The 228,106-nt window shown below is 45.3% G+C and overlaps 1 protein-coding gene across 1 annotated transcript; it reads right to left on the bottom strand.

Moving 5' to 3' along the window:
• Positions 1–1,118: 1,118 nt before the first annotated feature.
• CHST8 (carbohydrate sulfotransferase 8) lies at positions 1,119–178,277 on the bottom strand. The gene is made up of 4 exons (XM_072980460.2): positions 178,147–178,277; positions 129,831–130,053; positions 5,018–5,055; positions 1,119–3,038 (listed from the first exon to the last, which is right to left on the bottom strand). The coding sequence occupies exons 2-4, from the start codon at positions 129,937–129,939 to the stop codon at positions 1,896–1,898; spliced, it is 1,290 nt and encodes a 429-aa protein (XP_072836561.2). The 5' UTR covers positions 129,940–130,053; positions 178,147–178,277; the 3' UTR covers positions 1,119–1,895.
• Positions 178,278–228,106: the final 49,829 nt, after the last annotated feature.

Below are 228,106 nucleotides of genomic sequence, written 5' to 3'. Positions count from 1 at the left end.
GAACTCATCATGATAGCTGTTACAGTAGGGACCCCTTTACATGTGATCAGTATCTGCTGATTCACTTATCCATGGTCTGAAAATATTAAAATAAAATTCCTAGCAATGTAGATTTCTAAAGGTGAAGTTACCAGAATTGGCCAGTAGAGGGAGCCAGAGACCATGCTACAGTATTAACAGGGTTTCCTATTACTATATTGCTCACTATAATCTGCTTTTTCTAACAGGGTGTTAATTTGGGCAGTGGCAAGCGACAGCTTCTGCAGAAGGATGCAGGCCGTGCATTGAACCTACCCACAGATTCTGGCCAAAGTTTCTGTTGCTGATTGTCTCTCTTCCTTAAAACGGGATACATTCTGGGTCTTGTGCTCTCCACCAGGCCGGTGGCAGCCACTGAGTAACTTGTACCAACCCTCAAACTTTTGACAGGCAGCGGTATCTGTTTGGAGGCAATGGAGGGAACAGGGACCTGAATTTCCCTGGATGTTCAGTCTCTGCCTTCGTGCAGGAGGGGGTACCACCTCTACTAATACACAAGGGCTCTGTTTTCTCCGTGCAGTGCCTCCTACAAGGAACCCTGCAGTGGTCACTCTTTGCAACCATTTTTTTTTAAAAGAAAAGAAATCTTGATGGGTAGGAAGCTGGATCTAAATTTATTTTCTCCTTTGAAGGCAACATTTGATATTCCCTGAGACTACATAGATTAAACGAAAGATTTATGTTAATGTCAAGGATTAAAAGAATTTTAATAGCATGCATAAAGATGTAAATGCACAGTGTTTCAGTTTTCCGCAGACGAATGTGCCATAAGGGAGCTCTCAATGGAGGAGAATGTATTCATATCCTGCGAATTGCAACATCTGGCTTAATTTTGCACTCATGTGTTCATTAAATATTAGTAGGTTTTCACTGGTGCATCCTTGAAACCACCTTTTAATATAGAGAGACGCCCTTCCTCCAGTATTCCCAGAATATGGTTCCATAAAGCAGGGCTTATTTATTTATTTATTTATTTAGTAACCATGTTGTTGTGAAATCTTGATCATGGAGGATATCATGAAGCACCCGGGCCCTTTCTCCTACTGTGCAATACAAACACAAACCCATAATTTAGGTGGTGTGGGGGGGAAATTATGTGCTTTATTAGGAGCCCTGCCATTAGATGTATAAATATACCAAACGTAGAAATTCCGGAAAGAAAATTATAGGATAGTGTGATGGAGACAGTTAAAGTGCACAGGTATAAGTCACTCTTTGTAAGATTATGTTCCATCATCTTCTCGCTGCAGCTGAGAAACAGCTTTGCTGAAAATCCATTTGGGAAGCCTGATACACACCAGAAACAGGGGCGGACAGCTGTCCTGCATTAGGCATCAGCTTCGCAGCTCTAAGAACAGGACGAAGGTGGCAATTTTTGTTAACATGGATGATTTCTAAAATGATCCTTCTTAAAAACAGGGACTGATGTATTACCGTTCTAACGTTGGAAACCATCCGCGATCCTTGGAAAATATGAGGATCTAGTGTGTGCTTCTGAAGTCTACTAGGAATTATCCTGAATATGGGATTGAAATTATCCTGGAGCTACACGGTAAACATCTAGGGATACAAGGCCTGTTCAACTTATCACAGCTTCTGCCACAATGAACAGTGAGAAGCCTTGTTGGGTAGCCCTCATGCCAGCCTTCCCTTCTTCTTCCCTTCACAGAACTACATCTCCCAGGACTACATTTCCCAGGATTCCTGGTGGAGAATGAAGAGCTGTTTTAACACCTTCTACCTGTGGGAGGCCACCTGCTGATCGGTCAAATTTAAGGGGAACTTCCTCGCTGTGATATTGCATACCAGGAGCTCCGCAAAAGTTGTGCACCAAGAGGCTTCCAGCTCTTCCATTTTTAATATAGATCTTTGAAAGGCTTTGAGTAATTAAACATCAGATAATCCATGTAATAAAAATCGTAGCTGCGTTGCCTTTGGGAAGGAGAAAGCTGTTTAAAATATTGCTGAGTAATCTGAGTCGTGGTTCGCTCTTCGTCGGAATGCCTGTCTTTGAATCGAGGGAAAGTCAAATTGTGTGGAGCGTTTATTAAGTGCAGGAAAAAGTTGGCGTCTTCTTCCATGGTTTCGAATTTACCTATAAAATCATAGTCTATTAAGCACGGGCTACAAAGCCTATTGACGTGGTCCCAGTGGATGTCCATCCCTACAGGCCGGTGGACATCCAGAAGATATTGGATGAACTCTTGGAAGGTCGCCCCTGAACCGGTCCTCAGGGCCTCCTTGGTGGCATTCAGGCGGTACTTTGAGATGATGGGCCTGCCAAAAACAGGGTGGTAGTAATTGTTGGCATGCTCAAACTTGTCTCGAAAAGCCGAGACAAGTTTCTCGAAAGGTTCCCGGACGAAGAGCATCTTGGTGTAAGTGCTAAGCCTGTAGTTGATCCCTTTGCGGTCAAACCCATCCAACCTCTTCAGATAGTTCCCGTAATGCACGGTGTTGTGTTGTATGACGTTGGTGGACGAAGCCAGCCCGTTCAGCACCATAAGCACACGCTTCCAGTTCGAGCAGCCCGCTTTGGGAACTTCGCAGTACAAAATTCGGTACTTATCCTCTACGAATATCCTGGAGACGTGGTAAGGCGTGATGGTCTTTTTGCTGTTGCTCTTGTACTTCAAACAAGTCTCTCTCATGATTCGCTTCCTCTCCCTTTGGGTCTCGTAGAGGTTTTTCCAGTTGCCGTCTTCGCTTCCTTCCGTTTTCAGAATGGGCGCGTTGAGACGCGAGCCGTTAACCCCAATTAGGATGGGACTCTTTTTGATGACAAATCTCCTCCTTCGCTTGTGAGTCCTCACAAAATTGGTGGCCGTGTTTTTTCTCTGGCGGTCTTTAATGGCAACTGGTGTCTTTCTGCCTGGGCTCTGAGGCTTCATCGGTCTGTTCTGCCTCGGGCGTAAGGAAGCCCTCGGTTTCATGGTAGAGAATTCATCAGCTGGATTTCCTCGAATTTTTCCGTCCTGATTGCTGCTCGATGCACAGTCCTAATGGGAGAAAAGAACCAAGAAATCACCAAATGAGCGAACATTCATCACTGCGGACAGCTTGTAAGGGTTTAATGGTGCGAGCTATTTGTACCATTTTAGGTCAGCTTAACTGTGGAATGAGATGCATTGTCTGGTGTGCATTTTTGGCGCTGCAGTAACGGCTTCTCACCTTCTGCGTTTGTATCTATTGCTCTTCACTAGAGCATCAATCCTAGAGATAAGCCTTAAAACCCAGCCAGGAGACACGGGCGGGGGCTTCCTCATACTTTGTGTGTGGCTGTACAGAGAGTTTTTGTCTTGGAGGGCATCACACTGTGTATCTGAAGGAATGCTTGAACCGAGACAGTAAAATACACACAACAGTGCCAAATATTCACTTGACCGGGAGTTGTCCTAAAGAAGAGGGCAGATGGGAAACAAGTGGGGGAAAAAAAATCAAATTACCAGAGAGCGTAGGAGGAAGAATACATCCCCGTTTCTCAGGACAAGAAGACATGCACAGAACCCTGCCGTTTATGGTGAAATATTGCTCCTTTAATGTACCTCGATTTTACTTCGTTTTCCTTTTCATTCACTCCTCTTTTTTTCTTCAGCAAAAGGAGAGAAAAAAAAAGGTGTCCAAATGTTTGCTTGACCATGTAGCATTTGAGAGAAACCGGCAGATTCTGAACATCAAGCCAGAGCTTGGGAATTTTACTTGTCTGGACTACAACTCCCAGAATCCCCAGCCAACAGGATTCTGGGAGAGGTAGTCAAAAAAGAATAGCATTTTTAAAAAAAACAACGTGTTTTCTTTTTTTTTATGGTAGTGGTTTAATTATCTGGCTGTGGAGCCAGAGGTTGGGAGTATGATTCCCCCCCGAGGCCTCCTTGAGAGGGGCTGGACTTGATGACCCACAGGGTCCCTTCTAGCTCTGCAGTTCTAAGATGATGATGATTCCAAAATACCAGGCACAGTCAATCAAAATTATAAAAACATGGACTGGTATTATATAAGAGATACAAGTTTTATCCAAAACCCCAAGTATCCATTAAATATTGACGTAGTATATATGCTGTTCCTAATATTGCCATTTTTTGTAGCGCTGTTAGTGTGATTTCTGGAATCTGCAACTGCTTAGAATACTGTGTGAAGTTTCTTGATATTGTTTCCAAAGCCCGAATGACGGTGGGGATGACTGAGGTGTGTTTCTTCCACAAGCGAGATATTTCACTGCCAGATCTCTGTATTTTGTTAATTTTCCAGTTCTTTAGCATCAGCTTTGGCATCTTGTGGAATTGCAGTGTCAATGATGATGAGGATGATTGTAGCAACCTGACATCCAGAGTGACGCCGTAAGTCTGATCCAGAAAAAGCTGATGGACAGCCTACTTTAAGACAGATTTGGAACAGACCAAGCCGTGAAGGCCACTGCTTGTATTTTTGGGATGAGTGGGTTGTAGGGACTAGATTCTCCTCACAAGTAAAATCTCACCTGGTGCTTTGTCAGTGCAAATGAGTTCCTGCCCATCATCTTCCTGTGGGCCCAGTGTCAACACTGGAGAAATCAAAACGAGAGCCCACTAGATGGCGCAATCCCACCAAGATTTTTCTTCGCAGAATAACAGAATTATTTCCCATTGGCTGGAGAGGGAGTTTATTTCTTATTCGTCAAGTCTGAGGCAAAAAAATATGGATACGTGAAATATTTCTCAGGCAGAGGGCATCAGAGTCATCCAGCGTAACAAACTCCCAGAAAGCTACATTTCAACAGCTGAACAAATTGAGACGATTTAATCAGAGCATCTGTATTCTGAGAAATGGGGATGTATTCTTCCTCCTTTGCGCACTCTCTCTCTCGCTCTCTCTTTCTCTCTCAAGCCCTCTGGTCATCTGATTTTCATTTCTTGCTACCTGCCTTCTCTTTATGGCACCCCCAGGTCAGAGAACGCAGCTTCCCAGAGAGAGGTTGAAAAAAGAGAGAGCAGGGACTTACTTTTTTGAGTTGTTGGGAGCCGATGTTGTACCTCATTCCTAAAGCAAGACAGACAAAAGAAAGGGGAAAAAATTATTAAAAGTTGGGTCTGCAATGAAATGTTGCAGCATCTTCTTCTGAGCAGGGTCTGCATTCCTGCAAGAGAAGACATGGCCTTTCATGCAGGGGAGTTTTTTTGGCCCATTCCAGCCTCCAGATTTCTGTTGTTCTCTCATTAAGGGACAGAACTCTTTGGTTAACAAAGCATCCTGTGGAACCTTAAAGATCGACATGTTTTCTTCACCATAAGACAGCATGGGCCGTAGCCCGCTTGCCCTCTTGGGTTGGTGTTCAGTCCCCGCTAGTCTATCCAGGAGTGAGCGTGATTGTCCCCTTCACTATTGGTTTGTCTGCTTTTGTACTCCTGTGAATTTCAAGCCTCCTCCCGCCAACCTTGGTGATACCCTCGTTCTTTATCTCTGCCACCCTTGCCTTGGCTGCAGTCCTAGGTCCTATTATAGGGAGTGACATGCAGAGGTACCCAGGTTCATTAAAGGAAAAAAAAGAAGCCTCAAATACACTCCATTTCTACCCTGTTCTTCCATGGAATGGATGTTCTACAAAAGTTAAAAAAAAAAAAAAAACAAACGATAGTATGGACAGCATAAAATGTACTTAATGGAAACTCATTCACAAGTAGTGTTTGCTCTTTGACAAACACACACGAACACACACACACACGTGAACACACAGACACGGTCCAAGAAGAATTAAAGGCAAGTATGTTCTCTTTAGCATAAGCTTTCATGGACTCTGTGACCCTTTCACATAGTTAGCATCTCCCACAAACTTTGGGGTGAGGACCCCCTCAGTCCAGGCCTCTGAAGACATGGTTTATCATCCATGGATGCTCTCAGTGGATCAATCTTCCTCATGTTTAAAGTGCCACAAGAACTCGGTAGTTTTGCCAGCAACAGAATGCCAACGAACCCTTCTAGAAGTGGCTGATTGAAAGGGAAAAAATTGAAAACATCAATAAAAAAGTTCAAACTCCCTCCTCTCCCATCTGTTAGAAGTTCGTTTTTCAGCAGCAGGTCCAGAGCCGACATGGATCAAAAGATCTTTGCCTGCCAGCAGGAGAAGAACTGGATGAGAGTCAGCCTCGCCCCCTCCGGCAAGGCGTTTCACAGGCTTGGAGCAGCCACCAAGGGGGATTTTCTTTGGGGAGAATAGGGTAGCACAGGGCCTACCTCAGACACGAGTGGACAACCTAAAATGCAATTATTCAATACATGTTGCAAATTCAGAAAATGAAAGCAGCAGGTTTGAAAGACTGTATTTTTATCCTTTTATGTGCTCGGAATAGTTAAGCATAAGCCATAATAAAGGGCTGATTTTCTTTGGAAAGAACATCATGGGGAGGTAGGATAAGTCAGATGTCACATGGTTTTCTGGATTCAGTCTCCTTTCACATCATTTCTTTCACCATTGGGCATTTCAGAAGTAGAATACAGGAGCCAAAATGGACAAAGTTCACACACCTATAGATGAGCAGCTTTGCAATCAGAAGTGGAGCTGCTTTAAGAAGTAAAAGATGTATGATTCTTTTCCAGCAAAGTTTTATAACTCCACAGATTGCAAATGGACTTGCTTTTCTTTGGTAATTAGTGATTATCACTTTCTAATTGCAAAGCTGCTGTTTTGCCTAGTTTGGCAAATTCTGCCCTCAAGAGTCACCTCAATGCATCCCATAATCTGATGCCCACAAATCCTGGAAGAACTGTGAATTTTGCTCATGTATGTCCCACCAGCTTGCTGCCTGCTTATAATGCAATGCAAAATAGCATATGCCAGCTATCTAGACGTCATTATCAGTGGTTCTGGATCTCCTTCTGAGACCTCCAGGAACATAATGTCCAGTGTATTGAAATGGGACAAGACCGCCGCCGCCGCTCACCTGTCACACAACAGCAGCCCATGCGCAGAGCTTGGCTGCCCCACCCCTTCGGCTTCATGGCTATTGCAAGACCTCCGTGCAGATGGCTAGGAATGCTGAGACCCCTTCTTTTCTGCTGAGAAGCAAAGGCTGGCCCTCCCAGCTCAGAAATGAAAGGCGTGCAACTGAAATTGCTCGTGGATGAGGCAGGCTGGCTGCCTCGTTTCTGCATCTCCTTAGTAAGCATGACGCCACTTGTCACTGTCAGCGCTGCCTAAGAAAGCGTCAGTTTAATTAACGGAGCTTCACCGTCTCTTGACTTTGGACAAGAGAGCTGCAGTTGAACGTCGTGAAATAGCGTTGGGCACGCCACTGACAGCGGTGGCGGAGGAGAGCCCCGCTCCCTCTAGGGCAGTGGCCCCCAACCTTGGGCCTCCAGAGGCTCCTGGACTTCAACTCCCGGAAATCCTGGCCAGCAGAGGTGGTGGTGAAGGCTTCTGGGAGTTGTAGTCCAAGAACCTCTGGGGTACCCAAGGTTGGGGACCACTGCTCTAGGACTTCCGGGTCTCAGGGAAGCCTTTCCTGCCACAGGGACAGATAGATCCACATCCTTGGCTCCTGTTCTTGGGCTGGCCTTAACAGGGAGAACACCCTTCCCCATTCACGCTCCCCCCCAGCACCAGGTGGAGGGGTGCAGCGTGAAGGGGCTTGCATGCCATTTTGTGCTTGTACAATTGTCAGCGGAGCAAAAACAACAAACAAATAACTGAAAGCAAACTCAAAACACACAAAGAAAAAAAAATCCACACAAACACCAGGAGTGAGAGTAAGAGACTAAAGACAAAGAGGCCATAGGTGTGAGCATGTGGGCCCATCGTGCATCTTGGAGCGCAGCATGGATTGATTGATTGATTGATTGATTGATTGACTGATTGATTGACTGAATTTCTAGACTGACCATCTGACCAATGGTCACTCTGTGCAGTGGGATGGGAGCTTCAGGGGCCCTGGCCTCCTGAGTCCTTTCACGTGGCCGCTGACCTTTCCACAGAGAGGTCGTTTCACAAAGATGCTCCCACCAAACGATGCGCACACCCAGCTTCTTTGAGAAAACGGCAGCGCGCGGTTGGCAGATGCTCCAGATCTGAGCCCACTGTCCACCGGAAGTGTCGTCTCCTGTCATTGTGTGAGGGACACCTCAGAGCTGTGAAGCCATGGCCTTGTGCCAGTTGTGGCCAGCTTGCTTTGGGCAAGCAGAGGCAGGACTGCAGTGGGTGGCGACAGGAAAAGAAGGCCAAACCAAGGGGGACTGGGCAGATGTGGCAACCAGCTGGTTGTCAAAATGCCCAGTGCCCTTTGCTTATACATGTTCTAGCAGGAAGGAAGCTACCTACAAGTGCTGGACCTCGGGGGGGGGGGGGAAGTGGGGACGAAGGAAGTCCAAGAAGCATAGAATTGTAGAGCTGGAAGGGACCCTAAAGAGCATCTAGTCCGCCCCTCCTCCTGAAACAGAAAACCCACCGCGAAAGCATCTTTGACAGACAGTTTTTCAACCTCCGGTCAAAAACTTCCAGTGAAGGACAGAAAATCTGCGAGCCGTACCCTCCCTGTTCTCACCAAGCAGGGGGCCCTACAAAAAAGGGAACAAACCAGTCTTGAAATCGGAGCCGCGCACTTCCCCTGCCCCTTAAATTAAACCAGAATGATAGATTCCTCTGTCTTCTTTGCTTCAATCTGGACAAAAAGACTAATGACACAAGCGCCGAGGAAGTCACCTTGTTTAATTAGTCTGAAAGTCCATTTAATCTCCCCTGCACACAGACTAATTGCTCTCTGAAAAGTTGGTTGTGGAGGTGGAAGAGGGTTAGCTTTTTTGGACTCTGTGAAGGGGGCAAAATGGGAGCGGCCGGGTGCCAGCCTGCCGAATTGGTTCCACCCAGCATGGCAGACCTTGGGGTGCGGTGTTTGGTGGTGGGGGGGAAATTGGGAGGTGGGAGGCCGGGACTTTGTCCCAGAGCATTTCATCTCCTTTCTCCTCAGCAGGACCAGAGACCAGAAGGAAAGGAAAACAGGGATGTTGGCAAGCCCGAAGTGTACGGATTTTTTTTTTTTAAGAGAATATTTGTAGTGCCAGGAAGTTTGTTTTCTGTTTTTTTAAAATGATCCCACTAAGTCTTGCCTGAAAGCAACCCTCCATATACTCCCCCCTCCTCAGGCATGGGAGATAATCTCTCCTCCCCATTCCTCTTGTTCTGCTCCAGAATGCTTCTGCTCCAGAGCAAGAATGCTTGCTCTGCTCCAGAATGCTTCTCCAGAATGCTCCACTCCCATAGGAGTGGAGGCACCTGGTCTCCTGTCTTCCTGCCCTGCTGCTCTGATCCTGCTTGTCCACTCCACTTTCCCCAGCATCTAGCAAAACGCTTTCAAAGCCTGCACATTTAGCTGTCCCCGTGCAATTCAGATGTGATCCTCAGCCTTCTTTTCCTCCAAAGGGCAAACCCCCAGACATCTGAATCTGCTGTTTCTCCCCATCTCCTCCTTCCTCAACAGCTGGGAGAAGGACTTGCAGCTTTTTTTGATCTTCAGATAGAAGAATGCTTTAAGGATTTCAATAGATATGTCCTGACTTTTGTAATTAGATGTGGGAACCTTGCAATTACTTCACAAGGCAGCTCAGCTCCTCTGTCTGGAATGACAGCTTATAAAAGCTAAAAACCAGCAGGAAGAAATCACTGGAACAAGAGAGGTTCACGCACCTTCGGAGACCCTGTCTTTGCAGAGGTATGCCATGCAAGTTAGGCATGCAATGGTTGAAAAGGGTTCCAGACCAAATTTGAAACACTTTGATTTTTATATGAGCAAAAATCATACCCTGGTACCTCGCTTTTCGCGTCTGTTCCCCAGCATGAAAAATTAAGAGATTTAAATGTTAGATTCAGGTCTTGGGGAAAAAAAACCCTCTTCCTTCTCTCTCCCACTGCAGGTTGGATTCCATCGTATCTATTTTGAGTTTGTATATCAAAGCTCTAAACTAGTAGTTCCTGATCGTGGGTCACCTAGGTGTTTCTGGACTGTAACTCCCAGAAGCCCAGGCCAGCACAGTTAGTCATGAAGGTGTCTGGGAATTGTAGTTCAAAAACATCTGGAGATCCAAGGTTGGGAACCGCAGCTCTAGCCACTCATGTTGTGTTGCATCTCAACCAGTTTTTAAGGTTTTCCAACCAAGGTTTCCTTCTCCTGTCTTCTCTTTCCTATCTATCTGACCATGAATGATCAGCTGTAACTGGGTTTCCCTGAAGTGCTGAATATTGCTTTTCATGTTGTCCGCCCCACCACCCCACTATTCAGACCTGTCCAAATACAAACAACAAATTTTGTATATTCAGATGGACAAATTAAAGCAAACAGGCTTCGAAACGGCTTGAAGTGAACGGGTTCATGTTTATAAGGCAAACAAACCCTTTGGACTAAAAAAAAACACAAAGCAGATGGTGTTTGCACACTCCTACACTGCACTGCATGATGCGCATTCGCAAAGTCAAGTGTTGGCCACATGTGACATTTTCTGTCTTTAAAAAAAACCCCTGTCCCAAACCATCTGTCTTGTTTCATGGACTGGCCACGATCCCACTGTTCATTCAATGAGATCCCAGTATCCACCAAGACCTTTCGACCTTTCATTCGAGAACGGCACTTCTTGGGCTGCTTGCTCAGTTTCCTGAACATTTATATTTGGACCATGTGCATTCCTTACTTGGTTGACTTCATTAATGGGACATAATGAGCCACCCTTATAGATGCAGGGATTTTAATTCCAAAAGCACAGGCGATTCCTAGGTGCAGCTTCGGATATACCCCCACGGCATCGATACTTTCAGAGTCAATATTTTATTCTGCAGCCGAGGAACACACCACAGAGACATGGATCTCTTTGAAGGATTATTGGTGGCATTACAAGAGAAGGACTTGAATCCAAAGTAAAGTGTGGATGTGAAGAAATCTCATTAACGACTTGTTCTTGCCAAGACCTTGATGCATCAAGACAGCCTATTGAGATGCTGTTAACGCCTGAGAGATTTCTCACCTCTGGTGTGAGAACGAGTCAATGAGTGCCTTTTTTCATTGAGGTTTCTACAGTTGGCAGAAAATGTCTCTGTGAAGCTCATGCCTTTTTCCTTTTGGAAGCGGACACCACCAACGAAGTCTGCACAGGACTGGCTGATGGATCAAAAAGATTAAAGCAACCCATTCGGTTCTTCTGATTTTTATAAGTCCATGCAACGAGGAAATGGCTGGTGAGCATTAACAACTGAGACCAACAAAAAAAAAATCTCATTGTCTCATAAGCCAGAAGGTCACTTGCAAGCCTTTGCATGTCCGAAATAAACTCTCTTGTCGAATCATTTTGATATTTCACTGAAATAGTATATAAACTGATGAGAAAAATAATTGAATATTGGACAATTCTGGCGAAAAAATGCATGTGATTAAAAAGAAGTTCCAGTCTTCATGGACTTGAAAAAGGTCACTTAAAAACACACACACCCTAATTTTCAGCTGTATATGATACTTGACTCAATGCAACAATGGATGTGGCTGTTGGAGATCCTGTGAATTAAAAGCAGGTGAAATTCTCTAGTTTCTGGAGTTCTTCCAGAAAATGGCAGACCATTTTGTTGTATGATGCAACAAAGGTTTGGCATTCATGTCACAATGAATATATTTTTCATTTCTTTTAATTAACCCAACTGAAGATGCTAACAGAAATTGACTGTATTTGATTGTTAATCTCCTTGTAGCTGTAAATACAGTGTTGGCAAACTGTTGGAAGCATACAAACCTGCCAAGTCTTCATGAATGGCTCTTGAAAATCCTGGAGCCGGCCCAGATGGGAAAAATGGATGGAACCTGTGGGTGGGAGAAACGGGCAAAAATCCATCCACTTCTTTCCTTAGAACGGGACCTGCTTAGTAATTTTGGTACAGTACTCTGGCAAATTAGTAATATAAAAACTATTTGCATTGTTGGCTTTAACAGAAAGAGTTTATGTAGGCAGGCTTTTTTGTTTGTTTGTTTGTTTGTTTTCAATACAAGACGTTGGAAATGTCTGCCTGTCTTCCATCGCCCTCATGATCAACCTGCCTTTATTTTAAATGTGTGCCCGTGCAAACACCAATCTCCACCAATATCTTTCCAATATTTTCTCCTTCTGAAGACCCAGACCCTGAAACAATCTCTCATGGCTCGGAAGAGCTGCTAAGCAGTATTTTAAATGTGCACATTTTAGGATTTTTGCCCACATGCTCACAGGCAGTAATGCAATCCCTTTATTTTAAGGCTCAGCAGCAAAAATGTCCCACCACCCCTGAAGACTCATGGAATGGTCTCTCCGCCTGAACCAATTACATCCGTAGTCAAAGAGGATCACAAGTGTGAAGGTTTACTCTTGCGCAGAGCAACAGCTGTGCAAGGAAAGCCTGGGCTGCTATTTCTGTCACCTGAGAATTGCTTCTTGCCTGGCATCTGCAACCTGTTGCTGTATCACCTTCGAAGGAAGTCATTAGTGATGCCGTCCATCATCAACTCATGACCATGCAAATTCCACATCGTCTTGCCTTTTGGTTTCTGCAGCAAAGAGGTGGAGGATGCCAGTCCATCTGGTGGCCCAGAGGGCAGCCAGTGGATGGATCCAGGCTCCTTGGTGAGTGAAGGCTCCTGTCCGTTACCAATGAAGCCAAGGTCATGTCATTCCCACTTTGATATGTTGGAGTTTTTACAACCTCGCAAGCAGTCTATAGTAGGTGTGGCTGGGAGGGACCTTTCTGAGCTGGGGCACCTGTCAATCTATCTAGTAGTAACCAATCATTCCTCCCTGCCTCTGAATTAACAAAAGAGTCCCGCCTCTCTGCTGGGTGTTCTCTTTCCCCTCTTTAGTCTACCGATGTCAGTTGCTGTTTGTTTGCTATTGATCTGTTCCCAGCTGTAAGTAATGAAACATTTTTATTCTTTCTACTACTAGTGCCTCAGAGTGAGCTACTGAGCCTGTAAGTGCCAGTTAATGAGAAAAGGGGTGGACTATTGGAGCAACTTGCAGCTATTCTCCTCCGTAAGTCTCTGTACTTCTGCTACATAGCACAAAAAGGAATTTTAACCAGCAATTCAGGACTCTGCAACATGATAGACATGCGTTGTTGTAGTTTTTTTTTTGGCTGTTTTTTCAATGTTCTTGAGGTTTTTCTTCCTAATGGCTCACCACTTTCTGTGGCTGGAATCTTCAGAGAACAGGACTTAGAACTACACCAGAACACAGACAGTTCAGCCTGAAAAACCTACAACTACCATCGGATCCCAGCTGTGAAAGCCTCCGAGAAGACACAATAGACATGTGTTCTGTTCTGCTTCTCCATATTCCCCCTGAAATGGGACAACATTCTACCATTTTACATAGGATACAAGATAATGAGTTTGGAACTCTAAAATGCCTAATGCTTTTTGTGTGCAAACTTCAGTTACAACTTTGAAAAACTCTGTGCCTTCTAATAACAAGGGAGGTCACACTATTTTTTCCCCCTTATCCTTTTAGGCATCCCAATTAGAGAGTGACATTTCATGGATTTAATTGATATTCTCCAAGATTCTTCTACCAGAACTGAAATGCCAAGTGAGGGCACTTGCATGCTCCAGTCCTTCTACCGTCCTATCCCTGGGAATATTTTTAATTAGCATCATTAGTGTTCAGGCTCTGTCGGCGCATAACTCGCAGTGTCTCCTTAACACTTTTCAGCTATTTTCCGCTGTCACATTTAATATCTGCAGGAAGACGGCCTTCAAAGAGGCAAGGTTCTAGCTAAGCCAGATAACTTTTCCCCCCCAAGCTTTTAATTGGCCAGGAAGTGCAACAGAAGAACTGGCCAATTTTGGGCTCTGAAACGGGAATCTGCACCAAATAAAGACCAGGTGAAATCTGGTAGACCAGGAAGAGATCTTGTTCTTCCAGACGTGTGAGTGTGCAAATACAACGTGCATGTTGTATACAACCACCATGTGCAACTACAGCGTGCATGCATTTGTCTTTGTGCTAGGTCAAAAGGCACTCCCTGGGAGTGGGAAAAAGATGGGCATCAGACATAAAATCCACCACACACACATTAAAATCAACCTTTCTCCTCCTGCAGGGCATGCTTGGCACTGAGAAAAGAAGACTGAGGGCAGATAGGAGAGCACTCGCCAAATAATAGAAAGGCTGTCCTACAGAGGAGGAGCAGAATCTGTTCTTGATCATCCCAGAGTGCAGGACACACAACCATGGGCTCAAGCTACAGGAAACCAGATTTAGGCTGAATCTCAGAAAAAAACCCCTTCTTAACTGTTAGAGCAGTACGACAATGGGACCCATGACCTCAGGAGGCAGTGAGCATGCCAAGATTGGAGGCATTCCTGGAATGAACCTCAAAGTGCAGCAAAACACCATCTCTAAGGCATTGAACATGTAATATACTCTGTCCGATGTTCTTTGATCGGGATCCCTGCCTTGAGCAGGGAGGTTGGACTCGATGGCCTTGCAGGCCCCTTCCAACTCCATGATTCTAGGATTTGAAGCAGCACCGCTCATCCCAAGATTCCCCTCCTGCCTGGAGACCACGGGAAGCACAGCAGTTCCTTAATGGAGCAGCCAGCACCCTGGGGTCTCACAGCCCTGAAATGGCCAAGCTCCCATTTTCCTGTCCCTCATGCCTTCTCTGCCTCTCCTCTCCTTCTTGAGAAGGGGTGGATAGAGAGGAACTAGGGCCTCTGGTCTGCCTGCTAACCCATCCTCCCCAGATGCAGTAATCCATGATGCTAAGGTGAAGCATCCCACGTACGCACGTACCACATACCCGCTCTCTATACAGCTGTGCATCTGCACGGCTGATCAGGCTGGCGTCACTCCACTCCTGACGTGGAGAAAGCTGCACGAGGGATCCAGACCAGGGGGCAAGCTGCCCCCAAGCCACCGAGCCAGCAGGAACACAACGCGGTCAAATGGCATTATTGTCCCTGAGCATCTTTGGAGGCCACAGGGCGCATCACCAGGCAGGCCTTCCTCAGCAAGGTGGCAGCTTCCCAGCTTGCTCCGGAAGGCATCTCCGTCTCCGCTGTCATGGTCAGCTGCGGGCTTTTGCAAATGTCAGTCCTGCAGTTGGCAGATAAATGCCAAACAGGTACTTCTCTGGAAGGGCCATTTTTCCCCCATTTCACCTCAACTTACAAAGAAGAACTGCAGGTATGTTGTTTTGGGGGACACATCTCTGCATCGGGCAGTGGTGCCAGGATGATTGAGACGGACATATAAGCAGGTTTGGTCCAAAGCTCTGAGGTTAAGCAGGTGGATGGAGAACTCCGTCCGTATCGAATCTCCACGTCCACCATGAAATGCATTTCGTTTCTCCCTCGGCCAAGGTAGAGTAACAGGGGGATTGGAAGTTATTAGACTTGTATATGTGATGGATTTTTCCATTAGCCTTCTTAGACTGCATAATCACAGGAGTATTTTATATGTCTGCACACATTTACTGGTGAATAGGTCCAGCTGAAATGCCCTGGATTGATTCACAATTTGAGCAGCCTCTGAGTGGGGGAACGTACTGGACATCTGTGTGGAGAGGCCGCCAGTCTTTCAGACTCAGTGGTTTTCTGGCACTTCTGGGAAGCAAGAGAGAGTAAAGTGACAACTAACTATAACTTTTAAAAACTTTAGTAGTCAAATGCTATGGGGACAACCCAGGCTGCTAAACCAGACAATAGACACAATCGTCTTATATTCCACCGAGTTTACAGGTTGCAGGTTCTTCCCACAACTTGATGTTTCATGCTCTCCCCTCTCATATTTGGCTTCCAGGGTGATTGGAGCGCCACACCTCACATTTCCTTCTGAGCTGCAGCGGGTGGTGGAAATGGAAATGCAAATGTTGGGGAGGAAATTCGGTTGCAAGATAAGGAAGGGATGCGCCCGTCGCCTCTAAGACTGATCACAAGAGACATTGCATTGGTCACTGTCCTGCGACATTCAAATCCAAACATTTTACAAATAAATAAATAAATAAATAAATAAATAAATAAATAAATAAATAAATAAATAAATAAATAAATAAATAAATAAATAAATAAATAAAAGAGGTGAGGAGCAACCAATATTTCCTTCTGAACTTTGACCTTTTTTCTTTTGGAGCACAGAGAATCACTCTCAGCAAACTTTTCCTGATGTTTCATTGGGGTAAGGTGAGTGTCGTTGAGATGATGGAAGATCTACGTAGCGGCCTGTCCCATCATGTCAGGAGCAGGATAAACCCCATCTGTCTTTTCACATCCTGTCTCGTGAGATGATGAAGAAAACATGATCGGTTTGCCAGCTGCTCTAAACGTCTTCCTCTGGGACACTGAGACGTGGCTCTTGAACTTCCCACTGGTTAAAAGACCTCACCTCTGAGGTGACTTAGTTAAACAGCCCTAGAGAAACCTCTCTCTCCTTCTCCCTCTAGTTGGGGATTCTGGGAGCTGTAGTCAGATAGCTCAGGGGTTAAGGTCTCTGGTTGCAGAGCCTGAAGTTGGCAGTTCGATTCCCCACTATGTCTCTTATGGGAAGATCCAGCCTGGGTAGCCTTGGGCAAGCTGCACAGTCCCAGGGCACCCCCTATAAGAAAGGAATGGGAAACCGCTTCTAAAAAGTGTCCCCATAAGTCAGAATTGACTTGACGGCACATTTTAAAAAAATAGTTGCGACTTTCTTGAGCTCTGGAGACTGACAGTATAGCTCAGTTTATCTTTAGTTAGGATGATCCAGAAGAAAACTGTCTTCCCTCTTCTCACGAGTTTCACACCCTGCATACCACTGGCCAAGTTCATAATAACTCAATGAATGGAACAATTCCTGCCCTGTAAAGGTTTTCCCCAGTCGTCTTGCTGGGAGAAGCTGCTTCGTAAGGGTATTGTAGGAGTCTTGATACTAACAAGGAGCCATTTCTCGTCTCCGAGTAAAGGCAGGGCCGTCTCACTATAACAAGCCACTGTCTCCCCTTTCCATCTCTACACACGAAGATGCCTTTTGCTGAGCAACTCAGATGTTCTCTGTGTTTCTGCAACACATGTTTTGCATCTTCTGGGCACTACACCTCAAGGGAAGCCTTGTGACTATATCTCAGCGTTCTTCAAAGGCATCTGTTTTAGAGCCATTATTACTTGAAAGAGGAAACGCTCTGTTAATTGAGTGTGTACTTTACACAAGCCTATTCAACACGGCTTCTTCTTTTTCTCCTCCTCCTTCTTTTCTGTAACGCCGCTGCTTCTGGCATATAATGGGATATTGACTAAACTGTCGAGTTGAGGGTAACCGTGTGCAGCTCAAGAGGTCCCTGTTTTTATGGTCTTCGGGGCAGTCTGTTCCAGCTGAGAAGAGGCAGAAGAAAGCATTTGTGCATCATTGCTGTGGATGAAGGATGGGGTGAGAGAGGGCTTCAAGTGGCCGACTTTGTATTTAAAGCACAAGTGATATTGCTGAACCTCCTACGGTACTCATTTGAAATATGGGATCGGCTCCATTTGCAATGCCCCACATAATTTGAATGGACTGGGGTTTCCCACAGCAAAATCTGGGTCCTTTTAAGGAGAAAGACTGGGCAAAAATATTTTAAACCAATAAAAGGGTAAATAAATATAACTCAGAACAGCACTGGGCCCATATGCTGTTTTCTTGAATTCCCCCCCTCCATCCATGCCATGTTCATAAAGAAATCATCAAATACCCTGTAAAGTGGTGCCTCGCTAGACGATGATAATCTGTTCCACTGAAATTGCTGTTTAGCGAAATCATTGGAATGCATTGAAACCTGTTTAATGCGTTCCAATGGGGAAGAATCGTCGTTGTCTAGCGAAGATCAGTTTGTGAAGCATGGACCAAACATTGTGGAGCAAAATTCCCCCATAGGAATCACTGTTTTGCGAATTGCTATAGCGATCACAAAAAGTCAATGTCTAGTGAAAAAACTGTCATGCGGGGTAACTGTCTAGCGAGGCACCACTGTAATTCTGCATAGTCTTTAAACAGTCTTCTCTGGTGGAAGGCAAAGCAACAGATTATGTCCAGGGCTAGCAGAGAAAGCCATGGGACAACCACGCGTTGGTTGTGATTGATGACCCATTTTCCAGCTGAACAGAAGGAGACCCAGCTATCAGTCCACATTTGGATGTTGATGAGGAAAGGTGACTTTTCTGCATTATTGCTCCGAGTAAATGGCAGGACAGGTGGGTTTTTCAGCACTTAAAGAATTTACATTTCCCAAACCTTCTCCTCCTGGGTCAGAAGGGTTACAATTACAATTGGCTTGTGGCTGTAAGTGTTGGGATAAGGCACACACCCCCATGCCATGCTCCACGTTGACCCACACATGAGATGGCCTGGTGAGAATCCCAATTTTGAGCTAGAAGAATAACTTAGGGGTGGCCTCTGTATTTCTCTTCAGCCAAATATGAAGGTCTTCCTAACCTTTTCTGTTTGCAGGAGCCCCACTCAAAAGAACATTGTGTTTTCTTTTCCCTCTAGTCCACCTCACCCCCAAACGATCAGGGCAGAAAAACTCAGTGAAAATCAATGTTCAAGAGCGTAGAAGATGTTTGTCAGGATTTCTGATATGTGTACTTCGGCTCCCGTCTCCTTTATTTACAAGCTGCTGCTGAACATATTTTTAAGGGGGAAATTTGAAGACTCTGGAAACATCCCGAGGGATTTCTGTCTGTCTGAATCCTGCATGTCTAGAAACTCCAGCCCTGCCAGCTAAAAGATGTAAAGTGGAACAAAGCTTAGAGAAAGACGGAAGGAGGGCAGGTACCCTGGCATCTTTCTGTAAACCTAGGGACCATAAATTGCCCAGGGTGGAGCTGTTGCTGCAACTCAAGAGATTTTTAAAGAAACGTTGTCACTTAGGGTGAAGCATTATTATTGCTAACATTTAAAGAGATTTGGTTGCTACTGACACTGATGATAGTTTCCCTTGAACAGAACAGGCTACCAAGAATCTGGAGTGATGAATCTTTGCGAGGTTTTCTGGTACCCAGCGATCTGTCATCCATCATCTACTCTGCAATTTTCTTTAATTCATGAAGACATTCATTCATGGAAAGCTTCCAGTGTTTAAAGGATATGTATGGGATAAAATGTTCTCCTTCCTTCCTTCCTTCCTTCTCTCTCTCTCTCTCTCTCTCTCTCTCTCTCTCTCTCTCTCTCATACACACACACACACACACACACACACACACACACACACACACACACACACACACACACACACACACACACACACACACACACACACACACACACGGATGATTTTGAACCTGGATTTTCTGGCACTTCAGGTACACTGTTGCACTGAACATCCCCCACACTCTGAAGATAATTCTTTCAAAGGTTTCCATGGCAAGTGATGAACTTGTGGCCCTCTAAGGGACAGGACAACAACACCCATCATCCCAAGCTGGCACAGCCAGCAGCTATGGATGATGGGGGTTGTAGTCCCATCACGTAGAAGGATGACAAGTCAAAAAGCCCCTGGGAGACTGCAGATCCCACCCCCCTTGATGAAACCAGCTCCCATTCGTGCGAGGAGAGTCCAGGTCTCAAGCTTCATTCTGATGCATATTATGGGATGGGTCTCTGCGGAGAGGGAGTCTGAGGTTGGGAAAAGAACAGGTGCATCAGGGGAAAGGACAAAAAGGCTGCTGAGCAGTTGGCAAACTTGAGCAGGGCACTTCTGAGATTTCCTGTGGGGCAGAAGAGAAGATGACATTACATTGCCGTATGAACGGAATTTGGAAAAATGGTGGGTTTTGTTTTTGGCTTGGACTACAGTGCCCACACCCCCCCCAAGCCAGGACGGTCAGCTGCAGTCCACAAAACTAACACTTCTGCCATCAGAAATATCTCTAAAATGATGGTGCCCAGCCTTGGGCGACCCAGGTGTTCTTGGACTGCAACTCCCAGAAACTTTGGCCAGTAGAACCGGTGGCAAAGGCTTCTGGGAGTTGTAGTCCAAAATCCCTTGAGCTACCCAAGTCTGGGAACCAATGCTGTAGAAGTCAAGGTGCTGTGATGTCCTGGCTTTCAACAGCCCTGCTCAACGGGGTGTGTTTGTCAATATAGCCAAGTGTTCTGAAACGCTGGACATCTCCAGGGATTCTCCTCCCAGAGGAAAGCTGCTCGAGGTATGCTCCATGCCCGAGTACTTCTTGCCGCACAGGAGCAGACAGGGATGAACCACCCCTGATCTGCTTCCCTTCAACGCTCCTGGGTCACAACGCCCATCAACCCCAGCCAGAGCCCATCCGGAGATTAAGGAAATGTGCAGGAGGTGGGGGAATGATCTAATGCAAACATGTATTGATTCGAAAATAAATAAATAAATAAGCACTTCATGGGATCCATCCGCAAACGAGGAAATCTGGGAGGTGTGCTGCTTACCACCCAAAAAGCTAACGGAAACGAACGAACGAACGGAGCGAGTGAGTGATGAATGGGAGGCCCTCCCCCGACCAGGGGAAGGGTGATGGATTTTGATCCTGCTACGTTTTTGGTAATGTGCTCAAAATGGCTTTAACGGGGTGGCTTTGAAGGCGCTGAGCGGGTTACGGTTTCGCTTGTAGCCCATTATTTCTGTATCGATTTTTTCCCCCTTCAGATCTACAGCTCTTTAAAATGTCATTAGGTGGACATAAAAAGGAAAATGCTGACGACAGCTTGGTTACCCATAAAACCAACTATGGGCTTTTCTATTAAAATTTTGTATTGCCGGTAAAGGGTGTGTGTGTGTGTGTGTGTGTGTGTCTCTACATTCAAGCGCCTTCGGCCATCCTCACCGTTCCATTGCGTTCCTCCGAGTTAGAAGGTTGTCACCCTGAGAGTGTGCCCAACGTTTTTACGCCTTTCATGAAGCGCTTCTGCAAATCTGGTCCCCTAAACCTTCACTTAAAACCCAGCAAAGTAGGCCACTGTTATCCCCTCCCTCTTGTAAGAGCATGGAACTCTATGTTTCAATCCACAACGAGAGATAAAGACAGCTGGGTCATCTATAACTGTTGGCTATCGTTTCATGTAACACTCCTGTTAAGATGGTTATGAGGAGGATGGGGGGGGGAGTGAAACCACACACACACACACACACACACACACACACACACACACACACACACACACACACACACACACACTGAGCGGCTTCGGGGGGGGGGAGATCAAGGTAAATGCCAAATACTACCAAATGAAAAAGCTTGCTAGCACAGGACAGGGGGGCTGGAGAGACTCCGGTTTGCAAAAGATAAAATTTGAGCAGAATTTTCCTGGCCCACAACAATAAAGTACACACACACACACACACACACACACACACACACACACACACACACACGCACACGCACGCACGCACGCACGCACACACACACACACACACACACACACACACACACACACACACGTGTGTGTGCACACACAAAGAGCTCTAAATCCCCAGAAACTCCCAAACAGGCACTCCTAACAAGGTGCAACTGAAAGTCATCCCAACAACCATCTCATGACCAGGTTCCTTCCCTTCCCGGCCATGAATGTTTATTCTCCCCAAGTGCCTGCTATAAATCTTGATTTGACGCCCCTTTCAGAGGCATCAGACAAATCCTTAACCTTTCGAACGGTCTCTTTTATAATCCCACGTCAATGTCTAGGGAGTGACAAATGGCACACACTTTGAACTGGTGGCTTTCTCCCTGTCGGGATGCGGGGGGGGGGGGACGGACACTTCTCTCCTTTACCAGCTTCTTGCTCCAGATGAGCACCAAGAAGGCAAGAGCTGTGACCGACCCGTTGCCTCCCTGACCAACACAGTTCCTCAACCCTGCTAGAGAGGTGGGGGGGGAGCCCCAGCTTTGCAGGGGCTTAAGAGCCGCTTTGGGGAGCCTGATCGGGAGCCTAGACTTCCCAAAAGCCGTGGGGTGAGGCTCTCGGAGCAATCTCAGAAACAGGCGGAGGAAACTAGAGTTGTGACTGGAGGGAGGCGCACCTGGATGCACCGGAAAGGGGTGCTTTTAATGAGACCAATGTCCCTTAAGGCAACCTTTCCATCTGCTAGGGAATGACCCCGCCCTGGCCCCCAAAAGAAGTAGTCCTACTGCTGGACCAAAAAGGTGCAACTTGGGCACGGATTGGGATCAGGCTGGAGCGCATTCCCTGATGTGTTGTGTGGCCACCAGGAAACAGATGGAACTAAAAGGGTCCACCATAGGTCCAAATTCTGACCCATTTCTCAGTGTGATCACAACCTGTGTCTTTATACCACCCCATGGCATAGAAAGAGTTCTGAAATCTCCTTGCCATGACTTGTGTCTACCAATCCCCCCAGCTGGCCAGCGGTTGTACTGTGCTTTCGGATTCACTGTATCCCCCACCCCAAGATATTCATCCAATGGGTGAAAAAACAAAGATCTGCCTGTTTGTCTTCCATCCAACAGGATTTGCTTTCTGATTGGTTATGGCAGGATGGTGGTGGTCAACACAGACTTAATTTGCATATCCGATGGCCTGAGATGCATATCTCTGAGGAGGTACCATTCTGGCAAGGAAGAACAACCTCATCACTGGGAATCGATGTTTCCTTCCTGAACATGTTGAGCTGGAAACCTACAACAGAAAAGGACTATTGATGCTGAAGCCTGAGATTTCCTGGATCAGCAGGGATTTGGATCTATGGGTTCAGTGGAGGCTGGTGACAAGAGATGCACAGAGTTTTTGTCTAGCAAATTCTGAGAAGTTGTTGTCCAAAACTACAAAACTGCACACCTCTCTTGGTGACTCCAGTTTTTTGGCAGGGTGGAGGTGATCCATTCTAGGTTTTAGTTCAAGGTTTCCGTGAGCAACCCAGGCCTTCGGAGAGTTCCTTTAAAGTTCAGACTAAAATGCAGAGTGGACTCCTTATCATTGCGTGCAAAAACCACCGGCTGATTTTCTTCCAGGTCTACAATATTAATGATTCTGTGACCCGTTGGGCTCTTGAACTGACCCAGCTTCACATGTCTTTGTGTGTAGTTGTCAAGAGAAATGAATTCCATATTTGTGAGTGGAAATATTTGCAGAATGCATTGTACAGTTGTGATTATAATGATGATAAAACTTTCTTCCATGTCGGGGTGAGACCGAGGTACGTTTACTGTTCTTATTTTAATAAGCTGGATTCAATCCATTTAAAAACTTCCATTTGTTCACATAGATCACAATGACTTGCGGCAGAGGGCTGCCTGCTATTTGTTAATTTATTTAGATTAGATGCGGGAATGAAAGCTAAACAAACTGTCATCCTTAGACACACTTGGGCAATTAGAATGTAGCTTGTATGATAGTTTTATAATTCAAATCAGAGAAACTTACTGAAGTCATAAATTAAGAAGCTCATTACCGTCTCAATTGTGTTAATAGGAAAACCCAACTTACTAGCTTTCTGCCAAAGAATTTAATAATAAATCATTGAAAAGACGCCTGTGTTTTTTCTTCCCCCTCTCTTCTCATTAATTCATTCTGCTAAGACTGTTATGACATGTTTGCTACCTCTCTTGTCATTTAAGAAGAAAGAACAGGAAAAAGGGGGGGAAAATTGCCAGAGAGAAAGAAATTAGAATATTGTTTAGAGAAGTTGAACAGCCAGCCTCTTCTGCATATTCTGGAGATTTGCTGCCAGTTCTTGTGGAATGATTAACGCGAAAGAGAGGATTGGCACAATGCAACTGTTGAGGAAAACAGTGATTTTTACCGAGAGTCTCAAGAGCCACAGTATCTCATGGCATCAGATGGAATAATGGGATCCTCAAAATATTTTCTCTTAACAGGAGAGGGCACAAGGTTCAACGATACACAATGTTTTAAAGAAGACTGAGATTTAAGCATTTTCTGCTGTCAGCCGTTGGATTGCTGGGTAATGGTTTCCCAAAGTAATTCCAAAGGAGCGCTGGACTATTCAGTGGGCAAAAATAAAGCTCTAATGAAGTTAAGCCAGCACTTTTCATGGCTGTTTATTGTGTTTTCTGCAGGACAAACATTGGACGCTGGTTTGAATGCAGTGCTCCCTCAATAGCTGGAGCGGCTGCATTCAAAATCCAAATAGCTAAGATGATGTTCAGCTTCCAGGAGACCAAGTGGAGAAGGAGAAAGGTTTATTGCTTACCAAGTCTATAAATGGAGTTGTGTATTTATACGAGAATAAAATTAAAACAGTTGCCAATAGACCAGAATGAGTCTTGGTGTGTGTTTCTATGCATAGACATTTAGGAATCTGGGGGTGGCTTTAAATGCCTCTGCCGACCTTTGGTACAGCTGGCACAAAATCGTATGTATCACAATTAACAAAGATGCTAAGCTAAAGCAAGTTCAGAGGAAGGCAACAAGGATGATCTGGGGACCGGAAGCCAAGCCCTGTTTGAGGGAAGACAGAAGAAACTGGACACAATTAGCCTCGAGAAAAGAAAACCGAGCGGGGATAAGATCACACTTTTCAAATACTTGAAAGATAGGCATACAGAAGAAGGGCAGGATCTGTCCTCCATCATCTCAGAGCTCAGGGCATGTAAGAATGGACTCACACTATAGGAAAACAGGTTTAGTCTAAATATCAGGGAAAAAAAACTTCCTAACTTTTAGAGCAGTACAAGAATGAAACCAATGAATTTAGGAGGTGGTGAGCACTCCAGCACTGCAGGCATTCCAGCAACGGACCCAAGAATGTAGTAATACTGTTCAAAGCATCATCTTTAGGACATTGAACATGTAATATGTTCAGCCTCAGTTCAGCCAGTCCAGGGAGGTGGGGACTATTTCTGAGCCTGCCCTCGATGCATCTCATCAAACTTCATAAAATGTAAAATGGAGGAGTTTTTGAGGAACCACAAGCCTCTTGGTTACTTTGGTGGCACACCAAAACTCACCTAGCTGATTCCTTGGAAACTCTCCAGTGCCGTTGGGTTTGGGAAGGGACACGAGGCAGGCCCACAAAACCAAGAGGTTGATCTGAAACCGAGTATTCGTCATTTGCTTTTTCTTGCAACGTGCTCTGATTTTATCATTCAGTTGCTGGAGGTAAAAAAAAATCTAAAACTGAAAACTGACATTTACCGGTAACAATAATAAAGAGAACAAAGCGAAATTCCTCAAGCATTGAGTCAGCTTGGAAAGAAGACTCAGGTCAATCAAACCTCCAGAATCTAGAAAGGTCTCGGACGGCGGTCCCTATAAATATTAGCCCGGCTTGGATGTGGTCATGAAGTGCGTGAACTGCTGTAGCATGTGAATATCATCATTAGCTTTGGATCTAGTGCGGACATGGGCTTGTGAGAGAATCAGAGTCGTGTTAAGTACCTGTTGGAGCTTTTGCAACACCACATAGGCTGCCTGGAGAAGATGTGGCTGGGGGAGGGCCCTTTCTGGGTTGGGGTGACGCAGTGGTGGGATTCAAATAAATTAACAACCGGTTCTATGTCCTAATGATTGATTGATAAATAAATAAATAAATAAATAAATAAATAAATAAATAAATAAATAAATAAATAAATAAATAAATAAATAAATAAATAAGTAAGTAAGTAAGTAAGTAAGTAAGTAAGTAAGTAAGTAAATGAATAAATAAATAAATAAATAAATAAATAAATAAATAAATAAATAAATAAATAAATAAATAAATAAATAAATAAATAAATAAATGCCCAGGACAGTGGGATCTGATGAGGGTTTCTTCCATAGTGGTCTCCCTACTGCCTATTATCACAACTACCTCTCACATGATTAAGACATCTGGATAACTGTACTGTATCTCTTTGGGCATACCACTGCTGTTACCCTCACCATGGGCTTGTGCCAAAAACGCACACACAAACACACACACCTCACAGTGAGTGCTTATGACCAAGTTTGACAGAGAACTGACACATCTTTCCTTTACCTCCAATTTCGCCCTATAGCTCACCAGTAAAAATTACTTCCCTCCCCTTTCCTGCTCCTGAAATGACTGATAGCTCAGTTTGTTGTTAACTGGAGGCCAGCTTTGCACACCTGCAGAAGTTGCTGCTGACAAATCCATTAAAGCTGTTAATCAAATTTCTATTCCAAAGAACTCGACCTCTCCATTTCTCCCCATATCAAAAATCAAGGAACTGTCATACCCTAGTGACAAACCCTGTCACATCTGCTCTGTGGATCTCTGTACTTCTACTGCAACACACAAAGGAATTTGACCAGAAATTTAAAACTTCAGAAGATTCCTGGTGAAAAGAATGTGAACAACTGCTCTTCCAGGTGTAGGGATTTACTTTTATTTTATTTATTTATTTATTTATTTATTCAATTTCTACCCCGCCCCTCTAGACAACGTCTACTCGGGGCGGCTTACAAACATTACCTTACAAAATATCTACAGGGCCCTTTGGCATTACTGAGCATGCGCGCGCGCACACACACACACACAAAATAACTCTTTTTGAAAACCAGAATTAGAATTCTAGCTTCTTTGGGAAGAAGAAGGAGGTGGACTTTGCAACTTACAGACTTTGCGGCAAAAATTGAGACCAGGGGCAACAGACGTTGCTCACCCCTGCTGTACATAGATATTATATTTAAATTATTCAAGAGAATTATGCTTCTCATAAGTTTCCTTAAACTGCTGTTGTGCTACACAAAACTTTAATTTGCTAAAACCCAGTCTGTGTCTAAAATATAGAAAATTAGACACATTTTTCTCCCCATATCTGCACACATGGGAAAATAGTAAAAGCGCATAAGAACCTAAGAGGAGCCCTGCTGGATTAGGCCAAGGGCCCATCTCAGTCCAGCATCCTGGATCTCTCAGTGGCCCCATCAGATGCCTCTGGGAGCAAAGAGACAACTAGACGCCTGTCTCCTGATCCCCCTTCCCTGCATCTGGAATTTGAAGGGACCTTCCTTTTAAGCCTGGAGACCTCAGCAACCACTGCCTCAGGGTCAAGCCTGTAGTTATGCAGAGTGTGACAACTACCTCATGTCATGAAATGGCAGGAAATTATTAGTAACTTAGGGTTACTTGTTGTATTTTTACTGACAGAATTGGGGAGAGGTGCTTGCAGGATTTTCTGCTTCACACTACTTCACGAATTGTCTTTGGGTGGCCCTGAATGATTTCACATACCTTCATCAGTACATTATTATCTACTACAGCACTATCTAGTTATGGAAATATACAGATTGAACAAGGAACAAGACAGGGATGTAAAAGCATGTTGACTCAGCAGTAGGCTGCCAGACACTTCCTCCCCCCGCCCCCCACCCCCCAATTCACCAACAATGTGGTTGTCGAAGTTCCTCTGGCTTTTGTTCTCTTAACTGCAGTTTAACATTATCAATGACTTGTTTCCATAAATGTTTACTGGAAGCTACCTCTAGACTGCTCCTATTTCATGCCCCAAAGCTACCACATTTGTAACAAAATTGTAGGCTGGTAGTATTAATGATGACAGTGAAGTAGAATTCTCTCCAGAGAAATTTTTCAAGAGAAATCAAATTTTTCACAGAGACAAAATAGGACATGCTTATATGCTTGCAAATAATAACATCCTGCCTTTCACAACAACCCTTAACATTAAGTAATGCAATTCAGAGAGGGACAGACTGGGACTCCAGAGTCCTGCATTTGAATTCCCATTCAGGCGTGGAAACTCACTGAGGGCGTGGAACTGGTAAAACGTAAAGCCACTCCTTAGATATCTCAAATATCTTTAAATATCTCACTTGCCTTGAAAGGCCCATTAGGGTCATCTTGAATGGCACATAACACACATGTAAAGCAAAGATGAACTTGAGAATAACTCTCAAATTCTCTGACCCCTTCTGAAGAAAAAGTTCTTACCACAAAGCAACAGTAACAAAGCTTTTTCTGTAGCACAAGCAAGAGAGGGCTGCCACCCTGGGATTTGGAACTGGTCTCTGAACAACGTCACAATCATTTAATCCCTCCCCATTCCAGGTTCTGCAGAAAAGCTGGAGGCAACAGGAAAAGAGGAAAACCAAATGTGAGATGGATTGACACCATCAGAGAACCCACAGGGTTGAGTTTGCAGCAGCTGTGCAGGGCTGTTGAGGACAGCACAAAGGGGCAATGTTGATAGCATGTAACAACAACAGAAGCTTAAAACAGCTTGCTGACACAAAGAGGACTGTCCCAATTAACAAAATTACGATCATCTTTGCAGACACCCTTGGCCTGATCAGATCGTATGGCAGATACTCTGGACTGCCAAAAAAGATGAGTAAGTGGGTTCTCGATCCAATTAAGCCTAAATTATCTCCAGAGGCAAAAAGAAAAAAACACACAAACAAACAAACAAACCTGAGGCTGTCCTACTTCGGGCACATCATGAGAAGGCAGGCATAGATTGAAAAAGACCATAATATTTGGAAAGGTGGAAGGCAGCAGGAAAAGAGGAAGGCTAAATGCAAGATAGACCTACTCCCTAAGGAAACCACAAGCTTGAGTTTGCAACAGATGGGCAGGGCTGTTGAGGCCAGGCCATGTTGGAGATTGCTCATTCCTGGGGTCACCCTAAGTAGAAATCACAGGCTTTGTATGGATTCCCTGCATCTAACTGCCAATTCCAAAAAAGTTGAAAGGTTATTCCCTTAATTGGTTGTTGTGAGTTTTTCGGGCTCTTTGGCCATGTTCTGAAGGTTGCTCTTCCCGAAAAACCCACAACAACCATCAGATCCCGGCCATGAAAGCCTTTGCAAATAAATGTCCTTACCAGCTTTTAAATTTTTTAATCATCATCATAATAAAATATAATACCATCCCCTCCTCCTGACCAAGCCTGGTTCCCCATTAGTTTTTCCATAGATCCTAAATACTAGATTTCTGCATACCAATGAAAAAAGTGGCATGTTATGCCCTCCCTCCCTGAAAATCTAAACATAGTGGCCTATATCATAAATGTTCATTTTCCCTTGAAAGGACATCACTGGAGGGAGGCAAATTAACTTCATGTTAAAAAGCATTAACTCATGGTGGCAAAATTTGGTTATGTTTCTTGGGGCACCTGATGAACACAATTAAACTTAAGCATGTGTTAATCACAAATACAGGAATAGTCTGGCATATTAGGACTCTGGAGACCAGGGTTCAAATCCTCACTCAGCCATGGAAATTCACTAGGAGTGGAAATTGTAAAATCACTCTTTAAAAACATATACTTTCTTTGAAAACCTAGTTGCTGTAAGTTAATTTTGCATAACTAATTAATCACCAACAGGCTTCTGAGCGTTTTTCTCCAAAGTTCAGGTATTTATTTATTTCAAAAAATAGAAGTATCAAATTTTCTAAACTCAAACACAATAACAATTACATAAATGCTAAAAGGTCCTAAAGGGAATCCTGTTGAAATAATTTTCAAAATATATTTTACATGATAAAATACCATTTCATTTTCCTCCTTCCATTTCTCAAGACTGCATGGCAAACAGCTAAGGCAGGGAAATATTTAATGAAAAGCGGCTTTATGCTCAGACATAGAAATGTATTATACTTACCTACTTACTTGAATAATCTTAAAAATGAAAGCTTGTGAAAGCAAGTTTGAACAGTCCTCTGAAGATGCTGGTCACAGAGACAAATGCAGCATGCATGCTTGAATTAACATGCTCTGTGTGCCCTTTCCTCCTCTTCCTCTCAGTCCCTCCGGCCCCCACCCCCACCCCCACCCCCAGCCTGAAGATCTGGATCTGGATAGTTCAGATTTCCCTTTGATATGTTGATCTGCTCTGCTTTAACCCTGGCCTGGTGGTAAATCTTACTAGTGTTAAAAAGCTGATAGCTGTCTTCCTGTTTTTGAGTGAGGATCAATGTGTGCCATTTGTCTCCACAAATTGTCAGAGCAACAGCCTTAGTTACGTTTAACTTGGGAAAAAAAAACATAGCCCCCCTCCCCCCCCTCCTCGCTGGTCACCTGGCCCTCCTTCATTCATCAGTTTAGGAAACGGTTCGGCGAACTATTATTAGATTTAGGAAACGGATCGTGGGAACCGGTGCGAACCTGCTGAATCCCACCTCTGGGGTGACGGTCAGTCTATCCAGCGCTAACCAATCGTCAATTCCTTTCCTCAGATTCAAAGAGAGCCTTGCCTTTCTGCCCACCTCCATCCCTCTCTTTAGTCTGTCGAAAGCAGTGATTCGTCTGAAATGTGTTTTTGAAGCCGTCATGTTGGTCAGTTTATCTGTTCAATGGTAAGTAACGAGACCTTTTATTCTTTCTCTTTCTGTGAGTTATTGAGACTGTAAGTGCCAGTAAGTGAGAACCTGAAGCAATTCTGTTCTGTGAATCCTTGCACTTCTGTTGCACAGCTAGGGAAATATGTAACAAAAGATTCAAAACTCCCCAACATACCTCCGTTCCCTGTCTTTCGAATTCTTCCGGATTATGATCCAGCTAAATGTTCATGGTTGCTGCAGGCAGCTACCGCTATCTATAGGCAAGTTGTTGTTTTAGAAACAAGAACTATATTCCAGAAGACAAGGGCGCCACCCTCTTGCAGAACACAAAGCTCCGCGCCGGATGCAGGATGACTTAAACTGCTCCCAACGCAGCTCTAACGCTTGTTCCTGAACTTCCTGTTTATTGTTTGGGGTGACTTTGCATCTTATTATTATGTGCTGCAGGTGCGCTTGTGATGATTAAAACACAAAAGTTGGCTTTTATCCCAGCCTCAGATTTAAGTGGCAGTGCGCGCTTAATAGCACACACCATTTCTGAGAACGTAATCGCCTCAATTCCAAAAGCCTCTTCCTTGGAAGAAATTACCTGGAGGCTGCTGGGGAAAAGTTCTCCGAGGGAAACCAGGGTGGCTGCAAACCTCCTTGCACGGAGAAGCATCCGATCCAGTGTAGCTTTGGAGACAGAGGTGCTGGTGCGAGGTTATGCTTTCTGCTGAAGAGGGGCGCACCCCTCCTCCTTCCTTCAGCTGTTGTGGATTTTCAGCACAGAGCATCTTTCTTTCTTGGACTGAGTGACTCCTGAATGAGCCCACATGGAGGCTGACACGAACACTTTCTAAGCTCATGATGGGAAACTCAGACACGGAACGTATGTTTACACACTATTTGCTATATGCTGTGAAAACTGTGTCTCCTGAAGGCTACCATGAGCGAAACACTACATTTAACTTTTTTTAAATGGGGGAAGGATTGGAGACCCCTGGGAGATGCCTGAGATTTAGCTAGAAAGACCAGTGCTCACACAGAGACTGAGGATTGATGCAGGAGTTCACTGTTCATACTGGGGATGTGATGCATTTGCATTGCAGCCATCAGCTCCCCTCCCCTCCCCTCCCCTCCCCTCCCTCCCTCCCTCCCTCCCTTCCTTCCTTCCTCTAGTCACCTCTGCCAACATCATGGGGAACTGACAGGGATGTAAATATGGGAAACAATAATAATAACCATGGGTGAGCAAGCACTAATCTAATACTGTATATGTAAGAAAATTTTAAAATGTTTTTTTTTTAAATACCAGAGGACAAACAGAGGAGAGGAAAGAATGTGTGGGCATGTTCCCTCCCTCCTGAACAATGCACCCCAACTAATTACATCATGGACAAATGTCCCCTATCTTTAAAAGAACATATCACAATGAACCACACGGGAAAGGGCCCGCTCAAATCTCTGCAGCTTGAAAAGGTGGAAGGTAGAGAATGGGGGAACGAAAGCCACTTTGGGAGCAAACATTTTAATTCAAATCAGCCTTTGCATCCTGTAGTCCTTTTAAAATACCGCGAATTCACCCAATTTATAAGTGGAGGAAATCCTGTGGTATTTGACTACCCCAGCCTCAGTAAAAGTTTATATTTGCTGGATTGCGCCTCTTGCACCTCTTTTTAAAAAATGCCTTCGGTTATTGTGAGTTGCCTTGATGATTCCCCCCCCTGAAGAAAGATGGCCAACAAATTCAACAAAGAAACACATGATAAACCTTTATGGCCAAGAGAGGCATTTAAAGGAAAGGTTTATGTCCTGGGATCCGGCCTCACTCCTTCCTTTGCTCTGTGCACAGAAACAGCCCGCGTTAGACATTTCCGCCCCCCCCCCCCAAGGAATGAGAGTTTATTTAGAAGCTGCATTGCTGAATTTCCTCCATTTTCTACAAACAATCTTTTTTGTGTGTGTTTGTTACACAAGTGAATACTAACTTCCATGTGCTTTCTCAATTATCGTCGTCCCATAGCCTCTTATTTTTAGAAACCATTCATTATTTCATGATCCATTCATTCAGGCAGTCATTGTTATCCTTACGCCTCGCCACCCTGTCCAGGCCTACGTTTATTTGTTTGTTTATTTACTCATTCGCTCATTTGCTCGTTCCCGACGGCTTTTGTGAGCATTGTTCTGGCCTAGTAAATAGCATCAAGGAGCAATTGGCTCGGGCGGCTACGCTGGTGGCTTCAACAGCATCTGAAAAACAACCCGGAACTTTCCAAAGCAAAATAAATGAATACATTAATTTAATTGCTTTGCTGTTTTTTTAAAAAATCATGGTTTTATGCGGTCTTCTTCGGTATAGGGAGTATGACTTGAGTGCAGGTTTCTGCAGCTTTGCACTTAATATTCCTGCTTGTTTTCTAAGCTAGTTTGAGGTCCTTGATGGGATGATATAAATATCCCAAATGAGTGAATGAATACGATGCTCCGGTACCTGTTAATTATGGCCCATGTAAACTTTTCAAGGCAGCATTTATTACCCCGTCTAGCAAGTATATAACTTACTATAATGGAAAGGTTCATGAATATAAAGTTCTTTCGCCCTTGAAAAAAAAAAAAAGCACAGAAATCAATGGAAAGAGGGGGAAATGAAATGCAGATTATCCCAGAAACATAGACTCATGGAGTTGGAAGAAGCCCATAAGGCCAACGAGTCTGACCCCCCCTGCTCAGTTATTATACATTACTTCTCTCTCTCTGTGTGTGTGTTAAAATAAGCAAATGCATTATATCCAATGCATTATACATATTTCTATATTTTGGTTTGGGAGTTAGGTTTGGCCAGGGCAAAGGTCATCCTAAATTATCCCCAACTTTGCTAATTCTGGAGAGGTTTAGATTCGGCACAGAACCATGAGCAGGCTTTGTGTTGGCTTCAGTGGACCCTCAGCCATCTCGGATCACACTCCGAGTTCTTGTTCCTTGAGAAAATACTCTGAAAAGAGACATTCATGACCAACTCCAGTCCGAATGGAGCAAATAATACTAACGTGATCCCGATCTGATCAGGTCTCTCTACACAAGCGCGAAATAAGCCTGGGGTCCACCTTGACGGATCTGCAGGGCTGTGAACAGGCAGGTGCAAATTCTCTGACTTCTTGATGGGTTGCAATTCTGCACCTGCGACAGCTGGAAAGGGTTCCGTCCGGAACAGGTTTCAACAAGATAATGCATTCCATCAATATACGTAGCCACAGGATGTTTGCAGTTTATCGGCAGAAGGTATTTGCCATACAGAAAATCCATAGGTTTCAACTCTGTTGATAACTTGTCAGTTTTTAAACTAGCCATCGCTTCGGTGTGTTTGTGAGATCACGGGCTTTTGCAGACATTGTCGCTAGGAAAAAAAGATAGGGCTAAATCATCCTGTTTTCAGGCAAACAATGTCTTAAAAGGAAGTTCTGAACAATAAGAAGAGCTGTGCTAAAATCATTTTGAGGTACGTTCAGCGTTGTAGAGCAATTTTTTTTGTAATTTATGTTTCTTTACTGTACATCACCCAGAGTAGCGATTTGCTAGATGGGCAGTATATAAACGGAGTCATACACTTCTCCCTTCAACAAAACAGGGGTTAGGTGTACCAGGCCCCCATGTAGTTCAAAACCTGTGCATAACTCTTAATATCCCTCAAAATAAAACTACAAAGCATAAACAGTTGGTACACACACACACGCACACACACAGAGTCCGATTCATTGAAAAAAACAACAACCAAAAATTCAAGTCAAGTCCAAGTTGAGTTGCTGGTGCAACGTACCGTATTTTCCCGTGTATAAGACTATACATTTGTCTAAAATCTTTAGACTAAAAATTGAGGGTCGTCTTATACATGCAAGTAAGCTGAGGAGAACAAGTGGAGGGGAAAGCAGGGATCAAAGTGATCCTGCAGCGCTTTGATCCCTTTCCCCCTACATTTGCTAAGCCCCACTTATTTTTCTTAATTTTGGATTACAAAAGTGGGGGGTGTCTTATACATGGAAAAATCTGGTACCTCCAACTGGACAGCCAGTCCTGCAAATCGAACCCTTCCTCCCTGGCCGGTGCCTCCTCCTCACCCCCCTTCCTCCCTTGTGGAGGGGTCACTTCATCATAAATCTTTATTCCCCCCCCCAGCCTACATGTTTACAATTTGAAATGGAATATTGAGCACTGTCTTTTGGTTAAATAAAATAATAACACCTTGCGCAAAGCCTCAAGAAAGAGCCTGTCTCCACGGCGATGTCTTGCCGCATCACTGTGGAGTTTATTCTAGTGATCCAGGGTGAGGGGGCCTGAAGCTCTGCTCCAGAATGGTCGGTGGGTTGGAGCAATGCTGAAAGGGGTCCTTTGGGAGGGACGACCTTCACCCAAAGGTGCCACCCTAGGCAAAAGCTTGACTTCCTCATCCATGCGGGCTCTTTCTTGCCGAGCACCAGAAAAGGAACAGCTGGTCCAGCCACTGTGTTCTCCTGCTCTAAGCATTGCCTCGACATGAAGGAAAGCCAACGGGCTGGCTAAGCAAGCCAGCTGAGAGAAGGTGGCGTACAAAAGAAAGAAATGGACTTCCTGCAGCAAAAGGTCAAAATATTTGGCCTGACTCTTGAGCTCGTTTCATGTACAGATTACGGAATCGCTCAGGATGATGGATTTGTTATTGCTGTTTTGGCCGACGTTGTCAACTCCGAGCTCTGAGAACGAGAGGCCGAAGAAAGAAAAAGGAAAGGTAGCGTTACACCTGTCTTGATATGGAATAGGATGGAGATTTAAAGAATTGCCACGCTTTCTGCAGGAGGGGGAGACGGTTCCAGAAGTCTGAAAAAGAAATGGGTCTCCCAAATCAGCACCGTTGCAACGAGACAGAACTGGGGGGTCGAGATAAGCCAGGATTGAAAGCCTGTGTGAGTTGGTGCATCTTGGGTGCTATGTTGGGTTGGGGGCAGTTTTGCCATGTTTTTTTTGGGGGGGGGTCTCCTTGTATACCTCTAAGGCTTCCATGTTTTGGGGGCAACCCCAGAACCTCATGCCACTTGAGAGTGCAAGTTGACTTTTCCAGAATTAAAAAAATTGAAAGAATTTAGTTCCTTGCTATTCAGATTCCTTGGGTCTATTTCGGGAGCTGTCCATCATTCCATATAATGGCATTTGTCCGGAGAGCGCTCCCTCGGTGACAGGCAGTCAGCGCTGGTCTTTGACAATTGACCAATTTATGAGATTCTGTATTTGTCATCTGCCAGAATCAATACGGAGAGATGCCAGTAACCTGAGAGACCTCACACGTCAAATCCTCAGTGGTATAAGAAGGGGTCAGACACCAAATCTGAATGGCTAGATTGGCTGTTTGGGCTAATGTTGATTTTTGTTTTTTAACTGAACATTTCTTTCACCGTTTTCTTTCAGCTTCAACATTCAGAGTTTAGTTGGCTTCAGAAGCTGGGGAAAATTTGCGCGAGAGGAAAACGGTGCCCAGAACCGCCTTAAATCCTGCTTTCTCTTTCCAAACGGCCATAACATTTTAACCTCCCCTGAGCCGATTTCTTTCCTTCCTGTTCTAAATCATCTCAGGCTCAGAAGACAATATAATCACAGCACCTTAGGCTGCTTGGCACGATATGCTCCATTACTCTTATGAAGCAAAGTGCACCTGTAACCTATCCTGATTAACGTGCCATATATTCATTCGGAGGTTGCTAACAAACAGGAGCCTAGGTAGCTGCCAAGCTGCTGCCTCTCTCTGTGTCTTTCTGTCTCTCTCCCGGAGATTTGTCACTATTCTTTTTTAATGTGACAGAACCAGCCCCGTCAAGTGAAGACTTGGGTATTCACCATCCAAAGCACTCACAACATGATTGCTACATGACGTTGCGAGTGTAATCTTTGGGATGAAAGCTGTTCTCCATGTTTCGCACACCGCACAAGCCACCAGTGCCCCCCCGCGACACGAATCAATTACCCGCTCCTGTTCGTAGGCGCCATGCGCCGGTCTCGGGCTGTGCTGCAAAAAGCTTCCAGCATGAATAAATTAAGGAAACGGCCCCCAGAAGCCACATATCGAGGTTGGCTGCCTTCCCTGCCAGCGACTCGAGGATCTGACTTTGGAAACCTCGGTGACAGCTTCATATACGAGCAAAAAGCTCCCTCGAATGTCATGACCTTCTTTCAATTTTGGAGCCCAGCACGAGTGTTATGAAGCTTGCAGTTAAGAAGGGAGGGGAAACTGTACCATCCGAGCACCACTGAAATGCTTTTCTGCTTCCCCAACAGGGTGGGTGGGTGAGTCAAAATTCCTTACACCTGAGAGGAGGTGAGAAAAGGCTCATCTAGAGTGACTGGCTTTCCCAGAAGAAACCTTTTCTTTAGGTCTAAATAATGAAATGTTCGGAATAATTCAACTGCCACCAAAACCCGCAACTTCCTGGTCCTCCCCTTCCCCCCTCGCTCGCCTTTCTATTGACTATCAGTTCTGCAGGTAATCCTGGGTTAGTCATCCTCTCTCAGTCTGACCTACCTCCCCAGGTTGTTGTATAGTAGGACCCTCCTATTGGCGGGATCAGTATCCATGAACTGTATTCACTCATTAGCTGCCTGAAAATACAAAATAAAATCCCCCAGAAATACATATTTCTACATATTACCAGAATCAGCCACTAGAGGGTGCCAAAGACCATGCAAAGCATAGCATTCATGACTTTTGCATTTTTCATTGTCCGTGGGTGGTTAGGTGGGGGGACTTGGAACTGATGTCCTGTAGATACTGTGGTCCTACTGTAATAGTAAAATGTAAAGGAAGGAAGTCAAATACGCCCCTCGGAGCTCATTAAAAGAGCGGTGGGATCTAAATGGAAGCAATAAAGAAATGATAATGCTTGGACCAATTGCCCAAAGTGCTGGAGGAGGAGTGGAGAGGATCTTGTAAATGCATACCTTTTTCTAACTGGACTTTGGTCTTGGAAATGTGCAAACCTCCCAGAGACCCTCACGAGTTGCCCGGTCTCCGTTTCTCCCTCCGGGAGCTGTGCGGCCCCAACCCTTGCTCGCTGTTGGGCTCTGACTGGCAGGCAGAGACCGGAGGCAAGATTCAGCCTTGAGACCCACGTGGATTTCATTCCTGCTCCCCAGGGGAAATCTGTTTCCCTTCATCAGCCCACCACAACGGTCGATCGGCTCCGCTCTCGCCGGGACGTTGGAGTTCCTGACTACAGTTTAGCCTACGGCGAACGTTAATGGGCCTTCCAAGCACAACAACACAGCCCTGCCTTCAGAAGCACGGCCTTGCGGTGCTTCGCAAGGTGAAGAAATATGATCACAGTGATAAACCGCTGAGCAGCCAGTTGTGTCTGAGAACAGATCCCTCTCCCTTCCAGCTGGGGGCTTTGCTTTTTCAGCCTGTCTTGCAAGCGGCCCATGTTCGTAAGCTGATGGCCCTTGTCCCTGTATTCTGCGTCTAAATTGCCCTTGTCAACTCCAATCCCAAAACCACGGGCCCTGCACACACCCCCCCGTGTAGATAGTGGCTGAGGCCTCGGGCTGTGGAGCCAGAGGCTGGGAGTTTGACCCCCCCCCCCGCCATGGTGCATCCTTGAGAGAGGCTGGACTCCCTGGCCCATTGGGTCCCTTCCAGCTCTGGGGTTCTAAGATGATGGCGAGATCCGAACCTCTAAAATTATGCTTGTTGCACTGGAGGAAAGGGGTTGGAGCATCATCCCCATGTTATGAGAATCTTTGCGTCCCCACGAATCCGCTGGTCCAGGATCCTGCTCCTTTGACCATGCACATAACTGCCAATGTGGGGGGGGGAAACCACTGTGGGTGCTGCTGCCTTTGTCCCCCCGACCCCACCCCTGCATTGGGTCTCCTCTGCTTTCGAGGCCTTGCCCGTTATGGGCCTTCCTTCCTTCCTTCCTTCCATCCATCCATCCATCCATCACCAGCTCCTTCCTTCCTTCCTTCCTTCTTTCCTTCCTTCCTTCCTTCCTTCCTTCCTTCCTTCCTTCCTTCCTTCCTTCCTTCCTTCCTTCCTTCCTTCCTTCCTTCCTTCCTTCCTTCCTTCCTTCCTTCCTTCCCTTCCCTCCTTCCTTCCTTCCTTCCTTCCTTCCTTCATTCATTCATTCATTCATTCTTTCATTCCTTCATTCCTCCCTTCTTTCCTTCAATTCCCTTTCCTTCCTTCCTTCCTTCCTTCCTTCCTTCCTTCCTTCCTTCCTTCCTTCCTTCCTTTCTTCCTTCCTTCCTTCCTTCCTTCCCTTCCCTCCTTCCTTCCTTCCTTCCTTCCTTCCTTCCTTCCTTCCTTCCTTCATTCATTCATTCATTCTTTCATTCCTTCATTCCTCCCTTCTTTCCTTCAATTCCCTTTCCTTCCTTCCTTCCTTCCTTCCTTCCTTCCTTCCTTCCTTCCTTCCTTCCTTCCTTCCTTCCTTCCTTCCTTCCCTTCCCTCCTTCCTTCCTTCCTTCCTTCCTTCCTTCCTTCCTTCCTTCCTTCCTTCCTTCATTCATTCATTCATTCATTCATTCATTCTTTCATTCCTTCATTCCTCCCTTCTTTCCTTCAATTCCCTTTCCTTCCTTCCTTCCTTCCTTCCTTCCTTCCTTCCTTCCTTCCTTCCTTCCTTCCTTCCTTCCTTCCTTCCTTCCTTCCTTCCTTCCTTCCTTCCTTCCTTCCTTCTCCCCCATTTTGCCGAGCCTGAGAAGGCCCAGGGCCAACCCCCGCCATGGCCTCCCCCACCGCCCACCACCTTGCAGGCCCAGTCCTGTGACCCCCCTTTGCTGATGCAACCAAGGGTGACGACGTCTTTCGGGCAGGGGCTGCAGACTGGCCTCCCTCTCAGGGCCTGGCCAGCAAAGGAAGGAGTGGAAAGACACAAAGGAACGGCAGATGGACAAAAGGCAAAGAGACGTTTGGGACCAAAGGTGGACCTGGTCTGGCCGTTTGTCCCACTTATTGCTGCAGCAGACAAAAGACCACTCTCTGCACACAGGGGACCAGATCGCAACTTTCCCCCCATTCTTCATAATGAATGGCCTTGCTCTGTGTGTGTTAAGGAGGTGATGGTTTTAAAGAGAAACCCAAAGCCATTGTCCGTCCCTGCCTTCTCTGGCCGGCCGACGGCACGGCACAGCACGGTCCGCAGAGACAAGCCTGAGACTTGGCCGCTGCCGCCTCCATGCTCGGCGTCTCAGTCACCGCTCTGTTATTGATCTCCCGCTTATGAGAAATTCAAGCTGTAGCTTTTGGCAGTGGCTGTCAGCTGCTCCACAGAAGGCAACAAGATACTTACTCGAAAATGGAAATAATGAATTCGGCAAGAGGCTGAACAAGCTTTGTTCTTTTTTTTTTCCTTCCAGAAGGGCCCTCTGGAGCTGCCCTGAGAAGGAAGCATTAAAGTTACTAAAAATAATCCCAGCGTCACGGTAGAGAGCATCCACGGGGGCCACTGTCATTTGCAAAACTACATCAAGGCTCGGCACCTGGATTTTTGACTTCCACTGCGAGCAAGCCAATCAAGGTGGGTATCGATTGCTCAGAGAATTTGGTCTCTGGCTGCGGAGCCAGAGATTGGGAGTTTGATTTCCCCCCCCCCCCCCCCGTGCCTTCTGAGAGAAGAGCCAGCCTGGGTGGCCTTGGGCCAGCAGCACACAGTCCCAGAACGGTCTCCAGAAGAAGGGAAGGGGCAAACCACACCTGAGGATTCTCTACCTGGAAAACCCTGAAAAAGGGTCCCCATAAGTCAGAATTGAATTGACGGCATGCAATTATTATTTATTACAGGGAGCTCATCCCAACATGATGTCTGTGGTTTCGAGGGTTTAAAAAATCTGTTCCTCATGGATAGCAAGCAGGGTTCCCGAGCAAGGGACGTTCTATTTCTTGAGATTCTGGAACCAAAACTTGATAGGAGGGCAGTGGGTATTTGTGATAGCACAGCAGGAGGCTCCCTTGTGATGGCGCGGAGTGGGTCCTTGTGATGTCACCAAGCTTGGGAGGAAGAACAGAATGGCTTCTGGACCAGCTGATTTTGGAAGCAGCTTCAAGATATTCCTTGCCTATCTTTTAACGGCATAATGGACTAATTACTGTACATCTTTCCTGGTTTCCCCTTCTGCTCCCACTTTTTCAAATCCGCCTGGAACGCCAAAGGAATTTTCATCCTCCCTCACATTAAATTTGTTTTACAAACAAAAATCTGCTGGCTCTCCATGTAAACTTTGCAAGTTAGTTAACTTTGCAAGAGGAAAAACCATTTGTGCTTATTTTTAGTTTACAATGACTTTAAATTGAGCTGACTGTGTTTGCTTGCCTGCTTGTTAAAAGAGGACTGGATGATGGTATATAGAGGAGAGAGAAGGCAAGACGGGTTGTCAAAAATGAGAAAGGGGTTGTCATGTATGAAAACCTTGATGCAACCATGTCCAGATCTGTATCCAGGAGCTGCAAATTTCATTAGATGGCTTTAAGAACTGCAGACTCGCTCGTCTGAGTTGCGATCATTCTCTGAGCCTCGAATCTACTCCCAAATCCTACCTCTTTGCACCAAGATGGGTAAAGGATGGTCCTTGATTTACTGCTCAGGCCAAGGACCCAAGGGCCCCGTGTTCATATCCCATCAATTCCTGGTCTCCTGACCATTTATCTCCTCCCTGGACGTCGCGCCTTCCTTGGTTCTCCTTCCACAAAAGTGCCCCTGGGCTTCTTCTTACGAACTGCAGTATGGCACCAAAGTGGTGTCGCTGCAGAAAATGTCCCTCTTGAAGCATCTGCGGGAGTGGAAAGGGTTTTTTTTTTTTTTTTAGCTCTCCTGTGGTTATTCAGCTCAGCTGCACATCAGGTCTGTGTGCAGAAAACGTTGCTGTCAACCTTCCTCATGACTGAGCTAGAGAGTATTATTAGGGCAGATAATTATTGTCGCATCGTTCTTTTATTTTTAATTATTGGACATGTGCGGGCAGGCACAAAGGGACTTGGGATCATTAGCTGTTCAGCGAAGCATCGGAGCGTTGAGGAGGAAGACGAAGCCCGAGGACCCTCGTCACCTCTGCCTCTCGCTTCCCAGTGAAATGTTAAGCTCGAAGCTGAGGTGGCTCCCGGTGGGTGATGTTCTCCTCACATTTGGGGGGCGAGAGACTCCTTGCTTGGGCCACGGAGGGCTTGAAGGCCTCACAAGTGGCCAAGCCCAACTCTTACGCAGGGCAGAACGTCCTCTCACAACTGTCATTTTTAGAGGCAGTGACTTCAAGGTCCCCCACTGACAGGCCGAGCTGGGCATCTCAGAGAAGACCCTGGAAGTATCCCAGGACGTTCATTTCCTTCCTGCAGAGCATCCTCCCTGAAGATCTTCTCTGAATCTGCTCTCTGGCAAGCGCAGGCCCAGAACTCCTCTCCTGATGAGATGCCAGGCAGTTGTTGATGTGCAGCTGATTAGGAGGGCAAGGCCGTTTCCTCTGGAGGTGGGCTTTAGCCTCAACCCCATCCCCCAGTTTACTCAGGGGAAGGTCTTCAAAGGCAAGCGAAGTGAACGAAACCTTTGCAGCGGTTGCTTTGAAGCTGGGCCTGGACCCAGAAGTCTCCCCTGCCTTGGATTTTCATCGAAGCTGGAGAAGAATCCAAGGCCTTCTGGGGCTGCCATGTTCTTTGAGGCAAGGATGACTGAGCCTCTAAAATTCATATCCAGCCCTCAAAACGGTGGACCCCACACCCCATCTCAAGGCAAGAGAGGTACCTGGAGGGCGGGGCAGTGCCAGATCCAGGACGCAGCTTCTCTTCCAACTTGAAACACCAAAAAAACCCTAGCATTTAGAAATGAGGATGACTGGAGATAGGACACAGCACCTTGAAGAGAGCCTGTAAAGTTCAGATTACAACCCGGATAGGGTCCATGGCTCATGTGGCATCAAAGTCAGCATCCTCTGCGGCGAGAAAGTTGACTGAGAAAGGAAGAAAAGCAGTGGAGAAAAACATTCAAGATGGAAGGAGGGCGACCAGACTTCACCGGGGGGGGGGGGGAGGATACTCTCTTCAGAAGGAGAAAGTGGGTAGTTCACAGTTCCCCCCTCCCTCCGCTCAGAAGACCCCCCTCCAACCCTCCAAAGGCACCAAAATAACAAGCAGCAGAAGCTACTGAGTGGGAACAGCTGGGAGCTGCTGCCGGCTTTGTTTGGATCTGAACCACTGACCTGGTAGATTAAAGGCCTGAAATCCCATTACCGACTTCAGCCTCGGCATGTTTTGAGACTCTTCTGTGAGCAGGCGAGGAAAGGGCTCTCTATCACCTTTGGAATTACCGACTGCAAAAAAGCCAGTTCCGCTGCTCACACTTCCACTTGGGTTCAGTGGTCAAGCTTGCCGGGGAAATGAAGGCGCCTCGGCCGCTCCCGAAATGTTTGCCCCTGTGGGACTTCTGCAAAAGTGTCGCTCGTTCTAGTCAAGTTCAAAGTGCCTGAAGCCTGAGAAGCCTCGGGCTTCGTCCGGCTCTTCCTCCACCTGGAGGTCCACCCGTGCCGTCCGATTCAGCAGAAGCCATGGCAACGGGGCTCCTTCCGCTTTCTGGAGGGCGAGATAGAAACGGACCCCTTCCCATTCTCCGGGCGGCTCTGCAAGCCAAGCAACCCCAGCTGACAAACCTGGCTGCCCCCCCAACCCAAGGGATGCTCCCGGCCCCCCATTCCTCCAAACAGTCCCTGCCTTTGACCCTCCTGGTCTGAGTGGGTGGGAATCCTCAGCCTTCAGTAAACGGGGCACTCAAGACGCCCGAGGGGCACGGCAATGATTAGGGTTGCTACTAATTAGTTCTTCAGTGGGTGCTTTGAAAGACGAGAACGATTTTGTAGGATCCGGTATTGGTTTAACATGATTTGTGGAACTATTTCTTAGTCAGGCAAATATGGGAATCAGGTGCCATTCACACAAAATGAACTTCACTCTGACATAATATCTTAAGCCCTTGCCGTGTTTGCTCATGCTCCAAAATGCTTGGAAATGGCAGCTGTTAAGGGCCGCATCTTTACACAATGCCTTATTTAGGAAACATGCCTATGACACGAGGTAGCCAGTCCTTGTGTGAGTTCTAGTTTCCCAACCCTTGTGGAGCTGAATCGGATGCTTCTCCTTACAGGCACACCATACGTATAGATGGTAGAGTTGAAAAGGGCTTTCAAGACGCCCCCCCAAACTAGCCCCCTGATTGGTGCAAGAGAGCATCCGTCAAAGCAGTTCTCCTCCTGCTTCCCTCTCAGGTTTATCTGTCATTATCTGAACCAGGATCTCTTAACAAGCCAGAATTATACTCTGTTGGAAGCATCAGATACTAGAGGAGTACATTTGTCTGTTTCTTTATATTGATAGAAGTATGACTTTTTAAAATTTTATTTCATTTGGATGTCAAATCCCAGAATTCTCCAAGAATTCACCAGGCAGGATTCTGAGCGGTCCAGCCAACAGAAGACATACCTGGAGGCGCCTTCCTTGCTGTCACCTGGACACGGCTGAGGCCTCCATCTCGGCCTTCTTCTAAGTCTTCTCTTCCTGCCCCTAGGCTTCCTGGGTGTGTGTGTGTGGTTCTTTGGAAGGTGCTCTATATAGAGCATAAAGGGCAATGAGACCACCACTCCCAGAAAGCATTGCGGCAGTTTCTTCCCAAGAAGCATTGGGACAGGAAGTGAAGGCTTAGAAGAAGGCCTAGAAAGAGGCCTTAGCCTTGACCAGGTGAGTGAAAGGAAGCTCACCACATTTATGTGCTAGTTGGAAGGAACTCTTAAATTCTGCTTTTGAAATTCCGGGAGACCTCTGGGATTTTGAGTCAAAAAAAGTATATATCACACTCCTATCAGACTCAGTGCCAAACACTATTGCAGAATGCCAAATACAAAACATTTGCTCCCCTGGCAGACATTTGGAGAAATTACCCCTCAAACTCTACAGGCGTACGTACATTTTTGGAACCAATATGCGTCAGTTCTATAAAATATTATGGGTTTCCAACCCAGAGAGACAGATCTGGCCCCCAAATGTCCATGCTGCCTTGTCTCTCTCTTTCTCTCTTTCTCTCTCTTTCTAATGTTCAGACTGGCCAACAAGCTCTCACTTAAGACTTTTATGAAATCCTCTGCATCAAATTTTATGCCGAGCGCTGGAGTCTTATTTGCCCAGATTAATATATCTTCAAAGACAGAACACATATGTGTGTGAAAGGCAATTGGTCTTTATGCTGAGCTTAATAACCGAAAACATATATATCTGCAAGCAGGGGTAAAATGAAACCAACATTTATGGGTTGCCCAGGCCATTTTGATGTCTGTTTCACTTTACGAGTACATAAGAGAAAATCTGATCAAAATAATTTACACACACACACGCACACGGACTCACGCTCACACAAAATAAGGCCAATTTCAGATTTCTGTATTGTTCAAGTGCTGCCACGGGACTGCTGCCTGAGAATATTCTTTCCAGGATGCCTGCCTTTATGAGAAATTGAGACGAGGACAAAGCAGATGATTACAAACTCATTTTCCCTGGCTTTATCTCAAAAGGCTTGACACTGACTGGAGTCAACGCATCCACGCTAGGAGCTGTGTTTCAATCAATAAGGGATGTTTTTGAAAGTGCAAATCATTGAATAATGAGTTGTCCACAGCATGCTGGGTTCACCAGCCTGTGAGGGCTTGTACATTTTTTAGGTAGTAGATGCTTAGCATCCATATGTGTCTGTTTGGGGCTGTTTTGTGAAACCTGTACACAAGATCACACATCCACGCTCGTTGCATCAAAATGCCTACTGCATCAGCTGCCTGGTTTTGAACCCAAAGCCCTCAAGGTCTCAGATTTCCTCCTCCTTTTTCTAGGGAGGGTCGCATTCTCCTGCCATCAAAATAAGGCTCACAGCCCCATGCTAACAGCCACAGTAGAAATGTATCGCATGGTTCCTAGGCATGATTCAACTCTATCCACACAGCAGGGCGGATGTTATCGTATTATGCTGATTAACAGGGTCTTGCTTGTGAAATATATGAAAATGGCACAAAGCGCTGTGAGCGGTCTGAATAGAAAATGAATTTTCCAGAACATCAGCCCTTAAAGCATGGCTGAGCAATAAACAAATCCTGCAACCGGTCCCCTTTAGATGCAGAGATAAATATCAGCCTTGCCTCATAGTTGTACTGGGTTCATCTAAAGTCTGCTTCTGCAGCAGTCAAGGACTCAAAAAGAAAAAAAAAAGGGAGGGAAAGGGAGAATGTTGGCACATCATCATTCCCTGGTAGTCACCCTGAACTCCCACCCCGGCATGAACAGCTTTTAAAAGTCCATTTGGAGAAATGAAGGGTCCCTGTGAACAAGGTTGAAAGCAGGAATGACATCTAGAAAGCAGGAAAGGATGAAGCCGGGGGTTATCTTTTAGACGGAGTTCGATAATTGGCATTGACTGAACTAAAGGTTGTGCTGAGGTAGCCATCCTGGCCCTCAGTTCCACTTGGTGGCCAAACTGGTTTCTGAACAATGCAATCTCCAGTGCACATGGGAAGCCAACGTGCCATACCAGTAAAGGTTTTATGTTTTTTATGATTCTTGGTCGGTCATTCATTCATTCATTCACTCATTCACTCATTCACTCATTCACTCATTCACTCATTCACTCACTCACTCATTTATTTATTTATTTATTTATTTATTTATTTATTTATTTATTTATTTATTTATTTATTTATTTATAAATGTTTTTACTTGCCTTTCTCCTTAAATGGACCCAAAGGCGGTTTACATCTTTAAAAGACAATATTAAAGCTAACAACAATGAATATAGAAAAAGGATAAAACAAATACCATGCTTAAAAAAATAAACAATACCAAAACATTTTCAATGCAGTGATGTGTAACAATTGATCTTGATCCAAACAATTTTAAAGATTCTGTGATAAAACCACCTTCTGCAAGGCTTCTATATATATATTTTATCCTTGACTATGTTAAAATTCAGGATTCTATACTTTAACAGCCACCACTTTAGCGGAGTGGAGTTAGGAGCAAGCGTGTGCCTGTTGTGTGCTGTCTGTTTGCTTCTACGTCATGCCAACTCAATGAATTAGCGACTTTCAAAAGGTCTGCTCATTAACAGCCCTGCTTGGACGCTGCAGACTTAAGGCAGCAGGCTTCATTTATGGATATTATGCACCCCCCCTTCAGTGAATGGCACTTAACTTCCAATTAACTTTCAGTTCATTGAGATGCCAATCTTTACTGCGATATATCATAAATGACCCCAATGTTCTAGAGATCTGAAATACGACCCAGAAAGAGGAAAAAACTGCACCTCGTTAACAGTGCAGTCGTTATGCATGGCTACCCCAAAGTACATTGTGCCAGGAAAATGTGTGTAGGGTTGTAGCCTATGTCAAATATCCAAGTCCTCATGAGAGTTGCTCCCTGTTTTTTGCCCTGGCCTCATTTGGGCTCTTGAGCCTAGAATGTCAGCCAAAAATGTGGACGTTTATTCAGTGGGCCAAGCTTTGCTGGCACACAGCCAGCGCCACAATGCCAGCTTCCTCTGCTAAAAGGCTGCCCATCCTTACAGGCAGATGCCTCGGATGCTGGTGCCCCACATAATGAGAGCACAGAGGCAGCTTATTCAACAAATCTCTGGGAAAATATATATATAATAATAATTACAGTATTTATTTCAAGTTTGAATTCCCTGGTTACCCTCTAATGGGCATGTTTATGAAGCTGTGAATAATAACAATAAAGCTATCAGTAGCAGTGATTGGAAGCAACGTCCTTGGTGTTGGGAGATTTGCCACCAATATCTCCTGGCAGAGGAAGTTGTTCCCATGTTTCTATTTGAAGCAGTCATTTAAAAAAAAAGGCCAGGAACAACTCTTGTAGTATTGTGGGTGGAAGGCTAGGGGAGAGATTGCCTTGGATTTCCACCATGGGGGCTGCTGAAGGATCCGGGCAATGGCTGGCTCCGGGGCTGCTTCTTCCATAACAGTACGTATGCTCTGAGCAGCAAGAGATCCCACTTGGCCAGTAATGCCCTTCCCTCTCTGTGTGTGTTTGTGTGTGTGTGTGTGTGCGTGTGCTCAGCAAGAGGCAACCCCCTTTAACAGCTCTCTCTCCTCCCCCTGTCCTCACCTACACTGGGAGATTGGTTGCCTGGAGGCTAGGATTTGCACAGGAGCAGAATAAGACCAGAGGTGGCAACTGGAACATCTGGATGGCTAGCAAAGAGGATCAGCAATCACTGCCAAGTTCCCTTCCATGCCCCTGCAGCCACCACAATCCGTTGTGCTGGCCAATGCAGGCAGTGAGTATTTTACATGCCTTTATCCCACTTGCTTGCTGAACCTGTTCTGGACATGAGATTCAGGACCTTGGATAGCTCCGGTGCCCTGCAGATCAAAATCCAATCTGGTCTCGCCGCTCTCCTGAAACTGGAATGGCTGGCCGTCTCTGCTGCTGAGAAGCCCTTGTCCCTCTGTTCTTGCCTGGAGTCAGGTTCTCTTCTTTGGGGGGGGGGGCTGGGGGCTTTAAGAGCGTGCCAACATTACAGCCAGCAGTGAGCTGGTTTGGCCCATCCACCTCAGTTTTAGACAGCGAGAAATTAAGATGGACCGGCTACAGAAACAAACATTCAACTGTTCTTCCACTCTTAGAACCCCAAGGATCCTTGAACTTGGTTGAAGTTAAAGGAACATTTTGTTTTGAAAATATTGAATTTGTCTTATGTATACTCAATTGCTGGTATGGAGTTTGCCTTCGTTAACTTGGCTTGCGAACTCTTTTCTCCTGCGTGGGATGCATTCTAATCCATTTGCGCTCCTCACGGTTCATCCCGGCTTTGTGCCCAGCCCTCTATGCAAAAGTGGCACGTGGCCTAAAATGGTAATTTACTGGCCAACCAGCCAGCGTGGGCACAGACGGTCTGCTCCTTCGCAGGCTTTTCCAAACACACTTGGCGTGTGTGAGATGAAGATTCACAGCCCTAAAGGCCTTGAAGTTTACTTTTTTAAAAATTAAATGTGCTGGAAGTCAATATTCTCCAAGGCCTGATGTTTGGAAAAGGCATTCCAAGATCCACTCTCGCTCTCTTTGCATTAGCGCAATGTAAGCACATGGCATGAAAAATCCAACCCATTACATATTTTTTTTTCCTAAGCATTTCTTCCTTTTCAAAGCAGGCACCCTGGATAATAAGCAAGACAACCATGAAAAATATAACAGATTGTATCGCAAATGGGAGAAGATGCTGGCGTGATGGAGAAAAATGGGTTCTCTTGAGATGCACAAAATAAGCCGAGCACCATTATCCAGCCCTTCTCTTCTCGGCATTAATCAGGCCCCTATCTCCACTTTGCTCTGGGTGCCTCCGTTTATGCCGATTTCATTAGGAGCAGGGCTTTAGGCACTGATCCCCTTTCTTTAAGAAATGGGCTTCTCTCTAACCCCTGAACTTTGCCTGCCCTCCTTTTGTGACATCACAAAATGGGCTCCTTCCTGGGGCTCGGGGGCCCCCCCCTGAAATCTAAGAGTGTGGGATGCTGCTGGCTGATGCTCCTGGGGGGTACTGCACAGCTGCAGAAATCAAGCCCACTAAAAAGAAAAATAAGAGTTTAATGTCCATTTTCTTCACTGACATATCATATGAAAGATTTGAAGATGGCCTTAATTCCACAGATACCTTTTTTTTTTGTATCCCCAAACATCTAAAATCTTTCATCATAGGTTTCAGTTTCTATTTTTTTCCCTAAGAAAAACATCATGCCATGAACTGATGCAAGACAGGAATCCCACAGGGGTAACTATCAATATAACATGGTGTGTGTGTGTGTGTGTGTGTGTGTGTTTAAATACACTGTGGTTTTTGTACTGATAATTTTTATTTTGTGTCTCTGTCAGGAGAGGGGAAGAAATCCAGGCTGAAAAGCCCAGGTTTGCTTTGCCGTTCACCATGAAAGGTTCAGCTGACCTCCTGCAAATTAAGGATTGCTTCGCTAAAGTTGTGTCAGCCTGGTTTCACGGGCGGCTGTCTTTGCCGAGAGGTGCGTCTTTGTCTGCGTGCCACAAAGCAGGGCAGCTCCAAAGGGAGGGCATTTATCCCACTTTCTTTGAAGCACACCAAAATCACAGCTCTGACAGAGGGATAGAATATGAATCTTGAATGCAGCGGAGACAAAGGGTTACGAGCAGCCTGGCTGGTTTCTGCACCTTGCAAAGCACCTCCTGTTGCAAACAACCCCCTTCCAGTACAGTCTGTTCCTTATCCACACAGCACTGCAGAAAATGGGGGAAGACTAGAGAATGATGGGAAAAAACTCACCCACTTAATTTCTGTGCCAGGGCAGTGTTACACTGAGCCAAAGTGATAGCCGAGGGAAAGAGAAGAGGACTTCCACACATTCAGTTGAGATGATCCCTCAAGCCAGGTTCTCAAACACACTTCTGTCTGACTGCAGATCCCAGAAATCTTAGCTGACACAGGTAGTGGTGAAGGCTTTTGGGAGTTTTAGTCCAAGAACATCTGGGTCACCCAAGGTTGGGAGCCACTGTGCTTCAACACCTCTGGGGTTCCCTTGTCTTCTGAGTCCTAAAACTGGGTGGTCCAGTATCTGGGTAGCCATCTGTAGCTCCATCCCTGTTTGCACTCCCAGCACTCCATGGTGATTTAAGAGAAGACCTTTGTTCCTTTTCTTTTTTTAAAAAAGAGAAAGATTTAGCTGTATAAATACTTAATATTCTGTTGTGCCTTCTCAGAAGATTTATCATCTTAGTATTCCGAGCAGTCAGCATTTTTGAAGCATCTTTGTTCACTGAAGTATTAGAAAACGGTTGCAGGTTTGCCATCCCAATGTTTTGCTCTGCAGCTCCATAGCTGGACCGGATGACAACGCGCTCATTAATTCAGCCGCATCGGCTTAGAGGGCGGGCGGGTTGTGGGTGTGCCACGACGGGTGAGAAGCGTGAATAAAACCGAGCATGGGGAAGAGGCGGGCCAGAGGGCCAGAGGGGAGGCAACCCCCTTGTCTCTTGAGTCAAGGGGGAAGGGCAGGTGGGTGTGCCTGTGTGAACCCTCAAAAGGTAGAAGTTGCATGCTGCCCGCCCCAATCAAAAGGCTGTGCGCAGTGTTGAATGTCCACCTTTGCAAATCCACCACCAAACATGCCTATTCTAGGGAACTCTGACCAACCTGGAACTGTTGAAAGACTAACTATTATATTTTAATGTGAGCTTTTGTGGACACGTTAGTTGTTAAGGTGCTGCAGGGTGTTGTCTTGTTTTCTTTTCTTTTTTTCCCCCCTTTGGATTTTGCCTGGTGTGCTTGTGTGGACAAACACAGGTACCTCTTCCAAAACTGCACATAAGAAAATGAAAACCAGAGCGGTTGGTTTGAACCAGGAAGGGATTAGATCACCCAGCTTCCCAGGCAATGATCTCAGGACAGAGTATGCAAGACATCCATCTTTGAGCCCCATCTATAAATCCTTGGGATGAAAATTGGTGTTCTCTGGGCTGTGCCTCTGCAGCTGATTTGCAGGCTAGCTTTGCTCCATTCTTCGTCTCCCTGGACTCTTTTAAGTGCTTAATTGACATCCATGCAAATTAGAAACCATAATGAGAGCAGAGGTCAGAGGAGGTGGCCAGTGGTCACCCGTCAATTGAGCAGCAACCAAGGTAGAGGAATCAGAAAGGTGATTCAGGTTATGAGCGCTGGCTCTGAAACCAGCGTTCCCTTTGAAGTGTGATGCCAGAGAGGATCATTTCCTTAAACATATTGCCTTTGAAGGGTGGAATGAGCCTTCACATCCATTTTTCACTCCCGAGCCATCAGCGGAATGGCGTTTCTTGCCCAATCTGTTTGCCCTTCTCTGTTACTAAAGCCATAAATAATAGCTTCTCTTCACAGATCAGTCACATTCAGGAGTAGAAGATGAGGTTGGAGTGAGCTTTCACTGCCCTGGGAGCAGGGGTGAGGAGAATAGTCCTTAAATTCCTCGTTCTTGACTGGGACTCGCTCGGCTCCACAAGAGACACCAGCTCAATGGGGAATTTTCAAGCCGCTGCATTTCCAGGTGAGAATGAAACCTGGCATTCTGGTTTTTCCCCAGTCTGTACGACCATAATTTTCACAAATTATTTCTCTGCAAAAGTTTTTTTCTCTCTCCTTCTGAGCAGCACAGCTAGTTGTGCGATGGCAAGAATGAATTGCAAGTTGTTAGCTTTGGGGAGATAGACTGGCAGGCCAGAATCTCAGTTTGGAAAGATGATATCCACGAAACTAATCTTGTTCCGTTAATAGATGACAGCCAGGTTGTGTGTTAAGGTGAATGCATATCTCCTCCTTTAAGTACATTATCCCACCAGGTATACAAACGTGTTGTGTTTCTGAGACATAAGGCACAGAAGCCTTGCTGTCTCCCAGTGGATCAGTTACAGAGAAAAAAAACAGCATCCAAATTTGCCCAAAAGGATATTGAGACAAGCTTCTGGTAGAATAATTAGTCTGGAGTGTTGACATGACATGTTACCTAAGGAGAAAGGTTCAAGAGAATGACCGCTCCACATACCATCACAGTCTCCTTCCCTTGGCCAAAGTTTTGCTGGACGGTCTGGAAGGAAAGTGATCTGCGTGGGCAGGAAGAGGTGAAGCCGTGATGGTACCCCCATGCCTATTGAGTTGGAAGGGACCTCTAAGGCCATTTAGTCCAACCTCTGCTGAAGGCAGGAATCCAGATCAAAGCAGATCGGACAGAGGGTGGTCCAATTTTGTCTTGAAGGTCTCCAACATTGGAGTGCTCACCTCCTCCCAAGGTCATTGGTTCCGTTGTTGCACTGCTCTATCAGGTTTTTCATTATATTTGACCAAAAATTCACTTCCATTGAACCCATTGTTGTGTATCCTGCACTCTGGGATGATTAAATCCCGCCCAACCTCTGTATGATAGCCTTTCAAGTCTTTGAAAAGTGCTATCCTATCTCCCCACAGTCATCTTTTCTCCAGGCTAAACATGCCCAGTTCTTTCCGTCTTTCCTCCTAGGGCTTGGTTTCCAGTCCCCTGATCATCCTTGTTGCCCTCCTCTGAACTTACTCCAGCTTGTTGCCATCCTTCTAAAAGTGTGGTGTCCAGAACTGAACACGGTACCATAGATGAGGCCTAACCAGTGCTGAATAGAGGAAAACTACTACCTCCTGGGATTTGGAGACTACACTTCTGTTAAAGCAGCCTAAAATCGCATTTGCCATTTTTGCAGCCACATCGCATTGTTGGCTCATATTCAGTTTTTGATCTACCAGAAGTGAAAACTCAAGAGCAGAATTAAAGTACAGTCCTGGAACATTTATACAAAATTAGCCATTTGCACTGATTTATTCAATTTATTCTGTGAACAAAACAAAGCAAAACAAAACAAAAGACACCTCCTTGCTGAAGTATTTCAGTTTGGAGAATTTTGTTCTCTCATTTAATGCAGAAAGAAAGCTGTGACTATTGCATGGTTGCTACTGTAAAGAAACAAATCTATACTGCAATTTTAATCTTTGCTAGAATAGTCTATTTAAGATCAATGCTTTATTTCAATGGCAATAAAACACGAGTTGCAAATTGTTTTAATTTCAGCGGCTTGCAAGCAGTGAGCAATGTTCACAAATATAGGAAAAGGCACAAAGCCTACATAAATTTGGATTCATTTGCATAATAAGACTTTAGCATAATAGTTCTTAGTGTGATATCAAAGGATGGTGTCAGAATCTTACAGTCTGAAAACGGGCTGTTTAAGTTGAACTCCCAACCTCTGGCTTTGCAGCCAGAGGCCTAAGCCAATGAGCTACCCATCACTTCAATCTCTGGGTTTTCCGAATGCTCAATTTATATAGTATTCCTTGTTGGTACTTTCAGGCAGCCTTTTCCAGGAGGCCGAACTATTACTGAGTGATCTTGGAAAGGGTTCCAGTTGCCAGGAAGTCCTCCTGCAGAGCCGAGCAAGGGGATCAGGGCCATGAAAATAAGACCTCCTGGTTTCTCAGAGGATCAACTAGGGGCGATTCTGGCTTTGTGGGGAAGGTGAATTAGCTCTGGGTTTTAGTCTGAACTTGGAAAGAGTTTATGAAGATAAAATCATCTAGCCAAGACTGAACCTCTTTGGGGGTATTCCAGCACCCTGGAGAGCTCCTATAGAGAATGGCTGTAAAGTCGTCATAGCCCTTGTGAGCCTGGGATCACCAAGAACTGTTGCATAGCTCAGTGAGTTAAGGTAGAGGTTGGGGGTTCAATTCCCCACTGGGCCTCCTTGAAAGGGGCTGGACTCAGTGGCCCGCAGGGTTTCTTCCAGCTCTGCAGCTTGAAGATTATTATTAACAGTCCTGTTTGGTCAGAGCAAGGTCTATCATAGACTTCAAGCCATCTTCGTGCCTTTTTGAATCTCACAGAATCACAGTACCACATCCCAACAGCTGTGTGGGTATCTGTTTGTGTGTATGTGCGCATGCAAAATGGGAAGCCTTCCCAATCCAACAGAGGCTCCTGTGTTTTGTGTCACTGGATAAAAGTGCCTCGTCTTTGTGCTTCTTGTATCTCCTCACGGTGTCCTCCTCATCTCCCTCTGGTTCCTTTTCTTCTCTCTTCCCCATCACAGTCAGGGTTCCAGAGAAAGCTTGGGTTGGCCCACATATTTATTGCTCCCAGGATAATCCCTTAGATTTTGCCTGCACTGGGTTGTCACCAGGTGCTCTTATTGTGAGGGGAAATTTGCGAGGTGGCATACAGCAGGTGATGGAGGGACATTGAGATGCGCTTGAGGAGTTGGCCTAGATGTGGTAATTTCCAATTCCATCTCCGTCTGGTTGGGTTCAAACAGACGAGAGAGCCCTGTTTGTCTTCCCCTTTTACGCAGGCGCTCCTTTCTTAAAATATATCCTGACAACTGTCCCCATTTTTCATGCGATGAAAAGGAAGCTTGTTCGATGTTCCAAGCGCTCTTTGAACCATTTCAGAATGAAAAGATAACTTTTCCTGTCAAACCGAAGAAAAGCCCACTCTTCCCCCTCAACCAGAAAAACAAAATAAATCGCCATGCTGGGATTGAGGGAGGACAAGAAATGAAGCGTTTGTTTGTTTTACCAAGTCTGGGGAATTTTGATAATGAGCCCTTTAAAATATATGATATGGAAGCCTTTTTCATTTAAGACAGATAAGAAATAATGGTGACATATTTCAATTTCAAAGACAAAAGTAACCTCTTATCACCTAATTTAACAGTCTCGCTTGGTAAAAATGCATTCCTAGAATGGGGAATGTTATTTAAATAATAAAACACATATTCTTTGGATAGCTGAGTTTTTTAATTGCCATAATCAAAGTCCAAACACATTTCCATGGCAGCTTTAAATAGATCTGCCTAATGACAGTTTTTTAGTTCTTAATGAGGATCAGAACAAAGGAAATGTTTATAGTTTTTTTTTTTACTCTGACAGAATTTCTGGATTTATTTAATAGGTCCCTGCTTAGGGAGATGTGGGGAAACGGTAGATATGAGGAGCTGGTGTGTACCTGAGTAAGCTCAGTAACCTTGCAAGGGTTGCAAACTTAAGGTATAACATAAGAAAATGTATTGATACCTGGAGTAGGGTTACACATGTTCGTACTTGAATTGGGTTCAGCATGTTTGAAATCAATTTTGTAAAAGCTGACTACACAACACACATGGAAGCACAGGGCATTTTTTCACGGGAAGCAGGTTTGTGGCTTGGAAAGTGAGGTATTTCACTTCGCTGTGAGAGGGTTATTTATTTTAAATCATGTGTGAATGCCTCTGTTGCTGTAAATTGTGTATGTGAGCTTTGCCATTTAGTGGTATACCTTCTGTGCTCTCTCTCCTTCCCCCCCCCCGTGTGTGTGTCCCTCCTTCACAAGCCTAGTCAAGGGCTCCATTTCAGCCTGTTTGGGTTACTCCCTCTTCTTCCCTACCCTCTGTCTATCTGTATCTCTGCATGCACATGTGTTGGACTACAGCGAAACTATTTTATTTTTTCCATCTGTCACTCTGTACTAGCGCTATGCCAGATTGCAAGAAATAATTAAAAATAATAATAACACCACAGCAGCAGCAGCTAGTGGCTGCGAGAGGCAGCCAGCACAAGGGGAGTGTACAGGGCACAGGACAAAACCTGAAATGCAACAATTCTAAAAGCCCATGTAGCCCCCTTGACAAATATCCAGTTAACTAATGGATTAAAAGTTTTCCCAAGAGGACACAGATCCCAAAACCACGTGACTACCATGTGACTTTAAACCGAATTCAAAACACCCAATCCCTCACTTGATTTATTTCAATTCTGTAATGGTGCCCTTGGACATAATTTAAACTGGAATAGTGTTCCAGATTTGCTACTGGCTTTGAAGCAGACAGGTTCATGGAACGCTGCCTTTCCGTCCTGTGCATGTGTTGGGAGGGGCGAGGGGAAGGTCCACGCCATGGGTTCCCCGTGGGGCGATTATTTTGAGGCAAAGAAGACTCCGTCACTTCCTTAAAGTCGGTTATTGTTTTGTACCGTTTGGTGGCCACTGCATTAGTGATGGATACTTTCCTGGAAGTGGGATTTTATTGTTTTAATCTGTACGTCTCCCAGCGAACCTCTGTTATCAAGCAACTAATAAATGGTGCAATAATGGAAAATGAATAAAATACACTACATCTTTTTCTCTTTTTTTAAAAATGGCGTTGGAGCAAGGTTCCTTACACACTCCAAAGAGGGGAATCCAGGTTGCTACAGTGGCTTAGAAGCAATTTCCTGACTCCGGAAAATGTGGTTGTAATGAAAAATAAAGTGTTCCAGCTTAATGGGATTTTGTTTAAGAGATGAGACTATTTGGATCTCGATAGTGTGTACCTCTCTCCTATTTAAGATGTAGAGTTGCTTTTAAAAATGTTAATAACAATGACTTTTCTTTTTTCTTTTTTAAAAAAGGAAAAGTTGGCCCTGGCTGCCATTATATATCCAGCAGATGCAGCCACTAAATAATTAACAATTTTTTCATATGCTTTTAGATATTAAAAACATGAACCACGATTACCGTTCAAGTCTTCAGGATATTAGAAACAGGATTTCATCGGGGAAGATGATATTCAACAGTCTAAGATGACCTCTTTTGTCGGATGAAAACGGGCCTCAACTGTCCGCGTTGTCAAAGGGATGTGAATTGGGGCTTCTTTCCTCCCCAGAGAAATGCCAGGCTTGCAAATGGAAATGTAAAACCTTGACTGGGCTGCGTGTTTTAGCCCTTAAATTCTATATGTGTGCTGGAGGAACCCTGTGCCTGTTTACCTGGGAACCAGTCTGGTGGATGATTGCAACTCAACAGTGGAAACATGGTTTATGTTATTGAATGCATGCTTCTAACTTCTTGTTTCCCACAGAAAGGCAAGAAATTGAGAAGGAGGGGAGGGACACAGACACACACACACACACAGGTGAGAATCAGCAAGCAAAAGTGCCATTTTTGGAGGAATAGGGTTAGGTACTTCTCCCATTATCCCACCCTGTGACGCCCATATTGATGCTAGCCATCAAGGGAACCTGTTCTTTTCATAACATGAAGTCCTACTCAGTCATAGAAGCTAACACCTCTCAGATAAGATTTCCTAAAATCCAGGCAGTCCCAGCTCCGGATCATTTAAATCTTGTGATCCCGATGTAAATGAGCTCAACAGCAGAGGCTGGGAATTCACTCTGGGTTTTAGTCCAAATGTTCTGAGATTTATCCCAAGGGCTTCATTCATTCATTCATTCATTCATTCATTCATTCATTCATTCATTCATTCATTCATTCATTCATTCATTCATTCATTCATTCATCTCCCACCCATTTAATAGCAAAGCACTCCTCTGGGTGGCTAACAACCACAAAAACAACAACCCTCCCTCCACCATGAACTGGTTGTGGCACTACAACATGCAAAAACAGGATTTCTTAACGGTTGTCCTCCAAAACCACTCCTCCCTTTTATGCACACCGACAACATTTTTCTTCTCTGGACCCAAGGACAGGAAGCCCTAGATAAATTCTGCCGGGATTTCAACAGGGTTCATCCTAATGTCAACCTCAGCCTAGACTAACCTACACAGCAGGTGCCCTACACAGCAGGACATCTTAGCACCATGCCATCCTGAAATCCTCTTGGATGATAAGACAGATGGGCACGCCTCCCGCTTCCCCCCTGTGGACACCCCCACATCTCTTGTCTGCCGTCAAGCCCGTAGACATGATCACATCTGCTCGGACCCACAACACAGAGACTCCAAACTCATGCATCGACGAAAGGCATTCCTCAGACTACACTGCTCACACAAGAAGCTTAAAGAACAAATTAAAAAGGCAAGAAGAATACCCAGGAGGCATGTATTGCAAGGCAGATACGGAGAGGAAAATGACCGAACACCACTGGCTGTCATCTTCAGCCCACAATATTTTGCAGCAGTCAACGATTTTTCCCTCAGGGTGTCCTGACCTGTTTCTGGCTTTCAGTTTGGACACGTGAGGGGGCAAGTGAGTAGATGGCTCCAAGGTCAAGGGTCTCCTCAGTTGCCGTGGAATTATTTTGTCCGGGCAACTTGAACAGAAACTACACAGTAATCTTTCTTGTAACAAGTGAGGGTCATTCTATCCTCTCAGGCATTCTGACGCTTACGTTTGAGAGTCCATTTTTGCTTTCGTACATTTTCCTGCACTTACCCCTCCCTCCCTCCCTTCCTTCCTGCCTTCCTGCCTTCCTGCTTTCCTGCCTTCTATACTACACTGCAGAGTTACTGTGTTCACTCCATTTTTAAAAAAAGAACTTTCATAATCCATTCAGAGAATTTTTCTTATTTGTTGGATTAAAAATGCAACAAATAAAGAAATAAATATAAAGCAAAAGAATAACAACATCAACATAGACACACAGTGGGTACAGTAGGCAGGGAAAATGAGTTATACTTTTGTTTTGGTTTATTTAATTGCAATTGTTTACTTCAAAGGCACAGCTGAGGAGCAGGAAACGCCACCCGAAAATAAGCAAATAATTCCATTGTGCCTCAGATTTTTCAATGGCGCAGGGTATGAACTAATTAGTACATTCATTCTCTAAGCGTGGATGCTAAAACAGTCAAAACAGCACCGCCCTGTGCAAGAGGGAGTTCTCCATGGGCTGGAGAATGAGAAGTTTAGTAAATGATGAATTTGGTCTTTAGAAGCAGAACTTGGGGTGGGTGGGTGAGGGCACGTCGCTGACCATGAAGGGTCAGACAGAACTAGGACCCTGGATGGGCATTACTGCAAACACTGCAACATTTTTGGTTACAACTGTGAACTGTGAACTAGAGAGAGTAAACAGGGCCAGCCTCCTCTTCCTCTTTCCACCCTTTTCAAGTTATATTGGTAAAGGAGAGTTGGATTTTAGTGCATCTGACAGGAGTGCAGGAAGTTGCCTTACATTGGCTCAACCCTTTGACTTATCGAGTACAGAACTGCATCCAATGATCGGCTGCTGCAGACCTTACGTGTTGCTGAAGGATCTTTGAAGTAACATTTTTCTTTTTCAGCAGCCCAGACATTAGGGAATCTGTTTGTGTTGGTGTTCCACACCAAGGTGGCAAGGTGGTAAGCTCTCCAACCCTGGAGGCATTCAAGAGAATGTTTGGCAGCTTGGAGCTTCAGATCTCCTTTGATCCCTGCCTTGAGCAGGAGGGCTGGACTTGATGGCCTTAAAGTCCCCTTCCCACTCCACACTTCTATGATTCTATGTTCTCCTGAGAAAATCCCACGGAAGTGAAGCTCCATTCATTTCGATGGTGTCTGACCTGGAAATCAACTCACTGTTACTTTGAAACCTCGTCCGGTCCTCTGCATGCCTGTGTGTTTATGTGTGATACTCATTATTTATCCATTTCTGTTGGAAACACCTGTTGTGAGAATTTTAAAAAGCAACAACCCTGGAATCTGTAACTGGGTACATTATTAGATTCACAAATCAACGCCCCCTTCCTTTCTTACAGCCACACTGGGCTGGATAATAATCTAATTTCATAATGAACTCTGTGTGGTTGGAATAACAAAGGAAGGAGAAAAGAAGAGCTTGTCAGATGGCGAAGATTTGCATATTAATGAGGATTAGGATTTTATTAATACGTGCAGTGGGGTGGGAGGGGAAGAGGAATATCTAGCGTTGTTCACAATTCAGCAAGGAGGGAACGACTGAGAGAGTCGATTTGTATAGGAGCCAGATTCAGTATGTCTTATAGGAGCACCAGAAGCTACTCATCCCTGTAGAGGCCACTGGCCTATCAAGCACGTTACTGTGCTCACTAATTGGCCACTAAGACCATAAGCTTGTACTGGGCTCGCTGATTGGTTAGCAGCAGCTCTATAGGATTCCTGGCAAATGATTTTGTGTTGGAGTTATTGCAACTTTTCATGCTGCCTTTAGAAGGTGTGGCTTGGAAGGACCTTTCTGGACTGGGGTGATTATTAATCTATTCAGCAGTAACCAATTGTTCCTTCCCTGCCTCTGATGTCAAAGAGAGCCTCGCCAATCTGCTCTTTTCCTCTCTCCTTTGTGTGTTGGCAGCAGTCAGTCCTCACTGCTGTTGCTGAAAGCAGCCTGTCGTGTTTCTTAGCCTTTCTGTAAGAAAATGAAACCTTTATTCTTTCTCCTACTAATGTCACAGAGTGAGTAACTGGGACTGTAAGTGCCAGTTAATGAGAAAGGGGGAAAAAACGGGGGCTACTCTGGGGAACTTGAAGTTAATTCTGCTCTGCAAATCCCTACACTTCTGCTGCACAGCTGGAGGAATTTGACTAGAAATCCCAAACTCTGCATCATTTTCCCTGCCTCACTCAGAGATGCCAAAGATTTTGGACCTTCAGTATGCCAAACGGCCGCTTCTGCTATGAAGTGGTGGCCAGAAAAGAACAGGGCAGATGATTACAATATAAGTGAACAAACCAACCTTTGTTTGAACACGTCCGAGGAAGGACAGCCCCTAAGCTTCCGAGTAGCCATTCTGCTGCTGAACAACCTCTACCTTTTTTTTTTTTTTGGCTTTGTTTCGGGTAGAATTACAATGTGGCTTTGCTTATTTGGGGAGGTGTTTGTCTGTGTGTGATTTCATGCTGCTCCTGAAAAAGCCCTACCCTTTTTTTGCTATTGTGCTACAGAGAAAATCTCCCATTAATCAACAGCAATGGCTGTGGAGTGTCCTGGTTGTGTTGAGACATCTATTTTAATCACACAGACAGACAGACAGACAGACAGACAGACAGACAGACAGACAGACAGACAGACAGACAGACAGACAGACACACACACACACACACACACACACACAATATTTCCAGTCTAGATGGCCTAAATGGATGGCAGAAAATAACTTGGCAGGTATTCTTCATATCCATAAAGCAAAATAAGTTGTTTTCTGCTTCTGGTTGTGGAGGATGACTCCCACGGGACCCTCAAAGGCTGGATCGGCATCCACGCAGCTCTTGATGGGGAGGCCTGCCATTCCCCGATCATACGTCCTGCTGCCTGCCGGCCACTCTTGTCCCACCCAGAAAAGAGCTTTTAGTACTCCTTTTGTTTCCATGCAGGACTTCCTTGTTTACTTGCTCCCTGCAACATCTGTCACAACGCCTTGAGTAATTTGCATTACTTATGCTGCCATTTGAAATTCTCCAGCAATTTTTTTCTCCCTGAATAAATACAACATATCCGTTCTCTGTTCATTTCTTTCCTTCACCTTTCAGTGCAGCAGTTCAAAGCAAATGCACTCCGTATTCAAAACTGTGTCTGTCTGGAGGAGCTGCGTGTCGGTTCTCATGACTAGGGATATCAATATTTGCATTTCCTCCCTCCCCATTCATGCAGATGGAAATGAAATATTTTGAACGTTTTCCACATGTTGAGAAAAGTTATGAGAATTTTGGTGTTGCCTCCCTCCCCCACATTCCAGGACTTCTTTTGCAGATAATTCGCAGAAGCGTTTTTCACTCAAAAACCTTGTATTTTGTACAAAACCAGTGCTTGTTGTGCAAAACGCAATTTGTAATGGAAGATGCAAAGTATTTGCACAAAATGAAATGTTTTGGGTTTAAATCCTGCACATGTTGCTCATTCTCCTGCTGACAAAGAAGGGTGAGTGAGATCTTTGTAGAAGTGAAAAATCTCACAGAATCAATAAAAACTCCCCAAATATCTCTATCTGTACTAATTAATTAATGGGAAGGGTCATTATGGACCATCAAAAGAATCAATGCAATTGTGGAAGGGTAATGGGCATCATAAATGAAATAAATGCAACATTTGTTGTTTGTTATTTTTTGGGTGCATTTTATATTCTTTATTACATGTTTTAAAAAAGAGAAAAATCTTGCAGATTTTTTTAAAAATGGGTTTTTCATTTCATTGAAGATTAAAATATCTGACGGGAGCTATCAGAAGCCGTAACGATTAAACCAAGGGCCTTGTGCTTTGCCAGGCCACAAGAAGATAAGACTTCTCAGAAAACACTAGAATGCTCGGAAGAACAGAAAGCTGTAGGAAAAGAGGAAGACTGGACATGAAATGGGTTGACTCAGGAAAGGAAGCCACAGTCTTGAGTTTGGACAACCTGAGCAGGACGGCTGGCAGGACCTTTTGAAGGTCAATAACATGTAGTGTCACCTGATGACACACAGCCATAACAAGAGTTTTCAGCTACTGTATCTTCCTAGCAGTCTCAGCAAAAGAGCTGACATCCGAAGAGTGGTACAACTAGATGCATGCCTCATGTCCTGACCCCTGATACATTTTGCAAACGATCACCTGCCAATCCCAGAACAATGAGACCCAGGTTCAAATCCCACCTTGGCCTTCATACTCCCTGGTTCACCCTGCGGGCATTCTAATAAAGATGGGGGTGGATAAACAAGGATTGTGTGCATCATTTCACCTCCAACATTGTGCATTTGGATGATCATGTAATGAACTCCAAACATTCCAGATTTCTCTGCAGTCACCTATATTGCAAAGGAAAACAGAGGGTTGCCAGTTACGCGTGCTGGACAGTGCATTTCAGCCTGCACACTGGGGCCACTGAGTCCAGCCCGCTCCCCGCCCTCTGCATGGAGTGAATGCATGGCCAGTGACAACTGGGGTTATTTCTCAACCTCTTGTACCTCGCTGGGTTGTGGAGACCAAATGGAGAAGCAGGAAGAAGACAGAGAGAGGCACAGAGGGTGCAATCATGAGCTTACTAATTGGTGCAAGAGTTTCATTTACAGCAAGAGAAAAGGAGGAGAATCAGCCAGAACAGATGTAAGGGAGCTTCAGTAATGGATATTGTAGCTTTTATCATCTGGAAATAAGTCTTTTTCTGGCATATTATCTTTCTGAAGAATTAATGCCCAGCGCATGAAAGCTGTTTTTTTAAATGAAAGCAGCCACAGCACTACTTATGCCTAATCTATCTTTTGTTCCTGCTTTGTTGCTCTGTTCTAGGGCGGCGCAGGGGACAACTTAAAAGCCCCTCCCTCCACGAAGCAAGAGGAGGGTGTTTGCTTCTGCCATTGCCTCCCCCCTCGTCTCACCCCCCTGGTAAGACCTGCCTGCTCCTCTTTCTGTTTTCAGAGAGCAAGAGCTATTTGGCCAGTTACCAAGCACGAGGCTTCACTTGGTGACCACACAGTTTTGGGTCACCCACCCCAGAGCCTGCCAGAGACATCTGTTATTCGGAGTCAAATCGAGGCCTGGGGGAGAGGCGGGGCAGGTGCCAAGACAGCCCTACATGCTTACACCAGGGCTGGTCTGGGTACCGGATCCGAGAGGTAACCAAAATAAGCCACGTAGCTGGAACACTTCAGGCCAGCTCTTAGAAGGGAGGGCAAGAGAGCCTTCAAAGTGATGCTGACAAGGCAATGCACATCACACCGGAAAATGAGTGTGGAAGGCAGCTGCTTCTGCCTTCGAGAGAACCATCTCCTTCTATAAAACACAGAAATGAACTGCCAGGGATCAAAAGCCCTCACAGCTCCCTCTCTTCACTGGAAACAAGTCAACTGCATGCAATTTCCTGCCTTCCCAAACTGGTCTTCCGCAGACGCCAATTTCTGTGAAGTTCACAGCCCCGGTGTCGCCCTGAGTGAGATGCAAACTGTGTGCCGACAACCGCGCTCCACTTTGAGTTACAGCAGTGTGGGTGGGAGGTGGTGGCGCAGGCTGATGGACTTGCCTGAGACACTCAAGGAATCCCTTGAGATGGAGGTGCTTCAGGAAAGGCTTGCTTGCTAAAAGGTGGCCTTGCAGTGCGATGGGAAGGAGACGCTGCTGCTCTTCCCAGCAGAGCTTCACCAGTGCTCAAAACCCTGGAGGCTAGCAACCCCCATGGCAGTAAAGCCACTCCAAGTTTTGGCTTGAGCTTTAAAGTAGCTATTACCCATCATGCTGAACCTATGTGTGGAGATTCGAATTCAGCACCATGGAGAGCTCCCGTGAATGTCAGAGTAAATTCTCCACCCTCCTAGTTTTCCAATGCTGTTTTAGGACTGATTTGATTTACTCTTTGAATATGATACTTGCTGAATTCTTTTTCAATGTTTGTAAATTTACTGCTCTTAGCTTTTCAATATTGTCCGTTTAATGTCGTAAACCACCTTGTGTGCTAAGGAGAAACGTGGGGAACACATATTTTAAATGAGTAATATTAGAATCCTAGAATCATGGAGTCGGAAGGGGCCTCTAAGCCCATCGGTCCAACCCCCTCCTCCATGCAGGAATCCAATCCAGGCAGATCGGACAGATGGTGATCCGTTTTTCTCTTGAATTTCTCCAGTGATGGAGGGCTCACCACCTCCCCTTGAGGTCATGAGTCCCATTGTCGTGCTGCTCTAACAATTAAGACATTTGTCCTGATATTCAGCTCAAATCTGGCATATTGTCATTTCAGCCCATTATGATGTGTCCCTTATTAGGGTCAGGGGAGATCCCTTGATTTGGATCACAACTCCCAGAATCCCGCATATAAAAGGCCATTTCCAAGTCCTAGGAGAAGTTTAGTTTTCTAGCTCCTTCTCCATCATTTCCATCTGCTTCTGGGTCTGTTCTTGGATCAGTCCCATGTGAATTCCTACCTCATGAAGGGGTACAATAAATGAAACCATTTCACTTTTGGCCATAAGATAACTTAACTGCTGCAGGTAAGGGGAAAAACTGTAAACTAGAAGAGGGAAATATCAGAGAGTGCTCTGTGACTGTGGGGTGATAATTAAGATAACAAGACAATTAAGAATTAATTAAATGTTCTTCCCTTCTATTCCCCCTCCTGCCTCCCTGACTCAGGGAAGAAGAATGTTATAGACAAGTCATCTTTGGAAGAGGGAAATCCTTAATTGCTGGAAGCATTTGAATGCACAGGAAGGGCATTTCTCACTTCTCAGAGTAAGCAAATTGACATGGCTCTTTTTTTTTCTAATTCATCTCCAGGATTTTACCCCATGAGTCCTTTGACGTCTGATTTCTCCAACATGGAAGTCTGGCTGAATCAAGTTTCTCCAACACTCACACGGTTTCAGTTGCAATCATGCACTGGCTGTGATATTTCCCTTTGCCCTCCCAGGCTCTTAGAGGTCTTTGTGTGATGACATTTTGTGCAGGTAGCCTTGTCTGTTTTGATAATGAGCTGGCACCGGAGGCAGGACCATAAAGTGCCAGCTTCAAAAAATGACCGCCAGTATTAAAAAAAAAAAATCTTTTGACTGCAGCCTGGAGAACCTCTCTTATTAATAAAAATGTAAAGTAATGTGATTAACCTTCACCATTAATAAGAAGAGCTAATCCGTCAGGAGGCTCTGATGTCTTTTGGGATAATTTGCTGCTTTCTGTCTCTCTCTCTCTCTCCCCCCCTCCCAGCTTTCAATTGTCCAATGGGGGTAATAAAAAGAAAATGCATTTCTGGTTGAGTTCCCCCTTCATGCACATCCACTTAAGAGATCGTTCTGCCTGTCAGAGGCCACAATGGCAGTGGATGGTTCCCTTTGGATTTGCTAAGTTTGGGGAAGTGGTGTGGACTTACGGATCCGAATGGCTAATTTGGAAAAATGACAATCAGGCAACGAAGTTGTTCCGCTCATGAATTGCACAAGGCCCCGAGTTCACTGAGATTAGTTTTTTTAAAAAATTGTTTTAAAAGGCCTCTGTTTTAAATATTCTATGTCAGAGTCCAGGTGCCACCTCAGGACTCATTCATGTGGTGAAACAAAACATAAAACCTCATGTGTAACATGTTGGTTTCACACCCTCTCCTCCTCGTCTTTAAGTGTTCAGCCTGAATTCTTTAGAACTGGCAAATCACACTTTGAAAATGGATGAAACCGGAAGTTTGCTTAGTGGTTTATATCGTCTCATCCCGCCCAGCCCAAACTCTCGTTAGCGATACCTGATGTGAGTGATTCTGACTTCCCAATTAACAGATGCCGTCTTGACAAATATTTTTATTGGTTGCCCCTCCGTCGCAATTAGAAGTTGGAGAGGGATCTATCATCTGGCAGCCTTACGGAAGGTGGTGAAGTAATTTATGACGAGCTCCTGGAATACATAATAACAGTGAAGTATTTCCAGAGGTGCATCATCTATTACTTCGGCCTTAATGCAATTCACAGATTGCTATAAATCATGAGTGGGTGTTAATGAAAGTTGTCCAGGCCATATAACTACATGAAAATAAATGATGCAGGTATGTTTCAGGTACATAAACTAATTGCAATAGTTTTTTCCCCCTCCTTTCTTTCTCCCACGCCATCTCTCCTTTGGAGCCAACGTAATGATCTGTGTTATCACTAAAGTGCTTTTCCACTAAATCTTTGGAAATGTCAGATGAGAACTAATATTTACATCAGAATAATAACTACAATTACTTACCCACTTTCCAATTCATTTGGAGTCAATTATTCCTTCGTGCTGCACAAAATCAAGCTTTTCTGGAATACTGGAATGAGTTTAATTAATCCCGTTCCACACACAGCGACCTGATAAATGAAATTTAGCCGGTAATTTCAGAGCTTGGGGAACCGATCTGAGACGAAGGGGTGGTGGTGAGTGATTGACAGCATAATTTATGACAGAGAGCAGCTTTCTCTCCTGTCCTGGTATTTATCCCAGTTCTCTAGTTAATGATTTTAACTGAGGAGGAAAGATCTTTCTCCTTATAGACATTTTTCATTGACTATTTTTTTTTCCGCGTCCCGTTATTTATTATACATCTCTGGCCCTCTGCTTTCATCAAAATGAAGATGAAAGAAAAGGCTATAAAATATCAGAAGTTGAACTGCAAAGTTTTTAAGAACCTGAAGAATATGATAGATTTATTGAGCAGCTTTTTCTTCTGACTGATATATTTTTCTCATCCGGGTGAGGAAGACATATAATTGGATTTAAATGTCAAGCTGTTCCCTGGGTAGGGCTAAAGCAGCACAGCTATTTTCTCAGTTACCGGGGGGTGTGTGAAGTTGTTTTTTTGGTTCAGGCTTGTGTTTCTGAACACCGAGCACACCTGTTGTTCACAAAGGCTAGAAAGGACCCTTCAAGATGGCACCCAATCCCAAATTATAATCTGATGGTTTTGCATACATAGAGAGATTATTCGATGTTGATTTAAGAGCCTGGGAGGCTTTTAAGGATGTGCTTCTGGTTTGAAAATTGTTCAGAATCCAAAACAAAACAATCCAGAGGGATCAAAGAGAAGCCTCAACGTCCACTCAAATCAAAGCAGGGTTCTCTGAAGTGCCAAATATTGCTTTGGCACTATGGTTTTAAATGCTGAAAAATTAAAAAATAAAACACTAGGTGCCAGCAGACCTCAAACAGAAAACTACAGTAAGAGTTTACTTTATTGGAAGTCCAAAGCAGAAACAGCAAAAGACAACACAAGCACCAAAGAAGAGTCAAAGGACCTCTAGAAACCCCAATTATAGAGCCACTGTGGGGGGGGGGGCTCCGATCCACCAGACAAATTTTCATGCCCCATGGTTAGATGCCATTGCTTATTTTGGCATGGTGAGGGAAGGGTGTCAGCTTGTTAGCGCTTGCTGTTCTTATCACTTTCGTTTTCAGTAATGGTAGGTGTGCACCGAATAGTTTTTTTTTTCCTTTTCTTTTAGACAGCTGTATATCTCAGAAGCCTTTTAATTGAATGTCTGTGGATGTGGATGTGTCATGGATCTTCTGAATCTCTCATGCAGGATTTGAGTGGGGCAGGTCATGTTAGCATTATTAGCTCTATTCCCCAACTCAGTTTTGCACCTTTTTAAAAAAAAAAAACCTGCTGCTGGCTTCATTTTTGCAACACTTCATCTGTGTGTTTGTTCTAAATGGGGGTGGGTGCCAGACAAGACACACATCAGATACTCTGCCCACTAAAGCTACTAATTAGACACTTTATTTTTTTCCCCTTTTATTAAAAGTTTTTGTTGAGTAAATTTGAGCAAACTGCAGAGTTTCCCTTGGATGTGGGAGAGAGAAGGCAGGCGAGAAGGAAGGATCCAGCAGGAACATCGCCTGCAAATTAGAGCAGTTGATGTCACTGGGTTCTAATTCCCATCCCAGGTGAGACAAATGATTTGGACCAAATCAGAGTAGATGGTATCCCTGCACCCCTAGTAGACATTAACTGTCATGGCTCCATCCTTTGGACTTCCTAGTTGAATGTGAGACTCAGGATTTTTTGCTATGATTCTGGCGAGTGGAGGAATTCTACTCCATCTTTTAAATCCTTTGAATATTTAGTTCACCACCTTGAATCCTTTAATTGAAGAAAGGCATCCTATAGGGAGAATGAATGAATGAATGAATGAATGAATGAATGAATGAATGAATGAATGAATGAATGAATGAATGAATGCTCCTCTCTGTGTGTCATCTTGCACTGTGCTGTGTCTTGTTAGTTTTGGTCGTGTAACTGAACTGCCTAAATGAAACTAAAGATGTTTTCAAATGCCTTCTTTGTGGCAGGGGATCAGATTAGACATTCTCCTTTCTTTCTGACATGTCTGAAGGCATGAAGACATCAATTCTGTCAGAGGCAGGAGAGCTGTCAAAAATGGACTGTGGAAATATCGCAGGAAGGCTGGCCAGATCTGCTTTCATTAAAAGGAGTTCTGGGCAAGCCAACGCCAGCTTCTGTGATGGCTTTGCAAGCCCCCCATCTTGGATTCTGGCATCTCACCCTTTAGGCATATGAGCAAAACGGCAGGCAGCATCTCTCCCAGTTCTCATAAGCTTCTCTGAGGAAAGCTGCCACGGCCTTCAGTGACATGACTGAATGCTCTGCAAAGCTGAAGCAAGAGGCTTCATAACCTCAAGCAAAGCAATGGGTGCCAAGAGGCAATTGGTCATTTTAAATTGGCATGTTGCTCTTTGGAAGGGCCGTTAACAGAGACACCGACACAGACAGACAGATATGTAGGTAAGGTTTTGCCCATCTGGTTGAATCCCACAAAAACCATACGTCACCCTGAAAGACAATCTGTGTTTTATGACACATGGTCTCCATTTTTCATGTATGCTAAATATACACTGTATGCTGACCTCAACACAGATGCACCATCTCCTTCGGTGTCCCATGGGAATCTCCAGAAAGACTCCCTGGGAGATGTGCAGATGTGAGCATACGTATGCACACTTGGACATAAGTTCATCTATGGGGGTCCCTGGGAGGAGGTTCTCTGTACAGGTGAGTATATGAAATAATAATAAATGCATGCCATCAAGTCAGTTCTGATTTATGGAGACCCTTTCCAGAGTGTCCCAGGCAGGGAATACTCTGTAGTGGTTTACTATTTCCCTTCCTCTAGGGGGTGCCCTGGGAGGGTGCAGCTTGCCCAAGGCCACCCAGGCTGGCTTTTCTCCCAGGAGATACCATGGGGGAATCGAACTCCCAACCTCTGGCTCCACAGCCAGAGACCTAAACCACTGAGCTATGTGGCCAGCTGGGTAGATGAAAGAATACTGATTATACAGAATATGGATTACATGTTCTCATGGATTTAGATTTCCCTCACACAACACCCTCCCATACACTAAGTCGTACTAACAATAATTTGCAGCTCCTTGGGTTGGTGATGGCGGTTATGGACCATGTCCTATTCTGACAGCCAAGAGAGTAGGACTCAGGAGACCTGGGTTCAAATCCTCACTCAGCTGTGGACAATCACTGGGGAGTGGCCGTGATAAACCATTCATTGACCATCTCCCATATTTTGGAAATCCTAACAGGGTTACTGCGACTTAGAAGCAACCAGATGGAGCAGAACAACCCCTGCCTTTATTACAAAGAAGAGTTAATGAAACCTTTGCCCCCCCCCCCCCCCAAAAAAGGCCATTCATAAAAGCATCTGCTTTTATCACTTTGCTGTGACTGACTCTCCCGATTGGCTTTCCGGAACATTTATTTTAGCACAAAATTGCTAACAGCTCCCTTGGCCCATGTAGAAAGAGGGCACTTCTAGCTGAAAAAAATGTTACGGATGTGCTACCGTTTCCCTGCGCCTACCTGCCACATTTTGTTTTATGGGAAGTTTATTTTAGCATGGGTGTTTAGCACACTAAAAGCTCCTCGAGTGCATTGTAGGAAATGGATAAAAACGAATCCATAGCAATGAATCCGGAAGGGTCCCCTCCCCCATGTTTCTCTCTCGGATCCTCCCCTCACACCACCCTTCACCCCCATAATACTGAATTTATTTTTATTTGGCTGCCTTCATCAAATTTCTTCACAGTTACAGAAAATGTATCTTGTATCCCCATTTTACCTGACTATTCCAGGATCTTCCTACTTTACTTTGATATCTAAGTATCTTCCAAATAGTCCAGCTAGAGTCTTATCCTGGAGGGAGATGCTCTTTGGCGTTCATCCATTTGGCAAGGTGTGTTGGTTTTTTTGCTCTACATAGATTTGGCCTAGCCTCTACTCGTTTAATATTGAGAGGTGTGCAGAAAGCTTTTCCTTGATTTTAGCTGTCCTGTAGGGGGCTGGTGTCCACAAAATGGATGGGTTTGGTGCTGTATTGCCTTATTCCGTCCATTATTTGCTAGCACCATCGAATATCTGGACAAGGTCTTCCCTCTCTTGGGCCTCCAAATCAAAGCCTACGGTTAGGGAAAAAGGCATTTCCTGGCATCTGATTTTGGCCATTCAAATCAGCCAAGCTTGGCAGATTGGAATCCAATATTTGTAAGGCTGCAAAATAGGTTGAACTTTTCAGGCAACGAGGCCACCAAAGCCATCCGTCCCATGTACAGGCTTTAGGAAGTCTGAATGCGCTCCTGACCCCTCGTATGCATAAGCATAACTAAACAGCCGCTGAAATACCAGCCCCGTCAAACAAGCTTAACGTGGGTTTGAAAGAGAAAGACCATGACACATGTTAATAGCAAGAGCAACTAAAATAAATTGGTATGAGCTTCCAGCAATCACACATTTTAAAAATTCATTAAGCATTACTCAAAAGATCACACTGGGGAGAGAGAGAGAAAAAGAAACAGCTGCAGATCCTGTGAAAAAAATAATCAGCGGCAAAATCCATTTGGCAATAAATATATGACTTTGACCTTTTGCTTTTGGATAGCAAAAAGCCGGGGTGTTAGTGCCACAGCGATGCCTCTCTCCTCTCACTCCTGCAGGGGTAGACGCTGGACCATCATCTGCAACCAGCAGCCCCCGTGTCTGCCTCTTTCTGCCTCTCATATTCATGGATGAGGCCTTCCCTGTGACAGGCTCCGATGGTCTTCTATTGCTAGGATAACCAAGTAAGCATGATGGAGATGCTTTCAACACACTTCTGGGCATGGATTCACACCCAGAGGGCATCCCCACTTTCCCTCTTCCATGTACTGTTAGACCTGGCACTTGCATCAAATCCTCCCACACATCTGTTATTATTATTATTATTATTATTGTTATTATTATTATTTTGGCTGAACACCTCTCCCTCTCTTGGATGGAGAGGTAGACGGGGCAGTGGGAACTTCTCCTGTGGGATGAGTTTCTTCTTTGATATCCTTGTTTCCCCTGGCTGCTTTGACAAATCTCAGGATGCCCTCCTTCATGCGCTCCTGCTTCCACTTCCCAAGGCCTACCATATGGATGATGCCACATGATGAATGGGAGGCTATGATGGGTCCACACAGGATCAGCGAGTTTAGCCAGCTTGGGCTAAAAGTCCCAGAAGCCTTCGCTATCAGCTATGCTGGCCTGGATTTCTGGGAGTCCAAGAACATCTGGGGACCCAAGGATAGGAACCACTGAATCAGAGGGAAGACCCTTAAAGACCCATTATGAAGTCCCATCTGAAACACCTTTAGCAAGAAATGCTAAACCAAAGCTCAGATGGGGAGCCCAGGCACCCATGTTTAGCCTTGAGAAAAGAAGACTGAGGGGAGATACGAGAGCACTTTTCAAACACTTAATAGGTGGTCCCACAGAGGAAAGGCAGGGTCTTCTTCTTGATCATTTCAGAGTGCACGACACGTCATAATGGGCTCAAGCGACAGGAAGCCAGATTTCAATTGAATATCAGAAAAAAAACTTCCTAACTGTTAGAACAGTATGATAATGGGATCAGTTTCTCTGGGAGGTGGTGAGCGCTCCAACCCTGGAGCTTCTAGAGAAAATGGGACCACCATCTGTCAGGACTACTTTAATTTGGGTTCCTGCCTTGAACAGGGGGTTGGAATTGATGGCCTTCGAGGCTCCTTCCAACTCCATGATTCTAGGATTCTATGACTAATGTGTACGTTTTAATTCATGCCTGGGGCTTGGAGGAATAACATCCAAGTAAAGGTTCCTCATTACTAAACAAGCACCTCTGAATACATAATGGAAGTTCCCCGAAATTTGCTTCCCTTCTCATTTGAGCTTGCAAACAGAAGGCTTCCAGAGGCGTCTGGGTAAAGGGCTCCCCCCTTCTCAAACCTGAAACTTCCCTGCTAATAGCAGGAGCCACATGGTTCCCATTAGCTCAGGACCAGACATCCTACAACCTGCTGTTGAACAGATGGCACAGAGCCTTCTACCAGGCGGGTGACCTTTAATTCTTCCAAGAGGATCTAACTTCACAGTAATTGCGTTTCGCAAGATAATCAGTGCTGTATTCCCAAGGCATTCTCGCCTAAAAGGTGTGATGTGTAAGCACTTTTTCCAGTGAGGGGCTTTAATAGGTTTAATGCCGCCTGGCCTTGTTGCCGAACAAATAAACAAACAGCAACTCCCTGACTGATCACTTTTATTGGAATTAAATCGGGGGTTGATTATTAAGCCGTCTGATCACATTTACCACCTCAAGAGCAGAAGGCAACTGGGACAGAACAGCCATCATCTGTAATAAGCAGCTGAACAATACATCTTGAATACATGAATATTTTACATCTCCATTGAAGGCTGCCCAGGTGGCCTATTAACGCAAAGAGGTGGAAGATCACGGCCAAGGCACTGACCCAAGGGAACATGGAAAGTCCATATAGATCTCAAACCACGGTCCAGAGGATAACTTCTGTGCCAAACCAATGGGAGAGACATTTTAGAGAACAACAGAAGTAGGACTGGAGCAATGCAACAGGGCCACGTGTTCCTTCTCCAACTTGGAGAGAAGCAACCCAGCATCTGGCTGTCCTAGACCCCAGAGAGAAACATGTTCGTTGCTCTTTACGTGTTTCAGGGATGTTGGCAAGTCTTTGGGTTCTACTCCCAAGTCTGATTCCAATTTCTTGGTCCCAAGTCTGAGTCCCAATCCTCAAGTCCAAGTCCCTATTAAAAACAAGCTCCCCACCCCAGAAAAAAAGGGGAGTGATGGGTGGGTTGCCATTTATGAGTCAAGTTTGAGTCATTGGAAGGAAAAAAACCAAGTGAAGTCACTGGTGTGGCTTAAGTCCAACTTGACAGCGAGTCCCACAACTCAAGTCCCCATCTCTTGGGTGTTTGTTTGCTGGGGGGGGGTTCCCCTTGGTTGGCATGAAAAAAAGACTTGAGATTCGATGTTGCATAATCAAGGCTTGGGAAATATACCTTGGATGCTGGCCGATTGGGGTGGCATGGGGCACTGCCCCTCAGCTAACAGCTAGAAAGGGTGATGAAGGTCATGTCTTCTTTCCTCCCCCCCCCCAGCCCATAATCAAGCATGGTGGTGCAGATATCTACTGAAGCAATGTAACAGACTGTCCTTTCTTCTCACTTCTGCTGACATGGCTAAAGCTTCAGTGGCTGTACTTTGGCACCACTGATAGGGAAGAGAAACAGATGTTTGGTTCACTGTTGCCTTCCCTTCCATTGCTCAATTTTTCACGAGGGGGTGACATTTTCTGTAATCAAGATCAATGGGCACCAGCCATCTCCAGAACGCTAGGATAGCAAAAGTTGGCCTTCCCATTGTACTTATTTCTTTTGATAAAGCCTTTGATAAGCCTGTGTGGAGCTGCCGGGGGGTGGGGAGTCATGTCATGTCTTCTCCAACCCAGGATCTCTGATGTAAAATGCTAAAGTGGGTCTGCACTGAGCAGAAGAACCTACACAGTTGAAGAGGCAGAATAGAAAGCCAGGCAGGCTTTTGTGTTTAATAGGGAACAAACAAACAAACAAACACAAAAATTAAACAACACCAAAATGGCAGAAGACATCTCTGAGGCTTGAGCCCATGTTCATAATGGTAGCCTATTGATTAGACTGATCAAAGCGATAAGTTCTGTGCTTCTTGGAGAGAGCTTAGGAATTCTTCCTGATGGTGCTTGTGGGCAAGGTGAAAGTGCTGACGTGGGATCGTGCAGTGGGTTTTTTCCTACAGTTTCACCCCTAAAAGCTGGAACACAGCAGTGTTGTCCTGCAAGCAGGAAGCTGTCTTACCTGCTTAGAAAACAGACCAGGAGATCAGTTGCTCATTCCTGGGAAAGAGAAGGCCCAGAGAGCAACCCTCTTTGGAAACCACATCCCAAGAGATGGAGGCTCGGCCCAGGCATCCAGGAGTGGTGGTGTAGGATATGAGAATGATACCCCAGATGTTTTCAGAAGCTACCTTTGTATCATTACTTTATACTGTCCCAGGTCCAGACCAGGCTGGGCCATAAAAACAGGTACAGTTGCTGAGCATTTTGTCACTTCTCTCAATGCATCTTGATGCTTTGTTTTAAAAGTTCATTTTTCGCTTTCTGGGGCTGTGGGCTCATTGAATGATAGCTGTATAAAAAGCAACAGGGTTGGATAAGTGAGTGGGAACATCAGCCTGGCTGGAGTGAGAACTCAGTCGCTATGGCAATTTTGTCAAGTTCACAGGGATCTAATTTGCTCCCTTCCATAATGCCATCTCCACATTTTTTTTAATCGTGTGACCACGCTGAATCAATTCACTCAACAATAAAGGAAGACAAAGAGGTTGAATGACTTTGCTCCTCCATTACTTTATTACGTCCATTATTTGCTAGAACCTGTTGGCGTACTTCTGGAGGGGCAATGCCAGCCAAATCTTTTTTTCAACCAGGGCAGGTCTCAGGCAGCCAGTAATGGCCCTGAGAGATTCATTAAGAGTTCTACCCACTTGTTTGGCATGTGCTGATTTATACGCAGGATTGAGACAGAAATATATCAGGAAGATCCATGGACCCATCGGGTATACTGTCTCCCCGAAGGACAGATTAGGGATACGACGGAAGAACCACTATTTCTTATAAAACCTACAGATGCATGCCCTGTTCTTCTCACCCAAGTGGGAACAAATGACTACCAAGAAATCACACCAAACTTTGAAACTCTGGGAAGGAAACTCAAGGACTTTGGGGCCCAGATAGTCTTCTTGTCCATCTCACCAGAACTGAGACGAGGAATAGAAAGGGAAAGGAAAATACTCTGGATGAACAACAGGCCTTGACAGCAGTACCAATGTGAGAGAACTGGAGTTTGGGACCTTAGGTTGTGCTTTCCAGAAGAAGCTCTTCCCAAAACTGGTCTACTTTTTTTTATTTTTTGCAACACCACCAGGGGTGTTGAAATGATTGCTCTCCAACACATAGGGGACATTTCAGGGCTGACATGCGAGAGCCGAAGAGCATGGGGGTCAAACACCACTTTTGGGGTATTCTCAATGCTGTTTCCTTAGCAATAACAGAGGCCCCCTTTATATGGAAATGTTGCAAACATTTCTGATGACTTCTCGTCATTGACTTTCATATTCTAATCATGTTCCCACAGCTCCAATGAAGAGCCTGGATCTAGATCTGGTTCCCTGCCTTGAGCCAGAGGTTGGAGTCGATTGCCTTAGAGGCCCCTTCCAACTCCATTATTTGATGATCACACGAGAGAGAGAGAAAAGATATATACAGTATTGACTGTGGCATCAATAGACATAAAAAACAATGATTTGTTTTATCCTCCTCTTTTTACTGCTTTTCAAAGTACTTTAGATCTGCCATGCTTTTGTTGTTGTTGTTGTTGTTGTTGTTGTTGTTGTTCTTCTTCTTCTTCTTCTTCTTCTTCTTCTTCTTCTTCTTCTTCTTCTTCTTCTTCATGGTCTTAATTAAATTTAAAATACCAAAGAGATCTGTGGGAAAATGTGGTTGATTCTGAACACTCATGCTACAGTTCCTCTAGAAGAGCTGTTTAGTAATTTTCCTCTTTCTTGAAGACATATTGTCACCAGCAGCCTGCTGCTTCTTTCCATTCCTGACCTTAATTTGATTGTCAGCTGCCTGTAAAGTTCCTGAAGAAGGCTGTGAAAATGTAGAGGCTGTGACCTATAAGGGACTTACCCTGACTATACACAAAGCAATCCTCATAAAGCTTGTTCCATCCTTTTGTTTGTGCACACCTGTACCTCCTTCCTAGTGTGCCTGGGTGCACAAGTAGAAAGGTAGAAGACAGGGAGAATAGCAAGGACTGGGAGATTTGTTTGCTGTTTCCATCTTAACTTCTTCGGTGTATATCAAGAACATTTATTCACTCTTTTATTGGTTTCCCATTATTTCAATAAAGAGAATGGCAGCATTAAAAATGCAACTTAGAAACATACCAGCAAGAGGAAAGCATAGCACCAGCCCTGTTAAAATCTCTCCCACGGCCTGTGAAATCAGTTGTCAAGGATCAGGTAGAATGAAAAGGTCTTTGCCAGTCAGCAGAAAGGCAACGTATCCCCTGAAACAGATTTCCAAAGGCTGAAATCAATCATTAGGAAGGTCCCAAAGCTCTGGGGTGAGAATGTGATGCGGATTTGCAAAATTTCCTATTCTCAGTACTTTTCTGAATCTCGGTACCCCAGACTCCTCCTTGGGACTCCCTCTTGCATCAACAAGATTGCTTAGTGACCTGGGAAAAGCAAGACCCCAGCCTCATTTCCTCTTCAGTTATTTATTTATTTTAAGTTCTTCACTGTTTGTTCTGGGTCAAGAGCAAACAAATCCTGTGCGCTTCCCATTCCACTGAAACCTGTGCAGGAAAAATGCCATCCTGAGCAGGAAGCATAACAGTCCGGCATAGACTGATATTTCATTTGCTCTGTTAAGTGAATGCTGCACAAAGGGATAGGGAGAATAATTCTGTGCAGGAATTATAATCATCCCACACAACTTGCATTTCTTCCAGAAAAAAAAGAGAAACTGATAAATTCCACAAGATTTCCCCTGAGGTTTTCTGGGCCGGGTGGTGGAGGAAATCTCACACAGGGGAAGCTTGCTGCAAAGAGGAAAGACTTTTTCTTGGTTTTCTCCCTGATCCAGAAATTGCCATCCCCACTCTCAAGGCTGATTTATTCACAGAACGCAAATACAAAAAACAACACATCCGAAACATTATGAATACTTGGAATCAGAGACATCCCCTGTTATCATAAATTAGAAAGAAAGATAGTCTATAGGTTGCCAAGTTAACATGCCATAAGCACACACCTAATTTTCACCTATATTTATGAGTTTTCTTATTTGCTAAAGTATGTTTCTATGTATTCAACGCAGAGGCATTTTTAGCTGTTGGCTTTTAAAAATGTGCGCATTAGTTTATTTGCTTTTATCAGGGATCTTTTCCCGATAAAGCTTGGAAACTCTTGCGCCTGACTTTATAGAAAGACTCTGCCAGTCAAAGCTGACGACACTGGCCTGGGTGGATGAAGGTTATTGCTTAGCATAACACTGTTCCTTGGGGGTTTTTTTTTTTTGGTTAGTTTCATTTTTAGTGCGTTTACAAAACAAGGCATTGTCTTTTCTTGGAATCGAGAGAGAACAGAGAGAAAGGTTACCCTTGAAATTAGGTAGTGTGTTGAAATAATTCTTTAAAGGGTTTTTTTTAAAAAAGCATAACCCTTTTTACCCAACAATTTTGAAAGAAAAGGTTTTCTTAGGAGTTGGGCAGGGAGGGAGAGTTTTGTTCTGCCTGGAAGTCTTACAGTTAGTTGTACTTGACTCAAAGGTACCCCATGGCAATGAGGCTCCTCAACGTATGTGTGGGTGCCAAATTAATATGGAACAAAGATCCAAGCAGCCTCTAGTTAGAAATATTGCAAGGGAGATCATTCCATATTCATGAAGTGGCATGGTTTGCATTCTTGAAGAATGGAGCTCAAGGTATTTTGCAAAAAAAATAAAAAAATCCTTAAGCTTCACAAGAGAATTCTTTTTTTGTTTAAATCAGATTTTATATTTGAGTGCTGGGAAAGGTTATAAGTAGGAGTGGATAAACTGGACTAGTGCATGCCATCAGATTCAAAATGGAAAGTTCAGATGTGATTCCAAGAATTCCAGAAAACATGCCTTCGGAGATGAAAAAAATTATATATGTTACTTCCTATGTTATACTTTCCTATGTTTTCATACAATTGTATATAATTTATATATTTTTGCGTGTGTGTGTGTGTGTGTGTGTGTATGTGAAGGCATGCTTTCTGGAATTCTTGGAACCATGCAATATATGCCAATTTTCATTTGCTTTGTTTGGCGATTATGGTTCTCTAACTGGATCTCATACTGCCAGTCACTAATCTAGAGCTGAAAAAAAAATCTATACGTATGTTCTGACGTAATGGGGGGGGGAGACCCCATCCCTCCTCACTTTTTATTTTTGTTGCTGTCATGTGCTTTCAAGTCAGAACTGACCTGTAGAGACCCAAGCAGAGCTTTCAAGGTAGGTGAGATATTTAAGGAGTGGCTTTACCAGTTCCACTCCCCCAGTGAATTTCTTCATGTTGTGCAACGAAAATTGTGAACCTACCCTAAATTCAAGAGACCAGTGCAGAGGGCTGCACCATCTGCATTGTGTTTCCCAAGCCCCCCCCCCTTCCGGCTGGGCTCTACCCATTGTGCTCCCCTCCTGAAAATGAAACCACTCATGGGGCCCAGAAATACATTTTATTTATTTATTTTTATTTATTCATTCAGTGTATACCCCGCCCATCTAGCCTGAAGTCTACTCTGGATTTTGGATTTGAACTGCCTGCACGTGGCTGCAGAATGCATGGGGATGATGGTTCTGTAGTCCTACCAGATGTCTAACGCAGGAATCCTACTCAGTCCCTGGTGTGCCGAGCAACTGGATCAGAGAAAGCCCCTTTCCTGTAGAAAGCGAGGGGGGGAGTGTGCTGGTCTGTTTAGTCTGCAACTTTCTGAGAAACAGAGAAGGAAGACAAAGACAGGGACGAGGAGAAAGAGAAGGAGAAGCTGAGGAACTGTAAGGTCGGCAGAAGACCTTTCTCTGCTTTTGATGCATGGAGAGTAATTCGTTATGTCTTGCTTTAGGGACATCTGCCGCTGGGCAGCTGATGGTGAGCTTTACTGGGCAATGAGACAACCTATGTCCTAATACGTTTCAACGACATTTCCTTTAACAGGTACCATCCTATCACTGGGCTACTCCGTGTGATGTAGTGGACAGAGAGATGGGCTGGGACTCTGGAGGGTTCAAATCCCCGCTCAGCTATGGAAACTCCCTGAGGTTTGGAACTGGTTAAAACTACTTCTTACATTTCTTACTTATCTTAAAAAGCCTTATTAGGGTCCCAACAAGTTGGTTCTAACTTGAGGTTGCAGAACAACACCACACATGCAATCATTGAATCTATACAGGTGGGAAGTCATTATTTTGTTTGCCATTGAATACGATCCTTCAATAATTTAACAGGATATCATGAAAAATGCTGTCCATGGTGGATTTCTCAGGGTGTGTGAAAGGCTCCATCTATTTCAGAGCTTCAGTGTTTTCTCAGGCTGTAATTTTTAATGAAGGCATCATTTTTTTATACAGCTCAGTTGAAGCTGGCTAAATCCACCAGGCACCTGTGTGACAATACTTTCTTTCTTTCTCTCTCTCTCTCTCTGTCACACAATTGCACATACAAACTCATTCCAAAAGGGCTTCTGCAGTATTTCTACCTTGTGGAATACACTCAATATTTTCTAATTTTGTATTCAAGTTATGCAGAGATATTCCTTCCTCATTCGGTATTCATGTTGAACCGAGCTGTTGACAGTGGAATGGTGAAAAGTTATTTGCTTACTCAAAAGGTGTCAGACACTCAAGGTAAAAGAAGTTCCGCAGAGAGTGGAGAGACAAGCATGAATTATGGGTTGCATCAAGTTTGCACAGGAGATATTAATGACGTATTTTTCAAACCCCATTCCTCTTGGCTCCCACACTTTGGTCCCTCACCTAATAGAAGATGTAAGTCATGGAATGTCTCCCTTGGCAGCTGCCAGCGCCGGAGAAGCAGGGTCTGTTTTCACAGTCATCATTTATTCATAATTATAAGCTGCAGTCAAAAGGAATAGATCACTATATTAATTGTATTTTGATTTAAATAAACCCAACCATTGTCCTCACTGACTTCTCTGTATGCAGAAACTGCAGGTGCAGAGTGATGTAACCTAATGGTCCTATCCTCCTCCTCGACCTGCAGAGTTGGAAAGGACCCTATAGATCATCAAGTCCAAATATGTATGCAACAATTTTCATAATGGTCATTCCACCAACCTTAGCAAACGATTTGCAAAATATTACGTGGAAAGTCCCATCCAGAGAATAGAAGGGCTGCACCCTGAGCTGTCCAGAGTGCTGAACCCAGACTGTTAAGGCAGCCATTCCCGGACTTTTGGGCACCAGGTCCCCCTGTGTATTCTTCATGCCGCCCCACATCTTGTTCACCAACGCCTTATCTCATTGGGCTGAAATGCTTCTTGGGCTGCTGCTGGTGGTGGTGGTTCTTCACTGGTTGTCCTCTACAGAGCATAACCACAGCAAGATTCCCCAAGGAAGCGTTGGGCCAGATTCCTCCCAGGAAGCATTGCAGCAAGAAATGAAGGTGAAGAAGAAGAAGGCCTGGGGAGTAGGACTCAACCTTGTCCAGGTGAATGAAATGAAGGTGTATCCAGGTAGGTGATTATCAAGTGGAACTCTCAGAATTCTGCCTTGGGAATTCTTGGAGAATTCTGGGGTTTGGAATAAAAACAACAAAAATAACAAACAAACCGGGGCAATGGATGGATTTGGGCTTGGAACACTTTGCGTTCTCCTGGCCGTTGACCCTCTGCACCGATTGAACACAACTCATTCTTTCCTATCCAAGTCCTGGAATAACTGTGCAGCTTTATCTACTCTTAGAGTTGACCAGACCATTAAAAATATGTGGAAGGGATTATATGTCATAGACAACATGGTAGGGTCTGAGGCTAGGGGGTGTCCTTCCTTCCCCAGATATAGAATGTGGCATCAGGAGGAGGCTGTGTTGTTTCCTTAATAAGGACGTTGCTGGGAATCCCTCTTTTAGCCTTTAATCTTGAGCGATGGGCAGCAAAGAAGATCACAAGGCCATCCGACATAAAAGAGCCTCATGTGTTGAGGCACATTCGTTGTGGGGGTAAAGCGGTGAAAGAGCTTGCATGCTGCTTGTTTGAGTGCTTCCTTTACCAAGGTGATACAACTCAATATTTCGCTCCCAGCCAGTTCGATACAAAATTGTCTCTCTGTTCTTGATGGAAAGGGAAGCTTAAGTGAGATGGCTTGTTTCAGCTGTGAGTAGAGAGGATCTCAGGCTGGAAACTGTGAGTCCGGCAGTGTCCAGTGACATGGAGTGGCTGCAGAGGGTAGCCTGGGCCTAATCTACCTGGAAGAGTCCCCGCCACGCTCGGAAATCCATTAGAAGAGATAAAACATCAATGCATTATCCCAGCTGACTGTCACTGCCTTCCATCAGCAGCTGAAGTGGTGGAAAAGGACTCAGCTCAGCTGCCCCAGAAGCAGAAGGGCAAAGAGCTGCCCTCCCTCCTGCTTCACCTTGTGAGAACCCTCGGAACTCTGAATGACAATTAAGGCAAGTGTGTCTAAATTTACCAGCAAACGGTCTGGGGAAACTCCGATTATATGCAATTGAATCATCGAACTGGAATGGGCATGGATGGAAGCTCTTTCAATCCCAAGCAAGTCGTGTGTGAGTCTGCTTATCCAAAACAACAACAACAACAATAGAGAGAGCCCTATGCTCCTTTGCACAATGCAAATGTAGAAGTGGTGACGCCTTTATTTAGACCGCTAAGAACCAGACATTCAGCGCAGGCTTTCGTGAATAAATTCACTTCCTCAAGTGTACTGCTGAAAAACAATGAAGGACTTTGCCAAAGTCTGCCAGGCATATTTCTTGAGGTGAGCTCAGAGCTGGTTTCAACTGGTGTGTTCGTATGTGAGTTTGTATGTGTTTGTATGTGCGTGTGCTTAAATACCCCCGGTGCCATGTGGCTGGGATTTTCTGTTCAGCCTCCAGTATGGGATGTAGTCCCTAAAGGTAACCCCCCTCCCTCCACCCCATATTGCCTGCTTTTGAAATCAAATTTCCTTTTTGACTGGGGACAGGATGGGAAGCCAAACTTAGCCATCCCCATCCTAAAGCTGGGATAATTTTTGGTTAACCCACCAGGTAATAAAAACCAAATCAAAGCTAAACTAATTTCAAATTATTATGTTGAGACTGGTGAGTCTTGCAAATAGATGTTGTTGACTGCCACTCAACTGAAGTCTACAGTCCATCAGGCCAGGTAGTATCATTTGGTGGCGCTGGGGTGCCTTTCGCAGGGGTCCTCAAAAGTCCCCCCCCCGATATCAAAAGTGAGAGCTTTCTTGACTGTGGTTCCTTCCCTCTGGAATGAGCTTCCTCCAGAGATTCACCAGGCACCATCCCTGTCTGTTTTTAGGCACCTGATGAAGACAAGAGTTTTATAAAGCAGCCTTCTACTAGTGTGAATATTGACCTGCAATGCTCAAATGGGTATGTATGCATGTATGTATGTATTTATTTATAACATTTTTACTCCGCCTTTTTCCTTTAAAAGGACCCAATTTGTATACATCTCTTTAAAGGCAGGTTCATTGTCTTAGCTAATGACAGGGTTCATTATATTTTATTGAATTTTTCTTGTCTTTATTACATCCTGTTTTTATTGTGTGATTTTATGGTATGTTGTGAACCACCAGAGAGTGAGAACACTAATGGGGCAGAATAGGAAATAAATGAAGAAGGAAGGAAGGAAGGAAGGAAGGAAGGAAGGAAGGAAGGAAGGAAGGAAGGAAGGAAGGAAGGACGTTCTAACAGAAGAAGAACCATCCTTTCCATTGTTTCAGAAAAATATAGGTGTATTTTTAAATAGTTGGTTTCTTTAGTGATTTTTAGAATTCTTTCCCTTTACTGAATTACATCTATAATTTTTGTCTTACTTGTTATGGACAAAAAAAAAAAGGTTTTCATGGTGGGATGGGTTTATACTATTTGGTGCCCTAACCTTCAAGAGAATAAGAACATAAGAATCATAGGACAATTCAAACCACTGTCCTCCTAGCTTAGGTTGCTTTAGATCTTCCCGGAAAAGAAGCCGTATGTCCAAACCTTGTTTCAGCAAAACACAAGCGAATCAAACCAATGAAGCGGGTTTTCTCTCAGACAGGAAGCCCAAGAGGCTCCTGCAGCTGGAAAGGTGGGCCCAAGACCTTCAGACCATGTCCCGAGGCACCTCCCTGAGATTCCTCAGAGCGCCCCTCCTCAACTCCTTCTATTCTGTCCTCGGCTAAGGCCAACACTCAAGTGTTGCTGGTGGCACATCTCTCAGGGGCAGATGGCCCCAGTGTCCCTTGAAATGTGGGACCAGGGGTTTTATTTCAAGCAAGCAGAGCTGGTTCCACCCAAGGGTAGATCATCCCTGCATCTCTTATGTCTTTTGAAGGAATCGCTTGCAAAGTTCAGCTGGCAGAAAGGGAACGGGCAGGATAGCAAAGCCGATAGGCCTTCATCTTTCATTGTGAACAAAGCACCCAGTGGAGAAGAGTGAAATATTCAGGAAATAAAAGTTACGCAGCCATTCATACAGCACACAAATGTGAAGCGAAGTGACAGGCTAAAAGCATTGAAGGCAAGGCTGGTCTAATTCCATGTGCAAAGGACCTCTTCACAGCACCAGAGGAAGAAAGGCGAACACAGAAGATGCCACAAACTGAACGAAATCTCCTTCCTGTCAGGAATAACTGCTGACATCGGTGCTCAGCTATAATACGGTCATTATTTTTTCTGAAGATTGGGCCACGTGATCAGGATTTCCTTGATCTGCATTCATTAGGACGAGGACAGAGAAGACCAAAAATTGGGTGTTTGGTCCAGATCTGTGGGTAACATAACAAACCACAGCACCTGTCGCTCTCATCCATTGCATCCCCACCTCCAGGTTTCAGCGTGGCAAAAGGTGTGGATACAAAGATTTTTCAGCCTTCAGCAGTCATTTTGAGGAGGGCCAGAACTGAAGGGTCTCAAGCTGTTTTAGGCAGGCAGCTTCTGCAGCCACCACCTCACTTTATCCTAGCTGAGCCTCACATGGGTGTGGGAAGCAATGGGATAGCATGGCAGAGTAGGTGCAGCAAGACCCCCTTGGCTAGAGATGGGCATGCACTGAAAAATTGATGGATCCGGCTGGTTCGCGGTTCGTGGCTAACCACGAATCCCCCAGAACAACGAACTGCTTTGCGATTTGTTTTTCGAGTTCGTGCCTTGCTGGAGGGACCGATCTGCTCTTGCCCTTCAGTTTGTGCGAATGTCAGAATTCATACTTTTGAAAAACTGCAGGGACTGAGCTGGCTGCAAGTTAACTGCTGGTTGGTGGTAGAGCCATCATAGGCTGAACAAGCATATTTGAACCAGACAACCCATCACACCTCATGGATGCACCACGAGACGTCTGGGACCGGCCGTGTGCAGAAGGAGGAGGACGCCGTGTGATCTCAGCGGCACAAACATTTCCCCACTGCCTTCTGTGCGACTTTCTGACTTCAGTGTTGTGGTGGTGGAATGTTTCACAAATCCGAGAGCAGGATAACACAACGGCACAGTGATTGGAGGGCCCACTGGGGAAACCTGACAAAACCAGGCTGATTTTCAGACACTGAGTGAAGTGTCTGCCTCTCCCATGACAATTACTTGTAGCTGTGCTTCGTGATGGCTCTCGACTGGAAAAAAGGAAAACAGGAAAGCTTCTCGGGTGGATCCCAATGTATGCATAAAGATGCCCAATGGGGCCCACAGGTCTGTGATGGCAGAGGAGGAGATGCAAGTGTGCACTATCTGTGTAACTCCATGCTCAGGAAACCTCTCAGATTTGCTTTTTGATTTTTTTTAAAAAGAATATAGAATATATTCTTTATATAAGCCGACAGATAATTCAGGAGTTGCTGCTTTTCTCTCAGTGCTTATTTTTCTTATATGCATCCCCAGTGTTTAAGAACTTACAGCTATCGTTTCAAGCCAAATGGAACTTACAACCCATCTAGACTGTAGCTCTGTTTGTTCTACCTTGATTTAGAAAAAATATATGCAGGAGATTTATTTTACCCCAGGAAGCACTGGAACTGTGCATCCGCTCCCAGTTTTGATCGGATCTTTACAGTGTCTCTCAGAGGTTCACTTATCTATGGACTGAAAATATTGAAAATATGAAAAGAAAAATCCTAGAATTACATTCTATACTGTATTTCTAAAGAGGAAGTTACCAGAAGGGGTGACTAGAGGGTGCCAGAGACCATGTTATGTAGAGCCAGGATTCTACCACCTCAGTTCTTCTGTTTGGGGAGGGACCCGAGGGCAGGTCTGTAAGGTGCTCTCCACTTGACTACTACTGAATATGATGCACATTTCATTCATTACCATCTCAGAAAAACAAAGTTTCTCCCTGCTGTGAGAAACTAGCATTTTGGGGACCTGGAAAGTCTTTGGGCAGAAAATTGACAGGGTTTGCCCACCTCAGAGGTAAGAAGACTGAGTATTCTCTGTGGAGACCGGAGGCTTTGGTCCACATTCAAAGGAGGAGATGGGGCTGGGCAGGGGTTCAGAACCTTACATGGCTCCGGCAAAGTTCGGACTAAATGCCGGAGCAGATTCACTTCCCTACCCACCATGGCCCCAGCAGCCTCCACCGACCCGTCCCACAGGATGGTTGCAGAGGCTACACTGATCACGAGCCTTCGTCCCTCTGAAATGCAGGGGATGATGGTCTGCTCACCTTCAGACGCCCCCATGTGAGCAGTGTCATGCGTGCTGCAGGCACTGGGAAGCATCTGTGCGTCGCTCACCACTAGCTGTATGGAATCCAGCAACACCCGCATGGCATTCCGGACAGGAAGGCATGTTCCTCTCCAAAGCTTGCGCACAGAGGGTGGAAGGAGGGAATAGGGAGACCCAGCTGGAGATTTTTTGGGTTCCATTTTGCTTCCTGCTCCATTCACCCCAGATGACAAGTTCCTTCTGCATTAGGCTTCCCCAAACTATTCCTGGAAAACCAGAGAGGATGTGGCAAAAATTCTTTTGGATTCTCCTGGCTTCAAATGTGGAAAACGGGGCCTTCTGCTCCACAATTTTCTGGGATGCCCTGCTTGTCCCTTCCTGCTGAATTTCAAATCCAATGTGGTTCCCTGCCCGCCCCTCCCCCCCGATCCTCTGCAGCGTTTTCGGGTCTGCTTATTACCCAAATGCACATTAACTGTCAGCAATGGAAAGGGCGACAATGATTAACCACCGTCTTAGTGGAGCAAGTGGAATCTTGACTCGTTTCATTTAGAAGTGCCAAAGCTGTTGACTACGTGCCATCTGGTCCTTCCCTACCTGCTGGGGATGGAGATGCCATTGCAGGTACCAAACAGCTTAGACATTTCAAAAAGCCCCCCCCGGGGGGGGCTTTTTGCCTGGCATGCTGAGAGCTGGTTTGTTGGCTTTGAGTGGGCTGGGGTCAAAATAATTCGCCACAGTCTATTTTTAGCCAAGCAGAATCTCTGCGGTTTCCATATGCAACTATTGACAGACTCTGTAATAAAGAAGAGAAACAGGCAGTAGATATTGCATTAATATTTCAGAGTCTTTTATAGAATCAGATATTTCGAGGGGCTAAAAGGCCATTTAGCCGAAACCTCTGCTGCAAGACACAGTCATCCAACTGCTCAGCTGGTCCTTCTAGTGCTTATGGAGGAGGGAGGGAAGGGAGAGGGCTTTAATTTGAGGAGGAGGAGGAGACACCTATATATACAGGCACACCGTTGTTCTGCAGGATGGTGAGGATCGGGCCCTGGTTGGGCAGAACCTGCTGGACAGCAGTGGAGCCCGAGGTTGGGAGTTCAATTCCCCACTGGGTCTCCTTGGTGGACTTGATGGCTTGTAGAGTCCCTTCTAGTTCTGCAGTTCTAAGAAGACGATGAAGAGGAGTATTTGCTGGATGAGTAACGGCTGAATCTCCCCAACAATACAACTTTCACTACATTGCTGGGCTCCCACAACAGATCCGAGAGGATTCCAGTCTGTACAACCAGTTGCATTAGGTTTAAGAGGCACCAGTTTGAGGGCACTTCTCCTGCACAACATCTCCCTTGTCCCACAAGTCTAGAGACAAATTTGCTTAGGGTGCTTCCAGATCAGGCTGTTACTGTGCAATCCCACTGCTTCCTCTGTGGAGGTCTGCTGGGAACCTAAATGGTGACGTCTTCCATTTGGACCCATCTTGAGCTTTTCTCACTGCTTCCTTCACCATTTTTCCCTCCCGCTGGTTAAATATATATATTTTTAAAAAAGCTGTGCAGTGCCTCTAAGTTTTAGGAGTGGAATATTCTGTGGGGAAGCACCCTTAGAATGCTAAGGTTTTTTTTGGTGGGGATTTATGGACGCCTTGAAGGAAACCTGTTCGCTATTGAATGTCTATTGCATCGAAATAAAAGGGAGCCGTACGGTCAGTACAAAATATAAATGCGAGAGTAGGCAATATCTTTATAGACCACTAAAAAAATCATCATACAATCTGCTCGCTTTTGTAGATCACAACCGCTCCATCTAGCGTGTGCCAGTGGGAAGAACTGAAAGTCCAAAAGTTCACAGCGAGATGAATTTTCGCAGGAACGTTGCTCTTAGATGGAAAGTCCAGAAGATCTTGCAAGGTGGGTTTTGCCCGGAACGTTGTTCTTCAATGTCAGTCAGGAAAGATGGAGGCGGCATTTGGGCGCTTGCTTTAAAGTTACAGCTTGGGCAGCTGTCGATTGGAGATCACACCCCAGTGATATGTTTATTCATTCAATACAAATCTGCTAGCAGTTTTCCAAACATTTAAAGAGTAATAATTTGAGCTGCTTAAGCAAAAATGCACAAACACACCTGTTTTGATGGTTTTTGTTGCCAACAGTGGCTTCAAGCTAGGCTGGGCTATGTTTATTTTTTCTTGGTGTGTCTGTTCTACAGGAGGGGAGTCCAGCATCTGCCGGATGAAATTGCCCCATCTTGTTTTCCTTCCGCCAAACCCTTTTGCTGGGTCTTCCTGCTGCCTGACATTGCTTCATGCCTCCAACCGGTGCCTTTCAGGGACAATTTTCAGGTCACTCGGCTTGACGTGCTGAGGATGTCAATTTGTATTTTAAGTGACCACTACGGAACATGTGCAAAAGCCGCCGTTTGGTGGGCTGCCCGGAATGGAAAGCAAGACTGTCTAAGTTGGGCAGATTGGCCTGACCCCAAAAAGCAATCGCAAGCAAAATGCCTGCAAAATCCAGGCAAGCAGCCCTTGAGTGCTCTTTTGTAAGCCAAGTGCTAGAGAGCAACTCCAGGTACAGACACGCAGAAAAATAGTAGATAATAATAACAATCATGCGCCAAAGTGCATCTGAAATGGAAAATGGAATAAGGATCTCCATAAGTGAAGAAAAAAGAGCTGGCCATTTTATTTATATTCAAGTGAATATCAGAACACTGCAGGGCCAGAAAGAGGCCACAAACAATCCTTGATTTTGTTAAAATATGAGCACATGCCTACCGATAACCTTTCCCTCTTATCCTTGTTTTAACTTCCCTTAATAGCCCACAGCTGGATTTTACCTTTAACGTCAGCCTGTTCCTGGAGCCATTTGTGCAGGTAGCATCGCTCGCTCAGGCTCCCAAACCTGGCTTAGCACAGGACAGGTCAATCCAGGTGAGCCGCCCCTCCCTTTATGTCTTTGCCTTGCCATTAAGTCGGCTACACAGAGGAGGAAGACGTGGGATATTCAGGAATGACCTCCTCCCTCGCCCCACTCCCACTGCCACCAGTTTGAAGCCTGTTTGCAGACTCCTGCAGAGATGAAACGTCGGAGGAATCCCAAGAGAGAGGGAGAGAAATGGAAAAGCTAAAGGAACATTTCTGATCTCGGTTTCTTCCAGTCTCTGAGTTGTCCGTCAGCTTGATTAAAGGTGAAATTAAAAGTGAACGTGGACCTCTCTGAAATATTTCAAGAGAAATCAAAAGATTTCCAGGGGCTTCCAGGTGTGACTATGAAGAAGAGGAATCATGCACACTGTCCCACAGTGCTCCCCCCCCCACCGCAGGATGGTTGCCATTACTACAAGTTCCAGAATCCCCAGTCAGCATGGCCCACCTTGAACTCTGTTTCTCTGCAAGAATGTATGGCAGCAATTGCCCAGGAACATTTGGGGGGGGGGGAACAGGTTGCCTTCTAACACGTCACTCTGATTTTTCGATACATTCATATATATATATATATATATATATATATATATATATATATATATATATATTTATTGGCATGTTCTCCTTGTTATCTTATTCCTTCTGCTATTTTTTCTCCCTTTGCCCTTGCTGAAGCTCATAACATCCTTTTACTTTCATATCGACTCGTTTCTCAGCTGACCCGACGGAGATAAATGTCATCCCACACAGAGGAGATCTGAGACGGATATGAATTTTCATGACTCCCTTCTCAAACGGGCGAGATTGACAGGAGAGCACTTTAGGAAGTGGGACTTAATTCCCCCAGCAAAGAAAAAGCCTCCACATCTCTCTGACCACACGAATCTCGAGAATGTGTAGAGTGAAAAGGACATCGTACTCGTAGGCACGCAGGAAGGAAATTGACCAACCGTGCTAAGAGGAAGGAGAAGAAGCAGACCTTCGGACTCAACCTCCCTTAGCTATTCTTTTTCAGAAACCTCATGGCAAGGAAACTCTGTGTGATTCATGCTCATTTTCTCTTCTGCTGCTGCTGCCTTGCAGAAGTTTTGTTCATTTCAGGACACAGGAGATCTGCCAGGAGCATCCTGTTCTTTTATCCTATGACCACACCTTTGTCTAGTTTCTCTTTCCTGCAATCAGAGATGGGGGTCAATCCCTTCAAGATCCAGCAGGCCTGAAGGCTCTGGCTCCCAGGATGTTCACCAGCCCCCTAAGAGATCATATGAGCACGTGAAACTCCCAACGTTTTCATTTTAAGCCAAGGAATTACAAAACATGGGTGGCATCAGGAATCCCAGTGTGGGTGCCAGATTAACGTGGCTGGGGGAACCAGATCTCTACCTCATGTTCTTGTGCTCCTCATTTCATTTCACAGGGATTTACAAACAGTTTCCAAGCAGGTTCTAGCTTCTGCCTTCAGCGTGTAAGAGAGAGGACCTTTCTGTCAAGGGTGTTTGTAAAAGCGTGGTGGAATATCTTAGAATGGAGAAGTGCCATCTTGAACTAGGACCTCATTCGCCTCTGTAGGATGTTAAGTCTAACAAACTAGAAAGTTAGGATGCCTGCTGATAAATACAAAGGAGACGGAATTCCGTCCAGTCTGCAATATTCACAGACGTCTCTTTCTACCTCGCATGCAAAACACAGCGCTTTTTCCAAGGGGCAGTATTTCTGCTGGAAAAGAAAAGAGGCCAAGGCCAGGCTCTCCAGGGACAGGGAAGGGAAGGCTCAGCCACCATCTTCCTACAAAAATAGACAATCATTAATACCATCAGTGACAACATGCATCACCATCACATTTCCAGCCAGGTAGAAGGAGGCGTGTTTTGCTCCTCTGGGGAGTCAGTCGAGTGATTCAGGGGCACGAAAGCCATCCTTTATTCACTTTGAAAGCAGCCTATTTATTTCAAGCGTTGGCAGAAACCATGTTTGCTGCACTGCTTATTAATCAACGGGGCCCGTTAGGAGAACAGCAACACATTATTGCAATGGCAAGTGCTACGGTTTAACAAACGTCTACCTAATGGCGATGGGGAGCGGTGTTCTGCGCAGAACCTGGAAGCGAGCGTGTCACCTTTTCAGGAGGCCCACAGTCAACGCTTGATGGGAAGAAGGAAGCAAGCACAGTCCAAGTGGGTGGCTGTTGAAAAATAAGGCATTGGCCCATCTTTGCTTCTGGTTTTTGAATGTCTATGGAATAAGAAAGGATTCCATGAAAGAGTTCTTGGCAGATTTGCATAAGTTGTGGGGAGACTGATCTCAACAAATGCAAAAGTTGTAATCGGCACCCTCAACGTAGACATGCAGAGCTGGAAGGGATCCTATAGAACAGTGGTTCTTAACCTTTGTTACTTGGATGTTTTTGAACTGCAACTCCCAGAAACCCCAGCCAGCACAGTTGGTGGTAAAGGCTTCTGGGAGTTGCAGTCCAAAATTCCTGATTAACCCAAGGTTAAGAACCAGTGCTATAGAACATTGAGTCCAACCCCTCTCGAGTAGGTCCAGTAGGGAATCAAGCTCCCAACCCAGAGACCTAAGCCACTGAGCTATCCAGCAGTTCAATCAAGACAAAAGAAAAGTCCTTGCCCTTTCGCTGGGCTTCTTACTCTTGTTGTCCTCATGCATGAGGATGAGACAAATGAGGTTTTAGATTCCTAATGTATGTGTGTGTGTGTGTGGGGGGGGTAGGTTTGGATACCAAGGAAACCTTATCAATCAGAAGGAAAGCAAAAGAGGAGGAACCCACTATGAAGAAATAGGAAGGAAGGAAGGAAGGAAGGAAGGAAGGAGCTGATGATTGAAGGAAGGAAGGAAGGAAGGAAGGAAGGAAGGAGACTGGTGGGCTTCTGAAACATTAGCCATCAAGGGAATTAGTAAAGCACCCCTGTACCAAAGACATTTCAACATTTCAAGGCCTCAGAAAACTAAATGCAATCATTACAGACCTGAGAAATAAAAATAAAGCAATGGAGTACATTCTAATCTATTGGCTATTTCTGGATCACTTCCCTAGACAGGTTCATTTGAAATCCTGAAATCAGGCAAGAAACTCAGATGGGCTTATTTTTCAGAAACATCCTTAGTGTGGTCTGAACTAGATAAATCAGTGAAGGCAAGCTTCTACACGCAACGGCATACAGGAAAAAAAAAACATCACCAGGTATTTTTGGCTGAAAAAAAAGGGACTCCTATTTTGAGCCATGTTTTCTCAACTGAGTCTTCTCCTCCATGTTTCCACATACCTATTCTTCACTGTTAATTGTTGTTGATGAGGAGAGAAATTGACTAGCTTGCTGAGGCTGTTCACACTTCAGTGCCATTCATCCAGGACACAGTATTCATCATAGAAAGTGAGGCACCCTCATATTCTACCTTGAGGAGCTTAAAAGGTGGCATAAAAAAAAATAAGCAGCAGAAACATTGAGGGAAGACGCCCTAATTGCAAAGCACGTCCGTTATGCTGCCCATCATGTAGCACACTTGATGTGCGCAGATTTGTTCTGTCTGTGTTCAAACAAAAAATGTAATAAGCAAAACACTTGGGTCTGTCATTTGTCCTCGCTTGTGACGCTCGGCCGCCGACTGTGGATTAGAAGAAGGCATGTTCCTACATGGATTTTGCAGCTCTGATCCATGACACCCTTTCAGATTTCCCTTTGGAGAGGGTTGTTATCAGTGGAAATCCAGACCTGCGTGGCTTGCCCTAATGATCTCCTCAGCCCATGGAGGATGTCTCTTACGATGCAAGACAAGATATGGGACAAGAAGTGAGTGCCCTTTTAATACATAATCCAGACCATGTGGGAGCTCCTTATCTGTGAAAAAGATGCTGGAAGAATTAGATATTCCTTGGAGACCTCCAGAGACAACCCTGTGCTCCCAGTCTTGGCATGTCTGCACGGGTTGCCTTTATGATTTCATGCCAAATTCAGTGTACTAATGCTGACATACAAAGCACTGAATGGGTTGAGATCTTGATACCTGTCAGAGCACCTCTCTCTAAGATCTACCACCCATACCATTGGCACTTCCCAGTCTTTAGTGCGGTGGGTTGACACCTTAAAAGAGGACATGAAGTCTTTAACTAGAAGCAGGGCTTTCTTGGTGGTGGCGGCTGCCTCCCCCCCCCTTTGTAGAAAGCCCTGCCTAGAGGAAGTGACTCATCCCCCCCCCCCCGACCTTCCAGACTTTCCGAAAGAACAAAACAACCTTGCATTTCAGGACCTCCTTTCTTTGTAATGGTTAATTTAATGGCATACTTATTTGTTGGTCCATGCCAACAAATCAATCAATCAATAAAGATCCACTTCCAGTTTTTTTTTGGGGGGGGGAAAGGTAATTTTTTAAAACCATGCCCAACCCCAAAGACTCATTTAAAATAAAAAAACCTGCTACTTCTGGAGGCTTCTGGTAACTGTGATCCACCTCTTTTTAAAAATGTTTCTAGCAAAGGCTGATCAGAGAATGTTGAGGGAATATAGAAAGGGACCTTGGGACTAATTTTTGGAATTCTTGAGATTTTCCCCCTCAGGGGTTTGTGTAAATACCTCTTTCACTTCTTATTGGTGAGATGGGGTTCTTTCATTGTTTCTTGAGTGACCGAGATGCCCCTGATTTGCCAGCTTCCCTTTCCTCATTCAAATGCTTTTTGTTTCTGCAAACAGACTTCCTTTCTTGATACACATTTTATAAACCCAACGGATGGGATGGGAGATCAGCAGGAAAGAGCTTCTGGTCTTTCTGAGCTGTTCGGGCGCTAATCTATCACCTGCTGCCTGCTTACACCCCATACTGTTGTGAGGGATGAGCCACTGGAGGAGGTGCGCTCATCCCCTTCTCAGAGAAACGAGGAACTAGTGAGCAAATTGTATGATCCTAGTGCATGATCACGGACTCCGGAAGCTGTGACACGGCGGTTGCCCTAGCAACTGCCATGTCCCCTGGGCTCCCAAACAGGACCTCTTTAAGCTCACACATGGATTTAGAACATCGCCGCTATTTCGTCCCCACATGGGGAAAACACTCACACCTGGGCATTGCAAATTTTAAAATATAAACATGAAACACGCAAGGCAAGCAAGCTGCTGCGCATCAGACTCTCATCCTTTAGTGGCTGGGAGGGATTTAGTTCACCCTGAAACATGGCTGGGGGGGGGAAGGGCTGTGTTCCTTTCCAGCCACATGGGAACTTCTGCGCTTAGAGAAGAAAGATGTCAACATGGCAGGAACGACATTTTACCAAAGTTGGCACAATTCCTTCCTGCAAAAACGGGAAGGTGGAGTTCTTGACGTGACATGCTAGCAAACTTTTGTGGCACTGCAAGGACCCATCCCCTGACATCATAAGGACCGCTATCTCCCGGAGTCAGGTTTGGCCCCTGAGATCTCAGAGGAGAGGATGCTACTGACCTGCAACCTGACATGGGTCTGGAAACTCTTTCTCGGCTGAGCCTCTTACCTCGTTTTGCTACGTCCGGCCTCCCTGCTTCCCTTAAGTCTGGGCGACACTGTAATTTGGCGTGCTATCCATCTTAGTATTAGACATCAAAGCTAGGAACAGAGAGGATAGCTGGGAAGGAGAGGGGATGATTCAAGAGGAAATGAGTTGGACAATATCATTTCTCTGTTTATTTTGCCATAATTTGTAAATTATGCTGCAGCAACGCCCGCCCGAATAACCAAGTGCTTTGTTCGCGCAACGTGCATTTTTTTGACAAATGAAATGCTGAGCCGCGCCGTGCAAAGATAACTCCATTCTAATTTTGATCAAATTAGGCTGCTTTTAAAAGTGTTTTGTGGGAAGCTCCCTCTCTCTCTCTCTGCTAAGCCAATTGAGCAAATTGCATAATTACTACATTTTGCTAAAAATGTGGGTTTATACTAATTGTATTATAGATTCTGTTCTTTGGAGCTCTGCCACTGTACATGCTCGATTATAGCTCCCCCAGGAGCTGAATCGCTTGGCACCTGACGGCGTGCTCATTACTGCTGAACTCCAAAGCTGGAACGTAGCAAAAATTCAAATGTTTAGCCTGATTGAGGTGGAAGATTCTTTCTGTCACTGTTACCGTTTTTGGACCGGCATACCAAAGTAAACAAACAAATCTTGCAAATCATCTAACGGCACCATCTATTTGTATCCATTTCTCCCTTAAATCCTACAGATCATCTAAATGCATTCACATCTATTCCTGCCTTCAGCCCTATCCTACAGATTACCCATAAACATGGAAACATTTGGATTTGGATTTTTGCTACATTACATCGTCCTCCATCCACTTTTTTTCCTTTACAGGGCAGTGACAGAAACATAGGATTGGGAGCCTCCCACCCATCCAAGACATCACTGCATTTGGGAAGTCTCGTAGCGCTAACCTGCACAGCTCCGATACAAAGTGGTTTTCAAAATCAGGCATGGTTAGGGGATGGTTTTGTGGGAACCTGGAGAAGGGTTGATACATAGAGGGATAAGAGGAACATCGGCTGGGTGTTGGAGAAATTTCTGATGAGTGATGGCTTGGTCCTTAAAATGGAACAAGTCCAACGACTGAAAGACTCCTCAGTGATGTTTTTTCGAAGCAGATGATTTCCACCCTGGCTAATGAAACGCGAAGTAAGGCAGACACCTTCTGCTTGTGTGAAATGGAAATGACCGTGCAAAATGAGCCTGCCTGGGGTTCAAGATCTACAAGAAAGCTGGTCTCTCTCTCTCTCTCTCCTGCACCCTCTGGAGGGGCCTTTATGATGAAAACAAGAAAGGCTTTCTGGTGGTTGCTCTCCACGCCTTCCGAAGGCAAGCCAAGCTGTGCCTGCCTTTTCTGCCTTTCCAGGGGCAGGTGCACTGACTTTATTCACAGAGATGGTCAGCATTTAAGGGGATGTGCTCTTCTTATGTCATTCAGTGACAACTCTCATCATCTTCCTTTCTGCCATTGTAGGAGCAGGAAGAAAACTTTTTCTACCCCGCTGGCCTAGCTCTTTCTTTCAGACATCTTTCTGTCCCTGCCGTATGCTCTAGTTCCCCCTCATGAGACATGTTTCTCCTTCAAGGAAGTGAGGAAAGGACAGTGAACGGTCAGGTAAAGGAATTTTAAATCTGCCAGAGTGGCCGCGAATTCCAAAGACTCTGTGGTGGAAAGATGGAATGTAGAGTGTAGAGAAATTTTATGTCTAAGCGGACCACTCCCTGAAATGCATTCTGCCTTATTTATTTCCTGCGGTATTCAAAACAGGCCTCCTTAATTGTGCGTATTCCACAGATGCTGACATAAAAGTGCTTCTCTTGAAATGAATCTTTGGTCAAGGAGGGAACAGAAAAATGGATGAGATGCAATGAGGAACTCTGCCAGGGATCGCCCATAAAACTTTTCATACCCTGGGCAAATATAACTTTCTAGCAAGTCACTTCCACACAATAAAATATTCACAAACGTCTCTCTGCAAATCATAAATAACATACTGCATTCTTGGAGTGATGAGTTTTTCAAAACAGAGAAGGCAAGGGAAGAGAAGAATGCAAAGACAGGATCCTGAAAATGATTACCGGTGGAACATTTCCAACTGGCCAGTCCTCAAAACACAGATTATGAATTGCATAAAAGAGAATCAAAGGATGACATTGTCAACATTTTAAATTATTTGGAATAACAACATCCAGTACACCTCATCAGCTCTGTACCTCCGTAAAGCAGTGATCCCCAACTTTGGGTCTCCAGATGTTCTTGGACTTAAACTCCCAGACATCCTGGCCAGCAGAGGTGGTGGTGAAGGCTTCTGGGAGTTGTAGTCCAAGAACATCTGGTGGCCTGAGATTGGGGACCACTGCCATAAAAAGTACGAAGACTGGGACAGAACTAACCTGTGCCTTTGGTGGAACTCTGACCCGATCCTTGTCTGGGTCAGTGAAGGCATTTGTGCTTTTCTGGTTCTCCAAATACCCCATTTTTGCAGAGGGGAAAATGCAAATAGCAAATCCAGGTCTTAGATTCAATGGTGCAGGCAGGACAGAGGAGCACTAATTGCAAATCTGGAGAACTGGGTGCTCTTTTTAATTTTTATTCCCTCCCATGCCCCTTACAACCTCTTGGCCTCCTAAGGCAGACAGCAGGAAGGGAGTGAGGAAATGGCTTTAAAAGGGCAATAGATGTGGTTCTCTTTGATACCCTCTTAAAAAGGCAATGCAGGAGCCTGCACTATCCATTTCTTTCTCCTCCTAGATGCCCTTCCAGTTTCCTAGATCTGAAATTGGTGCTGCTACAGCCACAAAGCTTTGCTGATTTGGCCAATGACTATGTAGGAGGAAAGTCAAGGAAGATTCACTTCTAAGCACATTTCTCCTTCCTTTTGTTTAGTTGCAATTTCTCTTTCCCAACTTCTTCTTGCAACGCCCCCAATTCAGTTCATATTTAGACCCTTGTCCAAAGATATGGCACATCCCAGATTTGGGCTTAGCAAATGCAATTTCTCAGCTGTCGTCCCAGCTTTTGACTTCTAAACCATTTAGTATTTTGTAATGAGCCAGCATTCTTGATTAGCTCACACCCTTCTTTGATCAATTATCCAGGCCCCACACCAGCTGAGGTAAATAGAGTGACCCGTGCTGGATCTTTGATCTGGATTTTTCTAGGGTGTCACACTGCTTGATTGTTTTTAAGATTAGCTCGGCTCTCTAATGCAGTACATAGCATTCTTTTATTGATGTGGCTTCCTTGGACTGGGTATGGGAGGAAGGGTATGTGTTCTCTTCCTCGTCATCCCTTCCCCTTTTTCTCTGTGTTAGAAGCAAGGTTTCTGAGAAACAGGGCCCCCTGGGAATGTAAAACATAGGCTTGCAGTCTCTCCCCCTGTCTTTAAGAACAGTTTGAGAGAAACTGGTGTTTTGGGGCGTGTTTATGTGTGTTTTAAAAAGCTTATTCCTTCCTGCTTTGACAATCCTTTCAAAATATTGTTGTTTTATTCCTGAAATACATTAAGAGTCTCAGCTCCTTTTTTCTTGGCAACAGCAGGATGCTAAACTCTATCAATCATTTTTACATCTGAATGTGAGCGTGTATAGGAAAGAATATGTAGTCAGGGAGATGCTACCGGATCTTGAAGTGATCCGTTGAATATCTCCCCCAGGGGCTTGGAAACTACTTTCTTGACTAACAATCCTAACATCCCCCAGCTATCCATGGTGGCTAAGAGATCCCGGGACTGTTAGTCCACAACAGCCAGGATTCCAAGCGCCGGTTCTCACCTCTGCCACAGATTTACTACAGGGGCCCTGAGCATGTCATCTACTGTTAGCCATTGCCCCTTGTCAGTAAAATACAAGGGATATTTATCTATATTTAATTGAAACAGCTTGAATTAGACCTCTTATTCATTCCCTCACTGAAACAGGAGCCACTAGGCTACCATGGGGTTGACATCAACCAATGTTATACAAGAACCAAGACATGTCATATATATGCATGTGGGCACACATCTTCTGATTAGGTGATGCCTGATGATGATCCATGGCTCAGAAGCCCCTGCAATGGGGCTGGGGTGCTGTGGGCCACTGCTAGACACGTGGCAGATGCCCGGGGAGCCACTGCAGTTCAACAGAGAGCCACTCCCTCTGGGGCCTCCTTGGGCTTCTAGAGTAAGATGCTGATGTGCCAAGGGCTGTTACCTCAGAACAGCAAAATACTGCTGGGGGTCCTGGGGGGGGGACTGTTCCAAAAGCCCTGGCTTCAGTTTTGGGTATGTGTGCCAAACCATTGGTGCAGCGTGCCCCTCTCCCCTTAATTGCCCTTCAGCTGCTGCGCAAAGAATGTTCCAATCCGTTGACTCAACAAACAAACAAACAAACCAGAGGTGGCCAAGCCGAGCCTCGTGACTCCCGCCCCAGGCTTTAATGTGGAGCCCAAGATTCTAAGGAAAACCTCCCAGGGACCCTCTCCGTGGGAAACGTGCCCCCACCTTCCAAAATGTATTGCTATGGTAACTGCACTGGGCTTGGGCAGCCTTTTAAATCCTAAATGGGAGCGAATAATTTAAGATTATGTGTAACCTATCTGAATGTGGCCAAGGGGAAATCCTGTTTCTAGGCTTATGGTCCGACTGCAAATAAAATAGGCTCCCTTTTGGGTTGCCTTTAATGGCTGCTGGGGTAGCGGGAACGGTGGTCGGATTCAGATTTCCCACACACCGCCTCTCCCTGCAGGAATATTTTGCAACCAAGTCAGAGTCCCTTTCCATTTATGTCTCCTAATAATGAATGATGCCATTTGAGAGGCAGGTTTGGAGCTTTCTTCTGCTTCCTGTCTCAGCTGTGGGACAGATGAATTAAGAGAAAGTTGGTGATTCATGGGCAAAGAACTGTCTCCTAAAATAGGGATGGAAACCCGTTTTCCAGTCCAGCTTTTCTGCCTGCCCCTTTTTAAGCTCTCAAAATATCATGCCCCACCTCCCACCCTGTTGGTTGAATGTCACCTTAGCCATTCTTCACTCAGGATCATCCTGTGCCTCTCTCTCAGAATGAAAATGGGTTGGTTGCTTAGTTGGGCGAAGTTCACACCCCCATCTTTCCATTCCTTCCCCCCAGGAAAAGGCTGGCTGCAAAGATCAGTGATTTAGGTCTCTGGCAGCATAGCCAAAGGTTGGGAGTTGAGTTTCCCACTGTGCCTCCAAGAAGAGCCAACCTGTGTAGCTCTGGGCAAGCTGTACAATCTCTGAGTACCTCCACTCCAAAGGAGGCAATGCTAAACCACTTCTGTGCATCCCATACTTTTAAAACCCTGAAAAGGGTTATCGTTAGTCACAAGCGACTTGATGCCGCAGAGTTATTAACTAGCTGGGTAGCTCAGAGAGTTAGGTCTCTGCCTGCAGAACCAGAGGCTGGGAGTTCGATTTCTCACTGTACCTCCAGGGAGAAGAGCCAGCCTGGGTGGCCTTGGGTAAGCTGCACATGGTCCCAGAAGTGCCCTGAGAAGGAGGGAAGGGGAAACCACTTCTGACTGTTCTCTACCTAGCAAGCTCTGCAAAGGGTCGCCCTAAATCCGAATCCACCTGAATATTATTATAATTCCCCAAGGAGGGACTGGAGTGGGATGGGAGACGTGAAAAGGGCACCAAGGAACCTGCCTTTTTGCCATTCCTGGTGCCCCAAAAGTGTCCCCACTGGCACCCTTCCATTCCATGGCAGATACCGGCCATCCACGCTGTTTATTTTAACGGTGTTTAAAAATCAATGTGTTCTTTCTAAATGTTGATTTTTTTAAAGCGTGACCTTCAGCTTGTAGAAGGAATCGAGTGCTTACAAGAGGGCTGTGGAAACTCCTGAACGGCGAGGCTTCCGGCGAAGACCAAGTGCTCCTCCAAACAGAGGAGCCCGGCCAAGGCTGAAGGGTGCTTCTGACCTTTGCTGAGAGTGCCGAGCACTTGCCTGTGTGGTGGAGTGTTTTCTAGGCAGGCAGGGAGCGCACAGGCAGGCAGGCAGGCAGGCAGGCGAGACCCCCGTAAGGCAGCGTGGATTGTCCAGGGTGAAGACCGGGGCAGGAGGGGAGGGGTCCCGTCAGGCGAGGGAAGGGTCAGGGCTTTAAGTGAGTCAGAAGGGAGGCGCTGAGGCCCAGATCCAGCTCAAATCCCCGAGGTGCCCCCAGAGTAACTGCAGCAAAGCCTGGAACACCAAGGAGGAAGATAGAAACCCTCCCGCATCAAACAGGCATCTCTGAGAATTCTGTAGAGCAAACAGAGGATTGTAAGGCATTATACATTAATCGCTGGACAGGACAGAAATAGGTTTGCTTTCTCATTTTCATGATTTTTGTTGCCATTTACAAAAGTTCTCTCCCTCCCTCGCCCCAGAGTTTTCCCAGTATTTGGTGCAGAAATGTTAAGATATGCCTTCACTGATGTTTTCTCAAAGGCTAACACAGTGTCATAAATTCACCCTGCTCAGCTTGTGATTGCTCACTGGTTACTATGGGCAAAAACAAGTGTTCTAGATATCTCACGATTAGAAGAAGAAAAACCTTAATTGATAAAAGCATCTGAGTACCACAGCGGGAGCTTCTGCCCTGTCTGGGAGCCTCGTGTGTTCTTTTGTGGTAGGTCTTTAGGACTTAACTATGGGCTTCCTTTGAAGTCCGATTTCAAAAGCCTGAAAGATTGTGGGCTACTTTTAACATCCGTTTCTGCTCTGCTGCACATACGAGGGGCATAAGAAAGAGGGACAGCTAGAGGTACAAAATCACACTAAAGCAGCTCCCACTGCCGTTGCTCCTCTTGTTGCCACCAACAAATAAAACAAGAGGCAACAAACAGAATAAAAGGAGAGATGTTTACAAATGAAAGTCTCTCTCTGGAGGAAAATCTCCTCTGTTGGAATGGGGTGGGTGGGTGGACAGCAGAATTAAAGTGAAGATTATTTTGCAGAGTGCTAGACAGAAAGGGGCAACAAGCAGAAACATCCAAGAGAGAGAGAGAACTACAAGTTTATTTGACTCCGTAATGCACATGCTGTTTCCGTACCGAAAACCTTTTGATGGATGATTGTTGCACAGATGTTCATAGCAAGAGATATGCTTGGCTGCCAGAAAGCTCCTTCCTTCCACCTGCAGGCTTCTAAGAGTTATATCTTCCCTCTTTGCATCAGGAGGGCAAACGCAGAGCTGGTCTGAGATATATGACAGCCTAAGGGAACGGCGTATTTAAACCGTGAGGTTTAAGGACTCCTGGAGTCTTTTCAATATGGCACATGGATGGCTCACTCCTCTGGGTGCCCTGAGAGTTTGAGCCCGGTATCTGCAGTGCGAGGAACTCAGGGTGGTTCATCTCGGAGTGCAAGCCATTTTGTTGGAAGCTTTTAAAGTACGGCTGCTCCTTTGAGCATTTTGCTTTGGCAGAAAAAGCAAGATTAAAAATATATAAACTGGGTCACACTAGCATATAATGTTCATTCACACAGGCGGGACAGTTTAACATCAGAGAGTAATGTTTCATTGCAGAATGTAGGGTAGGGATTCTGCTACAAAATTGTGAGAAACCGTAGGACAGCTTTAACATGAGACTTTGCCACTGGCAAAAAAAACACAGCTTTTTAAAAAAATTGGATAGTGAAGTACCCTGTTTGTCAAGTAGGCAATCATTTGCTTTCAATCCAGAGAAAAATCAGCAGTCAGGATTCTCTGGGAGAAACAGACTCACTGGAGAAGAAATCCGTGGCTTCCTCATTAAGTCTGTGTTTCCACAAGTTTCCAGATCATTTTTGTGCACTCCGGTGGGATGGATGGGGGTGGAAAATGTCACCCTCGTTAGAGTTGCTTCACAACAGGTAGGTTGGACAACTTAGCTCCCAGCCATGGAGGCAGAGATGGAGAAAAGTAGCAGCTCAGAGCACTTGGCTCTCGCTAGTTCTGTGTTTCATGTTTCGCAGTCTGAAAATAAGATGAAAACAAAACTATGTTTCAAAGGAAGATATGGAATGCCTCCTTCAGATCACCTCTGAGAGGGTCACTGTGCACCCAGAGATGAAACACACTACGCTGAAAGCTGTTCAGAATATGAAAACATTGTTTCTTTAGACCGTTGGTCAACATAGCTGAGGAGCAGCCTTTCAGAAGACCTCAGACACACACAGAAGGGTGTAACTCTTGCAGGCATAGCCATGCAAAGAGCTGAGGACCTGGGTGGAAGAAAATGTTGGGGCTTCTCAGTGGTGGCCCCCAACGCATTGGAACCAAGTCTTTGGAACCTTCTCCCGATGGAGCCACATGCCTGGCCTCCTCCCTCCCGAACTTCAAGAGGCTGCTGAAGACTTATCTCGTCCCAGAAGACTTTGCTTGCTCGTTATTGCTGCTCAGGTTCAATGCACCACCTGGGCTTAATGCCTGGCCTGTTTTTAGCCTGTTGTTGGTTGTTTTTTCAGATGTTTGATGATGCCGTTGTGACTTTTCGTTTGTTTTTTACATGTACACTGCCCAGAAGAGTGCTGGGCCTTAATAGGGTGGTATATAAATGTTAGTTAGAAACAAACAAACAAACAAACAAACAAACAAATAAATAAATAAATAAATAAATAAAGCCAGCCAGCCAGCCAGCCACAAAGAGTGGAAAGTGCGATTTGATGCTGCCTCCTTCGCCTTCCTAGCATCAGCCTGAAAACAAAGATGGGCTTATCTAATGGAATGCTGAGCACTGCCTGCACAATGATTAGCTGCCCATCATACAACTCAATTAATCCTGGACTGCCCTTTTTTTTCTATTCCCCGTGGACCAAGGTCCAAGAACCTATTGATCCCCATCGCATTTTGATATCCACGGCTACTGAGGCAGAGAAGGCTCCCCAATGGCAGCTGCCAGATTCAAAGAGCGGTTCTATCAACGCAGGACAGGCAGACGCTCCTCTTTTGTAGACGAGGCGAAGCCTGTTGGGCTGATAATGAGGCCTGGTGGTGCGCAGGCGGGGGGGGGGCAGCAGGCCAAAATGTCTGGCAGGCGGAAAGGCGGAAGATGTCTATTTTTAGCATCTCTGGTTGGTTCACCAAAATATCAGATCTCATGCCATATGGAGCCAAAGGTGGAGTAGAAACGAAGCTCTCAACAGGCAGAATCCAGAAGGTAGAGATACCAATGAGGTGCATCGAACCTCCTCCCCCCCCTTCATCATCCTCTCCCTTTTGCTCCTGGATGTCCTCCTCAACTAGGATTCCCAGGTCCACAGCCTTCCAAATCCCTGACTTTTCTGGGCCGAAGGCCGAGACCAACAGGTGGGTTCATAATATCCCTGAAAATAGGTTCTTGACAAAAAAAATGAAATGTAGTGTGGGTCTGGGTTGGTGCTGAGTGTGCAAAAGACACACACACAGAAAAACAGAAACAGTTCACTGTACCACCTCCTGAGCAACCTGGCCCTAAACTATGCTGAGCCCATGAAGAGGTTGTAAAGGCATCACACCCAATTAAAGAAAATCATTCCCCTTCCCCTTCTCCAGTGCTTCTTGGCCTGAGGTTGGCCTCTTTGCCTGGAGACTCAAGGAATTTCCAGTGGTGACTTTCGAACAAGAGCCCACGTTAGTCTGTGCAAGGATGTCAGACAAAACAGCAACAGCAATTAAGAGAGGCAACAGTGTCAAGGCGCCTCAAAGATTAAGTGTTAGATTTTCATGGGCGCTTTTGTGGAAGTGGACTTGATCTGTGCAAGGTCACATTAAAAATAGAGCAGTTGAGTCTTTACGGTGCCACCATGCCTTTGTCTCTCCTTTCGTAGTTGGCTTTTGCAACTGGCCTCTTTTAAAAAAAAAATCTTGCCTAATGGGCTTTCCTCCCTTTCAGCAACCTATGACTCTGGACCCCTCAGTGGGCTTGCTCTGACCATCTGCATCACCATCCGTGGTCACCCAGTTAAATGTCATGGCTTCAACGTTCCCACAGCATGGTGCAAAATGTATGAAATGCATGGATTTGAGTGTGTTTAAAGGAGAGGATTAGACTTAGCTGTGATTGGTTGTTTTTGTGCTCTTGGACAATTGTGTTCACAAACATTGGATCCAGTTGTGGACAGGAGAAATGTTATCTGATCTGGACCTCCCAAAACTGGTCTTTGGACATGGTTCTGCCCACACAGAAACCGTATTTTTAAAATCACAGCCTGGGACCCAGCCGTTCCAGATAAACAAACCAATAAGGCTGAGCAGCCAGCACATCAGCAAAGAAGAGCAATAACAGGGGAGGAAAAAAACACCAAACAGAAATATATGCACAGTGCAGTGGAAGCAAATAAACAAATAAACACAAAAAATCTCCTCCTTGGAATAAAGAGAAATAAGCAGCTGATGCATTTGATGTGTGGATTTGAGGCGGGAGCTCATTTATGAGGTTCTGTTTTTCCCACATTAAGTTTTTCACAAGCTGTACTTCAAAGGAAAAAGCAAGGGAGAGGAGGAGAAAAATAAGAAGATGAGAGAGAAACAGTCTCAAAGTCATGATTCTCCTCAGCACGGGAGGATGGTGCTGTTTCCCCCAAAGTGAAAAAACATTTCTCTGTGCATCAAGATGTTCTGTAATTTTCCTTAAATGCCTCCTGTAGGGTGTAGAGGACAGACTAAGAGACTAGGAGTCTCAGGCTTGGGTTCAAGTCCTCTCTGAGCTCAATGGAAACTCAGTGGAAGGGTTGAGATTGGCAAAAACACTTCTTAAATATATCGCACTTAACTGGAAAGCCCTATTAGGGTTACATCTAAGTCAGTTCCAACTTGAAGGCATGCAACTACTGTAACGCCTTTTCTTCAAGAGCTTACGCCCAGGGTCAACACTTGATGAAGAGTGGGTCTGAGTTCCGTTTCCCTCTTAAGATATCTCTAGCAATCGTTCTTGTGACAGTAGAAAAAAAATTCTCGGATAAGGAAAACTCTCTGAGAACACCAAGTTAATGAGCCAGAAATGTATAAATATTCCTGGACGCCACCCAACGGGGACTGCAAAGCAGAGTTTTGACGACAGCACAACCAGCCTCTTCATGGTGCATTGTGCTATGGGCAATATAGAAGCTCGAATGAATGAATGAATGAATGAATGAATGAATGAATGAATGAATGAATGAATGAATGAATGAATGAATGAATGAATGAATGAATGAATGAAACTAGCTCATTTCAGAGGGGTAGCCATTTTATAGGAAAAGCAGAGTCCCCCTCCCTTTGTGTTTCAAGAGGAGTACAATTTTTGATTATTTTTATGCCTTGAATTATATGAGAGTGTCTTGAGGGGAAATTCCACGATATGGAAAAGTTCCTTTTGTTCTGTAACATTTCCCAGACTCCCCCAGCCACAGATGATGCAGGGAGCCACCAGCCTGGTTGTGAGGTTCTTCCAGGCTCTGAGACATTCAGCCCCCTCTGAAACTATCATTCGAGCTGGGTTGTCTCTCACCAGGGCTAATGCCCTCTTGCAATGAAATAGCTTTCCAGTGACCCTCTCCACCCCCCATGGACCCTTGGAAAGACTGGAGAGAAGAAGGAACTGCCTGAACCAAAACACGGCGGTGGATTCTAAGCGTCTTTCTCAGAATGGTTAGCAAAGCCAACCGTGTTGCGTTTTTTTTAGTCATTTAAAATCTTTTAATCAAACTTTTAAGGGTTGAAGAAATAGAGTAATGAGCATACTGAGAAAACAGCTGCTGAAATTACTGTAATAATAATAGATTCACATTTACATTGCAACTGCCTGTCAAATTTAACATGCATCACTTTTATTACTATGGTATTCTAAGCCAGGGGATCAATGGAGGCATCATTAGACTTCCATTTGGCTGCAATTTCAATTCGGTTTTTGACCAAAACATTAATTTTCGTTACGGACAGCCTCTTCAAGCACAGCCCCACACGTTCATTAACAGTTTCAGTAGACTTTGGCAGCTCATCGTGTTTAATAACTCTGACAACTTCCACCCACTCAGACCTTGAAATTAGAACCCTGTCCATAAGAGAGACAATACTAATCATCTATGAATGCCACCTAGGATATGATATTTAAGCTTGATTTTATTTTGTATAGTTTCATGAGATACATGTGCTGGCCTCAACACACCTTGGCTCGTGTGTTTCTCCTGTCAGTCAAATTCACATCCTTTATGGAAATTGGCCTCCATGGATAGGATAATTGGAATAGCAAAACATTAACCTCAGCTTACCAAATATTGAGTTATGGGGTGAGTTTTTCTAGTTAGCTCCCCCTCATCTGGCTGGAAAGCCAGAAGTGAGAAGTTAGTTGCACTAAGCCACCCAAATAGTGACCACAATAGGTGTTGTATCTAAAGGGAAGGGATTCATGGTTTCATCATCCATGGAAAATAACTAAAAACCCCATGAAAGGGATCATAGACAGGAGAGAAAGAAGCACCAGGTGACAGTTCAGAAGAGGAAAGACTGAGAAGCTAAGGGCAAAGAAACAGCAAGAAAGAAAGCAGTCTGAATCATGATGTGTGTGTGTGTGTGTGTGTGTGTGTGTGTGTGTGTGTGTGTGTGTTTGTGTGTGTAATACCATCTCGTTGCCAAAAAAGAGGCTAGTGACTCTTATTTCATGTGGATGTTGGGTCTTCTCTGGGTTTTACTTTGAGCTTTATAGGAGCTCAGACTAGGGTCAGGAAGGAAAGTGTGCCAAATCTTAGCCACCAAATGGCTTCAGGACCCTGGACAGCTCCCTTAGAACTGCTCACAGTAGTTTTTGACTGTCCTGGAAGTTCTGTGGAACCAGCCCTTAATTGGAGAAATCATGCTGAAAATGAACCAACCAACCGGCCAGCCCGCTCTGATTTTTCAATGTTAGTAACACTCTGAGCAAAGTTCCAAGGGTGTTAGGTGCCATCAAGTTGGAACTGACTTGATGGCAGACAACACACCTGAAAAGTAACTTTAAAGGGGCTTTCAAGGTAAGGGAGATATTTAATGAGTGGTTTTTCCAGTTCCACCACACACTCTGCCCACTACATCATGTATAATTGGATTAAATAATAAATTCTCTTCCAGTTTCTAATTTACTTCCATTACACACTGGTTGTTTCAAATGGCAAAGGAATTCTGCTTCTCTAAGGTCTTGCACCACAACTCAAGAGTTGCCAGCTTGTTAGCCTCCATTTTCTGGGGTCATTTTCAAAACCAAGATTCTTTGCCGTTGTTCAAACAGCTTAGCCTAGTTGTGGATGGAGAATGCTACAGGTGAGCAAGTTAATTAGCCCCATGATAACTGGTGATACTGAAAAGCCGCGAGTGGTTTCGCCTCTTGCTGGTTTAGGTGGGGTTTCAAAATGAGTGATTGCCTGGTGAGATGGAATGGGTACAAAGATCCTGGCTCTTCAGCCCTTCACTTTGGGACACAACATTCAGACATCGAGGACTCTTAGCTGACGGCTCTTTCCCCACCATGTTAATATGAAAGCCTGAGCTAGAGACAAAGATCTGTATACCCCCTTCTTAATGAGGAGAATATATTAAAATTAATTGTTGTTAGAAGCACTGTCAGTCATCTGGGGGAAAAACATCATAGAGTCCAAGAAAGGAGCTTATAAATAAACAGGGACTTGGGTGAAGGGAAATTATTTATAGGTATCTTAAAGGGACAGAGATTTGGGAACATGTAGCAGTTAGAGAAAATAGATTCTGCAGCACTGATCCTATATTTGGGTTTGCATATGTAAAATATACCCTACAGACTCCACAATTTCTGCTGTGCTCTGTGGCGGTTAATGCAGGCTTTCTTTTTATTTGATGGGAATATGAAATGATCATGATTTTTGTTTTGCATCAAAGTGACAAAACACGATCCAAGCAATGACAGCTGAGACAATCCCCAGTCTCCAGACAACTTTATTAAATTATTTGCAAATGTCACTGCAGGAAGGAAGGAAGGAAGGAGGGAAGCAAGCAAACTAGCTAGCTACCTCCTGGTTTATAATGTAATAGCTGGACTTTGGATATTAAGAACTCAATATGTGAAAAGCTCTAGAAATAGTTTAGAAGAGGAATGCTATATGGTTCAGTCTACAATGAATAGCAATTTCAAAGGCACATGGTGGGAAAGAGAAGACATTGGTAGTGTCCAAGAAATAGCAGGGGGAGTTTGTGACATGCTGGAATATTAGATACCTATGTTGAATAAGGGAGCATAAGTTGGATACTCTTGATACGGCTGCTGTGCTGATTTGGAAGAAGCAGATCTTGCAACATAAGAGAAAAATCTCACAACATACATAGGAAAAGTTAGACAAAGGCCAAAATCCTGTTGCTTAGCATAAGCCCAATGGCAACCTCTGGTCTGTTTCCAGTCTGGTAAACAAATCATCCTATTTGCGATTCTCAGCAACATCCACGCACACCGGTTTGGGGTATATGTGTGTATCTAAGTGCACACCTTCATGAAGAATGGTGGAAGAGATTGATTGATTGATTGATTGATTGATTGATTGATTGATTGATTGATTGATTGATTGATTGATTGATTTGATTTGATTTATATCCCACCCATCTGGTAGACTCTTTGTTTACAAGGGAGGAACAGGTCAGATGCTGTGATTTGGCAATAGGGTTTCTGCCCTCATTTTGTAGTTTAATGGCAGCAACAAAAGCGTAACAAACAGGCCAAACCTTTAATCTTTCCCTCCCTTTTATTTATAGAGAAACTAGTGCATGCATGTGCAAGCAAGTAAGTTGATAAAAAAAAAAATAGGGGAAGCGAAAGTCTAGGCAATCTTCCATGGATGGAAGTCTGTTGGCATTTGTGTGAGATTTAGGCAACTTGTGGCAGAAAACTGGCAAGTGTGCCATCTTGGTTGTGCAATTGGGTGTGTGACTGGTTGTGCAACTGAGACTTTTCCCAGCACACTGATGACTGGATAGCTCAGTGGTCAAGGTCCCTGTCTGCAGAGCCAGAGGTTGGAATTTTCATTCCCCAGTGGGCCTCTTTTGACAGGGGTTGAGTTCCGCGAACCTTAAGGGGTCCCGTCCAGCTCTGCCATTCTAAGATGATCAGACCTCATCTGTCAGGTTCCCAGTTACGTGACTTTTATGGAACCACCAACAGGATTCTGGCCATTACAGTTATAATAATCCTCTCTCGCAGGATGAACTAAAAACAATGAACACAGAGTTCACGAAGGACAAGTTCTCATTTAACCGCTGAGTTTCAAATTTGCTTAGGGAAAGGAGAGGATTGTGAGAAGAAGCAGGAATGGATCCGGGGTAGCTATTTTGTAAAAAAAGTTTGTGGAAAGCCAGTGACTGACGATAGTCATTCTTTTATAGTGCCTTTGATTCCCTTTATCATTTTTACCACACCCTTCAGAATATGTGCTTGGAAGAATGCTTCCCGAGGACGAGGTGGGCAGATCTGAGCGTCGGCTAAAATGCCAGGGAATGGCTCTGCTTTTTGGGATCTTAAGGTCAAGAGAAAAATCTCAGGGTGAGTGGAGCTGGAGGAGGAGGAGGAGGAGGAGGAGGCAGTTTGAGTTTTTCTTTGTCCTGTGCTTTGCAAACCATCGCCACCCATTCTGAACTGGCACCAGTGCTCCACAGCTCAGCACCAAGAAGGCTGTCTAGGCTCGCCCCCCCACCCCTGTGACCCCGTATTTCTGCGACATCTCAAGGAGTCATCATCCTTTTAGGGCTGAAGTCTCCAGAAATGGGGTCCTGCTGACCTGGCAGTCCCTCTCCCCCCCTTGTGATACAGTACCAAGACCAGGGAGGCTCTGGGCCAGGGGCGTGGCGGTTTTGTGATGGGTGCCAGCCTCCCAAAATACCCTACACGTAGAGCACAGGTGGGGAGGGCACTGGGAGGAAGATGCTGGTGGAAGAGGCAAAATCCAACAGTTCAGTGTGACTGTAAGTCTATCCCAGGCGAGGTTGGTACATTTATAGAAACTCCTCACCACAGAAGGAGGGTTTGCTAAGCTATTTGTGGGAACCACGGGTTATATAAACTCTCCCTTAGGATTGCTGCTTTGGAACAGGGGGTAGGATCTCCGAACTGGAGAACACGCCAGAGATTCAAGCCTAGCTCTCTCTTTTAGACAGGAAGGCTTAGTTCGCACCCAGGCACCCAGTTTGGGGGTGGGCTTCTCCTGCACCTCCCAAGGAGCCCCCCTCTTGACACCCATTTGAGCTTGGTGATGGTTTTAAATGTTGCTGGCAAAGCAAATAAATGCCACGGTTGTCTCTGGAAAGGCAGCCTGGAAAAGGTGCCTCCCGTGTCGAGCGATTCCTTTCGGTTTTCATCTCGCTGCTCTTGGCCGGGCTACTTGGGCAACGGCAGCTAAGGATGAACAAGGGACCTCAGAGGCTGCTTGGCTTGAACAAAGATTTAAACTCAGGAGGTAAAGAGGGCAAGGGGAGAGAAGAAGGGGACAGGTCTGAGGCTCACCCTCCCTACGGCTGTTTGTATCCCAAGAAGGCATGGCTACCTGCCCCCCCAAAAGGGAATGCAATAACAGGGCAGGAGGGAGGGTGACCAGCCTGTCTGGCGCCCTCCACTTCGAGGCTGCTAAGACTTCAGTGAACCTCCCCTGGGACTTCTAACCAGTTCCCTTACCAGATGACATCGACACGCCTAAAATTTATTTTATACATTTTATTTGTCTTATTAATAGACCACTTTTCTCCCGATAACAGGACTCAAGGTGACTCACAGTGCTGAAAAGAACAGAATTAAAAACACAATAAGTGAGGCATTTAAAAAAACAAAGTATAAAACTGATTAAAATGCATAGGAGGATGAAGAACATGTCAAAAGTTAAAAACTACCTTAACTAAGAACCAGTATTCAGGGAATCAGCCCTGATTGTTAAAAGTCACAGTTGCCTGAAAAGGTGGGTCTCCAGGTGTCGGTGGAAGGATGAAAGGGAGGGGGTGCCCTGGGACCGAGCAGCTGGCCCGAGGCCACACAGGTTGGCTCTCCTCACGGGATGCACTGTGAGGAGTCAAAACCCCAACCTCTTTTTCTGCAACCAGGTACAGGAAAAGATTGCTAATTCTTTTTGTTCTATAGAGCTAAGACCATTTTTGAAGAAACCCATTGCAAACCGAAATTTCTTTCCTTCGCAGCTCAAAGGTTCCCCCACCCTTCCAAAATCTGGCAAGGCACCGACGCTTAATGCTATTGCCTCTATAAATTAATTCCTGACAGAAGGCAAGCACAGTCGGCTGTGATGATCTAAATATGTCACAGCCGTCAAAACAACAGGGAAATTCCCCCAACGGCTCCCAGCTCAAGATGTCCGTTGGCTGAAAGACACAATACTTTTCCAGCTTTGTGGGATAACGGTGGAGTCAAGGCAGAGCAGGTCAAAACGAGAACCCCCCCCCTCCACCCTGAGATTGTCTGTGTCACCATGGCAGTTCAGCAGTTCCTCAAATAACAGGGAAGAGGGTGGCTTTCTGTACAAGATGGAGTGGGAGGTCCTCAGCCAGGTGGATCCTGCAGTAGCTGCAGATGTTACCCAGATGCAGACACCAAACTCATATTAAGCAGCAGCAGCTACTCAGATTCGGAAAACCAGGAAGCTCCTGCATTCCAAGCCAGCCTAATCACTGCCCTCAATGGCAGTGAATCTTCAGAAACTTATTTTTAGTTTGTTGGTAAAAGGAAGAACTTTATAGGTGAAAAGATATTGGGGCCAGGCGTATCAACTAGGAGTATGAAACAGCAATACTAAAACAAGGTCTCTCCTCTACAGATAGGCACAAATTTAAAAGCGAATCACCTAATTCATTCAAAAATCACTGATTTATTGATTCATAAATCAATGTCTCTAGACAAATACGAATCAATGGGTTTTTAGCAATTTTTGATTTGTCAATTTATTGGGCTGTAAAACACCCCCCCAGGCACCTAGAGACACCAAATTTGTGGGGAAGCTTCCTCTGACTCTCCTCTACGGTACCTCCAAGTTTGGTGAAGACTGGGTTCTGGACGTCTGAGGGAAACACCCACAAAGAAGCCCCCAACCCCGGGAAAGTTCCTCCCAAGCACCCAGAGAAGCTTCCAACGACTCTCCTTTACAATATTGCCCAGTCTTGTTGAAGATTGGGTTTCCCAAAGCCAGTTGCTAAAGAGAACTTTCCAAAGGGATTCGGAGGAGGCATTTCCTCCCGATTCTTTTTTAAAGCTAACAAACATCTCCATCCAGATCAATAAGACTGACACAATTATTACTTGCTGTTAAAAGGAAGGAAATAATCCCCTTGAAATATGCTGCTCTTACGCAGCCAGAGTGGGCTTCCAGTCCTTGAATACTTCTAAGAAAATAAAACAGTGGCTGTAACAGAAACCCACCTCATTTAGGGAAAAGGGAATCCAGATTCCACACATATTCATGAATTGCCGCTTTGCAAATCTGGAGTCCACGGAATAAATGAAAGACGCGCCACAGCGGCGTCAATCACGGAGTGCCAGAAACCTCCGGAGAGGTGCCCATGATATTAAAAAATCAATTTCAATTACAATCAAAAGTTGACTTTCTGACAGACTGTCCACTCTCTCTGTGTTTAGAAAAACCAGAAGAGGATTTACTGGTTTGCTTTCTTTTTTTTTCTTTTAGAAATAGAACTTACCACTCAAATGCAAGACAGTCCAAAAAATACTTTCAGACAAGTAGGTAAATTGTATGCCCGGAAAGAAATCAGCATCGAAAATGTACAGCAGGTTAATCTAAAGTACACCAGAACTGGAGAACGGAGTCGATGCGGTATAAGAAAGGGTGTCTTTTCTGACCTTGTGAAAAATGTGTGTTTCTGCATTGGTCGGCTATGTGGCCTGCCATTCCTAGCAGCTGCTCGTTCGTTTAGTGCAGTGGTTCCCACTTTGGGTCATCCAGTTGTTTTTGAACCGCAACTCCCAGAAACCCCCCAGCCAGCACGGCTAGTAGTGAAGGCTTCTGGGAATTGCAGTCCAAGAACACTTGAGCTGCCCAAGGTTGGGAATCACCGATTTAGTGAATCCTGCAATGTACACCCCCTTCCAGACTCAAGGCCCCTTGTTTTTCCTAAGGGGAGGAAAAAGGTGTGTGTGTGATCTATCTCATATCCATCACTGCCGCAAAGCAGCCAGGGAAGAGTACGCAGCAAACCTGCGATTACGCTGGTGGATGAACTCCAGGAGGAGAAGAACCAGTGCAGATGTTAATATCCTGAAACAACGATTCTCAAAATGGGCAACTGAAGAAATCCTATGAAGGAGTGCAAGACAGAGAATTTCATACTGATTCATTTTTAAAAAGGCACTGCCCTGGATCCCACCCCACCCCCTTTTTTTTGGTAGAAAGGGGAGATATAAATAAAATTTTAAAACATAATGAATTAAGAACCTCATGTTTTAAATTTTCAAATGTGCCACTTAACATTTTTTATTCAGGGTTTGTGACTTGGAAGGACTGGAGAGTTCTTTGTATCTTTCTTGGCCCTCTCGCACCTCTTCTGTCCCACTCACGTCTCTCTATGTGCCACATCTTACAGGGAAGGAACACTGAATAGTTTGGTGGTGAGAGCTCTGTCTTGCTCTGGGCTAGAGGTGCAGAATCTCACGGGGTTTTAAAATCCTTCTTTCCAGCATCTGGTTGTGCAAAAGTTAAATTGAGTTTAAACAATATCCATCCTGTCCATACAATCCGCTGGCTGATGCACCCAGTGTCTCCCTACTTTAGGCCTCCCTCCGATATATTTCTTTTTGTTTCCCTCTAGCACATAAAACAGCAAATGCTCAACACCGCGTGGCTTGTGAGCGTATCAGACCCATGTTTTCATGTTAACATTCATTAACAGGCTTGGTCAAGCCGTCCACGGCTTTATTAATTGATTATCCCACGGCGACAGTTCATCGCTCGAAATTCCTGCCAGGCTGAGAGCGAGCGAGAGGGACAAGTCAAGACAATGACAAAGGAACGAGACAGACAAACTTTGAACTTATTGAATATCTGCTTGAAAGACAGACTGGGGTGTCCTCGGCTTAATCAATGTCTGCAGGACTCAGCAGAGCTGCTCAGCCTTTTATTTCTCCTCGGTGCCTTTTATGAATTGTTAATACTGTCAATGCATTATTAGGGCCCGTCGTCTGGTGAAAGAGCACAATCGGAGTTTTCCCAGCCTGAAACACTTTCACATCCTCTTGCGGAGCAAGAAAAGTTGGCCCACGTCTCGTGGAGTCGATAGAACGGTCGCTAGGCAGCGCCTCGCCAGGTGGCGATGATGGGGGTCCAGTAGAGATGGATGGCTTAAAGTGAGTGGGGCAGTGAATCCGCTGCGGGTTTTAGTCCGATTCAGGGTGTTGCAATATATTTCTTGAGAAACCTGGTTTCAGAAGAGAGATGGCTGACAAGTCACACCAGCTCAGGTAATGCAACACCCTGCTAAGTGTTGTCAGCCTCGGCTCCAGGAGGGGTGCACCTCTCTCCTGCTATGATGCACAGCCCCCGGGGCGGGATGATGCCTTGGCCCCACTCTCCTCCCTGTGACGGAGACCCAAGTGCCTCTTGCAAAGTCGCGGGAAGGCCCTCCAGGCTGGCTTGTCTTTTCACAGCCCCAGGTAACACCGAGGCGGCTCGGAGGTCTAAGGTGCCAGTAGCAATTTTCCCCTCTGTTGCTTTTTTCGCCGGCTTATTAACGGTGCCATAAGGAAAAGATATTTGGAAGGAAGCTTCACAGGTACATTACCTCCGCTCTGCGAGGTGATATTTTGAAAACGCTCTCATTAGGGGTGGCAGAAAAGCAGTAAGAAATGAAGCCAGCGGGAGGATTGTGCACTTAGGCTGCAACATATATTACTTTATGGGATGTCGGGTGGCGTTAGGCAGGCCACAACAGAAACAGAACGGTCGCATCTTGCAATACATGGCTAGGTTTCCAGAAAGACAACTGCCCAGTGACAGGGATTTTTCCCACGGGACTCCGCCTGTTCCCAGGAGAAAAACAGACGTGAGGAGTAAATGGCAAACACAAGCTGCTTCATCCCTCACTGGGATATATGTAAATCCTTCCTTGCTTGGAAACCCATTTTTCTTTTTTTCATCCTGTTAAGAGGGCAAGATATTTTGTGCTGCTGTTGATGCCCCAGTTTCCCAAAAATTGGACAAGATGTGTCAAATGTTACAGAGTGCTTGAACTTCTGGTCAAAATTCTCCACAGAGGAGAAGGCCTTCAAAGTTCCCACACAGTCCAGTCTTTTCACATTAACAGAAACCTACAGTCTGAGTAACTCACTCTGAGCTATTAGTAGGAGAAAGAATAAAATTTGTTTCATGACTTACAGTTGGGAATAGCAAACAGCAAACTAGCAAACTGACTTCAACAGACTGAACAAAGGGGAAAAGGGCACTCAGCAGAGGGGCGGGGCTCTCTTTGCATTCAGAGGCTAGAAGGGATGATTGGCCAGCGGCGGATAGACTGACAGTCACTCCAGCCCCAAAGAAGTTGCTTCCAGTCAAACAAATGACAGGCAGCGTGCAAAGTTGCAAAACCAGAACGGATTTTTTTAATGGGTTGTTGGGCCTTACTGCTTTGAATGTGTTTTGGTGTTGCTGATGCGATTGGTTTGATCCTTTTTAATATTTATATACTCAGGGTTGTTCGTTTTAATATTGTCTTTTAATTACGTAAGTCGCCTTGGGTCCTTTTAAGGAGCGAGGTGAGACAAAAATAATTTTAAATTTATAAATGCAAGTGCATGGGGCTATGTGCAGGATTCTATGAAGCCAGCTGCCTCGACACCCTTTGAGGGGAGCCCCATCACGTCTTCCTTTGTCCTTTCTTTGAAAGCTTCCAGAGATGCCACGAGAGCCTTCTTTTTCAACTTTCTTATGACCGTTGGCAGCCATAAGTGATTCATTTTTTTTTTTTTGAAGAAAGGCACCCAAGAGCTTGCATATTATTGTGGTTGTGCTATTTCCTTATACTTAAGGTGTGTTTATATTATCCCATGACCTAGTAAATTCTGATGCAATTCCACCTGCTATTTATGGCCCTGTTAATATAGATCGTTCGATCTTGGGGCAAATTGAAGAGCTCATTCTAATTTTAACAGAGAAAGAGAATTACTTCAAGATAGTAGCCCACCTCCAGGCCCCACTCCACAACGTATCCAGCTAGCATTTATTCCATCCGTCCTTCCAGTATGTTTAATTACTCAGCATTACCAGGTTTCTTTAAACACATACACATAGTCACCATGCGTTACGCGCCCGCATATTTGTTATTCTATAATGAATGGTTTGCTTTTTTTCCCCGAAGAAAAAATATTTTTGGATAAGATCTATCCACAGAGATTGGGCTTGCCAGGCACATTAAAATATGTTGAAAGGAAAAAAATAAACACATGACTAAAACCGGGAGCAAAGGAAGCCTAATTAAATTAGGCTCCAGAAGTCTAATCGCTGCATTTCCCAAATTAATGTTAACAGACCACGGGCCCAGAAATCTGTATTGCTAAAAGTTCCCACGGGGCGAGGGAACTATGACAGTCGGAAGAGAAGCGGAACCAATCCGGAGCGTTGCCAAATGGCAAGGCAGCCAACTTGGGTCTTCACCGGCAATAAATGTCCCAAGAATATAATGATCTAATTACGTTCCACAGCCTAGGAGACACAAAACGGCCTGAATATCTGTGATGTTCTCCCTTCTCTCGCTCAGGGCCCCCAAATCTCATTGTCTAGTCTGGATGTTTCCATGGTGCTCTCGTCGCTGGCAGTGAGCGCCATTCCTCCATTTTTTAAATTGAGGCCCGGTGGAAACTTAGGGCATCGTGCCTGTGGTTACTAATACTTATCATTTCTGTAAGAACGCCTTAGTGCAATTGCTTTTTAAAAAATAAGCTGTGCTTTGGGCTTGGGGAGGAATTGGGGGAAAGACATAAGAACCCCGATTCTTTTATATATATGGAGGAAGACAGGACAGAAGGGTAAAACTGGTCGTGCCGTGTCTTGTATTTCAAAGAGGTGACAGTGATTTTCAGTCTATAAGTGCACTAGATTTAATTTCCAAGAGTCGCTACGGTGCTTTTGGGAGGCAGCTGAGGGGAATATTCCAATATGCTTTTGAAAAATAGTTCAGAGTTCTTAGAAGCTCAAAATGGAGACGAAGGATGCCTGTTGCATCTCTGGATGAGCTGGTGTTCTGCCAGACTCCATCAGCCAGACTCCATCAGCCTTCCCCGGGTGGGGCTGCCAGACCTCAGAGGAGAAGCTGAAGTTCCAGGCGCACATCCATGCGTCCCCAGTTCTCCCTCTGTGGGTGAGGGAGAGAAAGAAAGAAAAATAACAACAAGTTGTTTGAATTGCAGAGTTGCCCTGGAGTCCAACCCCAATTCCATCCTGTCTGGATTACTGTAATACGCTCTATGTGGTGCTGCCTTTGAAAAGGTTTCGGATGGAAACGTCAGCAGGTCCAAAGTGCCACAACCCAGATTGTTAACTGGGGCCGATTCCATCGAATTATGTCTGTGCACCGAGGGACAGGCCCCCCGGCGGGGCGACCCATGGATGATGGCAGTGCTGAGAGGAGAATGACGCTCAGGGCCAAGTGAAGCATAATTGAATTGATCTCTCTAGTTCCCTCCAGCCTGTCTTGGCTTTTCAGTGTTCGAGTCTAAAATAAACGTGCTTCCCACTGCCTCTCTGCACTGAGCCAAGTAGGGCCTGCTATCAGTCCAGGATTGAAAGCCACACGAGGGTCAGGTTTTCATGTCCTTCTCCGGGGCTACGTGCTGTGAGATTTCCCTCCTCCCGAGCAGAAGAACTGAGGAAGCACAGCTTTCTCCCTGAAGCTTCAAGCTTCTTGATCTGCCAACTCCATCTTGTGAAGGTGGATTACGAGTCTGGGAGAACGGCAACTCATTCAGAGATGCAACAGGCAGCCTCCTTCTCCATTTGGGGTTCATAGGAACTCGGAACTCTTTCTCCAGAGATCTTGGGAGTTTTCTTATCGGCCTCTGGTTTGTCCTCGTGAATGTTAGCCGATCCTGGTCTGTTATGGCTTCTAACTGTGGCTGGAGACGGCATGACCAAGTCACACACATATCCACGCACCCGGTCAGGAAGGAGTCTTCTAGCCTAGTCCTTTCCCTGTGAGGTTAGTTTTCTACATGCAGGGATATCCCCGCACTGGTGAAATAAGAGGCAAAAATCCTCTTACGCCATTACTCTGACAGAAGGGAAAGGGCATCACTCACATCTTCAGAAAAAACAGCAATTAATGAGTCTCTGCTTGGATTCCTGGCTTTGGCCCCTGAGCCACGGATCCTTTATTAATAATAAACAGCCCCAATTGATTGGATCAAAGGCAGATTTTACCACTTCTCCCCTCTATGTCAGAACTAATTAGGGGCCGGCAGAAAGGAAAGCTGCACTGACCGAATCATTTCTGTCTTCGTGCTGCTCTAGACGGCAGGAGACAAGCCAGCCTGCAAAGAGATATTGAGGGGGAAAACAGCCTGCCCCCCCCAACCTGTGGCACTTCGGCTCATCCCCACCTCCCCAGCAAAAGCGTGCTTCTCATTGTTTATTTGGGAAAGATGACAACCTCTGGAGCTCTCGGGTACGCCAAGCACGCTCATCTTCTGAAGAGAAATCAGTTGCACGGCTTCCTCCTTCCATGAAATTAGAGATTTTGTGCAGCAGAAAACCCAACTGAAGTTTGCTCTCCCGCCCCTCCACCCCCACCCTGACTTCTAAGCTTGAATCGCACTTGATTTACTCCTCACATTAGTCACGGCGCTGCCAATATCTCACTGCACGGGCTGTTTCTCCTCTCCTTGCTCAAAATTCAATTATACTGGCCAGATCCTGAGCTATACAGTGGGCAAGTTGGCGAGGTCTGGCTGGTTATCTTATTTATTTATTTATTTATTTATTTATTTATTTATTTATTTGGGCTGCCCCTTCCGAGGGCACCAGGGGAGCAAAGAAGCCAGAAGGAGAGCCAAAATTCTATCCGTCTCATCACGGGTCGCTTCTGAGCTGGCGAACTGTGGAAATCAGCTCAAGGGGGCTTGGGGTCACACCTAGCTAAGTAGGCTAATGAGGCAACCAAGACCAAGACGGGGGAAAGCTACATACTTTGGGGTACTCTGACAGGCAGAAAAAGGTGCTTTTGGGGTTGCTGCCCTTCCAACCTAAGCTTTGTGCTTGAAATTAGCCTTCTCTCACTGAAATTGGTCTCTATGGGAAGTGGCTCCAAGCCCCCCAACTTTTTCTCCTCTGTGGCACCACATCTCCTGAGGTTTGTCTCCCCACCAGAAGACCCACAGAAGGCTAACAATGGCGGGCAACTCCAGCTGGTGGCCCAAGACCCAATGCTCCTCCTAGCCAAGAGGCTCACCCCACGGGCCCGGTGCCGACAGAGGGGAAACCAAGGAAGCCCCACTTCAGAATGGGAACGTGGTGCCCGATGGCTCATCTCGGCTCTTTTTTCAGCCTGTAAATCACACTCCCGTTTCCATCAAGAGATGCGAGCAATCTGCATCTCATGAATGTGGAAAGGTCTCTCTCCCAGCGTTAATTACTTAACTACGGGAGGATGCCTCCTGCTTACAAGGTAATAACCATATCCAGAGCTAAATAAATTGGAGCTATCAAACAAGCTTAACTGGCTAATTAGATTTTTAAAATATGTTGATTTAGGAAGGGTCTGAGCAAAAACATAGAGGAAGTTTACCTCAGAGGCTACGGATGAGATTTTATTAAAACTTAGGACAATTTACTGGCAAACTGTATACCAAAGCAAGAATATATATATTCTCATCTGAAAGGTTCTCCTTCTTCATAGAGTTTTACTTGCAACCTCGCACACTCTCTGTGGTTTGTGTGACTGAGGGGGCCTTTTTTGGGCTGGGATGATTGTTTGTCCGGCACAAACAAATAGTTCATTGCAGCCTTGATTTCAAAGAGAGTCCCGCCCCTCTGCTAAGTGTTCTTTTCCCTTCTCTTTAATCGGTTGGCATCAAGCAGGGTTGTTTTTATTTTTTGTTTTGCTGTTGATCTGCACAGTTGGTTGCTAAGCACGAGTGCCGTAAAGAAAGCAGTACATACAAGTCTGTAATTTCAGGCAACGGTAAGTAATGTTTTCTATTCTTTCTCCTACAAAAGTCTCTGAGACTTTAAGTGCCAGTTAATAGGAAAGGGGTGGACTCTCGGGAACTTATAGCTATTTTCCTCTGTGGGTCTCTCTACTTCTAGTCAATAGCAAAAAGGAATCTTACCAGAAATTCAAAACTCTGCAACACTTCTTGAGAAACTAAGCACTACATAAAGGCAGTGTTTTTCAGTGTTCATGTATTCCTAGTGCTCATCATACTTTCAGCTCCTTTCCTTGAAAGTCAAGATAAGTTTGGGATATGCCATGGACAGTTCGGTACCCCCATGAAGCTGACAAAAAGAGGCAACGCCGCAGGGATCCATCCACTGAATCCTCCATCACCAGGCTCAAATTATGATGTCGGGTTTCGAAAACAAAAGAGGATGGTGTACTTTCTTTAAACTTCTAACTTTAGACTGTTGATCTTTCCTGACACATCCCAGCCCTGTTGTTCCTTTTGGCTGTGAGAACTTTCCTTGTGTTCAATGAGAAGCCCGAATGCCATGACAGCACGGCGGCTTTTGATTTTTGCCAGAAACAACAAAGAGGTGTCAGGCTCGGAGGGCTTTAAAAATAGTCTTGTCTGAAGAAAACAAACACTTCTTTAACAAATCCCTGTCAAACTGACAAAGGGCACTGTCAGAAATGGAGGGAAGTGTGGGAGAGAAGCTTCAAATCAAGCTTGCACCAGGCTTTTCAGCTGCCTCACGATGACGTTGCTAGAAGATGGGAATAATGCCCTCAGAAGGAGCAACGCTTGAGGGGGCAGAGCGGGCGTGGATGAGAGAAAAGACCTTGTACGTGGTGTGGAGAGCGCTTCGTCCAGAAGCTGGTTAGACCAGCCGTCTTAGATTTGTTGCCAGATACTGAATCCATTTTAAAAGATCTATTAATACAGTATAAAATAATATAAATAGTATAGTACAGAATGCCCTAATCTTAGAACTGGAAGGGACCCTTCTGGATTGTCAAGTCCAGCCCCCTGTCAAAGAGGCCCCGAGGGAGATTCGAACTCCCAACCTCTGGCTGCACAGCCAGGGGCCTCAACCACTGAGCTCTCCAGCAATTCTTAAAAGGAACAGTTTGTCACAGAGATGAAAGGGTCTTTTTGCTGTTGCATAGGTTATAGATGAACAGCCAAGGACGGTTGTAAACACTTTCTGGCTGCAGAGAATGCCTTTCTCACTGGCATCGTACACATTTTCACTGGGGTTGTGGTACAACATTTCCATCTGTCCTCAGCTGTGGCTTCTTTTGTTTTCCCTATAAAACACTTAGGGGTTGTTGCTTCTTCCAGGCTCAGGGCTGTAGCCTGGCCTCTGGGGGGAAAAAAACCATAGCCATAGGTGCAGCACCCCACAAAGCTGCCAGAGAGAGAGAGAGAGAGAGAGAAAGAGAGAAAGACCAAATGCCTTTTAGTTCTTAAGGCAGTTCCACTTCTAATCATGAAGCAGATATCTTGCCTTTTTTCAGCTTTGAGTAAAACATCTGAATGGGTGTGGGGATGAAAAATGTTGTGTGCATGGAGCTATCCATGTGCTCCCATTTAACTTTCTCTCTCTCTCTCTCTCTCTCTGACACACACACACACAAACACACACCTGACTACCATCTGAATAAGTAAACCACTGTAATATAAATCCTTTTCCATCAGCTCCAAGGATTAGGTTTAGAGCTTAATGCAGAATCTTCAACAAAAATACAAAAACAACCCCACGAGGATGGGGTTTTCTGAATAAATCTCAATAGGTGTTAAAAATCTGGGGGGGAGTGGTTCTGGTTGAATCTGCACCTGTCCAAACACATTCAAGTTTCTGTACCACATGTTGCTTTGGTCTGTATCCGCTTGGATAATTTTAATCTGCCCCACCTTTGAATTTCATTGGCATTCCAAGCACACAAGACCCTTTTGCATTTCTTTTTCACAAACAAAAACCGCTCCGATGCAAAAGCCATTTCTTTCTTATCGGGTCTCTTTGCAGATCCTGGGCGGTGTCACTCCGATCGGCAGCATGCGCAGAGGCCCAGAAAGTTTGGGGTTTTATAGGTTACAGCGCAAGGTCCTATTTATCCTCAACTGCTTTGTCAACTTTTTAAAAAAGTTGCTTGTAAAGATAACAAGATGCGCACTGTAGAGCAGGAGAGCATTATGGAGATGAGCAGTTATCGCCAAGTTGTGTATACTGCTCTGTAATTTGTACCTAACACGATGTGTGCGTGTGTTTGGAATAAGTAATTGCCAGGCGCTACGGGGCGGTGTTGAGAGAGGTTGGGAGAGTCTCGTAGCTCTGAGGAGCTGGGAGGGATCAACTGCCGGGAAGCTGAACTCTGAGGTCTCCTCTTATGCAATACCCTGCTTCTCTGTTTCTCTATCAGCCCTGGCAAACCTATGACACAATGCCATGCTGGAGATCCCGGCACGGGGGAAAGACAGTCATGGCCTCCTAAGAGTGGTCAGAGGAAGTTCCCTGCCAGCTCTCTGAATCTAGTTTCACACCTTGCATGACATCACTCCAAATCCTCCCCAGCTGAGTGATGCCATCAGCCATTTTTCCTGCTCAGGAGGGCTGTTGGACCTCCTTTTGCCCATCCAAGACACACCAAGGAGGCCACCATTTCAACACCGAAAATATAATTGTTTACATGGCGCACAGTTCTTTGTGGAAGCCTCTCGCACACAAAAGCTGACGTCTGTCACAGCAAAAACAACAAAAGGACTTGCAACGCCTTAAAGGTAAACACGTTTGGTTGGGGTAAATGCTTCTGTGGACTGTAGCCCTCCTCTTCAGATGCTCAGAGAAGCACTAAGATAATTGAACATTATACTCCCACATAGGGGAATAATTTGCTCTTTTGTACTACCCGTGCTCAGATACTATTTCACATAATCCAGAAATTAGCCACAGAAAGGCAGGATGCACTAAAATTCACCCTCAGCTCAACCTCCTGTTGAGGGGGAATTCTTAACCAAGACCTCTTCCTGGAAAATGAGTGGTTTAATGCAAATGCTAAACCAGGATTCATTCCATCCATCCATCCATCCATCCATCCATCCATCCATCCATCCATCCATCCATCCAGTTGGATTTTACAGTTAGACTCACTGCATTTTTCCTTCCTCCCCCCCCCTGGAATTTTAATGGGATTCAAAAAAGCTAAGTGAAGTATTTTGACATAGTGTTTAAAGCACTCTCTAGGTGGCTTACAATTAAATCATGCAAGCTACACACCATCCCCCTCCCTGGTGAGCTGGATACGCAATGTACCTGAGTCCATTGGGATCAGAGTCTTCACTGCAGTACTGCAGATGAATCAGTGCACCACAAGAGTATCATCAATGCTTTTAAATCTAATGTGTTACTGCTGCCCTCAGGATGCTTATCAGTTTTATAATGGCTGAAAACACCTTTACACCTCCTGAGATGTGATTTATCTGGGGTTTCCCCACATTTAGTTATTTTACCCTTAGAGTCTTTACTAGTGGTTGACAAGCACCTGAAACAAGAAATGGGGCAAAATCAGACGTGAGGCAAAGGTTAGGAGCCTGGTCCTGGATTTATATTCCTTTGACATGTATTTATGTTATACTTGGCATTAAAGGCTTGTTTCTGATCTAATGCCAGACGTTTTTGTCTGGCTTCCAACAAGCTTACAGGAAAGCTGTAAAGTCAGGGAGGGAGTTATTCATTCTAATCAGAGCTTGCTTGCAGTTGGAAGTTGCAGCTGTTGGATAAAACAGGGATCTGCATGGTGTAAATTTTCATGCTTCTTTCATTTTGGGTTCTTTTGGGGACTGTCTGTTTAGTTGACTTATTTTTCATGCACCAGTTCTTTCAATTTACATGAAAGGGAAAGTCTTCTTGGTGTCATTATTTTACGTTTCCCCATTCATGTTTTGTGGCACTCCAAAAGTCCTAGAGAGTTTTAAAGCAACTCCAAAAAACAGAGGCAAGGCAACAGAGAACCAATCTACTCCAAAAGCAGGAAACAGTACACGAGAAAGATAAACAAGCAGATATATGCAGGAAGCAGTGTGTACTATCACATTCACACAGCCCAGTGACACAGTGGCACAATCATAAAATCCACCCTTCTGGCCCACCCTACAGAAGTAAACAATGGTCCAACCCCCAATATATACACCTTTAACAGAATATGTTAAAGTATTAAATATTAAATAAGCACAGTAAATGAACCAAATCATTGTTATTAAAAAAATCAATCAAACAGGGAAAGCACCTCCCTATACGCTCACGCAGAGAAAAAGGTAGCAAAACAGAAACACACACAAACCCTTCTACCAAAAAAACAAGGAAAACAAGCAAGCAAGCAAATGATGGGAAAATAGATAATCAAACACCCCACCAAAATTTCAAAAATATGGGGAGATTGCTCTCCGCCACCATTTGATTTCTCCACTGCTCCTTCTTTCAGTCTGGCAGCCATCCATAAAAATTATGCAAGAAAGGAAAGGACCAAAAAGGCAAAAACATAAAGTAAACAAACAGAGAGAAATTGCTAAAGAAATCAGATAATCTGACAGAGGCGCACTGGCACAGGCCGATTGCCTGGCAGGAGAAAAATAATAATTCAGACAAGTGTGGGAGGAGAGAATCTCCCACAAAGGTCAATAAAAAAGCCAAAAGGGAAAGGGCCTACGATGGAGGCAGGCAGCCATCCAAGATGGAGGGCACCAGAAGCTCAGCACACAGTAATCATTGAAGCCAATCCTCACTGGCTCCCAGGTCCTTTTACAGGCTCAGAATTCCTACACACACTGAACCAGGGATGGGGGACTCATATCTACAGACTTGCTGTCAAGTCAGACTTAAGTTGCCCTGGTGACTTGATTTGTTCCTTTTTCCCAATGACTTAGACTTGAGTCATGTCTGAGGACCCACCCACCCACCCAGCCCATCCTTTTTTTTTCCCCTGGGTGGGGGAACTTATTTTAAGTAGGGAAGTTGAATTGAGACTTGGATGCAAACACTTGCCAACATCCATGCCCTGAACGTTCTGACTGGCTTCTGGCAGGCCCTACAACTCTTCTTGGGTGAGAAATAATTTCTCAGTTTGGCATACAAAGGGTGCTTGCTGAGTGGTTACACAAAAGAGGGGCCATGAACAGCCAAACACACAGCCAAATGATGTAACTTTCAGATACCCAATCATTTGTGTTCCAAGAGGCTGGTCTTTTGGTATTCCTGTCATTGTATGCACCAATGTTTCCTGATTACACCTCCTAAAGTCCTGCCCCTCTTCCTCAACCTTTGTCAAGGTGAGCCATCTCTGATGGGCGGGGGATTCTTTTCTGCGCATCCACCCATCTGTGGGTCTTCACAACAGCAACTTCTGTGCCACTTTATTGCTGACATTATCATTAAATGCACATATATTTCATCTCTCTTTTTAAAATCCACTTCACACAGTTGTTCGAAAGATAAAAATGTGTGTGTACTTTCTTAAATTTCAGCCAATTTAAGCCTCTGAGGCTGATATCTTCATTAATCACAGAGACACGCATGCTTCTCATCACTTTGGTTAACCTACTTCACTTAGCTGATGTGCAGATGGAAACATGCAAGTCTATCTATAAGAACGACTTATCCTGTCTTGTTCTGCTTGAAGGAAAGATAGGTTTTAAACCTATCTAATAGATGTTCCATGAATGTCATTCATGACAGACTGTTCACAATATATGTATACCACTGGTAATTATGACGTTGCTCTCTGCATTTGAGGCTTGTGCTTCGGGGTGTTTAAAAATATGAAATTTACAGAGAGCAATATGTTTGCCAAGATATATTTTTTTTGGGGGGGAAATCACACCGTCCAGAAAGGAGCTATGAAATGACATCTCTGGAAGAGACCATGAAAGGCTAATTATGCAGATTTAGCAATAATGTGGGAAAAGAGGGCATAGGTCATGTTGGCCAACAGAAACGGTAGCTGTGGTGGGTGGAACCAGGTGATGCAAGGGAAGAGCATATTCTGGCCACCTCTCCGTTCAGCTGTTCACCACGTATGGCTTTCAAAGCAGATCTCCCAACCAGAAGCACGCGCTGCAGCCTTATAAATTCCACTCCAGTATTCATTAGCAATAACATCTTTGCACCAGTCTGCTGTGGGTAAAGCTACCACAGTTTCATGAAGACAGGGAAAGATTTTTTAAAAATCTGTTTCATGCATGTAAATATTCACAAAACCCATTTTGTCCTTTCTAAAACCCCGTCAGTCATAATGTTTACAGAAAGCAAAATGCCTTGTACTACATGGAAATTATCAAGAGGAAATGTTTGTCAAACACCAGGAAATAAAGGGGAAAAGTGGGAAGAAAGAAGAGAAGCTACATCCCACAGTGTCCCAAGCACACGCACAGGCACACACACACACATATACAATAAGTCGTTGCTTCAAACGGACAAATGTAATCAAGGTTTATATGTTCAGAGAACCCAACAGGATAGGATTGTTTCACTTGAAGGATCAGAAGAAAATTGTAACTAATGTTGTGGAAAATTACTTAGATATTGCTTTCTCAGTACAGGATTAAAATTAGGTTGCAATGTGAATCATGGGGAAGAGGAGGAATGGATGGTCACAAATCAACACAAACAGCTACTGTCACAAATACTTTGCTGACGGGAAGTAATGTAAGCATTGCTTAAAGTTTTATGGCTCTCGTTTTGTTCTGGCTTAAGTAGTACATCAAGGGTTTCATATCGTGGTTGTTCGGGCTAAAAATAATAAAGAACCGTTGTTAAACTAGACAGTGAAAATGAAAGGACCAAGCTACCCTTTATTAACCTTGGTTTATAAGCTACACCATCCCAAATTAAACCAGACGGAATGTATTAACAATGAAGAATGGCTTTCTCCTTAGAACGTAACTCTGCTCCACCACTGAGGACATCGGGTGGAATCAAAGTGGTGAGCAACAGGATTTCAGCACCATGGATAGCTCCAGTCAAGTCTTCTCCCTAGAGTCTAGTCAATGTCCCAGCAAACCTGGAGTAATCCACCACAGCTAGAAAGCGCTGCAAGGCTGTTCCTTTACACAGATGGTCAGTGTCTCAAGTCAAAACGGACCTACAGCAACCCTCATGTGGCTTTCGATGTAAGGAAGATATTTAAGAAGTTATTTCACTGGCTCCACTCCCTCCCTCCAGGAATCCTCATGGCTGAGTGAGGATTGGAACCTGGATCTTCCAGGTCTAGTCCATCCCTCTATCTATTATACCCCACTGGGTATCCACAGAGGTTTTAAAGGAGGGATGCACACACAGTATTTGTGAATGTCAGTGTTGATACTGAAACCTGTATTTTCAGCTGTAAGAGGAAATACCTATCAAATAAGTACTAGGGGTATGTGTCTCAATTTGAGACCCACCTGTATTCTTTTCTCACTTTGGGTTCATATTATGTGGCAAGATACTTTTTTGCCTTCCATAACAGCTACGTATCTGTATATACTATGTCCACACCTGGTTTTTGTATTTTATCCAGGTTTTTTATGCAGTTCCCATAATGAAAACATTTGTATACATTTCCCCTAATTAGTCAGTCATCCTTGTGTGTATTTTCTTTGATAGCATGCAATTTTAGCCATTCTCACTTTAAATTATGTGCAGGGTTTTGCACGCACAAAATGCCCTTGAAGGCAATGAGTTGTTCGGAATTGCCGAATTTTAGTTTCAATGGGAATCTGGAAGCCACCACATTTCTTTTCCCATCTGTTACCAACATACAATTCATACAAGAGTCAGAATCACTTCACTATTGTGGAAATCTAGACATAAACAGCAGTTCATAATTCAGCAGTTTGAAACTCTGCACACAAGTCTTTTTTATTCCATCTTCACACTTCAGCCAAAACTCTGCTTACAAACCTAAGCTTTTGGTTTTGGTGGATTCAAAAGGTGGGGCAATTCCTGGATCAAACACACAAGCCAACGAAAGCTGACAAAATGAGCACATTTCTGGCCGCATTCTTGTAGAGACCCAGTAGAAACCTCTCTCCCCGTGCATGTGGCTGGTAACAGCCTTGCCTATTCCAGCCTTTGACAGTGAAAAACAGATTGAGTTCTTACTGATAATTAAAATGCAGCTTTACAGATAGGGAAGACTCAGACAGTGCTATCTTTATTGCAACTGAAACCTGAAACGTGGGAGGTTGTTGCTTTTTCTGCCCACAAAAATGTCGGGTATTCTAGAATCCCCTTCATGTGCTTTGCGGTCTTTTGCTAGTAAGCACTAAGGATGTGCAGGGGGACACTTTTGAATTTATTTTGGTTTTGGGTTTTTTTTGGGGGGGGGAAGGCTTTTGGACTCCGGACCGTTCAGTAAACCCAAAAGAGCCAAAATCTTTTGATTTCTTCCATTTTGGATGTCTCACTCTGGTTTCTGGTGGTAGACCCACTTTAGCCATACAGAAGACTCCGACGTCCCCCAAAAGGAATGGATAAGGCAACGGACAATCCTCGCCTCCAAAAGTGGGGAGCAACAAGAATATATCAGAAATGAAAATAAACTGTCCATGGACTGCTGCAGAAACTCACTGTACCTTAAAGTTCACATTTATTATCATACCATCAACCTCATCAATTCCTTAGCAGGAAACAATACAGATGAGCAAGAGAAATCATTGTCATGGTTGAAGAAAAAACTACCCCCCCAACACACACACACACACTCACTCAGAGGAATATTACCAAACCCTTCCCAATCTGATCACCCCCAAATATGGGGTATTGGGAAGACTACACTCCAGTCTACCACTTTCATTTCTTCAACCCAGCAGCACAGGCAGTAGTCCAACAGGTGAAGGACAGTCAGCCAGGCACATCATGCAAACAATAAAGGAAATGAAGGAAGACCTTCCCAGCCATCAATAAAATAAGGGCCAAAAACACACACACAAGATGATCCAAAATGGGATATATGAAAGAAATCCATAGTTTTTGCTAGCCTCTATTTTGGAATCCTAAATCTTTTCTATTGCAGAGGCTGTCATTGGAAAAATAGCAAACCGCTCTGGAAATGAAAGAAAGGATCTCTTTCATGTTTTCACCCCACTTGGGTCAACTCAAAAGTCCCATCCATAGTGAATACTTCCAGACATGTTCTGTCTTGAATACTAGACTCCCCACTGATGAAAACACACAGGAACAGGTAGACATTTGCACCTGTGATTGGTTGCAGATTAACTGGCTGAGTCAGCCCACCTGTTCTGTAGCTTCCAGCAAAAGTTGCAAATGATCCTTCCTCTGGAACGGGAACACCGAACTGTTCAGAGGCAACGGGGAGCCCTCCTTACACAGATGGACCCTGTGTGACCTACCAAGGACTTCAGCCAAATTTGACACGAATTTCCTTCCATGGGCAATGCAAACATCTTTAGGATGCAAATGGACTCTCTCAGATCATGACAAAGGCTTGCACCTGTTTCTAGCCACCAGGCGTTCTTTGAGTGAAAGGAACAACCTCACAAGAAATGGTGTAAGGAACTGGGAAAACCAACCAATCAACCAACCTGGTGTTTGCTGATGAACGATCTCTTCTGGATCCTGCAGGTGGATGAAGACCACAAGTCCAGCTGCTCCAAACAGCAGGATGAAGGAGAACATGCAGGTGAGCTTCATCCTTGAGGTCCTCAGATCAATCCAGTATCGACCCACGGAAAGAAGAAAGGGGAGGCCGTCTCCTCAGTAAGGATCGCAGGCATCATCTCAGCAGGTTTTCCATTCCTGTACCACCTGGGGAAAGGAGGGAACACAAAGCCATCAAGAGTTTTTATCCCTCTTAAACTATCCAAATCACATTGTGCATTTTTTCATGCCCTGCAACAAAGAGGGAGAAACCGGGAAACTCTTGACATGATGACATTACTCGGTGCGAACTGCCCTTGTTCACTGCTCTCTTTTAATGAAGTTCTAGGATTTCGTGAGCTCTGTCAGCTCCTCTTGGTGTCTAGCCATGGGAGGGAAAGAATAAAAACTGCCCTCAGGACAGTACAAACTGCTTTTCATCCCCCCAATCAGCTAGGGTGCAGCAAGAACTCAGAAAGACACTAATTCTCGGTGTCAGATAAGAAAACTGACGCTTGACCCTCTCTAAGCGTCCTACAGAACTTTATAGACCTCCTGGGGAGGAAAAAAATCAGAAGCTGGTGTTCATCACAGCTGGCATTTATCTGAAGAACAGGGTTAATCCCAGAATGAAATCAAATAATCACAGACAACCGTATTAATGTTCATCTGAGTATCAAGGTATACATCTTTATAATGTTGCAATAATTCCAGGAAATGCCAGCTTGTCTAATTCTACAAGCTTTCTTTATTTGCCTTGCTTCCATTTTCCATATGCACAAAATACTTCCGAGCTGTTGTAAAATACAAAGTTCTTACAGCTATGAAAGGAAATTGCAGGCACACCTATTTCAACAGAATCCTCCCTTGCCACTTGTGCAAAGATGGAGGCATTAAAACTGAAGCGGTTGGCAGAACTTAAGTCGTGTTTGAACCCAGAATCCAGGAAGGACTGTACAAGAAAATGTCAAAAAGAATGCTTTAAATTTTATTCTAAAAATGCAAGCGTTTATAGCCTAAAGAGTCACATTTAACAACAAAAGACGGAGAACACGTTTCTAAAACATCAAAGCTGTGAAGCTTAAGCATCGTTCAAAGCAGCTACTCAGAAATGGGCTCATCCTTGGTGACTCCCCAGTTTTTGCCCCAGGAAGAAGCTTTCCCCTTGACCAGCAAGATTTCTTAGCTTGACACAGAAAAGAGACCCTGGTCTTTATCATTCTCTCTCTCTCCCCTACCCCTGCCCAGTCCCCCACCACCCATTTTTGCCCATTTGTGGCAAATTATGCACAGCTTTTCCAGATTTCTCTTATGCAAGCAGAAACTGATGGTCAGAGTCAGGCCCATGTCACTTCTTCTGGAGTCCTCCTGAGTCTCCCAACCCTCTTCTGCCCTTAGTCCATGTATAAAATCCAGCTGGTCTGGCTGGCGAATCTTTTCTCAGGGGTTGTGGGTGGAATGGCTCCTTTTATCCCAGGCTAGCTCTGGGGGCTCAAGTGCCTTCCATCCACAGGAAGGAGCAAAGGCTTGTTCTGTCTAATGGCCCAGCGACCAAGGAATCCTGGCCAGTGACCTTGGTGCACAGAGCACACACCCCAGAAGACGCCTCAAATGAGGTCCCATGGAAGAGGCTGAAGGATTCACAGCATGGAGTCAGCGTAAAGAAGGTTTTGGAAAGTGAGCCATTCAAAAACATTGGGATTACATTGCCAAGTTGCCAGTGTTTGGACCGTTGTAGGTTCCCCTAAGATCCATGAATGAGTGACCCTCTTCCTTGCAACGCCAACCCCCATCCTGTGCCAGGGCGTCTTCTTTAAGCCTTTACAGACCATGATCCATGGCCTGGAAGCTCTACTTTTTGTCACTAGTATAGGCCTTGTGAGGGTCCTTCTCAGCCGCCACAATCTTAAGCCGAAAGTGTGAATTGGCCCTAAGGAAAAGCATGAGGACCGGTGGAAATGGGCAACCTTCTCTCTCTGCAAGGACCTGTTTGTAGGTGCCATCTATTGTTCGACGCCACTAACCATCTCCAAAGTCTAGCGATGTATGTGTACAGTTAACAGGGAGCTGTCTAGAACATGAACATCACATTATCTGTTCTGAAGGCCCCTTCCATCATCACTGTGAGCATCAGTCAGGACTCTGCCGTACAAGGAGAGTAGCTCGGTGGATGAAGAACAGTAATGGAGCAAATGGTGGAAGGCATGAGCTGGACCCCAAATCAGGTCCTATCAACAACTATGCTATTCAAGATGAGCCATTTGGAGGTGTTCTGGACTGCAAACCCCGGAATTCTCCATTCTGGGAGTTCAGCCTGAATGACAGATATCTCAATGCATCTCATCTAGGGGAAAGCCTAATCTGGAAGGCTTCTCGGGCTAACTCTGTCCACCTCTTCTCAGCTAGCACTGGGCAAGCATCCCTTTTGAACCAGAAGCTAGCAGGAACTAGGTGCCAAAGTCCAAGATATCCCAGGAAGCCCCTCCTCCCCAGGGGCAAAAAGGGCACCAGGACCCCATCTGTCACACAGGGTATCAAGTCCAAAGACACTCACTGCACAGCTGGCCGTGATCAAGCAGGAGCAGCAGGCTGGGAGCCAGATGGTAGAACCAGGAGCACAGAGCAAGAACAAGGCCCCAAGATGCAGGAGACCAGCAGAAGCAAGCAGAGACGGAGGCAGGGGAAGAACAGGTACAGGAGCACTGGAGTCCAAATGTAGAGATGCAGGAGGCAAGAGCAGAGGCCATAGCAGGACCTCAGGGACAACAACACACAACAGAAGACCTGGGTTGCTGAGGGAAGTTCTGGAGGGAGAACCCCTCCTTAAATAGGCCTTCCCTCCAGGTTTCCAGGTGAGCCTCATGAGTGGCCCAGCAGCTGCTCCCCAGGCCAGGGCCTGAGCCTGCAAAGAACAGGCCATTCCTGGGTCAGGCTGGCCCTCATCCTGCAGCTACCCAGGCAGTATGGGCCAGATCATGACACTAGGCGTATACGAGGCCATGAAGCCTTCCGTCTTAGGTCTCTCTCTCTCGAGGGAGTCACATTTAGGTGTTGGTATGTGAGGTAGAATTCCCAGCATGGAGAACTCTGGGACTTGCAGTGCAAACCCCACCCCACCCTGAAATCTGAATGGCTCATTTCTTTATCCCTCTGTCTTATCACTCCAGGCTCAGAGAACGGACTGTTCCAAAGTACGACCCTATATTCAGTGTTCCCAGCTAGGAGTTTTAGCCCAGAAAAGTCCACGTCATAAGAAAAGGAGGCTTTTCATTTGTGGTTTTAGAAACAAAACACCCGGGTTTGCTGAGTAAACATAAGACGGTATCGGTTCAAAGGCAGCAAAGCTTTCCTTTCCTGGTTCGTGGTCTGAGATCTTTCCAACGGGAGTTGTTGACTAAACTTGGAGTGGAGCAGCTGGCATTCAATCCCCCCATCCAGCTGCTCTTCTTCTAACATGTTTACCCAGAACCCTCTGAATGTCTGCTTCCGTAGAGGAGAGCATCATCAGACCACCAGAGGTCAGGAAATAAAGGCAGGCTTTCGCCGTTGAAAAAGGATCACCCCCTGTATCTTCCAGGATACCAATTACCACAGCCTCCAGAGTTACTAATCTTCTTAATCACACACTACATCCATTAGCTAGTTAACGAGAAAGCCTTGAAAGACCTTGATGAGTAGCTCCGAGGACTTTTGGAGCCAAAAGCTGTCATAAGGGTTTTGTTTATTGTGCTTTGATTGCCTATTTTCCAGGAGCTTCTTTGGATCAATGTAAGAAGAACAGAGGAGAACCATTTGATCTTAATTAATTCCCCATCAGGACAGACACAGTGGAGCCTGGCAGAAGGCAGGAAGAAGAGAGGGGAAAGGTGATCCATGGCCCCCAGCTGGAACATTTTCCCCCTCCCAGCAACAATGCCAGAAGGCCTGGTCTCAGCAACTGGTCAGAAGATGGGCAGATGGAGGGAGCAGTGAGGAAGGGTTGCTGCCTTCCCTGGTAATCCAGGGCCAAAATGCTGACCAGGAGCTGGGCCCTTGTGATGTCCCAGAGGAAGAGAAGGCAAGGGTTTGGGAGAAAAGCAGGCATAACAGAGCAAGAGGCACCTTTGCGCTGAGCCTCAGAGTCCTGGGGCTGGCTGTGAATGGGTGGGAAAGAGTCTCTGGGCTTTAAAAACCACCTCACCTCTCAAAGTTAACCCTTCTCCTCCTCCGGAGCCATTCCATCCTGAGTTTGGTCAGATCAAGACCTGGAGACCTCCAAGCCGTTGAAGCACCTCGCTTGCCTGTTCAGGGAGCCTTCTTGCGGCCCTGTAGGTACAGGTGAAAGGCCAAATATGCCTTGGCACCGGCAGAAGTGGGCGCTGATGGCTCCCAAATGCCAAATACTGGGCAAGCCTCTCATAATATCTGCAGCAGAGAAGAACAGAAGCCAAAGGAATGAAAGGATACATTAAAGCATAAAGGATAAAGTATGCATTGAGGCGGACGTCGTATCCCGGAAGCAGTTCTGTGGGTGCAGTTTGTGCAACCAGTGTGATCTTCTTGGGAGTAACTCCTTGCAAAGTCCCACATGCATAGCTTTATGCTACACCAAGTGCAATAAAAATTCAACTTGTGAGTTCTTTCACTGTTGCATAAAACAAGTTCCTAAAGTTCTTTGATCTAGAGAACAACCTCTTACGACACTGGACTGGTAAGGTCTTTGACCTGCTCATCAAAAGCTTGGAAACTTACTCCTCCAGCACCTGTTTCTCCTATTACTACTACTACTACTATTCAAAAACACCAGGCACAGTCCATCAAAATTATAAAAACATTGACTGGTATTCTGTAACAGATACAAGTTTTAACTAAAAACCTATGTATTCGTTAAATATCAATGCTGTAGTATGGATGTATGGATGTATGGATGTATGGATGATGATGATGATGATGATGATGATGATGATGATGATGATGATGATGATGATGATGATGATTGCCTACACTTCCCAGAATCCCTTTTGTTAGCGAGGACATTCTGGAAGCTGTAATCCAAAAATGTAACTTTTCCAAAGTTTGGCCCCGGTGGTTTTCCTTTGCCCTTTGGTTATCTGAGGTTATTGCTTTTCTGAGCATTAATAGAGCCACAAGTGAGCGACAGTGGAAACGGTACAGTGCCATAAAAAAAAATATATAAAAATTTTACTGCATTCATATCCACGTATGTGGAGGCTGTTTTCCTCCAATGCTAGTCCTCTTAATCCTTCGAGTCCCCGTGACTAATTTGCCTGTCACTGAAACAGCATAAACACGTTCTCCCTAATGACTGAGAGCTCCATCTGTTTTGTCAAGGTGATTTTCGCCTTCCATGCGTTATTCTGAGATGAGCTCTCTCCCCCCCCCGCTAATCTTGATTTGAGCGGTTAACGCGAAACCTCTAATTAAAAAGAGCTCTGCACCTACACGACGCTGCCTTCCACGCATCAGACACCCACGAGTTACGAAGAACCTGGAGTTGGGAAAGGCAAAGGAAAAGTTGAGCCCCCATAAGGATTTTATGCTTGCTGACTGAATTAACATTCAGTGGAATAACGTGTTCACATTACATGAAGAAGGTACACAAGTGCTTGGATCATCCTTGTACATGAAGATGAGAAGCTGCAGATGATTAATTATTGGTCCATTTAATGTTCATTCTCACATTGATAGGACTCTTTTTTTTTTGCTCAGTTTTGTTTAATGTTTCTTTCGACTTTTTGCAAAACTCCTATGACCGTTGCCGAGTTTTGCATGGAGTTTTAGGGATTAGAAGCAGGGGATAGGTTGCTTGCGTCTTTTTGAACAACCGGCCGGTCGTTCCGCGCTTGCTGCATGCATGTCTGCTTTACTTCTCAAGGGGGAAGAGCACTAATTTTGCACAGAGAGAGTCATTCCCCCCCCCCGTGCCTCAGCACGGCAAGAGTGCTAAGAAAAATTAGCACTCTTGCCTTTACCCAGCCACAAGGTGTCTCGCAGGGCTTCAGATTTCCTTGCCGACATATCTCATTGTGCAGGGAGCTTGGCTCCATGAGAACAAGAAATTTACAAAGTAAATCATCATATCCTTACATTGCACGCACATATGGCAATGAGGTATTTGGACCCCAAAGGAAATGTAATATTGAGGCCATCAAAGCATGAGCGAACACAACTCCTTTGGGACTGCCAAGGTATGTGATAATCCAACTGCCTCCAACAGAGGCAAAGAGCAGGGGAAATTATTCAGGGTGGACCGAGCTTGAAGGTCATTTCTGTACTATTTTAGATGACGAGGTACATGTTTTGGGCACACTGCAATTAAAAGACATCTTGCCATTTGTTACCATGAGATTGCCTGTAGAGTGCTAGTAGAAAGCTATTCCCCCCCACCCCTAGTTCAAGAAACTACCTGTTCTGTGCCCCTGTAGCCTGAGAAACATTCATTTATTAACAAAGAAACCTGTTGCAAGATTTTTATAATTCTGCAAGAAGAGCCCAGATCATTGTTTAGTTCACTCTGAAAAAATATATGCAAGTGGCCATCGTGAAATGAGCCATAATCGACTGATAATTTCCATATGGGGGAGCATGCCTCTTACTTGAGACATGACTTTCTAAATCACTGCCCTCCAGGCTGAGAAAGTTCTTTTAGCTTCTTCTACCTTAATTCACCATGCAGCCTAAACAGGTCAAGTGCTTTGACACCAAGCTTCTCCTCCTCCCAGTTTTTGCCACATCATGCCTGCTGAAAATACTTTGTTCCAACACCTTACACAGAGAATTGTGTGCTTCCTTAGGACATCACCATGACATGGATTGGGGGGAATCTGTCTTCTGCCCCCGACAGCTTCCCTTGCATCCACAATTAAACCAGGTGTTTTTGAAAGCAGAAATGAATGCTTGAGCATCTTGGGAAGCATTTGACCTTAGGCAACTGACCTTCCCAGTGCCTGCAGGTTTATGCTAGTGCTTTTTTAGGTAAAGGTAAAGGATCCCCTTGACAATTTGTCCAGTCCTGTCCAACTCTAGATGGTGGTGCTCATCCAACCCATAGAGCTAGCGTTTGTCCGAAGACAATCTTCCGTGGTCATGTGGCCAGCGCGACTAGACACGGAATGCCGTTACCTTCCCACCGAGGTGGGACCTATTTATCTACTCGCATTTTGCATTTTGCATGCTTTCAAACTGCTAGGTTGGCGGGAGCTGGGACAAGCAACGGGAGCTCACTCTGTCGCATGGATTCAATCTTATGACTGCAGGTCTTCTGACCTTGCAGCACAGAGGCTTCTGCAGTTTAACCCACAGCACCACCATATTAGATGTGCTCAAACCCTGCATCCTTTCCCCAAACTGCTGGATGAGATCCCATCAGAGCAAATGGTGAGTGCACAAATCCAACCAACCAGCCCTCCACGGTCTAAACCAGTCACTGAAAACAGCCCAGACAGGACCTACGAAGCCCCAAGTCCTTCCATACATCAGCAACTAAAGTCTATCTTCCAGCCAATGATTCTTCCATAACTGCAACATGAAAAATCCCACTCTGGAAAGTCTCACACAGTTTCCGTTGCTGAGAATGCATAAAGGTCTCGCTTCCCTTGATACTCCAGAATTAACCTTTGCTAATGTGTGCATAACCTTCTGCCTTCATAAGCAGCGAAAGGTTTGGCAAGCCTCAGCAGCCGGGCCCTGGATAAACATTATTTATCTGAGGCTCTTTGAATTCCTCACTGCAGATCTTAATAAAATAGTTACTGACCTTTCCAGCTCATGTATAATTAAAGCAAGGCCAAACATCTCGCAAATAAATAAAAGATAACTATTTTCTTCAGTGTATCGATGGCATCTCCTGCAAACATTTTTGCAGAGAAACATTTGAAAGTTAAATTATGCTTCCTTTAAGTTTAATCAGCCAATTTAACATACTGGCAAGAATAGGTGGAGGTTGGTGCATTCTCCGACTGAATATTGCGCTTTAAAAATGCAAACAATTATTAATATTGATTGGAACTAAAACAATATTGGATCTCAATATATTCCTACTCCTTTTATGAATTACTCTGCACCGCCACAGTGATTATGATGAAAGACCACTCGTATGCTCAATTTCTCTGCAATGAGGAACTCGGCAGGGAGGGAATGCTCATGGCTGTGCTGATCATAATCAAGCCCACCAAATACAAAACTGTTTTTAAAGTTCTAAGAAGAGGACGGCAAAAGGAAAGAGAGAGAGATTTCTACCCCACATCTATCATGTTTGTGGCTTGCTGCCTTAGCTCGCTTAGCTCCCAGATCTGGGAGGAAAATTGGTAATAGATAGGTGGGTTAGGGCTTTCAGCCCTCTCTCCCGATAAAGGCTATAATCTTGCACCCTATGTTCACAGAGATCAAGAACTGGAATGGTTGCTACAGGACCCTGTTCACTTTCTCCTCTCTCTTCCATGTGCCCTTCATGGACTGCATGCTGGCACCCTTGTGGACCCCATTCAACCTCTGGTCTTACCCATTCATCTTGTTCTTTTTGTGTCCCGCAGAAGGTGAAATCTTCCAGCGCTGGGAGCCAAATGCTAAGTGTCTCAGCTGCATTTTGTCCTCAAAGATTTTGGGTACGCAGCCTGTGACCTGGGGAATGGACCCCCCCCGTATCTCAGGGCGTAAAGCCTTGTGACCTAGGTGTTTGTGTGTCTCTCTGTGTGTGATGTGTGGGGTATGAATGATAGCTCCTGTTTTCTCCATCTCTCTCAATGAAGAACAGCAAACAGGATAGAGAAAGCAAACACACACTACAAAAATGCAACACATATTCGTTTTCCTAACAGGGAGACTCCTCTGGATTAACTCCATGGTGATGCTACCCTGTGCCTCCCCCACCCCCAGGCTGATGTTCACCAGCAAGTCACCTGGCAAAGACCCATGGGAAGTCTGCGGATTTTTCTCTTCTGCATCACTCACACCTTGAACCCCTGCTTATGATGAAATCAACTCAGCCGCATAGGACTACTCCTTTTACACCCACCTGGCAGGAGCTATCCAGTCTGCTCAAAGGAGCTGTCCTAGGTGCTGAACCAATGTGGAGGGATAGAGTTGGGAACCCTGGAGAGCTCCTTTAAAGTTCAGCCGATAACCTGGAGCAAATTCACCGCATCTGTGACATCAAACTTGTCAGTCTCCACTGCAGGGGGGGGGGACAGAATGGAGACAGGAAGACTTTAAGTTCTAGTCTGCTACAACTTGTGTGTGTGTGTGTGTGTGTGTGTGTGTGTGTTTGTCTGTTTCTGTGTCTGTGTCTGTGTCTGTGTCTCTCTGTGTGTGCTCTCCATTGCTTCTGCTACATCTTGTTTGGGGAAGAGATGGGGAAATCCCTTGCACACAAACTCATGCTTTCATTGTTGTTGGTTGGTGTAATAAATGCATTATCCTACTGTGCCATTTTGATGTTGGGTTTAGTTTTACAGTGAAAGTGGCTGCCTCTGCATTCCCACCCTCCAGGAGCAGCTTCTCTCTTCCACTTGCCTTCAGTTCTTGCCTCGGTCATTGATCTTTCAGTCTCGGAGGACCAGCCTGAGTTTCACTTCCAATAACTGCAATACAGCAGCGAGTATGCAAGGGGCTCCTAGATTTTCCCTGCTGACGGGGACCCTTCCAAGGCAACACAGTTCATCCTGCCTGTTAATGCAGGAAAGTGGCTCACCCATCCCATCTGTCAGTTCTGCTTCAAATCATTTGTCAGCCTCCAGGAACATGGAATGAAATGACTCAGCCTGGATGTCCAAATCATGCACGGGAGCAGGTATTGTGTCTGGCTGCATTTTTAATGCCACAAGCTGAAGGGGGCTATAAAGGGGACCCCCTACAGCTGCAGATAGCAGTGTTCCAGCTGGGAAGCCTTTTCCAGGGGGTAACAATAGCAGGCATTAGACACACACCCTGGAGTGAAAATTGCAACTTTTTCCTGGAGGCATCTCATTGTGTCCTTCAGGGAGGGGACCACAGGACTGTGTTAATATCCCTATAAATAACCACCCACAACATTGTGGTGGAGAAGAGCCAGAGTGGGACTCCCACCCCCACCTTTTATTATTTGTTTTGGAATCTAAATGGCCCTTTATTCAGTGGTATTTGCATTTGAACTTAGGAACACGATCTTCAAATGCTGTGATACATGCAGATGTTTGCTGATGCATGACAAACACCTGCATAGATCCAAAGCATAGTCCAAAAAATAATTCAACAGATCCATTGAAGAAAATGTGATGGTTCAGCACCATGGACAGCTCCTGTGAAGGACAGGCTGGAAAGGTGAGTGGATTTACTGCATCTCCAAAATCAGGACCACCAGCCTCCATTGCTTCAGGGGTCCAGACTCATAAAATGCCGACCTCTGGTTGGTGGATATCTTCAATCTTTTGTTAAATTTCCATTTCTCCTGTTTCACTATGAAGTTTAGCCTCCATTCATGAAATCCTAGAATCGTGCAGTCGGAAGGGGCCTCTAAGGCCATCAACTTCAAAACCCCGGCTCAGTGCAGGAATACAAATGAAAGCGGATCTGACAGATGGTTTTCCAATTTTCTCTGGAACACCTCCAGCCTTGGAGCTCTCACCACCACCCGAGGTCATGAATTCCATTATCATACTGCTCTAACAGTTAGGAAGTTTTTCCTGATATTCAACCAAAATCTGGTATCCTGTAACTTGAGCCCATTGTTGCATGTCCTGCATGTGGGGATGACTGAGAACAGATTCTGCCCTTCCTCTATATGACTACCCTTCAAACATTTGAAAAGTGCTGTGTTGTGTCCCTTCAGACCTCATTTCTCAAGGCTAAACATGCTCAGTTCTTTCAGTCTTTCCACAAAAGACACAACACTTTACACACTGGGGTTCCTTGCTTTGCAGGAGCTTCTGTGATGACAGCCCACAAACAGAGGGAGGAACTACAGCAGAACTGTAGCCATTGCAGGCTGCATTTATGTTGCTGCTCAACAACTAGGCACAGGCATAACATTTGTTGGTGGGACAGACCAGCAACAGCTTTTCTGCTGCTCTGTATGTCTGGCTCCTAGTCAGACATCTTATCACTAATGCATCATGTCAGACAGCCACCTTGTCCTTAACGTAAGGTGAAGAGAAGAGCAAGTAGTGAATGCCTGATCCATCCATCTCTAAATCTTTGCATGTAGCTTTTGCAGCTGATGCAATGGTAAAATAAATTTAAAAAACCACCACAATTGCCGTCATAGGTCCACAGAGACTTAAAACAATATCCAGCAGTAAATAGAAACCACAGCATTATATGCTAGCATTTGAGCTCCCCAAAACTGTTCTTCAGCTAAATATTAAGCAAAAACTAAACTAGAAACCGTTGGAGAGAGAGGGATATTGATGGGCATGTCACCCCAATCAGGAATTTGCAAACATTTTAAAGGATGAATCGAGTGGGCATAGCAGCTGCTGGAAGCCAACAGGGAGGGAAATGACTCATTTGAAATATGGTGCTGGAGGAGAGCTTCACAGATATCACAGCCTGCCAGAAAGCCAAGTTAAGTGGGTGCTGGATCCAATCAAGCCTGCATTCTCAGAGCAGGCAAAAATAATAAAATAGATAAAAAGACTAAGCTATTGAACTTTGGGCATAGACATATGAGAAAAGACAGTAACGCTGGGAAAAACTGAAAGGCAGTAGGAGATGAGGAAGAGCAAACCTGAGATGGATGGCCTGAATAAAGGATACCACAGTTTTCTGTTTTTAAGGTCTGTGTACGGCTTTTAATGATAGGATCATTTGAAGGTTATTAATTCTTAGGATCACCGTAAGTCAGAACTGACTTGACAAAGTAGATTTTGAGTGGTGTGAATCTGTAACCCTGACAGAGCGGGGTAAGAGTTCTACTTTGGATCACATGACACTAACCAGAAGTTAAGTTAAAACAATGAGCAGAGATGAAGAAAAACACAGCACTCCTTCCATCTTTATGAGCAAACGTGGAGAACTATATAGATCAGTGGTTCCCAACCTTGGTTCCCCAGCTGTTCTTGGACTAAAACTCCCCAAAGCCTTCACCATTAGCTGTGCTGGCCAGGATTTATGGGACTTGTAGTCCAAGAACATCTGGGGACCCAAGTTTACGAATCCCTGTTACAGATGCTGAACTTGTTAGTATTCGTTGTTGGCCAAGGCAGGGTGGGGATGGGTTAAGCATGGTCCCACAGATGTTCTGGGATTACATTTCCCAGAATCCCCCATTGTCAGTTGTATTGGCCAAGGATAATGAGAGTTGCAGTCTGATATCTGGAGGAGTACACTTTGCAAACCTCTGGCTGAGTGTGACATCCTCAGCACCATAGAATCAGAGAAGTGCAGTGCTGGAAGGGGGCCCAAGGATGCAGCCCTCTGAGAATGCAGGAAATCTACCATCAAGGTGTCCCTGACAGGTGGCTGTCCTGCCTCTGGTCCCGAATCCCCGAGGAGAAAGAGCCCACCGTTTTCCTAGGAGCCTGTTCCGCTACCCTTCTGAGTAGCAAATGCCATTGGTTTTGTGCGCTTTTGTGCGTGCCTGTGACAAAACTCATCCACATCGCTGATGACAATGGCTGAAGGATGCCATGAGAGCTGGTGCCTCCATTCCCACCCACCCTGCTTTCTTTCTCTTTGTCCTTTTGATATCCTTGGTGCCTCTTTCATGAGTCCTCGGGGATTTGAAACTAATTTCCCGGCCGTCATTAGTGAGAAACTTTATCCTTCATTAAAAACTAGCATTGGGATAGGGAGAGAGTGTGGCATTTTCACACCCTTTTTAACTTGATGAAGTGATATGCAAATAATCCTGCAAGCCAAGGCAGTCATCGTTAGACATTCGGCACACACACAAACACACACACACACACACACACGCACACACTCAACTCCCCCCTTCCTCATTAAAAAACCAAGCAATTATGCTGTGAACAGAAAGATGCTAAGCGTCTTCCTTCCCTGCCCGGTGCTAAAATTCCCCACATCCTGCAGATGTTTAATTGTCACCCAGGAGGAAAGAGCAGATTTAATTAATGGTGGAGGGCAAAGCGAGAAGAAGATGAAGTGAGCCGAGCACTCGCTTCACAGGAGTTGTGACTCTGCATATAGTGGGCTTAGAGATGAGATGCGCACTCACACAACGGGATGCAAATGCTGAGCAAACGGCAGCTCAGAGGGATCCCAGGTAGGCCTCCGAAAGAGAGACAGCCAGAGGAGACGAGCCCAAAGGCCAAAATGGCCGTGGTCCAAAATGGCCTTTCTCCGAAGGGAAACGAGCCTGTTCGAGACTCCCGCCCTGGAAGGCTGCATTTGACGGAGGCTCCCAAACTGGGGAGCCCTATGCCCACTGGGGCCGCCACGGGCCATGAACCACGTCACTGCCTGCTCCTAGAACTGGTTCTCTGGGATGAGCGCTGCTCATCTTGGAGGCCACTTAAACCATGTCTCTTGTTCCGTTGTTTGGGAGAGACACCTGGGCCCCATATACTTTAGAGCCCCTACTTGTCACTTTAGACCCAAAGAAAAATGTGGAGCAACTGCATTTGAAAGCTCCCTCTGTTTGGTTCCAATCAGAGATCATGAAAAACTGGGGTTTAGGAAAGCTGCTGGTCCCGTCCGTTATCTAACCTGGCAAAACATAACTGCGGTGACATCTCCAGCTTCAGAGCCTGCGGTACGAGGGAGACCGGTATGAATGGCATGAGTCAATGCCGTCTGTCAAGTCGGAACCAACTAACAGGTCTTTCAAAGTAATTTAGGTTTTTAAGGAATGGTGTTTTTTACCAATTCCACACCATTGGGAGCCTTGTGACACAGTGGTTAAACCGCTCTGCTCCTGACCTGCATGCAATCCTGGTGGGCTCAGCTAGGCAGCCCAAGGTTCACTCAGGCTTCCATCCTTCTGAGGTCAGCATACGGAACACTCAGCTTGCTGGGGGTGCAATCTATAGCCTGCATAATTAAGTTGTAGACCTCCCAGAGAGTGCTTTAAGTGCTATGGGGAGGTATATAAGCAGCACACTTTGTTTTTGTTTTTTCTGTACCAATGCCTCTCCCTCTCCCGGTGGGAATTCAAACTCAGGTCTCTTGAGTTCTAATCTGTCACTCTGTATCACGCTGGATATCTCAGGTACCAAGTGGGGACCTGAAGCAAGCCCAGACCTGCTTTGAAAGCTGAAACCATCTTTTGGGCTGGTCTCTAGGTCCAGCTATTCAGCAAAAGCTTGAGTATTTTGCCCTCTTGCAGTCTGAGAGGCTCAACAGTAAAAAGGCAGTCCCTTATCCTGGAGTTTCCCTGACTGACAACATCTTTAATGATTGAACGTGGTCTCCACCAGGCAATCACCCAAAGGACCCAATCCGGAGGGGTGGTTTCCTGCAGGAGCCTCTTGCACAGCTTCCAGGCGAGACTTATTTCCAGGAGGAAACATGCCTGCCTGATGCCTCAAACACCCCCCCCCAAAAAAAACCTCATTGTGCAAATAAGATTTGTTTTACTGCCAGAAAGGCCAAAGGTCATTGCTGTCTTTTCATCATGGAAAAATTCATACCGAACGTCCCTTCAAACAGGTGAATCTTTGCAGACAAGCTGCCCAGCAAAGAAATAATGATGATGACCTCTGGGGCAGAAGGACTTTGTCATTAGTGGAGGGAAAAGCCGGCCAGTCTCCGCGCAATGAGCAAATGCCACCGGCTGAACAAGATGGAAAGGATGACCTCTCCATCAGGGAAATAACATCCCGTTCCGACCGAGGGCCACCCAATTAGTCTTCCTTGGATGTGACAGCCTGAAAGCTTGTCAGAGCAAACTGCATCTGAGGAGGCAGGGCTTGGAATCAGGGTCTATAGTCTCATTTCCTGCCGCCTCTCCCCCTTCCCAAGGCTTATTTATCCTACCCGTTCTTCTCTTGGCTGGCTGGATAGCTCAGTGGTTTAGGCATCCGGCTGCACAGCCGGGGGTTGGGAGTTTGAATCCACACTGTGGCTTTTAGAAGAAGAGCCAACCTGGACAGCCTTGGGCAAGCTGCAACAGTCCCAAGACAGCCACCCCCCCCAAAAAAAAGGAATGACAAACCTTTACCTGGTAAACCCTGAAAAGGGTAACCCTAAGCCAGAATTGACCTGATGGCAGCACCCGGTTATCATTCAAAAACACCAGGCACAGTCAATCAAAATTATAAAAACATGGACATTATAAAAATTACGTAACATATATAAGTTTTAACCCAAAACCTAAGTATCTGTTAAATATTGATGTAGTATATATGCTGTTCCTAATATTGCCATTTTTGTTGCTCTGATGATGTTAATTCTGAGACCTGCAACTGCTTATAACACTGTGAAATGTCTTGATATTGTTCGCAAAGCCCCGATGAGGAGGGGGACCACTAAGGTGTGTTTCATCCACAAGCGGGATATTTCCATGGCTAGGTCTCTGTATCCTTCTTTTGTTGTCTTCCTCTTTAGCCTCTCCTTCCTAGATTATGACCTGTCTTTGATCTCTTCGCCATTTTGGTTTCATCCTTCAACACTCCACTGTCCCAAGTTCTGTTTCCATGTCTGTTACTATCCCATGTAGCAAAGTTTTGATCTGAACTGACAATGTCTCTTCCCCTCCCCGCGCCCATCCAGAATGTGGGTTACGAAGAATTCAATTCCTTCATCGACTCAACATGCCATGGCGCACCAGCTTATCCTGTCCGCACAAGAAGCTTCATTGCCAAATCCATCTTGCAATAGATATTGTCTGCTTCTCAAACATTTCCCAAATATGTTTGGTTTTTGTATTAGGCTTTATTTCAATATTTGGTGTTCAGCAATGAATATTTGACCGTGACATGTAGTGGTATTTGACAGCTGACAGCTTATGAGAGTTACATGTGATGCCTGCCAAAGCAACCAAGAGAAGTCAGTGGGGGCAAAGCTCTCCTTTTTTACATTTTCAAGTGAGATTTCTTGCTGAAAATATGCCAGAGGTCTGAGAACTCCCAGAAGGAGGGTCAAAGGGCAAAGTACCCTTATCCCAACTCTTTGCTCATCCGATGCACAACATAGTTCTGTCCCCACTTTGCAGAAGAGGGGGGGTGAAGAACCACTTTGTACCACTAATTCAGTGGTCTCTAACCTTGGGTCCCCCAGATGTTTTTGGACTACAACTCCCAGAAGCCTTCACCACTAGCTGTGCTAGCCAGGATTTCTGGGAATTGCAGTTCAAGAACATCTGGGAGACCGAAGGTTGAAAAGCACAGCTCAAGCTTCCATCCTATGCGTGGGAACACTGCTTGAGTGCAGAACTTCAGAATAACCCTATTTGCAGGAAGAGCTGGCTTTCTTTGCTGATTTTCCTCTCACTTTCTAGCCACCAGCTCCACACCTTCTCCTCTATCAATGATAAGACTCACATCTACTGGAACAGACGCAACTCCCCGGGGACAGTAGAAAGCCAGCAAAGCTCTCCCTTACTCCTGTTTTGCAAGTGGAGGTGCTCTGCAGGATCAGACATGGAGAAATGACCATGGATTCAACCCAGAAATAAAAGGAAGGAGACACCAACATGTCCTGCTCCCCTTTTACAACTGGGATCTGCATTTTTTAAAAATAAAGACATAACTAGTTCTTTATCCAGCCCATGCATTTTACTATTACAAAGCTGTATTATGTCTTGGCTTCTCGTGATCTGAATGATGTGATAGAAATGGAAGATGAATACACATCAAACCAGTTTTGCAGATCTGAAGAACAGGGGAGGAAATGGCATTCTGGAAAGAAAGGCTCCATTTGGAATTTCAGAATAAGCTTTTGAAGATTATTTTCTCTTGCGCAGAACCCAAAATATAGGAAAAGCTCGGAAGCTTTCATCTTCTAAGAAATGTGTCATCCTCCTGTTCTCTTGTAGTTTTGAAACAGACGTTCCCCTCACTCTGAATTGGCTTTTGGGTGGTTGCCTATGGGGTCATAGACTCAACCTAGTCCAAAAGCACTTCCTTTCATAGATAGGTAATTTGGGGGCAGGTGCCAGAAAGGCTAAAATTGTTCTCCTCCCTCCAGATTTACTAGAAGCAAAAAGCCATTCCTTCCCTTGCTCTTCTATGTGAGAACCAAATTTCTCTCATCAACTCCAGGAAGTTACGTTATTTTCTGTTACTGAACAGAGTCTTACATTTGTGAAAAGGTTTTCTGCAAAAGCACAGTAAGTGCTATCTTGTTCCATGGACTTTTAAAATTTAGAAGCCTCAGATGGGTTGCTCGTGACTTTTTGATCAATCAGCCTGTTCTCCACAGTTTGCTGTAAGAGTGCACCTCTTTTCATAGGGGATAATCATCATATCCCTAGTCATCATGATGTAACAAAAGACCATAGCCCTTATTAGCAATAAAAGGAAGTTGCTCCTGTACCCACAGTTCTCTGCCAGCTCTACCCTAACCCTATCCATTCATTAAGGGAACTGTTGGATCAGGAAGACCCCTCCCTGATGAATCTCGCTCCGCACCTCAAATAAAACCAGCCAAACACAGGGTTCAAATTTTGCAGGTCCAAGAGCCAACCAATGGAGGCATTCTTTGTAAAAGCTCTCCCAGTGCTGGCACCGGGGAGTGCAGCCCTGTCCAACTCACTGTTGATTCTGTGATGGCCAATGAGGGAATCCAGCTATTGTAGCATCTTGAGAAAACCTGGTCACTTTCATGGATCCCACAGAGGTGGGTGATTCTGGTGTTGGTTGGGCAGAGAATCTGCTCCAGATTTTCATCCACATTTTAAACGAACTTTTTGAAGTGCCAAACATCTCTCTGCAAAATAGGTTTCAGCACCTTGGGGAGTTCCCTTATGATTCAACACTAAACCCAGAGCTGGCCCCTGGCATTACAATCACACACTTCCACTGCATGGATCTTTCTTTAGTGAGACCACCCAGGAAATTCCAAAAGCAGCCGCAGCTTGTAGAAATAATCACTGCTGCAAACAGTTGGGGAAAGGGTACCATCCAAAGGACACTGAAGGAAAGAAATCTCAAAAGTTCCCACCCTGAACAGCTAAAACCAGAGGTTGGGAGTTCGATTCCTCCCTGTGCCTCCCTGGGAGAGGCTGGACTTGATGATTCATAGGATCCATTTTAAGTTCTAAGATGATGATTAAACACAACACCCAACGCTGGCATTGTATAATACATAATTTTTCCTGCCTCAGAGGAACACCTTGAGATGCTGTGATCAAGCAGAACAGCAAATGGAATAAAGAAAGGAGCAGATCTACAAAATGGCTGGAGGCTGATTATGGGAGTCCTAGTAGAAGGTGCTCTAAAGCATTCAGCGGAGGGGTTGGGGAAGAAAGCCTTCCATTTTTCTGGATCACACAGGCACTCCAAGAATAGCATCATATCTCTTGAGTTATAATCTTCTGAGCCCAAAACAGTTGGAACTAAATATATGGCAGGAGTACAGTAAGGGAAAGGTACATCTCCTGCAGAACCCCCGTTGAAATACAAAGGACCTGCATCTCCACACCTTTCAGTGGATCTTGTGGAGGAAAACACCCTGATGGATGGTGCCTTTGATACGAACTGACAAAGAGGGACAAAGAGCTATAATTTTATGAGACTGTTCTTAACAGCATCTACCATTATCAGGCACTAGCTATAATATATTCCAGAAAAATAATCTAATAAAAATAGGTACATAGAGCTCACCAGAAAAATAGTATGCAGTGCACATTTGTGTATCCATCTCCGTGTGTGTCTTAGTTGCGAATTTTTGTGCTTTCCATTTGGGCTTACAATAAATTGTCTTTATTTAGTTGCAAAGATAGGTTTCAGCATGAGGACACACGAGGTGTTGAGCAAGTTATTTCCAGTTTATTTCACCTTCTCCTTGGTGAGAAATGTGCAGCACACTTGACTGTTTTCATCTTTCCTACCCTTCCCCTGTCTTGGGAAAGCAAGTGTCATTTCAGCACTCGGATGGTATTCATTATACTGGAAAGAGACTGAGAAATTTCTGTAAGCTTTGAGGAAAGAGATGCTTGCTTATTCCATGTTTGATGGAAAGTTTTGGACCTCGCCCAAGAGACCAAACAAACTGGATTACAATATGATTATTTTCTAAGCTCAGGGTGAAGGACATCGGTATTCATGCTCACACTTTCAGCCTTCCTGGACTCCGAAACCACTTCAAGACCTAAATAGCCTTGAGAAATGCAAAGGAACAGCATTTTGCCAAAGGGTGATAAGTGAAGCGCAGCCTTCCCCATCACCACAACACCAAGACCAGGCAGACAAAAGGACACTTTGACCGTTAAACCTGGGAAACTCTCTAAACAAAACCATAGGGGGCTCGGCCCCGTTGGGTTTCTTTAGGACTCAAGTGTCCAGAGCCTGGGAAAAATGCTTTGAGGACTCCAGTTCTCATAATCCCCTACTGATCTGGGGGCGCTCATATCAAAAAACGTATGTTTTCCAAAATCTGTAAACAAATCTTAAGGATTCGGCAATGCAAACCCAATAAGAACAAGGTATTCCATCATCTGAATCCAGGCAAAATGAGGTTGATGCAAACCTGTTTGGAAAACCAGGTCATCTTGGCTGCTAAGTTGCACAAGACAGAGCAAATCTGGGCCCATATGGGAGCAAAATGACCTGGTTCATTGCTCTTTCTTTGGTTATTTTTCCCCACTGACTAGTCGACACAAAGCTGAATTCCTCCCACACTGTGTCTTTCCCTCTGCCTTCTGCACTTTTTAAAAAAGATATCCTTGGGAGGCTTCTGTGATTTAGAGCCAGCCTTTGCTATGGGAGCAGAGTTTAGTGCTACAGTGATTCTCCTGGAAAGTTCATTTCCTGGTTAGAATCTCCCAGTTCAGAAGCCTTTAATTAAGCCTTTAATTGGCTTTAAAAATGAGGATGGGCTCCAGAGGCCAAGCTACAGCCAAGAAGGAATGTATAAGGATTCTCCCACCCACCCACCTGGGGAAGTCGAGAGAAGCTATTTCCAGTCACTTTGCTTTCCCAGTACAGTTTATACACTGAAATTAGTAAGTTCTCCTTGGCCATGATACTTTTGCCCCTTCAGAAAAGCCCCACATGAAGCAGGGGGCAGGACGGGGCAGGGTCCCAAGCTCCTTCGTGTAATGTTGGCTCCTGGTTTGGCGCTATGTCCGAACTCACTCAGAGGCTGCAGGTCGCTTGGTGAGTCAAAGCTGGCTGTTTTCCACCTGGGCATGCCTAAGATTTTAGCTATTTTCATATAATACATTTTACACACTCATCCAACATGATTGTTTGGCTTGTTTTGTTCTAATATCAGTTCTAGGAATATATACAGTATATATATATATACACAGTATAGGGCTTCTGTTTACCTGATCTATAATCGCACCTTAGCCTCTTCTCTTTTCCTCGACTGTTTCTCTTCACCCACCACCTCTCCACCTCCTTCCCTTCACAAATATCCCTCTTTTCCATATACTAATTGCTTGCAGAATTTCTCACTCTCCACCAGGTTATTTTTGCCTCTGTCTCCTAGCATGACTAGAAATACTGTGAGCCAAATTGGTACATTTCATTTTGCATTTTGGGAAGTTTGAACTAGAGTCCAGCTGGAGATTATTATTTTTTTAAGTTGAGTGATGGGAAGCATACGTACATCAAAAAGCTTTCAAATAAATCCTGCAAGTTCTGAAGCGGATCAAAAGCTTCAGTGTCTGATGCAACACAGGGGAAGATTAAAGGTGGGCCGTACATTTTTCAGGGGTCGGAGATTAAGGAAACTAAGAATGCAAACTTTGAAGGAAAGCCAGCCTGGTGTAATTGTCACATTTACAGAGTTAGCCCTGTGCCCGGGAAGGACCCAATCAAAAGACACAAGACATGCAAAGTCTTATGTATCATAATCAGGTGTGGAAACATTTCCAGCTAATTCTGTTGAGTGTCTGCTTCAGATTTGTGGGGAAGACAAGAAAGCCTCAGCAGCCCTTCTTAGCCTGTGAATATGTCTACATATGCAAGCAGATAGATAGATAGATAGATAGATAGATAGATAGATAGATAGATAGATAGATAGATAGATAGATAGATAGATAGATAGATAGATAGATAGAGAGAGAGAGAGAGAGAGAGAGAGAGAGAGAGAGAGAGAGAGAGAGACAGACAGACAGACAGACAGACAGACAGACAGACAGACAGACAGATACATAGATACATAGATACATAGATACATAGATAGATAAGTGGAGATCAGTGGTTCCCAACCTTGGGTCTCCAGGTGTTCTTGGACAAAACTCCCAGAAGCCTTCACCAGTAGCTGTTCTGGCCAGGATTTCTGTGAGTTGTGGTCCAAGAACACCTGGGGACCCAAGGTTGTGAACCACTGGTCCAGACATTTTAACTTTGAACATCATGGCCTCTGTGATTCGTCTTTGGTAAGAAGAGAGATACCACCCAGTCCGAGCACATCAGAGGAGAACATCTGAACCAGCAGACTGCCTCCCTTAAAAACCTCATGGTCTCAGCCTAGAAGACAACACGTCATTCCTCCAGTTTGGGAGACCCTGTCCTTGTCCCCCAGAATCTCAAGCTGCTATCTGGGAAACAGTAGACTTCTGCCAAAGCAACTGAACAAGGCAGAAGCCAAAATGTTTTCCTGGAATATTTCTTATTTGTAAATCACTCTTGTAAGTGTGTGTGTGTGTGTCTTTGTGTGTCTTTGTGTCTCTGTTTATGTCTGCATTGAGAAGGTAGAGGATTTTCCTGGTGCACCTAAGAAATGCTTGACCTCCCCGCCTGGTAGAGAATCATGATTCTGTTTCTTAGCAACCCAGAAGTAATAATACCCATCAGAAAGCAAGCCAAAATGTTGCAAAGGTCATATTGACTAGATGCAATGTGCTTGGGAATTTTATCTTAAAAGAACGTGACCTTTGGTGGAGAAATATGATGCCACCAAGGGGTTGGTGCCCCTTATCTGCTACTATTGAGCTGATCTTGATCCTTCATATACTTGTTGAGATTTTGTTTAAAAAATAATTTTAAAAAAGATATTGAGGTTCTTCTCCCAAGCCCACTGTATGTATTTTGAGGATGCCTAGGATAGTCAGGTCTTGGGGGATCAACTCAAGCATAAAGGAATTGCTGTGCTCCCCAGTTTTCACTGTTTAAACCCTAGGTACCACTTTCTACCCAATTCCAGCTAGCATTGGGGCTCAGTACCTCAGAGATGCCTGCCCAGGTAGTTCCAAAGAACAAGATGGGGAGACACCATTTCCCCCTCCACCAGCCTCTTTTCCTTACTGCTGGCTTTTCATCACATTGAGACTGGGCCCATCGGGCTGCATAGAGTGACACTGGGAATGGAGCACCATCTTTGAGACTCAGGAGCCTTCTTGTTACTCAAGTCTGGCTTGGCTGTAGGGTCACAAAAGCTGGCTCTGTGACACCACAAGGTTCTACCTCTTGGATCTGAGCCCTGGCATTTTAGGGAAGAGGCTACAATGGACCTGGGAACCTTAATATTGGAAGGACCACCAAGTTAATTTTCTGGGCAGCAAATTAGGGCTTTCTCTCCAACCATCACATTCTATTTGAACCCCCTCACAGGAATGTTGGGAAAGTGGCAGGCACAAATTTCCCCAAAGCTCTGGGCTTCCTCACATGGAGATCCCACCACATGTACACTTTCCCTCCAAGAACACACTGAAGGGCCCATGTTGCTTTCAATGGGCCTTGGCCATGTCATGTGAAAGGGGTAGATGACCTCCCTTGGTGGCACTTAAGATATCTGCTGGGGCCAAGCGCTGAGCATTCCATTCAGCTTTATGGGCACCTCTCAAAATATTTTACACCCTCAGGTGACCGCTTGGGTGATCATGCCATTCCTGAGAGTGGATGCGCCTTGAAAACAGCAACCGTTCCTTTCCTGGGACTCAATGGCATAAATCATTGCTAATTCCAAGCATTCTGTCTCATATTGATTTCTTTTGTGAACCAAGCCAGATGGGTTCAGATATGAGCGTGATCTAATATTCCTCTTAGCTTGATTTATAGATTTCTTTGTGAATTACCTGACCACAAATGAGTCGCATTATTTCTCGGGAGCCTGTCAAATTATAGAAAAATATTCTTTTTGACCTTTAAACTTGGGAGGGAGCGGAGGAGGGCAAGAATAGACAGGGCTCTTTCTTCTCGGCAGAGCTGGCTGCTGTCGGAGCTTCCTGGGCTGTCAGTTACGAGGGTGTGATTGTGGAAAAGGTCTAGTCATTTGTGTTGTGTGCTTAATGATTTCATTTTGGAGGAAAGCACACAGAAATGTAAAGAGCGCAGAAGAAGCTGGAGGAATAATTTAGACCCAATTCCTCATTTTGCAAACAAAACACTGATTGTAAGAATTGGTCCTGAGGGGTTGGGACAGTCCACCACCACCACCACCACCAATTTCACAAGGTAGGAAGAATGCACTCTGAACTGTAGTTACAAGAGGAGGAAAGCATGGACATCAACTGACTTCAGCTCCCAAACTGGGCAAATTACAAATTAAAGCATGGAATACAAAGCATCCATGGGATGGAATTTGTGGATGGATTAGCAGGTTGGAAATCCAATTTCTGAAGTCCCTCTTCCATGCTTTTGTCAGAGTCTGAACCCTCTAGATTTTGGCAAATACAGTGAGTTTGGCACAAAAATCAACTAAAAGGAACAGAAATATATTGGAAAGTTATCTGTCCATGGGCTCTGTAGAGGACGGCTCCCAAAAACCTATCATCCCCTAATGCTTTGCAGTTCCCAAGTTGCTAAGAAAGCTCCTATTTGAGATGGTTTCTAGTGATGACTCTGATTTTCAAGCCGTGCCAAGTTTTACAGGAGCTCTCCCGGGTGCTGAACCTATTTGAGGTGCTGTTTTTCACTGCCTTGGGTAGTTCCTATAAGTGGAATATCCACTTTTTTTGGAGGATAAAAGTGTTGTCTAATTTGACCATAAAATGCTTTCGTGTGTAGTCTGTTCCTTAAATCCAACTGCCACCCATGTTAGCCTGCAAACATCCCCTGCAACACCATGTGTGTGTGTGTGTGTGTGTGTGAGAGAGAGAGAGAGAGTGAGAGCTGATGGTAAAGGCAGGTCAGAGAGAATTTTCATATGCTGGGTGCGTTTGAGAAAAAGGAGGCAGCAAAGCCAGGAAATAAAGCACTTACATCATACATACACACACATTGAAATTGCAATACTTGAAGAAGACAAAGATAAGTGAATTCATGTAACTTGGCAGGGGATCAAAAGGAAGATCATCATGATCTATAAATAGCTTGAAGTTAGCAGGATAAACAAGGGAAGGGAATGATTCACAGACCAGAAATTGGGAACAGGAATCTGAAGCGAAAAGCGGCCCAGGTTCAGGTGAGCAGGTGGGAAATGTTTGACACAGAGTTGTGGTCCAGTGCATTTGAGTCACCCGGAAAAACGACATGTTTTGTGCATCACATTGTAATGTTAATTACACTAATTCCTCACATTATAGTGCTAGTAAAATGCACCGTTGTCATTGCAGTTAATTTTTATATAATTTGTTTTATATAAATGTGGGTGTGTTTTTTCATTTATGTTGTATACTGCCCAGAGTACCAATCTAATATATGAGCAGTAAATAAATAAATAAATAAATAAATAAATAAATAAATAAATAAATAAATAAATAAATAAATAAATAAATAAATAAATAAATAAAGAGTCATTACTTTTATCCTCCCACCGATGCTGTGAAATGCTAAAATGCTAAGTCATAATAACTTGCTAAATGTATTGCGAACTCAGGCTTTTCATACCTCCATCCAGCACTCTTCGATATACTCTGCTACAGTGGCTCTCAGCCAAGGGCTATAAGAACAAAATACATTGTATATGAATAGTTTCCAAGTCTCTTAATTGCAGTTCTCCCAAGGAAAATGATTTGAACTGTCATCTGGAAGGGACGACCTCTCCTCCATTTGCAAAGGTCCATCCAGTAAAATTCATAAATTGTGCCATGTATATATATTCTGTTCTTCAGAAACCCTTCCCAGGTGTAAAATAAGAAGTGACCCTAATTGTTGTCATTATAGCCAATGGAGAGGGAGAAGCAGTACAGAAGAGAGACTGCTGGGCCAGCACATCTGGATTAATGAAATCCACTTCCTTGCTTTTCTAAGCAATAATCAATCTAACATAAACACAAACAGTGAAGAGTGATTGTGAGACACATCCACCCTGCCTCTCTGGAGTGGATGCTTTCCCCTCCTGCCAGGCTGTTTCAATATCCACAATAGGTGCTTTCAGCTTCCAGACAAGAATCAAGTAGGATCGAGTTAGTGTTTCCATTTGTCTGGAGCAGAAGCTACGAAGGCTGGCAGGAGCTTCAAATGGTTCTGTGAATCACGTGACCCAACATCATTGCCCAATGTTGAGTGCAGATTGTTCAATGAGGATGTAGGTATTTCAATTACAGGAACTGTCCAAGGTGCTGGAAAACAACACCTCAAATTGGTTCAGCACCCTGGAGAGCTCCTGTAAAACTTGGCATGGTTTGAAAACCAGAGTCATCGCTAGAAGCCATCCTGAATGGGAGCTTTCTAAGCTTCATGGGAACTGCAAAGCATTAGCGGAAGGTAGGTTTTTGCTTCTACAGAGCCTAATGAACAGAGAAACTGCCACCTCCTAATTCTTTGCAATTCCCAGGAGCTTAGAAAGCTCCACCCACATTCTTCTTCATGCTTTAACAGCTTTCCCTGCAGACAACATCTTGGCAAAGAGGATCTTGAAACTTCACTAAGAATCTGGATTTTTCTTTTTTTGGCTAAAGCTACTAGAATTCTATTTGGGGTAATTCCTGCTGCTTTATGGTAATGGCGGTGGGGAAATTTTTTTTTGAAAATCTCACCCTTCAATTTGAATGTCATCTATTTTCCCATTACGATTCTGGACACCAATATGATGTAATTGGTGGAAACACTACATTATCGAACAAAAGATCTTTTTAAAATAGATACCCAGTGTGGTGTAAATGGTACAGTGACGGATTAGACCTCAAGAGACCTGGATTCAAGTCCCTATTTATTCATGGTAACTCATGGGTGGTGGAATTGGTAAAACCTCTCCTTAAATATCTCACTTACTATCATTATACATCAGTTCTGACTTGACAGCATACAACACACATAGGTGTAAGAGTTAAATTTTTTAAAAAGCTTTGGAGATTACCAGGGCAGGTGCAAGCAGAGCCACCTTGGAGGAGAACTAATTAACATCCCTGGGCATAGATGTGTGTTGATGAGGGACACTGCCTAGCAACATGGTGGAGCCCAGACATTTTCCCTCTGTAAAGATCCTCATGTGTAAACAGAAGAGGAGTCTGTTCCGTTCAGTGGTCTGTGTTGCTCCTTCTCCTTCTGGCTTTTATGACTTCATAGACACCCCAAGTTTCTTTAATGACACCTCCAGTTATAAAGAGCAAAAACCAGCATCACCAAGTAAGGGAATGGGCAAGGGCATCAGAGGGCATAGAGAAAGGAAGGCAAAATTCACACCTCAGCCTAAAAGCATGAGGACGACATGGTAAATGTCATGGTAAATGTTGCTTTGTTGTTTACTCGTTAAGTCATGTCCGACTCTTCATGACCCCCATGGACTAGAGCATGCTAGGCCCTCCTGTCCTCCACTGCTTCCCAGAGTTTCGTCAAATTCATGTTGGTCACTTCGATGACACTGTCCATCCATCTCGCCCTCTGTCATCCCCTTCTCCTCTTGCCTTCACACTTTCCCGAAAGCAGGGTCTTTTCCAGGGAGTCATCTCTTCTCATGAGATGGCCAAAGTCTTGGAGCCTCAGCTTCAGGATCTGTCCTTCTAGTGAGCACTCAGGGTTGATTTCCTTCAGAATTGATGTTTGTTCTCCTTGCAGTCCAGGGGACTCTCAAGAGTCTCCTCCAGCACCACAATTCAAAAGCATCCATTTTCTGACAGTCAGCCTTCTTTATGGTCCAGCTCTCACTTCCATACATCACTACTGGAAAAACCATAGCTTTGACTTTGTGGGCCTTTGTCAGCAAGGTGATGTCTCTGCTTTTTAAGATGCTATCTAGATTTGTCACTGTGACAAATGCCTTCATTTAAAACTGAGGAATGAAATAAAATAAAAGGCATGTAATGATGGGTGCAAGTTATAGGAAGCCATATTTAGGTTGAATATCAGGGAAAATGTCTTGTCTGTTAGAGCTGTTAGAGTAGTACAACCATGGGACCCATGGCCTCAGGAGGAAGTGGTGAGAGCGCCAACGCTGGAGGCCTTCAAGAGCAAACTGGACCACCCTCTGCCAGATAGACTTTGAATAGGATTCCTGCCTGGAGCAGGGGATCGGATTCAATGGCCCTTTCGGCCCCTCTCAACTCCATGATTCTAGGATTCTATGACATGGTACAGGTGCATATGCAGCGTTTAGGGGTACAGATCACGAGGAGTACAGGTGCATGCCCAGCTAAAGAAGAGGAAGTGCCCCTTTTTGCAGATATCAGATGGGTGCAAAATCAGGGCAGGGGCAGGTAGTATAGAGAGACCTCTCTCTTTATCGATTTGTGTATTGTGAGGAAAGGGTGTTCTGTGTTCTGTGTGTGCTACTGCAGCCAATGCACCTCTGTAGGAGAAGGAGGTCAAGAAGGCAGCACCCCATCATTAAAGGAAATTCAATCATTGTCTGCATAAAACATCCGGATTTTTGCACCCATAAAACCAAGCAGCAGGAGCAACAAAAGGCACCTGTCTTTCCTTGCGGTGTCCCAAACATAATAGGAAAATGTTGCTCAATCTTGGATTCTAGAGTCTATTTGGATACAAATTCTCTCCTGCTTCCCCCCCCCCGGTCAAATGGGAGGGGGTTCCAGCCAGATTTGCTGGGGAATCCCTTGGCCTGCCAGGCACAGGAAATATGTGGCACCCTGCCTGGCATCTCAACAGTAAATAACAATCCACTTGGCATTTGGTAAGGTGCCCAGGAAGGAATAAGGCGGTGGCCTTGAGCACACAGGAGGAGAACTTGTGGGCCCAGGGCCAAACACGAGTCCTTCCACTGACCTGCCTAGGGTCTCTCCCTTCTCTCTCAGTCCCATGACATCAGCAGCAACGGCAGTAAGAAGGGTCTGATCCACAAGGCAGTGAAAGCCATCAAATCCGTGATTCTATTCACAGCAGCCCCGGAGTATGCTCCATCGAACACCACCGAGATGCGCCAGGAAATGGACAAGACGTTCTGCTCACTCATGCTTGCAGTTCTCGGCCTTCATGGTAGAGAAAGGGTCACTTCTGGACACTGCTGAGTCTGGCTTTTACAAGTAACAGATGAAGCGGGCTCCAGATTTCCTACAGCACTCGGGGGAAATGTTTTCTTTTCCAAAAAAAGAGAGAGAAAAGGAATACAGCAGAATTGATCCACTTGCAAACCTTGTTTGTTCCTTTCCAGCAAATTTAGCCTCACCAGTCGTTGGCCAGTGGCAACGGTCACCCCATCGTAGGCGAGCAAATAGGGACTTGATCTCATTTAAATGCTGTTTTCCAGAAGCCCTCCATAATTCAAAGTTAGGTTGTAAATTTTCGTCACTTAACCGCCATGCTTCGTTATTTTATTACCCGGCATTAGATGTGTGGCAGCAGGGTGGTGGGGGAGGGGTGGACTGGAAGTGAAAAATGGATTATGTCCCAGCCTCGTACTCCATTACAGGAGCCAGAACTGTTTACTTTTAATTGGGGGGGGGGTTATCATCTTATTAGTTGTATGTTGCACCATCTAGACGGATTCTGTGCGGAGAACGTCTCCCAGTAAGGCAAACAAGAACAGTGCCTGGACTTGAGAAGCCCCAACAAAATTAAGGTGTGAAGGTTACCACTAGAACTAAGAAGGAGATCTATAAATTTGAAGGGGCTGGATGGCAGCCAAGCCCTGGAGATGCCACATTTAGCATATTCCTGGAACGTCAGGGTGGAACCTTAACACACTTTGGGGACGGGATGTTAAGGGAGTGCGTTTTGATTAAGAGATCACATGTCCTTTCCTTTGCTGGACCGGAGACGCACCAGTGCTGGAAAAGAGAGCCGGGCTGCTCCTTTGAGGAGGCCGTGTCTTCCGAGGGGGTGACAGGAAGGGGAAGGGGAATCTTACCAAATAATGACAAAAAGAGGGACGTGCAAGCGTGCATTCATGAAATAGAGTCTGCGGGATGCTGTGAATGCTAAAAAGCTCCTTTATAAACACTGGTTAATAACAACAATACTAATAAAGATCATGCTGTTTAAAAGCATGATTCTCTCCCCCTTCCTCCTATTTTTCAGTGCTCTCTCACACTGGGGTCTAAAACTCCAAGAAAAGCCACTCAGAGACATTTCTGGCACATGAATGTATGAGGGTTTTGCCATAAGCAAGGGGAGGGTCCTGGATCCTTTTTTTCCCCTCTCATATTGACTGTGCATCTGTTACCAACGAACTGGCAAGGGTCTGTTCTGTTTGTTAATAAATTATCATGTGTCCTTGAACAAGCCTTTTGTGAATTGAAATGGAAACTCGTTTTTCCCACCAGCATCTCTGAATTGTTTCCATAGGCCTTTGGGAACCCCTCAGAGGAGTTTGGGCCAAAGTTATTCTCCATGTGCCTCAGATCATAACAAATCCTGAATTTAAAAAAACGAACCGGTCTGGGGTCCAGTTCGACATGGAAGGGCCAGATTCTCTTCCAGAGTAAAGCAAAGGGATTTTGCAAAGAGATCTGGGCCTGGATCAGAACTTGAATCTGATGGGAGCACAAATTGCATCTGTCTTCCCCCTCCTTCCCTTTCTTTTCTTTTCTTTGAAAAAAAAAAGAGCCCCACATTTTAAAGGCATTTCGGTTTCCCAATGCAAGTTGGGGGTGGGTGGGTTTAAAGATCAATTAGGATCTGGGATGGAAATCCACTCTAGACTGAACTAGGACAGTTTGGGACCCAAATCCTTGACTGAACTTCAAATCAGACCAGGGCACCTGAGCACAGCCCTACGACGCAGGGGAAAAGACTTACATGGCGGGCCTCACTATCAGATTTGGGCTGCACCTGTGACTCAACTTGAACTTGAGTCCCCCCCCCCATGACCCAGACTTGACTCAGGACATGGAATGCACCCACCCCTTTTTTTCTGGGGGGGAAGAGGCTTGCTTTTAGTAAGGGACTCAGACTTGGAACCAAAGACTCGGATGCTGACTTGAGACTCAGACGCAAAGACTTGCGATCCTTCCTGGCCTGAGGTCCTCCTAGCCCTCCCTTCTCTCCTCCGGCCTCTCCCTTCTGCTGCCCCCTTTTGCCCTGGCCCAACAATCTTCATCCAGGGGACCGTCCCACTCCCACTGTCCTCGGGCTCATTCCCCCCCCCTGCCGATTCTGTCGCTCCCTCCCCCACTTCTTGGACGGGTTCTATCTTGTGAAAACCCCACATTGAGCTCCAAAGGAATCTTCCGCTCCTCTCTCTCTCTCTCTCTCTCTTGTAAAGCCAAGTCAGTACTGTGTTTCTGTCTGGAATCCAAGCAGCTGCGTTATGAAAAAGCCTTTTGTTTTCTTCCCCGGCACCTGGCTAAATGAAAACTATAATTACGCTTCTAAATCCCACCGCAAAGAACGGGTTCACAATATCTTTGCATTGGCGTGCCTGGAGGCTGGTGGGTTTTGTTGGCCGGGATCCTACCTTTCCGTTTCTCCCTTTTGTTATGGCAAATTATTATCCTTCCTTAAATTAATTATTCCTTAACTCCCGAGAAATGGCAAGTCCTTTTTCTATTTCTTTTCTTTAAAAAAAAAAATGCACAGCTTTGAGCCAAAGGGAAGGAAGCCAGAAAGGCTTTGTCTTGTATGTGAGGCAAAAACATGACTGCGTATCGTTTGGTAAACCACATCTGTCTACAGCGCTCTTAAATTAACCGACTTCCTGTCAAGTTGCTAAGTAGACGACAGGCAAGAAAACTACTGATTCATGCAGCTCATCTGGAGTGCGAAGGCACCGCCCAGCTTGGAGCAAAGGAAGGCTCTTGTCTCTAATCAATTGCTGATTGGAGATAAGAGAGTTTCTCTGCCCACCGTGGAGAAAAGAAGCTTCTCACAGCTCTGGGTGAAGAAAAGGTTTTCTCTTTTATTAGCTGATGATCAGGACTCAGCCATGCTTTGCAGGCAGGAAACTGAGGCACAAACGGAACTGGGCCAAATCCCAATTTAGAATTGGACCCCGGGACCCCAAAGGCATTCCAGTGTCACAATATACTGTATATGTTTACCTGGGCATAAGTGAAATCCTGTTACTTAGCTTAGTAAGTTGCCCTAGAGTAGGCCCATTGAATCAGTGGAGATCTGGTGAGCCAACTTCTTCATAAGTTTCATTGATTCAAAGGGGTCTGCTCTAATTGCGACTTGCTCTACCATAATAAGATGCAACTAAAATAGGCCCAATATACAGAACAGCTGAGCCACCCAATCACCACTGATTCCATGGGCCTCCTCTAGTGCAATTTATTATGCTAAGCAACAGAACATCAGCCAATGAAGATTTCTTCTGAGTCCTTAAGCAGCCATGGGTTGCAATGCAAATCACACAAATCTCCATCAGTACCACGGAGCATTCAGAGAAACGAAAAACTCAGGAGAGGGCCGAGTTCCAGTCTGAACATGCCGTCTACATGTGCAGACCAAGTCAATGTGTACTGAGGTACATAAAGATCAACCTACATGAATTAGCAGGGTTATTGCTTCTCTGAAAATTAGGCTTGAGTTATACTTTTCAAGCCAAGTGTTGAGAAAGGTGTAAAGCCGTGATCAATTTGGCATACTTAATGGCCCTTCCAGCTATAAACATTGTCAGAAATGTGTCTCGTTAATATCTTTCTGACATGGCTCTGGCGTTGAGGCAGCCATCCGAGGCAGCAAATTATCATTGATCTGAAAAATGGCAGTGAAAGGTTTGTTAAATATGCCAAACATTCAAGACAACCCAGCAGTTTTCTTTCTTTCTTTCTTCTTCTTTTTTTTTAAAAAGAAGCTAAACCAACCTGACAGTGTTTCCTGGGACTGCCCAGAGATCAAATCAACATTGTTAATTTCCCTCTAAGTGTGACAGAAGCAGAACGAGCCATCAATCAGTGATGGGAAGGGAAAGTCAGGTGGGACCCAAGAGTGAGACGCAGCTGCTGGAGAAGTTGTGTGGAAGTTTTGTGGCATCTGGAGTGGAAGAGGGAGACAGAAGGCCAAGCCTTCCAGGGAAAGGTGGGAAACATCCTTCCGTTCAACCCACATTTCAGCCATTGGGTGTTTATTATGCCATTTACTGACTATCCCAGAACTGTAACTTGGGCAAGGCAACTGTGACGCTGACCGAGGTGCTGAAATTGGTAATTGGGGGCAAAAAATGTAGCTGGTGGAAGAACAAAAACCTTCCGGTCGATACTCCAGGGTGATGGACTAGGGTTCGGGGGGGGGGTGAGTTCAAGTCCTAACTCAGTCATAAGCAGGGGAAGGATTTCTATGACATGTCACATTTTTTCCTGCAGCCTACATCTGAACCCATAAGCAAGTTCAACCATGTTTATTAGTAAGCTGGCCTTTCTCACCAGATTATTCACAAGTATATTCAACCCCACCCATAAGCTCAAACATAGGTTGCGGACCACAATCACATGTCATAGAAATGCTCACTCAGCCTTGCCGATCTGAAATCTGCTCTCTTGAAAACCTCTTGAGAGGGCAAGTAACTTTCTGATTCCTTCTGAAGCCCTCTCTAGGCACCCTCAACGATGGTGGCTGTGCGTGCGTTTTGTTCAACCAAAAGCAGCATGTGTTCCTGCTTGCCTGATGACTAACCCTCAACACCTCTCTTATTCCACTCAATTAGAACTGTGGTAATCGTGTGGTGGTGGTGGCTTCATCCCCGAACGCCTGTTCAGCAGGAGGTGTGAAATTCTTTGCTTTGGCCATGACTAAGCCATGAAATCTGCCATCTTGTGCCTTGTTTTGCACGACACCCACTTGGAACAGCTTGTTGCCAACGGAACAAGGCAAAAAGGCATGAGGATCAGCAGTGGGGCGGGGGAGAGGAATCTTTGTGTCTTGCCTCAGAGAGGAGGCACCTCCCTGAACATTTTGTCTTCACACCCACCCACCCTTTGCACCAGACATCTCTCTGTTCCTCACCCATGTCACCTCTGCACTTATGAACCACGCTGTCCCATTCTCCAACAACAAACTTAAACAGAAACCCTGTTAAAAACTCCCATTTCCATCTGTATCTTTGGATTAAAAGATGCCTATTAAAATGGGAAGTTTTAATAGATTTTGTTTTTGTTTTTTTAAATAAATAGCTGGCTAGATAGCTCAGCAAGTTGGGTATTTGACTGTGGATCCAGATGTTTGGAGTTTAATTTTCTACCGTGCCTCCCAGAACAGCCAGCCCTGGTGGCCTTGGGCAAACTTCACAGTCCCAGGAGAAGGGAATGCTAAACCACTCCCATGTATTCTCTACTTGGAAAACCCTGGGTAGGGTCACTAAAGCTCACAAATGACTTGACAGCATGTAATTATTATTATTACATTTAAAAAAAACATTTTTTTCTTTGGGGGAAAAATGCATTTCTCAACATGTTTTCTCACAAAATATGCCTTTTCAAAATGAGTTGTATACTTCTTCTAGAATCAGGAGCTGTCTTGGATTAGGAACTACAACAGTCCCTGGATTCAGGAGCTGTTTGTGGGAGGTGGGAAATTGGCCTGTTTGTATCAGAATTCACAAAGAATGAAGTCCATGACAAACTGTAAATGAATGGGATCCTCAAAATCATCCAATGTTCATCAGGTCCTACTTGTAGGGTCCCATTTAATAGAGGGGGAAACAAGTGAGGGAGGAGAGGGGAAAGGAGGAAGAATAGGAATAGTTATGGGATGTAAAGATACCTAGGCAGACAAGGTAGGGAAGCGGTGAAAGGGCAGAGACGCACAAGGTAGATGCTACTAGAAAGAGAAAATGGAAAGAGTCCATTGGGCCTACAAACGGCTCCTTGTCCCCACAGTTGCAGAAGAGTGGAACCCCAGAAAACTGGGATTGGCAGAATGGCAGAGCTGGAAAGGACCCAATGGATCATCGAGTCCCTTGCTGAGGAGGCCCCGAAGGGGAATCGAACTCCCAACCTCTGGCTTCGTGGCCAGATGCCTTAAACCAGTGGTCCCCAACCTTGGGCCTCCAGATGTTCTTGGACTGCAACTCCCAGAAGCCTTCACCACCACCTCTGCTGGCCAGGATTTCTGGGAGTTGAAGTCCAAAAACATCTGGAGGCCCAAGGTTGGGGACCACTGCCTTAAACCACTGAGCTATTTGGCAGTTCAGATAAACACAAGGGAAGAAGAGATGAACTGTTTCGTTCTGCTGATCCTCAACCTGCCACCTCATATAACGTTTTCTCAGCCTTGATGACCAGAAAGAGGTCCATCGTGCCAAGAAGGTGAGAGAAGAGTGCTTTCCGAAGCAAAGCGGGCTGCTTATATATCACGCCACAGCGCTTCAAGCACTCTCTGGGTGCTTTACAAGTTAATTATGCAGGCTACACATTCCCCACCCACCCCCTGTTGACTGGGTACTCATTTTATTGACCTCAGAAGGATGGAAGGCTGAGTCAACCTTGAGCCGGCCACCCAGGATTGAACCCTGGGTCGTGAGCACAGTTTTGGAGCAGTACAGCAGTTTAACCACTGCTCTATGAGCCTCTTCCCCCCCCAAACAGGTTATTCTTTTTTTGGGGGGGGACCTCTGCCCCCATTTCCTTCCATGGGAGGTCCACCCCTCCATGCCTTCCCCTGGGAGCTAAAATATATATCTCTACAATCGTGCATGCCTGCACCTGGAAACTGACCCCCCCCCTCAAGCTCACTCGCTCGCTCCTTCATGCTGTTCAGTTCTTTCTGCCATCTGATTATATTTACCAGATTTTAATTGGGATGTGGCTGTTCTTGTGATTACTGTTTTCACTGCAGTATTGCCATGCGTAATTTAAAGAGTTTTAGCTCATTGCCTCGCGCATGTATCATCATTGTAACCACTGTATTCGCCTTTTTCTTCTCTTCAATCACTCTTTTCAAAGGACATGGGATAAATTGGCTCGAAGCAGGTTTTTAAGTGAATAAAACAGATTTTTTTAAAAATAAAAATATCTATAGCTTTTGAGTACCTAATCTGGCCTGAATTGGCATTAAGATTTTCTTTGTACGTAAACAGATGGATAACATGAAGAATCACATGATTCTTCTTCTTGGGTTATTCCAGATGATTATGCCCTCTGACCATCTAGTGAGAAAGCTAGTTTTTTTTTTTAATTGCAAAATATACAGTACTTTATATCCAGATAAGATGGACAGAATTGCCTGGAAGTACATCTGCAGAAGTTTGGCCAGCCCTGGAATGAAGCCTGCTATGAAGAAACAAGATAGAGAAATTCTGGCCCAGGCTATTTGGGGTGGTGGGGTCTCCTCACTCCTTCGTCTTGGTTGACCCCCAGAAAAAAAAATTGTCTTCGTTTTCTTTGCATTTCTTTCTCCCCCACAGTTAATTTAATCTTGACATTTCTGAAGTCTGGAAGACACACAAGATGCAGTTTGCGTTTCAGCTTGGCTGTGGATGGTTGGGTGAATCCTGGGCTGTAATTACACTCGGTGACGATCTTAAAGAGAACATTCCCAGGGGAGGCAAAACGGCCCTTTGGATCTTCCTGTCAGGCCCTTTTAAAGGTCTTTGGGGCTCAGACGCCTGACAGCATTTTGTGAACATGGTTGAGAACGCATACACAAGAGCACCTTTCTCCTCCACAATGATTTTTTTTCTTTGTTCCTTGCCAAAAAAAATGCACATCTGTCTGTTTCCTCTGTTCTCACTGGCTCTCTCTTTTTGTTTCTCAAAGGCCTTTCCCTTACCTTTGTTGACACCATCACACAGTGAAAATGAATTGGTTCCACTGCCTACATATCATTGTGATGTTGTACCGTTCATTGTGTGACCCCTGACTGGGTGGGATTACCTAAAGAGGCTAATCTGGAGAGAAGAAAGAAGCTGTAGGCAGAGGGGAAACGCCATAAAAGGAGCAGCAGCAACATTGGAGAAATCGTGGGTCTTAAGAGGGTTGAAGAGACAGCCAGTGAATAGTTATTACAGGAATCCTAGAATAATGAAGTTGGAATGGGCCCTCGAAGGCCATCCAGTCCAACCCCCCTGCTCAAGGCAGGAATTCAGACCAAAGGATATCTATCAGGTGGTTGTCTAAATTTCTCTTGAATGCACCCCTCCAGTGTTGGAGTGCTCACCACCCTGTGCGTTTGTTGGTTCCATTGTTGTACTACTCTAACAGTAAACACAGTTTCCCTGACATTCCGTTGGAATCTGTCTTCCTGGAGCTTTTTTATTACATGTTTGGGATGGTTGAGAACAGATCCTGCTCCTCCTCTGTATGAACATCTTTCACATCTTTGAAGACTGTTCAGCGTTTTTTTTCCAATGCTAAACATGTCCAGTTCTTTCCATTTTTCCTCACAGGTTTTGGTTTCCAGTCCCCTGATCATCCTTACTGCCCTCCACTAAACTTGCACCAGTTTGCCAGCATCCTTATGAAAGTACAGTGTTCAGAATCAGACATGGTACTTCAAGAGGAGACCTAACTAGTACCAAACAGAGGGGAAACGAGTACTCAATGAGATTTGGAGACTATACTTCTGTTAATGTAGCCTAAAATAGCATTTGCTCTCTCTTTTTTTTTAGCAGCTACATCACACTGTTGGCATGGCTTTAAAAATCTTGTAAATAAATAAATAAAGGTAAACAATTCCAAGATCCTTCTCAGTATAACTGAGCCAAATATTTCTCATTTTGTAACTGTGAGTTTGTTTGTTTTTTCCCCCAAAGTGTAGAATTTAGCACTTATCCCTGTTAAATTTCATTCTCTTGTTTTCACCCCTAGGGCTTGAGCCTGTCAAGAATATTTTGAACGTTGGTTCTGGCTTCCAAGATATTAGTTATTCTATCAGTTGCCATCGAGTCCAGGAGAGCTAATCCTTTAGTCTAGTCACTTCCTCCATTTTTGTTATATCCGTTGTTTACCAAATAGAAATTTCTACCTCAACAACATTGCTATTTTTTTTTAAATCCCAGGATGAAAACCTGAGCGCATTCAATGCTGATGCACATTCTGCAAATTAATTGGCGGGCCTGATCAACTTACCACACACACTGAGACCGCCCCATGCCACCCTCTCCCCAGAAAGCACTAAACTGAGGCCAGATAATTCAACACTCTTTTCTCACCAGATAGCTGCAAATGTTGTTGTTTTTTTAAACAGAGCCATCTCATTTGTGATCAGCGAAAACATAAACAGCAGGTAAGCCCATCGATTCAGAGCATTAATTGTGAGACGCAATGCCCTAGAGTTAGGCTTTGCCTTCCTAGGCAAGAGAAACCCACGTTAATGCTGTGGAGCTGATTGGCTTTAACGATGTTGAATGTAGTCGGTGGAGCAGCCTGCTTCGGTTCTTTAAAGGATCTGCATAACATTTTCACCAATACCATGCACTCACTAGGTGACGTCCTGACTCTGTGGCTGATATTAGGAACAATAGTGTGTCTGCATCAAGCACCGTGGCCGCACATCTCGGTCTCCTCTTCCCAGAATAGAGGCCCTCCGAGTGAGAGCACACTGAGCTTCCAATTTCATCGTTGCTTTGAAACACACCTACTGGCCCATGAGGCATCTGCTGTCTCCAGTGATGGATAAAGCAGCAATGGAGGGAATAGATTTAACGACCAAAGCCGAACCTTCTTCGCTCTTCCATCAGAAAATGGGACCTTTTGTCTTAGCAGGAAAGGAAGTGAGCCAGGCAATGAGGAAAGTGCAATGGGCAGTCAAGGCTTTGCATTCAAAACAGATGGCCCCGCTGCATGACCCACTTCATATACGGGCATGGCAGGCATGTGAACAATAGTAACAGTGGGAGGAAAACAGGGTGGTTTCTCCCAGGCTTCCTCTGGTCCTCCTAAGGATGTAAAATGCATGTTCCTAGTTGGAAGGGAACAGAAGACATAGACAACCCCCCAGAGATGTTGTTGCCCTGTAGGGTGGGTGCCACACATTTTAGATCCATGGAGGACTTGGAACAGTGTCTCGGGTGGCCTTCTCAGCCACACATTTATGTTAGCAGTTTGTGGGGAGAAGCTGTTTTTCACATCCTGTATGGCATTTTTGTCTACCTGTGGTCCCAAACAGGGACGCAGAACCTTTATCATTGGTGCAGACGGATGGATGGACGGGTGGTGGCAACATCAGGGGTGGCAATGATGATAACAATGAGGACAATGAGGAATGAAAAGGAAAAGGAGGGAAAATATTCAGGAATAACATTCTAGATTGGGTACTGCCTTGATTGGATCAACAATATATATATATATAGGCAAACGCGGCAACCTTTCAACTATTTGAAAAGTCTTTGTCAGCCGTGGGTGGTATGAAATTTGGAGATGGGGAGTGAGGGGGGGTGTTCCTATCCACAACTTTTGTATCGTTTGAAGAGTTCAGTGAAATCTGAAACTTTGCTGTGTTTGTGTGTCAAGTGTTACGTGCCAACAAGCCAGAACCACATTATAGTGACCCTAATAGGTGTTTCAAGTTAAGTGAGATATTTGAAGAATGGTTTTTACCATCTCCACACACACACTCCAGTTGAGTTTCAATGGCCAAGTAGGGTTTCAAAACTATGTTTCCTGAGTCCATCACTCTACCCACTACACCATACTGGTTATCATGGTTTCAATGACCCAACCAAAACATTTGTTTCCAGTCCTGGATCCCGGAGCTACTTTTCTATAGGTGTTGAAGAGTGAGATCCTTCCAGGAATATTGTAACAAACAAGTTTTCAGTGTCCTTCCTGAAAGGCAGCAATGATGTAGGAGATTTTGTTTAAAGTGTTTCCCCCAGCTATAAGATTCTCTTCTCCAGATAATTTTTTTCTCTTGCCCTTCTAAAATTTTTTGCTGTTTTTTTCAAGGTCAGGGAGGGAACTCACTTGCACCTGACAGGACCTTTACACCCTCCCTAACCCCCTTGCAAAAAATAAAAAGCAATAGCAAAATCAGAATTCACCATTTCCCTTTACTGCTCTGGTGATGTATAAATAAATCATACCCACAAGCTGATTGATGTCCCCCTGTAAATAATTAAGCTCTGACCTTATGTTACAGAGCCATCTAAATTTTTCAGAGCCAGGAACTAACCGGCACTAAATTTGCACATGGCGGGAGGATGAGACAAAGCAGGGGTGCCAATATTCATTTATACGTTTGTTGTAATAAGTTTGATTTTGCCGAACAGATTGGCTTACTATTGATTACACATCGCTTCTGAGAGTGTCCTGGAAGGTTAATTGTTCCATTCATTCCCTCACCTCCCGCTTTCTTGAAATGGCTCCATTAAAGCTTGTGTTTGGTTTCTGGGAATTGAACTTCCAGTGTATTCCACTCTGAATAATTCTATAATTTCTTTTACAACCACACTTTGCACTGCGGGGAAGGCCCAGTCCTTAACGCTCTCCGCGGCAGTGACATTTCTCCCTTCCTGGTCTAGGTAGCAGGTGTCAGCCTCTCTTTAATCTGAAGACCCATGAATTCAAAAAGAGCTTATTCTCTGACACAGAGGGAGCTTTTCAAGGCCTCCTCCTGGAATAAAGACCAAATCCCACAGACATGCACGGAATTGATGAGAAGGTCGTCGTCGGACAAAATGAGATCTTTTCATCAAACAGCGGCATCCCCGATAAATAAGGAGGATTTCGCCAGGACTGTTCTAATTTGGGAGAGCTTTACTGAGGTCACTGGTTCCCCAGCTGCATGCTCGGGGGAACAAGCAAACTGCAAGTGTGCCGTGAGAAAGAAAGCGACGGAAGAATTCAAATGCTCCGTGAGCCCAATGGAGATCAGAATGCAGAAAGGGAGTGCTTTTGCTGTCACTTTGTGGGAGTCGCTGTTCTGGCACGAAGCAAAACAGAGACAATAATTCAGCATGGACGCACACTGGATTCCCCTTCTCTCCCACTTGAAATCCTGGGCACTTCTTTTTGTGCGTCTTTTGACTGATCTAATAAAGGTATGATCTCCAGAGGGGTTCTCGATTTTGTGCCGACACGCTGTTCCTGGATTCATTTACTGCAATCCCTTGTCTTTCCCACATTTTCTATGGGGACTGACTAATTCTGCATTTTGTGACTGGGTTATTTGGACACTTTCCGTGGTCAAGCTGAGCAAGCCAAAGATGGTCGCCACTGAATCACTGCATAAGGGGTTGATTCAGGCAGCAAGTGATTAAAACAATAATTAAAAAAAAGGTAAAACACAACTGAAACAACATTTGTTGACTCCAACAATCAAATAGCCCTTCCTGTTTATATTTCTATATACAACAAATATATTTATGTTTGGGAAGGGGCTAATTGTTCAGGTCTTTTCGATTGGATGGCAAAAGGAAGACCCAGTGGGGAAGATCCCCCCCCCCGTCTTCCTCCACCCTGATGCCCTCAGGATGGTTAGGCCACTGTTTGGAGAGTGTGGCCATGCTAGTTGACAATACGGGTGTTGAAGTCCAACACCTGTCTACGTTGCCAGGACAGAGCATGCTAACAAATACAGCATTAGCACACTCTATGTATAGTATATATCTATTTTTCAGCGGATTATTTTATAGAGGTTACAGCAGAAGTACATTAATACAAACACAGCCTGTCTTTTAATGCAGTTTTTCAACACATCCTCCCACGCAATCCACCAAAAGCAACGCAGAATAAAGAATGGTTTTGCAGAAAGTACGAGAAGCGTTCTACAGCTGCCTTGTGACATTCCATGGCACTTCCCCAACCTGCGGGCCTCGTTTCCCTCAAATAAATACCAGCAAGCACATTGATGGCATAATTTCAAATCTAAACCAGATTGCGAACGGTTTATACAGAAGGAACAACATCCATTCAATTCACTTAGCAGTTTACTGCTTGACAGCCTGTGTCTTTTCCAAAGGCAAGTACAGAGTATGTTTATTCACCATGGGGCGTGCACAGGGGTGGACCTGTTGACCTCAAGAATCTCTGCTCGGATCAAATAGTCCACTTTCACATCTACTTCATGGAAGCACAGTCCCACTCCATCAGACAATCACAGAAAAAGATAAAGGACTAACAGTGTTACAACTTGCAAGTGGAACCAAACTATGTTGACAAAAGCCCCAAAGAGCAGGGAGGACCAGCTTGAGAAACGATGACATGGACCATCTGCCAGCCGTCTCCTGGATAACGCTGACAAGCAACAGGCGACCCTGTGGCTTCAAGCAGGCCCTCTTTGGGCTGAAACTGGGGGATTCATACGTGCAATCCAACACTAAGTCATCTGCACGAGACACCATGAGAAAATAATTAAAAAGCAAAGCCTGCAATGCAATTGTTCAGGACTTGACTCCTAATTTTTATAACCCCATGCACCAGCAATGCTGAGAAATAAGATTAATCACCACCCAACATCAACTCCTCCACCATGATGAAGTTTAAAGAATATGGAGGCAAGATCAGGTAATCTTCCTCCTCAAGACTAATTTCAGCAACCGGAATTGTTCCCGAAATCTTCGGTGCCAGTCTAGAACAGCGGCCGGTCACTGTTCATTTGCTTTCTGGAATTCAGACATCACTGATCCTGCAAATGTGTCACTTCACCCATACATTTTTAGAGCTCAACTCCTAATGTTTAGAGTTGACCCTTGGATCTGCACCCCCAGGCATCTTCATTGCTGAAAAATGTGAACTGTATATATTATAATATATAACGATAATAAACAATGAAGAGCAGAATGATACTATTCTTCTTTTAATGCCAAATGTTATCCTTAATGTCAATAATTACATGCCAGAGATTTATCTCACCCCCTGTTAACATAAACAGATGAGATTCTGAGCTCAGTAGCAATTCCTCAAATGTATTCGGTTCTTTCTACTAATGCTACCACCTCTGATTTATTATTGAAGTGTAAATTAACATTGTAAAACAAAAAAACCATCCTGGGAGAATTTTGGAACAAAAGCTGTCTCAGACATTGCCTGAAGGCTTTCTGTTGGCAAACGTCACTCCTTGCAAGAAGCAGGGGGTTGTGAGCATCCGAGATTTCCACCTGTAGTCTGCACAACCTGTTGAACTAAGCGTTGGATGCACAGGTACCTTGCAAGAGAAGAAATCAGCGACTGGTTCCAGAGAAAGGAGGATCTGGCTGCTCACAGATTACGTCACAGTGATGCTGCTCTGGATCCAGGGGTGTAACGCGGCCATGGTCTGCAGGGCCCAAACGCCTGGACTTTCAGAGTAACGGGGAGTAAGACTTCATCTACTGCTGCTACTACACAGAGACACACAACCCTTTCCTGTTCCCTCTGAGCTGAGCCGCAACCCTCAGGAATAACTAGCATATGGTCGTGAACAGCCTGTAATGCAAGTATGAGGGGGAGGCCTCGGGGGTCCCCACCAGACCCTCTGCCCTGGCCCTGGCCCTCCCAGTGAACCTCAGGGAGGCTCTGCAGACAGAGCTGCCTGAGGGGGTGGAAAAGGAGGCTGAGGCTTCAAGGTAGAAGGGAGAAAGTAGAGGCGGAGGGGCACACTTGAGGGTGGGGGTCATAGGCCGGGCCACCTTGGTGAGACCCCAGCTTATAAGAGGAAGAAGAGGCCAGCATGGGCTGAGACATGACATCCTTGACAGGCACTGAGGGGGAAAGAGAGGGCCGAGGCCACAGAGGATCAGGCCACTCTCTGAGTCCTCAGGGAGGACCGCCCATTGGTGACCCAGAACCCCTGAACGGGGGAATGGGTCCAGTTCCTGCCAACTAAGGGGCATGCCACCCTTCAGCCCTCCAAAGAGGATGACTACGCTGGGCTTCCCAGCTGCGATCCAACTAGGATAAGGTGCTGGCAGAGGCAGCCCCAGAAGGAGTGCCTACAGCAGAGCCGTTGGGAGCAGGATCAGCGAAGAAGGCTCATGGGCCCCTCCCAGCCTGGCACTGCCAGCCCTCCTGGTTGGAGTCAGTCCAGAAAGCCAGACCCCAGCCACTGACTGGAGATGGTGCCGGCACGGTGACAGAAACTTGGGCCCAGCTGAGAACCTGAGGTGGCGAGGGGCTAACTAGTGGGCTGAGAGGATGAGGAGAACACAGCAACCAACCACCCTTAGTATCCGATTCTCCAAGCAGGAGTGACAAGATTCTGGATTTCATTGAGACAAGGGTTAAAGGTACCCTCTCCACTTTCCCCAAAACAGGTGGGGGTAGCAGCAATTATAGAAAAATATTTGAGGCTCATTTAGTCTTGGGTGAGCCACCAAGAGGCATTAACTTTGCAAAAGACCTGCTCGCGTTGTTGCTATGGGCTGATAGAACGGCCTGCACCCGAGTTTTCCTTACAAGGGGGCTGAGTATGGAGACTTTAAAGATGGGGCCTTGCACTTCCACATTCACCACTTGGGGTCCAGTGTTATAGATCCACACCTTCTAAAAGGAAAAGAGTGAGGCAAGTGTTGATGGAACAGCTGTCAGAAGGGACTGCTATAAAATGAGAGGAAATGATCCAGGTGCTTGGGGGAACCACAAGACTTGCAGGCGAATTTAGGAAAGAGAGAGAAGGGGTTTTAAAAAAGAAAAAGAAAGAGAATTAAAATAGGCCAGTGAGGACTAAACATGCACGCAGCAGCCACAGAATACAGATGGAAGGTTGGGAAGGGGTGACGGTTCAGTCTAAGGATAAAAGGAAGAAAATAAAGTCCCTCTGGGAAAGAGCTGTATGAAAAACATGGAACTCTCTCAAAAATACATACATTTCCCACAGCACCTTTGCAAACAGCGGATCAAGGTTTTGGAGCCAGGCCCGTGGAACGCTCTCTCTCTCTCTCTCTCCCTCTCTGTCTCTGGCCTTTCTGATCAGGGCTGATGGGAGTCACAATCCTCTCCATGCCTTTGGAGCGCCTATCCTGTTATCTGCGCCATCAGGTGCAGACAAAAGAGATCCGACGTCCAAAGGGGGCTAATGCACATCTGCACTGGCTTTGACAGAGTGATTGCTCAAAACACAAACGTAAAGCATTTGGAAATGCCACGGAGGTGCTCCGGTGATAAGACAGCCCCCCTCCCTCTCACCCCCAGGGACTCTGACAAAGAACGTCAGCTAGAGGAGAAAGAAGAAGGAGCCCCAAGCTCAAAGTGATGTGGGAATTCCCTTCCTGATCTCAGTGATTTTTTCAGAGGCATTCTGAGCCAAAACAGAAGAACTCCTACCCCACGCCCTGGAAAGCCAAACTTTCCATGCCTTATCCGCCTTAACAATCCAGCTCCTTTACTATCTCCATCTCTTGAAATCACAGGGCAGAAGGTTCATGAAGCCAGTAAGCCCCGATGGGGAGTCTGTCAAAATTTCAAATGGAGCTTTTGCTTAAAAACAGTGCTTTTATGCCACTCACAAAAAAGTAGATCCTTATCTATGAAGACTCGCACTGCAATCCTGTTAATTTTCTCATCCAGATCTACCTTTATTTTGTTGGCGCCTTTGGGATGCTCACCTGAATACCGAAGGATGGAGTGCCTATGACAGGCGAGGTCTTGTAACACCTGCCAGGTATAGTTTGCACCCTTGCCTGGAGCCTGGAAGGCCACAAATACAAATAATTAATAACTGGCACTAATTATTTGTTTTCTAATAACAGAGCTATAACTGTATCCATTACGACTGAAGCTTAATGAGAGAGAACATCACTCTTTTTACAGTACATTTAATGGGAAGACTGTCTCACGATCAATGCTGCCTGACGCTCAGTGATGGGTGCTGAGGTGACTGCAAGGTGCATTTTGTACCATCGCAAGCAAGCTGTAGAATTCCGGATTTAAAAATAATAATAACAACAATGAAAGTTTGAGAAGCATCAAAGATTGCTATTTTAAGTTGTTGTTTTTTTACCATGATCTAATCAAAATCTTAAATGTATTTTTTCTTAAAAAGATTTAGACCACTTACACAGAAACAGATATTTATCTAGTAAGTAGTTACTGTTCAGAAATATCAACTATAAGAGTAACTTATTACTTGTGGAGTTTCCTTCCACAGGACGCTTTCTAGTTACATTTTAAAATGGTTAATGAATCGGATGTTTTGTGGTACTTTGGTCAAGATCAGAGTTGGGTCTCTAAGGTGCCAGAATTACACACACACACGCCCCGAATTCTTCTGTTTCGGTTAGACCTACTGCAACAGACGAACACGGCTGCCACTCAGAAAGATGCTCTTTTGTGGAAGGGACTTTCTAAGTGATGCTCCTAACTCATGTGACTTCACTGGGCATACGAAACAGGCAGCTAAATGTACAATATGAAGAGTGTTCCATCTATATTCACAAGCACTCAGACAGGGTGAAGCAACCTGCTCCAGATGGTAGTGGTGGGTGGGTGGTGGTGGGAAGGGGTGGCAGGATAGATGGAGGCCAGGTCTCCTGTCTGAAGGGCACAGCAAGTACTGCTTCAGGCGGACAATTCTGTTGTGCCAGCCTGTACTGTTGCAGAAAGTCCAGTAAATTAGATTTGATGAGCATTGCAGAATACTCTGCGGGGTTGATTTAATCCAGTTGTGGTTTTTCATTTTCATGCATGAGAACGAGATGAGTAAGGCTTTCCATCCTTGCTGTTATGTGCCATCATGTAGTGAGTCCATGCCAAGTTTTAATCTGAACTTCGCAGGATCTACCCAGGGCTCTGAATCTCTTTGGGAGACACCGTTCAGCACCCTGGACAGTTCCTTTAAAATTTGTCTTTAAAATCTCCAGTTGATTCACTGCCTCTGTGAAATTGGAATGCCCAGCTGGTCTCTCCCAGTTTGCCAATGAAAAATTGATTCCTGTTTTAAATGCGCATGTAATAGAGGTTCTTTGAGGTTGGAGAAACTCAAAGAAGTTTGAGTTTCACCAAATAGCCTCTCTAAATTGCCTCCCAAACAACACATAAGCTTCCACCCAACCACATCTTTCCACAAGGAGAAATGGAGCAAAATGATGAGGAAAAGTTTAAACAAGCTTTCCTTCCCCAAAATTTCTTTGCTCCAAGATTGATTTGTCTCTAAAAAAATTTTTCTTGAAGAGCAAAATACTTCCAGAATTTGCTTGCATGCATTCATGAGTAGCAAGGAATTGAGTCCCAACCTTTGGACTGGTTTGTGTTAAGCGTTCAAGCTCATCTTGTTTGTTCTCCATTCTCTTGGATCAGAATAGAACAGGGGTGGGTGAAATATACACTTTGGGGCCACAGGAGACCTCACAAGTCATGCTGTTGCTCTCCAAGAGGAGTGGGGGGAAAAGGCAATGGAGAACTGGTTCCACAGACCGCAGCTGCCTGGCTCTACCTACAAGAGACAGCATCACAATGCCATTTTTGCTTTAAGATCCTGTGAAAATGTATTGTACAGATATCACAATGTCAGAGGATCTGTGCCAAGGAAATTATCCTGTGTTTCGTTCACCCTGGGGCTGCCTACTCACCCTCTGCCTCCAGGTGCTTCACTCTCCCTTGACGTTCTGGTATGCTAGGCTTTTTTTTTAAAAAAGTCACCTATCTTCAAAACCCAGATCCATATTGAAATGTTGCACTGATACATACCAGGCATTTAGAAAAAGTGGGCATTGCATTAGGATATTATTAGACAGGGTTAGAGGCTGACAGTGGAGAAACTGAGTGACAGGCATGGGGGGGGGAAGGTAGGGGGGAAGGCTTACTCCATAGTAAATACATAGAGGGGTGGGACATTAAGGATCTAAAGTCACTGTCGACTTTCTAGGGAATTTAACGGCCGTCTATGCTAATTTGTGACACGGAAAACAAACCAGAACCTGGTGGCACCTTTGTAGACCATGTTTTCTTTGGCATAACCACGTGTGGTCTGTAGACCACTTCACCTGCTTGGATAGGAATCTTGTTTATACCTCCTTCTATCAAGAGGACCAACTGGAAGAGAGATGAGTTCGGAGGACCTGGGCTCAAATCTTCTCTTCCCCTCCCACCCCGCCCGCCCGCCTACAAGTCTCAATACTTTGGCCTTGGGCAAGCCAGCCTTGGTCCCTCACCCACCGCATTGGGAGAAGAGTACCGGCCTACCTCAATAAGGGGGGGGGGTCTTCGAAAGATAACCACGCACTATCCCAAACGATTACTGTCTTCCGGCCTTCTTAACTGATCCCTAATCGAAGCCCCGAACTCATCAGCCCACCCTTAACGGAGCAGAAGGAACAGACGGAGAAGGGTGGTCCACGTTTGGGTATAAACCTCTCGGAAAGAACTGTTCTCAGATAAGTGAGGAGGGAGCGATGCTTTGGAGAGGAAATGTTGGTTTTCGGTTTACCTGGGATGGGGAGGAAGGGGCGGTTGCCCAGACGTGGGCATTTCTGCTAAGATCTGTCCCCTTTTGCCTCTCCGCTCACCTTGCCTCTCCCTCTTTGCAAACTTTTCCGGCACACAAGCCCCCTGTCACGTCTGGCTTCTCCAAACACGTGCAAAACCCAGCCCCCCTTTTCTCCTCTCCATCCTCCCCTCTGACAGGAAAAGAAATGCTCTGCACGTGGACAAGGCGCCGACGGAAGGAGCCGAGAGCCAGCCAGCCGTGGGCCCCCGTGGACCACCTGGCTTCGTGGACGGGTCCGCGCGCGATGATGCCCTCGGACGGAAGTTGCGCGCTAGGAGGCCAGGGGTACGGGAGAACTGGAGCCCTCTCCCCCAAAAAGAGGCTCTCACCTCCCCCTCCGCACGCTCGCCTGGAGAAATGACGGCTGAAAGAAGCAACTTCATGGGAAGTGGGAAAGCGAAACTCTGGGCGCCTACAGAGTGCCCGGTGGGTCCCCGCGAAGTCTCCCAAGCCTGAGCCTCTTTGTGCAGCTGAAAAACTGGCTTACTCGCAAGGAAGTCCCCGGGAGTTCCACGGAGGGGGACTCCGCCGGCTGGAACCGCGCACCAGAAGGCAGACCAGGCGGCGCGGAACTTTGCCGACCTCCGCGGGACTTCCTCGAGCGCGGAAGGAAGGGCGCGCAGGGCGGCTGCCAGCCCCGACTGCGCCTCGGAGAACTGCCCGCTCCCGCCTCCGGCCGCCCAGCCCGAAGCCCCGCCGCGCGCGCCGCGCCACTGACCTGGGAAGCGAGGCGCCCTCCCCCTCCCCGAGGCGCAAGCTCCGCGCTCAGCCGCGCAGCCCGCCAAGGGGGACGCTCTCCGGCCGGCCCAAGCGCCGTCTCTGCCGCCGCAGCCGGAGCCGCGGTGCCGGGCTCCGTCGGGGGCCGCGCGGCGATCCCTTCGCCTTGCCAGGCAGGAGACGGGCGAGGTGGGCAACTGCGCGGAAGAGCCGGGCGCGCATGGAGAGCGGCGCGGAGCCGGGCTGGGCTGGGCTGGGCTGGGCTGGGCTGCCCGCCCTCCTCCTCTCCGTCTCCTCCTCCTCCTCCTCCTGCTCCTCCTCGGCTCACGGCAGAAGCCAGGCTCTTCCCCCCCCCGCCCCGCCTGCAGGGCAGAGCCGCGGCCAGGCTCGGCCGCCTCCTCCCCTTCTTGGTTGCCTCCTCCTGCCTCCTCCTCCTCCTCCTCCGCGTCTCCTCCTCCGTCATAGCAACATGGAAGGAAAACTGCCAACTCGCCCCACTCCATCCGCCGGGAAGCGAGGAAACCGAGCGGGAGCCGAAGGGGCGCGGGAGGGGGGGACGGCTCCTCTGGCCGGGCATCTGCCGCTGGCACGGCGGAGGGCCAAGGAGGCGGCTCCGGCAGCCTCTCTCCTGCGGACGCGGGGAACGGCCGGCGGCGGCGGCGGGGGCGTCCCTTGGGATGTCGACGCCCCGCCGTCGCCAAAGGCTTTCGTCCTGGGCATCTGGCCACGCGGAGCAGCAGGAGGGCGTCCAGCCTAGCCCAGCCCAGCCCAGCCCCTGGCACCCCCGCCTCCCAGGCCCCGGGCAAGACGGGCGTCCCTGGGTTGGCCCCCTCCGGGGCACGCCTGCCTGGGAGAGGGCCGGGCCGGGCCGGGCCTCGCCCCTCGTCCTTGTCTTCTAAAGTTTGGCATCCCAGTGCGCGCCCACGCAGGCACCCAGCGAGGCACCCAGCGCAGGCGCGCGCCCTCAGCCTCGCTTAGGATCTTGCCCAGAAGTTCGGGGAGGCGGAAAAGCCGGCGTCTCGGGCCGGCGAGGAGCCTGGGGGGGGGGCGCCCAAAGGAAGGCAATGTGGAAGTTTGGCAGCTGTGCCGCGGGAGGTGCCCGGTACGGTTGGAGGAGGAGAAGGTGTGGGTGCATCCCCCACCCCACCTCAATTCATTCTGTCCACAGCCCCCTTGTAGGCAGAAGCATATATTTGCACTAACTCCTCTCCTGGCCGCTGAGGTTTCCCTCCGGGCCAAGTTTTTCAACAAGTGCCTCCTTCACTCCTGGGCGGGCTCTCTTTTTCCTTCTCCCTCCGCACCTTCCTTTCTCGTATGCGTGCACCCACCACAGAGAGGTGTAAGCTCAGCAATGAAGCTGAGAAATCAAACTGCTGGGGAACCCCAGTGATCCTTTAAGCCTCCACCTCTGGTCAGGAGGCCACCGGGAGTGTTGCTAGCAGCGTTCCCACGAGAGAGTCAGTCGTTGCCAACTGGCTGTGAAGGGGGCGGGGGCTGGTGAGGCGGCCATGAGAGGCTCGGTGAAAAGCGGATATCCATTCGCACAGGGAGGCACAGGAAACGCACAAAGAGAAAGAGAGAGATAGGCAAGAAGGCCAGCATTCACACACACTCTGGAGGAACAGCTGAGGGCTGATATGTGTGTGTGTGTGTGTGTGTGTGTGTGTGTGTGTGTGTGTGTGTGTGTGTGTGTGTGTGTGTGTGTGTGTGTGTGGCCTCAATCCCTAGGGGGAACAGCAGCACCCTATCTGCTCTTGGAAGCCAGCTTCCCCTGTGGTCCACACACGGATGAGCAATAAAGATGATGGAACTGAGGCAGAAGCCTGTATTTTGGCTCCTAGGGCAGAGTAAGCCCTTACTCCCTTGCGAGTAAGCCAGTCACTCTGTAGATGGTGATGCCAGGGCGATGATGTATCTGCACCACTGAGGTACTTCCCTCTACTCTGAGGGAAACATTGCCCCACCCATGGAGTCCCTGCAGAAGAGCAATGAATGAATGAATGGATGAATGAATGTGGATCCACGGGGGTGGGGGGTGGGGGCTATTTATCACCAAAACATGAACATGGCTTGAACTGTTTTTATGCGTCATGTGTCAAGGAAATGCATTTTGATCCAAGAGAGTTGTGGGTAAAGAAATATATATCAAAGATACGGAGTGCTTTTAAAAAAAATTAAAGTTGGATCCTCACATATACACCAGAGCAGCATATAGCAAACTGCTGAATAATTCATCTCCTATAGAGGAAATTAATTTTGATGGGAGGAGGGTTCATGTGTATGTTTTTTAAAAGCTCTAATGGCGCATTGTTTGCCATTTGGCTTCGGGATAAAATAACCCAGAATGCACTGACGGAGGCAGCATTTTTCAGCTTGGAAAGAAGGCAGTCCCTGGCGGGTTTGTAACTTTCTTTCTAGTTACCTGGGTAAAAAAAATATGTCTTAGCTGGAAGCACAAAACTTCATTGAATTCTTTCTGTTTTATTCCAGGCATAACTCTTCTTGCAATACCTGTCTCCCACTTTAACAGTTAACTAAATTTTGATTTATTGTTATGAAACAAAATAACCCAGGATCTGTCCCCCAGAGGGTGCGCTTCTGAGTAATTGCCCAAAAGGTAAGCGCAAAGAGTAAGTGGCAGAGAAGTGGAGGGAGAGACAGAAGGTATGAAGAGGGAGCCAGGGACCTGGAGAGGCAAGAACCTCTGCCCGGGAACAAGAAAGCAAATGGGGTAAAAGACAGGATGGAGAGATGCTGTCAACAGCCTGCCTTCCCCCCCCCCGCCGCCTCCATTTCTCCTGTTATAGAAAAGCTTGTTTCACGTGCAGTGAGGGTGGAAAGGGAAGAGGTCAAATGCAGCTGTGGTGGTTGTGTAAATGAAAAGGCATCTTACAGACTTCATCACAATATCTTTTTGGCTCTGTGCACACATTTCACTTGGCAAAAAAAAATCTGTGAATCCTGCAATCGGAGCATGGAGAACAATGCCTCTGAGCCTGTGCAGAGGGCTTCCTGCTCACCCCTGGCTGGTTAGATGCCACTGCGCTGCCGGGGTTGCATTGTTGGGCTAGAAGCAGAAGGACTCCGCAGGAGGAGGTGCTTCTGGTGAGCTCACCTGAAACCCCTGAAGACTTGGAAAGAAAACGTCCCCACCAAGCGCACCTGTGCAGGTGACGAGACTGGGAGAAAGTCCTCCTCTGATGAGCTTAATGCCCGGGCAGGCTCACCTGCAGGATAACCCCGACTATGTGGTGTAGACCCTAAATCCTTAGCCACAGAGCTGACACAAGGGCCATCCAGCAATAAATCACACTCCTACAAGTAGGTGTGGCCATTGGCCTCTTCTAGACCGAATAGGAAAGAACCTAACTTTGTTTTATTAAGGGTAAGAAGTCACACAAAGCAGGAGCCATCACTGGACCTTGTGACTGGTCCCTGCTTCTCCCCAAGCCCTATTGGACCGGGAGAGATTGTTGACCTTGCTTTCCTAGGGATGGCAAATCTGCTCCGGGTTTGGGTCCAAATCTTGCAAGAGCTCTCCGAGGTGCTGAACCTATTTGGGGGTTGGGGCCAGCACTTCCGGTGGCTCCTGCAAAAATCAGACTAAAACCCGGAGGGGATTTACCACCTCCACAAAATCAGAGTCACCAGTCTCTGTTGGGTTAAATGGAGACAAGTGGGGACAGATTTCATGCATGAAGACACCTCTCCAGGGTAGAAGGAGGTCATTCTGGGGACTCCTGCGCTGGATCCGCTGTCATCGGAACAGCCTTGACAGGACAATAGAACTGTCATCTAACCAGCATTTGGATTATGGAGGGTCCTCTCTGTTTTACGGCAGGAGCTGCTTTAGGAAATGTGCCATAAACTAAATATGTTTGTTTAAAGAAGACTGATTCATGTCTCTTATTTAATACAAGGCCTCACACGGTGAAATATGCTTTATGAGATCAATTCGGCAAGGGGAAAGTAGGTTGATTCCCCGTGGCATACAAAATACACTAAGTGGATGAGCCTTGTCTTGCAATGTATTTCCTGACAGCGCGCATGGTCAAATCCACAGGACCCAAGTAGGTTAACTAGGGTTGGAGAGCTTTTAGGTCGGCCTGCAGTGTAGCAGGAGGTCATGTGACAGAGCAACTGATTTGGGTAGAGATGGCTTTAGGTTCTACCCTAATCCACACAGGGCTGGGAAAAGACTCTGAAAGGCCAAAGAGAAACCTCCGATCAGGGTCATGAATACTACAATGGCTGAGCCAAAATGCAGTTTCGTTTATCCTTACCTCTTCAATGTGCTTGGGAAGTGAATCTTTAGTATGGAAGTGTGTGTTGGGCCTGCTCACTGAAGCAGTCATGTGACTCTCCCTCCCTGCAGAGTAAACCCGGAGGGTCAAACTGGATGAGATCCCCGGCTTGCATTCAGAAGTTGGTGGTGTGTTTTCCCTCCAGAGACACAATTCCTTCAAAGGTGCATGCCTGAGCAAACAGACTCACAAAGGAAGCATGTACTTACCTCCCCCAGTCCCATCACAAAATAAAACCAAGCTAATTTGCGACACATAGAGGTGAGGAATAGATACCTTTTGCCTATTAAACGTGCTTATTGTGTTCTCTTGTCTGAATACAAATCCCTGACAAAACTATTTATCCAACATTTTGCAACATGGAACTCTGAGCAATTACAAAGGTCTCCAACTGGATCATGGGCCCTGGCTTGTCCTTAGTCTGAAAGCAATCTTCTGGGCCTTGTACAAATCAGATTCCCTTTATGGCCATTTTCTCATTTCCATCTGGACATGGGAATCTGGGTTTGCTATGAGCATGCAGCTGAAATGCCCTACCACACCAGGACTCTCCCCCAAGAAGCTTCCTTGCAACTGTTAACAATAAAATATTGTCAGGTAGTGACTAAGCTTGCGGTATGCAGCCCTTTAATAATCTATAATACCTCAATTATATTTATTACTTTGCAATACGCCAATAAATTCAGCATGAGTGTAAGTATATATTTTACCATGTTCCTAGGCTGCCCCAAAGCCACAGCATAAAATCTAAGAACAGGAACATAAAAGAGCAATCTAAAACAAATTAAAAGAGACACAGAAGAAAACCAATGGGAAGCCTGTCTTTACAAACCACCTTCTTCAAGGTGGCACATAAAATTAAAAATGCAATAAAACCACACAAAACACAGTCAGAAACACTTTGAAAACCAATCCCCTCCAGTCCACTTTGGATAGCAGTGTGCAACATTTTTAAAAAAATCTTTGTGCGCTTGTACTCTTGGGGAGATTTGAGGATTATTTTAGGCTGACCGCAGACTGGGTGAGGGAAGCTAGGCCTAAAATAAAGCTGCCCCATCCCTAAAATTTTGGAGAGCAGGACAAAGTAGCCATTGGTAGATAAGGAGTTTGCTTGCTCCAGTCATCTCTGAAGTGGGCCTAAATTCAGCCGGCCAAATTCCCCTGCTCTAAAGCCTTCTGGTTTTGTAGATGTGGCAGCTGATTGCCACTAATTAACAAGAGACCAGTCCCATGCCTGGCTGCATGCCAGTCCTGCAACCAGGTGGGCAGCCAGGCATCTGGTTAATTAGCTGCAATTGGCCACCATGATTTACATGAGTTAATTTATCCAGCTGAAGAACCCCAATAGGACTCTTACCACTGACAAGGAAATCCTCCATGAAGCCCTTTATTACTGTTTTTTTTTAAAATATGGTGGTATAACCGTTAAAGCCTCTTGTGTTGAAAGAAGTCACACCCTTTTGCGTAACTCTTGAGGTACAGGGGCTTGTCCAGGATCCGAATCTGGCAGCCTTGGGGAAGATGGGTGGATGATCTTTTATGTCTTGCAGCAGAGGAGGGAGTATCGTCGGTCGAACTGTGTTATGTTTACTCCTCTGAAACTCCAGCCTGTTTCAAGCTCATACCCAGGAGAGACTGTTGGGGCCCATGGTGGCAGGTGATGAATAAGCATGGTGTTCGGTCTGCAACTTTAAGGAGCTTTCCAAGGTGCTAAAACTATTTTGGACATAGGCTTTGGACACCAGGGACAGCTCTTGTGTGCTAATACCTCTCCTTACAAGATCCTCGGCTACTCCCTCCCTTATTATTTATCCTCTCAAAGGCTAGCCTTTCCCCTTCCCCCCCCCCAATGCCATTTTTAGTCTTGCTGGCCCCAGGGGTAATGGCAGATCGATCACCACTTTGCTTCCCGTTGACTTTTCCATCGCTCCACCACGGCTCTGCCGGTGTTTGCTTCCATCAAGCCCAGAATGGAGCCTCCTCAAGAGGAGGTGGCGGCGGCCGGGGGGAAATGACACCAGAAGAGGATAGAATTATTCTCCCCCAGAAGAGGGTAATCAAAAACTGTCTGCGGCCTCCAGTCCTCCTAGTCTAGGGTAGCCCCTATGAAATCCGTGGGACTGCTCAGGTTTAAAGAGCACAAGGCTATTATAATACATGCCCATCCCAATGCAAATACACTGGAGAGACAGGCATAGAAGAAGTGAGTGAGATGAGATGGGGTGGGGTGGGTGATGTCTACTTTTACAGGCTCCCAAGAGAAAAAGAAAGGTAGGTTCATATGCTTTTTCTACAGCCCCCACAACCCCAATTTGAAGAGCTGGAACTACAGGGAATCTGCATTTGGAAGAAACCCTGGCTACCCCCACCTACAACATCTCATCCCCATCTTTGAAGCACTTATTCTCTGGCTGCTGATTATCCTAAACGGTGCACAGAATATATGCAATGGTTTTCCAGTTTGACCTGAAATAGGGGGAAATGACCGCCGGGCACAGCAAAAGGACCCACCCGTATGGATGCTTCTAGGGGAAAGCAGTGGATGAAATATTGTGTTGCATTCATAGGAACTGGGCTCACGTACATAAAAGCCTCTGTGAGCATAGGAGCTGAGCCTTTATTCGATTCATGATTGGCAGCACCCCATGTGAATGGCATGGAAAGGAAATCTGTCCCTGGGAGATAACTTGAGGAACGGCTGTCTTAATTTCTCAAGGGGTACACAGTAACTTCCTGAAGCACAAAGCCCCCAAACCTCTTCATGGGTCAGCTTTTAGAGCTTTCTCGTCAGGGAATGCAGGACCAGGCCTGGCAGCCCATCACCCCCTTGGCTCACTGAACTCCATGTAGTCAGCACTGGCTGGCAGCAAGGGCTCACCAGACTTTCCGATAGGAGAACTCCCCACCCTGGGCAGAGACCCCAAAGGCTCCAGTTGGGCCCTTCTGAATGCAAATGCAGGAACTTGTCCAGGATGACTTCACACTTGATGAGTGGAGAGCAAGCAGACAAGTGCGGTGTTGCCATCTTATTTCCTGGCTTTACCAGTAGATGTTGAGAATGAACACCAACGCTTTTGTATTTGGTTCCAGTCTTCTCTACAGATTTTGTCCTCCTCTCCCTTTCTTTGTAGAGCAGTTGCTTCTTGACTGACTAGTCAGAGGACTAAGGCATTGTAGAGTGGGAGCACAGATGATGTTTCTTTTTAGGAAGGGGTGCATCTTTCCTACAGTATTCTTGGAACAAAGAGTTCCTGGATATTAGCATTAACCCAAGTTTTTTTGCTGGTAGCATCAATATTCTTGAGACATTTCCTCTTCCTGTGTGAGTTCCGTAAAATTAAGCATAGCCTTTATTATTATAATTATTATTATTATTTAAAAAAAAGAATGATGGAGCGTTCATTTTTTCCTGCGTCTTTATTCACCTTTCAAAAAGCAGCATGGGGGGGGGGGGGGAAGGAAAGCGAACATATGGTGTCTTCCCCCATCAGAGTCACACCACATTGGCAGCTCGCAAATAGCAAAGAAGTGTGAATCTTTGTTCCGAGGTAAGGCAGAAAAAAAATGGGTTACTCCTTCGTCAAATTAATAAATATTAAAGCACCGGGTTTTTCCAATGGAGCACTTAATAAAACATGAGGCACTCAGCAACACCCACGAAGAGTCTAAAATGTCAAAACAGCATCTGAAACCTCAGAATGCAAAGCCTGAGCATAAAGTCACGGATCCCTCGGAAACGGAGAGCAAAGCTTGAAATATTGATGGAATGCAAAGCTCTTGCTCATCTGCTATGAATGTTTTCCTGCTATTTAAGGCACTCAAACAGAAACTTGGGAGTGGAATGCAATCATTTATCTCAAGGGCATGTATAAAATGCAGGCCCTCCTTCCATGCAGGCATGTATCTAGAGATAGATACATCTATCATACCACAGATTTCATGTAATAATTCCCATACACTCTTATTGTCCCACCAATACCAACGTTGCCATTCACAACCTCGTCTGTGAATCCTCTTGGTGGGTTTCCCACAAAGAAATATATAAGGTAAAAGAAGCAGCGGGGGAGGCTGCTTCAGGAATGTAACGAAACCAAACACTAAAGAATATGTATCACAGCTTTGGATTTTTTAAAAAAAAGAAGAATAGAAAGGAGTTGAAGAGGCAGCCAAGAGAAAGAGGAAAAGAAAGATCGACAGCTACCCAAGGCTGAATTAGATGAGGCAGTAACCATATCGTTAAAAGCATTGCTGCTGTCAGAGATAAAAGGCAAGCCTGATTATTTGCCTCAATCTGGATTTTGCAAATTAGCTTGCTTTTGCTTTGTAATTGGTCATCAGGAGAGAAACACAGGCTTTATACACAGACATGACTCCTCGGGCACCGGAGTTCTGAAATATTGGTCAGCCTGGAGGGAAAACATTCTAAGAACAGGAAATGGGCATTTAATGTGTCCTCTAACCTTGTGACAGAGCAGCCCCTGAGATGGTTCAGACAAAAGCAAAGCAAAGCAAAAAGCAAAGCAAATGTGTAGAGAGGTCCCTGTGTTATTTCTGGCCCTCCACACCACAGAAGGGAATCTCCGCAGCCCTGTAGTCAGTCTGAAAGTCTTTCCAAGTTCAGAGCCAGAGAATGGGTCCTTGAGAGTCTTCTCAGATGCTTTCCAAGATTCCGGTTCAGCACTGGATGGGCAGCATTTACATACAACCCTTGGAAGTTTTCAAAGAATTCCACGTCTATGGTCCCAAGTCCAATTTTAGGCAAACTAGATCATGGAGGCTTCTACTGGTGTTAACTCACAGGTCCTACACCTCTCCATACGCCTGCTCTCCAGCTGAGACAAAGACTGGATTTGTTTCATTAGCTCGTTGTAATCCTTACCTCAATCTCGTACGGTGGGCCTCAAAGTGTGGGAGGGATTATGAAGGTATGAGAGACAGCAGCTTTTCCAGGACCAGCTTACCAGTTTATAGCAGAGATAAGAAGTTTTAATGAAAGGCTTTGTTCTCTGAAACCAATTATTGCTTCCTGGATAGACGACTTTTCTGATACTTGTTTTCCTGAGCCTGATGCACTTCAGATGTATTGGTGTATGATTCCATTCATCTCCACTTATCATGGTTATTGGGGGTGATGAATATTGTAGCCCAACCTATCTGGAGAACACTGATTTGGAGAACACTGGTTTACACCATACAGACATGTTGAAATGCTGAATTCCTTTTTTTCTTCCCCTCATTGACATAAATGGGAAAAAGAAAGAGAGAGATGGGTCAGCTGTATGAAAGCCAAACTGGAAAAGTACTCTTTATTTCATATCTAATTGAAATAATTGATCAATGTGAGGCCACAAATCTAATATCCAGCATTTTTGAAACTCACAGGAAACAAAACATCCTATTGTCCTCAAAAATCAGTTGTCTCTGGAAAAGGAAACCAGAAAATGTACATGATGTTTCAGCTGAATTAAATAAATCCTTTGTGAGAAATTGGCTTTACATGCCATGAGTGGATTCCCTGAATCAACAACAGGCCAACATCCAATTCTGCCATTCTTCAGCTAGCATGTGGCAACGGCACCTCCATATTTTCCTGAAGGAAACAGCGAATTTGGATTCTGTTAAAGTTGTGCTCAGCCAGGTCTGGGGACTCCAACGGCACTCGCTGCCTTTGTGGCAAATATATTCCAAGCACTACTTTCTCATCAAAACAAACTGGAACAAGTTCAGAGGAGGGCAACCAGGATGATCAGGGGATTGGAAACCAAGTCCTATGAGGAAGGACGGAAAGAACTTGAGAAGGTTCTAGCCTTGAGAAAAAAGAAAGCTGAGGGGAGAGAAGATGGTACTGTTCAAAGACTTGAAAGGCTTTCGTACAGAGGAGGGGTAGGATCTGTTTTTGAGCATCCCAGAGTGCAGGACACACAACAATGGGCTCAAGCCACGTTTAGTCTAAACATCAGGAAAGACTTCTTAACTTTTAGAGCAATACAACAATGGAATCCATGACTTCAGGAGGTGGCGGGCACTCCAGCGCTGGAGGCATTCAAGAGAAAATCTGATAGCCATTTTCAGGTTGGCTTGGATTTGTATTCCTGCACTGAGCAGGGAATTGGACTTGATGGTCTTATGGGCTCCTTCCAACTCCATCATCCTCTGATTCTATCACACCTTATGCTGAAGACCCTGAACTGAAGAGTTTGGCTGGGCACTCTGGTGTATGGACTATCCAGGCCTTCCATGATCAAACCTTTGGTCCAGGCGCTCATAGTCTCAAGACTAGACTACTGTAATGAGCTCTATGTGGGGCTGCCTTTGAGACAGATGCAGAAACTCCAGATGGTGCAGAATACGGTGAGGGTGAAAAGGTACCAACATATTTCCCCCATGCTGGCCACCTTGCATTGGCTGCCCATTGACTTCTGCATTGATTTCAAAGTCTTAACAATGATATATAAAGCCCTTAATGGTTTAGGACCTCGATATCTGGCAGAGCACCTCCTCCCACCCAGTTCTGCCAGAGTCACTCATTCCAGCCACGCCAGGTGGCCGAGGGGCCCGACGCCAAGGGAGGTCCAGAAGGAAAGCACGAGGAACAGGGCCTTCTTGGCAGTGGCCCCTCACCTCGGGAACAACCTGCCCATGGAGTTCCACCTGGCTCCCTCTCTGGGTGTATTCAAAAGAAAAGTCAAGACCTGGCTATTTGGGCAGGCTTTCTCTCCTGCCGTTTCTTAAACTCACATTTTGCCACCTTGGATTTATAGTATATATTCATTGGTTTAACTGTTTTTTAATTTGTAATGCCGCCCAGAGTAGACCTTTGGTCTAGATGGGCGGGGTAGAAGTCCAATAAAATAAAATAAAATAAACCAGTGCTATATTCAAACTCAACCTAGAAACCAGTTAGGAGGCCACGCAATTACTACAAAGTGGCTCTAATGTGCTCCAAGTGGAACTCTAGTCTGATCGAGTGATTAAAACTCAGTGGGCCATTCCCACTCCTGGTTCAGGCTTCCTTGGCTCATGGAAATAAAAGAAAGCCATGGGGGGGGGGAACGACAGAGAGAGAGAGAGAGAGAGAGAGAGAGAGAGAAGGAAACCATGTGTGTTGTTTTGACTTCCTTGGAGAAAAAATGAGCTATAAATAAAGTCAAAAGTTCCAGGTAAGACTCTCTCCGCAGCTATGCTCTGTAGCCCCTTCTTTGGGAGAAGTGGTCGAAGGTTTTGTTCATCTGCTGAAAAAAGGAAGCATTCTTGATGTCTCCTGATCCATCGCGCCCTTCAAACCCAGTTCCACCATCCCGTCTATGTCCTTGAGTTGACGGCAGCCGTACTGCATCAGATATCCATAACATTAACAGCATCAACCAAAGGGAACTTTTCTCCAGAGTCAGCACATTGACGACTGCAGCCTTAAACTTCATTTACCCCTTTAAAAACATAAAACACTCTACGTGTAATTGTGTTAGCAGCAGCAGCACAATATTGCTTTTTATGAGGTGAGCAGGTGACCTGTTCAAACAGTAATTTCCAATATGTCCCGTTTTAGAAACGAAGCAGCCGTCGCCTCCTCTTGAGGAGCCTAAGCCTATTTTGTGTCAGTTGCCAGGTGAGGAAAAATAAAAATTGAAAAATTTGATATTAAGGTAAATAGAAAGGAAGGTCATATTATTCAGGCTTAGAAACAAAATGTGATTATGCAGCCAGAGAGAGAGAGAAACGGCAGATGTCTTGAACAGAGGAGATCCATAGAACTCTGCATGTTTACAATAGAAGCAAACAGGGGGGAATATGCAGTACTTATTTAATACAAATATTTTTCCTTTCAAATATTTGAAAGACTGTCATGCAAAGGAGGGCGGGAAATGTTCTGGATCATGCCAGAGTGGTGGAGACATGCAATAATTACAGGAAGTCAGATTTCAGTTGAATTCAGGAAAAACGTCAACTGTTAGAGCAGTACAACAATGGAACCAATTATCTTGGGAGACGCTGAGTGCTCCAACGCTGGAGGCGTTCGAGAGAAAGTTAGAAAACCATCTGTCAGATATATTTTAATCTGGATTCCTGCCTTGAGCACGGGGTTGGACTCTATGGCCTTATAGACCCCTTCCAACCACACGATTCTATGGTTCTAAGATTCTAACCATTTGTACCATCATTTCTATATTTTAAATGAAGAGGGCTGAACCATATTTCCATACAATATTTTTCTGCCTTTTCTCTCTCTACTTCCTGGCCTTGACACCTCTCTGAAGCCTATGTTGAAAGAACCTAATGGCCCAAAGCCAGTAGCCTTGGGATGCTTTTGACATGTCTTTGGCTTTTTCAGATTGTCAGCCTGGTTCACGCCATCCCTATAATAAATGCCAGCAAGGCTGGCTTCCCTGGTGTCTCAGGGAGAGGGTTCCCAGGACTCTGGGGGGCCCCAATGACATTCCAGGGAATGTTTACACATCTCTGATACTGGAACTGGCTGAGTGTATATTTCATGACAAACCCCAGTTTCTTGTCCAACTTTTTGTGCCATGACCTCTAGAAAGCTTGATGGAAGACAACAATTTGTGTCTCTTTCCTCCCCTCTTGAACATAAGGGGAGGAAATTGTTTTGAAGACAAAAACTCTGTGTGGCTGGAAGAGATGCATCTGGTGGTGGACTAAGTAACAGCTAAAACTCTTGTGTATATTATATTATGCTGATATAACCCTAAGGGTGAAACTTCCAGAGGCAAATGGACCCAAGTTAGGAGGTTGGAATAGACTTTGTTTATGATTCGCACAGCTCTGTAGTCAACAGAAAATATCTTAGACTAATAATAGAACTGTGGAGCTGGAAGGGACCCTATAGATCAGTGGTCCCCAACCTTGGGTCTCCAGATGTTCTTGGACTACAACTCCCAGAAGCCTTCACCACCACCTCTGCTGGCCAGGATTTCTGGGAGTTGAAGTCCAAGAACATCTGGAGGCCCAAGGTTGAGGACCACTGCTATAGATCATCGAGTCCAGCCCATATCAAGGAGTCCCAGTGGGGGGAATCAAAATCCCAGCCTCTGGCTCCGAAGCCAGAGACCTCAACCACTATCTATGCTGCCTTCATAGCCGGAGTAATTTGCCTCCAAAAGTCACACTGCCACAGCTACTCAAGAGCACCTTGGCCAGTGAGTGGGAAAAGGCACAGTGCCATATCACCAGGCTAGCATTTATACATAGGATTACCAAGGCTCACAGCTTCAAGAGCTCTATGCCCAAGGCAGCCAAAACATGCTTCTTTTCACAGCAGAAAGAGGAAAGACAGACCATTGTTTCATTTGAAAAGAGAGAGTCCAGTATTAGATATTTGGAAAAGACTCCCCCTGAAAACAATATTGCATAGAAGGAGTAGGAGTCCAACTAATCTCTTATATCCACAGAAGCACTCCGTTCAATCTCATGTACTCTGGTTTCTTAAGTAACAGGAAAATGTCAGGCTCTGGGCATGAAAACAGCCTTCTGGCGGATGTGGGGGGGCACAAAAAGCCTGCTGCCTCATGGGAGGATGGATCAATGTGAGAAAGAAGCTCTTAGATCTGTCTGCAGCATCTCTGGCTGTTCGCACTGTGGACTGCTAATTTGGTTTTCCATTTCCATCAACTGTTAAGGACAAGGGTAGTCAAACCGGATGCTGTCCATGGTGCTGTTCCTCTGCTCAGTGTAACCGGCAGATTACTGTTCATTTATTTATTTCGCATATTCTTTATTTATTTATTCTTGTTGTGGAGACTGATAGATTAATGCAACATTTATCACGTTGTGATAGAAATATCTGTCTACGGTGGGCCAAAACCCCCATGAAGTTTTCTACACTGTATGGGATTCACAGAAGCACCTTTCAAATTTTTGAGGTTGACTCTTGCACAACCAGTTGTGAGGCCAGGTGCACAATCAGACAGAGACCTTTTATTGTTGTATTTTAATATTTAATTTTTCCTGAGTTGCCCAGAGTGCATTTTTTGCTGGGAAGCCAAGTCTCTTACACATTGAAAAAAACAGTCATGATCCTGCATCTCAACAATGGAGTCTCATCCAGAAAACATTTGTTAGGGTTCAAGATGTCATGAAACCCTGGGTTGCTTTCATCCTCTACTGCCTAAGACTATCTCTATGAATGATTTATTCTTTTTATTATGGCATAATATGCATGTCAGTCCTTTAACACAGATAGGTCAAGGCCCCTAGGAGCTTACACCATAAATTAGTCAATAGAGAGGCAAGGCAGCCAGAAGTAAGAGTAACAAGCTGGATATGAGCAAATGAACTTACTGCTGGTACGTGGTTCTCAGACATAACAAGACCTAAGGGATTAAGTCAGAGGATCTGTAGCAAAGATGGGTTTTGAAGCCATGGGTTTGAAGGGAGAAAGAGAGTGTTCACGGTTCTGACATGGAGGTTATTACAACAGGCAAAGAAACATGGAATTGATACTTCCGTCCTCCGTGTGTTTTTCTGAGTTCAGTGGGACTCGCTCTCATGAGGGTGTGCTCAGTAATGAAGTTGAAGTTTGTATCTCCTACAGTGAAGGGATGAGTCAGCTTTGTGTTTCTCATAGATAGCCTTCTGCAGCTCACAACAGTTCCTTCTTGAAACCGGATGAGTTCCCAACCCAGTGCTATGTTGGGCACTGCATCTTCCACACCAAAGAAGTCCAGGCATCCCTTTGAAGAATCCCAGTACGTTGGGTACTGGCTGGAACAACATATAGAGAAACATGATATGTGGTCTGACTCTCTAGCACAGTGGTGCCCACCTTGAGTCCCCCCAAATGTTCTTGGACTACAATTCCCAGAAATCCTGGTCAGCGCAGCTCAGGGTGAGGGATTCTGGGAGTTTTCATCCAAGAATACCCGGGAACCCCTGCACTAGCACATCCAAAAGTCTTTCCCAGGCCTAGCAGTAGCTACACTGGATTCTAACAGATGCCTTCCACACAGGAGGGAAACTCTGTGCTATGAATAACAATGTCTTCGGTGTTGGGACACGCTTTGGTGTGTACATGGACTTGTACATCAACATATACACACACGTTCTGCAAGGAAAATGCTCACGGTGAGGCCATTGGGCTATGAAAGGCAAATAAGACTATGACAATTATACTAAATCTTAGAGAGTAGTCATTTCAGGATTTGCTGACATTCTGGCTACATCTCCAAGCCTTTGGGTTTTATTGACAGTAGTCCCAATTCACACCCATTTGCTCGAATTTCTGTTGTTGCTTCTGTGTTGGTGACAATTATGATGGCTTATTGGTCTACGGTTTCATGTGGATTGGATCTATGGCAGGTTAGAAATCCTTTAACAAATAGACCATGTGTGGCTAAGAAAGGAGCCGCTGCCCCGTCAGTTCATTCTGCTTGTTCAGAGTGCCATCTGTGCCCTGCCTCCGGTTCTTCCTCCTTAAGACTCTTGGCCTATGTTTCCTTTTCTATTCATTGCTTTTTCCTGTGCCTCCTCCTTCCCCCACTGCTCCAGACCAGCGTTTTGTCACTTCTTCGGAGTTATCAGCATTACCAAGCTTGAGAGATGAATGGAGCCATCTCACCACCACTCTGCAGACCACTGCCAGATGCCAGAAGGGATGTGGGAAGCCTGTCAGTTCTAGCCGTGGTCATTAGAGTAAAATTAGCAAATGCCATGCCTTGAAGCATGAAGGCTCTTCTTCATCATCGTCTTCTCCGGCTTCTTACCGACTGCAGGTTGGACATCTTCACGGCTATTCTGGAGTGACAATAAACCGTGTGAAGTTGTGCCACATCCCACCTAGTCCTAAACGTTCTTCAACTAATGAGTTCTCCCCCTTCTCACACTTCGTTTTCCATGTAATTGAACTTAAGGAGCCAACTATAGCTCTCTCCACCTTCCTCATATCGTGACCAAACTAGTCTACATTTCTACCTTTTCCATCTTTCGTGACACCTGCCCCAGCAACCTCTTGGTTCCTTCATTTTAGTACTTCTTCATTGGTCACCGTTTTTAATGCAAGAAATTCTTAGCATCCTGCAGCACCTCCAGATTTCAAAAGTTTATCTTTTTTAAAAAAAAATAGTTGCTGGAATTCAAGTTCCCTGTTCCATACCCTAAGACAGAACCCAAATTTTAAAAATATAACAGGCTAAATTGCTATTTGTGCAGCCGCTTCTCTCTCTCCCTCTTGCTCATTATTGTGACTCAAGCGTTCAGACTCTTCCACAATTATCTGGCTGAGCAATTGTGTGCTGCCACCTTCAAAGCTGCGCTTGTCCAATGGATGAGAAAGCAGTCGGAGCATATAGAAGGGAGGACTTCAGAGGCCACCTTCCCTCTTCCCCACCCATCCTCACCAGGAGCATTGATACTTGGGACCTCCATTGTCTGCATCCTAGACAAAGAGACAAGGACTCAGGCCTGATTTCCCTTCTTTTCATTTCATGTTATGTGCTCCTCATATTCTCCTTTTAGATTTAGCTCATCCTATGCTTTCTTTCTTTCTTTCTTTCTTTCTTTCTTTCTTTCTTTCTTTCTTTCTTTCTTTCTTTCTTTCTTTCTTTCTTTCTTTCTTTCTTTCTTTCTTTCTTTCTGGTTTAGTGTTAGAGGAACTATAAAAGCCCGCTCTTAAAATCCAAGCCTTTGTCCTCTTCCTGGCTGCTGATTAAAAGCTGACGGATTCATCTCAGCTCTGAACCTCTTCCATCCAGCTGGCATTTGAAAACCTCTCCAATCCGCGCCCGTACCCAAAAGGTCTGTTTGATTCTGTCTGGTTCTGAATCCATGCTTTCTCTCTTTTTTTGCCAAGAAAAACAGTTAACTGGATGTGACATTAGCTTTAGTCAAGAATGGAATATCGATAGATAATGAAGATGCCTGAGGAAAGGGGTGATGGTAACAGCAGAGTCATTAGAATATCTGCAGAGGGTGAAGGGGCTACTAAGATTTTATTTCCAGTTCAGCCCCTGACAGCAGAACAGACTCCTGAAACAACTCCTCAATAGCCTCCTTTGCAAACTTCTCTTTCTGCATTTTCTCCAAGTAGCTACCAAACGCTTAACACCATTGCCAATTATAATGGCTTCAAATACATGCTAGTTTTAGGACCATGTTTTATGGTGGAATCCCTAGTTCCCACCTGTTCTATTAGGGTCTGCTTTGACCGGCAGCAGCTGCCCCAAATTTTGAGCAAGACTCAAGCCGTACATGGTGAAGCTGGGGGGTTGAACCTTGTCCACAGACTCTTGGGTTTAGCTAGACGCAACCTCGTTCAAAGGGGTTACCTGGTTCATCCTCTAGGGTGCCATTCCACAAGGATGAATAGCAGTGACCACAGGGCTAGAAAGCACTAAGGATGGGAGAATATGTTGCAGGTGATAGTCCTAGATGACATGCAATAGTATTGCCTTATAAAAGAATTGGGCAGAGGACATGCAGCAGCGTGTAATGTCTGACAACCTTTGCCAGCCAGCATATTTATTATTGTTGTTATTATTGTTTTATTCAGATACTGCCTTTCTCCCCACATAAAAGAATTCGTTTTTGTAAGCCATTTCACAGATGAAAGAATGGCTTTTAGCACTGCAGAACTGACACTTATGCAAATTCATATTTGTCATTAGCACAGTTTTTCCCCAGGATGGCTAATGCGAAGTGGTTAGCCTCAGCTAGCCAGTGCAGTATTGTGGCAAAGAGTGTGACACTACAACTGAAGAGAGGCCAGTTCAAATCCCCAACCAGCCATGAAATTCATTACCTGACCTGGCGGTCATAATAGACTTTGAGCTTGACCAGTCTCTCGGGGTCTTTGTGAAGATAAATGCAAAATTAAAATGCATCTAATCAATAAATAAATAATAAGAGGGGGGCTATCTGGAGGTGGATAAGAAACTCAAAACATTTATCTTTTGAACACTGAATTACAATGTCATTTGTATGTGAAAATGAATTCAGAATCATATAATCACCAAATAACAGAGTTGGAAAGGGCCTATAAGGCTATTGGGTCCAACCCCCTGCTCAAGGCAGGAATCCAAATCGAAGCAGATCTGACAGAGGGTGATCCAATGTTTTCTTGACTGCCTGCAGTGTTGGAGCGCTCACCATCTCCCGAGATCACGAGTTCCACTGTCGTACTGCTCTAACAGTTAAGAAGCTTTTCCTGACGTTCAGCCTAAACCTAGCTTTCTGTAACTTGAGCCCATTATTATGTGTCCTAAATTCTGGAATGATGACGAACAGATGCTGCCCTTCCTCTGTATGACTATCTTTCAAGCATTTGAAAAGTGCTATTATATATCTCTCCTCAGTCGTTTTATTCAAGGCTAAACATACCCAAGTCTTTCCATCTTTCATTGGACCTGGTTTCCATATTGCATCTCAGCACTTTTTATGGCCATGTTTTGCTACAGTGCTTTCATGTAGCAGACAAAATACTGAATGCCCAGAGGAACTGTCTTATGCAGCCACATGAATATGATAAAAAGCATTCAAAAAGCACTTTATAGAGTTTTCAGCTTCTCGCCCATTCTGATTTCTAGGCTATGTATTTTCAAGGGAATGTACATAGATCACACTCAGTTCCCCTCGCCTAAATAAAATGTCTTTTAGATCATTTGAATCAATGATTAGCCTTCCTAAACCCGGGGAAAATATCTCTGGGATTCGGCACACCTGGCCCAATAGATCTGGCCAGCCCATTTACTCAACATTGATGAAATCTACCTGGAAATTCTACTGAATATAGTTAAGGGCCAGACCATGGTAGAGGCCTAGAAAACAGAATTATGGTGGAAAGGAGCAAGCCTACAAAGAAATCTTAGTGCCCAAACAAACCTCGGCTAGGAGAGGAAACCTTTATACCTTTTCTTCCCAGGGAGGGACCAATGGCCTGTTGAGGTGGGTGGAGCCTGTCAAGATCTAGAAGGTTCTTCCTTGGATGGTGTCATTCCATGGCTCACCACCGGAGGCAGTGGCAAGCCAACACCCTTTCAATCCTCCATTTACAACATTCTGACGGAACCCACAATATTTTAGGGTGGCTTGTGGCGACATTAAAGTGAGCTCTCTTCTGTTTTACCCAGACAGCCTGACACCCCTAGCAGGTTGGAATGCCAAAGTTCTCTAGCAAAAGATCTTTGCAAGCTTGTTCAAATGGGGGGGGAAATTCTACATCAAATGAGCCCACATGATTGTTCTCTCTTAAAGGGACCAGGACTTCTTCAGTATTTGCATCTACAAAAGGTTGCACAATCCATTTCTTTGAAAACAGCTTCTCTAGAATAGACTTCCTGACAAATTCACTTCCCTGCTGCAGCGTTGCTTCTAGAGCTTTCCCCCCACTCTCCCCATTTTAAAAACTAATTTTAAGAGCTAATTAAAGTCCTCCAATGAGGCACTTCCAGCGTGGACACAAACTCTTCATAGTGAGTTCAGACTCTCTTTTCAAATACTTGAATGATGGAATCCCTTCCTGAAAAAGCAGGGGTCCCAGGCCGTGGGGCCAAGCGAGAGACTACACTTCCTAAGGCAGTATATGGCAGAGCGAAAGCCCAAGCAAGACTGGAGGGGGACTCAGAAAAGATCCAAGCTGCAAGAGAGGTCTCCTTGAGAGTAGAGGGTTCCTCAGAAGTAAATGGTTTCCTGAAAAAGTTGGCCCTCTTCCCAGGGAGACCTTAGGGTGAAGTGCCTATGGCTCAACCTGCAGGATCCACTGGAAACAGCATGCAGTTCAGCCATCAGTCGATTCCTGCCTTTTTCAAAGCCCCCCTTTGGATAGATCTCTTGGTGCCTGGCCTTGGGTACCCTTTGACTTGACTCTTTAAACTTCATTGGACTCAATCTTGCTCTTTTGCTAGACCTTTTGTGCTGGAGCAAAGACTGCTCTGAAACTGTCTCTGAATTGCCCTTGTCTAAAAGGCTGGTTGTCTGCTCACACTGTTGCCCATTGGGAGATTCCCACTAGACCTGTTCTGACCCTGGAACAGCAGACAGGGCTACATCCTCTGAGATCTGAGATTCCGACTTACAACCTTGAAATATGCCATTATTTGGTACAGTATCCTGCTAGCTGCAATTATGACGATTCCTGCTTTCCCCTCCATTAGCCCTTTTGCGGTAAGCTCCTGGGCAGTGTAAAACATTTCCCTCTATGGAGAACGCTCTCCACAGTGAAGCTTCTCCTCCGGGCACGTCGCCAAAGACACCGCCTTTAAGGAGAGGTCAAGCCATGAGTGTTTCTGTTGCTGAATTTTACATGGGTGGGGGGCGGATATTCAACTCACTGTTCCAGTGGCCTGCTCCTCTTCTCGTCATTGGCATGACTGGAAATAGGGACACGGCCAGCCACTCTAGATTTCAGTGTCCCTCATTACAGCCAATGCTGGCTTTCGGAGGACTAGCCTGGAACAGATGGGACGTGTTGTCTTCTTTTCTTTGATGCTTCATGCAAGATGGAAATGACTGCCTTGTGAGAATGGTTTAGACCCTGAGCTGATCTTTCATGCCTGGCATACTGGCAGCCTTGCCCACCCCACATGGGAATTTGCCCTGTTGGGAACAGTTGTCTGTGTCTCTTGCATGTTTTGTTAATTTGATTTTTTTTTTTTTAAAAAAAAAAAGCATCTTCAAATGTCTGAAAGGCTGTTCCATGAATGAGGGAGCAAGCTTGCTTTCTGCCCATCCAGAGGGCAGGACACCAAGCCATGGGTTCAAATTATGAGAAAAGGGACTTGGACTCAACCCTGGGAAGAAAGTTTTAAGACCAAAAGTGGTTCGACAATGGAAGGGGCTGCTTGGGAGGACGGTGGACACTCATTCATGGGTGGTTTTTTAACAGAGCTCCAGTGGCCATCTGTCAGGAGTGTGCTAGCTGTGCATTTCCTTCATTGGTAGGGGGTCAGGCTAGATGACCAGGAGATCACATCTGGCTCTGTGATTCTAGTACTGTAAAGCTTGAGAACCCATCTCGGCCTCTTTCAGCTGCTCCCACGACTCACTGGCTCAGGGAAAGCTTGCATGGTGTGTCTCTTTTGCTTCAATGGCCCAAGGGGCCCGGATCCATTCACTCACCAACCCATTGCCCTTGCTTCTGGTTTTTTGGTGTCCTGACATGGGTCCCACTGTGCCCTTGAGGGCAAGGCAGGAAGCACCACGAGTCTTCTTGTCACAGAACCCCTGGCAGCAAAACTTGAGGGGGAAAAACATCCCCAAACTGTGGCCAGGTCTGCCCCAGTGCCATCACAAGACCACACCCACCACCTTCAAGATTTGGTCCTGAAAACTCAGGGCATGCCGTGTTGCTGAGGTAGCAATTCTGTCCATGCACATGAGGAAAGACAGACACAAAGAAATGGTTACGGAAATGCAGACCCTGTGAGGTACCTCACAGAATCATAACTGTACCAGCAGCGGGAAGGGGAATTCTCACTTCAAATCGCCTTTGCAAACATGTGGCTGCTGCACACAATCCCACCTATAAGCTACTGCACAAAAGTGATTCCCTGCACAGATTTCTTCACCGAAAGCAAATGTTCTCTACATAGTGGAGTGATGTGTTTATTTCTTCAAACTCCAGGTATCAGGACCCTTGGCTACTTCTTCCCAGGGCTGATGAGAAAGACTGGACCACTTTTATTAAAACTGTGAAGGTTGACTGGGTCCTGTGTCTCCATGGTGAAAAACAATAAATTAAACATACACAGGGGGGCAGTTTAGGGTCTTCTGGCTGGTAAGATGGTGAGATCTGGAAAAAAAATTGGCCGGGGGTGGAAGGGGAGGAATGGTTTGATTTTTAAAAACAAAACAAAACATAACCCCAATATAGCAGCTAGCTCAAAAATATGTTGACATTGTCTTCTCCAGATTTTATTTGAGGGGAGGGAGTGTTATATAAAAATTAAATGAACATAGATAGTAAACAACAAAAGCTTTTTCTTTTGTTGAAGAAAAAGCTTCAACAAAACAGCATATTCAGCAATGAAAGCAATAATTCAAAGTAACCTTCACTCCCACTGTTAAACCCCAAAAGTCACTCCCAATTTATGGGTCTCTTGCAGCTATTTGTGGGGTCAAGCACAACATTAAGGCAAATTTGTTTCCTCTCACACAGCAGGATTTCCATAGAGATTTGGTTGCCTCAGCAATCTACCTTGGAAATTAAACCCATCTTGAGCTTCTGAAACAAAACTCAATCACAAAGCAAAGCCCACTAAATACAATGGAGGAAAATCACATGCTATGGCGGACATTTATCAAAAATGATAGAGGATATGAATAGGATAGTTTGATCCTTATTCTTCTGGATTTATTCTCTCCCCCCCCCATGCAAAATTATGAATGTTATTGAAGTGGGAAGGAAATATTAAAGAAATGAATTGCTTCAAAGCAATAGACTCTTCAAATCTACACTAATCTAGATTTGAAGTATAAACAGAAGTCCATGTGCTTCACCTCAGAGTCAAGCCCCATAGAGTTCAGCTGGATTTATGTCAAGGTTTGAGCGTATGGTAGATCAGCTCAAGTGGGCTAGGAGTGAAAAATGACAAAACAGAAGCTGTTGTACTTTGGGCACATCTTGAGAAGACAAGACTCACTAGAAAAGGCAATCATGTGGTGAAAAGTTGAAGGCAGCATGAAAAGAAGAACTTACTCTCAACCAAGGCACTGAATTTGCAAGACCCAAGCAGGGGTGTCAATGAGAGGCCAGGATTAGAGACTTAGCTTCTAAAGAAATGTCCCTCAAGACTCAGTTTCAGAAGCAGATGTTTTCAGCTTTTGTGGGCGTTATAAGGCCAGACAGTGTCAAGGGAATCTATGCAACCTTATAAAGCCAACAGAGTGAAGCCACCTTGGCTGAAAGATACAGCCATATGTGAATGTTGTTTTTTTGTCAATGCAATAAAGCATTGTGGTTGTCATTCCTCCTCACAATCCAGAACCTTCAGCTGGAGTCCCATTGCCCCATGGCACGGTCAGTAATACCTCTCATTGGGTATCCTGTGTGGTTGTACTGGATAGAGCGACAGACTAGGACTCAAATCCCTGCTCTGCCACGGAAACTCACTGGGGGTGCGAAATGGGTAAAGTCATTTTTAAGTATCTCACTTAACTTGAAAGACCCATTAGGGTCGCTATAAGTCCATTCAGACTTGATGGCATGTAACACCACTGTTGGGAAGTGGTGGCGCTGTGGGTTAAACTGCAAAGCCTCTGAGCTGCAAGGTCGAAAGATCAGCAGTTCGAATCCACACAATGGAGTGAGCTCCCGTCGCTTGTCCCAGCTCCTGCCAACCTAGCAGTTTGAAAGCATGTAAAAATGCAAGTAGATAAATAGGTACCACCTCGGTGGGAAGGTAACGGCATTCCGTGTCTAGTTGTGCAGGCCACGTGACCACGGAAACTGTCTACAGACAAAACGCTGGCTCTACGGCTTGGAAACGGGGATGAGCACCGTGCCCTAGAGTTGGAAATGACTGGACATTTGCCAAGGGGAACCTTTACCTTTACTTTTAATACCATTAATGTCAATGATCTGCCTCAGAGTGGGGAAGGCCTCTCTTAACCTCTTCTAGGATTGTCCAGGCAGAAGCCTGAGAGAGAGGTGCAGCTCCTGTTAATATCATGGCAGGGCGGGGGTGGGTGGGATGTGTGTGAGCAGGACACAATATTTGCAAAACAGAGGCAATGTAGAGACTCAATAATGCATTTAAAGCCGAACTCATGCATCCCTGGGTGTGAATTCTATCTCCTAAAACAGGTTCAGCACTCTGGATAGCTCCTTTGAGGTTTTCCTGCTACAGCCCAATCAGGCAGCCTTCCCCATTCTAGGCATTTTACTCCTTGATGTTCTCAGACATCACTCCTTGATGACTTCAAGCATTCTTGCAGGGACCAAGAGCAAATGTAAGATGCAGGGCCATGTAAGATTTTAGCAATTACTGAGTCCTGCCAGATTTATTTGCTTGGTTTATTTAAAAAGAAGTGCTGATAATTATGAAGTGCTCATAATTCTCCTGTTTGTGAAAACCACAGGCTCCCTATTGGGAAAGGGCCTTGCTAGCTGTTTCTAATGCCACCTTTGGTATAAAACAAATCATTACTGTTCCATCTTCAAATTATTATTTGCTCACTGCCCTAGGAAACAAAGGCAAGCCCCTAAGGTTAACATGGTTAATAAAGCAATTTTCTAGCAGCTCTGCTTATATCTGCTTGCATAGTGTCATGGCGTCCTGTGACAATGTTTGAATAACTACCTCCAATTTCCTGCCCTGAAACACCATCTTCTCTACAGTGGTCTTCCTCTCCTCAATACTGCAAGCGTGTCCCGGAAGGCAGAGGTGTTTCCAGGGTTTCTGTGCAGTTTTGCCCAAGCCCTTTCCATTCTGCCCATGGCACCTTTGAAGAGAATTCCATGTTGGATGAGGCTGGAAAAGAGAAGGTGGATTGAAAGGCGAGGCTCTGGAGATCTGAAAATATAGACTAAGGCAGCACGCTGTCACTCTTGCAAAGTCCCGGTTGGCAGATGTGATGGAGGAACAAGATCCTGGTATGGTGGACTGCAAGGGATCCACAACCACACAGGAGCTGGGACTGCACAAGCCAAAACTGGGCCACTATCATTGAGACTGTTGCCACCACATCTCTTACAGACCTCCAGGGACCATTGTCATACCTCTTTATGATCTGGAATGATGCCAGAACATCCTCCTGCACTCTCTGGCTTCTCAACCATCCCAGAGTGCAGGAAATGTCACAATGGGCACAAGCTACAGGAAGCCAGATTTAGGCTAAATATGAGCAAAAACTTTGGAACTGTTAGAGGAGTACGACAATGGAACCAATGATCTTGGAAGGTGGTGAGCTCTCCAACGCTGGAAGCCTTCAAGGGGAAATTGGGCGACCCTCTCTCAGGCAGATTTTCATTTGAATTTCTGCATTGAGCAGGGGGTTGGAGTTGATGGCCTTATAGGACCTTTCATTATTCTAGAATTCTATGAAGAGAAGGCAGAGCCGTTGTCAGGTTGAGGAAGGATCATGAGACCACACCTTATGCCAACGAGACTTGTCCAAGCCAAGACTTTGAAGTGTGGCTTGGCAGAGCTGCCTGTTCCCAGTCCATGTCTCAACATCTCCCTCTCCCACCCCATGATGGTAATCAAAAGGCATTATGCAAATCAAGGCACTGCCTATGTGTTTGCATAATATGTTTGGAGCATAGATGTTGCATTTGGGGCGAAAACACAACCGGCCCTGCCAATACACATTTCCCTTCAAAACAGAAGGAGAAATGCTATTTTTAAATGGTGTTAATATGCATGTGAAGGGACCACATCTGAGCCATCAACCGGGAGGCCTCGCAAGTCAGCCTTTCCCCCCCTTTTCCCAGTCTGTGCATTCTTGTTATGTGCACACACATTTGCAGTAAGTGATGGTGAGTTTTGCTTCTCAACATGAAAATTGCAGTGGAAAATAACCATAGGTTTCTGAGAAGTTATAGTATCATTGCCAGAAGGGGGGGGGGGAGAAAAACATTACCTGTTGCTCAAGATCTGGCCCAGCACAGGTGAATTTAAAGGCGGCCTTTCCACAGAACAATATCAGGATAGCTCCTACCACAGCCAGCTAGCAGGGATGCTCTGGAGGGTCCCCAGAACCAGATGAGCGGTCATCTCCCCAGCTTCCACCAAGCTCTGCTCAGCAGCTCTGCTGTTCCAACTTCTTGGACCATGAAGGGAAGCAGGAGAGAATTCTCAACTTCTATGTTCTCTGTTTCCCACCTCAAGAAGGACACCTAGCTTGTGAGACCACACCTCAAGAGCCAGTCCTGAGCTCAGTTTAGCAGACCTTCCTAAATTCAAGGATCTCCCGGCCTGAGGGGCACTTGCACTGCCATGTAGTGAACCGCAAGTTGACCGGCCAACTACAGCAGCTGCCTGAGCAGTAAAGTACCTTTGAGTGTAGACAAGCCCTGCCTATCTGAACTGGCTATTGGTCTTGCCTCAGCAGACAAGATGATAAAAGAGTGAGCAAAGTCTTGCTGAAACCACAAGATCTTCCCTGACTCCTTGGTGTTTCTGCACGGCTGCCTTTGAGTTCATTGCTGGCTCCTGACTTTTCATCTTGCCCTTGGCTCAGCCTTCCCAATGGACACAATGACACTGAGACTGAATCTCATTGGGTCCCTGGCCCTGACACCTGATGGGTCCGTTGGCTCCCAGCTTGTTCTGTAATTTCTGCCTTCTGGTTAATCTTTGCCTGCCCCCCCAGGTTGTGGAGTTTTTTTTTTTTTTTTTTTTTTGTGGGTTCCTTTCGCTCTAGATGCCATAATTTCCTCACCTATCCTCCCTCCCTCCCTCACCTCACTGCTTTTCCAACCCATCCTGGACTCAAATATCAAAGCAAAGCAAAACAAAGCCCAACACCCAAGCAAGCTGAGATGGAAGCTAGAAGGAGAGGGGTTTTGTTTTGTGTTGTTTTAATGCCTGCTGCTCAGAGTCTGGATCCTAAAGTTTGATTGGAGAGTAATAAAATTCTATTGCTAGGCAAAGAGAATTCTCCGAGACCAGTTAAGCCTTGCCTTTAGGCATTCTTTGCATATTCAACAGGATGGCCTCTGTGAGCATGTGTTGGCTGCTTCCTTCTCCCCTCCCTTCTCTGAAAGGGCCCCAGCACTGCCATAATCATTACCTGCCCAAGCGAAGGGTCTTTCATCAAACGTAGACTTGTTTATGCCTTCTTCTTTCTTTCTTTTTATGCAGGGCAGCCCGTTAAGTAGACGTAGAAACACCTGTCTCACAATGTCTGGATAATGGTGCACTTTATTCAATAACTGGACAAAATTCCAGTCTGTTTCATCAATCTAAGACTTTGTTCCTCCCCTTCATGCAAATGATCAGGAATGGCAGAAAATTACTGGCAGCATGTTGCTAAGGCAATTGTGGGGGTGTAAGATGGTAGACCTGCTGGACAGGAGGGGGTGGATTTGGTGTTGGGATGGGTTGGTGGGCAGAACAGTTCTATACCCACTGGTGTCTCCTGCATCCTAGGTCTCAGGGCCAAACTGCATATTCAGGATTGCCTGTCATTAGACACTGAAATCCAAAACTTTGTGGTTTAGAAACGTGATGCAGGCAGACCTTCATGGACCCAGCCATTGTACTTGCAAATGATGCACGTGCTTACCTCCCAAGAACAATCATAAAACAAAGGAATCTGAATCACAAACTGTGGGAGCTATGAGCAGCTTGTGCCAGGAGAGTTAATCCTATTCAGTTCTTAAGGAATCCCCACTTTTAATAATGAAGTGTCTATAACATGGCATTTGGCTCTCCACTACATTTTCAGAGACACACATCTTTTCATGCTGTCTAGGAAGATTTAATGGCTGCTGTAAAAAATATGACAGCAGATCCGGCCAGGATCTGGGAATAGAATGGTCATTTCAGGAGTGCACTAAGGGAAGAGAATTCCACCCTATCAGATTTATTACAGTATGAGGTCCATGGAGTGTGTTTTGTTATGTGCTGGCAAGTCAAATTTAGCGATACCAGGAGGGTTTTCAAGGTATGCAAGATATTCAAGGACTATTTCTATCATTGTCACCCCTCTGCCCCACTGAATTTCCAAATCCAAGTGGGAATTTGAACTGAGGTCTCCTGAGTCCTAGTCTATCACTCTGTGCACTACACCACACTGTCTCTCTTCATGCACTGTAGCTCATTTCCTTGGAGGCATCTGGAGTGTGAGGCTTGGGGTGCAATGGTCAACCGTGAGCTCAGAAGACAATGAAATGCCCAAAGCACTTTGACAATAATACGATGAGCATTGACTAGAGATGGGCATGAACTGCAGATTCAGTGGTTCATGCTGGTTCGTCTAGCATCCATACAGGTGTTTGGCATTTCAAAGCCCTGCCTCCTCTGGCAAGCACCCACTCAGAGGCAGCACACAGAGGAGGCAGGGCAGGGAATCCAGGCCAGTGCCTCTGACTGGGTCTCTACAAGTGGAGGTGGGACTTTGAAGTGCCAAACACATGTTCAGCCGCTAAACAAACTGGCATGAACTGTAAAACTGGCAGTTCATGCCCATCTCTGCTGTTCTCCATTCCAAGAAGTGGTTGCTGAAAACACAGGCATTAAAAGAATATTGTAACACAGACAGTGTTAGAAGAGAAAGATACAGGCTTGCCCTTTCTTCAAAATAATAAACTCACCTTCGGCGCCCTCGTATTCTACCAGCCTCCATCTAATCGGGTCAGAAAGGAGAATTCTCAGAAAGGTAGCACATAGAAAACCATTGCATATTTCATAAGGAAACTTAAGAAGCAGCCAAATAAACTATCAATCTGTGCAGGAGTGTATCTGCAGCTATTAGAAGACGGTACTGTGGTGTGGAATAATTTCTCAAAGGACGCCCAGGCCGCAAAGTTGCACAAGCTTTCCCTGCTGATACGCTTCGGCTCATTCCGATGTGAGGCACGCAAACTGAACATTTTTGATCCCTTCCATTTTCAACCAGGATGCCGTAAATTGTTTAGATATGTTTGCATTAAAGCATCTCCATTTTATCTACTGTTTTGCCAGCCTTCAACCAGACATGTCATTTGTATTACATTTTATTCCTCAAGTGTCTGGTTTAATTTATGCCCCAGCAGTGCTTTCAAAGCAAACAGTTTGCTTTAAAGGGGGGGGGGGGCAAGAGAAGAAAAGAGAACCAACCATTCAAGCATATTCAATGAAGATTTTCTTGGGTGCTGCTGCAGTCTATTGCTTTTAACCTTATGTCTTCCTTCAACTGCTTTCCTTGTTGTTTTTGGCTTAATTAGAAGCCAGTAGAACAGTAGAAGCTCATGCCAATGAACTAAGGGCTCATTTTTTTTAGTGAGAATGCCTTTTCAAAACTTAGTTGTCTGTTTTGCATCTGTACTTCTGACTGTTCTGGAGTAAAGGTGCCCCCTTCCATTTGAAGCCAGAGGGTGATCTTGGCTGTGCCTCGTGCAGAACTTTAATGGACAGTTTCATCGCCCCCCCACCTTCTTCCTTTGCTGCCTTTCTGATCCATAACTGTCATGGGTTTTCGAAGGTAGACAGCCACTCAGAAGTGTTTTCCCATTCCCTTCCTCCAGGGGGCGCCATGGGACTGTGCAGCTTGCCCAAGGCCACCCAGGCCGGCTCTTCTCCCAGGAGGCCAGGAGTAGGGAATCGGACTCCCAACCTCTGACTCTGCAGCCAGAGACTTTACTCATGTTAGAAATAATTTAAACTGCACGGTGGTGTCACCTGTGTTCATACGCTTCAATAAATGGCTTTTGGAAAGTTTCCATCAATTACAATGTAGGTTTACCTGGAAATTTGCTGAGGGTATATGCATGCACCTTCTCTCTCTCTCGCTCCTCTCTCCCCTTTCTTTATCTCTCTCTCCCCCCCATGTGTGTGTGCATGTGTGCGTTTGTGTGTGTTTGTGCAAGAATGATATACAAGGACCTAGGAGTCATAAGCTAGAAGGTGCAGTGGCTTAAATGGGAACATTCTGTTGACTTAAAGGCCCAGCTTCAGCACTGAATGCCCCTGTTCATCATGCTGGGTTGTCTGAAAAACCTTCAGGCAGAGTAAATCCATAACCTCGTTGACTCTGCTAATGTCAGCTCAGGCCTGCCTGATGTGATCTTTCAAACTCAATGTAGCCTATCAGTGCCATGAGCAGCCATGAGCAATGGCTCCCTCAGAGCAGGATGGCCCTCCCGTTCCTGCCGCCCTCTTGGTTTGCTCTGGGCAGGTCCTATGCACAGCAGCCCCGCATTAGCAGAAAGAAGGCCTAAAATCTCAAGCAGGGGGGCGCACAGAAGGGGATGACTCCAGTTCGGACCACCTGCAAATATTTGTTATGTTGCCCCAGGGCAGGATCCGGACCAGTGGATTCAAATTTCCAGAGAGATTTTCAACTAAACTTGTTTTTCTTAGGGCCCAGCTTGGGTGGGGTTGTGTATGGGCCCCAAATGGTGCCTAGTCCACCCCTGCTGTACTCTGAAAAAAACTCGCTCAGCACCTGGACCTTCCAAACAGACTCAAGTCTTGGGTGGGTGGGGGTTTGATCCAAAAGAAGGCCTAAAACTCTTGGGTGACCTCCTGGATGGGAATCTGACCCTTCCTGCTGTTTTCCTCTCCCCCACCTTTATATGACTTCCTGGAAGGGCCACTGTTGAGATGGTTCCATTCATAAGCAGAAGGCAATAGCTGAGGCTTCGCCACATGTTTGAGGTGCATCACAGGATATACAGTGGTGCCTCACAAGACAATGTTAATTCATTCCACAAAAAAAGTCATCTTGTGAAAACATCGTCTTGCGAAACGCGGTTCCCCATTGGAATACATTGAAATCTAATTAATGTGTTCCAATGGGAAAAAAATTGTCTTGCGAAAATCGTCCTAGAAAACATTGTCTTGCAAAGCGCCACAGCAATCGCAAAAAACAATCATCTTGCAGTTTAATCGGTTGCGAGGCAATCGTCTTGCAAGGCACCACTGTATAATAATAATAAATCTTAGACCTGTAGAGCTAGAAGGGACCCTCTGGATCATTGAGTCCAGCACCTGGCAAGAAGGGGAATCGAACTCCCGTCCTCTGTCCCCGCGGCCAGAGACCTGAGCCACTGAACTATCCAGCAATTTGCACAGTTCATCTTTCCCTTTTCCTAGTAGGGCTGTACATGCATCTCCCCCTCTCAGTCTGGAGGCTGACAAGGAAATCCCAATTTGGTCCTGTTTGATTTTTTTACCTTATCTATTTGGATCAACGCTAATTTCTAAGCTTCCTGTGTTGACTTGAACTGTGTTCCCGATATGAACCCATCTGTGAATTTGCTTTGCTCCACTCTGGGGCCATCTAGCTCAAACCAGGCTAGTTCTGATCATCATACAGGATCCGCCCGAATCCGTCACATAGCCCTGTTGTCCTCAGAAAGGACTTTAGCCTGAAAACATGGTGCCGCTTTGTGTGAGAGTTAGAAACTTATTCCCAGACTACATAAGCTGGAGCTGCTGCCAAACAAAGGCCTGGAACTCAGGACCTGCAGCATTAATGCTCCTCCAAACATCCTCCCAATGATCTCTCTCTCTATATATAAAAATATAGAGAGATAAGAATTATATACACTATATTTCCACGTAATCAGGATGGGCCACCTCCTCTTCTTCAAGGTGAGTCTTGCAAGCGGCAACTGATTTATTTATAGGACAAATGGAAAGGCACTTTAGCAGACGGGACTGACTGTGCAGGGCGCTATAGCAAGGTTATCCTTTATGCTGCAGAGCGAGGAATTTTCTCCTTCAGCCTTTGAAAGGTCTTCCGACTGTGTGGAGATTTCTATGCCAACGTTCTTCACTCCCATAGAACAAAACACCATCCAAGCCTCTGTGAAGCGGGTTGTCATGGGGACTCCAACTTTTTCAAAACCCCATTTTGGAGGAAACAAACACTTAAAACATCTGAAAGACCCTTATGGACAATACCCACTCAAGGTCTGTGCTCTACAAAAACAATCCCATATTCACAGAATGGCAATGAACAGAAGGCGCTTCCATATGCTATGGACTGGGCCCAGCTGAGCTTCAGCTATCCAATATTTCTGAACCTTTGACCCACTCGCGTTGACCAGCAACGTGGCTTTGTCTTAAAGAAAAGATTAAATACTTAGCAAGCTGTGTAATGTAAGCCAGGAGTTGCATTTCACCCTTTCCTGAGAGTCGTTGCACAGCACACAACCCTGTGTCAACCACGCTGGCATATCCGATTGCTCCTGTCTGTTGACTATCTGAGGTGAGGTCAGCAGAGGGGGTTAGCACCCTGACTAGCAATGAGAATGACCGAGGGGCAGCGGGAGGTTGGGAGTGTTGCTCTGTGCATGTGAAGCGAATTACATGGTGCTAGTTTGTACATCTAGGCAACATGTAAGATAAGGATGCACACAATGTTTCTCTCTTTCTATTAGTAGAGATAAGATCATGTACAAGTCAATTACATGCCGCACACATACTTCCTGTCATAGGCACCCTTCAAAGACAATCTTCTGATTCCCCCAACTCATATTCACCATGCAAAGGTGTATCTGCAGGTTTTATTAAAGTAATGACACAATCTTATTCTTAACATTTCCATAAAACGGGGAAGCAGAGAGCAGATTTATAGACAGAGTATGCAACTGCTGCTGCTCAATTTCTGGTATAGTAAAAGTGGAGACAAGGAAAACACCACAAAACAAATGACATGAGCAAAACCCTGACCAATAATGTGCTGAAGCCGACATTTGCCTGCAGGAGAGCCGCCGGGTGGTTTTAAATCAGTATATACAAGCTAGCCTTTCTTTCTATCTCTGAAACCTGTTCCAGCCTGTTAGGAAATGTTCCAATGCCCCATCCCCACGGTCTAACCCTTCTTCACCTACAGAACCCTCTCAAGGACACGCTCATCCCATAAGTTTCACCGGATGGATTCCCCACAACAGCTGCCCACTCGGGTGGTCAAGGTTGCATCCTCCTCCTTAGAGGCTGGGGTCTCTGGATGCTCCTGGACAGCTGGCAGGACCTCCATCCCAAGAAGCAACTTGCAGTCTGAGCTGAGTGAGGAAAGGACAGAGGCAGACCAGAGGCAGAAGTGCCAGGGTCCAAGGAAACCACAAATATCATGACCAGCCTTAAGTCAGAGATATCAGAGCAGGGACTGTTCAGCCGGTGTCCTCCGAACCTCTAGCAACCCCATCCATAGACTGTACACAGTGAAAGTATTGACCGAATCTTCTATGTGGGCTGGCAACCCTTCTTCCATGGCAGCCCACCAGTGCTTGTTATAGATGCCTGGGGAAACAGCTGTCCAAGAGCAGGACTCCAATCTAGAGGCCTGTGCATTTAAGACACTTCACTCGCTAACCAAAGGGTGGAGTCTGAGGAGGATGAGTCCCTGCTGGAGCGATGGTGTGGCATCAATCCATTCTCAAGCCTCTCCTGACTGGGGCCTTCCCATTGGGCTGTGCCTCTTCCCTTGCCCCCTAGTTATAGGACACGGCCTCCTGTACATTATCAGTTGACCTTCAAAGATGTTCCAGGGGAGTTAAGGGTTTTCCCAATACTACTTCCTCATCTGTAGTTGCAAAAGGCAGGTAGTCAATATCCAGTCTTTTGGACTACTAGAAATACAGCCTCTCTTTTTCTCTCCCTCTCCCCTCTCTCTCACACACAGCTGATTCACAGTTCATCTGTATGTTATTTCCCGCTCAGTCAACTCTGTAGCAAAAGCATTTACACTTTCACAGCAGTGCTGTGACAGGTTTTATTTAAGGAGGACATATTTTGATTGCCCATTTTATACTGCTTTCAGCGACCGTGCATGGCTTAATCATCGCTAAAAGACAGGATACATCTTGGGGCAGTAATAGTGAGTGATTTAATGAGGGCGATTTAATGATGATAAGCTTTCATTTTTTTAAAAAGAGAAAGAGCCACGGAGGTCAACGTGTCATTGCGTACAGGCAGTTAAGCAGGCTGTTTTCATTTGCAAAGTAAAATGGGCAAACTTCTAAAACGCCTTAGGTGCTTCCGAACATCTCAGGAGATGCAGCACAACTAATCTGGAGAAGACAAAAATCTGTTGCCGGCAGGTGGGAGAAGCAAAGAACAAAGAACAAGCGGTTCAGCACCCTGGAGAGCTCCCAGAGACACCCCCCCCCCCAGCAATTCTTCCATCTCCAGGTCCTACTTCAAGTCCTTCTCTCTGAGCAGGCTCTGATGACAGCCGGCATCTTGACTTGAGTGAAGACGACCGTGGTGCTCTGGCTTGGAACGAGGATGGAAAGAAGCCTTGCTTAATTGCCTGTTCTTGAAGATATGAGGCTACGTCGCTCGGGTGCAACCTCTTAGTGAGGAATTTTAAAGTCCCACAAGGTTCCTCACCTTCAATGGAGAATGAGAAGAAAGGGGGCTGTCCCTCCACTAAAGGCATTTCCAGTGCGCATAAAATGCCCTTTCTCTTTGAGAAGCAAAGCAAACATTGACAGTAATCACGGAAGGACTGGCTCGTTGTTAAGAAAGACCCACCCCATCGTGCTGCTTTGTGAATGCCCACCGTGGTCGAGAATCCTTTTGGAATCACGTAATTCATGGTGGCAAATTACCCATCATCCATCAGGTGCTCCTTGCATTTCTGGATGCATGCCCGCTCAAGTAATTGGGTACATGCACAGGGACGCCATCAGCATCTCCTACAGTGACATATGCTGATACAGTTTCCCTCATGGATGTGTACATTGCAATGGGTTTCTGGCTGTTGTGTATTAGTGCCACTGCCTGTATTTTTGGGTCTCATTCTCTTCTAACATTATACAATTCCACACTCCTTCAACTATGCACAGTATAGGATAGCACTTCTTGCCCCAGTAAGGTGGAGTGTATTTCAGGTAACCTAGTGCTATAGTAAACTGATAAAGTCTCTAGAGCGCAATAATATATATATTGTTTTCAGTAATTGAATAATACATTTTTTCTGTAATTTCCAGAGTGGCCCCTCTGGAAATTAGCACTACAGGTTGCAATCCTATACTGTATATGCTTTATGTAGAACCAAGCCTACTTCAATTCAGTGAAGTGAGACTTGTGCAGGACTGTGCGGTAAGTAGCTTTTTAATATTGCAGAATGGGAATTCTCCTCTCTCTTTAATGGGATGGGAACCGGAATAAAATGACCTTGCACCTATTAGTGTACTGTAGCCCGTTCTCCCTGATCAGAGTTTTACTGATGTGTTTCAGCCTCACAGCAGAGAGAGAACCTTCGCCCGGTGCAGTTCTGAAGATATATGCACATTTTAAAATTCAGTTCAGCTGCTCTCACCTTGGAAATACCTTTCCTCCTGGAGTGTCCATGACATCTAGCCGGTGGCTTTCAGTAAAATTTCCAGTGTGTTTATCTTTATTTACCATACCCTCTGGCAATATGATCTTGTTTGCATTTTTCATTTTTGAATACAAACGGGCACGCCGGCACCATCTCCCCATTGTGATTCTCATCCATCTTCCCGGGGAAGAATGCTGCCACAGCTTTTCATATAATAGCCATTCCTTCTGTTGCTTCCAAGCTCGGAGACGTTAAAGTCTTCATTTATCTGCAATTGCCAAGTATTAGTCCCAAAGCACGATAATCAATCTAACACCTCCAGACTGGGAGAGATGCGGGGTTGATGTGCTGTAATTTGATCTCATCTGCAATTTCGAAATGCAGCTTTCAGAGCTCCCGTTTGTATCATTTTTCCACGTATGTATTCAGGGACTGAGAAATACAGTTCAAAAGTTCATGCAACCCACCCTATGAGCACCTTGTGGTTGTGTGCATTTGTTTGTCCCCCCCCCCCCCTCGAGGGAAACCAGCCTCTTCTGTTCCTTGCTTTAAAGTACAGGGAAGCTTCAGTCCCAGCTGAGTGGATCATTGCCAGTTCCTCGTCTGATGCTGTCAGGGTCTTTTATTTTAAATGTTTGCTTGCAGGGGTGGGTTGCTACTTTGCCAGAAGGATTCCTTTCACAACAGTCCTTTTGCTGTGGATTTGCTCTCCTTCATTCACCCATATTCTATGGAGAAGCTGAATGGCATTGCTTGCTTTCCAAATCTCCCACCAGTTGAGATGTCTTTCCAAATCCACCACCCATCAAGTTGAAGAGATACAGGTTCTAGCCTCTTAGGAAGTGTTTCGATGCCCCATCCCCACGGTCTAACCCTTCTTCACCTACAGAACCCTCTCAAACACACGCTCATCCCATAAGTTTCACCAGATGGATTTCCCACAACAGCTGCCCACTCGGGTGGTCAACGTTGCATCCTTCTCCTTAGAGTCCGGGGTCTCTGGATGCTCCTGGACAGCTGGCAGGACCTCCACCCTGAGAAGCATCTTGAAGTCTGAGCTGAGTGAGGAGAGGACAGAGGCAGACCAGAGGCAGACGTGCCAGGGTCCAAGTTGCGTTTTCTTCTTTCTAGGCCTGGTTTGTGGCCAGTATAAAAGGAAACCTATCTAAAACACAAGTGGAGCGCTATAATATCCATGATCAAAAAGGGGGGGGGGAAAGACACCACAAAAAAGGCCCTGCTACCACGACACTTGAACAGGAGCGGAGAGGATCTTACTCGTTGGCCAGGTCCTCTGGAAGGAGAGGACATGCCAAGGTCCCAGGTAGCAGAGAACCTTGAAGAACTACAGTCAGTACTTTGATTTGTGTCCATAAGTGAAACAATATTTTTTTCTTAGCTGAGGAGTGTTTTTCTTTTCTTAGATCAGGAGTTGACAAAGTGTGGTGCAGATTCTGCAACCAGCCCTCCAAAGCAGGCCTTTAGAGATCGACCCTGGGGGAAAAAGAGGTCTTCCCCCCCCCCACATGTCCTTGGCTTGCTCCCGGAAGTTTGGCAATGAAATGAGTTGCAACCCAGCCAAACCCCCGACAGCCACAAAAATGACAGTGAAAGGAGATTTTAAAGCAATGTGCAGCTTTGATTTTTCAGAATCTTGGCTCGGCTTCAGGGCCCCCAGGACATCCCAGGCGGGTAAGAAATGGTCCCTTTCAACCATGTTCCCTCCCCTGCTTTAGAGACTAGAAGACATTCATGTTTCTGTTACTCCGATCTGTCAGAATTTCTGCTCAACTATTATTGAAACAAATGTAATCGTGACGAATGCATCCTACGGACATCAACGAAACTAACGTGACTAATGTTTTCTACCCAAGGGCCTATCGAGGGTGATATCAAGGGAGTCTCTTCTGACTTTCTTTAATATAACTGCCAATATAACTCAGTGTTAATAGTGATGTACCAAGAATTGGTTTAGCTCCTCCTCAGAGCAACCCAAATGCAGATTGCATTGAGCATCAGGAAGATGAAATTGCTGTTATATTAAAGATGTGAAAGGATGGAACATGAGCGGTTATTTCTTGGGGGAGAAGATGACTGAAATTTAGTTTTGGTTTTACTTTCAGCTACAGTCTACTGTTGATTAATAATCATCCTGTACCGTCAGTCAGTTCTGGTTTATGGAGAAACTTTTTCAGGGTTTTCTAGGTAACAAACAAGTCAGAAATGTTTTCCCCTTCCCTTCCTCTGGGACTGAGCGGCTGGCCCAAAGTCACCCAGGCTGGCTCTACTCACAGGGGGCCCAGTGAGGGAATCGAACCCCCAACCTCTGGCTTCATAGGTGGAGACCTAACTCACAGAGCTATCCAGCCAGCTCTACAGTTAGATAGCTCAGTGAGATGGAGCACAGAGCCAGGGATTGAGAGTTGAGTTGCTCGCTGCTTCTCCCCGGGTAGCCTTGGGCAAGCTGCACGGTGGTCTTGCAGAATCCCTGGAAGAACGGAATCATGGACTGCTTCCGTACCTAGAAAACCCTGGAAAGGGCAGCCATAAGTTGGAATTGACTTGATGGAATGTACTGAATCCTCAGCTGCCAGGCACATCACACTCTCTTAATCTTGTCTTTGCTCAGCTTGCGAGTCCTGATATGACTCGGACCGGTCCTTGCTAAGACGGTCCCTTTTTTCGCTGGGCTTGTTGGGCTGTAGAATTGTAAGAGTTGGCAGGACCTTGGAGGAACTGTCCAGCCTTGGGGTGGGTCATTGGGAGAACACGTTGGCCTGCTTTTCACCCTCAGGGGGATCCATTGTGGACCACCCGACCCCCAGATACTTCCCAAGCATATGTACGGCCAATTGAAAATGGACTAGATACTGATGATTCAGGAGCGATGGCATGTCCAAGGCAGAGACTGCAGGCGTGAGGTCTGTTGAAAGAACCATTCAATAAAAGTAAAGCAAACCACATCGTAAATGTAAATATTTAGCAATCTGCTGTTCTAGTGTTTTAGATAGATTTGTTTTTACTTTTTTTTTCCCTTCAAGGCTTATTCTTGTTTGAATTTTGTAACTGCATGTCTTAACAAATTTTAATTATTGTAAATTGTTTCAATGTCAACTGGAAGGTTATTAAACAAAGAAGTAAATTTGGCGTTATCTAGGGAAAAAATGATGTACAGGTTCTGCAACGGGGTTCCAAGAGCGTTTGATGCCTGCTTTTCAACAGAAGCTCTTTCAACGCAGTTGTCAAGTTTTAAACTTGAGAAAGGCCATGTTACCTAAGGAAATTTGCTAAGGCAAAGGGGTGGGGGAGGATTTTCTGATCCAGGAGGGTTTTGTTTAGTCGCTGTGGTTTGTACCACCAGATGTTCTGTGCGGTCCTTTCTCCTACGCTGCTTTAGTGCATTACAGTCTGTCTCAAGGGATCCTTGAAGACAGATACAAGGAAAGGTAATTGCTTTCGGACCAAGGCGGAATGGCTGCTCCAGTTGGAAAAATATAAAATATGATTAGACCATCTTACAGGCAGTTGTTTGCCACTTTGCTTCTAAATTGAAGTTGGGAAGCAGCTGGGTTCAGGTCTTCCGGCAGATGAAAAAAGGGATTAGGTGTGCTCACGTCCCATTAATGAGAAGCAGTCCTTTAATATGTGGCCGTCAGTGCTGAGAAACGAGCCCTCACCATCGTCAGGGGCTGTGGCACGCGCATGGCTTCTTCGTGAGGAACAGATGCGTTTGTGGCACTCACGTGTCTGAGCCAACCAAGATCCATGGCAACCAGTCTTTCACGCCACAGTCCCACGATGGGGCAGGGAAGAGGAAAACAACGGGAGATAAGGACAGCAGAAGGCTCCTTTCTGTCCATGGTGGTGTGGTGGTTTTTAAGGGAAAAAAATGTTCTCACTCTACCATCTGTTTCTGATCTGCTGCCATGAGAACCGGTCTGGTTGAAAGTCAGCCCAGAAATTTAGCAAATGCTCTCCACCACCATTTTTGATTTGAGTGTGTGCATGTTCTGTATTCATTTCCTGAGTCAAGTTGATCCGTGCTTGGCCTATGACACGGTGTGCCCATTGGTCTCGTGTCCCAAGATGCTAACTGAATAACGTTGGCGAAATTGCTGCAAGGAATTCTAGAATGAGGCCATGAGACCAGTTTAAAATCAGTTTAAAATCAGCTTCTGGTTCCTTCAGCTGATTTGAAAGTTGCACCTGCATCTTGATATGTGCAAAAGTACATTGGTAAAACACAGAGAAATAGCCCAAAATCCTGTTGCTAAATGTAGGTTCATGGAATCAGTTAGGATTTGGTGAGTCAACTCCTCTGTAAGTTCAATTGATTCAATTAGATCTACTTTGAGACTTAACTGTGCTAAAGTAAGTTGCAGTTACAGTGGGCCCATTAAAACTAATGGTACTTACGGAGGAGTTTACTCACCAAATCCCCATTGATTCAGTAGGACAACTTTACTGTAATTTCCTGTGCTAAACAATAGGATTTGGGCCCTCCATAGTTTGATTTTTAAAAAATCTAAATGTCACTAGAAACAGGACTTCAGAAAAACATATATTTTCTACAATGTTTTACTAATATACACAGTGTATACCTGCACAGTGAAAGAGTCTCAAAACTATAGAGTCCTTCTAAATCCTCTGATTTAACCTCCTGCTCAGTGCAGAATATCCAAGGGGATAACTCCTGCAGCTCATTAGCCCACCCGGTCATTGGTTCTGTGTTCATAACATCCATAATGTTCCATCTGGCCTGCTGTAGTTTAAGCCTACTAGGTTGAGTCTCACCCCCCCCCAGAACAGGTAAGAACAAGGACTTGTCCTCTTCTGAATGAAGCCCCCCTCAGGCACTTATGATACGGACTCCCCTCTCTCTCCATTTTCTGTTCTCCAGTCAAAAAGGAGCCACTTCCTTCGGCCTTATAGGACTTGCTTTCTACACCCCTTCCAACTGGTGTTGCTCTCCTCTGGAGGTCAACCAGTATCCTTCTTAAAGTATTTCCCCCGATTCCAAACTGGAATTCTATTCCCGCACCCAAGAATCACAAAATACTTTCTTGCTGCTATGTCACATTGCTGATTCACGCTCTGTTTATGATCCCCTGCAATTCTGAAATCATTTCCCACATCCTCCTTCCATGGAAGGTAACCTTCATCCTCGAGCGATGCATTATTGATGCATGCATTTTTAACCCATACACAATTGTATGCATTGAATTCCACTGTCTTAGTTTTGGCTCAGTTTTCCCCTGTCAAGCCCAATTTTCTCCCTGCCTTGTGAAGTGTTAGCCATCCATTTCAGTTTTATGTCATATGCAAATTTTATGAAGACGCTTTCCACTCCTCTGACCAAGAAATGGATAAAAATGTTGAGGTCTGTGGCACCCCGCTGGCTGGGGTTGGGAGCATCTAACCAACTTTTGTGTCTGTTTTTAGTGGGTGCAAGCACCATCCTGATACAATCTGACAGGGCTGGCTTCCATTATGAGGCAGAGTGAGAAAGTTGCCTCCAGCAAGAGATGAAGGGCAGCATCAGCATCTCATCCTCATCCTCATCTTTGAATTGCAGAGCTGGGAGGCACTGAGTCTAGGCCCTGTCAAGGAGGCCCAGTGGGGAATTGAACTTCCAATCTCTCCACCTTAACCACTAAGCTATACTGTTCTTTCCGGACTCTCCTGTTTCCTTTTGGATTTGTTTGGGTGGGGGGAACGAGCTGTGTATTCCACATTTGCATTTTATGCAGCCCTGAGACTTATAAACAGCTCTGCAACCTCACGGATGGTAGAGAAGGTTCTCTTGGTCTCTGTTGTCCTATTCTGTTAGTAGCCCAGTGTCCAGCCTGCCGTCCAGTGGGCTTCTCTGCTTGGGGAATAGGATGTCCTCCCATCATTCCACCCCAGGCATCCAAATGTCTTGAGCCAGACTTGCAGCCTGGATCTCACTTCATGAACATGCAAATATAATCATGTCTAATATGTTTAGAGTTTTTTTTTTTATACATGGCCAGGCGTACATTCCCTCAATGCAGAGGAGGAGGAGGAGGAAAAATATCACAGGGTGTGAAGCTACTGACTCTGTGGTCTCTCATGCTCCACTCAGGATCATTAAGAAACTGATGGATAGCTCAGTGGTTTCGGCATCTGGCTGCAGAGCCAGAAGATGGGAGTTCGATTCCCCCCTGGGCCTCCTTGACAGGGGCTGGACTCCATGAACCATAGGATAAGGTCCCCTTCCAGCTCTGCAGTTCTAGGATGATGGTGATGATAACATTACCATCTGTGTAGCCTTCTGAACTGCTCTGCACACAAACTTTGGGGTCAGGTGTTGGATCTGTTTGGGGTAGAGGGTTCAGCACCCTGGAGAGCTCCTGTGAAAGGTGGGCTAACACTCCGAAAGGCTTCACCAACACCTCTGACAACTTGCCATTGCAGCCCCATCAGTAGAAAGCTCTAGGGGAAGAAAAGGAAAAAAAAAACACCCTAAAAACAACCAGCCATCAAAATCCAACTGGATCAATAAAGGCCACCACAAACCTCTGGGCTGTTTTAACCCACTTACCAAACCTGAACAACAGACATTTTAAAAGCTGAACTTTCATCCAGGGGAAAAAGTCACTTCAGTGTCTGCAAAAAAATATTATGGGAAATCTTTGAAGAGCCTCTTGCTACTTCAAGAAAATAGTGTATAATAATTCATACGGGATTGATTTCCTAAAGCTAACGAGTGGTGCTTGGGAAACATTTCGCACCATCTCCACAATAGTTTAATATTCTCCATACAAATTCTTAGCAAGCCTGGAAAATAATTTACAGAAGCCTATGATATAATACCTCGTCCTGCGAACTCTCTTATAAATACAAATAGTTTCAATAGAAGACAAATAAGCATTCATAATAAACAATCGATATGGTACGAATTCATCTCGGAGACACTCAAATCTTGGGCAAAGTGGACGCGTTTCGATTTTTGAAACCAAAACCAAACTCAGCTTGGTGAGTAATAAGACAGCCAGAGTACTCCTTTTGCTTCCTTGTCATTTATAACAATTTGGATGCTGAGCGAAGAGCAGTCATATTTCAAGATCACGAAAGATCAATGCAGCAGAATACGTTTAGTGCAAAATTGCTTCATGATTAAGAAGCCAAGTGTTGGTACTTTGGCTCAATCACTTCAGATAAAGGAGCAGCCCACTTCGGCCCCTCTTCTGCATTAAAGAATTGGTTCATGGCTCCTTGACCAACTTGTTGGAAGAAATGGAACTGCCCTTCACCAATCCCGACCCACAAGGCTGATAGCATATTAATTCAACAGTAACTCATTTCCTTCCATTCTGAAGGAAATCAACCCTGAGTGCTCACTGGAAGGACAGATCCTGAAGCTGAGGCTCCAAAACTTTGGCCATCTCATGAGAAGAGAAGACTCCCTGGAAAGGACACTGATGTTGGGAAAGTGTGAAGGCAAGAGGAGAAGGGGATGACAGAGGATGAGATGGTTGGACAGGGTCATCGAAGGGACCCACACGACTTTGACACAACTCCGGGAGGCAGTGGAAGACAGGAGGGCCTGCCGTGCTCTGGTCCATGGGGTCATGAAGAGTCGGACACGACTTAATGACTAAACAACAACACAACTCATAAGCAAAAAAGTTGGAGTGCATGAGCTAAGAATAGGTCACCCTGGTGATTCAGGGGTGAAGAGACACCCAGGTGTGCTAATCCGAAGACACAAGAGATGCTTGGTAATCATAGAAGGTCAGTTTCTGGCATCCTCTCCCCTCTTTCTTAGAGACTGAGAAGAACTTCCGGCTCTGAGCAAAAGCTCATGGGAAGGAGGCCAGGCCAGGCCAGGGTAGGGAAATTGAGCAGACTGGCTGCAGGCTCCCACTTTTCCCATTTTCATGAGCGTTATTACTTATATTTTTAAATGATTTTATCATTATTATTTTTTTCTTTCTAAAACTTTTAATTTAATTCTCACAGCCCACTCGCAGCTGCCAAATGGCAAACCTTGTTATTTCCTAGCCACAAGGGTGAGAATATCTGTTTTAAGTCCAGCTTAGCATCTGGGTAGGAAAAGCTTGGTAGATGTCGAGAAAGCATGATATAAATGCAGGAGCTCGCTTCATTATCCTTTCCAAAGAATGTTCAGGTCCTTCTGATTTATACACTCATATCAGGACTTCCCAAAATTAATTTTCCGCTCTTCTTTGCCAAGCAGACTCAGAGTTGACATGATGTGAATAACAGTTTAATCTTCCTACGGCGCCCGATGGACCTCGGCGCTCCTTAATTGTACTGTCACTGCTTCTCATCACCTGTAACCCATTCAGAGCGAGCATCTGCCTTGATCTTTGGCTTTTGTCAATGGCTGGGGGATTCCTGTCAAGGAAGGGACCTGCCAAGCCTCGAGATAAAGAGTTGTAATTATTGATTGGACTGAAGCATGTGTTCCCACAGGCCTGCAGGTGCGATGTTGAAGACATACACACACCCTACAGAAACCCTTGCCTCTTTCTTGGGAGTTGCTCTCTTGTTCGAGTGATTTTAAATATTGTGTTGCATGTTTGTACATTATTGATTTCATTGGAATGCACTCCGGTGTAGAGTGCAATATAACAACAACGATAATGCTGCGCTCTATACCAGAGTACATTCCAATAAACTCAATAATGTACGAACGTGCAACAAAATATTTAAATTCAATAATATACAAACATACTCTTCTTCTTTTTCATTATTATTATAGTTGTTGTTGTTATCCACACAAATTGATGGCATTTATGTGTTTATAACTCGATCAAAGATAAGAGCAGTGTTGCATTTCCTAGTCAGTTGGTTTCTTTGATGTGAGAACGCAACTTAATGGAAGCAGTAACTAATTAGCAGAATTTGTTTGCAGAATAGCTGTGGTGGGATGCTCCTAATACAAACTCATCTCTTTGTTTCCTTTATTTATATTTTGATTAAACTAATAAAAGAGAAATGCAAAGAAAGCAAACGAAACATCTAACACTTAAGCATCTGATTAAAAAAACACAAGGAAAAAAATCTACATACACAGCACTCCTCACTACCGGGACCATTTGGGTCTCTTTGTTTTCTGCTTTAAATCCTCCAAGGATAAATAATCAGCCAGACCTTTGTCAACCAATTGTTGTAATTGACTCTTCCCCCCACCCCCACATGCAAAATGTTGAAAGGATGATACAAGTTCAACTGCTATGTAATCAACTGGAGTGTCGAACCTGACCTGTTCAGTAGAAGTCCTTAAGGACTAACTTGATTATTCCACAGGGGTGAAAAACTGAGATGCTTGTTATGTTACTCGGCCTCCTAAATCCTCTCCTTATCAATGCAGAGCCCAATGGCAACAAAGCTAGACAGTTTTCTAGGAGTGGGGGGAGGGAAGAGAAGAGGATACTGAATAATATTCAAATAATGTAGATAACTGGGGTGGGCGAACATGTGTTTCAGTTCATTTTTTGTTTGGAATTAATTTATGACATGCCAAGGAGGGGGCAAAACTGACCAGCTAGCCATTCCTCTTTGAAGGAAGATCCAGCATCTTTACCTCCCTTCCCAGGTACGAACAGCGGAAGAGTCAAGAAGAGGAGAAACAGGTGAGAACTGGGCAGTTAGAGGAGCTGCTCCACCCTTCAGCGTGGCCTGGCACTGTAAGCTATGTGGATCTCTATGGGTAGAGCTTTACTCTCTGTCTTTCTTGACATGTGGCTCCTGCTTGGATTATAAGCTGTTGCCGTTTGTTTATTTATTTATTTGCATCAGAGAGTGGCAATATACAGAAGGTCTATATTCATATTTACTTATAAGATTTTAAAGACTAGGGGACTGGAACACTTGACTGGAACAACTCATATACTGCCAAGTCAGTTCTGATTTATGGCAACCTTTTTTTCAGGGTTTTTGAGCAGTGGTTTCCCATTCTCATTTTCTGGGGCTATCCTGAGACTGTGCAGCCGGCCCAAGGCCACCCAGGCTGGCGCTTCTCCCCGAAGGCTGAGTGGGGGAATCAAACTCCCAACCTCTGGCTCCATAGCCAGAGCTAAACCGTTGAGCTACCCAGCCAGCTGTGATACCCAGTGTGGTGTGGTCAATAGAATGATGGACTGGAACTCAGGAATCCTCACCCAGCCATGGAAACTCGCTGGGGGAATGGAATTGGTCAAACCAGTTCTTAAATATCTCATTTGCAGTAAAAGTCCTATTAGAGTTGCTATAAGTCAGTCCCAACTTGACAGCACATAACAAGAAGAGCGGAACTGCTGACACCGTATAAAAAGAGCCTCATGATGGTGTCTCCGGAAGAGGTGAGCTGAAAATAAGCTGAAGGCAGTTGAGTTTATAGATACTGTACAAACAGAGAGAGAGAGAGGGGTGGTCAGCGAGCGAGGTTTAAAAAAAGGGTCTAGAGGAAACAGATGTCAAGAACTGTGAGAGTCCATCAATCCATTCTATGAACGAGAGCCGCTTGGGACAGGAAATGCTTATGTCAGCTGAAAAGGAAGAAGCCAACTTTAGAGAAAAGGGAGGCAGAGAATGAACCTCTGGGGAAGCATCCAGGAGGGAACTTCAGAATAACAGAACCCTAGTACTGTATTTATTTGTTCAAAATATTTATATCCTGCCTTTCTCCTAAAATGGACCCAAGGCTGCTTACCGTATTAAAAGCAAAAAATAAAATAAAATAAATGACTACAGTATTAAAAAGAATTAAACTATCATAGTAAAAGTGGTTGATTAAAAACTGTACCAAGAACACATTTAGAAGCAACAAATGCACACACAGTCCACTTTAAAAAAAAAAAACCTTCTTAGACATACAGTCACTAGATTATGCCTGCCTGAAGAGAAAAAGGTATTTGCTTGCTTGCAGGAGGACAGCAAAGATGGGTCCCGCCTAGCCTCCAGTGGGAGGGAGTTCCAAAGTCTAGGAGCAGCATTTGAGCGAAGGCATGTATATATCTTTTCCTTGAAAACAGAAAGTGCAGGAGAGGCGGTTCACAACCAGAGCAGAAATGTGGTTCACACTAAAATTTCTGGGTGAGCTGTTTCCCTGCTTGGATCACGACTCTGCAGTAGGGAGGGCCCCATCTTGCATTCTGCTGCCATGGAACATTGAATCCAGTTGCCTCCAGCTCCACTTGTAAATGAACTCAAATACTAATACCTCAATGCATTAGATCTCTGGCTGTGGAGCAAAAGTTTGGGAGTTCGATTCCCCGTTGTGCCTCCTTGGCATGGGCTTACCAGGAGAGTAAGACAGAACTCTCAAGCCAGTGGTGGAGAGAGAGAGAGAGAGAGAGAGAGAGAGAGAGAGAGAGTTGCCACCACAGGCCCGAACAACAGCAACGGCAAAGAAATTCAAGTTTGTGGTTTAGGGTGTGTTTGTTTGTTGGGAAGTGCAGGCTGCTATGTTTCTGGCTGATGCCACTGAATCTGAAAATAGATTAACTTCTGCTTAACTAGCAAGATTCTAAAAGGAAGACCCATGCTGTACATTTGCCAATAATTAAACCACTTCCTTGTACAAGCTCAGCAAGCAGAGTTCTTGTGGTGGTGGCTCATGTCCCTTGGGTTGCTAACGATTGGTCCCTTGAATTTATGCTGACACAGAGGTTTCTTTTAAAAGTGCTGTTTATTTGTCTAAGAGTGTTGCAGCGATTACGACGGAACATTTATAGACCAAGGTACATGGCCATGCCAACGTAATGCACAGCAACATTTCAAGGGGTGATGTGGCCCCAGCCTGCATCCCTTGCAAATCATAAGATTTGGGGTGCCCGGCAGCCAACCTTCTTTCCCTTGGGAAGACATGACGTGGGGGCAAAGAATTCTCCAGAGCTGGCTCTGCCTGCGTTCCTGGTGGATTACTTGCCATATTTCCAAGTATTACTTTGAATTGACGTTTTAGAAAGCATTTTCACTGGAATTCTTCATGTTTTATCCCATTCTCTTATAGATGCTAAGATGTTTCTAAGGATCGGGGTCCCCGGGCTCAAGGAGGTTCGGATCTGTCCTACTGCAGCTCCTTCCTTGTCTCATCCCTTCCTCTCTCTCCTTTTGGATATTCTGCTGGAATATCTTAGTTGAGACAGCAGTTCTAACGAGAATGAGAGACGAGGATGTCTCCCACCATCTGGCCAAAATGTCTCTGGGCAAAATGAGTGGCTGTCCCTTCTGTGACACAAACAACCCATCCGATGCTTCAAGGGTTTATTGCGGTTTGGTGCAGCCCGCACCAGTGGTGCAATTTACGCCAGCTGTTGCAAATAGGAACAGACCCCGCACCAGTACTGACATGAAACATCTCACTTTGTCACAGGTGAAGAGAAAAAAGTGCTTTCTCATTCCTGTGCACATGAATGAGAGAAGCAAGGATCTATATTTCCCACCCCACAACGGTGGATGATATCACCCTTGGTGTCAAATGCATGTCTGTAACGAAATGTATTGAAGGTGATGTGAAACTGCCATTGATTCTGTAGTGTTAGTTAATTAGTTTTGTTTAGCAGACGTTCATTTGTATGCTATCTTTCGATATAAATATTCTCAAGGCAGCTCACCTCAATAAAGCAAAGCCAATACAAACAAACAATAAAATAACACTGAGAAATTAAAAGAGCAGGTAAAAATTCATCACTGTCAGAAACTAAAAGTCTATCCTGGGAGAATAACTCTGGCTGATTGTTAGAGACTTAAAAGGCAGCCAAAGCAAGTTTAATTAAACAAATGTTTGTTTGTGAGACGGAGGATCTTTGTATCGTCTTCTTTCCAGTAGACTTTGCCAAATGTCATGTGAGGCCACTCACTTTCCAGGGAGGCAGCTGCATTATAGGGAAAAAGGAGTCTCGTGGCCCCGTGGCACCGAAAAGCTCAATTAGGCCTGGAATTTCCTGGATGTCGACCACGTCTTCAGCTGCACAGCGCACAACACAGGGTTGTCTCATGCGCCGGTTGGGGGAAATGGTCAGGCTATGTGCAGTTGGGTGGGAATGCAGACAAAGAGGAGCACCTGCATGGGTGAGCCCATTAATAAATATATAATGGAATTTAAAAGGAAAACAAACAAACAAACAGCCAGCTATCTTCATTTCAGCCCAGAGGAAGGAAGGAAGGAAGGAAGGAAGGAAGGAAGGAAGGAAGGAAGGAAGGAAGGAAGGAAGGAAGGAAGGAAGGAAGGAAGGAAGGAGCAGTTGAGCTGAACCTCATATTCTTGTTCAGTTGTTACCTCCTGAAATCTGTTTTTTAAGATTCATTGCTCAAGGACCTTGACTCAAAAGCCACAGAACATCTTGAGTCTTGGAGGCAAAGCTGGTCAATTCTGCCTTCAGATAAAACAGAGACTCTGCCTCTTGATTTAACATGGGAAAGGTAATTGACTAGTGCTACTGACCTGATCGTTGACAGGGTCTGTCTGCTGACCAGCTGGCTGGATAGCTCAGTGAGTTAGGGATAGTTGGGAGTTTGATTTCCCACTATGCATCCCAGAAGAGCCAGCCTGTGTAGCCTTGGGCAACCGGCACAGTCCCAGAGCAACCCCACCCCACAGAAGAAGGCGATGATAAATCCCTTCTGTGCATCGAAAAAAAGTCTGATAAGGGAATTGACCTGAAAGGACACAATTATTATTCTATCCTAACCAGCCCTTTGAAAGTTTATGACCAGGGTTACCAACACAATTGTCACTTTCTGTATCTCCTTTCAGCCTTTCCCTCCCCCATAACTAGAACCAGTGTGTATATACTGCACATCTGTGACTTAAAAACTTGTGTATCTACAGGAACAAACATACAAAAGCTTGTCCCAGGGCAAAACTCCAGTCCTTAAACTTGTGAGCTTTCATGAATTACCATCATGAAAAGGATTTTGGTCCACAAATGCTCACAACTGAAATAAATATGTTAGCCTGAAATGTGCACACAAAGTTTTATTGTTCTTTGTTTTTCCTATGCCTGATTTCTCTACCTGGCCACTGAGCGTGATCTTGATCCGGGCCAATATTATTGCTTTTTTTTGATTAGCTATTGAAAACAGGCTGGCAGAGGGAGAGCCTCGTTTTCTCCCTTTCTTTGCACCCTCTTCCATGCAGGAAATTCAGAACTTCTTGCAACCCATCCACATCCCAGAGGCTTCTTTCTTCTCTACGGTCGCCAAGGCAGAGGCTGTGCCTTCTCTTTTTCCTGTATTTTTATCTACTTTGTTCTGTGTAAATGCTGTAAATTGTCATTTGATATTAATTGTTTTTATTCTGCATTTTGTGAGCCGCCCAGAGTAGACCATGTCTAAATGGGTGGCATATAAGCTCAATAAATATAAATATAAATAAATAAATAAATAAATTCTGCGCTGTGCAGATGAAGATCCAAAAATTTCTTGTGCAGTTCCGTGCAAACCCTCGAGGCCGGCTGTACAGGCCAGTGTGTGGTGTATCATCCCCACCTTCATTTCGTGGCAGCAACTGTGCCCATCGCACAACTTTGCTCCCACGGTTTGCTTCAGCAAATTCCAAAGTATACCTATTTTGCCAACACTCTCCACAAATTCGGTCCGGATTTTGGACTGCATTTCTTGGGCCACTTCCTTAAAATAAATCAAAAATGTCTTTGTTTCTAAACACTCCTATCAAAACGGGGAGTGGTGTTTCTAGCCTGTCCCAGCTGGCAAAGACACAGTGGCTTCGTTATTTTCTTTAATTTTTTAAAATTTTGTTTTATTTACTTAATCGACTTGCATTGTGTTTTAGCTGATGATAAACCACCC

Source organism: Pogona vitticeps, chromosome 10 (genome assembly GCF_051106095.1).
Source record: "Pogona vitticeps strain Pit_001003342236 chromosome 10, PviZW2.1, whole genome shotgun sequence".
Lineage (NCBI taxonomy): Eukaryota > Metazoa > Chordata > Lepidosauria > Squamata > Agamidae > Pogona > Pogona vitticeps.
This window is presented reverse-complemented; position numbering and strand designations above follow the sequence as displayed.

What these genes read in the sequence shown, in the direction of transcription:
- CHST8 (XM_072980460.2), bottom strand. Translation starts at nt 129,939, where the DNA reads ATGAAGCTCACCTGCATGTTCTCCTTCATCCTGCTGTTTGGAGCAGCT. An exon ending in CGTTCATCAGCAAACACCAG is followed by an intron (nt 5,056 to 129,830) that starts GTTGGTTGATTG and finishes GTCTTGCTTTAG; the next exon opens with GAATGAGGTACAACATCGGC. An exon ending in GCTCCCAACAACTCAAAAAA is followed by an intron (nt 3,039 to 5,017) that starts GTAAGTCCCTGC and finishes TTCTCCCATTAG; the next exon opens with GACTGTGCATCGAGCAGCAA.